Source organism: Balaenoptera acutorostrata, chromosome X (genome assembly GCF_949987535.1).
Source record: "Balaenoptera acutorostrata chromosome X, mBalAcu1.1, whole genome shotgun sequence".
Lineage (NCBI taxonomy): Eukaryota > Metazoa > Chordata > Mammalia > Artiodactyla > Balaenopteridae > Balaenoptera > Balaenoptera acutorostrata.
In genome coordinates this window covers 103,864,899-104,149,250 of record NC_080085.1, presented here as the reverse complement: position 1 = coordinate 104,149,250, position 284,352 = coordinate 103,864,899, and the positions used below count along the sequence as shown (strand labels likewise).

Here is a 284,352-nt window from a genome sequence, read left to right as displayed (position 1 = left end):
CATTGAAATGACTTTACCATGATAGAAGTTTTGTATATGAGCACTGTTTGCCTTGTAATTTTAGGTTTAGTTCATTAAGAAATATTATCAAACCTACAACAAAAGCTAATTTCCAAAGCCATTCAGTGTTCAATAATAACAATTGAGGGAGATGTTCTCAATCAAAAATAATTCAGTCTCCACCTTGAGCTCAAAAAATCACATACACACAGACACACACACAGTGGTAGGGAAATTCAGGATATTCAGCTTCTATTTCTGACAAAAGTTCACAGAACTGTGAAGGTTAAGTTAATGAGAGTGAATGATGGTCCCCTTTGACACTATCAGTTTAATGACACATGAGAGATTCAAATATTGTCTGCAATGTAACTGCTGATAAATAATATAATGAATAACTCTGAGATAAAGACCTTATGTTTTCACAAGTTTTGTATATTTGTTCACTAACTCTTTTTCTTCTCCACACGTATTTTTTAACACCATCGGTTGTAACACATTTTAGCAGATTCCACTTCAGGTTATACTAAGTGTTTTTTCAACTTCTTCAAAAATATTTGACCCAGAGTAGTTCCATGCAGACTGTTCATAGCTACTAATTCCTCAGTCATTTTAAACTCAGCAGTCACCCACCTCAGTCCTAGTCTGCTCAATACTGTTACTGCCAAACTCCTAGGATGACAAGTATGAAATTTTTGACATGTTTTGTTAGTGCAAGTACTACCAGGAAAATCTCAGGCAGGTCTTGGAATTCAAATCTCTCCCAAAGTAAATAAAAATGCTAATTGACTATCTGACTATATCTCTCAAATCTGTTAAAGAAGTCCCATAGCTCTGCCACTTGGCACCCCAAAGACGAGCTCATTAGGAAGCTGCCAATGAAAAACAGCTATGAAATGGCCAAGATTACTGTGACTAATGATTTCAGAGCTGAGTCCTAATTCACACATAAAGAACAGTAGTGCCGGTATAGGATATGATGCTAAAACAGTGCTTCTGTCCATACAATGAAAGGTGATCTTTCATTTGGAGTTCAAGGTACCTTCAAGTCCCTTATTGCTCACCCCAATTTAACAAAAAGCAGCTACATAGCTTAACACCATCAGAGTCAAGTCTCTGTGACACTCAATATGAAGTAGACACAGCAGCTAAATCAAAGACATTCAAGGAATTCAGACAAACCATTATCAAAATACTTGGTAATAAATGTCCACTGGTAGAAAAGCATGAGGGGTATGCGGGCCTTTGTATAGTGGTTTCTGCAATTTCTCTTTGTGATATTTTACTCTTAATAAGTCTAGCTGGCAAAGATAAGTATTTTATTCATGAATGAGCACACTGCTTCACCACTTCCAGTTCATCAGAAAGTTTCTCTACCTCTTATGATCAGAGACAAGAAAGTTGGCAATAGTTCTATGGACTTGTTAGGAAAAATCCAGTCCAATGCAGTCTGCCCTTCATAAAACCCATATATGAAGAGAGTCCCAGATAAACAATGTAAAAACAACAATTCAGCGTTGACTCCTTAAATAAACAACAACAGCCTAGCAATATTAATACCATCTGTTGACCCATGAAGTTATAGGACATACACTACAGATCCTAGCTATTCAATCATTCACCAGGCAAGTATTGAGTACCCACCTATATACCCAGGGTTGTGTTAGAGAGGCCTCACTCACAGATGCCTAAGTCTCATGACTTGCTCTAGTTCATGGTCTAGAGGCAGACAGTTGGACAATGATGACACAAGTGTCAAGTGCTAAAACAGGGATGAACACAAAGTGCTATGGGAGTATGGGAGAGAGAATGATTAACTGGGACAGGGGAAGGAAGGAAGTGGGTTGGTGCCTGGGAAGGTACTCAAGGGGAGGCATTTCACCTGGACCTAGAAGGATCACTGGGAGTTTACCTAGCAATGAAGGATGGCAGGGAAAGGGGAAGGAGGTCTCTGCATGGAAAGGAAACAGCCTGCATAGTAGAAGAGATGTGTGTGCATGTGTACCTGTCCAGGGAATGAAATGGCTCCAGCATGGGCAGCGTGGCAGATGGGCCTGGAAAGCAGATTGAGGCCGTAATTATTACTACTAATAATTATTACTACTAAAATTATTACTAAGAAAGTCTTCTACCTCCTATATAAGCACATATTCCTGTTTGTGCCACCAATCCTTTCCTCTCTTGCCTAGCTCAGTGCCCTCACATCCTTTTCACCTCCTACCCAAACCTATCAGTTTTATTCATTAAATCATGCATTTACACATCTACCAAATTTATTGGGTAACTTCCAATGTACCAATGCCACTCGCCATTGGAACTGTCATTTGTGTCTGTTCTTGTTTGACACATGAAACTCAAAGATGGCAGAACTGTCCACGGTCCCCATCTTACTGTCTCCCCCACCATCATTCCTGGGCTCTTCTTGGAAGGGTTGGCTGAGACCTCTGGAAGCTGGGCCCTCCCAGCTGCACACAGTGCTGGTGTTTCGATATATTTGCCAAGATTCTATTGATATTTACACTCAATCATATCCTCTCCAGTTGTCTCCTCTACTTCTCAGCAGGGCTGAAACACAACATGATGACTGCTGTCAATCATGAAGTCTCTGGTAACAAAGTGTGCACCTAGAGCTTCTTCTTTGTGCAGGGAGGTGGGACTGGGCACTGGGCTTGCCATGGAGAAAGCTATTGTCATGGAGCAAGCTGTTGCCAATGAAAAACTATAGCTATGAAATGACAGGAGTTAAGAGGACCCTGGAGGAGATGGTGCTTCTGCAGCGGCAGCAAGCTATCTCCCTAGGAGGTTGGAGTTGGGTCCAAGTCCCTGGGAGTGAGAACTAATTGGCACCAGCAAACAAAGAAGAAAAGAAAATGCTGAGCGAGTGTGCCTTCAGTAAGTACCTAAAGCAAAACAGGGAGAGTCTCCTCCCAGCTCTGATATTGGGACTCTCTTCATGGCAAGTACGTGGCCCAGAAGTCCATGGGTCAGTCTCCAGGGCCTCCATCATCTGCCTGAGCCTGCCCAGGGGTGCAGACCCATCCAGGACGTCCCACTCCCCATCACTGGTGTTCAGTTGCTGCCTGCCCTCCATCTCCAGCCATCCACCCATAACTCCTGATCTTCTCCACGTCAGGAAGTTGGCACAATCCAGGATTTCAGATTTCCTTAAGGAAACGTGCTCTCTTTCCCCACCCTACCCCTTGTTAGTCAACAGAAGTGGCCACGTCTTTTCCCTTTGCAGATCCATCGTCAGGGTCAGGGGGGACGGGGGAAGGACCCAAGGCCACAACAGCTGGAAGAGGTTTTCACTTCCTGCCGGGCATGGCAGGGCACACCCCCTGAAGACCAGTCCAGAGCTCTCCTTTACAGCCCGGCCCCCAACTCGCCGCCTCCGGGAAGCCTTCTCTTCTGCATCTGCTGCCCCTGTCCCCCCCACAGGCTCTCCTGGTTGCACTGAGATGTGTGGACATTGTTTGGCTCCCCTAGAAAAGCACAGGCCCTTTAGGGGGACGGTCCAGATCTTCTTCAAGTTTGTGACCCCCATGGCGTCTGCACAGGTAGGTGTTTGTTGACTGAATCACGAGGGCTTCGGAATCACTCTTCTCACCATCAGTGGTGCTTCTCTTCTACGTGCCCAGGGCCTGTCTACAGAGGGCCTTCCCATCCTCTTCCTGTCTCTTTGGCTCCTCTGCAGGGCCTCCCGGGAGGTTTCCGCTCCCACGGCCGCGTGTGATGCTTGTGGTGCTGTGATGGCGGATACAAGGAGGGACTGCGCCCCCAGGTGAGGCCCCGCCCCCCCCCACACAGGGAGTGACTTGTCCTGTCCCTGGCCTCCGAGACTGCCGTGTCACAGCCAGACCGGGCTGTGGGTGCTCACCGAAGAGAAGCACCCACACAGGGATGCCATCTGCCTACAGGAGCCAAAAGCCCTGGGGTGACGAGCACAGGGTCTCAGGCCCAGCACCTCCTGCTGTTCGTGGAAGCCACGGGAGGGGCAGGGGACCGGCAGGAGTGCCGGGGTCTCAGGACTTGATCTTGCTTGCACATCCCAAGGGGGTCACTGCACAGGCCTGTGACCCGGAGCCCAGCCCCTGAGAGTGGCGTGGAGTGTCAGGGCTCCATCCCTCCTGTTGAGCAGGAGCTGCAGGCCTGCCGGGTCCTGGGCCTGGCTAGTTGGCACCGACAAAGGCCCCTTTTCACTCACAGGCTCCCCTAGCTTGTGGGGTTTACATTTTTTCCTCAAGGCTCAGCTGTCCTCCCCAATCTGAAGCTCATTCACCATTCTTGGTGACTTTAACATCCACTTGGATCACCCATCCCACACCCTAGACTTTCACTTCCATTACTTCTTTTTTATGAGTGTGTGGTGAAGGCAAGTACAGCATTTATTGCAAGGTACCAAGAAAAGAAGAGCAAGGGTTGGCTAATGCTCAAAAGACCTGAACTCCCTGATGGCTTTCAGGGAAGGGGTTTTAAATGCAAGGTGAGGGAGAGGGTCACTGGGAATGTGATCAGCTCGTGCACAGTTCTCTGATTGGTGGGTGGTGAGGTAACAAGGTGAGGCCACAGGGGTTAACATACCAATCTTCAGGCCCCAGCCCGTCTGGGGACTCTGTGCTCACTGCTCAGCACCCTCTGTCTGGGTGGGGTCTGGTTTCTGCAAAACAACTCCGAAATGCATCAGCTGCTTCTTGGTCTCTGAGGTGCGTTCTTTAATTTGTAATTCTACAATTCTGCTGATCTTTGAGAGTGTCCTGGAGAGGCAGGAAACAACCACGGTTCACCCTGGGAACACAGACACTGGTGACAGCCATTCCCGGGAGCTCCATCCACTGTGTGGACACCAGTGCCAGCAAGCACCATCATGGAATCCGCCCTCTAGCTCATCAGCGCCAAGATCCCATGACTGCTTTTTTTTTTTTATTGGAGTATAGTTGCTTTACAATGTTGTGTTAGTTTCTACTGTACAGCGAAGTGAATCAGCTATACGTATACATATATCCCCTCTTTATTGGATTTCCTTCCCATTTAGGTCACCACAGAGCACTGAGTAGAGTTGCCTGTGCTATACAGTATGTTCTCATTAGTTACCTATTTTATACATAATAGTGTATATATGTCAATCCCAGTCTCCCAGTTCATCCCACCCCGGTATGGTGTCCATACGTTTGTTCTCTGCATATGTGTCTCTATTTCTGCTTTGCAAATAAGATCATCTGTACCATTTTTCTAGATTCCACATATGTGCATTAATATACGATACTTGCTTTTCTCTTTCTGACTTACTTTACTCTGTATGACAGTCTCTAGGTCCATCCATGTCTCTGCAAATGACACAATTTCGTTCCTTTTTATGGCTGAGTAAAATTCCATTGTATATATGTGCCACATCTTCTTTATCCATTCCTCTGTTGATGGACACTTAGGTTGCTTCCATGTCCTAGCTATTGTAAATAGTGCTGCAATGAATATTGGGATACATGTGTCTTTTTGAATTATGGTTTTCTCTGGGTATATGCCCAGTAGTGGGATTGCTGGGTCATATGGTAGCCATGACTGCTTTAGCTGGTCTTTTCTACAACTTTACATCAGATACTCACCTCTGTGATATGATTCTACACTAGCCTTTTTCATCACCAGAAACTGCTCCATTTTGAAAATTTCTACTCTAGTGCTACAGTTCTTCAATCCCTTCAGATTACTTCTCCAATTCATTGATTCCACCACATTTTTACTCTTCATCTGCCCACCGTTTTCTCCATTTGCCTCCTTACCCAGTGTAGAGTCCATCCATTAACACTGTTATAATCACTCTGTGGTAGGGAGAATGATGATCCACCCCCACCCCCCCACCAAGGATGTCCACAACCTAATCCCTGAAATCCTGTGAATATTTTAGGTTATATGGCAAAGGGAAATTAAGGTTAAAATGGAATTAGGGTTGCTAATCAGCTGACCTTAGGATAAGGAGATTATCCTGGTTTATGCCGACAAGCCCAGAGCAATCACAAGAGTCCCTAAAACTGGAAGAGGGCATTAGAAGAGAAAACTGGAGAGATGGCAGCATGAGAAAGACTCAGCCCAACGTTGCTTGCTTTTAAGATGGAGGAGGGGGCTATAAGCAAACGAATGCAGGGAGCCTCTAGAAGCTAGAAAAGGTTCTCCCCCAGAGTCTCCTGAAGGAATGCAGATCTGCTGACACCTTGAGTTTAGCCCTGTAAAACACATTTTGGACTTCTGACCTTCAAAACTGTAGGATAATAAACCTGTATTGTTTTAAGCCACTAAGTTTGTGGTAATTTGTTACAGCAGCAATAGGAAACCAATACACACTCCCTTGTTAAAGTCAGTCCACTTCCTTTCTCCTCTTAGCTGCCTATCATATCCACTAGGCAAAACCCCAAGCCTACTTGAACCACATGGTTCTTTGTCTATATTGAAGCAGCTGAAAATATTAAAAATTGCCTGACTGGTTTGGCCACAAATTTGTGATCACAAGCACACTCAAGACTGCCTGGAAACCTCACTACACTTCCTCTCCATCTCAAATCCTTGACAAGTTCACCACTCAACACCCAAGGCTCTCTGTTCTTAGCTTCCTCATTTCCAATGATTTGTCATCTACTCCCAGTGCCACGCCCAGGGTCCCAGACCTTTCTTAATGAAAATCGACATTACTTCCAAAAATCTCAACTTCAAGCATCCCACACTCTTATTTTTCCAGTCTGGTCCTCTTGTTCTTATCATGATCCTCAATGACCACCATATGGTCAAAGTCATGGATCATTTTTCTAATTCTTATCTTTCTTGATCCTTCAGCCACAGCTGTCCACACAATTCTTCTTGAAATAGTAGCCTTTCAGCACTTCTGTGGCACAAGTCTCCTGGGGTATTTTTTCCCACTTTGGTCACTATCTACCTGATTCCCTCAAACTGGAGTTTCTCTGGGTTCTGTTCTGAGACTTACCTCTCTGCATTTTCTTTCCCTAAGTGATTTGATCCTTTTTCATGGCCTGAAAAATAGCCCAAATGATGATAATTTCCAAATTGATATATCTGACCCAAATTTCTCCCCTGAGCTACAGTGTCATAACAAACTCTACTTGACATCTCCACTTGACAATCTTACACATATATCTTTAACCTGAAATGGCTAAAATGGAATTCTTTTTTAAAAATTGAGGTATAATTGACACATAACATTATATTCGTTTCAGGTGTACAACATAATGATTTGTATATATTGTGAAATGATCACCACAATAAGTCTAGTTAACATTAATCACCATACATAGTTACAGATTTTTTTTTCTTGTGATGAGAACTTTTAAGATATCTCTTAGCAACTGTCACATATGCAATACAGTATTATTAACTATAGTCGCCGTACTGTACATTACATCCCCGTGACTTATTTATTTTATAACTGGAAGTTTGCACCTTTTAACCTGTTTCACTCATTTCACCCACCTACCATTCCCCTGCCTCTGGCAACCACCAATCTCTTCTCTGTATCTATGAGCTTGTTTTATTTTAAATTTGGATTCTACATATCAGTGAGATCGTATGGTATTTGTCTTTCTCAGTCTGACTTATTTCACTTAGCATAGTGCCCTCAGGGTCCATTAATGTTGTTGCAAATGGCAAGATTTCATTTTTTATGGTTGAGTAATATTCCATTACATGTATATACCACTCTTCTTTTTTTTTTTTTTTTTAATTTGGCTGCACCAGGTCTTAGTTGCGGCAGGCAGGCTCCTTAGTTGTGGCATGAGAACTCTTAGTTGTAGCAGGGCATGTAGGATCTAGTTCTCTGACCAGGGATTGAACCCAGGCCCCCTGCATTGGGAGCATGGAGTCTTATCCACTGCGCCACCAGGGAAGTCCCAATACCACATCTTCTTTATCCATTCATCCATCAATGGACATTTAGGTTGTTTCCGTATCTTGGCTATTGTAACAAAATGGAATTCTTGGTTTGCTCCTTCTCCCAATTTGTTCTTCTTCCTGTCTTCTCCATCCTAGGAAACAGCACTTCTTCCCACCCAGTGGCTCTAGTCAAAATCCTGCTATCCTTCATTAATTCCTTTACACAACTTACCTCCAAAATATCTCTTAAAGCTGTCCGTTTCTCACCTCTTCAACTGCTACTGTCCTAATCCAAACCATCACCGTCTCTGATCTGACTACTCAATAACCTCCTAATCCCTGGAACTCTATGAGTATGTTAGGTTGCATGGCAAAGGGGAATTAAGGTGGCAGGTGGAATTTGGGGTGCTAATACTGGAGGGGTCTTGCCCCTCCAGTAGATCCTCTGCACAGCAACCAGATAGATTTTCTTAAAATATAACTCAGATTCTTTCACTCCTTCTACTTAAAAACCTTCACTGCTTCTCATGGATTAAATAACATACAAACTCCTTATTCTACCTTATAAGAACCTGTGTGATCTGGCCTCTGCCTGCCACTGGTCTCATAGTTTCTAGAGCACGTGAAGTTCTTTCCTGCACATGCAGTTCCATCTGCTTGAAGTTAGCCATGGGAAGAGTTGAAGCTGGGTCCTTACTCCCCACTCCCATCTAAGACTGTGCGTGTTGTTCTCTGCACAAGGGTATCCAGCTGAGGTGTAGAGTGAGCTGAAACCTAGCCCACAGTCTACTGTCCAAGCCATACTCCATGGTGTGGGACTGTAACTCCCTAGAGAAAGTGCTTTATCTCTTGACCTCAAAGTGACAGTGAGCACTTAGCACAAGTCAGCAGGGCTATGTGTGTTCAGAGAAGAGTTAATTTTCCTTTTGGAACAAAGGCACTCTATGGGCTGGCAGAAGCCCTGCTTCAACTCTTCCTATAGTTTACTTCTTTTTTGTTAACTGAAGTATAGTTGATTTACAATATTATATTAGTTTCAGGTGCACAACAAAGTGATTCAATATTTTTATAGATTATACTCCATTTAAATTTATTACACAATAATGGCTATATTTTCCTGTGCTGTACAATATATCCTTGTCTCTTATTTATTTTATACATAGTATTTTGTATCTCTTAATCCCCTACCCCTATCTTGCCCGTCCCCACTTCCCTCACTATTTTGTTTTCTATATCTGAGTCTGTTTTTGTTTTGTTATATACATTTGTTTATTTTCAGATTCTACATATAAGCAATAACAGAGTATTTATCTTTCTCTGTCTGATTTATTTCACTAAGCATAATACTCTCTAGGTCCACCTATGTTGTTGCAAATGGCAGGATTTCATTCCTTTTTATGTCTGAGTAATATTCCATTGTATATATATACCACATCTTCTTTATCCTTTCATCTGTTATTGGGTACTTAGATTGCTTCCATATCTTGGCTATTGTAAATAAGGCTGCTATGAACATTGGGGTGCATGTATCTTTTCAAATTAGAGTTTTCCTCTTTTCCGGGTACACACCCAGGAGTGGGATTACTGGATCATATAGTAGCTCTATTTTCAGATTTTTGAGAAACCCCCATACTGTTTTCCACAGTGGCTGCACCAATTTACATTCCCACCAACAGTGTACGAGGGTTCCCTTTTCTCCACATGCTTGCCAACATTTGTTATCTGTGTTCTTTTGGTGATGGCCATTCTGACAGGTGTGAGGTGATATCACATTGTGGTTTTGATTGTCATTTCTCTAATAATTAGTGATGTTGAGCATCTTTTCATGTGCCTGCTAGCCATCTGTATGTCTTCTTTGGAAAAATGTCCATTCAGGTCTTCTGCCTATTTTTTGTTGTTTTTTTAATTGAAATATAGTTGATTTACAATATTTTGTTAGTTTCAGGTGTACAGCAAGATGAATAATTTATATATATATATATATTTTCCATTATGGGTTATTACAAGGTATTGAATATAGTTCCCTGTGCTATACATTAAATCCTTGTTCCCTATGTATTTTATGTATAGTAGTTTGTATCTGTTATTCCCATATTCCTAATTTATCCCTTCCCTCCTTTCCCCTTTGGTAACCGTAAGTTTGTTTTCTATGTCTGTGAGTCTGTTTCTGTTTTGTATACAGATTCATTTGTATTATGTTTTATATTCCACATATAAGCGATATAATATCTGTCTATGACTTACTTCACTTGGTATGATATTCTCTAGGTCCATCCATGTTGCTGCAAAAGTTCTGCCCATTTTTTAAATCAGATTGTTTGCTTTTTTGATATTAAGTTGTATGAGCTGTTTATATATTTTGGATGTTAACCCCTTATCAGTCATATCATTTGTAAATATTTTCTCCTATGCGGTAAAGTGTCTCTTCATTTTGTCAATGGTTTCCTTTACTTTGCAAAAGCTTTTAAGTTTAATTAGGTCCCATTGGTTTATTTTTGCTTTTGTTTCCTTTGCCTTACGAGACAGATTCAAAAAAATATTGCTATGATTTATGTCAAAGAGAGTTCTGTCTATGTTATCTTTTAGGAGTTTTATGGTTTCAGGTCTTGCATCCTAGGTCCAATGTGTCCAAATGTGGTGTGAAGAAATGTTCTAATTTCATTTTTTTACATGTAGCTGTCCAGTTTTCCCAGAATCACTTGTTGAAGAGACTGTTTTTTCTCCACTGTGTATTCTTGTCTCCTTTGTTGTAGATTATTGACCATAAGTGTGTGGGTTTATTTCTGGGCTCTCTATCCTGTTCCATTGATCTATGTGTCTGTTTTTGTGCCAGTACCATGCTGTTTTGATTACTATAACTCTTTAGTATAGTCTGAAGTCAGGGAGCATGATACCTCTAGCTTTGTTCTTTTTTCTCAAGATTGCTTTGGCTATTCAGGGTATAACTGACTTCTTATTCTCCAAGTCTCAGTTCAATGTCACCTCCTCAAAGAAGTCTTCTCTCACCTCAGTCATTTTCCATCTCAATACCATGTCCATTTCCTTCATAGAACTTATCACCATCTGTAAGTACAGATTTGCTTATCTTCCTCACTGTAAGCTCCATGAGACAGAGTCCTTGTTTGTCTTGTGCAGTGCCATATTCCCAGCACCTAATACACAATCCCTTACTGAGAAATGGCAATTGATGAGAAAGAGTGAAACTCCTGGGGAGAGAATGTAAAAAACAAAGCGATGACCTAGGTTAGCACCTTGCCCAGGTGCCACCTGCCATCCTGATTGGCACCAGAAAAAGTCTCTGTGTCATAGGGGAAAATGCACATTTGGCCAGCCATTCTCAAATACAGCAGGACATTAGAATCTCCTGAGGATTAAAAGATAATAACATGGCCAGTCCTCCCTGCCACGTTGAGGTACTGATGCAGTCTGGGTGGCTCTGGCAGACATTCTCAGTGCACTACCTCAAGACTGCCACCGGATGGAGCGGTGGGACTGTGTTTTGGAGTAGAGATTGGGCTTTGCTATAGGTAGAGAGAAGACAAATTACAAGTTTTTGTGGGTTTTTGTTTCGGGTGTTTGTTTGTTTGTTGGCAACTCTTACCTCAGATCTTATTCCAGGAGGCTTGGCTAGGCAGTGCCTCCAGGAAAGTTCTAGTCCTGGATTCTTTTCCTTGTCCTTCCAGGTTCACAATAAAAAAAAACCCTACCTAAACCTTCCCTCACCTCTCCTAACCCACCCCCACAAAGCTCCACCACTATTCTCTCACTTTGGCCCTCCACTTTCCTTTTTTCCCCCCAGCTTTATTGAGATACAGTTGACACATAACATTGCATAAATTTAAGGTGTTCAACATGATGATTTGACACATGTATATGCTGTGAAATGATTACTACAATAAAGTTAGTTAACACCTTCATCACATCATGTAACTACCACTTTCTCTCAGAACATTTAAGATCTATTCTCTTAGCAACCTTCAAGTATATAATACAATATTGTTAACAATAGTCACCATGGCTTACCATAGATAGCCAGAACTTACCCATCTTATAATGGAAAGTTTGTAGGCTTTGACCAACATCTCCCCATTTCCCCCAGTCCCCAGTCCCTGGCAACCACCATTCTACTCTCTGTTTCTATGAGTTTGGCTTTTTTAGATTCTACATATAAGTGAGATTATACAGTATTTGTCTTTCACTATCTGACTTATTTCACTTAGCATAATGCCCTCAAGGTCCATTCATATTGTCATAAATGGAAGGATTTCCTTCTTTTTATGGCTAAATAATATTCGTGTGTGCGTGTGTGTGTGTGTGTATTACATTTTCTCTGTCCATTCATCTGTCAGTGGACATTTAGGTGGTTTTCATGTCTTGGTTATTTTGAATAATGCTGCAGTGAACATGAGGGTGCAGAAATCTCTTCCAGATAGTGATTTCACTTTCTTCAAATATATATCCAGAGGTAGGATTGCTGAATCATATAGCAGTTCTATTTTTAATTTTTTGAGGAATCTCCATACTGTCTTCCATAGTAGCCATATCAATTTACAATCCCACCAACAGTGCAAGAGGGTTCCTTACTCCACATCCTCAAATAACACTTGTTATTTGTTGTCTTTTTGATGATCCCATTCTAACATGTGTGAGGTGATATCTCATTGTGTTTTTGACTTGCATTTCCCTGATTCTGAGTGATGTTGAGCATCTTTTCATGTACCTGTTAGCAATTTGGATGAGTTCCCTAGAAAAAAATGTCTACTCAGGTCCATTGCCCATTTTTCAATTGGATTATTTGGTTTTTTGCTATTGAGTTGTATGAGTTCCTTATATATTTTGGATATTAGCTCCTTATCAGATATATGGTTTTCAAATATTTTCTCCCATTCTGTAGTCTGAAATGCCTTTTCATTTTTTATTGTTTCTTTTGCTGCACAGAAGCACTAAGAAGTTTGACATCATCCTACTTGTTGATTTTGGCTTTTGTTGCTTGTGCTTTTGGTGTTTTATCCAAAAAATCATTGCGAAGACCAATATGAAGGAGATTTTGCCTTATGTTTTCTTCTTGGAGTTTTACAGTTTCAGGTCTTACATTTAAGCCTTTAATCCATTTTGAGTTAATTTTTGTGAGTTGTGTAAGATAGGGATCTACTTTTATTCTTTTGCATGTGGATATCCAGTTTTCCCAACACCTTTTATTGAAGAGACCAACCTTTCCCCATTGAGTATTGTTGGCTCCCTTGTCAAATATTAGTTGACCGTATATGGGTTGGTTTATTTCTAGGCTCTATTTCTATTCAATTGACCTATGTGTCTGTTTTATGCCAGTGCCATGTTATTTTGATTACTATAGCTTTGTAATATAGTTTGAGATCAGGATGTGTGATGCCTCCTACTTGGTTCTTCTTTCTCAGGGTTGCTTTGGCTATTTGAGGTCTTCTGTGGTTCCATATGATTGGATTGTTTGTTCTATTTCTGTGAAAAATGCATTGGAATTTTAATAGGGATTGCATTGAATCTGTAGCTCTACTTTTCTTTCTTTTCTTTTTTACCTTTTTATCTTGTCTTCCTCTTTTCTTTTTGGGAACTGCTCTGTGCTGTGGTTTCCTTACCTGTAAAATGAGGATAAGGGTAGCATTGTTGTGAAAGTCTAAGGAGATACCACATGCCAAATTGCATTGATCTATCTTCATAAACCCTCACAATGCTATCCTAATCCACATAGTAGTGGTAGCTCTTCTGTTTAAGCCAACAGTTTTATTAATGTCGATTTTCAAGAACATGTATTGATATTATGTAGAGTGAGTTATACCTGAGAAGTATTTGGGGAGAAAATCTCCACACACCGCTACCCTGCCTTTTGCTATCCATCATTAACCAGCCTATTAGTGAACTGGATGGAGAAGGGGCAGGGGAGGTAGCAGAAGAGCTAATAAGAGGTGTTTTGTTTTCACCTGAAAAATGGAGATAATAATAGTGCTTTATAGACTTGTATTAAATGAGTTAACACATGTAAAAACTTAGAACAGAGCCTGGGACATAAAAAACATGAATTCTCAGCATATGATCCCTGCCCTCAAGTAGCTTAGGGTTCATTTGCAGAGATAAGACTCATGCAGTAAAAGGCAATTAACAGTGCATGTTACCTCTTATCACTACATACATAGATTGCATGTAGTGTTAGGCCCTAAAAGTGCCAGTAAAGTAGAGAAAACTATAAAAGCACCAAGATCAGAGCAGCAAGAAAGTCCTTTGGAGTGGAATGATCAGAAATGGCTTCATGGAAGATGTAGGACTTGGGGTAGGCCCCAGAAATATGCCAGGGATGAGTAGATGGAGCTAGAGCAATGCAGTGGGGGCAAAAGAATGTGGGCTTAGACACAGAAATGCCTGTGGGGTGGAGGGGGAGGTCAGGCCTCTTTGAAATGCATTTAAGGAAGCCCCCTTGCACATGGCCTACTGGTAAAGCACCAAACTAAAAAGAGAAAAGCATTTCCTAACATCCAGGAGCTAGCCTGGTACTGTCGGCTAGCCTTGGTGTTGCTAGGTGCTGGCCTGGCACTAGTAACAACACCAAACTAGAGCTTGGTGTTCTGTTGAACCCAAACAATTTCACAGGACATCAATATCGGACAAGGAAGCTCTGCGACTATGATGGATAGTCACAGACAAAATATGAACATTGTCCAAACCACAGAAATGACCGAATATTTCTCCTTCCTGCCTAATATGAGTGACCACTGCTTCTTTACCAATTACAGTGTCAGCCTCACTCTAGTCTGCCCCCAACTCCAGATAAAATTTATTGAGATACTCAATCACAGAACTGCTCTGCTTTCTGACAGCACCCAACCTAGAGTGAACCACAGCTTCCTTTGACCCTCCCCCAAGTCACCCAACCAAAGCTCAAATCCTATAATAAGTTTCTTTAGCACCCTTTTCTTGAGATGCCTCACAGTTCTCCATGGTGTACGTACTCTCTCACTGCAGCAAGTGACAAACCCAGCTTGATCACTACGTGTGTGTTCCTGGGAGTCTTTGGCTAGAGGACATTGATATTATCACTAAAATGACTGAGGGCTATGGTTGCGGACCTACCACTCAGTTTCATTTCAAGAATCCCCAGACACAATACAAGAAATGTCTGAAACATTCACAATACAACACAGCACGATAAATGAAATGACAGAGGCAATCTCAGGCACTGTGGAGACAGAGGAAGACTTCTTTTAGTAACAAATCGCAGTCCCACAATCCAGTGTGCATCAAACTTCCTTTTGTCCTGATCACGCTCCAGTTAGGGAGATGACTCAGCTCCTCTCTGCTGTTGTTCCTACACCAACACCTGGACTGTGTCTTTTCACTTCCCAACAAGACTTGCAGCCATGGCTGGTTTTTCCCTGTAATCTCTAGCTAAGAGCCTAGGGGAGCCAGGTCCAAACTTCAGGGTGGTTAAATACAGAGCCCAACATAATTTGTTAACTAATTCTCATGCAGGAGCCCTCTTGTAGCTATTTTTAAAACGCTTTAGAGGAACAGAGACTTTATGTTGATGACATCCCCCAGTTCATTCTCAAGTGTTGTTTTTGAACATTCGTTTGGTTCCAAACTGTTCTGACCTACTGAGGGGGTGGAAAAGGTGGTATAACTAAGGTATCTGATGCTAACCTTATTCTCAAGGAGTGTACCACCTGACTGGAGAGACAGCAAACAGAACAAGAACATGAACACAGAAGAATATGCTAATTACACGGTTCTTTGAATGCCACCTGAGCTTGGCCCATAAATGCAGGAGGAATTCTCACAGGAAGAGCTCACTGAGGGTCAAGTGTGCCTAGGAAGGCTTTGTGGAGGAAGAAGGGAGGGTAAAATACACTTTAGAGCAAAGGGTTTTTTTTGGGAGGGGGAGCATTTCATGCTTTGATTTATCTTTAGTATAAAATGAATTGGGATAATTAATTAATTTTGAAGGCATTGTACAATGCTCCTTTAAGACCATTGGAACCAACCCAGGATCTCACAAAAACAGTGCTAGAAATGTTCACTTTTTACTGTAATCCTAACTCTCCTGAGAAATGTTGCCAAGCAGCTAGCTATCTGCACATTTCATCAAATATAAATTTTCTCACATTTGGAAAAACCACAAAATCACAAGTGTGTAAAGGCCTGCAACTTCTGATTTGAAGGGTTGCCAGGGAGAATTCCTGTATCACTGGCATCTGCAAACCCCCACCTGTCGCATGTGATGGATATTCATCCTCACCTGCATTCTTCGTTGTCATTTTTTTATTTTAGCCATTCTGATAGGTATCGTATACCTCGGTCATAAATTTATTTTTATAGAGAACATTTCATATACTTTGTTCCCATGCATGTCTCTGTCGTTTCGTTTTTTTTTCAATATATCATACACAGGATTCCATATAGTGTGAATTTTTTATATGTCGTGTTTCTGATTGCAGTATAATTTTCTTTAGTTATACTAATGAGATATCTTTAGAGAAATAAAAGTAAAAACTTCTTTCCAGCGTGGTTGTTAACATCATTCTTTTTTTTTAAGATTTTTTAAAATTTTATTTTATTGGGGTAAGAACACTTAACATGAGATTTACCTTCTTAACAAATTTTTAAGTGTGCAATACATTATCATTGACTATAGGTGCAATGTTATACAGCAGATCTCTAGAACTTATTCATCTTGTTTAACCGAAACTTTATGCCGATTGGTTAATAACTTCCCATGTCCCCCTCCCTGCAACCCCTGGCAGCCATCATTCCACACTTTGATTCTATGAACTTGACTGAGATACCTCATATAAGTGGAATCATGCAGTATTTGTCTTTCTGTGACTAGCTTATTTTATTTAGCATAATGTCCTCAAGGTGCATCAGTGTTATCGTATATTGCAGAAGTTCCTTCTTTTTTGTTTTTATAACCCTTCTTGTTTACTCTTTTTATTTATTTTATTTCTTTTGTTTTTTGGGGGTTTTTTTTACTTTTTATTTTTTAATTATTAATTTTTTTATTGGAGTATAGTTGCTTTACAATGCTGTATCAGTTTCTGCTGTACAGCAAAGTGAATCAGCCATATGTATACATATATACCCTCTTTTTTGGATTTCCTTCCCATTTAGGTCACCACAGAGCACTGAGTAGAGTTCCCTATGCTATACAGTAGGTTCCCATTAGTTATCAGTTTTATACATAGTAGTGTATATATGTCAATCCCAATCTCCCAATTCATCCCACACCTCCCCTTTCCAAACCCTTGGGATCCATATGTTTGTTCTTTACGTCTGTGTCTCTACTTCTGCTTTGCAAATAAGATCATCTACACCATTTTTCTAGATTCCACATATATGCGTTAATATACGATATTTGTTTTTCTCTTTCTGACTTCACTCTGTATGACAGTCTCTAGGTCCATCCATGTCTCTGCAAATGACACAATTCCATTCTTTTTTATGGCTGAGTAATATTCCATTGTATATATGTACCACATCTTCTTTATCCAGTCCTCTGTTGATGGACATTTAGGTTGGTTCCATGTCCTGGCTATTGGAAATAGTGCTGCAATGAATATTGGGGTGCATGTATCTTTTTGAACTATGATTTTCTCTGGGTATATGCCCAGGAGTGTGATTGCTGGGTCGTATGGTAGTTCTATTTTTAGTTTTTCAAGGAACCTCCATACTGTTCTCCACAGTGGCTGTGTCAATTTACATTCCCACCAACAGTGCAAGAGGCTTCCCTTTTCTCCACACCCTCTAGAGCATTTATTGTTTGTAGATTTTTTGATGATGGCCATTCTGACCTGTGTGAGATGATACCTCATTGTAGTTTTGATTTGCATTTCTCTAATAATTAGTGATGTTGAACATTTTTTCATGTGTTTGTTGGCCATCTGTATGTCTTCTTTGGAGAAATGTCTATTTAGGTCTCCGCCCACTTTTTGATTGTGTTGTTTGTTTTTTTGATATTGAGCTGCATGAGCTGTTTTGGAGGTTAATCCTTTGTCTGTTGATTTGTTGGCAAATATTTTCTCCCATTCTGAGGGTTGTCTTTTCGTCTTGTTTATGGTTTCCTTTGCTGTGCAAAAGCTTTTAAGTTTAATTAGGTCCCATTAAAAAATTTTTTTTTATTTTCATTACTCTAGGAGGTGGGTCAAAAAAGATCTTGCTGCGATTTATGTCACACAGTGTTCTACCTATGTTTTCCTCTAAGAGTTTTATAGTGTCTGGCCTTACATTTAGGTCTTTAATCCATTTTGAGTTTATTTTTGTGCATGGTGTTAGGGAGTGTTCTAATTTCATTCTTTTACGTGTAGCTGTCCAGTTTTCCCAGCACCACTTATTGAAGAGACTTTCTTTTCTCCATTGTATATTCTTGCCTCCTTTGTCATAGATTAGGTGACCATAGGTGCATGAGTTTATCTCTGGTGTTTATTCTTTTTAATGTCTCAGTGTGTAACTACTAACTTCATTCTTTGAATAGTACAAAGGAATCTGGGGGGTATAAAATTAAGGAAACCACATGTAAAGCCCAATTATTTTATAAAATAGAATTAATAAACTCAGTATTATCTTTTATTGTTAATTTAATTTATCATTTATTAATTTCTCCAATTTATTTCAGTGAAAGATCTGAGAAAGAATTTTTTTTTCTCTGTCTGAAGTAATGCTTTCTGGTCTCTATTTTATCCAAATAGTTGAATGGTCTTGACAGATCACTGAACATCTTAATATTTAAGTTCCATAAAATAAATAGGAAACTGCTGTTATGCTTTAATCTCCTTCACCTTCCCCATAAATACTCTTTTTTTGAATCATTTTTTAAAAATTGAAGTATACTTTACAATGTTGTGTTAGTTTCAGGTGTACAGCAAAGTGATTCAGTTATACCTCTCTCTCTCTCTATATATATATGTATATATATATATATATATATATATACACACACACACACACACACACACACACACACATATATATTCCTTTTCAGATTCGTTTCCATTATAAGTAATTACAAGATATTGAATATAGTTCCCTGTCCTATACAATAGGTCCCTGTTGGTTATCTATTTTATATATGCTATGTGTATCTGCTAATCCCAAACTCTTAATTTATCCCTCCCCCACTCCCTTTCCCCTTTGGTAACCATAAGTTTGTTTCTATGTCTGTGAGTCTATTTCTGTTTTGTAAATAAGTTCATTTATAGCATTTTTAAAGATTCCACATATAAGTGATATCATATGATATTTGTCTTTCTCTGACTTAAAAAGTTCCTTCTTTTTTTAAGGCTGAATAACGCTGCATTGTATGTATATGCTACATTTTCTTTATCTATTCATCTGTTTTTTGTTTGTTTACTAGTAACATCATTTTTGATTGATGTTTTTTGCTTTTTTGTTTTTGTTTTTGTTTTTTTATTTTTTAACAACTTTATTAGAGTATAATTGCTTTACAATGGTGTGTCAGTTTCTGCTTTATAACAAAGTGAATCAGTTATACATATACATATGTTCCCATATCTCTTCCCTCTTGCATCTCTCTCCCTCCCACCCTCCCTATCCCACCCTTCTAGGTGGTCACAAAGCACCGAGCTGATCCCCCTGTGCTATGCAGCTGTTTCCCACTAGCTATCTATTTTACATTTGGTAGTGAATATATGTCCATGCCACTCTCTCACTTTGTCCCAGCTTACCCTTCCCCCTCCCTGTATCCTCAAGTCCATTCTCTAGTAGGTCTGCATCTTTATTCCCGTCTTGCCCCTAGGTTCTTCTGACCATTTTCTTTTTTCTTTTTCTTTCTTTCTTTTTTAGATTCCATATATATGTGTTAGCATACGGTATTTGTTTTTCTCTTTCTGACTTACTTCACTCTGTATGACAGACTCTAGGTCCATCCGCCTCACTACAGATAACTCAATTTCGTTTCTTTTTATGGCTGAGTAATATTCCATTGTATATATGTGCCACATCTTCTTTATCCATTCATCTGTCGATGGACACTTAGGTTGCTTCCATGTCCTGGCTATTGTAAATAGAGCTGCAATGAACATTGTGGTACATGACACTTTTTGAATTATGGTTTCCTCAGGGTATATGCCCAGTAGTGGGATTGCTGGGTCGTATGGTAGTTCTATTTTTAGTTTTTTAACTAAACTATGGCCATTCTGATTGGTGTGAGGTGATACCTCACTGTAGTTTTGATTTTATTTCTCTAATGATTAATGATGTTGAGCATCCTTTCATGTGTTTGTTGGCAATCTGTATATCTTCTTTGGAGAAATGTCTATTTAGGTCTTCTGCCCATTTTTGGATTGGGTTGTTTGTTTTTTCAATATTGAGCTGCATCTGCTGCTTGTACATTTTGGAGATTAATCCTTTGTCAGTTGCTTGGTTTGCAAATATTTTCTCCCATTCTGAAGGTTGTCTTTTCGTCTTGTTTATGGTTTCCTTTGCTGTGCAAAAGATTTTAAGTTTCATTAGGTCTCATTTGTTTATTTTTGTTTTTATTTCCATTTCTCTAGGAGGTGGGTGAAAAAGGGTCTTGCTGTGATTTATGTCATAGAGTGTTCTGCCTATGTTTTCCTCTAAGAGTTTTATAGTGTCTGGCCTTACATTTTAGTCTTTAATCCATTTTGAGTTTATTTTTGTGTATGGTGTTAGGGAGTGTTCTAATTTCATTCTTTTACATGTAACTGTCCAGTTTTCCCAGCACCACTTACTGAAGAGCCTGTCTTTTCTTCACTGTATATTCTTGCCTCCTTTATCAAAGATAAGGTGACCATATGTGCGTGGGTTTATCTCTGCGCTTTCTATCCTGTTCTTGATTGATGTTTTTAGATTTGGTTTCTTGAGTTACAGTCCTCATGAGAGAGAAAGGGAGGATATCTGTGTTTGTCACTTCTATTAATGTCCAGTTTTTTTTTTCAGAAGATTTGAACTGCTTAATATATCCACCAAACACGAAAACAAGTTCCTATTTGGCTATACAGTTAATAAGCTTTATTGACTTTTTAACTTTATTGTAGACACGTGCATTAAATCCTGTCATTATCTTTTTTTTTTCCTGTAAACATAGGACACTTAAAGTACTTTATATATGCAGCATGAGTCCCATTTTATTTTTTAAATGGCTATAAATTTATATGTAAAGAAAAAAACTAGAAAAGACGATGGTGGTTTCTGGGTAGTGGGATTATGGGAAACTTTAATTTTCTTCCTTATAATTTTCTAAATTTAATTTTCTATGATGTGTATATATTACCTTTAAAATCATAAAAATATTAAGGTAAACCCAATATAATGTATGGGGAAAGGAACATCACATAGTAAGTATAAATACATGTTTATAAAATCTAAAATATAAAATATTTTGCATATTTTATAGATTTTAATTTCATTTGCTATGAAATAAGTGTTATTTTATCTTTTATGGATGATGATTCTATATTTGGCTTCTTAATTTTAATTTTAAGTAATTTAAATTAATTTTACTGTGATTTATTTCCAGCATAATACTAGTAAAGTTTTGGTTTGATTTTCAGTTTTTTAATATTGTCCCATTTGTTTTTCCCTTTTGTTTAGCATAGTCACTTTTCATCAGTGTCACCAGTATCAAAATAACATATACACCAGAAAATCAAAAGTGGGTACAAAATAATAGTTTAGTGACAAGGTGTTCCTGCATAAAAATATTTTAGTTTTATTTCATGTGCCTACTCTACATTGAAGAAACATGCTTACATAATACATTGTCAAATCGTTTTCTTAAATCTAACTATTAAAACATCTCTTGTAGAAGAAATAGCTAAACTTTTACTTAATCTTTTCAAAGATAATAATCTCATTATGTTAAGTGAAATAAGTTAGACAGAGAAAGACAATACTGTATGTTATCACTTATACGTGGAATCTAAAAAATAAAAAACAAATGAATATAACTGTCGTTGAAAAAAATCAATAGTCAATCTAAGAAAGAAATGGAAAATTTTATCCGAGCCAGCCTGAGGATTATAACCCAGGAGACAGTCTTTCAGAAAGCTCTGAGGTCAAAGCCCAGTTATATAAATTTTTGGGACAAGCGGTTATGCATCAAAAGGTTATACATCAAAGTAGCATATTGACAGTTTACATAGTCCAGCAGGCGAGTAGTGGGTCATTGTGACCTATTATAGGATTGAGAAGGGAATGTTATTTCCCAAGGAGTTACTTTGCTGGAGACAGGAGAAAATTGCTTTTTGTGTGTGTGTGTGTGAGCAGGACTTCCTGTGTCTTCAAAGAGGATCTAGTTCATGTATAATGCAGATACACAATGCATACTAAAGAGGAGGGTGTAGTGGCCCAAATGGGCAGAGAGAGAATTTTATGCTTAAAAATTTTCTAATCCTGTCCTAAAAATAATTTTATTTCCTCATAACAAAACAGAAACAGACTCAGAGATATAGAGAACAAACTAGTGGTTACCAGCGGGGAGAAGGAAGGGAGGAGGGGCAAGATAAGGGTAGGGGATTAACTACTATGTATAAAATAAATAAGAGATAAGGATATATTGTACAGCACAGTGAAATACAGCCACTATTTTATAATAACTTTAAATGGAGTACAATCTATAAAAATATTGACCTCCATGTTGTACACCTAAAACTAACATAATATTGTAAATCAATTATACCTCAATAAAAAAAAAGATAAGTAGGGACTTCCCTGGTGGTGCAGTGGTTAAGAATCTGCCTGCCAATGCAGGGGACATGGGTTTGATGCCTGGCCCAGGAAGATCCCATATGCCGTGGACCAACTAAACCCATGCACCACAACTACTGAGCCTGCGCTCTAGAGCCCACAGCCACAGCTACTGAGCCCACGTGCCACAACTACTGAAGCCCACGTGCCTAGAGCCCGTGCTCTGCAACAAGAGAAGCCACTGCAATGAGAAGCCCGCGCACCGCAACAAAGAATAGCCCCTGCTCGCTGCAACTAGAGAAAGCCCACGTGCAGCAACAAAGACCCATCACAGCCAAAAATAAATTAATTAATTAATTAATTTTTTAAAAAGATAAGTATTTGAACTACAGTTCAAAGCAAGTTAACTCTGATTACAGCTACTGAACATATCTTCTTTTAAAAAATATTCTCTTAACATTTTGATGCATCATCTTTTCAATTAATAATATGCTGACAACAGTTTTCTAAAACTGAGTATAGTATTTCCTTAGTTATGCATAAATCACAGACCCACAATAACAAATTCAAATTAAAATTCATACTTCTGTACCAATTATCTCTGAAACTTTAAATTTAGATCCCTACTTGCACAGGAGCAACCCACTCACTGCAACAACGTGGAGAAGGTCTGTGTGCTGTGATTTTGGAAACTTTTGACATATGTGAAGTATCTTTACTAAAATGTTCAGTCCTATTATCTTTATCTCATTGTTGAGTTGTTAACAGAAATCCAGTTCTGAAGGACCCCAGTCTCTCGTTATTCAACCTTTTCAGTTGCTTCACATCATTTCCCATATTTTTCCCCCATACACTTGTCTCTTGATGAGTTTCTCTGGGTGACACAATATAGGTAGGAAAGGTGTCACCTGGTGATATGCATCTATTCCTATTGCACAGGGAGATCAGCTTGGTGCTTTGTGACCACCTAGAGGGGTGGGATAAGGAGGGTGGGAGGAAGACGCAAGAGGGAGGAGATACGGAGATATATGTATATATATAGCTGATTCACTTTGTTATAAAGCAGAAAGTAACACAACATTGTAAAGCAATTATACTCCAATAAAGATGTTATAAAAAATTAAAAATAAATTAAAAGAAAAGAAAAAAAGAAATAAAAAAAAGAAAAATAGAGGAAAGAGGTATAGGAAATGTAGAGGTGAGATTTTTAAACAGGAGGTCCAAGGACAACCTCGCTGAGAAGAGCACCAATATTAGGACAAGGGCAGGAAATTTTGTAAGGGCCAAAACATAGTAAATTATGCATTCTATCTAACCCTCCATTAATCAGAATACAGATCCCTCAGGCATTTTTGTGGTTGGTTTCCCTGCGCTGTGCTTTTTGACTGATGTTCCTAGAACATCTTTTATCCATTTGGACCCCCTTTCCCAAACATTTTTGTTGGTACCAAATAAAGCAAAAGAGAATTGCAGGAATATAAGGAAAGTTGTGATTATCAAGCTATTTTAGGATTTTTTAAACTTTTATTTATGGTAAATTTAGGAAAGTAAGTAAATATGACTTCAATAGAAGTAAATAGTGGATAACTCCTGAATTAGGAAATCCATGTTTTTGTCCCCTTTATTTCTAAGAACATCTGTGTCCTATATTCAACTATAAATTTCACCCCCTGTTGGTGAAAACATTCTTAAGCCTGATCAGATGAAGCCACTGATGATAAAATGGGCATTTTCTTTTTCTGTATATTATTATATTTCTGTATAACTTGATCAGATGGCTAGAGATCATGTCTTCTAAATTAGGAAATCACAGGCTTCAACATTAGTATTCAATTTTTAGAAAAGGGACAACAGAAAGTCTAAAATAAGTCAGTAAACAAAATCAATCTGTATAAGAGCAAGTTAATACATAATAAAGTGCAAACTATTTTAATTGTGGTGATGTCCAATTTATCTATTTTTTCTTTGGCTGCTTGTGCATTTGGTGTCATACCTAAGAAACCATTGTCTAACCAAGGTCACAAAGATTTACATCTATATTTTCTTCTAAGAGTTTTAGCTCTTACATTTAGGTCTTGGATCTCTTTGGAGTCAATTTTTATGTATAGTACGTGGTAAGGGTCTAACTTCATTCTTCTGCATGTGGATATCTAGTTGTCCCAGCACCATTTGTTGAAGAGAGTATTCTTTCTACATTGAATTGTCTTGGTACCTTTGTGGAAAATGAATTAACCATTGATGTATGGGCTCGTTTCTGGACTCTCAATTCTATTCCATTGGCCTATATGTCTATTCTTATGCTAGAACCACATTGTCTAGATTACTGTAGATTTGTAGTAAGCTTTGAAATTGGAAGTGAAAAGTCCTTCAACTTTGTTCTTCTTTTAAAAGATTGTCTTGGCTAGTCAGGGTCCTTTGCATTTCCATATGAATTTTAGAATCAGATTGTCCATTTTGTCTAAAAAAATACAGCTGTGATTTTGAGAGGGATTGCCTTGAATCTGTAGGTCAATTTGGGAAGTATGCCATTGAACAACAGTAAGTCTTCCAATCCATGAATATAGGATGTCTTTCCATTTATTTGAATCTACTTTAATTTCTTTCAACAGTGTTTTGTAGTTTTCAATGTACAAGTCTTACCTCCTTGGTTAAATTTACTCCTAAGTATTTTATGATTTTTATGCTATTGTAATTAGAATTGTTTACTTAATTTCATTTTTGGAATGTTCATTGCTAGTATAGATAAATACAACTGATTTTTGTATATTAATTTTATTTCTGCTATGGAAAGCTTTTGCCCAGGGGAATGACTTCTTAATGCTTAATTCGGGAAGCATTATATCAGAGCTTAGTTTGGATAATCCCTGGGTTTTTCTAAGCCCTGTGCTTTTAGGGCTAATGAGGTCTTGAAATAGGAACAGTTGAAATGGAGAGAAAGAAGTGTTTATGAGAGAACTTTGTTTTATTTTTAAGAGATTTTCTTTGTCTATCTCCTCCTCTTCTCCCTCAATACCACTATTTCAATCCAGGCCCTTATGGTCTTTCTCTTGAAATTTCGGTAACAGTGATTTTCTAACTGGTATCTCCCGGTTTCCAATCTTGCCACCATCTCACATCCACTCAAGTGCCTTCTCCATGCTGACACTAGAGTGATCTTTTACACCATAAATCTGATATATTGCCAAACCTAGCGGTCATTTCTTCTCCCCTCTTCCATTACCTTTTAGCAACATTTAACACATTTGCTCACACTCTCCTTCATGATACACTCTCCTTTCTTCACTTCTGGGAAAGCACTCTTCTGATTTTCTTCATACCTCACCAACTCCTTATTTTATATTTCCTTTTTTGGATCCTACTGGTCTGCTAAATCTCTAAGTGTTGGGCCCTGTCCTGGGACTCTTGTTCCCCATATACTCTCTCTAGCAATCTCAGCCAGTCCCATGGCTTTAAATACTGTCAATACTGATGACCCTCAAAAGTTTATCTCCAGGACTGACTTCTTCCATGAACCCCAGACATGTGTGTCCAGCTTTCCACTTGTATGGCATCTCAAACTTAATATGTCCAAAACTGTACTCTTGATTTCCCCCCACCTCCAGTTACAGTGTTTCCCACTTCAGTACAAAGTTGCTCAAGCCCAACACCTAAAAGTCAACTTTGATTCCTTCCATTCTTTTACCTCTCACCTGAAATCTCTTATCAAGTCCTATTTCCTCTACCTTCAAAACATATTCCAAATCCATCCACTTATCTCCATCTCAAGTACCACCACCTTAAGCTAAGCCACTATGATTTCTTTCCCAGATGACTACAATGGCCTCCAACCTGGTCTTTCTGCTTTAATTCTTCACACACACACACACTCCAGTCTCCATACCAGAGTTATCTTTTAAAAACATAAATCAGATCATGGTCCCAGGGCAGCCAATAGTGTAATTGCAGTCTGAAGGCCAAAGGCTTGAGACCCAGGAAGAGCTAATGTTTCAGCTGAATCTAAAAGCAGGAAAAAGCTGGTGTCTATGCTTGCAGGCAGTCAGGCAGGAGAAATTCTCTCTTACTTAGGGAAGGGTCAGCCTTTTTGGTCTATTCAGGCCTTCAACTGATTGGATGAGGCCCACCCACACTGGGGGGGGCAATCTGCTTTCCTCAGTCTACTGATTCAAATGTTAATCTCATCCAGAAACACTTTCACAGACACACTCAGAATAATGTTTGTCCAAATATCTGGGCACCATATGGCCTGGTCAAGTTGACACATAAAATTAACCATCACAAATGATAATTTGCATTTGCATAACCTGTAACTTTTCAAGAACATTCACGTATTTCTTCTCGTTGTCTTTATAGCCACTCTGTATGTCGGAAAGGTAGGTATTAAATAGCCTAGGGGAAACTGAGCCTCTGAAAGGATAACTGAGACTAAAGTCCAACTCTCCAGATTACCAACTCCATCTACCAGCTCAAACTCTACTTCCAAGGAACAGTAAAATGTTTAGACAGTGTCATGGAAATAATAGGGACCCAAGTGATTTGAATGGAAACTGAAGGAGGTATTCACTAAATAGTCAGACAGGTCCTCATAACCTGTACATCCTAGCATGGTTTCTCTTGTGGGTTTTTTGCCCATATGAGGGATTAAATGAGTTGCTTCAAAGTGTTGCTTTATGGTTTATCTGGGTGATATAGAGGGTACCTAGTGCTCAGTTGCAGAGGAGAAGGAAGGTGGGAAGTGTGTATGAAGACATTTTGTGGGGGGAAAACCAGATAGGTACAAACACAGAGGATAGATCCATTACCTCAAGTGGCTTTTATTCAAGTGGCTTTATTCTACCAAAATTCAGTGGGAGGAGATTTATGAATAATTGGAAAAGACAAATGGAATAAATAGATTTATCCTTTCCAAACATCCCAGGATACCTATTCAATCAATATTTTAATTCTTCAATTTTTGCCTTCCCCCTCATAATTCCAACCTGTGCACATTTGCAAGGGCTTATCACAGTGGTGAATGTCAATGAGAGCATTCAGAAGGGAAGAGAACCTCCTAGAAATAGCTTTGTAAATGTTAATGCAGGAAATTGTCTTCTCAGGATACAAATTAACAAATGTACAAATCAATTCTGACATTCTGCCTTATAGAGTCTGGTCAACATAAATATCCCCTCTAGTCTGAGTACTCTTCTTCTTGGATTAGATTAGTTAGTTTAGTAAATTAAATATTAAGAGAGTTGTATGGTGTGATGGGTAACCTTGGCTCAGTTACTTGACCTTTCTAAGCCTCCATCTCTTTGTCTATAAAAGTGGGGAAAATATAAGTCCCTACTTCTTAGCGTTGTTTTGTGGATTGAAAACGATAATGTGCTTAACACAATTCCTGGCACATAGAGAGTGGTCAAAAAAAATTAGCTGTTATTATCTAAGGTAAAACAAATGCCAATACAGTGGAAAGTACATGTTGTCCCGGAAAGAGCACTGAACTGGATTCTAGTTCTGATTCTGCTACTAAATTGCCATAATGGCCTTGGGTAAATGACAAAAATCTCTCTGGACTTTATTCACTTGTAAAGAATGAAGACATTGGACTAGATGGTTTCTAAGGACCTGCCCAATTTTAAATATCACAATAATTCCAGAAGTCCCCTATGACAGAAAAGTGCACTCTCTCTGCTCCCTACTAGCCCAAAGGTAAGAAAAACGAAAATGCGTAAATGACTGGATTTAACAATATATCCATGAGACGATCAGAGGAAAAGTTGCACAGGCTCCTCAGCAGCACTGCAGAGCTTTTCTGCCCATGGCTGTAGTCTGTCGTGAGGGGTGGATGACAGTGGCAGCCCTGCAGGAACCTGCAGGAGAAGGTTGGCACAGTCCAGGGGCGCGTCATGAGCACACCAAGCGAGGCTGAGGAGCCCACGCCTTGTCGTCGACATTTATGTGCCTCTACCCTTTGCATGTGGAACACATGGGGGTGCTTCAGAGGCACCCACATAATAGTTCTTTGATGACTGTGTCTGGAACAATTAAAACGTTGCACTGATCTTGCCTTTGGCTTTGTGTGTATGAACCATTACCGAAAATTTGTTCCTGAAAAAAAAAAAAAAGCTCTCTCCGGAGCCTGGAAGCCTGTCGATTTCTCATGACTACAATCCAGAATTGAAAGGCTGTGTGGAAAATTGGTCCTTATTGATTTTGGGGGAGGATATTAAAAGCACACCCAGTCCTGAAATTGTCTCTCTGCACCTGTTGTAGAAAAGACTAAGCGACATTTCATAGAAGCTCACTTGCAGACTTCCCTTTCTCTGGAGGAAAAAAATAAAGAAAAAAAAAGATAAATGTAGAAGTTTAGAGGGAAACATCTCAATTAATGTAATGTGCTGTTTCCAGAGAAAGAAACTAGCAAAATAGCCTTCAATTTGAGGGTTGGTCAGTTCCATTGGTTGAGTGTGATGTCAGGGCACCCAAGGGATACCTATAAGGGATGTCAAGTGTGCAGGGAACCCAGGGGGCACCCAGGTGGCCAAAGGACAGGTTCTACTGACAGTGAGGAAAAGCATCATGTTTCTATGTGGCTTGGACAAACCGTCTCATTAGCATAAACATGGAGAACCCTGGGACACCACTTCCCCTCACAGAAGTCTAACAAGCGGGAGGTAGTTACTGCATAATCCGCTCCTTATCGTGTACAAGAGAGGCACAGAGAGAAGCCCATGTGATGTTTCATGCACAACTTTGTGGGGTATGTGCCCTCTGATGTGGTCAACACATGCTTGGGGTCAGTCCTTCGCTTGAGAAGTTAGATTGGATCACTGCCTCTTCCTCCAGGGTGATGAGTTTTTGAGGAAATGATTCTCAATAACCGAGCTCATAATAGAGAAACTTCCAAACATATTTCCAAAATAATTTGGGGCAATGACTTGATAATGACTCACACTCATTCAGTACTTATGTGTGACAGGGAGTCTGAAAATTTCTTTATATGATTGATCTTGTTTAAACTTCACAATAATCCTCTGATATACACCATGAGGTACTATTTTCTCCCCATATTGTAGCCAAGGAAATTAAGCCTCAGACAGAGGAAGTCATCTATAGGCAGTAAATGACAGATCTCTGTGACTCCAAAGCCATCATGACTTTTGTCATAATAGTAATAGAAGACACAGCCCCTTCCTCGAGTAACTAGGAAGAATATGGGGAGGGGATAAGGAAGAAGGCTTATAAGAAGCAAGCACACCCTCTCTCTTTGTGCCTATGACTCAGCTGCAGCTGTGGCTCACAGAAGACTGAAGGTCACTCAGCAACTTGGAAATGACCTGGACTTCAGTATTAGAGCCAACACATGAGTGCTGTTGCACTGGTTGTTATCCCAAACTGGCCTCCCTCACCACCACTCCCACAGAATTAAACATTCTTCCGTCTCCCACGCCTGCCTTCTCTCAGACAAATGTGATCAAAGACACAAATAAGGTGCCTGATTGTGCTGTTTGGGGGATGGGGAGGGCAGAGGTGGGTTCTGAGACACAAGGGAGGTTGACACAGAAGCAATTTCCAGGGTGCAAGAATTGGGCAGCCCCCCAGACCGGTCTCTCAACATTCACGTAGCTGGTGAGAATGGGGAATTTGGCCCCTCTGGTGGGGCTGATGTTGATCAGGTGACAGACTTTCCTCCCACAGGACGCTGAGAAAATAGAATGCATCTCCCTCTCTCTCTCCTTCATCGTATTACCCAGACAGGGAACAAATTTCTCTAAGTCAAACACCATTCTCATCTACAGGTGCAAAATAAAGTAGCTGCCTTACATGAGGCTCTGCAATTCCCCACATTTAGCGGAAGTGGGTTGATTCATCTATTTACATCTGGTTTGCAGAGGTGTGGCTGAGATAAAAGAAACTAATGGCGGATATTCATTTCCAGCAGTCTCTATACTTATCATCAATTTTCTACCTGAGCATAAACGGGAATTTCCGGTTGTTGTCATAGGTTTGGGATGGGGGAGCCTGAGGGCTGCAGGGGACGTGTCTACTGGGCAATTTAGCCCTTTTAACCTTGGTAAATCCTCAGGTTCCCAGGCCTAGGTTTTTTGTTGTTGTTTCTTTGTTTTTTGGTACCCGCCAGCACGCCATCCTGGCCTTCCTGTGTTTTCTTGCCCACACATCACTTTACTCTCAAGTACATCTGGCTTGTACTCATCTCCACCCACCCTTCCCCCCCAAAAAGGAGGCCTGCCCATTCTTGCCAGGGAACCAGACCAGCAGGGATTACCTAGTCTGAGTAGCACCAAGCTTTTCAGAATGAAGCCTTAGGCTTTCTGTTTTCTCAGGTTTTGTCCTCCCATTCTTTAGGGCACTCCCCACCCCGCATTCCTGAATACATGTACACAACATATATATTCCCAACCCCCAATCCCCACCCCAGGTTGAAGGCCTTCCTAACAACAGGGCCATATTACACAGCCTCAGGCATTTGTAAATACCTACTTGGCTCCTCCTTGATAAGTGGGCTGAAACCATCACTTATTCCAGTTATATAACCATTGGTCAGCCAATTCCCACAAAGCCCGTCTCAGACTTAGTTGCACCTCATAATTTAATGATTTCATAGGTTACAAGAGGTGCGGCTGCCAGGTTGCTATAGAAACTTTTGCTCCACTGACCTTTTTTTCCCCCTAATAAAATGTTAAAACAAAGTTAAATCAACTATCCAATAAGGCATTGGGTATATTTTAAGTATAATGTGCTCTTCCACACCGGTGAATGCTTGAAAGCCTTTTACCTCAGACAAATCCAATTTGTCTCCTGGGTTTCTTGTTTTGTTTTGTGTTTGTACATTTTCAATCAAATAATCCTACTGAGTTCCCCAAAAGGAGAAATAATAACCTGAAAACTACCCCTAATTGTGTATGCTCTTGCCAAAGGACTGACTTCAATGTCATGCCTAGACTCCACAGGCTGGAATGGAGAAGGAAAGACCAGGGCATTTATAAGATATGGCAAAGAAGAGTTGGAGGTATCGAAGTCTGGCAAGCCTGAGGTCACACTGCAAAATGATCAGCTAAAACTATGTTCTAGGCCCAAGGGATTAGGCCACAAAAGCCCTGAGTCCTGTGCCTGGGAGACCAATGAGCAGAGGTAGGGGCCCAGGCAACCAGAAGTCAGGCCCCAGGCAGGTGGCTGAGGAACAGTGTAAGTCCCTAAGAGCAAAATTGAACTTGGGGCTGAATAACTGCCTTCTGATATAATGTTGGGGACCATAGATGCCTCCTGTCCAGGAGTGGTGGCACCAATTAGTAGCTTGGGAGAGCTATATAGACCCCCTTATACCCATCTGTCTCCCAAAGTTACCCTCAAATAAAAATATTAAAAGCCTTTTTTGATAAGGACAACCTATATTTTAAAATATTGGGTAAAAGGTCAAAAGGACCATATTTGGAGACTTCTGGTTTTCCTGCTCCTCTACCATATACCACCTAAATAGAAGTAGTGTGCTAGTTATATAAATTTAGTTTCAAGACAGCCCCCGGCCACACGGAGTGCCCCTGCTTCTTGGCCCAACTCCCCACCTCCCACTAGTAACTATCTGTTGCCCTTAATAGATATATAGATATTCTTTCTTTATAGATATTTTAGAGCTGCCACTTGGTCTCAGGATGACCCTTGGTTTCCAAGTAATAGAGAATCAAAGGTTACACAAAAATAATGTCGTATTTTCCTTATTTACCGGTCTTCATGGCTGAGTCCAAGAAGGGCTGGGATAGGGCAGAGGGGGACGCATTCTAAGGCAGCTTTTATTCCCAAGACAGCCCAGACTAAGAAGGGCTCACAGCTTCCTTCTCCCAAGGGCCCCACTTAGGGCTGAACAACATCTGTGGGCTAGCCAAAGCATTAGCTAAGGATGAGGAATGAAAAGGAAGGAACGAAAGGAAGTAGGAAAGAGAAAAGAAAAGAGCACCTCAGGTCAGGTGTTCCTCTTGAGAGCATCTCCGATGGCTGGAGCACTGCTCAAAATTACCTCAATCCTGGGAACTCTGAGGCCATCACCCATCCAGCTTTGAATGTGCCTGACACCTAGAAACTTTTGCAGTTGAATTACTCCCAGGTTACAGATACAGACCTGAATCATGGCGGTCAGTGGTCTTAATCATAAGCCACAGAAACCATCTCTAACTGATATAGGGAGAAAACGTATTTATTTAAAGGTTCTTGGTAGCTCACAGAATCCCTGGGAGAGCTAGGGAACCAAGCTAGCTGTAGAGCTAGCCCGCCCAGGACATTCCTACAGTTGCCTTCAATGGGCACTAGACATGGCAGCCTGACCTCTTAAATGCTCTCAACGTTGAACTCCATCTTGATGCAACCATTGCTGCTGCTAGAGAGGCTCTGCCTCCCCCAGTACTCATCAGTGGGGACTTCCTCAAATATTGGAAGGGGGTTTAGAGTCTGGGAAGTTCAAAAGAAAGGGGATGGAATTCATTCACTAAGGCTGCCATAACAAAATAACACAGATTGGTGGCTTAAACAACAGAAATTTATTCTCTCACAGCTCTGGAGGCGAGAAGTCCAAGATCAAGGGCCGACAGGTCTGGTTCTCCTGAGGCTTCTCTCCTTGGCTTGCAGATGGCCACCTTCTCACTGTATCCTCATGTGCCCCTTCCTTTACTTATAAGGACACTGGTCAGATGGGACTGGGACCCACCCTAATGGCCTAATTTTAACTTAATTAACTCTTTAAAGGCAGTATCTCCAAATACAGTCACATTCTGAAGTACTGGGGTTGGGGGTGGATTAGGGCTTCAACATATGAATTTTGCAGGGGACACAGTTCAGCCCACAACAGGGACAAATGTTTATTTCCCCAAGTTTGCCACCCTGCACTATTAGTTTGGGAGGACTCACTACTCCATCCCCTTGACCCTTCTAGGGGCAAACCAGGTTGTCTTCCCCTCCCGCAATCTTATCTAATACCAGCTACTTTTCCTTCTCTACCAGTGCTCTATTGAGGTCCCAGCAAGTTTTGTGGCTGCACTTAGCCAAATTGATACATCTGGAGTTCTTAAATCTCCTGATCTGATATTCTTCTAGATGAACCATTGAACTTCAAACTCCTTCCTCTAACAGCAGCTAGTTCCTATATAAGGTATCAACTCATGTCCCAAGGACCAGATGGGTGGGGATATCCAGGAAGATATGACTATCATGTTCCTCAAGATAAGCTCTGAAGAAAATGATTCAGAATGTGGTCCCACTGCCCTTAGAGGGATCACAGTGTATGTACACCACTGTTAACCTAAAAAACGTTAGGTACAGGGGCCATGTTTTCATTATCAGAAATACGCTATTTTCTTTTTGCAATGCGCTTCTAGGTCAACGAGGAGTGTTAACCCAAGAGTTTGTCTATCTAGTGCTCATTTTGAAAAATTCCATAATCCCATTTTGTAAATTGGTAGTCATTCATTTTCCCCAATGGATGGTTATTATTAGAAGTGACCTAGCTAAAATTCTGTCTGAAAAGAGTAAAATGAGGTGGTTTTATTTGTGAGCCCCACATATACATCTCTGGACTCAATCTGATGACCACTTTTCTTTAGCCATATAGACAGAATGTTCTACCATTTAGCTCCACAGCTAAGGGATGGGAGAGGTGGGGAGAGGTGTAAGGTTACTCCTGGAAAAGGAGGGTTTTTGAATGGTGGAAGCCCGTAGAGGGTAGAAGGAGAGTCAGAGTGAGACTTTTAAAAAATATATAACATGGCTTCCTGAGGTGTGGGTTTTGTTTCTGTTTTGGCAAAGCCAAAGTCCATGGGAATTATAATCAAAATGCAAATGTATATTGGGAAGCCATAAGGAAACTCTTCAGGAGAATAAGGCAGAGCTTGTTTGTGGGAGACGCTGGGAACCATGAGCTGGGCCAGGCAGAGGAGGACGAGGCACGTGGTGTTCAGAGGCTAATGGGGAAAGAGGGACGCGGAGACCAAAAGACCAGAATGGTGTAATGCGAGCCTCAGAAAATAAGGGCTAAAGGTGTGAAGGAGGGAAACCGGGTGGAAATATAATTATGGATCCAAGATGGGAGCGCTCAGGTGTGGTGGGGCAAGGGCAGAGACTACCAGATGAATAAAACACGGGGGAAACCAGGAGGTGAACGTCCAATTGGCTTTAGCTTAGACCCTAGAGTCAGAGAAAGACTATTTCAAGAAGGGCCCAGGTCAGAAGGCAGAGAGTAAATAGAGCTGCCTATGGTCCTCTAGGCAGGATGGTCCATAAATGCATGTCAGGGGGGTCTAAGAGCCCCCAAATATATGTACCTATGTATATGGCTTTTAGCAGATTCTCAAAGGCAGAACGACTTATATACATTTTCTATTTACACAGAATGGCCCCAGAGAGATTCAATGAGAATTTACATTTGCTTATTTTCTGGGTCAATTCTAGGCTGTAGCCAAATAGTCAGCATGCTGGGGAGACCAAGTCAGAGGGAGGTGTGGGGTGCAGTCCTCAAACTGGTCAAGACTGGGAAAGTTGGTAGTTTGGGTCCTCATACTGGTCAGACTGGGAAAGTTGGAAGTTTGGGTCAAGTTCAAATTTAGCATGTTGTCCTGATATGCTGAACCACCACCAAATCACTGAAATATTATGGGGCTCTTATGTTAACCTTGGTGACCTCAAACAATTATGGCTTAGAACTTCCTATTAAAGAGTGTGGACTTTACATTCACACTCATAGTGAAAGCCAGGGCTATCCCTAAATCTGCAGGGTCCAGAGCAAGTGTACCAACAGAAGTATGTGTATCATGTTTATACATATTGCAAAGCTGCAGATAAAGCTAACAAAAGGTTAAGTAAAATAATATTCTCCAACCTTGATGACTATTCCTTTATATTGATAAAATCAAAACATTATAACTATGGTTATCACATGGGGAAAATTAGTAAAATGCCAAAAACTTAAAAAAAAAAAAAAGGAGTGTGGACTTTAGTGTGTAGAAAGTTCTTAGACAGAGAGCACATGAATGGGCTTCGTTGATTCCGAGGAGGTCTGTAAACTGTATATATGCCAAGTGTATTCAAAATAGTGTGTATGCCTTTTTCTAGAGAGCAGCTACATAAAGTTCTGCGTTTGTGTGTGACACAATAAAGGTGATAACCAGAGAGATACAGCAATATAAAGAATGATGAAACAACAAGGTCCTACCGTATAGCACAGGAAACTATATTCAACGTCTTGTCATAAACTACAATGGAAAAGTATCTGAAAAAGAAAAAAAAAATATATATATATATAGCTGAATCACTTTGCTGTACACCAGAAACTAACACAATATTGTAAATCAACTATACTTCAATTTTTAAAAGTTCTAACAAAAGAATGACGAAATAACGTTAAACTATCTGCTTGAATGACCAAAAAAGTCGGGACAAGGTTGTTTCAGCCTGGAAGGGTTTTCAAGCTTGTGCAGTCCCTCTGGAAACTACAGTGCGGGCCAGAGCTGTGAAACCGAGTATGAAATTGACAGTACTTGTGAGAGGCCCTCTGCTGCCAGAAGCCTTATGTCAGGTCAGGGCAAAACATGGCCGGGGCAGCTAGGAAAGTCATTTGATCAAGGCCTTACATTCACGACTGACTTCAGTGTTTGAGGTTATCTCACAACGAGGCTATTTTTCATACATTCACAGAGTTTCACTGATAGGTCTGGACAAAGACAACATTCATCCTACAACTTAAAGCTTGTGTCCCATTTTCAGACGACACTGCATATAGTGCAACACAAATTAATTCTTATATAAATACTGGATTCATCTTGTGAATAGTAAAGTCATACTGTATTAAACTGCTCTGTAATTAAATATGAGAATGTGTTACCACAAATTTTGTAACCTTATCTTTGGGGTTTCCTTGTTTGTTTGTTTTTTTTCTGTATACTCGCTATAAGATTTTTTAAAAAATTGTGGTAAAAAGCACATAACATAAAATATACCATCTTAATCAACTTTAAGTGTAAAGTTCAGGTGTGTTAACTATATTCATATTGTTGTGCAACAGATTCTTAGAACTTTTTAATCTTGCAAAATAAACTCTATCCTCATTGAGCAAACTCCCCACTTCTCTTGTGAATAGCAAAATTATATTGCATTAAGCTCTGTATTAAATGTGTGAATGTGTTACCACAAATTTTGTAACCTTATCTTTGGCATTTCCTCATATTTTTGTTTGTTTTAATACATTGGAAGGATCATAAAATGGAAATGGTCTGGGACTTTCTCAGCTTCTGTGATTTTCTCACTTAATGGTCAAGTTCAGCCATACATCTAAGCCCCTAGGTGTGCCATCCTGTAATGGGCAGGGAGTGAGAACAAGCTGGTCAGAGAGAGGAGGGGATGAGTCCCAGCCAAGCCAGGGGAAGAGCCATGAGGACACCTTTGATGGGAGAAATCTCCCTGCCGTGGTGAGAAAGGAGCACTCTGGAAGCAGACTGCCTGGATTCCTATCTCCTTCCACAGCTTGATTGCTCTGTGCCTTTGAGCAGGTTCCTTAACCTCTCTGAGCCTCAGTTTCCTCGTCTATAAAATGGGGATGGTAATGGTATTTGCCTTCCAGAACTCTTGTGAGCACTAAAGTGCACTGCCTGGTACATAGTAAGCACTCAATATATATTACCTGCTTCTGCTATTATTATTATTATTATTATTATTATTATTATTATTATTATTATTACCCTTGTGTAGTGGTGGTAAAAGTGAATCTCTCTAGCTGGGAGCTCCTGCGCTGAGGACCTGTCATTCCATTTTGTCATGACCTTAGTGGGATGAATGATGAGCATTCAGCTGCTTAATTCCACAGAAATCCTAGGCCGGGGGAATAGTTTCAGGCTTGTGGTTTGAAGGGGGTGAGTGTGGAGGGATGACCTCAAACAAAAGCATAGAGGGGATTGTGGTCTATTATGTCCATTTCAACAGCCGCTGAAAAGGTTGGTCTGAAAATGTCAATCACACCATCTTGGCATCCCCAGAAGACTCTGTTAAAGCACGAATAAATTATCTAAGAGCCCAAACCAGAAATCTGGACTCCTAGCACTTTGCATGTCCACATGAATTAGTTTTCAGGACTGCATTTTCCTGAAAACAGCTATTGGCATTGGGGTAAGCTGAGAGTTGGAGAAAGGAAAAAGACCCACAGCCAGCGCTGTGCTGGTAAAAATGTAGCAAATGGCTCCCTGGGAGAGGACCCCTAATTTCCAGTGTGCTGTACATCACACACCATGGCTGGTTTCAGCTACCAACCTAACGTCACTGATGAGAGTGAAAAGTAGTACAACAGTTAGGAAGTGATAAACTTTGAGTATCCATTACTTTGTTTTTAACGTAATTTATTTAATTGTAGGTTTATATAACTCGTTTTAAAATAATGGCTGTGTTTCACAACCACCTTGTAAAATTTCGGAAATCTTAACAGTTGGCTTTTGTGAGCCAGGATGAGCCAGCTCCCGCCGGGGCCCTGGTTTATGTTTGGCTGATCAAGGTGAGGAGATTCATCTGGGCCCATTGTCCCAAAGCCTTCAGGTCTTATAAATCACAACCCTCCACTCCAGCCCTGCCAACCCCTTTCTTTCCCCACTCCACCCTGGCCTCCCCACTTCTGAAGGTTCCAATCACTCCTCAAAGCATGTCCAACCCACAAACTCCCACTTCTCTTTCTCTCGTCCAAACCCTAACGGGGCTCCTGGGCTCAGCAGCAGGAGTCAGGCTGTGCCGAGAGGACTCCCGTGGCGGTTACCCCACGGACCCTGACTTGGCTGGCAGGCTGGGCTCTCACACGCTAGCCCTTCCAGAGAGCAGCTGGTGGTTTCAATCAGGATAAAACAAAAGTGTGAGGCACTGGGCCCTGCTTCCCTGTCGGGAACCGCCGTGCCTTGAACCCTGTGCTCTGCCGGGCTGAACTGCTCACAATATTCCACACGATTGGCTGATGCTCTCCTCATGGACCACTAGATTTTTTCATGTGTTTCTTCTGCCTGGAATGTTCTTCAACCCCTCTCTACTCTTTCATCTGGAAAATTTCTCATCCTTCAGGATTCAGCTTCTGCATCACCTCCTCCAGGAAGCCTTCCCTGAATACCTCCCCAAGCAAGCTTAGGTGATTTTCCTTTGAGGAAAGTAATGCTCTGTATGATGCTCTGTGTTTTCTTCCCTAGGCTGTGAGCCTCTCAAGGAAACAGACATGTTGTGCTCTTCTTTGCAGCCCAGTGCCTAGCATATAATGTGTCCTGTAAATACTTGTTCCATTAATAAGTGAATGAGTTGGAGGTGCTACTGCCCTTGCAGGACCTGGACTAAGAATTACCACTGTCGCTGAGCCTCTATTCTGCTGCCAGTTCCTATAGGCAGAAAGGCCTCCGATGAACACCCTCCCATCTGAACTTTGAAGTAGATGTGAGCATCAGAAGACCCCCCCCCTTTCCACTTATTTATTTTTGAACACACGTCAAAGATTTTATTTAACTCATAATTAATGAGGGAACCAGTAAGATGTCACAACCTGTTCTAGGGAGAATTCAAAGTACCTTATTCTACTTAAAAAATCCCTTCATCTGTGGATTTATAGCCCTGTATTGCTGATGGCCAACAAAACCCCTCCCCTTCAGGCATCTGGCCCCCAGTGGGAAGGACTAGGTAGACATCCTTCTTTTCTTTGTGAAGCTGTTTCATTAATAATGAGGCTTTAAAAACATTCAGGAAAGATGGAAGTGGACCAGGCACTTGATGGGATTATTGGACCTATGAACCAACCTTGAAATCTCTTGCTTCTGGTCTTCCCGTTAAGGTAGATAAATGTCTGTTGGTGTGGGTGGGGAGGCAGTGGTGGGAATACAGAAACCCAAGGCCCGAGAAGTGAGAGCAGTGGGCTTCATGAGAGGCAGTCTAATGACTGTGGAGTGAGACAGCCTGGATCCCAAGCCCAGCCTCCCTGCCTCCCAGCTGCGTGGCCTTCAACAAGTTGCTTTATTTTTCCAAACCGCAGCATCCTCCTCTGTAAATGATGGGTGATAACAGCACCTACCTCAGGACCAAGCAAGATAATGTGAAGCACAGCACCCAGTACATTGTTCACATTCGGTAAATGGGAGCTGCTCTTTTGCTGTCCCCCTTACTGCAGGTCCCCCAACCGAGTATCCACCAGCTGAGTTGTTCTCCTGAGTCTGTAGCACCGCGTGGTGGGCAGCTCATAATAGTGGTTAAGGGTGTGGGCTCTGGAATCACATTGCCCAGGTTTTAGTCGGTATGACCCTAGGTAAGTAATGTAACCACCCTGTGCTGCAGTTCACTCCCCTATAACGTGGGGCTAGAGATCTACTTCCTAGATCATAGGGAGGATCCCACAAGAAGCTAAATATTTAAAAACCTAGAAAAGAGCCTGGCATGCAGGGGACACTCAGTGCATGTTAGCAGGGTCTTTGAATGCCTAAGGGTTTAAGAACATGACAGTCATTGCTTCCTGAAGACATGACTGCAGTCTTAGTTTGGACATAAGTGGCATCCCCAATCAGGATGGAAGATCAAATCCAGTCACCATGAGAAGAGGATGCCTGAAGTTCTGTCTAGAAGGCGGTGAAAAGGAATTCACTTCATTTGTCATGATTAACCATTTCCACACCCTTCTTTCCCTCCCTCCTTCCCTCCCACCAGTTGGAACTCATCCCTGTAGACTGCCGAAACTGAAGAGCTTAACTCCATTTGTGGGCTTCATCCTTCCCTAGCCCTCCTCCCTGGTCCTCTTACGAAAGTGCTCACTGGGGCTTGCAGGAGGAGTATGTGGTCCTGAGAATGCAGTTGCACGCCAGGTGTGGCAATGGGCTTCCTGATGGGCCAGAGGGGCAGTGATCTCCCCTGTTCCCGAGACCGTGCTGAGTATTTCCATAATGCACCTCTAAAATCCAAGAGAAGCAAGATTTTTATAGCGAAACTGGACTTCTGTTAAGTAAGCTATTTTGGGACTTAATTTCATTGCACTTGTGGTATCCAGAAATTGTTGATATTGACTTACTGGGAGGTAGGTGGTGTTCTGCAGGAGGGCTAGAGGGCAACACTTCAATAAGCAGAGGAAAGGGTTTTTCAGGGCTTTCTAATGCAACAATGACATTGGCTAATACATGTGTATAAGTGGACAGTAAACATGGGTGGCCAGTCAACGGGAGGATCAGTTGAAATGGGGAAACCCGCAGAAAACTAGAAAGGGTGGGAGAGGTGGGCTCCGAGATCCAGAAGCAGGGCTCCTTGGGGCCTCCACACTTCTGCCTTGACCAGGGCATGGCTCTGCACTGGGCTGACCATGGACAAGTCTGGCTGGGAAGCTTCTGCATTGCCTGGAAGAAGCCAGTACGGAAAGTATTGACACCAGCCCCTTCCCATCCCACCTCAGCCCCTCCTGGAGTTAAGAACTCATAAAACATAAGAGGGGAAGGAAATGTTTAAACATCTGGGAGCCTGTGGATTTAGGGCATTTGTCCTTCCCTTCTTTTGCTCCTATCTTATTTTGAGACTGGGAGTTCCTTCTAGGGAGGCATCTTTGGCCCTGGAGAACTCAAAGGGTGGATCCCAGAGGAGAGGAAGCAGAAAGTGTTGGCTTTGGCTTTGCTCAAACAAGACCTTCTTTTTCGATGATCCAGTCCAGTTCTCCAGAAAGGATTAGGCAGGCATCCTGGGAAGAAGAACTGCCTCGGAGGGAAGATGTGCCTGTGGCCAGCGTGTGCTCTATCTCATGAGACCCAGACAGTAGCAGATGAGGCACGGAAGGGCGAAGTCCAACAGTGCCAAGCATTCCCTCTGGGCCCTGGTTGGCAGGAGTTCTGATTTTTCTCAACTACCCGAAAGATCCTGTTACAAAGAACAAGGTCAAGCCCAAGTGGAGTTTTCTATCATTTCGGATTTTTTTTTTATAAAGTCAGATTTATTCGCCTGTTTCAACATAAACATTTTTTTTCAATTATTTATTTATTTATGGCTGTGTTGGGTCTTCGTTTCTGTGCTAGGGCTTTCTCTAGTTGTGGCAAGTGGGGGCCACTCTTCATCGCGGTGCGCGGGCCTCTCACTATCGCGGCCTCTCTTGTTGCGGAGCACAGGCTCCAGACGCATAGGCTCAGCAATTGTGGCTCACGGGCCCAGTTGCTCCGCGGCATGTGGGATCTTCCCAGACCAGGGCTCGAACCCGTGTCCCCTGCATTGGCAGGCAGACTCTCAACCACTGCTCCACCAGGGAAGCCCGGTTTTGTTTTGTTTTTTTTAATTGTTCTACCCCTATGTCTTTTTTTCGTCAGTGGTAAAATAGAACCTGTGTAAAGTCCTCAGTGGCACGAGACTAACGTGTACCGTAAAGGAGGTGAGACATTGCTGAAGCTCTCGTGCCAGTCAGCTCAGTCGATACTGCTCATTGTCTTAGTCAATTTTACCAATTTTCCTGCCAAAGGGTTCATGCTGTGGGCCTTAGCTTTAGCCTATTGTTGAGAAACCATTTAATTGAAATAAAACGTGTAATTTGCTTTCATGAACATTTTATCATGCCAAAGAAAACAGAGTAGGTAGTGCGCTCTGCTTTAAGCAAACTCAATATATGAATGGATTGACAAATGAAGTAGGGGCAGATTATTAGCAAAAAGTTTCAACATAATTAGTAACAACAAGCTTTTCTGGTGCATTTTTAAACAATTAGTTTAATCAGTTCACACCTGCCTCACTGTCACATAAGAGCTTGCTTTCTGAGTGCAGGTCTATTTCCTTGGAAGATCTTCTGGTCAAATGTATTACAAACAATAGGAACAAGAACAAAATAGATGTTCCCATCCCTTTCCCTTCTATTCAGCTTCCAACAAAAAGATACTGAAGTTATTTGGGCAATTCTTGCCCTAAAGTATGGGTAGAGTTGTGTTAGATACAAAGTGAGACAATAGGAAACATTTTTTAATGAACAACAAGCTTTCACAGAGACTGTCTATATCACATTGTTATTACAACATAGATGAGCTGAAACTTCTTTTGTACAGATTTAGAGGAAAGAAGACCCTAAAGAGACATCAAGCATATAGAGGTAGTTGAATAACAATATGGGAAGAAAAAAAAAGCGTTATCTTAATTCCCCTTTCAGCTCATTACAGTGCAAGAGTAAAATGGCTGCTTAACAAACAACTGGAATTACAAACACGAAGACACATTTGCCACTGTTTAAATGGCTTGCTGGATATTTTAATCCTGGCATTACTAAGAACTGCATAAAATGACGGAACTAGTTTATCTAATAAGCCTACGATGCCACATTGAACTATTTGCTCTCCTTTGATTTTGTTGTTGTTTATTATTGTTGCTTTGACTATAGATAAATGTCAAGCAAGTTTTAAAATGATGCATAAGCTACAGTGTTGCTCTGTAAACTTTAAATGGCTACACAGTCACGAAGCAAAAGCTTTAAAATGACACCAGGAACAGAGATTACAGGCACTTCTCTCTCAAGGTTAATTTAGCTCATTTGAAAATACCGATTTGTAAGGGAAAATGTCTTCATTTCACCTCTGGATGTGCATAATCCAGAGTGGGAGCTATCATTCTAAGAGGAACCAAAAAAAAAAAAAAAAAGAGGAACCAAATGTGTACATTTTACTTGGCTCCTTTTCCTTCTTTCCGCACTCAGGAAAGGCCACAAATTGCAGCCCATGCAGCCAGCTGCTTCTCAGAACTCTCTTCTATCAAATCAAAACCTCATTCCTCAAGCCCAAGAATGGGCTGAAAATCTGTCCTTTTCCCTTATTTGGGCTGCCTTCTATTTGCATCTCAATTACACATCTCTGCTATGATTCTGCCTTAGGAAACAGAAATGGATGCAAAGTCAGCATGTTGGGAACTTAAGGAATGAGTCCCTGAATAAAACTCCCATCTTGGAAACGGAGTTGGTGAGGGAAACACAGCCCCCAGCGGGTTCCTGTCCATCAACAGTGTGCGATCTATTGACAGTAAGAGACGTCCGAGTGCTGTGAACCAGCCTCAGAGCTCCACTGCTCCAACAGCCAGTCACAGGGGACTATCTGAGCCCAGTCCGGCTCCACAGGCAGAACTGGAAGTGCCACATGTGCAGTGATTCCACGAGTCCCAGCATGCTGCGGCAGCAAGGGGCTAGAAGCAGTCGGCCTTCAGAAAAGGCAAATTGTTGACACAGTCAGTTCCCTACCCCACTGAGTAAGGAGCAAGCACTCTTTTCTCCAAGTTGTCTACAGAAAATTAGTTTTATCATTTTTCATTTTCTACATTTTGCTGGTTATTAGCTAGCAGCAATAGTACAGTACGAAGCAGAAAGGCATAATGTCTGCTTGGTACCTAATATATATACACACATGTACATATATACACAAACACACTCATATATATATATATATATATATACACACACACACACACACACACACACACACACACACACAGAGAGAAAATAACCTACTAGGAAAAGACTAGGTAAATCACAATAAACAGAAAAATTAGCTGAATAAATGGCACTAACTACCAAGGGGGAAGTCTTGTCCTTCTGGCCTAGATTTAACTTTATGTTTTTCCTGTATATACTCTTTATTCCCAAGCTTTGCAGCAAAATCAATTTACAAGCAGCGAAATGGTCATGTCCAATTGATTACCCCGTTCAAGTACCTATCAAAGAAAGCCAAGGCTTAGCCTTGCACTTTGCCTCCCACCACTACTGAAACAAAAGCTTGCTGTAAAACAGTCCAAATGTGTATCCAGGCTACTGAGAGAAAAGTGCAATTCTGCCTAGCCAAGCTACATTTGCTGCAGTTAGGTCCTCTCTTATCAACGTGAAACATTCTATGATGTGGAACTTTATACATTTGGGAGAGCAGGAAGTGACGAGTTGGTTATTCTAATGGAGCTAGAACTTAAGGCTTCCATTATATCAGAAATTCTAGACCTCCAAACAACACTAATTTTTAGCCCTCTTGAAAGAGGAAAAATTTGCTGGCATGGGATTCTCCCTCATCTCTGACCCTAATTTGTTTTCCAGTCTTTTCATTTTCCCAAACAGACTTGACCCCCAAAGGAATTACATGTAAATCATCAAGTTATGGTATGAAAATCAGAGGTGTGGATTCCCCCAACCAAGTTTAAAGGAATTGCAAATGGGTATTGTGTGTAAAGGCAGGGTTTTACGCCAATGTAGTCCCCTGATGATATTCTGTAACTATGAATAATCTAATCATAGCTGTTATTTGTTGAATGACTCCTATGTGCTCGGCACTATGCTAAGTGATGTATATACATTATCTCATGTAATGTTATAAGAACCCTACATGCAGTATTTATCCCCACCACTTGCTAGTTGACAAACTGGTGCTCAGAAAAAGTGAAATCACAAAAGTAACACATCTAGCAATCCAAGACACTTATGACCCTTTTCTTTGTTGCATTTACACTAGATAGTAGGAAATTACTGTCCTAGGACTGTGCTATGACCACAAGGCTGGGCACCAGGTGGGAGAGGGAGCCTTTCATTTCCTCCTACCTGAGCCTTGTAGAGTTTGCTTAGGCAGTAACCATGCCTATGCTTCCATTCTTTACCAGCCCAGTTGGGCTCCAAACATCAAACCTGGTAACATAATGTTCTGACAACACGGTGTTCATTAAGAAAGTGCAGAAAAGGTTATTTGGTTTCTGCGTACATGAATCTCTTTTTTGTTGCCTGAATCATCTCATTCTCCCTTTTCTGTTTCTGGCCACATGTGGTGATGGAAGAAGTCAGACTGATTACTTGAGGCATTAACCTCTAGCGGGAACAGAGTGGATGGGCTGCGTGTGAGTCTCGCACTGCAGCTGTCCAGAGTCACATGGCGGGAGGATAATTTGCATGAAGGTAGGAACAACACGATTCACTTCTTCGCTGTCCTAATCATTTCACTCTGTCATTATAACACTCCTGTTTTCAGGTTGTCCTGGCACTAAAGAAATCAAACTGGCACTAAGCAAGCTAAACAAGACCTCACTCTTACCCCCTTACCACTATTCTTCCCCTGTATTGAAATCTTTGGCTCATCTCAGTGAGGAGTAAAGACCGTGTTTAGATAAAATCATGGATTAATTGCTTCCTTTGAAAAGATTTAAAAACCAAAAAGATAGTTTGAGGGTTTCTTAAAGGGCTCTACCCTCTTTCCTGGCTTCTTTACACTTTTAATAATGAACCGTCCTTCATCAAGCGTTTGCACACATGCTCGCCAGAACCCTGAGAAGAGGTGGGGTATGGAGGCTAGCTGGGCATGGCTGTGACATACCAGACTGAAAACCGTTACCTCTGAAGGGTTAAATATTATCCTGCCTAAAAGTCCCATTACTAACTGCACTGGGGAGAAATTAAGATATAATTAGATTGCTGAAATAAATGCCTATAAGAGATTATAATAAAAGACACTCCTCTTATTCATCTCTTGATTCCAGAAAAATAATTCCTTCAGCCTGGCTCTGTATGACACATAGAAAATGGATTACTTTTATTGTACCCTGGCTTATTCCACAACCTATGCCAAATCCCTTAAGTATTTTATATTGTTGGATTCAAATTGAAAGCAAAATAGAATCTGTAAGGATAGATGATATTGGCATGATTCTGAACTTCCTTTTAAGCATCCAATTGGATAGATACAAAAATGGTTCAAGAACTGAGATCAAATGTAGCAAAAACTGTTAAAGCAAAAATTGTACATTTCTAGTATTGTTACTTCCCCCTAGGTACATGGTAAACCACATCAATAAATAAAGCAGTATTTTTCAGTAATGCACACTTAAATAGTTACAAACATACATGTAGAAAAAAAAGATACGGTAGTGCAAAAAATAAATTATTAAAACAGAAGGAAGTATGAACATTATTTTACACAATGCTATATAAAATATGAACCATTTGGAATGACACCTCAAAAGTCAGTGAAATAATGCAGCAACATGACTAGTAACTGGGCATCACATTTCAACCACACAGTCATTCATCTATGAAAGACAGAAAATTAAAGCAAAACCACTTTAAACTTTGAGAAACTTTTATGTCAAAATCAAAAAAAATTTTTTTTCTTCTGGGCTCTTAAACAACCTCTGCTGTGCATGTAGTTGTGCAGCATGTCAAGAAGCATCTTAAGAAAGAAAGTTTCAAACAGATCACATTCTTTTGGTCTTTCCACTTAATTTCTTTCTGATCAATAGCAGGACAATGCCTCTGTTTGATACTTCCTTCTAAGATGTTATTGCAATTAGGTATATTTACAAGACGACTCCCCCACAGTGGTGAGGGGAGCATGGGAGCTCCTTTTCAGCAATCCACTCACTAGTTTTGGTTTCGGGATATAAAGGCCAGGACTCGCCGAATACCGTTCAGTCTATCCTTTAGGGACCTCATTGCTAGGAACGGGAGCTGAGCTCGGCTTTCCAATGGAAGAACCGCTAATGTCCACCAGCACCAGGCCGGGCCATTGGGGTTGATCTGCAAGAGAAATGCAATGGGTTCGTCTTATTCCTGCGGCAGTGATCCTAGCCTGTAGGCTTCCAAAGTTGCCAGGAAACACCCCAGGTGGAACTGCTTCTGTGTGTGGCAGGGATTGCTAATTACCCATCTCTATTTCCCTTTATCTTAGCTGGGCATACAGCCACCCAGGGGGTGGGGGTGGGAAGGCTACATTTGTCAGCCTCCCTTGCAGCTAGGTGAGGCCATAAGACAAAGTCCTGGCTAAGGAGATGTAAAGGGCAGTGATAAGTGTAACTTCTGGGCCATGCTCTGAGAAAGGGGCATGCGCCCTCACTTTCCTCTTTCTCTCCCCTTCCCCTAGCTAGAACACAGACATGCTGATGATCAGACTTCTTCAATCAGGAGGATGAGGGCAACACTCAAAGGATGGTAGAGCTTTGTCAGGAAGAAGCCTGGGTCTGAATGATCTCACGGAACAGGGCTGCCCTAGCCCTCCATCTCTACGACTTACACTCTCTATCTAGTTTAAGCTACAGTTATTTTTGGTAGTGGTTAAAGCAGACACATCAATTTCCTAAAAAATACACCATACCTTCTAGCCAGTGTGCTTTTACAAGCTGAACTATCTACTACAGTCGGCCCTCCATATCCATGGATTCAACCAACTATGGATCGAAATTGGTTGGTTGAATCTGTAGACGCGAAACCTGTAGATGCAGAGGGCTGATTGTACTCATTGTACCACATAATTTTATAGAAGGGATTTTGGTATCCATGGGGCCTCCTAGAACCAATCCCCCATGGATACCGAGAGACAACTACTCAGCCTCTTCCACCTCTTAGATTCTGTTTAGGCCCTTTGGCCTGATGCATAGAGCATCTGGGTCTTCAGTTCTCATGACCCCTTAGGCTGTGCATGTCTCTTACCTCCATTTCCCTGTTTCTGGCTGAAGGCAACAGAGTCCACATATGCCAGGTCACTAAACGGGGCCACGGCTAGCTTCTCCCCTAAAACCAGAGCCTATGATTCACAGCCCCAAAGCACAGCAATCCCACTTTGCAAAAATTCCAATTGGAAAACACAGTCACATAGAAATATATTCCATCCCAGGTTTCCTCTAATAAAGAGCTTTCCTATCCTACAGTGATCCTGCACCAAAATTCTGTTTGTCGGCAGCGTCCCAGGTACACATTGTAGACCTTGGTGACTTATTTCCTACTAAGCCCCAAATGAGCTTTCTGCCCACACCCCTCAGAAGGTTGGCTTTAGGACTGCAGAGAACCACATTCTACACGCGGGATTGTTTGCCTCCAAACTGGTCACCTGATTCTCCCCCAACCTTCACTGCCTCTTTGCTTCTCTGTGTCTCTAGCTCCATTTGGATTCTTTTTGTCCCTCGCTGCAGTCTGTAACGTGTTATCCCTCCTAGGATGAGTTCTGAATGTTAGATTGACATATCCTGAACTGTATTTCCCAGGATCATTAACAAAGATGTTTAAGCTGATGTTAATACATGTGGTGGTTCCTAAGAAACCTCCTGCGGAGGCTTAGAACATTCTTATTAATGGGACCACTGGGGCTACAGCATTGACTGGATCAAACTGGATGGGTTTTATTTTTTCTGCTGCTGCGCTGCCAAAGCAACAGTCCTAATAAGAAATGAAATGAAACCCAAGACTTCGGCTTTCTGTGTCACTGAGCCCTTAAGAATCACACAGTGGCACCTGTGTTTTCTCTTGTGGAAGACGCTGTTACCATTGCTGATCGCTATCTTCTGCCTGACTAGGGGAGAATGCTTTCCAGAAGGTGAAGCGGAACATTCAACTTGATCATGAGCTTTCTCAGAGCTCTGTCATAGTCCTGAGTCACAGTGGCCCAGAGCCAGGAGCTGGATCATCTGGAAGCAATGCCCTTTCTCCCTCCAACATGCACGATGCCTTTGAACGGGGGCGGGGAAAGGAGCCACCTTTGTGGCCTGGAGAAAACAAGACACTGCAGCGCATTAGGGAACAGACTGGTGTTTTATAGCCTCAAAACGCAAGAGGAAGAAGGGACTTTAGAGACCTCCTCGTCTACCTCCCTCATTTCAGAGATGGGCGAACAAGTCAGAAAGGGGAAGGGACTTACCCGAGGTCACACAGCTAGACAGGTAAGTAGGACCAGTTTTTTGGCATGGAAGTCAGAATATACATATTCTATTTTACTATTGTGATAAAGTCAGGAATGAGTACAGGGAAAGAATCAAGGAAGTTATGGAGGCGATTACGTAGGAACCAGGTCAGAATGTGGAAAGGTGATGGTGGGAAAATATTTGACTAGGATATCTCCAGCCTTGTCCTAGAGAGAGGATTCCCTGATTTATACCAGGCAAGCAAAGCTTGGTGAAACTTATCTCCACTTTCCTGGAAAGCTTCAGATCTGCAGCTTGATCTCTCAAATGGACCTGTCCCTCCAGGAAGTAGACTGATCCAGTAGAATCTAATGAACTCTTTTCTAGTATAACTCAGCCAAGGGTAAATTTAAGGATTGGGTCAGTTGTCTCAGGAAAACTTGTTCATCCCTGATGAGGACAATGGCAAGGGTCTAGACCTGCAGGGCTAAGCACGGAGGGACCTGGGGGTGAAAGGTTTCCGTGATCCTGCAGTTGGAATCCTGTAAGGTGGCTGGCCCTAGCTCCTCACTCCTTGTTCCTGCAGCAATCAGGGGGAGAGTTATGAAGCCTCCAGGAAGTGGCAGCCTTTGGTCTCAGCTCCCTAGGTACCCTTCTCTTAAGCCTGGCCTTTTGTGAATCTTGTCACCCTAACACATCATCATGGTGGGAATCTGGACTCACATTAAAGGTTCTTCTGTTGATGGTGCCTGTGTTCCCATCCTCTCACTTAACTAATCTCTTAAAGCCTATCTTGGATCCAAGTTCCTACTGCTTTACTTTAGTTACTCCAATTCTGATTTGGGGTCCTTTTGTTCTTACCCATGATGCCTACTGCCCAGCCAAACAAGACCAACTTGGATCCATCTTCCTCTCTACACTAAATGTGCTGGATGGAAACCACACACGTATCTAATCACAAACCCTAGGCGCTCTCATCTGGTGGGGGCGACTGATTACAAAGAGACATTTTTAGATACCTGGGGATCAGCATCTTTCTCTGGCATTGGACCAAAATGATTGAGTATCCGATTCTTCAGAGATGATTTGAGCGAATGAAACCATGATGACGCTTGCTCATAGACACAGTTATGTAATCCCATGAGCTCAGCACAATCCTCTCCTTGAACCTGAAAGTATCAAAGTGGAAGTGAAGCATTCTGTGCCTTCTCCATCATGCCTAGAGCCCCTTTGACACCTGCCTATTTGAGCATCCATCCCGTCACCCTACGGGAAGACTCGCCCTTCTGGCTTTCTCCTGTGTAGTGTGTGAAAGGCTCCTCAGCCAGATGATGGACTGTGTGTAAATATTGCTGAGCGTGGAGGACAGAGAAAGGTTCAGCTGGGTAAATGAGCTGAAACAGCCAGACATATAGAACACCAGTGACACTAACTGGCCTGAGTGGAGGCGTGCTGTTAAACGAGGTTGTGCTTGTTCACGCCTCTCTCCTTCTCATTTTTTACATTTGCTTTCCCACTGCTCCCTGGGAAGAGAGGGAGCAGGGGCTGTGTCTCCGTATGTAACTTTATCTTCCAAGTCAAATACGTTTATTCGTTGAGCAAATGTTTATTAATCTTGTACTATGTAGTGAATGTAAATATAAACACTTATGGGATTATTTACCTCTTCTTCTACCCGTTAGTTCAGAAAACCAAGGATTAACTGGACATGTCATCTTTCTGTGTTATGGGATGATGGATTATTGGGAAGGGCTCTTGGCCAGGTTGCACATTTAAAAATAGACATGTGTATGTGAATCTACAATTATCTCAAAAGAAAAAGGTTTAAAATATAAACAAATCAAAAAATAAAATACATATGTATAGATCCAGCTCCAGATCTTGGTATCCCTGGCAGAGACCTAACTCCTGTGCTAAATGGGCCCCAGGGTTGGTCTGGCTTGGTACCTCTTATGCATTAATATATATCAGCAACTAAGCAGGGAAAGCCCAGACAAGGGGCGCGCTCACTGCCATTCCACAATCGAACAGGAACCTGGCAGCATTCGGTGTGGCAGCAGCGAATCAGTGAGAAATCCCAAGGCCCCCATCCATGCGCAGAAATCCTTTTGCAATCATCTTGGTCTGCCAAGCTTCAGGGCTAGCTTGGCTTCAGGATTCTTGGCACTGGCCACCCTCACCTTTTGGTCTTCAATGTATTCGATGTCAGCTGTGTTGTAACCATCCCGCTGGCCCTGATGGAGGACCTTGAAGCGCCTCTTGCCTATGCTGTCGACCACTGAGCGGCCATCAGCAAAGAACTGAACATTTCTGATCTCTAGGATGCAGCCATATTCCGCAAACCTGTTTATTGGGAATGGACTCAAGAAAGTAAATTTTTGATGAGCTGTTTCCCTGGCCTGCGCACCTCCCCCCATTTCTATAACCCCATGTTGTGTCCTGAGGGACTTCTGCCTTCTTCCCTGTCCCAGGGTCTATAGCTGCAATAACACCACAGGCAGTGCCTGTGTGAGAAAAAATTTTAATGTGTAACTGCTACCATTTATTGTACTGTGCTCAGTACTTTACGTGCATTATTAACTCACCAATCCTCCCAACAAACCCAACGAGGTAGGCACTATTATTGTACCCACTTTACAGATAAGGAAACTGAGTCACCGGAGGTTCAGTAACTTGCCCAAAGTCAAACTTGCTCCAAGGATGGAGCCGGAATATGAACCCAGGCAGTTTGACTCCAGGGACCACACTCTTATAAAACACGTTTTAGAGTATATACCACCTGTTTAACAAAAGGTTGATCCTGGGGTTCCTTTAAACGGGCAGCCTCTCACACTGTAAACTAGGGGCCAGAGGGACCCTGATCCTTACAAATGCTCCTGGGAGGGCCCCAAAGTAAAACAAAAAACCCTTTCCACCCAACCTCCCTTTACTTGCATAGCTCCTCACTTACCTTTTGACAGGATCTCCAAGGCACATGCCAAACTGTCGTGTACCTGTCTCAATGCATCTACGAATCATCAGACGGTAACAAGGCTCAAAGATGTGCAGGGGACAAGGAACCGTGGGATATGCCATGGTACACACGAAAATAGGCACGTTCTTATTTAAGCTGTCAGGAAGAGCAAATGACATGAATCTCATAGCATTGAAGCAGAACACAGAAAGGTTGGTCAAATTTCACCCTGTGGTTCCCCCGCAGGAAGGCAAGGAGACATCAAGTTGAGGCTGGTAACAAATACTAAAATGCATCTGGTGCGTGGGCTGAATCCCATTATCTGGTGCACAGGTTAGCCTAAGGGCTACGATTAAAATTGACATTCTACACATTCTAATTTGGGTAATGAAGTTCTCTAGTACCGTAACATTGTCGGTGATAGTTATACCTCATATTTTTCTTTCTTTCTTTCATGCTCTCCACTCTAAACAATCTCTCCAGGTGTCTTGCTGGCAGTATGGGGAAGGGGGGTAAAAGTGGACCCAGCTCTCCAGAGGAATGGTGGGAAAATCTCTGCAAGATGCCCGTGAGCATCTCACATATTTGCAAAGCCCCCAGAGGCTCTGCATGGCAGGCCCAGCTGGGAGGAGGAGGGAGCAGTGGAGAGGCAAGAGTAATCTAGCCCAGTGATGCTCAAACGCTCCTGTGCATCAGAATCACTGGAGGCCCGTAAACGCAGACAACAGGCCACTGCACCCCCCCAGACACACTGGTGCAGCAGCTCTGAAATCGACACCTACGAGTCTGCCTCTCAACATGTGCCCACGAAGACGCAGACACATGGCCTGATGCGGAACCACCAACCCGGCCAGCTCCTCCTGGATCACTGTTCTTTTATTTGTCTAGTAAATCCAATACAAGGACATCTGAACATAAACTTACCAACAGATATAAGATCATTTGCCCAAATCTCAAAAGGATTAAATTTAGGATTCCTTTAAAGAGAAATCCACCTAGTATATTCCAGTGTTTGTTAATCAGACATTAAATGATATTTGAGAAGAGGGCCCAGAGAGACTCAAGGTGAACTTAAGAATCAGAAATAAAGATAAAGGTGCCTTGAGTAGATCTGTTAATGAGCAAAGAACGATTTCATTTCTGGCTCCCCAGCACAGTGTGTTATTCAAAGTGAGAGGCACAAATAAACTGGTAGCAGTTTAGAAATGTTCTCTACAGGGTGAGCATAAAACCAGAACAGCTTTTGCCATCGGGAACTTTGCCCCCAGAATGCTGTGAGAATTCCACCAGGGATGGGGAGATGGGGGGTCAGCAGTATGAGAGACAAAAGTTAGTGATTTCCTCCTGCTTTTTCTGCTAAGTGAGTTGTTCTTCTGGCCAGGCAAAGAGCTTGGAGCCTTACTTCTTTCTCCACCCCTACGCTCTACCTCTCACAATACCTGTGATGGAAGAGGAAGCGTAATAACAAGCAGCATTCTTACTATTGCTTTTATTAAGTGCTTACTATGCACTAGCTCATTCGATCTTCGTAACAAGTCCATGAAGCAAGGATTATTATTATCCCCAAGTTACAGATGAGGAGACTGAGGCCCAGAGAGGTTAAGTGACTTGCCTAGGGTCATGAAGTATACTTACTTTGTGGCAAAACTGCATCATAAGCCCAGGTCTGGCTGATATCAAAGTTCTTAACCTTGTAGAACCTCCTTATGTACCTGAAAACCGTCTTCTGGATACAGCTGACCCTTGAACAACACGGGGGTTAGGGGCACCAACCCTCTGCCCAGTTGAAAATCAGCATATAACTTAGAGTCGCCCTCGGTATCCGAAGCTCCTCTGTATCTGCGGTTCTGCATTCATGGATTCAACCAACCACGGATCGGATAGTGTAGGACTATAGTATTTACTACTGAAAAAAATACACGTATAAGTGGAACCGCACAGTTCAAATCCATGTTGTTTAAGGGTCAACTGCACTTCATTAAGCCCCCCTGATTAAATTATTCCAATAATTCGGTATCTGTGATACCCAGTTACTAGTGCCAATATGTGACCTGGTCAGTGGTTCGGCTTAGGTTTCTTCAGTGGGTGCTGGTAAATAACAACTGGCTTTCTGGGGATGGAGCAGGTAAGCCCTTGTTACAGCATTTTCCAATTTCTGTGGTGTAAATACTCTCACTGTGGCCAATTTCAAGCTACCAACATGGTATCACTAAATGAGGAGTTAGGAGGGAATGTGCACTTTCAGTTCTATGACCTGGTATGAGTAAAACTGAAAACAGCAATGTGCATATGCATACTTAGAAAGTTCTTCCATTTCCTCTTCATAAAGCCTCCTTCGTTCCTTGAGTTCTTCTGGAAGGAATTTAGCTATTAGCTCTTCCATTATGACATTTTTACTGTATTTTCTTGATGCCAAGCACTATACGGGGAACAAGGCAATTAGATATTATGCAGTCATCAGAAAAACACACAGCACTTCTGATGTAATCAGTAGAACAGTTAAATGACCCACATACTAGAGTAATTTAGACCCACACATTGGCAGCTGATACTATCATAATGTATATATTCTCTGGAGGTTAGAGTTTAGCTTAAAAAAAAACCACATGCAATGAATTACTTTTAAAATTAGAAAAATTATTTTACAAAGAGAAAAAGACCTGCAATCGAGTATTAAAAATGTCATAGCTTTCCTAAAACACTGAAATTGATTGAGATCATGTTCTTGTCAAAAAAGGGAGAAAATCCTTTCCTTTCCTTTTTCTGATTACTCTGTTTACAAGCTCCCAGAAATGGTCTCCATCTGGGATATGCTGAAAGTCCGTGGTCAAAATGTTCAGGGAACTAAAAAGCAATTTTCAATTATTGATCCTTCCCTGCTGTGCCCCACTCCCAACCCCACCCCAATGCTTGGGCTTCAGGATATTTCAAGTCTATATATTATACATATTTTTTTTTCTCCTCTAACTTTAGTTTTAAAAAGAAAAGCTATACTGGTGATTTCATTTGCCTATTTTTTTTATTATACCATCTAGGTATCACTGGATTTATGTTATAAACCTTGATTTCATAACCTAACTCGGGCTCAGTTGTCAACTGTCACTATTACTCTCCTCCCAAACACCCCTAGTCCGTGCATATCCAGGGATCTGTAAGGAGTGGGTGTTTTGTGTGAACCAGACAATGGGAACGAAAACATCTGCAGAGAACTGCTGGTTATGGAAACTACCCACACAGACCCAGCAGGGGGAGCTCCTGAGTATAAAACGGCAGGCTTCAGACATTTTTTCCTTTCCCAGTACGGGCTACGTCTGTGTATTCCGCAGTGAACATGATCGGAATAAGATATTTCTCCCTCTGGATAATGGTGCAAGTGTGACCCTGTGTGAAGACACAGAGATAGATGGGAATATCTTCTAGCCCCTAAGTCCAGGACCTCACAGCCTCTGCCTCCACGATGCCTTCTCAGCCACTGCCACTGCCTGGCTGCAGGAAAATGGGCTGCTTTGCCCAGTCCCAGTCTTTGGGGAAAAGCAATGACTCAGGAGGTAGCCTCTCCAAGAAGGAGGTGACTCCTCCGCTGATGCTAAAACAAAAACCCAGGAAAGGTACATACTAAAATTTTAACGGTAGATTTTCCTTCTTTCTGTTAATCTGAATGTTGGTAGTGTTACCACAACACAAATGTATTATTATTGAAGTATAAAGACCATGGGCTTCTCACCTACAATCAGGACAGCAAATACCACCTCTTCACCTAGGTCAGATATGACATTGACCCTCCCCCCCAGCCCAATACACACCCTCAGGGCTATCCTGGATGATTATTTCACTCCCGTCCCTTAATTTAAATGTTGGGGTGTTGGGAAAGCTTGACACATGACTTCTCTGGATCTACATTCACCTAGAGATAGTCTTGCATCATCTCCGGCCTCTCCTCAGGGATGACAGGGGTCAAGGGACATTTATACTGATTGTAAAATATGGCACACAAGTCCCTGGGGTGGGGGGACAAGATGGATTCCCAGATCTGCTTGTGCTACAGAAAATTACAGCAAGTCCATTTGAAAGACAAAGGTGGCAGTTTGTGTGATTCATTTTAGAGAATCTGGAAGCCCCAGAGATTTTCCAGCAGACAAATGTCTGCTAATAAGTACAGCGGCAGCTGAGGAGTGGGGCAAGGACCACAATGAAGGTCTGTGAGGTTTTCCTGGGGACCTGGGAGTGATCTCTTCAAACCACAGAATAAACATTGATGATAAGGGGACATCGGAGCTCATCTAGTCCAAGCCCAGGGAGGACAGAAGATTCACCCAACATGACAGTGAATCAGGTGCCATGATGGGATTAGAACAAGGATCCATGTTTATCATCATTTTGATCTGTGCTTATCATCATTTTGATACTTGTGTTTCCAACACAAATTAATTTCACTACTGACAGTTCATAAAAAGCTAGATGCTGCCTCATTTCCCTGGAGGACTTTGTGGAGAGGGGAGGGGTGGCTCTAAGACAGGAGAAATAAACGGTCTGAGGGGGTGTTTTGCTCTAGCACAGTGCAGTGGCTTGGGATCCAATAGGATGCTGTCTTCGTACCCAATTCCAAATAAGCTAACCCAATCAAGAAAGAAAGAACGTTTTACCTGTGAAAGACCACCTTTGCACAGTGGACACTTCGCATTGTGATCTAGGCATCTTTCAAGGCATTTTAAGCAAAAGGTGTGTCCACAAGGTGTTGTGACTGGCTCATAGAATAATCTGAAATTTAGGAATCAGAATGCAAGAAAACTGCAATCAGACCAAACATGAAAGACAGAGCTATTCAGTGTTCAGGTTTTATAGTATTATTTGGGAAATTCTATGTGCGGGGTTGGGAGGGGGTTCTTTTTCCTTTTTTTTTAGAAAAAAACCCCTGCTGTTGTTGCACTTCAGAAAAGCATTTGCTTTTTATTTCTGAGCTGGATTTAAATGCATTAAATTATGCATTTATTAAAATTTAGGACATAGCTAGATCATTTTGTAACATTAGTTCTAGTCAGTCTCTTCCAGGGCATCCACATTTTTTTCCCTGTCAGGTCCTAGAAAAATGAAGACGAATGCCCAGAGTGTCTTGAATAGATTCCATTCTAAAATACTTAGTCAACCTGTTTACCTGAATATATGTAAACACATAGATAAACAAACACACACTCCCGGATTTAAGCACTTTATATCATACTACAGTGGAAAAAGACTAGGCTTATTTGCTAACCTTGATTCCATTTTTCACCTAAGCAATGTTTACAGCCTGAAGGATCTCAAAATTGCACCTGTAACAAACATAACTGCCTTTTATATGGATGGATCATTTTCCTAGGGACAACACAGTAATATTATTAATGTGCTTACTGATGGATAGACAGACAGACACATACATATATACATGTGTATGTATACACATACTTTAATTAGATCCTATTTTAATTGTTTTGCAGGAGCTATTTTTTCAAAGCAATCTGAGGATCTTTTAAAAAGCTGTTCTGTACATTCAGAGATTCATGGATTTATTTTGCTTAAAGAAAGGCTCACCTGCAGCAGGACCATTGGATGGGGGCAGCTGAAGATGATGCTTCAGAAGCGGAGCTCGCACCCACCAAGAGGACAGAAAGAAGGGAAAGACGCCTGACCAGCCTGTTTTGACCTCACAAGAGTGTTCAGTTGAGAGGAAGAGGCTGCAGGCTGCACAGCCCCCTCGTGCGGCCAGGAGGTGCACCAGCAGCCTGGCCCACACAGCCAGGCTGAACAGAAGAATCAAAACGTCAGAGCTGGAAAGTACTTGAGAAAAAAATCGAACCCACCAATCAGAATGAAACTGAGATCCAGAGGGGATGAAGTGGCTGAGCTAAGAGTACACAGCCAACTGTTGGCAGATGAAATGGAAAAAGAAAAGGTACACGGCTTCCCCTTCCAGTAGTGTGCCTTTTCTGTTAGAACAATGATTCTCAGCCACTGCTGTGTGTGAGAACCACGTGTGTTGCTTTTTCTTTAAATAGCTTTATAGATGTATTATTGACATGCAATAAACTGCACATACTTTAAGTGTACAATTTGATAAGTTTTGACACATGTACACGTCTATGAAACCACTTCCACAACCAAGATAATGAACACACTTGTCACCCCCAAGTGTCTCCTTGTGCCCCTGAGTAAACCCTCCCTCTTGCTCCTCCCCAGACCACCCCCCTCCCACCATCACCTGGGGAACTTTAAACAACTACAGAGGCCCAGGATCGCACCTACAGAGATGCAGATCAGTTGGTCCAGGGTAAGGGCCAGGCATCAGGATTTTTAAAGCTCCTGGGGTGGTTTTAATGTGTAGCCAGGGTTGGGAATCACTGTATTACACAATCCTACTAACCTCTGCGTAGGCGAATCTACTCTATTGGTCTCCAAACCTAATTATCAGAGTCCCAGGTGGAACTTTAAAAACGCAGACGTGGCAAAGTCTCACTGGATAAAGTTTACAATTCAGGAGGTCAAGGGGAGGAGCAGAGATTTGATATTTTTAACAAGCCAATCAAGGTCTGGACTAGGAGAGAGATTTTTCATATATTTACTGTTTTCTACTTTTTAAATGTTATCAACCTGTTTAAAAAGCAGTTAATCTGTTTACCCGAGTTAATAAATTTTAGTTACTAAATTGGCCAAAAAGTAAAATTAATTTTCAAAAAACCTCTTTGATGAAGGTCCTAACCAGTGTACTAAGGCAAGGAGAAAAAAAGTCTGAGGACTTAAACGGGAAAAAACAAATCTGTTGTATTTCACAAATGGTATGATGATGAACTTAGAAAATCTAAAAGAATCTATAGAATGATTATTAGAATTAATGAGAATTGATAGAATTAGCAAGGAAGCTAGAGAAATACACACACACACACACACACACACCATTCAATTGTAGCTCTATATACCAGCAACAAGCATGAGAGAATACATTTTTGAAAAGATGACATTTACAATTGCTTTTGAGTGCCCAGGAATAAACCTAACAAAAGTTTATGAGACCTCTATTGAAAGAAACTGTAAACATTTCATTGAAAGAAAGTAAAGAAGACCTAACTAAGTCCCAATAAAAACCCCAATGGGTTATTTTACTTGTTTGTTTTTGTGGAACTTGGCAAGTTGATTTCTAAACTTTATAAGGCAAGGCAAAGGGCCAAGAAGAGCTGAGACACTTTTGAATAGCAGCAATGTAGGAGGACATACTCTACCAGACATCAGAACTTATTATAAAGCAGTAGTGATTAAAACAGAGTAGGACTAGCACAAGGACAAATAGATCCGTGGAATAGAAAAGAAAGCCCAGAAATAGACTGAGACCCAGATTCTTGATTTATGACAAGTGTGGCACTTCAAAGCAGAGGGAGGATTTTCAATACATAAATAGCATTCTCAATAATGCCATCTGGGATAGTTGGCTATCCATAGGGGGCAAAGAAGTTGGACTGCCTCTCACACCATACACAAAAAGCAATTCCATGTGGGCTGTAAAGATAAATGTGAAAGGCAAACAGTACAGCTTCTAGAAGACAAGACAGAACATCTTTCTGACCTCAGGGGGGGAAAAAAAGATTTCTTAAACAGGACACACACACAGAAAAGCTAACTGTAAATGAAAAGATTGATCATTGTTACTGCATTAAACTTAAGAACTTGTTAGCGCGTCGAAAGATGCCATTAAGAGAGCAAAAAGGCAAGCCAGAGCTGGAGAAGGAATCTGCAGCACACGTGACTAACAAAGGACTTGTATGTAGAACATACATAGAGCTCCTAAAGTCAGTAAGAAAAAGAGAGATAATCCAATCAAAAATGGGCAAAGGGCTTCCCTGGTGGCGCAGTGGTTGAGAATCCGCCTGCCAATGCAGGGCACACGGGTTCGAGCCCTGGTCTGGGAAGATCCCACATGCCGCGGAGCAACTGGGCCCGTGAGCCACAACTACTGAGCCTGCGCGTCTGGAGCCTGTGCGCCGCAACAAGAGAGGCCGCGATAGTGAGAGGCCCGCGCACCGCGATGAAGAGTGGCCCCCGCTTGCCGCAACTAGAGAAAGCCCTCGCACAGAAACAGAAACGAAGACCCAACACAGCCAAAAATTAAAATAAATAAATAATTTTTAAAAAAAATGGGCAAAGAGTTATATACGCACCAGCAGACATAAAAACTGTTCACAGTAACGTTGTCCATAATAGCTCTAAACTAGAAACAGCCCAAATATCCATCTAGAATATAACTGATTTTGGTTGATTCATACAATGGGACACTATACACTAATGAAAATGAACAAACTTCACCTACATGGAATAACATGGATAAATCTTCATCCTGAGGAAAAGAAGCCACAAAAAAAGAATTCATTCTGGATAATTCAACTTATATAAAGTTTTTTTAAAAATAGGAAAAACGAAATTACACTGTTTAGAGATACATACAAGGGTGTCAAGATAGTGGTTTCAGGGGCAGTGGGGGGGCGTGATTTGGAAGGGGCACACGGGCAGCTTCTGGAGTCCTGGCAATGTTTTATTTCTTGGGCTGAGAGGGGTTCCATGAGTATCCTCTTTACAATATTTTGTTAAGAGAATATATTCATATTTTTACATACTTTCCCACTGTGTCTATTTCACAATTTAAAGTGTTTTTCAAAATTGAGATTTGCAGGCTGATTTTGGGAACTACTGCTGTGATCTAACTACTAGAAGCAGCCAAACCAGATGATCTCATTTCCTCAGTGATCTGAGACCTATGAATCTGAATGCTTTTTATACATTATTTGACGACGCTAATTATGAAGACTGATTGATGAATCTGTATCTGCAAAACTATTTTTCTTGAGAATTTCAAGCCTTTTGTTCATTAAAGAATGTAATCCACATATAAATAATAATGATATAGCTGGCCAATTAATTGCAATAAATACTGACAATTAATGAGCAGATGAATGAAACAGACACAAAAGGATACAGCAATTCTTAGCAAGAGCTATGATTAAAATGCTCCTGATCTGAGTGGTCACAAACAAGAATGCTGCCACAGATGCTGCATAATTATTGCTTTGAAATAATTCAAGGTTCAGATGCTTAGAATACATCATCTTTCAATACTCAACCCACTTCTATATTCAGGCTGACTGAGTACAGTGACTGGGGACAGATGGAATGTATTTCTCTTGCTATCCTGGCTGTGCACAATACTGTTTTTCATATAAATTAACTTTATACAGTCATAGGCAATAATTTGACTAGCTCCATTTTACTATTGAGGAAATTAAGACTCAGACAAGTTAAAGAACTTGCGCAAGGTCACATAGCTAGCTAATAAGTAGCAGGGCTTGGGACGTGAAGTCACACGTGAGTCACAAGCCCATCTTCCTTCTCCACTGCATGACACAGCCACGACACGACACACGACTGTGCGCTCATCTCTACCTAGAACACATACCATCCATGTACATGTAGATGCACACACTCACACACACACCCTTTTCTCTCTCCCTCTCTGTCTCTCTCCCTTCCTTCTCCCCACTGCCAGAGAGAGAGGTCGCGCTTGAGAGAGAGAGAAACTCTCTCTATATAGATAGAGCTAGAAATAGATATATACTCAAATCCCTCTCCCTTTTATTTACCAGTTTAGGTAATGATTTCGGAAAACACTTCAGGGGGGCATTAATAAATCAGAGTAGGGCCAGATTTTCTCACAAGAAAGCATTTTACATTGTCACAGTGATGGAGTAAACAAAAGCAATAATAAATGCTTTCAGTTAGATGTCAGCCCGGATAAAATGTTTGGCTTGTCTGGAAATAGCTATCTTTTCCCACCAGTTACATCCTTGTATTGTGCTCTTTTGCTGCTATCAAATGAGAGCAAAGAGGGAATGAGGAGGAGGGAGGGGACAGGGGGAGAGAGAGAGAGAGAGACAGAAAGTGAACTGACTCCTTAACATCCAGCTACTTGAGCAGCTAAAACTAGGTTAAATATAAAGCTTTTCATTTCAATTGACAAAGAGGTCACTGGGCCATTAGGTAACTGGTTCAAATATCAAACATTCCTGCTCCACATCTCAAAATATCCTTGTCACCCCAGAAGTGCTGCTTCACAGCAGCCCCAGAGGTGGCCCCCAGGGCTAGGATATCTGGAGCAGGTAAATCCCAAGGGGGGATCTGCAGTCACTAAAGACTGAGGGGCAGAGAGTGACTTCCCTTAGCGGAGCTCTCCCCGTCCAGCAAGGGAAACTCGGAATGGAGACTGGAAAGTTTCTCATTAGCTCACCCTCCAACTGCTGTTCCATTCACTCTCTCCACCATTTTCCCTGAGGAATTTATAAGCCGCTCCTGATTTTCCCTCTAGAATCAGAACAAATAAATTCACACTCTAACTTGTCTTCTACCAATGCAGCACCACGGCACTGGATTTCATTCTAGAAACCTGCACAGGAGGTACAAATGTCTATAGTTTCATGACCCGGCAGATTGTTTGAAAATATCTACCCTTAAACCCTCTCCACCAAAGACACATGAGGGTCATAACAGAACGTAATAATAATCCTAATAACAATTTAAAAAAGAAAAACACTGAAGAGAGGTAGAAACAGGAGCTTTTCCAAGACTGCAATAATTCAAGCTAAAGCATATATTTGAAATGGCCTCTGTCAACATGTGATTTCTGACTTGGAGACAAGCCCTGTTGGAAGGGGAACTACATGCTTTTGAACTAGGGCTACAGTTTTAAGAGCCTTGCGATCAGAAATGTTCTCTAGACTTGGCAGGCTTCTTTTCACCGTAAAGCAGCTAGAGGCCCACCCACCCCACCCCCGGCCCCGGTAACTTACCAGCCCATACAATAGCTTCTCCAGGCAAAGATAGGTTTTTGCTTTGAAGTCTCATTTAGAACAGAGCGGCAGGATAAGGGAAATAATGGCTTTTAAACTCAGAGCGAGCCAACTAGAAGGGGGTCTTATCCTCTTGGTGTTTATTTCTTGGACCAAATTTCTAACCTTTCTCTGAAGCTCCCTGTTGAGATCAGGGACAAACAAGATGAAAGGGAGAAAGCAGAGGAAAGGGAACAAAAGAACTTCAACCTCAGGATTCTTAGCCCTCAGGGAAAACACAAACAGGATGAGTCTGCGTGTTTGATTTTGCGTCCCCGGGATGCCCGCAGGAGTGTTAAGGAGGGTAAGTACACCAAAGACCCAGGCTTTCTGAGTGAGCTGAATCAAGTCTATCAAAGTCTGACCTCTGAAGGACCATGGCTCACATCACAGACTGAGAGCCACAAAGGCGTTATTACCTGTGGAGGCCCATTTGTCTGCTTGGAAGCAGAGTTTGTCTATCATCTCACAACTTGGCTCTGGCACGACCCACCTGCTATGTTGTTGTGAGGGGGAGGGGAACTGGTTATACAGCCCATCCTACCCTCGCCCACTCCACCTCAACTCAGACAGTATATGGAAGGCTTTCTTCCAGTGCTGCTAACATTCTTTATCGAGTCTGTCTGAGCTTCTGAGCAAATCTGACAACTCTAATTTTTTTTAAGAGAGAGAAAAAGTATGTGTTCGGGCAATGGCTACCTTACTCATTTTTATTCAGAGGACAAGAAAAGTCATTCCGAGTACAAATGCCTGGGATTGACATGGAAGGCATATGTGCTTGTAAAGGGCAAGAAAACCTGAGGAGCCTCCGTTGGCTGGATCCATCTGTGTGGTGGACCGAAAGATTTTTCCTGACATCTCTTCTCTTGGATCAACCATCTTAACAACTTCCGTGCAAATATCTCAGCCTCCTTTTAAAGCTCTCTTGGGGGGAAAAAAGGCACATTTGAGAATCTACTGAAAGCTGTGGACCTTGTCCTGGAAAACTCACACACACACACACACACACACTTTTACATATAACTTCAGGGAATTCTTAGATCTATTAGAATCCATAGATAGAACCCCCTCAGGGGCCCATGGACCTAAAGTTAAAGAACCTCTGGTCTAGGACAAGAAGTTAACATTTGTTGAGTACTTACTATATGTCAGGCACTATTCTAAGTGTCTTAAATAGATTTTCTCAATCATAACAACCCCATAGAGCAGGTACTAGTGTTCTCTATTTTACTCATGAGAAAACAGTGGCAGAGAAAGTCACTTGCTCCAGGTCAAACAGCCAGTAAGTGGCAGAGCCTGGGTTGAAACCCAGGCACCCTGGCTTTGGAGCAGCACCTCTTAGCCGCAAAGCCACAGCTGTGAAAGGAAACAAATGAAAGTAATTTCTTTGCACAGACCACGGCTGTAGCAGTTTCCTTTTTGTGTCTGTTGGAGGGTGGGCAGGCATGTGGATAATTTGTGTGTCCAGAGGTCTGAGAAAGCAGAGATGATGTGGCAGTGAGTGGAGGAGAGACGCTTGGCCAAGTGGTACATGCCCACTACTGACTACTGTGCAGGGCCCAGAACAAAAACTAGTCAGGCCCTCTCTTGGCTTCCAAAGAATAGGCCTGTGGTGCTGACACTGGCCCTTGAGCTTTGAGATCTTGATCAAGTAGCCAGTTGAGATTAGTTCCAGGGTCACAAACTGAAAACACCTACAAGGTGCCAGGAAAGCAAAGCAAATGTGAGAGGAAGGCTGGTGTAAGGCAGTGGCCATGGGAGGGGGGCCGTGACCAACTGGAGTGCATGTCCTGTCTCAAAACATTCACCTTTCACAAGCCCCCAAAGCCCGTGAAGGCCAAACAAAAGACAGCCAGCCTGTGGGCCATCAGTCTGTGACCTCTGAGCAGACCGTTTCCTTCCCACTCTCTAGGTATTTCCAAGTCAGGAGCGCGGGGAACGCAGTCGGTAAACAAGGGACACAAGCTAGCCCGTGTGACAGTTAACGGCGTGATTTCCATTTTGTTAGAACCACGCTTTTCCACGCTAACCGACCGAGCAGTAGTTCACTAGCAGACAAGTGCAGACACCAGAGGCGAAGAACACTCCGGCGGTGACAGTACACATCACATACCTCATACAGAGGGAGCATTCAAGGTCAGAGGCGTCAAAAGATGCGAGTGGAACGCTGATAGCAGGTCTGGCCTCCGGAGCAGCGGGAGGACCTGTGGTTTAGAGCAGAAGTCACAGGTGAACCAACCTCGGTCTCACAAACAGCACTTCTGAGGCAAAGAACCCAATTATCTTGTCAGTCTGCCGCTCTCACCACCTCCCAGAGAACTGATTTAGTGGCCACGTGAGCCACTGAGAATGGGGTACCCTGAAACAGGTGCTCACAGGCTTCCAACAGTCCCATAAAGACACGCGCAAGTCAGGGACCGTCCGGAGCCCTGGGGGCTTCCTTCAAATGCACCAGGCACCTCACTCAACAAGCGGCGGCGGCAGCAACTCCGCGGACCGAGCCAGGCCTTCAGAGCTGACACTGAATCTTGGCACTGCCAGCCGTTCTGGGAAAGGTATCAAGCTGCGGCAGCTGCTTCTCAGATGCCTGCCTACGGGAACACGACTGGGAACGAGCGGCGTGAGGCCTGATCGCGCTGCCCTCGCCCTACCCTCCCGGAATGGGGACCGGGGTAGCGAGAGGCTGGCCTGGAAGGAAGTGACACCATCGAGGGAATGAGATGTCAGTACTCGACGCTGTGCTCTCACAGAAACCCCACAGCCACCCCGGAGGCGGCAGAGCTGAGAGATGGGCCCCATGCAGAGCCGCGGAGCCCTCCCGTGGAGGGTGAGGGACCTCCGTATACTGGTGAGCCGGGCCCTCCTCCGGGCCGCTTGCCCCCTGGGGAGAGTCCGCACCTGGCTTAGACGCTTTCCTAGGCACCTCTGGGTCTTGGGGTTCGATTTGGCAGCGCTTCCTTTTCTTCTCCTGGCATTTGCCAGTCTTGCTGGAGGCAGCCTGGGGACAGGCAGAGGCCCCCTCCTCCTCCTCCGCTCCGTCCTGGTCCTCCGGGCCGTCTTGCCGCCTGTCCCCTTTCACCGGCACGAGGTTCATCGCGCTGCCTCTGTGCCCCCTGGCTGCTGCCGCCTCCTGACTAGAACAATGTGGGCGCTCCAGCGTTTCCTGGAAAGAAAGAGCCAAACATCAGGACCTACTCACGACCAACATCGGCCTCTGATGCTTCTCCCCAGGGGCACAGTGAGAAGATACCGCACAGTGCTGACCATCTAGAGGACGTGCAGCTTAACTGATGGGCGGTCATAGGGCACAGGCAGGCCCAGCTGGGGCGGGGCGGAGGAACCTCTGTCTGAAGCAAGGACAGAAAGGCGTGTGGGGAGAGAGTCCTTGGGCTGCGCTGAACTGGAGAGTGGCAAGTGCAGTGCCAGGCCCCGCTCCTCTCCAAATCAGTCCCCAGGCACCACCTGAGGGAAAGCAAGGGCACATCCAGCCGCTCAGTACTTCCTCTCACCCTCACTGCCATTCCGGGCCATCCTCGAGCCCCACACCCAGCTCCCAAAGAACTTTCGGGAAGGCTCTGGCACAGGTGTGTTCACAGGCTTGCCGAGTGCCCTCACGCTCCAGAGCTATGTGTTATACTGGTCAAACAAACTAGGGGCAAATTAGTCTTTTCACTAGATTTTGGGTGAAAAGTCTGAAAAAGAGACAAGATCATTTGGCAAAATGATCAATAATGTCTCTAGCCTTTTAAAGAATTTTTTTCCAGGAGAAGGATCTAGAAAAAACAAATCCAATGACAAGGTGTTTATGCAGGTTTACCTAGAGAACCCCTCTCTACTCCACATCCACAGCACACGGGTCAAAACGCTCATGCTGTTTTCTCCCCTCCAACCCCAACCAAAAAAATTGGTAGATAGATGAAAAATGGGCAGTGCACAGCTGGGAGAAAATGATGAGGTAAGGAGAAAAAGGATGTGGGTTTTCTGAGTCCCTAACCTGGGGAGTTCAGGGTTTTTTCAGCACTATGGCACTGCTGCATCCTTTCCACGAGCCCCAGGCATAGTCTACACAGTACACTGCTTTGGCAAGGCAAAGTTTGGGTGGAAACCCAATCCCTGCTCCCCAGCTGGCTCACATGGGAAAGCCAGGGGTGCTATTTTTCTTCATTTCAGATTGAGCTGCCAGTAGAAGTCACTCCAGACACTTTGGTTCAGTGTTAGGGTTCTCAATCTTGTAATAATGATCTCAAACAAGTATTGAAATGCACTAGGGGTGCTTTGATTTCAGGAGATACTCTTAAGTTCTCCCCCCCCCCACCCTTTTTTGAGTCAGGTACACCTGCATTTTATTCATTCTCCAGAGCGGGGAAAGAAGCCAGGGAAATGTAAGATTCTCACCTGTCAGAGAATCCAAGAAGCCACAGAGACCCCAGGGCTCACATACAGGGGAGGAACACAGATCACAGATGGAGGGCAGGCAGATGTCCCGAGGTGCCTAGATCTTCAGAGCTCAACTCTGCCTTCACGTCTGCCCTTCTGAGCCCCAGCCTCTGCCCACTTGCCCTCTGCTGGGAAAGCTAGGGCCTGGAGACCATCGTTTTCAAAGACTCAAATACCTGCGACTTCCTAAGTCGCTTCCCTCTCCCTGGCTCCAAATATGTACTGGAAGTCTACTTACGTGTAAGACACGGTGCAGGAATATGAAATTACCTCCCCTTGGGGATCAAATGGAGTTGTCTTTGCACAAGGAACTTAGCTGGTGCTCAAAGACGAGCAGCTTGCACAAACAAAAAGCAGGAAAGGAGGGGCTGTCAGGCCCTCTTCCCAGGCTCCACCCCTAAGCTGATAAAGCCACCCCGACTGAAGGGCTCCAGGGGAAGTGGGGCAGTTCCTTTCTAGTTCTGTCAACTCTCTCTTTCAGCTGGATCTGACCAAGAACTGAAAACTAAACGTAATAAATCATCAACCCCGGGCCCCTGCCTAAAATCCAATTTCATCTTTAAGAAATAGCCTTCTAGCAAAGAACGCAGCCATGAGCGGCTCCATTTCTTCTTTCTCAGGAACCGAATGAAGTAGGAGGGTGAGGGCTCACTCCCCACGTTTGCCCACAAAACAGCCAAACGAAGCGTCACGAGCGAACTGGGTGAGTGGAGTTTTACCTGTGACAACTCTGGTAGATTATGGCTGGTGCCTTCAGTAGCCAATGACTCTACGTGTTCCTTTAATCTAGGGTGAGGTGCCAACAGCTTCAGGATATCGGGAGAATGTTCCTGAGAAGCCCCCGGGAGTGATGGTGAAAAGAAACTAAGGAGAAGCTGTGACATAAAACAGAAGACTTCACTACTTAAGTTTCTACAGGTGCTTGGGTGAAGGGCGGGGGGAGGAAGGGGCAAAGGGCACAGCTTGCGGGGCCAAACTCCAGGGAAGAAGCCTTGGACCAGAGACCCCGACACAGTGGGGTAGGGGTCCTCACTTCAGTGCATCGGAATTGCCTGGGGAGCTTAGGAAAACTCCAGGTTCTAAGTTCCCATGCCCGGCTCCCCCAGGTCTGAAGTGTGGCCTGAGAACCTGGATTTTTTAAAGGCACTACAGATGCCTTTGTCAGCCTTGCCAGAGGTACAAACCACCACTCCACTGCTACCATTCCGTAGAAATATCTGCAGGGGGATTTCAAAACCTACCTAGGAGGAAAGAGGCAGAGGTGAAGGCGGGAGAGAAGCGTCAGCTGGGGGACCTGGAGTCGTGTCCGCGACACCCCCATGGGTAGAAGGTGACAAATGTCATCGAGGTTCCTCGATATTTCTTCCCACCCTGCCCATTTTGCTCCCTCCTCCATCAGCCCTGGATCATGAATCCCTTCCGCAGTGAAATGTTAGGAAAAGCAGAACCCAACCTTCCTCCCTCTTCTAGTCTCTCCTCCCCGTTTCTGGCCTTCACTTTTCAGAGAATGTCAGGTATCGTCAAGGACTGGGGGCAGGCCGCTTCCAGTCTATGGCTGGCTTCCTCTGCAATTGATAAGCTGGGGGCAGTGGTGCGGGGGCAGGTACAAGACCCAGAAGGGACCGTGAGTCAAAGATGTGCGGTCGCGTGGACGCTGCGCCATCAGCTGCCCACATCCTTGTTTCAGTTCTCCCCTGTGAAAGTGCCAATTATCAATATACATATGTATCTATCGTATGTAACACAACACAGGAAGGCAGGTCACTCACTTCTAAAACAGATTCACAAGTTTGCCGCTGAGACCCACTAAAGGGCGCTCCACCCCTTGTTCTGGGTAATAGGGTATTAACTGATCAGGAGAATCTGACCGAAACTCTGACCAAACTCTCTCTGGTTTGATTTGCTCTTTTGCTAGCCCCCAGCAGTTCCTTCATGATGTTCCTTCTGACGCCAGCACTTTCCACATAGCCAAGCCCTGCTCATCCCTCAAGGCTCAGCTCCAGCACTACCTTCCCCTACTCCCCCAGCCTCCCTGATCTCTCCTGTCCCCTTCTGTGTTCTCGACTACACCATAAGATAGCACCTTACACTACACAGTCTTGTGTTAGCCTCAAATTGCGTTGCAGATATAAGTCTTTCTCTCTAACCAGATGGTCACCTTCTGGAGGGCACGTGACAGATGTCCAGTAAATACCCATCACACTGGATGGAACTGAATTAAGACATTAGCCATCCCAGGGCGCAGGGAGAGGCCTAGGGTTCAGACCCAAAGTCTTCAGCAGATGCCTCTATCTCCTCCCAGCTGTAAGTTGGTAAAGGAGTGAGGTGGGGAGGTACTCACGGTGCCCAGGGCCATAAATGCCAGCTTTCAGAGGCTCCTCTTCCACAGGAGCCAAAGTTGGCTCTCAGAAGCCCTCCCGAGTGGCCCACCAGGACCAACCAACCCACTTCTGAAGCAATCTCCCTGGAATTCTTCCAGAAAGAGCACTGGGCGGCCACAGGGCATCCCAAAGTACAAGGATAAAAGGGTAGAGTGTGGTGAGAGGGAAGGAGAGGCAGAGAGGGAACTCGAAGGAAACAAAGCAGAAGTAACAGCAGCACTGACCTCCTTCCTTTAATACCTAAGATCTCAGACTAGGCCTTCTCAGTGGCTTTGGAAAACAAAATTTGGGGTCAACTCTCAGTGAGAATGAGCATGCCACATACGAATGGAAGTCAATTCCACTTCAGTGTCAGCCTTTGAAAGACCCAGATGGGTCAAGAGGGCAGAAAAGAATCTGAGGTAAATACAAACATTAAAAAGAAACCCAGGCCTGTGAGTGGCTAAGGCAGCTAATTAATCCCAAGTGAACCTGGACCATCTGTGTCATATCTTTATCCCTGGAATGGGAACAATCCAGTAAATAAGCACAGCGGAGGGTCCTCAGTGTTCTTAAGTAGCTGCCATGCCTTCGCCACACTCAGTGGAAATTCGCCTCTAAATTCTCACCCTAGCTTCAGAACGCCAGAACACTCGTCACAAGCAAATGCTTGCTTGTATTGTCCGAAATTTATATTACACTATATAACAAGTGCAAGATTGTAAGGTAGGTCCTTGAGGACTGACACTGTGGCTTATGCCTCTTTGGGTCTCAGAGCTTAGCACAATGTGTTGCCCTGCCCCGTTAAGGCAGCTGTGGAAATGACACTAGGTGGTCTGTAAAATCGGGCTGTAAAGAGAGATCAACCCAAATGATGATACCAGAGCCTCTCAGGCCAACTGGGAAATGGACAAATGAGAATAAAGAAACCACTCACTCCTGAGCCCAACACCTGCCTCTTTTGGCCTTTGCACACTCTGTCCCCAAAAGTCAAGGCTCTTCTAATCACCTCTGTCCATCCATCCCAGACCTGGATAATTCCATTGCTGCTCTCCCCCCAGCCCCAGCAGTGGGTGCTGAGACTCCTGACAAGGCCTCCTGGAAGGCAGGATGGTGGAGCAGCTCACAAGGCAGACTCTGGAAGCAGGTGGGGTTGCGTTTGATTGCTCTTTCACCAATCACTAAGTGTGTGACCTCAGGAAAGTCACCAAGCCTCAGCTTCCCATCTGTCTCATCTGTAACGTGGGGATAAATAATAGTACCTACCCTCATAGGGACATTGTGGAAATTAAATTATATCTTCCCCATAAAGCTCATAGCACAGTGCGGGGTGCATAGGAAACACTCAATAAATGTTAGCTATTATTATTATTATTATTACTCACACTATGGAGTACAGTTAAGATTTGGGAAAGGGTCCACAGCTTGGAGCAATTCTCTGCCACCAGTGCTCTGACTAACCAGGCCAAAGCAACTTCCCGGAAAAGAAACCTTCCGTGAGAGGCAGAACCTCCAGAGCTCAGCTTCCCCTAGTTCATTGATTTTGCTAAAGATTCCTTTCTGGAGCCTTCAGAAACCACTCCTGTCTATTGCGCCCTTTCTTCATCCACTGCTCTGCCTCACTGTACTGGGACAGAGGCGCCTGGGGAGTGGGAGAGCAGAGGCCACCACTGATTGCTAGCATCCGACTTCCAGGCCAACTAGCCAGACACCGTGAGAATACATTGCAGAACAGTAAGCAACGAAGTCCACGAACTGAGGATGCTTGAGCCTTCACTAATGCGCCCAGTATTTAAAAACTAACATCCACATTCTCCCAGGACTCAAGGGTTGGAATGACTGTTTGGATTATATTGTAATAGTCCTTGACTTATATTCTGTATGTGTTTTATTTCTAGCAAAGGAGCTGAAGGTTGGAGTTCTGCATATGGCAGGGCAGATGGAACCCAACATCCCTTCTGAGGAGCTGGCTGCCCTGTGTGACTGGTGAAGCTGTGACTCAGCCCAAGAAAAGTTCTACAACTGCAGGCAGCCTCACACCCAGGACCTCTTGCCAACAGCCAGAATCTCCTCAGTGGGCCTCCATCCCCATGTTAACTTATTTGGTTTTATTTTGTTTTGTTTGTTTCCCACTGACAACCCAAACCCCGAGTCAAAGAAGCAAGAACATTCCTCACCAGCTCCTACAGAAATGCAGGAACTGCTCAGTCTGATTGTACATGCCAAAAGGATGGTGCTTCCGGGCCATCAATTGGCACTTGTGTCTCGCTCCTGTCCCCTTGACCCAGGGAGCCACCCACTCAGGACCCCCGATCCCAGGAAGGGCAGCTCCCTCACTCCCCCCACCCGGAGAAGACAAGAGGGATGGGGGCCCACTGGGCAGCTGGACCTGACGTCATCTCAACTCACCCTTTGGGCTTCAGCTCTTGCTCTTTTGTTCTTTCCATCGAGGGACACACAGTATAGAAACTCCCTTAGTGCTTCCTCCACCTTGCCTAGGGTGGCTAAGGCTTGCGCTTTTCTGAAGTGTGCCTGGAAGAAAACATGAGCATTCAATCCCATTCTTATCCACCTCTTGATGCTGCTATCATTCCTAACACCAGCTAACTGCTTCATGGGTTTTCACTGTCATGTGAAGGGTTTTAAAAGGACTATCTTATCTATAGCCCTACTAGGTAGGCAACTGTTCTGAAGCCCATTTTCAAGGAGATAAAACTGAGACCCAGAGAAATGACTCGCCCAAAATAACCCGGGTGGGAAATTGCGGAATCAGGTTTTGAGCCTGGGACTGACTGATAGCGAAGCCCAAATTCTCAACCACTGTACCATACTACCTCCCCCGCAACTCCGCCTCCCCCTCTCCTGGCCCCACCCTTGTATTGGAGGAGGTACCAAATGTAGCAAGAGCCCCCATTTGAGCACATACTAACCGGGTTTCAGGACCTGCCTGGATGGGCCTTCCTGGTAACTGGTCTGTCAAGCAGACACCTAGTCCACGTTGCCGGCTGAGTGACCACCTACATTCACTGATCATTTATCAGAAGAGGCCCAAGTGAGCCAAGGCACATGATCTCTCCAAGACCTCGAAGGTAGCTAGTAGCAAAGCTGGAACTAGAACTGTGCCCCCCACCCCGCAAAGCAGACCGCCCCTTTGGAGGGCTAACCAGGGCCTGCGCAAACGCTTTGGCTCCGGTGGGCTCAGCTCACATCTGCTCCCTCGCCACATCTTGAAATAGTATAAGAAGTTTTAGGGCTCCTCAGGGTCCAAGCCCAACTGCCCTGGGAGAGAAACCCTAAGGGGTAGGAGAGGAGCATCCTGGGGAAGAGGGAGGAAAAAGAAGAGAGGTGGGAAGAAGGCTGCCTTCTCTCCGTGCCTTAGGACAGGTGCTCCTGGCAGCTTGGCTTCGAGGCTGCCCCTCAGGGGCCTGCTCCCCACTCCCTCACCTCCACGGCTGACCCCGAGTGTAACTTAGTGAAGGAAACAATCCAGGTTGCAGCTGCTGGGCGCTCTAATATGCGGGGCCTCCCCTTCCGACACACCTCTACAGGCCGCGGTGCCCTCCGGCTCGGGCCTGGCTACAGGGGCCAGCCGGGATCTGCCTTCTTGAGCAGTGGCCCCTGCTCCAAGCCTCTTGGGGGCCTCCCCCAGAACTCCCCCTCCTTCTGGAGCCGGATGCATGGCTTGTTGCATCTTCCCAGCAGTGCTCCAGGGGCCCTCAGGAGAAAGGCTTGTGTGACATTTCAGGGCGGCTAGAGGGGATAAATGCTGGGAGCCTGGAGAGGCTTTTGGGATCTGACCAATCATACCAAGAAGCAACCCATATATACTCCACCTGCTCAGGGCAGCCAGCTCACCCTACTGGGAGCTGTACCGCCTGCAGGAGAGTTTGAGAAGCACCGAGCCCTGGCTGGGTGGCTGGAATAGGGCTGCACGCGGTGAACTCCTCCCATAGGGGCGTTTCATATAGAAATGGTGGGAAATATGCAAATCGGGGTGTGAGGTGGCTCTGAATCAGAAGCCTCGGTTCAAGTCTTCTCTCAACCCCCAAGTCAGTAGAGTTCTCTCGTCACTGCCTCTCTGCTTACCCCAGCGCTTTGGGGAAATGAACTCCTGTTTAATATTTCCACCAACTCTTCCTTCACGGGGGAAGTCACTTTTCCTGTTTCATCCAAAATGGTCCACTGCTTACTCAGCCTTGTCTCCCACTGCACTGTGGAGGCCCCAGCCCTTAGGGGGCCTAAGCAGAAAGAGCAGAAAGAGTTGCAAGAGAAGTCCTCTTACGCCCAGGCAGCTCACTGGCCTGCGCCACTACAAGGCCTGAAATGCTCCCACTGAAGCTCCGGTGGGTTAAGACTTTGGTGACTTTGAATAAACTGTAATTGTGCTCCTTGGGAAAGAGAATATACTTATCCATCATCACTCATGAAAACCTTCTCATGAAAGAACATACGAGATTCACTCTGACATTAATGGCCCAGTATGCAGCTCCACAATGTTTTATCTGAAGTTCCCAGATCCAGAAAACAGTCTGATAATCCAGTATTTTCATAAGCTTGACATCAAAATCATTAGGTGGCAAAACCTGACCTAAGATGATGTGTGTTACAGTCTTTGTCCCACTTAGTGTGTATTTTCATGTAATAGCCTGCAGAAATAGTGTGTGTGACTGTAGGGTGCTGTCCAGAGCTAATACCTGGTCTTTGTGAGATTGGAAACATTCTGGATTCTGAACCTATCTGGCCCCACGGGATTCAGATAAGGGATCACAGCCTTGGATGAGCTGGGGTTGTGTAGAGAGAGGACTACACCAAGAGCCAGTGTTACAGCTCACAGAATGGTCTCTTGGCCACGCTCACCTGTAACCCTCACTGCATCCCTGTGAGGCGATCAGGGCAGACAGCAAGACCTTCGTTTTGCAAACTAGGACATTTAGGGTTCAGAGAGTGAAGCGACTTCCCCATGGTCACTTAGCTTGCAGGTAGTAGAGCCCAGGCTCAAATCTAATCTTCTAAACAAAATATTGAAATGTGGCTGAGGGCCAGTCCTGAGGCCTGACAGAGATGCAGAAAGTGACACTTTGCACCCTGGCATCTTGAGAGATGCTGAACCTGTCTTTCTCCCCACCCTTCCATGTGACCTACATGTTTAGGGAACCGGCAGGCTGACTGACTACATTAAGGACTTCAGATGGCAGAACGAGCCAGCAATACTTCTCTCTCCCTCCTCTTTCTACTGTCCTGGGAAAAGAATGATGCTGATGATGGCAGACACATACAACGCTATGTGCCAGGCATTGTTCTAAGTATCTGCATGCATTAGCTCATGCAATCCTCACAACAAACCCTGTGAAGTAGATGCTTTGAATATCCTTATTTTATAGATGAGGAGATGAGGTACAGGGAGGTTAGGTAATTTGCCAAGGCCGCACAGCTAGTGAAAGTAGCAGAGCTGGGACATAAACTCAGGCAGTCTGGCTCCCAAGTCCATGCTCTAGAGTGTCACAAGGCCCAGGCTGCTCTGCGGGTCATCAGTGGAAGATCAGCTCCCTTGCAGATCCCTAAGTCACCCTTTATCAAGGGACCCCCCCCCCAGCTCCTTTGAAGAGCCTTCTCCCTGCTCTGAGTGAGGGAGGCAGTCCTTCCTGCCAGTTCCTGTCTGCAGTACAATTCCTTCCCATCCCTCCCATCCCACACTCACCTTAAACCCCATGGGGCGGAGCTTACATGCTATTTCTGCATCATGCAGTGCATCCTCATGAGACTCCAAGGTGAAATAAATTTGAGACCGGTTGCTGTAAAGCAAGTGGTCATTTGGAGCTGCCAAAATGAGAAAAAACAAACAAACAACAACAAAAAAACCTTGAGCAAAATGGCAAGTTATCTAGGACTTTTCTACTAGGGACCCAAAGGGGTAAGCTCGATCTCCAGCCCTAATATTGCCCTGCCTACAACACCCCCCAACCACTCTGGGTCTGAGCTTCCCCACCTGTAAAGAAGTCATTTTTCCCCTTCTCTCAAGCAGTTCCTTAGAGGGCCTGTGGTGTCAGTGGTGCATTAGCAACTTTGACATACAGGAAACTCTGGCACCCTGCTTCATGGCCGTGGCTAGCAACTGGCAGCCTGGCTTCTGGGTGAGGTACTGCCCACAAGGAAACAGGCCAGGGAGGAAGGAGAAGAGATGGCCAGATGTGACCCCCATCCTTGCCACCAGGAAGACAAGTCCAAGTTAGTCTCCCGGTGATATCAGCGACATCTCTGTCTACAAACCCCAGCACACATGAATTTCTTCTGAAGAAAACAGAAATGCGTCTGCAAGCGTCCATCCTCTCATTACAGATGGGCAGATGTGAATGGACAAGGCTTCTGGGAATAAAGTGAGGTTGGCTCTCACCAATACTCTGAACCACTAGATGCCAGGGCTGGAAAGGCCTTTAGAGATCATCTGGCTCAATCAACCCATTCTTCAAGGAAAATCAAGCCCAGAGAGGGGAAGGCATCTGCTCAAAGTCTAGCTAGCTGGCCAGACTCATTGCTAACTTGCCAGACTCTGAATCTGGGGTGGGAGACAGGTTCCTTTTTTTCCGAAGGGGAGTGTAGTACTTCGAATAGTAAGGAAGAAAGACTGGCCATCTTCCAGCACAAAGATACTCTTTGTTGGGGAGGTCCCTTTCCTCTTAGAAGGGTGAAGAGGTCTTGACATTTTTCACCCTGACTCCTCTGGTGGTGCAAGGAAGAACCCCCAGGGAAAAGTGGTGACAACAACAAAGGGGGAGGAGGAGGAGGGCAGGAAGGGGCTTTCCGGGCCCTTACGGGTCCGCTGAAAGGAATGGAACCTCCCTTGGAGACCTGGGCTTAAGCGGCGCCACCTGTCTACTTCATACTGCCCTGCTCTTCCCCAGGGACTGGGCTCCAGCTTCTGCTGCGGGAACAGGCTTTGCTGGGGTTTTCCCCCCAGGGGTGTGCAGAGGGTTCGCCTGGGTGCCCATTACTTGCTCTTAAGACATCAGTCAAGAGTTTGCAGTCTCCTCTGTCCCTTTCCTTGCAGCACACACTGTGCTTTGCTTGGGCACACGGGGTCTCGTTCCTCCCCCTCCCCCATTACCTGTTGCAAGCTCGGGTGGAGATTCAACACGTGGAGACGCCAGCCCACCCCCTCCTCCACCCAGCCGAGTGGGGCTCAGGGCACCCTGGGATCCCAGAGCCCTGTCTGTCCAGCCCTGTCGCCTCCTCCCCGGCACGCTTCGCCAGACACCGCGCCCCGCCGCCGAACTCCTGGCAGCCGGCCAGAGCTGGGCAATACCCGCGGCTCGGCGGCCACTTCCTGGGTCCAGACGCGGGGGGTCGGGGAGGGGGGGAGTCGTTCCCTGAGGGAACTCGGGCGCCCTAGTGCGGCCCGGGGCGCGGGACTGCCCACATCGCCCTTGAGGCTGCAAAAACCACCCATCCCTCCTCAGGCGGCACGGGAAAGCGGGACAGAGGCGGGCCCCTTGGCAGCCAGCCCACGGTCCCCGGGGATCCCCGAGCCGTCGCCTGGCCGGTCGCCCTCTGGGCTGTCGGGCTGGTGTTCGAGGCGAGAGCGCAGGCTGCGGGCGGTCGGGCGGGGGGGGGCATCTATTTCAGCCAAGGATCGTGTGATAGGAAGCGGTGACAATGAGTCACAGGGCGACGGGGCGCGAGCGCTCCCCCCACCCCGCCCGCACACGCTCGCGGGATGGTTTCCGAGGCGAGCGTGGCCCACTTCAGCTACCTCAGCCGTTACACAATCCCGCCCGCCCGCGCGGAGGAGGGGCCGCCCGGCCCGGGCCGCTCGCGGCCCTTATGCAACCAGTGCTCTCCTGACCTAATTCCACGCCGGACCCACCCCACCGGGAGCCGCGGCCCCGGAAGGGACAACTCCCGGCAGCCACGGCGGCCCCAGGCCGGGAGGGAGCGGCAGACGCAGGCGCCGACCGAACATCCCAGGCTGGCGGGAGCCCAGAGGCCCCGGCGCGCGAGTGGGAAGGGTGCGAAGTTCCCCTGCTGGCCCGAAAGCTACGGGCAGGTGTTAAGAGGGGCCCGGGCGCGCAGAGGCAGAAGGAGAAGGCGAGCCCGAGAAACAGACGGTGACACCGAGCAAGAGCCAGAGTGACAAAGATACGGAAAGAAAGAAAAAGACGGAGAAACAGAGCGACACAAACAAAAGCAGGGGCTGAGACACGCAGAAACACACAAGCTAACAGGAGACACAGAAAAAGACAAAGAGCAGAGAAATAGAGACCCAGAGAAAGAGCGATGAACCAGTAGAGACAGAGAAGTCGGAGACGGAACTCCAGAGCCCCCCTCCCCCACTCCGGTCGCGGTCCATCCGAAGGTCCGCGCGCCCTCCTCCGCCCGGGTCCACCCCGCAGCTCCCCGCCGGGCTCGTGCCCCCGCCCGTCCCGGCCCCGGCGACACGGTGGGCTCACCTAGCCTAACTGCCTCGTTGTACTTGAGCAGCGCCGCCTCCACCTGGCGCTCGCGGTACAGCCGGTTGCCCTCGTGCCGGAGTTGCGACGCCCTTGCCGGGCCCGGGAACAACTTGCCGAGGAGGCCGCTGAGCACCACGTTGACCCGCAGCGGCGGCGGCGCCTGCTGCCCAGCCCGCCGGGCCCCGCGCGCCCGCCCGGTGGCCACCATCAAAGCGGAGAGTTTGACCCCGCACAGCGCGCAGCGCCGGTCGGCTGCCCGCCCGCGTTCCAGGCACAGTTTACAAAAGGTGTGCCCGCAGGACAAGGACACGGGGTCTGAGAGAAATCCATGGCACTTCCGGCACTTGAAGCCGTCCCACACCTCGGTGGCCTCGGCGGCCGTCGCCGCCCCTGCCTCTTCCGCCGCCAGCGCGCAGCTCGCCCCGCGGCTCCCGTCCGGGGGCTCCGGCGCCGGCTTCTCGCCTTGAGGGACTTTCTCGGCCAGGCAGCGCACCAGCTGCTCCAGCTGCTCGGCCACCAGCTGCTGCCGCTCCGAGAGCTGTCGGTACACCTCGAGGGCTTCCCGGAGGCGCCCCCCAGACGCCAGGGCGTCGGCCTGCGTGAGCAGGACTTTGCACTCCGGCGTCGAGGCCCTCGGAGGCCGTTCCTGCGGCGGCGGCCGAGTCGGTAGAGGTGCGGAGCCTTCTGTAGCCGCCTCTGGGTGGGGGTCCGTGTCTCCGCGGGCCGGTGATGCCGCCGGCTCCGCCAGCTCTAAGTTGTTGCTGCAGAGCTCGGCGGGCAAGCTCAGCATCTGTTCAGTCTGAAATGAAGCCATAGGGAGAGGAACATGCGTGAGGAAGAGGCGTCTAGGGGCCGGGGACGCGGAGCAGGGAGCGGCGGCTGGAGGGAATCGGGGCTGCCACGGCCGCCGCTCTGCCGCTCGCCGGTGCCTGCACTGCCTCCGCGAGCTCCATGCCGGCCGCCCCACGCCGCCTAATAACTGTCTTGTCTCAGCAAAGTGTTATATAAAATGACACCACGTGATGCGCCGCCACGCCGCTCATTGGCCGGCGGCGGGGCGATTGTTACAAAACCAGACAGTTTTGTAACAGTGTTGCGCTTGCTTCTTTGGGCTTAGCTTTTCTTGGCTTCTTTTTGCGGTTGTTTGTGTTTACACTCTGCCTTAGTTCCCCCTCGCAATGTGGTTCCTTTCCGGAAGACGGGGAGGGAAAGAAAAAACCCAGCGTCTTCTCCTGGGCTTCTCCGTCTCCAAACCCTACCCCATCCCACCTCCAAACCCGTCAGCAAACAGGTCCCCTCTTCCAGCCGCTCGCTAGCGGTCCCCTCTCCCCTCGAGAGGCCGGTACCTCGAGGCGCGCAGTCCGCCAGGTCTTTGGGGACGCCGGAGGCTTGCCCTCCCAGGGGCGACGGCGGCTGTGTGCGAAGGGAAGCGGGTTGGGAGGGTCCCCGGGCAGCCCCCCACCCGGGTCCCGGCCCCGGCTCCTCACACCCGGGGTCCCTGGCCACCTTCCCCATGGAGTCCCCCAAAGGTAGTGAGTGCGGTTATCCGAGGGCGCTTGATCTCCTGTGCCGGGAGCGACTCGGAGCAGCGGGCCCGGCGGGCTCAGCAGTTTGGCGGCGCTCGCTGAGCGGAGAGGGACGTGCGGAGAAGATGCGCTCGCCGGCTAGCGCCCGGAGGAGGCCCCCCGCGCGCCCCACTTCCTCACCTCTGTCTCCTCCAACGCTGGAACCTGCGCTGGGGCGGGAGGCCGACGCCCTGGCCCTGGGGGCCACGGGCAGCATGGGCGCGGCCGCGAGCACAAGGCCTGCTGGGGTCAGTGGGCACTCCGGGGGCGTGGGAGAACGGCGGGCGGAAGGCGGGAACCCAGAGCGCTGCTCGGAAGAAAGTCCGCGAGTCCCGGCGCACTCCAGCGGCCGGCCCCGCTGCCTGCCGGTCCGCCGCTCCAGAGCGGAGACTTCCGACGCAGGCGCGTCACAGTGGGGGGCTGCGCACAAGCCGCGATGCTTGGCTCACAACGGCTAGTGGCCTCAAGGGTGCCCCGCTTCCTTCCAGAAGGCCAGAGTGAACCGCCCACCCCACGTCTCCCTCCCACCCCCAGACTTCGGACGGGAGCCACTCGCGCAAATAAGGGTCCCGCTGCTCCAAGCGGGGAGGTGGGGTCTGGACTTGTCTCCGGCTCAGTGGGCCTCCGGAGTCGGCAGGCTCTCGGTACTGCCTGGAGCCACGACCGAGGTAGAGTGCCGCCGCAGAGGCCTGAGGACCTACAATGGGCGCCTGCTCTGGCCATTTCTTAGCTGAGTGACCTTGGGCAAGTGATCTAAAACTCTGGGAGCCATCGTTTTGGCTTCTGAACCAGTGTCAAGGATGACCAGTTATGTTTCAGAGCTGGGAACCACAGGCTCCATCCGGGCTGTGTCTCTTTAGGTCATTAATCCCCCTTGAGTCAACACCAAGGTCCCAGAGAACAGATACTGTGCAGCTATCCTTAGAGCCTCCCTCTGAGACAGGACAGGGGGAGAGGGTCAGAAGGGAGAAGGGACATGGGCACATAGGGGAAAGGAACCAAGAAAAGAAACAGAGGAACTCAGGATGTAGCGAAGAAGGCACACATAGGAAAACTTGGCTTGCAGCCCTGGCTTTGTCGTAACTTGCTGTGAGACTTTGGGCGAGTCCTCCCACAAGGTCTTAGTTTGACAAGGTCTTGTCCTAATGTCCAAGGTTCCCTCCAGCTTGAACCTTGACAGCCTTCTATCCTAAGACTAGATGTCATGATACCCAACTCAACTATTTAAGTACAAAAGACTAGTCCAGATGCTGTGGGAGACGGTGGCTTGGACAAGGGGGTGAGGTCAGCAGTAGTAGTGGAAGGGCAGGGGTGGTTAGATGGCTGTCCTCTTCTTCAAGGTCAGACCTGAGCTAGATTTTGAAGCTGGGGAAGTCAGGAGACTGGCCAAGAGGTGGAGGAGAAGGCTATGCCGGGCAGTTGGGGAGAAGCTGGAGCTCCTGCTGACTTGCTGCCTAAGGGGAGCTCCTTTCACCTTCAGTTTCCCCTGTTATTGAATGGGGTCTATCAGTCCTTTCAGGCTGCTATAACAAAACATCATAGACTGGGTGGCTTATAAACAACAAACATTTATTTCTTACAGAGAAATTTATTTCTGGAGACTGGGAAGTCCAAGATCAAAGTGCTGGCAGATCCAGTGTCTGGTAAGAACCCTCTTCCTGGCTCAAGACAGCTGTCTTTTTTCTGTAGCCTCACATGGTGGAAAGGGGCAAGGGATCTCTGTGAGGTCTTTTATAAAGGCATGAATCCCATTCATGAGGGAACCCTCATGACTTAATCACCTCCCAAAGTCCCCACCTCCAAATACCATCACATTGGGGCTTAGGTTTCAACATATGAATTTTGGCGGGGGACACAATCGGTAGCAGGGTTCCAGGCATTAATTATCTGCCTGTCCCTTCTGGCGCCTGTGAGCAGGGATAATCTGTGGGGCAGGTAAAGAGATTTATATGAAAGGGCCATGAGATGGATAATGATGAAGACCTCTTAATTCAAAAATTTTATCCCTTTGACAAGTTTTAAAAATAGATATTGGTTATCCAAAATTGTCTTCCAGATGCAGATTTGGGATGTGCCTTGCTCCCTGGACCACCTTGACAAGTAAGCATTCCCTGGGTTGGCTTCCCTCCCTTACCCGCCATGGCAAGGAGGCAAGGAGAAGGCCAAGTCAGGCAGTGGGTTTCATTCAGTCCTGCAGACTTCGAGTAGAGTTGCTCTCATCAGGTAGCCCCTCTGGGCAGCTGTGTGTGCCACGGCTAACCAGGAACTTAGGAAGGTTAAGAGCTGCCAGCGTGTTGCAGGGTGCAATGGTGCAAAAGGCAGCACCATCCACTCACTGACCAGGCCACGTGAGAGTTTTACATTGCATTTTCAAATCAGGACTGCCTGTAGGATAACACCCAGTGGGTTTCTATTGAATACTGGAGAACATTACCACAATGCTTGTCTTTCCTTCTTTCTTTAAACAAACATTCCATTGATATTCATTTGTGGACCAACTCACAAATCTCCTACTCAAAACTTCTTCTCCTCTGCCCTTAATAATTGAAGTTCCCTAGAACTTGACGATGAGGGGAGAGGAGAAATTGACAATGCTTTTTCAGATGCAAATATTCCCTTTAGAGGGCTGGGTCCTTCAAACCTCCGTTTATTTTGCCAGCATCCCCTCCTGGTTAAGGTTAACCAAGAAAAAGAGCAAGAGTTGATCCGCCCCTCCTTTTCAACTGACTTACAGCAAGTTTTCCAACTGGGCTCTGAGGATTCTCTCTGGGGCCCAGAGGAGACAGCAGGCAGGGTTCGACTCTACCTCCCCTCAACCAGGGCAACCTTGCGTCCACCTGTTTCATGTAGTGAGCTTTGGGGATGATTTCATTGAAGAAAGACTTTCCCTTCCTTAAAATTAAAAAGTTTGAAAACTGTGGCAGTTTTCACCTCTTTTAACATATTTGCTGAGCATCTTCTATGTACCAGGCACTGTTCTAGGTATTGGAGATATATCAAAGCAGCACTTGGCTCCCAGGTCCTCCCTTATATATGGTGGCAGCTTTTCCCCACACATTCTTGTCCCGGCCTCCCAGGCCAACTAGAGGGCAAGGACTAGTGTCTTATGTCTTTCATTTCCTCCTCAGGGGACAGTATTTGAACAGACCGTACTGAACACTGCAGTGGACATTCTGACCCTACATGGGAGTGTGCAGAGGGACAAGAGGAAACCCAGCTAGAATATGTCATATCTTTGCCCTGGGTTGTTCACAGAGAGAGTGGGCATGCAGATAATTAAGGGTTAACAGTCCTACACTTGGGAAGGACTGGTAACAGCTCTGGGATGGAAGAATCCAGTCAAAGCCAGGGAGCTGCAGTGAGGAATGAGCAACACCGCCACACACACCCTCTCTCTCTCTCTCTCTCTCTCTCTCTCTCTCTCTCTCTCTCTCTCTCTCTCTCTCTCTCTCTCACACACACACACACACACACACACACACACACACACTCACGCTATGCATGGAAGCTTGGCCAAAGCATTTACTTGTTCTTTACTTGAGTTTCTCATTTTATAAACTGGAGGTGATCCATCGATTATGTAGTCCTTAGAGGAAAAAAAATTAGGCATGGTGGGCATTAAAGACATTGACATGAAAAAGGCTGCCCCTTGCTATCTAGAGTAGCCAAAAAATCCAGAGCTAAAAGAAACTTTACAGATCAGCCCTGGTTTCACAAGTGAGGGAACTGAGGGCTAGAGAAGGCAAGCGACTTGCTGCAGGTCACAATGGGAGTTTGTGACAGAGCCAAGATTGGAAGCTAGGGCTCTTGCCTCTTTGTTTAAAGTTCTTTCCATGTGACCAGAGAGCTTCCAAAGGACACAGAACGTCTCCCAAATAAATAAGAAATTATTTCAGATTTCCAAATTACAGGATTTGCCATTCAACAAATATTTATTGAAGAGATACTAGGTGCTAATGGAGCTGGCATTTGCGGGGCAATAAGAGAAGGGTAGGTCATGGTTTTTACCCTCCAGTAGCTAACTGAGGAAACAAGAGGCAAAGATTTGAAACAGTTAAGTAAAAATAACAAGCAGTATGTGAGAAGTGCCAAAATTGGGGGAACAGTGAGTCCAAGGGAGAGCTCAAAGGAGACAGAACGCAATGCTTCCCATCTCGTAGCAAAGGTTTCTTTAAGCTGAGTTGGAGAGGATTTACATAGAAAAGTTAAAGACCACCCCGCTGCTCAAATCAAGGGGGTTCCCTTCACCCTGGGGGCCACTTGGCCGAGAGAAAGGAGAAGAAATCCAAGTAAGCCAGGCTGGGCAAGGCCCAGGAATTTGTATTTTTAAAGGCCACCCATGTGATTATCATGCTCAGCCAGGTTTGAAGTTCACCCGTGTAAAGGGTAATGCAGAATAGATTGGATAAGGGCACCCCACTCCTCTCCCTAGCTCATCCAGTTTCTCTGGGGGTAGGCACCAATAAATCTTGTCTACATTTTACTGAAGGGAAAACTGAGGGTCCAGAAACTTTCGATGATGTGTTCCAGGTCATTCAGTAAGTAGTGGGGACTCGGTTTCCTGCCAACCATTAGAAACAGAAAGATCATAATATACCATCCCGAAGAAGATTTTGCTTCATTTCTCTGTAAGACAAGTCAGACCCGCTTGGTTAGCTAGAGAGTTCGTTACCCAGAGTACAAAAAGGAGCAAGTCTCTGGAGCTGCCAGGTGTGTGGGACAGAGCCCAGGGCGACGTTAGTTGCTGGGAGATCGGAGTTCTAACTTTGCTGTGTGACTCAGCCCAAGCCACTTCCCCTCTCTCTTTGTCCTTCACCTATTAATAACGATGCCCCACGTCACCGTTGGGATAGCTACCAGTGATGGAAAATGCACAGCGCGGTTAGTTCCGATGTGATTCCTGGGAACAGAAGGGATCCACAGCCATCTGCCGACTGTTGTGAGTAAAATATGTGCTGGCTGCCTTCGGAGCAGAGGCATTTTCTTCCCAGGAAGAGGGTGGGCTAGAGGCCTGAGGCTGGACTCTGCCCTCTTCAGGGTCATTGACCAATGTGAGGCTCTAGAGATCCTGGCAGAGAGCAGTCTGGTCTTAGGAGGAAAAAGAAAGAAAAGGCAGGTTATCTGGAGGGAAAGCAGAAAACATTCATCAGAAGGAAATTATCTGAAGACTTTGGCAGGACTGGGAAATGGTTAAAATCAAGGCTTGGATCTTCTTTTATAAATTGTGATAAAATATACGAAATGTAAAATTTACCATTTTAGGTAGTTTTAGGTGTACAGTTTACTATTAAGTTCATTCACATTATTATGCAACCATTACCACCACCCATCTCCAGAACTTCTTTTCATTTTGCAAAACTGAAACTCTGAACCCATTAAATAACAACTCCCCGTTCCCCACCCACTCCAGCCCTGGCCAACCACCCTTCTATTTTCTGTCTCTGTGAATCTGACAACTCTTGGTATCTCAAATAAGTGGAATCATATGGTATTTGTCGTTTTGTGACTGGCTTATTTCACTTAGTATAATGACCTCAAATGTTCATTCATGTTGTAGCATGTGCCAAAATTTTCTTCCTTTTGAAGGCGGAATAATATTCTCTTGTAGGTATATCCATTTATCCATCAGTGGACACTTGGATTGCTTCCACATTTTGGCTATTGTAAATAATACTGCTATAAACATGAGTATACAAATATCTCTTCTAGACCCTGCTTTTACTTCCTTTGGATATATACCCAGAAGTGGAATTGTTAGATATATGGTAATTCTATTAATTAACTAATTAATTAGGTTGCACTGAGTCTTAGTTGCAGTAGGCGGGCTCCTTAGTTGCGGCTCATGGGCTCCTTAGTTGCGGCATGCATGTGGGATCTAGTTCTCTGACCAGGGATCGAACCCGGGCCCCTGGCATTGGGAGCGTGGAGTCTTAACCACTGCACCACCAGGGAAGTCCCGGTAATTCTATTTTTAATGTTGCGGAACCACCATACTGTTTTCCACAGTGGCTGCACCAATTTACATTCCTACCAGCAATGCATAAGGGTTCCAATTGCTCCATATCCTTGCCAACACTTGTTATTTTCTGTTGTTTCTTTTTATAATAGCCATCCTAATGGGTGTGAGGTGGCATACCATTGTGGTTTTGATTTGCATTTACCTAGTGACTAGTGATTTGAGCATCTTTTCATGTGCTTATTGGCCATTTGTACATCTTCTTAGGAGAAAGTCTTTTGCCCATTTTAGAAAAGGATTGTTTGTGGCTGAATGCAATTTTTCCATCTGCAACAACATGGATGGACTTGGCGGATATTATGCTAAGTGAAATAAGTCAGACAGAGAAAGACAAGTACTGTATGATCTCACTTCTATGTGGAATCTAAAAAATACAACAAACTAGTGAATTTAACCAAAAAAACAGACTCACAGATATAGAGAACAAACTAGTGGTTACCAGTGGGGAAAGGGAAGGGAGGAGGGGCAACATAAGGGTAGGGGACTAAGAGGCACAAACTATTAGGTATAAAATAAGCTACAAGAACATATATAGTACAACACAGGGAATATAGGCAATATTTTATAATAACTATAAATGGAGAATAACCTTTAAAAATTGTGAATCACTATATTGTACATCTGTAACATATAATATTGTACATCAGCTATATTTCAATAAACAAATAAAAATTTAAAAAATCGGGTTGTTTGTTGGGTTTTTTTGTTGAGTTTTAAGAGTTTTCTATATATTCTGGATATTAATCCCCTATCAAATATGTGATTTGCAAATATTTTCTCCCATTCTGTGGGTTGCTTTTCACTCTGTTGATAGTGTCCTTATCTGAAGACTTTGGCAGAAGTGGGAGATGATTAGAATCAGGGTTTGGATCATAAACTCGAAGTTTCTGGATTCAAAATCTGGCTATTTGCTATTGGGAAAACTAATTAACCTCTTTGAGCTTGCCTTACTTTTTTCATCTGAAAAATGGGGATAATGCTTATAATAATACCTAGCTTGCTATAATGAGGAATAAATGAGATCACACATCTAAAATCTCACTGCAGAATGTAGCCCAGGTTAAATGCTCAATAAGTGGTAGCCTTTATTAGTATTGGGCATAATAAGGAACCAGAATGATGTAATTGAAATGTGATATTAGTTACTATAAAATGGGTGAGTAGGCCAACAATATTAAATAACCAACCTGAACACAGTAATATTACATAATACTTATTAACACTGGTGTAACAAGTTGCAGTTTACAAAGCATTTTTTTTCCCTTTTGCTTTTTTTAAAAAATAGATCATTATTGGAGTATAATTTCTTCACAATACTGTGTTAGTTTCTGTTGTACAACAAAGTGAATCAGCCATACGCATACATATGTCCCCATATCCACTCCCTCTTGAGCCTCCCTCCCATCCTCCCTATCCCACCCCTCTAGGTCATCGCAAAGCACCTAGCTGATCTCCCAGTGCTATGCTGCTGCTTCCCACTAGCTAACTATTTTGCATTCAGTAGTGTATATATGTCGATGCTACTCTCACTTCGCCCCAGCTGCCCCCTCCCACCCGGTGTCCTCAAGTCCATTCTCTATGTCTACATCTTTATTCCTGCCCTGCAACTAGGTTCATCAGTACCATTTTTTTTAGATTCCATATATATGCGTTAGCATACGGTATTTGTTTTTGTCTTTCTGACTTACTTCACTCTGTATGACAGACTCTAGGTCCATCCACCTCACTACAAATAACTCAATTTCGTTTCTTTTTATGGTTGAGTAATATTCCATTGTATATATGTGCCACATCTTCTTTATCCATTCATCTGTCGATGGACACTTAGGTTGCTTCCATGTCCTGGCTATTGTAAATAGAGCTGCAATGAACATTGTGGTACATGACTCTTTTTGAATTATGGTTTTTTTCAGGGTATATGCCCAGTAGTGGGATTGCTGGGTCATATGGTAGTTCTATTTTTAGTTTGTTAAGGAAACTCCATACTGTTTTCCACAGTGGCTCTATCAATTTACATTCCCACTAACAGTGCAGGAGGGTTCTCTTTTCATCACACACTTTCCAGCATTTATTGTTTCTAGATTTTTTGATAATGGCCATTCTGACCAGTGTGAGGTGATACCTCATTGTAGTTTTGATTTGCATTTCTCTAATACTTAGTGATGTTGAGCATCTTTTCATGTGCCTCTTGGCCATCTGTATGTCTTCTTTGGTGAAATGTCTATTTAGGTCTTCCGCCCATTTTTAAACTGGATTGTTTGTTTTTTTGATATTGAGCTCCATGAGCTGTCTGTATATTTTGGAGATTAATCCTTTGCCTGAGGGTTGTCTTTTTGCCTTGTTTATGGTTTCCTTTGCTGTGCAAAAGCTTTTAAGTTTAATTAAGTCCCATTTGTTTATTTTTGTTTTTATTTTCATTACTCTAGGAGGTGGGTCAAAAAAGATCTTGCTGTGGTTTATGTCAAAGAGTGTTTTTCCTGTGTTTTCCTCTAAGAGTTTATTTTTGTGTATGGTGTTAGGTAGTGTTCTAATTTCATTCTTTTACATGTAGCTGTCCAGTTTTCCCAGCACCACTTATTGAAGAGGCTGTTTTTTCTCCATTATATGTTCTTGCCTCCTTTGCCATAAATTAGGTGCCCATATGTGCGTGGGTTTATCTCTGGGCTTTCTATCCTGTTCCACTGATCTATTATTTCTGTTTTTGTGCCAGTACCATACTGTCTTGATTACTGTAGCTTTGTGGTATAGTTTGAAGTTAGGGAGCCTGATTCCTCCAACTCCGTTTTTGTTTCTCAAGATTGCTTTGGCTGTTCGGGGTCTTTTGTGTTTCCATACGAATTGTAAAATTTTTTGTTCTAATTCTGTGAAGAATGCCATTGGTAGTTTGATAGGGATTGCATTGAATCTGTAGATTGCTTTGGGTAGTATAGTCAATTTCACAATATTGATTCTTCCAATCCAAGAACATGGTATATTTCTCCATCTGTTTATGTCATCTTTGATTTCTTTCATTAGTGTTTTATAGTTTTCTGAATACAAGTCTTTTTCCTCCTTAGGCAGGTTTATTCCTAGGTATTTTATTCTTTTTGTTGCAGTGGTAAATGGGAGTGCTTCCTTAATTTCTCTTTCTGATATTTCATTGTTGGTGTATAGGAATGCCAGAGATTTCTGTGCATTAATTTTGTATCCTGCAAACTTACCAAATTCTTTGATTAGTTCTAATAGTTTTCTAGTGGCATCTTTAGGATTTTCTATGCATAGCATCATGTCATCTGCAAAGAGTTACAGTTTTACTTCTTCTTTTCCAATTTGTATTCCTTTTATTTCTTTTTCTTCTGTGATTGCCATGGCTAGGACGTCCAAAACTATGTTGAATAAGAGTGGTGAGAGTGGACATCCTTGTCTTGTTCCTGATATTAGTGGAAATGCTTTCAGTTTTTCACCATTGAGTATGATGCTTGCTGTGGGTTTGTCGCATATGGCCTTTATTATGTTGAGGTAGGTTCCCTCTATGCCCATTTTCTGTAGAGTTTTTATCATAAATGGGTGTTGAATTTTGTCAAAAGCTTTTTCTCCATCTATTGAGATGATCATATGGTTTTTCTTCTTCAATTTGATAATATGGTGTATCATATTGATTGATTTGTATATATTAAAGAATCCTTGCATCCGTGGGATAAATCCCACTTGATCATAGTGTATGATCCTTTAAATGTGCTGTTGGATTCTGTTTGCCAGTGTTTTGTTCAGGATTTTTGCATGTATGTTCATCAGTCATATTGGTCTATAATTTTTTTTGTGACATCTTTGTCTGGTTTTGGTATCAGGGTGATGGTGGCTTCGTAGAATGAATTTCGGAGTGTTTCTCCCTCTGCAATTTTTTGGAAGAGTTTGAGAAGGATCGGTGTTAGCTCTACTCTAAATGTTTGATAGAATTCGCCTGTGAAGCCATCTGGACATTGTTTGGCTCCCTTAGAAAAGCACAGGCCCTTTAGGGGGACGGTCTGTTTATATTTTCTAAACAGATAGGTCTATTTATATTTTCTATATTTTCTAATTCTTCCTGGTTTAGTCTTGGAAAATTGTACCTTTCCAAGAATTTGTCCATTTCTTCGTGGTTGTCCATTTTATTGGCATATAGTTGTTTGTAGTAGTCTCTTATAATCCTTTGTATTTCTGCAGTGTCAGTTGTGATTTCCCCTTTTTCATTTCTAACTTTAATGATTTGCATCCTCTCCCTTTTTTTCTTGATGATTTAAACATTCACCATTCATTCAACAGGCTCCGCTGGAAACATAATGATGAGTAAGACAGTCCTGCAGAACTGAGTGGGAGAAACCAACAAGGCAAAAGGCCATTTCAATCAGGGAGATGAGTGCTAAGATGTCAGAAGAATGGGATGCTGGGGCACACTGAGGAGGAGGAGGTCAGACTCGGGGAGCACTTCCCCTACAGGATTACAGGGTTAGGGGAGGATGGGGTGTGGGAAGGGGCTGAGTGTTCTAGCTAGAGGAAAAAGCTACTGCAAAGGCTGGAGGTGAGAGAGGCTGGCTCATTGGGGAACAGCTACTAGTTTATTATGGCTGGAACTTAAGAGAGAGGAGCAGAGTGAGATAAGCCTGGAGAGGCAGACAGGTGCCAGACCATGAAGGGCCTTGTACACCAGGGCAAGGGTTTTGATCTTATCCTGAGAGTAATGAGAAGCTATTGAAGGGTTTTAAGCAGATTCGCCATGTAACCGGCTTTGCCTTCTAGAAAGATCTCTTTGGATCAGTGTGTAGAGTGGAATGAAAAGGACACAGCCTGGGGCAGACGAGGTAGAAAGATGAACTAAAGAAGGAACCATGAGGACAGAGAGAAGTGGAGGGTTCAAGAGACATTTAGGATAAAATGGAGCAGATATGGGGACTGATCGGATGACCTCAGTTGACTATTTGGGAATAACTCAGGTATTAGCATCATTCCTTCATTTGAGATGAGCCACAGAGGCTGAAGAAGGTTAAATGATTTGTACAAGGTCCCAGAGCCGGGAAGAATCTGATCAGGACTCTGTCTTTCCACCCTGACATCTCCTGTTCACTCCTCCCAAATATGCTGTTAGCTGAGTTCCTAGATCTTTATGTGTAAATCCCCTTCAGGAATTCAAATCCTGTTTCTCCATTGACTGCTTTGCAGCATGTAAAGGTGTGAAGCCTTAGTTTATCTGAGTTTTTAATTGGTTGTCAATGTCCTAAGGCTTCACACCTTTGAGCTTCAAGATATTCTTTTCCTTCCATTCCACTTAGTGGGTTTTTTTCTGCACAAATCTTTTATTTATCTATTTTTTAAAACATTTTTATTGGAGTATAATTGCTTTACAATGGTGTGTTAGTTTCTGCTGTATAACAAAGTGAATCAGCTATACATACACATATATCCCCATACCTCCTCCCTCTTGCGTCTCCCTCCCACCCTCCCTATCCCACCCCTCTAGGTGGTCACAAAGCACGGAGCTGATCTCCCTGTGCTATGCGGCTGCTTCCCACTAGCTATCTATTTTACGTTTGGTAGTGTATATATGTCCATGCCACTCTCTCACTTCGTCCCAGCTTACCCTTCCCCCTCCACTTAGTGTTTAAACAGCAATCTGGAAGCAAACCTTTCCATCCCAGGGAGGCTCAAATGAAGAGTCCGGGGCTCAGAAAGAGTGAGCCCAAGTCCTAGGCTTGGCCACTAATTAGCTGTGCGATAGAATGAGTCACTTTCTACAAACTCCTATCTGAAAACTCAGGGGAAGAGAACGAACAAATGCATAGTCACTCAGATTCAACAACTTTAGAATCTCTTAAAATAAGTATACCTTCAAATTGTGAAAAGCCACTCTCTCATGAATCTGTTTGGTAAAGTGAGTTTCTGACCCCATATGACACTCATAGATATTAGGGATTTTCCCTGAAACTCCACTGTTTGCTCACCAGGGAGTATGGCCCTGCTCTGTAGTTGCTGAGCGCAGTGTTATCAGACTTAAACTGCAGACCAAGATGCATGGGTATGTTTGGTTTTCTCTCAGACACTTGTACTGCTAAGACTTTTTTTTTTGGTGGGGGGAGGTGCGATTCTCTGTTATAAAACCAGCAGGAAGAGGGAAAATGAATGAAGAAGGTGAATTTACAGTTTACGGAAAAAGCCCACCATGCACTATGCCTATCCTGAGGCATGGAGGACACGGTAAAGGAGCAGTGTCTGTGAGTGGCAGGGCCCTGCACCCCAACCGTGAGATGACAAAATTATTCTTGCTTCAAACCCCACAAGCTAGGGGAGCCTGTGAGTGAAAAGGCGCCTTTGTCGGTGCCAACTAGCCAGGCCCAGGACCCGGCAGGCCTGCAGCTCCTGCTCAACAGGAGGGATGGAGCCCTGACACTCCACGCCACTCTCAGGGGCTGGGCTCCGGGTCACAGGCCTGTGCAGTGACCCCCTTGGGATGTGCAAGCAAGATCAAGTCCTGAGACCCCGGCACTCCTGCCGGTCCCCTGCCCCTCCCGTGGCTTCCACGAACAGCAGGAGGTGCTGGGCCTGAGACCCTGTGCTCGTCACCCCAGGGCTTTTGGCTCCTGTAGGCAGATGGCATCCCTGTGTGGGTGCTTCTCTTCGGTGAGCACCCACAGCCCGGTCTGGCTGTGACACGGCAGTCTCGGAGGCCAGGGACAGGACAAGTCACTCCCTGTGTGGGGGGGGGCGGGGCCTCACCTGGGGGCGCAGTCCCTCCTTGTATCCGCCATCACAGCACCACAAGCATCACACGCGGCCGTGGGAGCGGAAACCTCCCGGGAGGCCCTGCAGAGGAGCCAAAGAGACAGGAAGAGGATGGGAAGGCCCTCTGTAGACAGGCCCTGGGCACGTAGAAGAGAAGCACCACTGATGGTGAGAAGAGTGATTCCGAAGCCCTCGTGATTCAGTCAACAAACACCTACCTGTGCAGACGCCATGGGGGTCACAAACTTGAAGAAGATCTGGACCGTCCCCCTAAAGGGCCTGTGCTTTTCTAGGGGAGCCAAACAATGTCCACACATCTCAGTGCAACCAGGAGAGCCTGTGGGGGGGACAGGGGCAGCAGATGCAGAAGAGAAGGCTTCCCGGAGGCGGCGAGTTGGGGGCCGGGCTGTAAAGGAGAGCTCTGGACTGGTCTTCAGGGGGTGTGCCCTGCCATGCCCGGCAGGAAGTGAAAACCTCTTCCAGCTGTTGTGGCCTTGGGTCCTTCCCCCGTCCCCCCTGACCCTGACGATGGATCTGCAAAGGGAAAAGACGTGGCCACTTCTGTTGACTAACAGGGTGTAGGGTGGGGAAAGAGAGCACCTTTCCTTAAGGAAATCTGTTATCATTGTCCAAGTGTCTTCCCCTCTAGACCATGAACTAGGGCAAGCCACGAGTCTTGGGCACCTGTCAATCCCCAGCCCCTAACACAACTCCCAGTATAGAGTAGGTGCTCAGTACATGCTCAGTGAATGATTCAATAGCTAGGGTCTGGAACATTTGTCCTGTAATTTCAAGTGGACAACCCAGCTTTTTCATGACCTGAGAAGACACTTGTTTTCCTATAAAAAAAAAAACTGTCTGCCCGGGAGCATTTGATTTTGCTGTAGGCAAAGGAGCTGACCTGTTAGTCACCCTTTTCACCACAGGACTTCCATCAAATCCCCCAGGTCTGCCCTCAGGCTAGGACAACTTCCTCTTTCTTTCCCCACCCCAAGACAGGCTTTTCTTATAGCCAAGGACCCTCTGAGGCCTCAGGTGCACTTTAACACACACCCTGTGAAGACAACATCCTGCCTTTACTTCCCTCACTCAGTCAGGGGATGCTGCCATCTTTTGAAACTCAAGTTGGAAGCCTTTCCTGAGAAAAGCCTGCACACTGTGACCCCTCCTGCCTCTCTTGGCTGCACAGTTGAGTGAGTCATTCATTATATTATAGGTAAACATGCTTGAGTCATAGAGATGTTTCATGTGCAGCCTTTTCTCCCAAATAGATGGTGAGCTTCTTGTTGCCAGAGATGGTAGCACCTGCTTTTCTGTCCCCAGGAATGTCTCCCAAAAGGTAATGCACACAGGTGTGCAGTAAACACTTGCGGATTGAGGAGAAGGCAAAGAACTGATCTGGACCTTTCAGGGATCCTCAAGCCCCAGACATTCACTTTGTCTATGACTGGTTAACTAACCTTCAGCTCTCAAGTTGCCCCAGAACCTGGATAGGCAAGAAGCAATCCTGTTTCAACTTCGGACTACAGATCAGGAAATCCTGGTTATAGACCTGACTCTGCCACTAACTAGCATGAACTTTGGTAAGCCAGTTAGCTGCTTTTGGCCTCAGTTTGCGCAATTAAAAAGGGAAACTGCTACTTCTGGCTAAGATGATGTGGTAGAAATTGTATGTACCCTCCTGCATGAAACAACCAAAAAAAAAAAAGCCAGACAATATGAAGCAACAATTTTCAAGACACTATATATTAGGCAACAAAGGACAGTGATCCCAGAGAGATGGAAAGCAAACAAGATGAGCCCTATGAATGACCAGCTTATTTGTAAAACAGCTTTATTGAGATATAATTCATATACCATACACATTATAATAATTATAATTCACATTCATCCATTTAAAGTGTACAATTCAATGGTTTTTAGTATATTCACAGACATGTGTGACCATCACCAATTTCAGAACGCTTTCATCACCTCAGAAAGAAATCCTATACCCTTTAGTTTTCTTTTTTTTTTTTTTTTTTTTTTTAAGGATTTTCTTTTTAATTAATTAATTAATTTATTTTTGTCTGTATTGGGTCTTCGGTTCGTGCGAGGGCTTTCTCCAGTTGCGGCAAGCGGGGGCCACTCTTCATCGCGGTGCGGGGACCGCTCTTCATCGCGGTGCGCGGGCCTTTCTCCATCGCGGCCCCTCCCGTTGCGGGGCACAGGCCCCAGACGCGCAGGCTCAGCAATTGTGGCTCACGGGCCCAGCTGCTCCGTGGCATGTGGGATCTTCCCAGACCAGGGCTCGAACCCGTGTCCCCTGCATTAGCAGGCAGATTCTCAACCACTGCGCCACCAGGGAAGCCCAGTACCCTTTAGTTTTCTATTCCCTATTCCCTCCAGCCCTAAGCCACTATTAATCTACTTTCTGTCTATAGATTTCTTTATTCTGGACATTTCAAATAAATGGAATCTTATAATATGTGGTCTTTTGTAACTGGCTTCTTTGACTCAGCATAATGTTTTCCAAGATGAATCCATGTTGTATCATGTATCAGTAAGCACTTTGCTCCTTTTATGGCCAAATAATATTCCATTGTATGGATATAGCACATTGTATTTATGCATTCATCAGTTGATGGACATTTGGGTTGTTTTCACCTTTTGGTTATTATGAATAATGCTGCTATAACAAGTTTTTTTTTGTGGACATATATTTTCCTTTCTCTTGGAAGGAAGATATTCTTCGATTCTTGGAAGAGAATTGTTGGATTATATAGTAACTCTATGTTTAAACTTTTCAGGAACTACCAGACTGTTTTCCAAAGTGGCATTTTACATACCCACCAACAATGTACAAGAGTTCTGATTTCTCCACATCCTCGTCAATACTTGCTAGTATCTGGCTTTTTTATTATAGCCATCCGAGTGGGTATGAAGTGGTATGAAGTTCATTGTGGTTTTGATTTGCATTTCCCTGATGATGTTGAGCAACTTTTCATGTGCTTATTGGCCATTTTGTATATCTTCCTTGGGGAAATAATCATTTCATATCCTTTGCCCATTTTTTAATTGGGTTATTTATGTTTTTATTATCAAGTTGTAAAAATTCTTTATATAGTCTAGATACAATCCCCTCATCAGATTAATGATTTGCAAATATTTTCTCCCATCCTGTGAGCTGTCTTTGCACTTTCATGAATGTCCTTTGAAGCACAAAAGTTTTTTATTTTGATGAGGTCCAATTTATCTATTTTTCTCTTTTGTTTTTCATCCTTTTGGTGCAATAAATAAGAATCCTTTGCCAAATCTAAGGTCATGAAGATTTACCCCTATGTTTCCTTATAAGAGTTTTATAGTTTTAGCTCTTATATTTAAGTTTTTGATCAATTTAAAGTTGATTTTTGTATATGGTGTGGGGCATGGTCCAACTTTATTCTTTTACATGTGGTTATCCAGTCGTTTCAGCATTATTTTTTGAAATAACTATTCTTTCACCATTGAATGAACTTGGCACTCTTGCCAAAAATCAGTTGACCATAGACACATGGGTTTATTTCTGGAGTCTCAATTTTATTCCATTGATTTATATGTCTATCTCTATGCCATTTCCACACTATCTTGATTATCATTGCTTTGTAGTAAATTTTGAAATTGGGAAGTGGGAATCCTCCTACTTTGTTCTTCTTTTTCAAGATTTCTTTGGCTATTCTGGGTCACTTACAATTCCATATGAATTTTACAATCAGCTTGCCATTTTCTAAAGAGAAGCCAGCTGAGATTCTTATAGGGATTGCATCAAATCATAGATCAATTTGGGAAGTATTACCATCTTAACAATATTAAGTCTTCCAATCCATGAGCATGGAATGTGTTCCCATTTATTTAGATCATTAATTTCTTTCAACAGTGTCTTATAATTTTCAGAGTGTAAGTTTTACACTCCTTCACTTAGCTTTATTCCCAAGTATTTTATTCTTTTTGATGCTACTGTAAATGGAATTGTTTTTGTAATCTTGGATTGTTCATTGTAAGTATACAGATACACAACTGATTATTGTATATTGATCCTGTATTCTGCAACCTTGCTGAACTTTTTAATTAGTTATAATAGGTGTTTTGTTTTCTTTGTGGATTCCTTGAGATTTTCTACATACAAGATCATGTCATCTGCAAATAGAGATAATTTTACTTTTCGCTTTCCAGTATGGATGTCTTTCATTTCTTTCTGTGGCCTAGTTACCCTGGATACAACTCCAATAAAATGTTGAGCTGCAGACATTGTTTTGTTCCTAATTTTAAGGGTATAAAGCATCTATGCTTTCACCATTAAGTATGATGTTAGCTGTGGGTTTTTCATAGAAGTCCTTTGTTGAGGAAGTTCTCTTCCATCCCTAGTTTGTTGAGTGTTTCTGTCATGAAAGGTTGTTGGATTTTGTCAAATGCTTTTTTGCATCTATTGAGATGATCATGTGATTTTGTTTTTTATTCAATTATTATGATGTATTACATTAACTTACCTTCAGATGTTAAACAGACTGCGTATTCCTAGGATAAATCCCACTTCTCATTGTGCATAATTCTTTTTATATGTTGTTGGATTCAGTTTGCTAAGGATTTTTGCACCTATGTTCATAAGAGATAATAATCTGTAGTTTTCTTTCCTTGTGATGTCTTTGGTTTTGGTATGAGGGTAATATTGGCCCCATAGAAGGAACTGGGAAGTGTTCCAGCCTCTTCTATTTTTGGAAGAGTTGGTGAAGAGTTAGTATTAGTTCTTTAAATGTTTGTTAGAATTCAGTGGTGAACCGTCTAGGCCTGGGGTTTTCTTTGTGGGCAGTTTTTTTAAAATTACTAATCCAGGCTTGTCACTTGTTATAGATCTATTCATACTGTTTTTTTCTTCTTGAGTCAATTTCAGTAGTTTGTGTCTCTCTAGGAATTTGTCCATTTCATCTAATTTATTGGTATATAATTGTTCATAGAATTCCCACATAATCCTTTTTACTTCTGTAAAGTCAGTAGTAATATCCCCTCTTTCATTTCTGATTCTAGAAATTTGAGTCTTCTTTTTTTCTTAGTCAATCTAACTAAAGTTTTGTCAATTTTGTTGATCTTTTCCAAGAACCAGCTTTTGGTTTCATTGATTTTCTTGATTGTTTTTTCTATTATCTAGTCCAATAATTTCCACTCTGATCTTTATCATTTCCTTCTGGCTTGCTTTAGGTTTAGTTTGCCCTTCTTTTCCCAGTGTCTTAAGGTGGAAGATTTGACCCAACTTAGTGCCTTCAGAAAGTTTCCAGGATAGGACATGGGGAAGGGGAGCTGAGGCAGAGCTTGGAAGACTCCCTGGGTTGCGGACACTGATCTCAGAGTTCAGGGAGCCAAGTCAGGTATAGCTTATACATTTTGTCCTGTTTTTTGGTTCTTTAAAGTAAGAGGGTAAATCCAGTCTCTGTTACTTGGTCAAAGCAGAAATTGTGCAAAGTCTTCTTAAGTATCAATAGAAAGCTTTATTTAAATCTCAGAATGGCCTCTCCAAAAAGAAAGAAAGAGAGAATGAGACGATCAAAGGAGGGGTGGGGCAAGCATTTGTGGTGTTGGGCAACAGAGACAAGGCTGGTGCGGTCATCAGGTGGTCGAAGCCATCAGATACACAAGGTTCCAAGTTACAAAAAGAAAATGTACTGTTCTTCTCTCCTTATTGAGATATAGTATATACACACATAAGACTATTTTCTTAGATTTATAAAGTCACTGGTGCAGGTTAATGTTGTATAATTGTTCATTTTCTCTTATTTTATTCTGTAGTTGGGAGGAGTAGAAAGAAAAGGATGGAGGAAAAAAGAAAGAATCTGTTCTTCATTCTTTAGGTTTTTTGTTTTTTAGAAGCCCAGGAGAATTTTATCAACACTGATATCTCTCCAGAGTTCATTCCCCAAAAAGTGATATCCACTGATATCTGACTTTTATCCTACCTTCTACATATATATTTGTCAGCATTTGTTCAAGTTAAAAATAAAAGTTTACTTTCAGTAAATAAGCTTAAGTATGAACAGATTTCTCTTTGGTAAATAACACCAAGTAAAGTCTTTCCTTACATTATTTGGTTTTGTTTTGGCCCACCTTACCTTTGAAAGCCATCACTTTCTACCACTGGGTAAGCCTATTTTGAATTCCTTTATTGGTATCTAATATAATAAAACAGAAACTAACACACCATTGTAAGGCAATTATACTCCAATAAAGATGTTAAAAAATAAATAAATAAATAAAAATTTTAAAAAAATTAAAATGTCAAGTTGAAACAATTTTCGTAAAGAGAGAGATAGACATCTAGCCTCTGGAATCTTGTTACTAAATATGGGATCTGTGTATCAACAGCATCAGCAACACCTGAAAGCTTTGTAGATATGCAGAATCTCAGGCCCTCCCCGGACCTTCATAGTCACATTTTAACAAGGTTTCCAGGAAATTCCTATGCACGTTAAACTTTTAGATGCATACTGCTCTAAAAAGCACCATTATCAAAGAAAACCCCAGTGACGATCCAGGTTGGCCTAGAGGCCCATGTAATGTTGAAGAGCAAGGCCGAGATTTTGGTTTAGAGAGCCATACGGGAAGAAGCTGGGCTTCACCTAAGGTGGGACCAGGCTTAAGTCACCAGTTTGGGACTACTGCAGGTAAACGGAACAGGACAGAAAGGGTTGGGCTGGGGTGGAGACTAGAACTCACAGAGGCTGAGACACAGAGAAAGACCCAGAGAGGCAAAGATGGAATGGTGGCGGTGGAAAAACGAATAAGGGAAACTCTAATTCCAGAAGGATACAAATACTATAATATCATTTATATGGATTTTAAGAACATGTAATACAATTACTATATATATATAGTAATTGTACATGTGTGTATGTGTGTGTAGGCATACATGGGAGTGATACATATAAATGTAGCATACATATAAAGACATGTATGGGAATGATAGCACATTTAGGATAGTGGTTACCTCTTGGAAGGTGTATTAGTTATTGTGTAGTATAATAAATTACCCCCAAAACTTAGCTGCTTAAAACATACTTTCAGGAATCCAGGCGTGGCTTAGCTGGGTCTTCTGCTTCAGGGCTTCTTGCAAGCCCGCAATCAAGGCGCTGGCCAGGGACACCACCTCATCCGAAGGCTCTACTGGGAAGGATCTGCTTCCAAGTTCAGTCACATGGTTGTTGGCAGGATTCCGTTTTTCGCAGACTGTTGGACAAAGGATTCAGTTCCTCATAAGCTGTTGGCTGCAGGCCTCCTTGAGTCTCTGGCATGTGGGTCTCCCTACAGAGCATCTCGCAACACGGCATCAAACTTCATCAGAGTAACTAAGAGGGCAAGACAGAGTGCCAGCAGGATGGAAGTCACAATCTTTTGTAACCTAATCACAGAAGTCCCATCCCAACACCTTTGTCATATTCTATGCATTAGAATCAAGTCACTAAGTCCAACCTAAATAGAGATTTCTCCAAAGAAGACATACAGAAGGCCAAGAGGCACATGAAAAGATGCTCAACATCATTAATTATTAGAGAAATGCAAATCAAAACTACAATGAGGTAACACCTCACACCAGTCAGAATGGCCATCATCAAAAAGTCTATAAAAAAAAAAAAAAAGTCTATAAATAATAAATGCTGGAGAGGGTGTGGAGAAAAGGGAACCCTCCTACACTATTGGTGGGAATGTAAACTGGTACAGCCACTATGGAAAACAGTCTGGAGGTTCCTTAAAAAACTAAAAATAGAGTTACCATATGACCCAGCTATCCCACTCCTGGGCATATATCCGGAAAAGAGCAAAACTCTAATTCGAAAAGATACATGCATGCCTATGTTTATAGCAGCACTATTCACAATAGCAAAGACATGGACACCTAAGTGTTCATCGACAGATGAATGGATAAAGAAGATGTGGTATATATGTGTATACACACACACACACACATGCACACACACATATACAATGGAATATTACTCAGCTGTAAGAAAGAATGAAATACTGCCATTTGCAGCAACATGGATGGACCTAGAGATTATCATACTAAGTGAAAGAAGTCAGGCAGAAAAAGACAAATATTATATAATATCACTTATATGTGGAATCTAAAAAATTAATACAAATCAACTTATTTACAAAACAGAAACAGACTCAAAGACATAGAAAACAAACCTATGGTTACCAAAGGGGAAAGGGGAGGGGGAGGGATAAATTAGGAGTATGGGATTAGCAGATACACATCACTGTATATAAAATAGACAAACAACAAGGATTTACTGTATAGCACAGGGAACTATATTAAATATCTTGTAATAACCTATAATGGAAAAGAATCTGAAGCTGTACACCTAAAACTAACACAATATTGTAGATCAACTATAGTTGAATAAATGAAATTTTTTTTAAAAAAGAAGTGCACCAGGGATTATAGTAGCTGTAGTGGTGAAAAATTCATTTTCACAACCCTTAGGAAGTTCCAGGTGAGGTTGGAAACTCTCAGCATTATGAGCGTCCAATAAGGGTGTTAATCATACACATGCTCAGAACGCAGATTTTCTTCCCAACATCAATACACTTTATGATTGCTCTACTCATGATCCATGTAACAGAATAAAATCCTTCACTTTAGGACCAACTGTTAATAGCCTTTGGGGCAAAATGAAGATGACAGCTGTGTGCTCGTTCTGTACAACTCGGAATGGTATCTTGCCCATAAGCAGGAAATTCAGTTCAACTAAGCAAACCTGGAACAAATGCCAAGTATAGCACTCGGCTCCAGTTACCACTGCCGTATTCTCTCTCCCTTTCTTAAGAAAACACGTCTGTGGCCCCATCACAGGTCTCGTAAGAATTGGCACCTCTTGCTTGCCTGCCCCTTGGGCCCAGAAGCACAGAGCATGCCATGGTGGAAAGGTTGCAGGCTCATGCTGTTTCTCTTTGCAAGTACTTTAATTCCCCAAAATAATCCCTTGACTTTCAACTTCTCAGAAGGGAAACTGAAAAGATGAGGCGAGGGCAGAAACACATATAACCACCTTGTCTCACATTATGCTTATTACCTCAAGCCCATTTTCTTCACAAAGTGAAGCTTCTGCAGAATTCATAAAGGAGGGCCTTAAACAGACTCTGGAAGAGTTTTAACGTACTTCTTAAAAATTACCCGAAATAGGATTTACCAAATGTTCAAAAGTAATTATGATGAATCACAATCGTAAAGAAACAGTTTTCTGTCTTTATTACAAAGCTATTTTTAAAGTGTTTCTTCATGAATCATACAAAATAACTGATTGCAACATAAATTGTCATTTTTATAACTATTTCTGAAAGAGGGAAACTCTGGTTTAAAAAAAGGCAACCAATATTTTAATTGAAAAAACTAATTTCTGCACAGTAAAAGAAATGATACAGTAATGAAACAATGCATCCCCAAGTGTAAATTATATCATTATTTAATGTTACTATTCTTAAATATTGGTGCAATTCTAATCCATAGTAAACCTCTAAACTCTCCTGGTAAAATGGCAAATCCTTCCAGATTATTCCATTCTTTCAGGATCAGAGCAACACTGTATCTTAGTTTTTGAAACTGGAACCAATTTTTTTTTAAACAGAGAGACATATTGATGATCGAGTCTATGAATTCTCTGTCCAGACGGGTTCCTATTCGGAGTGAAGTAAGGAGCACTGAATACTTTCAAAGGAACTGACACCGCATACCATTCCTTTGTTTTTTAAAAAAATGGAAGTATTTTAGTAAAAAAGTGTGATCTCTACTCTCAGGTCCTTCTGTTCTCATCACTACCATGAACATCAATATCTGGTCGTACTGACACTTCTATTCTCAGGACACAATGTTCTGAATGGAGTGGAGGGCATTTGGTGCTTATAGAGCTGTACTGAGATGCTCTCGATACTAGACCCTTCCCCATGTCAGCTGTTCCTGCCATCATGACAGTTGGCATTTCTGAGAGCACCCATCAAGTTGTATGATAACATAAATTACATGTCTGTATTTCCCATTATACTGTGAACTTCCTGAGGGAAGGGATAGGTCTTTTTAAAAAAAGTATTATCTTCAGTATTTTCTAATACAGTGCCTCAAACATTGTTATGATCATAAAGATAACAATGATAATAACAACTCTTAGTGAGCACTTACTATGTACCGGGCCCTATATTCTAAGCACTTGATGTGATTAACTCAACTAATCCTCACAGTGACTCTATGTGCGAGGTACTATCCCCATTTTACAAATGAGGAAACAACAGGTTGAGTAACTTGTCCAAGACGATACAGCTAACTTAGCTGCAGAGGCAGGATTGGAACCCAAGCAGTCCAGCTCCAGAGTAATGCTCTTAACCTTGAAACGCCATGCTCTGCTCCCTGGAGTAGGTGTTCGATAATTTTCAGGACAAATATTTGTTTGATTTTTCTCTAAACACATATTCCAACTTAAACATATAAAGGAACATAGTCTTTCAAAGATATTGCCCTGGGAAGCTTCTATTGCTCAAAACCTTTTGCAATTCCTTCTTCGGAATTGTTTTCAGAGCCAGTTTATGAATCGCAGAAGAAAAGTAGTCAATACATTGTGATCACAGCTCATTTTTAAATAGACAGTGTTATTCAGTTTGATGAATACCTGATTTCCCCAACATGTTTCCGAATAACATCTGTTTGCCAAAAATCACATTCTCCAGTAAAAGAAGAAAGATTTGCTATCGTTGAAGATGGTCCAAAAATATGACGCAGAGACTTTTTTCAGTTAACAAATATTTACTGAGCAACTGCTTGGCCCCAGGGATATAAAGTCAAACAAGACATCTTCCCTACCTTCAGATAAGGGAGACATACAATCCAGTGTGATAAGTGCTTTGATAGATGTAAGCACAGGACGCTCAGGGAGCCCAGAAGAAGAGCATCAAACCCAGACTTGAGGGTGAGGGCCGGCTCCCTGAAGGAGGAGGTGAGGTCTAATTTTAGTCCCAAAAGACAAGTAGTTGTGGCCACACCAATAGAACAAGGGCTCGGACTCTCAAGATGGCTACACTAGCTGGGAGATTATGTCTTCGGACGGGTACACCCTCTCAGGTTTATTTTTAGAAGATAACAATCCTATTACTTTAAGTTCACACCTGGTACTCAAGTTGGTTTTGCTTTTAAATGAAACCTGGAAACATGTGTGGATGGTAGTTTGAAAGTTGCCTAATTTTAAATGTTTGAGTGTTGTTTGCTTTTGTTAGTGAGCCATTTAGAGTTCTTCAAGTTTCCCTGAAGAATTTTGCTGATGGAGTAAACAGAAAACAAACCGATATCTAAGGAAGTCCCTGTTATCATAATCTATTTGTATATAGTGGGCGCATGATGATGATTTGTTTAACAAACAAAGGAAGGAGTAAATCCTTAATACTGATTCTCCCTAACTGAAACAAAATAGTTTGTTTCCTTTATTTCCTATGAGCCAAGATAGGACAGGATAACCCACACATGGAGAGAAATGGATGCTCTGGCAGAAGCTTATACTTTTCTCAATATATCAACTTGGAAAACAGGAACTTTGAACAATGAGCAGTGGGAGACACGGTGATCCAAGAAGGGCTTGCTCTATTTTTGTGGCTTACCTGCCCTTAAAAACCAAACTACCCCAGGATCACACAAAACTGTTCTCAGAGAGGGGAAAGGGGGCTTGGGAGGTGGGTAAGTACTGTCCACCATGGGTGGGCTCGGTGCTTGGAGGTGATGAGAGAGGGAGGAGAGTGCTGTGGATACCCTAGTTGCGTGCTGAGGCAAGAGTTTGAAGGCTCTCTTCTCTGTAATCCTCATCCACTAGGTAGCCTGACCCTAACTCTGTGGAATCGTTAAAGAAAGCAAGACAGGACACATAATGAGGAAGCTCAGATGAGGCATGGGATGCTGCCTGTGAAGAACAGGCCTTGCTGGGATTTGAGAGTGAAACGATCACGAGTAGGAGGACACACCGGGCACTCAGGAGACAGCAACACGTGGTGGGCAAAGGGCACCAAAGACAAACTCAATCTGCTTCACAAGTCTGTCTAGAGCTGGGCCGAGTGAGCTCAAAAAGTAAGGGGCAAGAGATGGTAGGAAGGAAAAGGTATCCGCCCACCTATCATTTATTTACTCATTTAGCACATGAGATGTTTAAAGAACTGTGAGAGACAGCTGAAGGAGCTACAGAAAAGAAAGTAATACAGTTCCTGCCCGCAAGCAGCCTGTAATCCCCAGGGAATCCAAGGCTGTGCAGAACTTATGCCTTGTTGCTAAGATATAGAACAGTGAGAGAAATGGGAAAATGTCCTTCTCTAGACTCGCCACACCTTCTCCCCAGCACTACTACAATCCCTGGGGGCAGAAGGTTAGATCAGTCTTCTCTGGAAAGTTCCCTCTCAGTCTTACAACTCTACTTCTTCTAAGAGGCTGCAGAATCAGCATTTGTTTCGTTTCGTTTTGTTTTTTTGGCCACACCGCACGTATTGCAGGATCTTAGTTCCCCGACCAGGGATTGAACCTGCGCCCTTGGCAGTGAGAGTGCGGAGTCCTAACCACTGGACCGCCAGGGAATTCCCAGAATCAGCGTTTTCAAGCATGGCCTAGGAATCCTCTAGATTTTACAAAGAATGCAGGAATATTCTTTCAAAAGATTTCCCTATGTGTTTCTAGTTCATTGGAAAATAAAAAGTTAAATTTATATTCAATTTTTCAATAACTTACTGTGGTGGTTAACTTATGTGTCAACTTGACTGGGCTAAGGGGTGCCCAGATTAAACATCGTTTCTGGGTGTGTCTATGAGGGTGTTTCCGGATGAGATGAGCATTTGAATTGGTGGACTCAGTCAGGTAGACTGCCCTCCCCAATGTGGGCATCATCCAATCCATTGAGGACCTGAATAGAACACAAGGTGGAAGGAAGAATTCACCCGTTTTGCTTCTTGTCTGCCTGAATGAGCTGGGACATTGATCTTCTGCCCTTGTACTGAGATTTTACACCATTGGCTTACCTGGTTGCCAGGCCTCCGGACTTGGACTGGAATTCATCCATTCTCTAAGAATTATACCACTGGCTTTCCTGGGTCTCCAGTTTGCAGATGGCTGATATTGGGACTTCTGTTTCTCTGGAGTACCCTGACTAATACATTTACTTATTGTATAAAGTAGTGTTATTCAAACTTTTTTTTCTTATTAGGAGTTGAATTCATTTTGCAAACAAAGTTCACAGAGAATATCCACACATAAAACATAAAACAGAACAATTCTGACTAAGGTAGGGTGAGGTCCAAAGCTTCCACTTCACAGCTCTTTCATCCATTACTGATAATAACTCTCAGCAAACTAGGAACAGAAGGGAACTTCATCAATCTGATAAAGAGCATATATGAAGAACCTATACTTAACATCATACTTATTGGTGAAAGACTGAGTGCTTTCCCTATAAGAAGATCAGTAATAAATCAAGATGTCCATTCTCACTCTTTATATTCAGCACTGTACTAGAGGTTCTGGCCAAAGCATTTGGTCAAGAAAAGATGTGCAAAACCTGTATGCTGAAAACTATAAAGCTTTGCTGGGAGAAATTAAAGAAAATCTAAATAGTGATATTTATACCTTATTCATGGGTCAGAAGACTCAATATTGTTGAGATAACAATTCTTCCCAAATTGATTTACAGATTCAATATAATCCCTTTCAAATTCCCAGCAGGAATTTTTATAGAAAATCACAAGCTGATTCTAAAATTCATATGTAAATACAAATGACCTAGAATTGTCAAAGCAACTCTGAGAAAAGAACACATTTGGAAGGTTAACACTACCTGATTTTAAGATGTATTATAGGAAATTCCCTGGCAGTCCAGTGGTTAGGACTTGGCACTTTCACTGCCGGGCCCGGGTTCAATCCCTGATCAGGGAACTAAGACCCTGCAAGCCATGTGCGTGGTGCAGCCAAAAAAAAAAAAAAAAAGTATTATAAAGCTACACTATAATCAAGACAGTGTGGGATTGATGTCCAAACAGAAAAATATATTAATGGAAGAGAACAGAGAGCCCAGAAATATACTCACACAGATATAGACAACTGATTTTTTTTTACAAAGGTGTAAAGGCAGTTCATTAGAAAAAGAATAACCTTTTCAATAAATGGTCCTGGAAATACTAGATGTTCATATGCAAAAAATAACTTGGATTAATACCTTGTACCATACACAAAATGGATCACAGTATTAAATATAAAAACTAAAACTGCAAAATTTCTTGAAGAAAATTTAGGAGAAAAATCTCATGACCTTGGGTTAGGCAATGATTTCTTAGATATGACACCAAAAGCATAAGCCATTAAAAACAAATTGATAAGTTAGACTTCACAAAAATTAAAAACTTTTTACTTTGAAAAACGCTGTTAAGATAATGAGAATGACAATTCATAGACTGGAAGAAAATGTTTGCAAAGCATATATCTGATAAAGGATTTGTATCCAGAATATATAAAATACTCTAAAAACTCAAAAATAAGAAAATAGACAACCCAATCAATATAAAATGGGCCAAAGATTTGAATAGACACTTCACCAAAGAAGATATACAGATGGCAAATAAGCACATGAAAAGAGTTTCAACATCACTGTTCATTAGGTAAATGCAAGCTAAAACCAAAATGAAATAACACTACACATCAATTTGAATGGGTAAAATTAAAAAGAATCGTCATACCAAGTGTTGCTGAGGATGCCAATAAACTGGAACTCTATCACATGGCTGGTGGTAATATAAATGGTACCACTTTGTAAAACAGTTTGGTAGTTTTTTAAAAAGTTTAACATACACCTATGAAATGATTCAGCCACTCCTCTCATAGATATTTACCCAAGAGAAAAGAAAACATTATCCATAGAAAGTCTTGTACACAAATGTTCATAAAAGCTTTATTTGCAATAGCTAAAAACTGGAAATCCAAACATCCATCAACAGGTGTATGGGTAAACAATCAGTTGTATATATACCCACACAGTGAAATATTACTCAGCAAAAAAAAAAAGGAATGAACTATTGATATATGCAACAACATGGGTGAATCTCAAAATAATTATGCTCAACAAAGGAAGCTGGAAAAAAGATATATGATTCAATGTATGATTCAAATATAAATTCTAAAAAATGCAAACTAACCTAAAATGACAGAAAACAGATCAGTGATTGCCTGGAGACAGAGGGGAAGGAGGGATTATAGAGGGCACTTGGGAACTTTGCGGTATGTTCATCATCTTAACTGTGCTGATGGTTTCATAGGTGTATACATATGTCAAAACTTAATTGTGTGCTTTGAACATGTGCAGTTTACTGTATGTCAGTTATACCCCAACAAAGCTGTTGAAAAGAATTGACTCACATAAATATACGCGCTGATATTTTATAAAGATGAAAAAACAATTCAGTGGAGCGTGAGGAAAGACTAAGGTCTGACGCCTATGGCCAATAAAAACACAATGAGCCCTTTATGGATTCAGATTATTACTTACATGGAGAATGAAAGGAAGAGTAGCCAAATGTAGCAGCAACCCATGCTCCCTGTCCTACATACCGGAAAGGGGTGACCACAAAACAAAAAGTGCCTCCCATCCTCTTGTGTTCCAAGTGGATCACAAGGAGTTCTGCTAAGACTCAGATACACTGCAGTCAAGCCTTTGCCTATGTGATCAATTTCACCAGACTGCCATGACAGAGCTGTTCCCCTACACAGAAAAGCCACAGATCCCGAGTCTTGAAAAGGCTTCCCTGGGCAAAGTTATTCCACACCTGTAGTTCACTGATAGAGAGAAAGCACATCCTTGTGTGGCTTCAGATGGTTCAGATGACCTCTCTGAACTCTACTGAATGCATATATTTTTCCTATCACTTTTGGTCTGTATCCTTTGATGTAATAAACCTTAGCTGTGAGTAAAGCCTGCTATTGAGTCTTGTGAGTCCATCCAGTGAACCATTGAACCTCGATGGGTATGGGACCCCAGAAACATGGTTATTTTTTTCAACAAATGGTGCTGGTAAAATTGGACATCCATAGGCAAAAGTATAATATAATAAACCTAGACCTAAACCTCATAATTTACATAAAAATTGACTCAAATTGGATCACAGATTTAAATGTAAAATTATAAAATTTTAGAATGAAACATAGCAGAAAATATTCATGACCTAGGGTTAGGTGAAGAATTCTTACACATGACACTAAAAGCACAATACATAAAAGAAAAAAATCAATAAATTGAACTTCCTTAGGATGAAAAAGTTTCGCTCTGTGAAAAACCCTGTTAAGAAGATAAAAAGACAAGCTATGGACTGGGAAAATATATATGCAGATCACATCTCTAACAAAGGATTTGTCTACAGAATATATCAAGAACTCTTAAAACTCAACTGTAAGAAACCAACCACCCAATTTTTTAATGGGAACAGACTTGAACAGACACTTCACCAGAAATGATATACAGATGGCAAATAAATGCATGAAAAGTTGTCCAACATCACTAGCCATTAGGCAAACACAAATAAGAACAATGAGATGAGACTACATACCTATTCAAATGGTTAAAATTAAACACTGATAACACCAAATGTTGATAGGGATGCCAATAAACTGGATCTCGCTATCACTGTTGGTCAGAATGAAACACGGTACAGCCACTCTGAAAATCATTCTGACAATTAAACATAGAGTTACCTATGACCCAGCAATCACACTCCTGGGCATTTATCCCAGAGAAATGAAAACTTAGGCTCACATAAAAACCTATACTCAAATGCTTACACAGCTTGAAATCTGAAAACAAACCAAATGTCCTTCAACAGGTGAGTGGTCAAACACATTGTGGTGCATCCATACTATGGAATATTATTCAGCAATAAAAAGGAACAAACCACTGATATACCCAACAACTTGGATGGCTCTTAAGGGCATTATGCTGAGTGGAAAAAAAAAAGCCAATTTCAAAACATTACATACTATAGGATGACATTTATATAACATTCTTTTTCTTAAGGAATTATTTATTTTTTAAAATTTTATATTGGAGTATAGTTGATTAACAATGTTGTGATAGTTTCAGGTGTACAGCAAAGTAATTCAGTTATACATATACATGTATCTATTCTTTTTCAAATTCTTATCCCACGTAGGTTGTTACATAATATTGAGCGGAGTTCCCTGTGCTATACAGTAGGTCCTTGTTGGTTATCCACTTTAGATACAGCAGTGTGTACATGTCAATCCCAGACTCCCTAACTATCTCTTCTCCCCACCCTTCCCCCCGGTGACCCTAAGTTCCTTCTCTAAATCTGTGAGTCTGTTTCTGTTTTGTAAGTTCATTTGTATCAATTCTTTTTAGATTCCATTTATAAGTGATATCATATGATATTTCTCTTTGTCTGACTTACTTCACGCAGTATGACAATCTCTAGGTCCATCCATGTTGCTGCAAGTGGCATTATTTCATTCTTTTTAATGGCTGAGTAATATTCCATTGTATATATGTGCCACATCTTCTTTATCCATTCCTCTGTTGATGGACATTTAGGTTGCTTCCATGTCCTGGCTATTGTAAATAGTGCTGCAATGAACATTGGGGTGCATGTATCTTTTTGAATTATGGTTTTCTCTGGATATACGCCCAGGAGTGGGATTGCAGGATCATATGGTAGCTCTATTTTTAGTTTTTTAAGGAACCTCCATACTGTTCTCCATAGTGGCAGCACCAACTTACATTCCCACCAACAGTGTAGGAGGGTTCCCTTCTCTCCACACCCTCTCCAGCATTTATTGTTTGTGGATTTTTTTGATGATAGCCATTTTGACTGGTGTGAGGTGACATCTCATTGTAGTTTTAATTTGCAATTCTCTAATAATTAGCGATGCTGAACGTCTTTTCATGTGCCTCTTGGCCATCTGTATGTCTTCTTTGGAGAAATGTCTATTTAGGTCTTCTGCCCATTTTTTGATTGGGTTGTTTGTTTTGATGATATTGAGCTGCATGAGCTGTTTGTAAATTCTGGAGACTAATCCCTTGTTGGTCACATCATTTGCAAATATTTTCCCCCAATCTGTGGCTTGCCTTTTTGTTTTGGTTATGGTTTCCTTTGCAGTGCAAAAGCTTTTGAGTTTAATTAGGTCCCGTTTGTTTATTTTTGTTTTTATTTCCATTACTCTGGGACAAAATTATAGAGATGGAGAACATATAAGTGGTTGCCAGGGGCTCACTGTAGGGGAGGGGAGAAGTAACAATAAAGGGGCAGCATGAGGAATATCCTCTGTAGTGATGGAAGAGTTCTATCTCTTGATTGTGGTGGTGAAGTGGTTATACAAATCTCTACAAGCAATAAAATGCCATATAATCACAAAGACATACCAAGAAATAAGTGCATATCAAAACTGGGGAAATCTGATTAAGGTCTGTAATCTACTTAATTGTGTTGTGCCAATTAATTTTCTGGTTTTGACAATGACTATAATCACGGAAGATGTCACTAATGGGGGAAGCCGGGTGGTAGGTACATAGAACCTCTCTGTAGTATTTTTTGCAACTTCTTGTGAGTGCACAATTTTTTCCAAATAAAAAGTTACAGATTGATACTTAATTCAGTTATTAGAAAGCTTTTATGTATGTTTGGAACAACGTGAGCTGGTGAATCTATATTTTCAACTGTAAATTTTATGAAATCTAAGGCAGATCAAGTATTTCTGGTGAAATTTATCCTCCAAATTGAAATGTGCTGTAAGTGTAAAATACACACCAGATTTCAAAGACTTCATATCAAAATATCTCAATAATTTTTACAGTGATCATATGCTAAAATGAAAGATCAGATTGGGTTATACACAATATATCATTAAAATTAATTTTACCATTTCTTTTTACTTTTTTTAATGTGGCTACTAGAAAATTAAAAACTAGTATTCACATTATATTTCTATGGGATAGTGCTGCTCTAAGGTTTCACAAAGGTAAAAACTGCAGGAAGCAGCTATTTCCCTCAGGCAGCAGGGCAGGTGGCGCGGGGGCGGGGGGCAGGGGGAGAGAAGAGGTTGAATTACTAAAACTTGGGAGAGGGGGTCCCTGGAGCTAAACCTCAGACTTCTGAAAAGTGGGCACTTGCCAACTGGTACTGAGACCTCTGAGCTTGGAGGAAGGTCCCTGTGGCGCTGGACCCAGACTTCTGAAGAGGGGGACACAAGATGGTTGGTGGTGTCTCTGAGCAGACACAATGGGGCTGATTCTTCCAGGTGGTGGAAAAACTGCAACCAGATACAGCTGATGCTATAGGAAGACACTGCTGTTTCCAGGGTGACAACGCAAGGCTGTGGTGATACAGGAACCACAACAAGCAGACAGGAAAACCCACGGTAAGCAAACAGGTAGGAGTCTCTTCCTTCTCCAGCTTTGCTGTCTCCCTCTACTGCCCCCTATTAGCAGAACCTAACATAGAGTCAGCCAACAGAGCAGAAATGTGGTTTGTAGTGCCCTACTGCCAGCATCACAAAGCAGGGTCTGGAGGTTTTGGAGCTGAGACAAGAAATTAGTAACTGCCACAGTACAACTGCGCCAAAGTCACTTAGCTAGCCTCCAAATATCTGTATTGCCCTTCCATCATGCTTGAGTTGTGGTTGGGAAGCGGCTCTGTAGACAGGAACTACCATTTCTCAGTTCCCTTTGCATCTAGGTGGGGCCTTCTGACAAATCTTCGCCCATGGAATGTTGGTGGAAGGGGTGTGGGTGACATTCAGACCAGTCTAAGAAGCTCACGTGCCTTCCCTACTCTTTCTCTTTTCTCATCTACTGGCCGGTTACCAGCATTCAGGGTGACCTTGGATGCCATAGGTTGAAAATGACAGAGCTAATGTTACCTTAATGGATACATAATTCTGCAGACACCATGTCTTGGCCCCTAGGTAGAAGGGGGCATAGTATCCTTAGTTGCCATGTGATTGCCAAGGAGGTTTTTAAATCTACCAGCAGGGAGTTCACAAATGCTTATCAAAACTCTACTCCCACATATATGCCATATTTCATATAAGAAGAAATATTCATTTTACCTTTTGAACTTAAAGATTATTTAGCTGGGAAAATGGATACTCTTCTCAAGAGTTTTAGAGAATTTCTTCATGCATTCTAAATTGGAGAGTACTTAGCATTGACAATGCTTCTGGTATAATATTGCAATTATGTTATAGCACACTGTTAAACTTGTTAAGAAAATCTGTGTGATTTTATGTAAAATACACATTCAGGAGGAGGGGATGAGGATGAATTCTAGCATCTCTCTTCACCAGAAGTGTTTTGTTTTTTAAATGATTCATATGCCAAATTATTAACAAGCGGTCATCTTCAGTCTCCAATTAAAGTCATATGTTAACACACAGATTTGAACGTCCACCAACCCCTTCATTCAACACAGGTGTAAAGGGAATGGCTAAGGGAATGGCCCTTAGGCACCAATGTTATACTGTATAAACTATAATCAGAATTCTCTCAGATATGCAGGCTAGATTCAAGGAGATGAAGGAAGGAGGATTTTTCTGGGCTGGTCAAAGAGAACAGTTGCTTTAACACCTTCCATGCATTATAAGAGGAAGCCTGGAACCTCCACAACAGTGTCATAAGATTGCCTTAAATTCCTTTTTAGATTGTTACAAAGTTTAGAATTTCGACCTTCAAATTTTGAGTAGCATGAAGAAACTGGTTAAATATGTTTTTAGAAAGGCAACCAGCAACCTCTCGTGAAATTCATGTTGAGTGTTGGCTAAAGAGGCCAAAGGGAATGGAAGGAAGAGCTGTACTAGTGTCTCCACTGGTACATTTTAATAATAGTATCTCAGTAACTTCTATCTGATGGATATTTGTAAGCTTTCACTGAATCCTCCCACCAACTCCGTGTGGTAGTCTGATCATATATCTATCTCTATCTAACTGGCAAGAAAATGGTCTAAAAAAGCTTTACACGAACTGCCCACCATTATGGGACAAATAGGTGGTAGGACCAGGATCAGAGATCACAGCTCTTCACTTCTGGCCCAGTGCACTTTCCTAGAGTGAACATTTCCGATCTCTGTGTTTCTGGAACCTCCGTGGTTTATTTCTGACCATCTGGACAGAAAAAGAGAGGGGAATTCCAGGCTTTGCTCTAAGCATAAAACCGCTAGCCTCGCCTCTAGTTTATTACAGGCGCTGTGTGCTCTGGCTCGTGCCCAACCCCTCTTCCTCAACTCGGGGAAGCCCTTGCCATCGAAATTCTACCAGCCCTTCACCATCCGGCTGGAGACCTTCTCCAGGCAGCCTCTCCTGACCAACCCACACTCCAGTCATTATTCCCTTAGCACTTGAGAATCCAGAACCCTCAGCTAGTTGGACGTTTTTGTGTGTTAGGCGGTGGGGTTCTTCTAAAAAAGAGAAAAATGATAACATAACAATCAGAGGTTTAATCAAACTGCCAGATTATAGGCTATGACCAGGATTAATACTGATGAAATAAAAATTCACATTTTAAGGCAAGTCAAGAAAAATGTAAACATAAAATTTTTCTCTACCCTCTGGCCTCCTCCCTCCCCTCTAGTGTGCACTGTGTACCTGCATTATGCACCAACCAGACCTCCCCAGTGGCAGAAATACCTGCTCAACCATAAAGAGCAATGTTCTCCTGGTACCAGCAAGATCACTTCTTAGGAGACAACATTCCTTCTTAATCTTGTAAGAGGCCACAATGACACACTACTCGATAACTCCTTAGGGGATAACATTCCTTCTTAACCCTGTAAGGGGTCACAATGACCCACTACTTTGTACGTGCAGATCTGAATTGTGTGAACTATCAATACGTCTGATGTATAACCCTTTGTCTCAAAAATGGATATAACTGTGCTTTGACCTCTAATGGGCAGAACAGTTCTCAGAGCTCTCTGAGAGACTGTCCCCCAGGTTATAATCCTCAGGTTGGCTTGAATAAAATTTTCCATTCTGTTCACAGACTATTGATTTTTTTTCATCAACAATACAAATTCAGTTCAATTTCTTCCACTTTGTCTCTCTACTTAAAATTCTGAAAAGTGATTGGCCTAGAGATCTTGCAAGATCCGCATGGAAGAAATAATCGGTGGTCATTAGACTGTCCTCCTTTATGGAGGAAAGTGGGTTCAGATATTGTAGAAAGATTGGCCACCTGAACCCAAATGAGGTTTCTCCTTAGCCCTAAGTTAACCAAAAGATTCTGCCTTAGGAGCTTCCATTCCCTTAGTATTCTGGGGGGTTGTATTATTATCTGGATGTGATATATATGTTTATTTCAGCTTTTCAAGTAGCATCTTCTACTGCCCTTGGGTGCAAAAAGATGGGTACTTAATTGATACCTGAGACATTTTCTGTCACAACACTATCCAAAGGTGACTTGAGCATGTCTGATAACTGTATTTTTCATTCATTTGACAAGTGAAATTTATAACAGAAGGGATCAAAGCTCTGGGATACTGGGAAGGAAATTTGCATCTCTGACCAAAAAGGTCAGAGATCCTACGAGAATGGATAGCCCTGGCGAGTTCTGAAGCCCTTGTTCTAAGAAAAGGAAACTAAATGGAGTTCTCTTTCATTTTGAAGGATGAGATGACTTGGGATAACAAGACTCACTTCAAAGTGATGAGCTATCCTATCTGAGCTTCAGCTAGAGTAAAACTAATGGCTGCAAGGACCAGAATGATATGCTTATTAGTTATATGACTGGAGAGCTCCAGGGCTATCTCCCCTTCGGAGGTAAAACCCCAGCAAAGTGGGGGAGCACATCCTGCTTCACTATGGGGGACCACTTCTGAAGTCGTACACACTAAGATACACTTTAGATATCTATGTCAGTCTAAAGATTTCCACAATAGTTCAGTTCAACAAGTATTTCTCAAATGTCTATTTTCCAAGCACTGTGGTAGTTGCTAGAGATGCAGAGATAATAATAACTAGTTGTGATAATCAAGCATTACCAAGACTTTTTTGTTTTGCTTTGTTTTTTACTATGTCAGACCCACTGCTAAGTGCTTTAGATACATCATCTCATTTCATTCTTTCCATTGCCCTGTGAGGTATTCGTAGTCCCAATTTACACATTAGGAAAAGGAAGCATAGAAAGGTTAAATAATTTGCCTAAGGTAACACAGCTAGTACAGAGCAGAGGTGGGACTTAACCCCAGGTATGTCTAATTCCAAACCGCATGATCTAACCATTATACCATACTTCAGAGACTACTGAGCTTTAATACCCTGATGGCGAAGCAGCAGACACATACCCAAAGAAAGAATTTCAAACTGTTATGCTAAATGATGAGATAGAGGTATGCGTACCGTGCTATGGAAATACAGAGCATAGCATACGGATTTCTATAAGCACAGACTCTGGAGCCAGACAGCCTGGGTTTGAAGTGTGACTTTGCCATATATCAATTGTGTGAATTTGGACAAGTTAAACCTCTATGTGCCTCAGTTTCCTCATTTGAAAAGAGGGATAATAATAGAACCTAATTCATAGAGTTGTCATTAGGATGAAAAGTACCTAGAATAGTTCCTGGCACATAATAAGTGTTATTCATATGTTAAATAAAATAAACAAGCTTAACTCTGAATCGGGTTCCAGGGAAAGCTTCTTGAAAGGGCTGATGCCTGAACTGAGTCATAGAGGATAAGTAAGAGTTAGCCAGGTGAAGGAAAGTGGGAAAGGTGGGCTAGGCAGGTGGGGAGAGCATCATTGGTGGGCTTCACTAAAAGCAGCTTGGTAATTCTAGACTAGAGTGTAAAGTGCAGAAAAGAAAGTGGTAAGGGGCAGGTCTGACAAGGCCTTGTATGTCACTTGAAGGAGTGTGGACTTGATTTTACAGGCAACAGGGAACCATGAAAGGGAAGGGTTTTATGCAGGGGAACAATATGGACAGATGTACATAGGAGGGGAGATTTGTTATATAGCCTGAAATTTACTTTAAAAAAACTCAGCACAGGGACTTCCCTGGCGGTCCAGTGGTTAATACTCCGTGCCTCCACTGCACGGGGTGAGGGTTCGATCCCTGGTCTGGGAACTAAGATGCTGCATGCGTCCCGGCCAAAAAACAAACAAACAAACAAACAAACACAAACAAAACTCAGCACAGACAGTGCGAGACACACACACACCTATATGTGTACATGAACATATATACATATACTCTAGGGATGGTTAATATCTGAAGCACCTCAAAGAGGAACACGTTCTAGCAGTGCTTAGTGTGCATCTGGAAGACTCTAATTATGAGTCCACACTCCAGATGCAGCTACTGGAAAGCTTCAACCAGTCTACGTAAATCTACAGTAGAGGGTTTGCTCATTTCTGTAGTGGCTATTACTCTGAGAAAACCATAATTCAAAAAGAGTCATGTACCACAATGTTCACTGCAGCACTATTTACAACAGCCAGGACATGGAAGCAACCTAAGTGTCCATCGACAGATAAATGGATAAAGAAGATGCGGCACATATATACAATGGAATATTACTCAGCCATAAAAAGGAACGAAATTGAGTTATTTGTAGTGAGGTGGATGGACCTAGAGTCTGTCATACAGAGTGAAGTAAGTCAGAAAGAGAAAAACAAATACCGTATGCTAACACAGATATATGGAATCTAAAAAAAAAATGCTTCTGAAGAACCTAGGGGCAGGACAGGAATAAAGATGCAGATGTAGAGAATGGACTTGAGGACACGAAGAGGGGGAAGGGTAAGCTGGGACGAAGTGAGAGAGTGGCATGGACATATATACTCTACCAAATATAAAATAGCTAGGTAGTGGGAAGCAGCTGCATAGCACAGGGAGATCAGCTTGGTGCTTTGTGACCACCTACAGGGGTGGGATAGGGAGGGTGGGAGGGAGGGAGATGCAAGAGGGAAGAGATATGGGAACATATGTATATGTATAACTGATTCACTTTGTTATAAAGCAGAAACTAACACACCATTGTAAAGCAATTATACTCCAATAAAGATGTGAAAAAATATATATAGAAACAAACTTTCACTGGTTAAATAAATGGTGTTCCAGATTTATGGACTGACACTTTTGTCTGCCCGTGCATGAATGGGGCCTAAAACACTGGTGATCCCACAGTGGCATTCTAGGTCTAGGAATCCATTGGGTCCTGCCTCCTGACACTTAATGGACGAGTCTGTTGCCTGATCTGACCAGAAGTTCAGGTAAAACGCTACTGCTGGACAATCGTTAAATGTGCTTCAGGTGAACCTTTCCTGCGTGGGGCTTAATGGATCTTATGAGGACAGGCAGCAGGACTATGTCTAACTGCTAATAAATGTATGCCTGGCAGAACTGGGTCAGAGTCCTGTTTTCAGTGGAACGTCCCACCTGGTGTGGAGATAGTGAGGGATCAGGACTACAACACACAGCTACCTCTAGTCATTGGAATCTACTGATATTCACCGAAAAGTACCTGACGGTGTGAGAGACTAAACTGGCTTAGGTCAGTGTGCAATAGAATTAAACGGGGGCAAGTATGGAGGCAGGGAGATGAGCTAGGAGGAGGCTGCGGCAAGTGGTTCCATCAATAGAGGATGAACAGCTAAACTAGGGCAGTGACCGTGAGGAAGAAGAAAAGAGAATGGAGCCAAGAAATATTTCAGAGGTAAAATCAGCAGGCCTCAGTGATCCATTGGATGGTAAGGTCCAGCAGCAGTTTGTGATAACCTGCAGGTTTCTTGTTTGAGTAACCGGGTAGACATTGGTGACATTCACTGATGTAGGGGCAGTATAATAACCAGAGGAAAAGAAAGTTTGCGGGTAGGGGAAGGAACAAGCATTTTAATTATGCTTTGGATACTCTGAGCTTAACACCCACACGGAGATGTCCAGCAAGCATTTGGATAATACAAGCCTGAAGCTCAGGGGAAAGTCAGGGCTGGAAATGTAGATGGGAAGTCATCAGCACACAAGGGCTACAGAATACTTCAAGAGTGGATGGATCTTTAGCTACCATAATACAAAGTCAGTAGATGATGTTTAAAAAGTGTTTGAAAAGAAATAGTAGAATGTGGAAAACAGCATGGTGGTTCTTCAGAAAAAGCAAACACAGGATTACCATATGACCCAGCAACTCCATTTCTGGGTACATACCCAAAAGAACTGACAGCAGAGACTCAAACAGGTATTATACACTTGTGTTCATAGCAGCATGTTTGCAATAGCCAAAGATGCAAATAGCTCAAATGACCATCAATGAATGAATGGATAAACAAAATATGATGTTGTGTGTGTGTGTGTATAAAATACAATATTATTCATCCTTAAAAAGGAATGAAATTCTGATATATATAACAACTCAGACAACCCTTGAAGACATTTGCTAAGTGAAATAAGCCAGACACCAGAGGACAAATATTGTTCGATTCCATTTATATGATGTACCTCGAATAGTCAAGTTCATAGTGACAAGACCTAGAACAGTGGTTACCAGGGGCTGGCGAGGAAGGGAATGAGAAGTTATTGTTTAATGGATACAGAATTTCAGTTTGAGATGATGAAAAACTTCTGTAGATGGATAGTGCTGATGATTGTACAACCATGTGAATGTACTTAATGCCACTGTACACTTAAAATTAGTTAAAATGGTAAATTTTGTGCAATGTATATTTTACCAAAAGAAAAAGAAATAGCAGGATAATCTTATTCTTTTAAATGACTGATGTAAACACCTTAAGAAACACTTCAAAGAGTGACTGCAGGAAAGGGGTGGGCATAGGGTCTTCTACTTATCACTATAAGCCTTTGGTACGCTTTTATTTCTTAACTATATGCATGTATTACATTGAATAAAAACATTTTAAACTAAAAAAAAAGTGGATGAGATCACTGAGGGTGAGGTCGGGGAGTTCGTGGAAGAAGAGGTACCTTAGGGTAAAGGTTGCAAGAAACAATAACCCATTAAAATAAGGTAAGGAAAAGAGAGGGTTATTACAGGGATACAGGGAATCACACAGAAACGTAGTCCCGTAAGCACAGCAGCACCTCACAGAAACTCCGAAGTCGTCTGGGTGCCGTCTCCTGTGCTCGCTCTCATCACTTCCCTGTCTCCCTCCTACTCCTCTCACAACTCTTCCCCTCTCTCCTCTCCTCTGTCTGCTACTCCGCATCTCTCCCCGGCTCATGATCTCTTCCTTGGTTCTCAGGGACTGTTGCTTTTATTTCCCACACCTGCTCCTCTGCCTGGCAGTGTCTTCTAGTCACTCATCCACTCCCACAGCCACAACTGTAGCATCAGCCTCTGAGCCTGTGCGACCTCTCAGCCTGGTTCCCTGCAGTCCGCTTCCTCCATCTCACCACATTCCTGGGGCAGAGAATGGACTCCCGCAGATACGGTGTCCACTTCCCATTAGAGAGCCATCCCTAGGCCCACTGGCTGTGTCCCCGGCTTTACCATCCCTTCCTGAGAGATGACAGGTTGGGAAGTATTGCAGTAAAGGGGATTTAAGCTGGGTGTGAACCCAAGATATAACTACTATCAATTAAGATCCTTGAGGAACAGAGGAGTAGGAGAATCTGGAGAAGAAAAACCAGGGAAAAGAGAGTTTCAAGCAGGCGAATGGTTGAGCTGTGTTAAATGCTGCAGAGCAAGAGCCCTTAAAATAAAGACCAAAAGGTGTCCGTTGAGTTTGGCATTGGGGTGAATGAAAAGGAAGGATTGAGAACATCAAGTACGGATCATTCTTTCAAGAGGCTTGGCTGACAAGGGAATAGCTGACGGGGGGGACACAGGTTGAAAAGATTTTTATTTTTATCAGAACGAAACAGAAGTTTTGTTGTGGTTACAAATGCAGCAGGGTATAAGGGAAGAGCAAAGAATTGTGAAGAGAGGAACAGGTGAAAAGGTGGGTGTTGAACTGAACAAGGGACACATTATCTGCTGAGATAGGTGGAACATCCTAAGAACTGCAGTTGTAGCTTTTCAATTCCGAGTCAGTCTTATATTTGCCAAACAGACCAACCCTAACTGTGGAGCTACTCTGAAGAGAAGAAAAGAGGGCCAAGAGCAGAACCTAGGAGAATGCCAACACTTAATGCAAGCGAGGGTCGACTCCAGACCTGATCATCCAGGGTGAATATTTAGTTTGGGTCTAGCTTTTCCTACTATTGTACGGCTCTGGATCCCTTCTTAACACCTAATTGGCTTCATGCCCCAGGAATGCAACTAATAACTTATACAAATCATAATTGGAAAGGAAAGTATATAGCCATAAAGTCACATATCACATTCTGGAAAGAGGACAGGAATGGGAATCATGAGAGCTGCTACCTTCCCTCTCTGGGTCTCTGTCTCCCTGTGTGTAAAAGTGAAGGGCTGGCCTCAGTTGTTTCTATGGCTCCTCCGGTTGGAACACTCTGATTCTTTGACTTCTGGCTTATCTCTACTTCTCTTGTAGCTGTATTAATGCTCTCCTACATTAATACAAATGGGTGGAAGCTGACCACATTCTTTTTCAAGCTCGTGATAACAGGAAAAAAATCTGAAGAACGTGGACAATCACAAAATATGATAAGTAAAAGAAAAGGAGAGTCAAAAGGAAAAAATATGATTGGCCTCTTGCTACTAATGTCAGTGCCCAGGGACTTCCTTGGTGGTGCAGTGGTTAAGAATCTGCCTGCCAGTGCAGGGGACATGGGTTTGATCCCTGGTCCGGGAAGATCCCATATGCCACGGACCAACTAAGCCCGTGCACCACAACTACTGAGCCCGTGCACCACAACTACTGAAGCCCGCATGCCCTAGAGCCCGCACACTGCAACTACTGAGCCCACGTGCTCTAGGGCCCTCATGCTGCAACTACTGAGGCCGCATGCTACAACTACTGAAGCCCACGTGCCTAGAGCCTGTGCTCTGCAACAAGAGAAGCCACCGCAATGAGAAGCCTGTGCACTGCAACGAAGAGTAGCCCCCGCTCCCTGCAACTAGAGAAAGCCCACGCACAGCAATGAAGACCCAACACAACCAAAAGTAAATTTAAAAAAAAAAGAATTCACAGTCACTTTAAAATAAATAAATAAATAAATAATAATGTGAGCACCCAGCTGTGCAACAGTAAGGCTGTGTTCCCTTGAGATCAAATCAATGGCTCAGAAGTGGAAAACTCAAACCACTTTTTTTCTCTGGTCAAATCAAGATTTCCTACTCCAATATAAAATAAAAATTTAAAAATAAGGAAGAAAAAATCAAGATCTACTCCCTATCCCTGCTAACTTTTCAGGAGATAGTGAATATTTTCCTCTCTTCATAACACCCCTCACAGTTGTCATAAGCATTAAGAATATTTTAATACACGTAAAAGAAAGGGTGTTTACTGTTCTCAATTCACCAACTATTCCTACCAAACTTTCAGAACTTCATGGGGGGGAAAATTAGACTAGGGACAGTGTGCCCTGCCCACCTTCTCCCACACTGCCAGCTAGGAACAATTTACCAGTGTCAACGCCTAGGTTCCTCACTCCTATTCTGAAGTTTAAAAATACTTTAAGAGTGGGATTGTGAGGAAAGAGCATGCTGTCGTTTCTACAAAAAGATGGTAGCTGTGCCGCGGAGCGGCTGGGCCCGGGCACCACAACTGCTGAGCCTGCGAGCCACAATTGCTGAGCCTGCGTGCCACAGCTACTGAAGCCCGTGCGCCTAGAGCCCGTGCTCCACAACGGGGGGGGCCGCCGCGGTGGGGAGCCCAGGCACCGCAGCGGGGAGTGGCCCCCGCTTGCCGCGGCTGGAGGGAGCCTGCGCACGGCAGCGGGGACCCAATGCAGCCAAAAATAAATAAATAAATACATTTAAAAAAAAAACAACCCAGGTCATTGAAACATCACTGGATCAACCAAACCTGCAGCTTACTTTATTGCATTATTATTATTTTTTTTAAATTTTATTTATTTATTTATTTATATTTTTATTTTTGGCTGTGTTGGGTCTTCGCTGCTGTGAGCGGGCTTTCTCTGGTTGCGGTGAGCCGGGGCTGCTCTTTGTTGTGGTGTGTGGGCTTCTCGTTGCGGTGGCTTCTCTTGTTGAGGAGCGCAGGCTTCGGTGGTTGTGGCACGCAGGCTCAGTGGTTGTGGCGCATGGGCTTGGTTGCTCCGCGGCATGTGGGGTCTTCCCAGGCCGGGGCTCGAGCCCGTGTCCCCTGCACTGGCTGGCGGATTTTTGACCACTGAGCCACCAGGGAAGTCCCCTTACTGCATTACTGTCTGTTAAATGAACTAAATAATTTTCTTAGTGTCTAAGCCAGTTTGCATTAGGTTTTCTGTTACTTGTAGCCAAGCTTATAATAACTGATAAATGGGGTTGCAGAACTGGGGACATATAGAACTATTAAGGAGGTAGAATTAGCAAGATTCAGCCAAAGGTTGGATAGGATGGTGAGAAAGAGAGAGGAGTCAAGATTGATCTCAGTTTCTGGCTTGGATAACTAGGCGGATGGTGACACCATCTCTGAGACAGCGAAAATCAGAGGAAGATCAGGATGAGGGGTGGGAGTGACAGTGGAGATCATCTGAACAGCTTGGCTCTGTTGGGTTTGAGGAGTCTGTTGGAAGCCATCTAACTGCAGATGTCCAGGAGGAAGCTGAATACTCAACACTGGAGTTGAAGAGTGAACAGTGTCTCCCCAAAATTCATGTCCACCTAGAACCTCAGAATGTGACCTTATTTGGGAATACAGCCATTGCAGATGAAATTAGGTGAACTTAGATGTGGTCATACTGGATTAGAGTGGACCCCAAATCCAATGATTGGTGTCATCAGAAACCCATGTGAAGACACAGAGAGACACATGGGGAGAACAGCATGTGAAGATGAAGGCAGAGACTGGAGTGATGCATCTACAAGCCAAGGAAGGCTGAGAATTGCCGGCAACTACTGGAAGTTACGAGAGGCGTGGGACAGTTTCTGTCGCAGAGCCGCCAGAAGGAACCAACTCTGCTGACACCATGATTAAAACTTCTGGCCTCTGGAACTGTGAGACAATAAATTTCTGTTGTTTTAAGCCAAAAAAAAAAAAAAAAAAAAAAAAAAGATGGTAGAACTGATTTGTGTGTAAATCATATCCTTTCAGTTCTTTTTCCAGGGTCGAGGATGGGATTATTCATTTTCGTCTACACCCTCTCACTCTCTTGTGACCAAATGGCTTTCATTTGTGCCCAAGTGGCCAGGGATAGAGGCAAAAGCAGTGGCCAAGAAATTAACCTGTTCATTTATATCAGACCCAGGACCATGAATCAATCACACACGCCTGGAACCTCACCACCATGAGATAATTAGCGTGCAGTCCCACAGGCGGGCAGGGTATAGAGAATGAACAACTGAAGTGGAAAATCAGATGAACAAAAATGTAGGGGAGGTTGAAAATGTTCGTGCCTCAACATGAAAGGCTCCGACTGCACCAGCTCTAAAGATGCATTTCTTTCCCATTCGCATTCGAGTCTCAAACATTTAACTAGCTTCTTAGGTGCACTTTATTTCTGTTATTTCTCAGAAAGCACTTCCTCTGTGACTATTACTTTGCAAAGGTTTGGACTATCTTACTGATCAGTTCTCCCACTCCCTGGGCCACACCTCAGCACACCTGCTTGGAGCACAGGGGCCGTGGCCAGAAGCCCTCAGGAAGGCCACTGCGCCTGCCCCAGTGCCTCTGCCGTCCATCTGTTGCTCCGCTTATTTAACTACAGGCTGCTGTCATTATATGGTTTGAATCTGTTACAAACCAAGATGATAAACTGCACTTTTGATTATTCCTTTGTTGTTTTAAACATTCTTTTGATGCACTAAGAGCCACTTACATATACATAAAAGAAGCAGCTGTCTCTTTTATGAACCATCAGATTGAAAATGTGTCAACTCAAGCACAGTCTACCAATTTACTAATTGTTGGCCTATGGCTAATTAACAGAAATTAGCTATGTTACTGGCAGACACACCGACCGTTACTTCATTAATTGTACGTGTCTGTGTGCGGCGGGAAGTTGTAAAATAACACTGGTGAAGAAGACCAGGGCCCTGGTTCACCCCGAGCAGAAGGGGCGTTCGCTTCCTAAATGCAGCGTGCAAGGGTTGTCCTACTGCCCTCAGTGCCAGGCTAAGCCCAGCCACCGAGGCTGACTCCCCTCCCTCACAGGAACCAGACTCAATTCACCCTCCACCTGAAGTCTCTGATACTTGGCAGTCAAGTTCCTTTTACAGGTAGGACTTCAAGAGTGGCCTGCCTTTGGGGAGAAGGATAAAAGGCTATAAACACAAAAGAAGGGGAAACTGAATAAAAAAGAAAGCTCTCCTGCGATCAGAAGGTGCCTTTCTCCTTAGTTAAGTACACTGGATTCATAAACACTCTTTTATTGAGTTGGGTTTCAGAGCTTTTACTTAGTGTTGACTTACTAGGTAGATAAGACAGCAACAAACAAGGCATCTAGTGATCCAGCTCAAGAGTGGGGCCCACCAGGGCATGATCCAGGTGTACTTATGAAACAGGCAACTTCTGTTCTTAGCATGTCCCAATTCCTCTTTTGACACATTTCCCTCTTTTCAGCCCACCTCCTTGGGTCCCAGTATCTCCTGCTGCCACTTGGCCGTGCAGGGTCATCCCCTGACCTCACCTCTAATTTAAGCTGGAGTTCCCAGTCCTGAGCACTGAGCACCACGCCAGACCTGGCCACCGCCTCAAATCAGGTTTTGTTCCAGTCCCTCAGGGCCAACGTCATAATGGGATATCCTTATAAGTGATACGTTTGCATTTTTTTTAGAGAGGTCTTCTGGAGTTCCTTAGCCTGAATGAGTGATTCTAATGGTAGAAGTTTCTGGCATGATTAAACCTTAGTAAAAGGCATTTTGGGGTCCTTGGGAGGGCAGTTTAAGAACTCCTTAAAACGTTACCTTCTAGGCAATTGTACTCATTCCTGTGCATGGGACTGGTTCTAGAATCACACGGAGGTTCCTGGGCAAGAAGCATATGTCTAGAAGTCCACTGGCCACTGCTGTCCTGGTAGGTTTCTCAAGTGGTGAGAGAAGTGATTTGAGAACAGTTCAGGCAGTCAGGGGTGCTGCTTTCTGGTGTTAGAACTCTATAATGCTTGCTTAGAAATTATCTACTTCTTGCCTCTCTACTTTTTTTTTCACCAGAAGAAACAGATTAAGAACTGGATAAGAGAAACATTAATAACTGTCAGTCATTTGACCAAAGGTGATTTCATTGCACACAGATTACACTGTTGCTGCACTATTACAAAGCCTGCTTAGAGAACTAATCAACAAAATTGGAGAGCAATTCTTAAGTAAAAAGGGATCTTAAAATGAACTACTGAGAGATACAACAATGTGATGAATCCCAAAGACATGATGCTGAGTGAGAGAAGCCAGTTTCAAAGTTCCCTACTGTATGATTCCATTTCTATGACTTTCTCAAAAAGACCAAACTACAGTGATGGAGAACACATCAGTGGTTGCCAGGGTTTTGGGGCAGAGGTTGTGTAACTACAAAGGGGCAGCATGAGGGAGTTTGGGGGGATGAATCCTGATACAGTCTGTATCCTGACTGTAGTGGTGATTACATGAAACTATACATGTGTTAAAATTCATATAACTGTATACCAATAACATCAATTTTTCTATATATTAACTTAAAAACTAATATAAAGGGAAAATGCACTTTTCCCATTGTTTGTTTAGTCCTCTGTAACATCAAGTGATAAGTTCAAGATGCTCCAGGTCTGAAGAACAGGCATGAAAAGGGCTCTTCGGAAAAGATCATAAAAACCCTCTGAGCTCCTCCTAAGGAAAGTGTTGAATCTAAGAAGGCGGCAGAGCATATATTTGGAGGCGTTGGCCCAGCAATGGAATGGGGTTTGCAGCCCATCATCCACAGCTTCTCATTCCCCCTCAGAGCTCCTCTTGTGGTCTGAGCCCGCTGGCTGACTGACCAGGGTTAGGGGTGGCGACTGTTCACCATACAGAGTTAACAGGCCCATTCAGGCCTCACATATTGGCTCCATGAACAATGAGCAGGCCAGTGATTCCTATTTTGGAAGGGCTAGGGTGGGGACAGGTTGGAGATACCCTATTCTGATTTCCTAGGGCGGCCCTCTGATATGAAGACATATAGCAAACACTTGCTTTGTCATGGAAGTGATTTGCAATTAAATTTGGTTACTGAGAATTTCCAGAAGGTGAACAATACCTGTTTGGATTATTATAGAGGCTTATAGATTATTATAGAGGCTCCCGAAGGGGCTGCATCCCCAGGTTGGGGGAGTCACTGTTCTTTATAACCATCTAGTCTGTAGCCAGATGGCCAACTAGTTCCATGCCCGCACAACGAGCCAGATTCCTTAGCCCAGCTTCTGGCAAAATGTGCAAGGGCTCAATTTTTTGTCTTCATCTTTTTTTCAATTGAACTTTTTATTTTGAGATCATTGTAGAGTCACATGCAATTGTAAGAAATAATGCAGTGAGATACCACATACTCTTTAATCCAGTTTCCCGAAAGGGTAACATCTTGTCAAACTGTAGTATAATATCACAATCAAGGTATTGACACTGCTGCGAACCGTTGATCTTGCCCAGATTTCCCCAGCTTTACTTGTAAACATTTGTTTGTATGTGTCTGTGTATTTAGTCGTATGCAATTTTATCGCATGTGTAGGTTCACGTATCCACCGACACGATCAGAATTGTACTATCACCAAAAGGGTTCTTCCTCTGCAGCCACACTCACCTTCCATCTGCCCCATCCCCTCACCCCTGGCACCCCCTAACCTGTTCCCCATCGCTATGTTTCTTGTCATTTCAATAGTATTATATAAATAATCATATAGTATGTAACCTTTTAAGACTGGCTTTTTCTCACTCAGGAGGATTCCTGGGAGATTTATTCAAGTTATTACATGAACCGATACCCCATTTCTTTTTATTGCTGAGTAGTATTCCATGGTACGGATGTCCTACAGTTTACTTAACCATTAATCTGTTGAAGAATACATGTATGAGTGATTCAGTTTCTCTGCATCCTCACCAGCATTTGGTGTCACTATTTTTTATTTTAGCTATTCTGAGAGGTGTGTAGTCATACCTCACTGTGGTTTTGATTTGCACTTTCCTGATGACTTACGGTGTTGAACATCCTTTCATGTGTTATTTGCCATCTGTATACCCTCTTTAGTGAAATGTCTGTTCATATCTTTTGCCCATTTTCTAACAGGATTGTTTGAGTTTCCAGAGTTCTTTATGTATTCTAGATAAAAATCTTTTCTCAGATACGTAGCTTGCAAATATTTTCTCCATTCTGTAGCTCATATTAATAGGATCTTTCATAGAACAAAACTTTGTAATTTTGATGAAATCCAATTAATAGTTTTTCCTTTTATGGATCATGCTTATGGTGTCAAGCCTAAGAACACTTTGCTGAGCCCTAGACCATGAAGATTTTCTCCTGTGGGCTTTTTTTCTACAAGTCTTATAGTTTTACACTTTAAGTCTGTGATCCATTTTGAGTTAATCTTTGTATACGGTCTGATGTTTAGGTCAATGTTCACTTATTTTGCCTATGGATGTCAATTGCTCCTGCACTATCTGTTGAAAAGGCTACCCTTCCTCCATTGAACTGCTTTTACACCTTTGTCAAAAATCAATTGAACAAATTTGTGTGAGTTTATTTCTGGGTTCTCTATTCTGTTCCATTTATCTGTGTGTCTCCCTTCCACTACTACCATACTAGCTTGATTACTGTCGCTATATAGTAAGCCTTTACATTGGTTTATTCTTTTAAAAAGTTTATTCTTTATAAAAATCATTTTAACTACTCTAGGTCCTTTGCCTTTCCATATAAAAAAATTTGGGGGGGTGGGGGAACTACACCACATGGCTTGCGGGATCTCAGTTCCCCGACCAGGGATGAACCCAGGCCATAGCAGTGAAAGCCCAGGATCCTAACCACTAGGCCACCAGGGAACTCCCTCCATAGAAATTTTATAATAAGCCTGTCTATATCTACAAAAATCCTTGCTTGGGTTTTCATAGAGATTTCATTAACCTATAAATCAACTTGGGGAGAACTGACATCTTAGTATGTTGATTGAGTATTCCAATCTATGAACACGGTCAGTCTCTCAAATTACTAATGTCTTAAGTTCTTTCATCAGTGTTTTGTAATTTTCAGCATACAAATCCTGTACCTGTTTTGTTAAGTTTATACCTAAATATTTCATTTTCTTTGGAGCACTTATAAAAGGTGTTATTGTTTTTTTTAGATTTCCAGTTACTATATAGAAATGTAATTGATTTCTGTGTGTTGCTCTTGTATCATACGGCCTTGCTGAATTCCATTATTAGTTCTAGAAGGGTTTTTTTTTTAAAGATTTATTGTGATTTTGTATGCAGATGATCAAGTTTTCTGCAAATAGAGACAGTTTTACTTTGTTCTTTCTAATCTGTATGTTTTAAAATTTCTTTTTCTTGCCTTGTTACACTGTCTAGAACTTCCAGTACAATGTTGAATAGAAGTGATAAGAGCAGACATGCTTGCCTTGTTCCAATCTTAAGAGCGAAAGCATTCAGTCTTTCACCATTAAGTATAATGTTAGCTGTATGTTTTTTGTAGATGTTCTTTACATGGTTAAGGAAGTTCCCCTCTAATTCCTAATGTACTGAGAGTTTTTATCACGAATAAATGTTGAATTTTATCAAATGTGTTTTTCTGTGCCAGTTGACATGGGCATATGATTTTTGTTTAGTCTTTTGATATGGCAGACTATCTTGACTGATTTTTTAAATATTGAACCAGGCTTGCATACCTTGAATAAATCCCACTTGGTCATAGTGTATAATTCTTTTATACATTGTTGGTTTCATTTTGCTAATGTTTTGTTGAAGATTTTTCTAAGTTCATGAGATACTTGTCTATAGTTTTCTCCCTTTTCTGCACTGCCTTTGTCTGGTTTTGGTATCTTTCTGGGACTCTGACATGAATGTTGGGTCTTTTGTTATTTCCCACAGGTTTCTGAGGCTCTATTTTTTTTCCAGTCTATTTTCTCTCTGCTGCTCAGATTGAGTAAGTTCTATTGGTTTATCCTCAAGCTCACTGATTCTATCATCTGTCATCTCCACTATACTACTGAACCTATATAGCAAGTTTTGAATTTCTACTATTGCATTCTTCAGTTCTATAATTTGTTTGGTTCTTTTGTATAACTTGTTTTTCCTTTGCTCAGATTTTCTATTTTTTTCATTTGTTTCAAGAGATGTTGCAATTGCTTATTGAAGCATTTTTGTGATGCTGCATTAAAATCCTTGTCAGATAATTCTAACATCTGATTCATCTTGGTATTGATGTCAGTTGATTGTCTTTTCTCATTCAAGTTGTGATTTTCTGGTTCTTGGTATGATGGGTGATTTTTCATTGTATTCTGGACACTTCGGCTACTATGTTAGGAGACTATTTAAATCTTTTATTTTAGCAGGCAGTCAATGTTTAGGTTTAGCACACAAGTCCTAGCCTACTTTTGTAGGCTGTGATTTCAATGACGATTTACTTTCCAGAGCCTCTGTGGTGCAGTTTTGGTCCGATTGGTTAATGTGGTGCTGATGGGGCCCTCACTGGTCCCTGCTGGTGTTGCCTGAGGGAGCAGAAGGTGCTTTACCAGGCTGCGTTGCCTGATGTCTCTAGGTGGAGGAAGTGAGTCTCTAGTCTGTGGAAACAACAAATCTTCCCTGGCTTTGCTTTGGTGGAACCCCCCTCCACTTGCCAGTGCTGTATCCTGGTATCTCTTTTGGGGAGAGGGGATCCTTAAGACCATGGGGATAAAGGCTTCCTGAGCCAGACTACTTGTTGTAGTGGGATTTCCTCTTGATGGTGCCCTGGTTGCACAGTATCTTTTGGTGGGGCAGGGGAGTCTCTGGCCTGGTGGGAAAGGAAGACACTTCCCCTGGCTGCTTATTGTCAGTGGGGCTCCCTGTTAGACTCCCTTTGCTGGAGTTGCCATGCTCACTTGGTGTTGTCAGCAGGACTCCCATTCAAACCAGAGGGAGAAGGAGCCTATCTGAGCCACTGTTGCTAGGCTGGGAGCTGGGAAATGCTGGGTCGGGGTTGCCTTCTTCTGTTGGGTAGTAAGTCATAAGGCTACCATAGTGTTCCTCCAGTCCTGGAATTCCTAACCATTCTGCCGTCCTCTTTACATCTTTTAGAATTCTCCTTTGGTTGCCTTTTGAATTATTTCTAGGATTCATAATTATACTTAGCTGGGAGGAGCAAGGAGAAATGAGTCTATGCCATCTTGTCCAGACTGGAAGTAGAAGACCAGTTTTGCACTGGTTTCTGCTGCTGCTTCTCCTGGGAATGACTCAGGCTTTCATCTGCCACCCTTTCCTTGGCAAAGAGAAGCTCAGGAGGCTTTGCTTTGGTTAATATAACAAGCTCCCAGTTTGGGGGCTTTTGTTTGTGTGTATGTGTGTGTGTTGTTTGTTTTTAAGAAAGGCTGGCAGAGATCAGCCCTGAAGGAGCAACTGTGTTACAGTGGGGCAAACACTCTTGATAGGACGCTGAGTCAGCTGTGGATCTGTCTTGCCTATAAGATACTCCTGTGCCACTGTACTCACAGGATCATATTTTGAGGAGTCAGAACAACCAAAACCAAAGTTTGGTATTTCCAGAGAGGATGGAGGCAGAAAATAAGATTTTAAAATATTCTCCTTCCTTTGCATAAAACCTTGGCATATCAGTGTGTGGCATACTCTGTGCAGCACTGGTCCTCAAGGAAAACAAGATGCCACTGGAGGACACTGCCTGTTATGGTAGGCTGAATCATGATTCCCCAAAGATGTCCACGTCCTAATCCCTGGGATCTGTGGAAATGTTACCTTACATAGTAAAAGGGACTTTGCAGGTGTGATTAAGTTAAGGATTTAAGAGGGGGACATTATCGTGGATTATCCAGGTGGGCCTATTCTAATCACAGAGTCCATATAAGAGAGAGACAGGAGGGTCAGAGTTAGAGAAGGCAATGTGAAACAGAGGTCAGACAGTGAGAGAGAGGTTTGAAGATGCTATGTGCTGTCTTTGAAGATGGAGGACGGGGCCAGGAGCCAAGGAACGCAGGTGGCTTCTGGAAGCTAAAATATGGCTGATTTTTTTTAAAATAAATAAATTTATTTATTTATTTATTTATTTATGGCTGCGTTGGGTCTTTGTTGCTGCATGCGGGCTTTCTCTAATTGCGTTGAGCAGGGGCTATTCTTCGCTGCAGTGCACGGGCTTCTCATTGCGGTAGCTTCTCTTGTTGCGGAACACAGGCTCCATGTGTGCAGGCTTCAGTAGTTGTGGCTCGCGGCCTCTAGAGCGCAGGCTCAGTAGTTGTGGTGCACGGGCTTAGTTGCTCTGCAGCATGTGGGATCTTCCTGGACCAGGGCTCGAACCTGTGTCCCCTGCATTGGCAGGCAGATTCTTAACCACTGCGCCACCAGGCAAGTCCCAAAATGGCTTATTTTAAACTTCTGATCTCCACAACTGTAAGATAATAAATTTGTGTTGGATTAAGCCATGAAGTTTGTGGTAATTTGTTATAGCAGCAACAGGAACTAATACACTGACAGAGGGCAAGTGACATGATCAGGGTAGGAGGTCAGGGGGTATCGTAGAGTAGTAGGAACATGGCTGCTGCACAAGGACATGCTGAAAACATGAGACTTCAATCTGGAAAGGGGAAACCTGAGAGGAGACTGATTTGAAGTCTAGACCACTGCTGAAAAATAGAACTTTCTGTGATGATGGGAATATTGTGTATCTGCATTCTCCAGTACGGTAGCCACTAGCCACATGTGACTACTGAGAACTTGAAATGTGGCTAGTACTACTGATTTGCTCAATTAATTTATATTTAAATTGTAAAAGCTTCATGTACCGAGTGGCTACTTGCATTGGACAGAGCAGGTCTCTACCATTAAAAAGGGTGTGGGGCTTCTCTGGTGGCACAGTGGTTAAGAATCCGCCTGCCAATGCAGGGGACATGGGTTCAAGCCCTGGTCCGGGAAGATCCCACATGCTGCAGAGCAACTAAGCCCGTGCGCCACAACTACTGAGCCCATGTGCCACAACTACTGAAGCCCGCGCGCCTGGAGCCCCTGCTCCACAACAAGAAGCCAACGCAATGAGAAGCCCGTGCACAGCAACGAAGAGTAGCCCCCGCTCGCTGCAACTAGAGAAAAGCCCGCGCTCAGCAACAAAGACCCAGTGCAGCCAAAAATAAATAAAATTAAATTAAATTAACAAAAAAAAGAGTGTGGATAAGGTAAATACAAACTTATTCATTAAATCCTTCAATGCTAGAAAACTAGCCCAAAATAGCTATATCATATTAAAGAAGCACTAACACTTCTCTGGAGATCAGATTTCTCATAACCTCTGCCATAATATAACCACAAACCTAGAAAAGAAAAAAACATCTAAACAGCATGTCAAATTGCTATCATAAAATCCATGAACTTCACAGGAGGTGTATGGGGTCAGTCCTTGGTCAAACACCTGTACATTAGAAGAACCTAGAATACGCTGATCTCAGCCTCTGACACCAAAAAGAGTAAAGCTGGAAACTAAACGAGATAGAATTTCAAAAGCACAGAAATCCGGGACCCATTTAATAGGGAAAGACATATTCCTACATGCCTCAAAGGTCCAGGGCAAAAGCAGATGGTCATAATGGCCATTCTGAGTCACAAAGTAAGGTTATATTATGTTCTGAATTATCTGTTTAAGAAGACAAACAGTGAATGATGTAATTTTTTTAACATCTTTATGGGAGTATAATTGCTTTACAATGGTGTGTTAGTTGCTGCTGTATAACAAAGTGAATCAGCTATACGTATACATATATCCCCATATCCCCTCCCTCTTGCGTCTCCCTCCCACCCTCCCTATCCCACCCCTCTACGTCATCACAAAGCACCGAGCTGATCTCCCTGTGCTATGCAGCTGCTTCCCACTAGCTATCTATTTTACATTTGGTAGTGTATATATGTCCATACCACTCTCTCACTTCGTCCCAGCTTACCCTTCCCCCTCCCCGTGTCCTCAAGTCCTTTCTCTACGTCTGAGTCTTTATTCCTGTCCTGCCCCTAGGTTCTTCAGAACCATTTTTTTTTTTTTAGATTCCATATATATGTGTCAGCATACGGGATTTGTTTTTCTCTTTCTGACTTACTTCACTCTGTATGACAGACTCTAGGTCCATCCACCTCACTACAAATAACTCAATTTCGTATCTTTTTAGGGCTGAGTAATATTCCATTGTATATATGTGCCACATCTTCTTTATCCATTCATCTGTTGATGGACACTTAGGTTGCTTCCATGTCCTGGCTATTGTAAATAGAGCTGCAATGAACACTGTGGTACATGACTCTTTTTGAATTATGGTTTTCTCAGGGTATATGCCCAGTAGTGGGATTGCTGGGTCGTATGGTAGTTCTATTTTTAGTTTTTTAAGGAACCTCCATACTGTTCTCCATAGTGGCTGTATCAATTTACATTCCCACCAACAGTGCAAGAGGGTTCCCTTTTCTCCACACCTTCTCCAGCATTTATTGTTTGTAGATTTATTTTTAACATCTTTATTGGAGTATAACTGCTTTACAATGGTGTGTTAGTTTCTGCTTTATAACGAAGTTAATCAGCTATACATATACATATATCCCCGTATCTCCTCCCTCTTGCATCTCCCTCCCTCCCACCCTCCCTATCCCACCCCTCTAGGTGATCACAAAGCACCGAGCTGATCTCCCTGTGCTATGCAGCTGCTTCCCACTAGCTATCTATTTTACATTTGGTAGTATATATAAGTCCATGCCACTCTCTCACTTCGTCCCAGCTTACCTTAAAAAAAAGAAAGAAAAACTCAACAAAGGAAATGGGTAAATCAGAACAAAACAAAAAAAACTATCTTTCCAGTGTCATGCAAAACCCCTACTTTTAAGGTTCCAGCCACTATGCTATACCATCCACGCCAGCTCCTCGTCACTGCCACTTACACAGGAATGATATGCACCAGGGCTGATAACTCACTTCAAGAACTCTCTCACCATTACCATCAACACCATTCTCACCTCATCCTCCTGCCTTACCTGCCACACAGCTTCCAAATTTGGATCAATGCAATCATCAACCACTGCTGTTTCTATGTCCATTCTGCTGAGCCCTGGGGGAGGAAATAACACAACAGTACAGACAGGATCATCTTGAAAAGCACGGTCTCTGTGGAATATTACATAGCAGTTATATACACAAGAAATCTATATTTGCTGATATGGAACAATATTCAAGGCACCTTAAATTAAAAAGCAAGTGATATCACACCCCTGAGTATGGCAATCACCAAAAAGATTGATTGTAACAAGTGTTGGTGAAGATGTGGAGAAACTGGAACCCTTACAGGCTGCTGCTGGGAATGTAAAATGGTGCAGCCGCCTTGGAAAACAGTGTGGCAGTTCCTCAAAATGTCAAACAGAGAGCTACCGTATGACCCAGCAATTCCACTCCTTGGCACATACTCAAGAGACATGAAAATATATGTCTACACCAAAACTTGTATTTGAATGTTCAGAACAGTATTATTCATAATAAGCAAAAAGTGGAAACAACCCAGTGTCCACTAACTGATGAATAGATAAACCAAATGTGGTCTATATGTACACTGGAATATTTTTCAGCAATAAAAAGAATGATTCTGATTCATGTTATAACATAGATGAACCTCAAAAACATGTGCTAAGTGAAACAAGCCAGTCACAAAAGACCACCTATTATATGCTTCCATTTATATGAAAGTCCAGAATAGGCAAATCTGTAGAGACTGAAAGGAGATTAGTGGTTGCTTAGGGTTATGGGTGGGGATTGTAGATAAGGGGGTGATAGCTAAAGGGTACAGAGTTTCTTTTTGAGGTGATGAAAATGTTCCAAAAACTGACGATGGTGGTGGTTGCACATATCTGTGAATGTAACTAAAAACCACTGAATTGTACACTTTAATTAATGTGTGAATTGTATGGTATGTGAATTATAGCTCAACAAAGCTGTTTTTTTTTAAAAAAAAAAGCAAGTGCTAGAATAATGCATGTACTATGAGTTCATTTACATAAAACCCCAAACTACATATGCATGTAATATAAACATTTGTGAATGTATGTAAATATATAGAAGATGATTTGGAAGGCTACCCACCCATCTGTTAGCATTGGTTACTTCTGGAGAGGGAAACAGGATTGCCTTCTGTACTATCACACTTTCCTGTTTCTCCTCCTACCACCCTAGTTGTTCCTTCAAGTTGCTTTTGTAAGCGTTCCTTCCTCTGCCCATCTCTTTTGAATCTCATTCTACTCTTCAGGCTCTCCTTGAAGTAATCCTAAGATCATACACTTCCCATGGCTTCAACAACCTCCATCCATATCCTGACTCATTCATTCAGCAGATATTCATTGAGCACCTACCAGGTACTGTGCTAGTACCTTTGATTCCTTCCTCTCCCTCATCTCCCATCCCTCATCCAGCAAATTCCACCAATCCTCTCTCCAATAAACATACTCTGTCTCTCTACTTCTCTCCATGTCCGTGGCCTCCACTGTAATGCAAGCTACTGTCATCTCCCCCAGATCCCTGCAACAGTCTCCTGCCCGGTCTCCCTGCTTGCATAGGCCATTCTCCACACAACAGCCAGAGCCCACTTTTAAATATATAAATCAGCTCATATCAGTCTCCCTGCTTCGAAGCCCTCCAAGGACTTCCGAATACACTCTGCATAACATCTAAGCTCTTTACTTTGACCTAGTAAGATAGAGCCCTTGCCTAAATCTCTGATCTCATCCCATCCTTGTTTGCTATGCTCCCAGCTATAATTTGCTCTCTCTTGAGGGTCTCTGAACTTGCCTAAAATGTTCTCTCATCATCCACGTCTCAGCTCCAGTGTCAGCTCCTCAGTGAGGCCTTCCCTGATCATCCCAACTAAGTAGGCCCCGAGCCTGGTCAGTGTCTCATCGCATCTCCTGTTTTACTTTCTCCCAGCGCTTATTGTCATCTGCAGGTGTTTCATTTATTGGTTTGCTTGTTCATTATATGTCTTCCCTGCCACTTGAATGTAAGCTCCATGAGAGTGGCAACTCTATTTGCCTTGTTCCTGCTCAATCTCTAGCACCTAGAAGGTACTCAATGAATATTTGCTGAATGAATGAGTCAGGAGATGGATGGAGGTTGGTGAAGCCATGGGAAATGTATGATCTTAGGATTACTTCAAGGAGAGCCTGAAGAGTAGAATGAGATTCAAAAGAGATGGGCAGAGGAAGGAATTCTTACGAAGGCAACTTGAAGGAACAACCAGAGTGTCTGACCCTCAGGTTTTTGGCTGAAGCAACTAGACAGATGGTGGGTGCCATTCACTGAGACTGGAAGGCAAGGGGAGGAGCAAGCGGGCTTGGGGAGTGCTTCAAGAACTGAGTTCTGGACATGTTAAATTTGAGATGTGTATGAGTCACCCAACTGGAGATCCTAAGTAGATGGCTAGTTATAGAAGTCTAGATAGACTTCAGTGAGGTGGTCAGGGCTAGAGACGGAAGTTTAGAAATTGAATTCATCAACATAGATACAGTATTTAAAGCCCTGGGAATAAATAACCTAGGAAGAAAGCAGAGAATGAGAAAAAGGGGGCCTGATGCAGAGTTCTAATGTCTCCCACACTTGTATCTCCAGTCCTCACCTCCTTCTTCCAGGAGTTCCAGAACTACTATCAAATGCCTTACATAAACCCAGGGTGTCCCATAATGACTCCATCGACTTCCTCTTCAAAACTGGTCCGCCTTCTGTATTCACCAGTCAGTTGGACCTCTTCGTAACATCCCCAGTACTGTTCCCCACCTTTCCTTCCCCGTGACAGTTACCTTAGGTCATCAATCTCATCATCTCATGCCTGGATGACTACAATAGTTTCTTAGCTGGTATCTCTGCCTCCAGTATTGACCCCCGACTGCTGCCAGTAGGGTCCTTCTGAAATCCCTTGATCATGGTACTTCCTTACTTAAAACCTTTCGATGGTTTCCCATTGTTCAAGATAAAGCACAAATTCTTAAACCTGATGTATAAGGTCTTTCAGGACCTGCTTCCTGTGACCTTTTCAATCCTGTCTTCCGCTTACTCCCTCTCCCTTACATCCTAGGCATACCAATTTATCAACTGCCTTTAGTTCTCTGGATGCATCATCCTTGTTTATTTCTACAAACATGTAACTGCAATGCACCCCACCACTACCTGTTCTCCAGCTCCATGAAAAGTTTTGCCCTCCAACCAAGCCAACTTGCTCTCTTCTTTCTTGATGTCCCCTCAGCATCCTGAGCATCTTGCATCTTTATTTTCTGTAGTATCTTATTGTATTTCTATGTTCATGTAGCTCTCTCCCTCTACTAGCCTGTAAGCTTAATGAGGGCAGGGATGGTACTTCCTTATCTTTGTTTTACCAGCACCTAATATAGTGCCTAGCATATAGTAATCACATCAGCCAATATTTATCAAGTGCATATCAGTGCCAAGTAATTCTATAAGTGCTTTACATGTATTGATTCATTTATAACAACCCTATGAGGCAGGTAGTATTATTATGCCCAATTGACAAATAGGAAATAAAGACAGAGAGATTAAGTAACTTTGCTCAAGTTACACAGCTAGTAATGGATACAAGCCCAGTCAGTCTAGCTCCAGAGTCTGTGCTTGTAATCACTAGTCTCTCAGCAAATGCCTGTTCAATGAATGGGAAATTGGAAATGTGGGACATGTGACTTTTTTCATGTTATTATTCTGACCTTGACTATTTCATCTTTTCTTTCATTAAAAAATCTCATTTCATTCAGAGCTCAGACACAATAAAGTTACAAAATCAAATAACAGATCCTGTGCTATGGAGCTCAAGGGAGTCAATAAGGGCAAATGTCATTATCCTCACACCTCCAGGCACTTAGCAAGTCAGGTTGATTTACTGATGTTCAGCGACTAGGGCCAAAGCACAGAAAAGTAAGATAGGACGAAACATCATAACATCTTAACATCAAAACATCCTGACAGCAACCACTTACTGAGAGCCTCATAGATGCCAGGCGCTTTGTTGAGAGTTTTACATGGATTACCTCATTCAATCTTTCCAACAGCCCTCTGTGATGTCCGTACTGTTAGGCTCCCCATGTTACAGATGAGAAAATAGGCTCAAAGAGGTTGGATAACTTGTGCAAGGTTACAGAGTTAGTAAATGGCAAACCAGGATTTACGCCAGGGCTGCCGGCTGCAGTCCGTGCTTTATTTTTTTTTAAACATCTTTTTTGGAGTATAATTGCTTTACAGTGTTGTGTTAGTTTCTGCTGTATAACAAAGTGAATCAGCTATACATATACATATATCCCCATATCTCCTCCCTCTTGCATCTCCCTCCCATCCTCCCTATTCCACCTCTCTAGGTGGTCACAAAGCACCGAGCTGATCTCCCTGTGCTACGTGGACCGCCCCACTCACCCTTGTCAACCGTGACTCTAGGGCTGCACTGCCCCCACTGGACAAACACTAGCCATACACGGCTAGGTCAATTTATTTATTTACTTTTTAAATTTTATTGAAGTATAGCTGATTTACAATGTTGTGCTAATTTCTGCTGTATAGCAAAAGTGACCCAGTTATAGATATATATATTCTTTTTCATATTCTTTTCCATTATGGTTTATCACAGGCTACTGAATATAGTTCCCTGTGCTATATAGGACCTTGTTTATCCATCCTATATATACTAGTTTGCATCTGCTAATCCCAAACTTCCCATCCATCCCTCCCCCACCCCCTTTCCCCTTTGGTAACCATAAGTTTGTTTTCTATGTCTGTGAGTTTGTTTCCGTTTTGTAAATAAGCTCATTCATGTCATATTTTAGGTTCCACATATAAGTGATATCATACATATGGTATTTGTCTTTCTCGTTCTGACTTAGTTCACTTAGGATGATAATCTCTAGGTCCATCCATGTTGCTGTAAATGCCATTATTTCATTCTTTTTTATGGCTGAGTAATATTCCATTGTATACATGTACCATACCTTCTCTATCGATTCCTCTGCTGATGGACACCTAGGTTGTTTCCATGTCTTGGCTATTGTAAATAGTGCTGCTATGAACATTGGGGTGCATGTATCTTTTCGAATTATGGTTTTCTACAGATATATGCCCAGGAGTGGGGCTGCTGGATCATATGGCAGCTCTATTTTTAGTTTTTTTAGGAATCACCATACTGTTTTCCATAATGGCTACACCAATTTACATTCCCACTAACAGTGTAGGAGGGTTCCCTTTTCTCCACACCCTCTCCAGCATTTATTGTTTGTAGATTTTTTGATGATGGCCATTCTGACTGGTGTGAGGTGATATCTCATTGTAGTATTGATTTGCATTTCTCTAATAACTAGCAATGATGAGCATCTTTTCATGTAGGTCAATTTAAATTAATTAAAATTAACTACAACTAAAAATTCAGTTCCTCAGTCACATCAGCCACATTTTAAGTGTTCAAAAGCCACATGTGGCTAATGACCGCCATATTGGAGAGCGCACACAAAGCACACTGCCCTCATCACAGAAGGCTGCATAGGTCAGCGTGGCACCAGAGTGTGCTGGCTATGACAGGGTAGGTTCGGTGAGCTTCTTCCAACTGCTGCCCCCCTTCTCTCCACCCTGCCAGTCTGGCTCTTCTCACTTCAGCGTCTTGGGGAAACTTTGAGGCATACGGTAAGGTAATAACTTTCATTATCGTCCCCTCCATCATTCACCTCCTCAGTAATATCACCCTTTCTATCCACTGCCTGCAGTTCATCCTCGTGCCCCATCCCAGTCGCCCCCTCCCCTCTCCAGTTCTGGGGAGACAGAGGTCCTGTTGTTATGCATTCTCATCGTGCCTCCAACCAACCCAGATGATCCAGTGCAGGACAGGCACTTTACAGCCACAAGAAGCAGAGATCCCTGACCATCGTCCGCAGCCACACCTTGTCTCCCCACCTGCCGCCGGCTCAGCTCTCCAGAGGGAGGGCTCGCCCTAACCCTGGCCCAGCCGGCTGCTGAGGTGCAGCCTCCTGTGGCCACCACGACTCCAATATGATTTTGGAGCTGGTGAAAAGGACCTGGAACCTTCCTAAAATCACATGTTAGCCAACGTCAATGAAATCTAATAGGATGCTAGAAGGCAGGCTGGTTATATATGATCTGCTCTGCACACAGGGACGAGTTGGGAAGAAAGGAGACAAAGCAGCCAGGGACAGGGGAGCTAAATAAGATACACTCCATTACCCATGGTCATGGAGAACAGACATGGCAGCTTATTAAAGCCAGTCAATAGTCCCAAAGGCACTCTGGAATTCATCATATGACACAGCCATAACCTACCTCTGAACCCCAGCGGATTTATCCATCTAATTAATTTTTCTCAGACTGATATTAAAATGAGTGTATACTTTCCAAGCTGATTCTAACTGATGTCTAGAGAAGCGGGCAAAGGCATGCATACTGGGAAGGGTAAAGACAGCCTAAAATGATTAATTTGCCACTGAAAATCTCAATGTAGGTATTTGAGAGTCACCTGTACACACTGTCCATAGGAGAATTCTGCCTGTCAAAGCAACTAAAGAGTTGAGCCACCTAAGACTCTTCTCGGAGGCCCACATCAAAGATGTAGGAAACGGTCAAGTCAAGCTGGATGTCTCTCAGTCCATAATGCGCCCAGTCACAAAATCAGAGACACCCTGCTGATTCCCCAAAGGTTCTCATGCAGAAGCAACTTCACTCCAGCGCACGCCACTTAACAGCAGGGGCTGTAGTAGGGAAAGGAGGGGTGGGCAGGCTCTGTCCCTATCCCCGTGATGTGTGGGCCACACCGCCTCTGAAAACACAGCTGTGAAACAGGGACAGTAAGTGACACTCAGGGTTCCGCTTCAGTCATGCTTGAAGTGGGTAGAGCAGAGTGACAATGGAGCACGGAAAGGACAAGGGGCCAGAAGACAGAATCAACGTTCCTGAAAGCAAGAGTACTCGCGGGACCTGCATTGGTTTCTGTTCTCCCTCTGAAGGGGAGAAAGTAGGTCAACAAAGAACTGTGACCAGCAACCGTGGGTCTGACAGGGAGCCACCGGCTGAGCCCTGCCAAGATGAAGCAGTGAGACACATGCCTTTCACTTTCAGGGATTGGTCTGAGGTCACTTGGCCTTGGGGAAAACTCGGGCTGTGAATCCCTTGGTGTGTATCCTCTGCAGGCCCTCGGAGTTGGGTGCAAGGGGAGCCTCGCATTTTAAGACCGACATCCTAATGATTGGCTGGCGTGAGCTGGCAGGCACAGGAATGTTTATGAGCAACCTGCCTGCTTTGGCTTTCAGACAAGGTGGACAAGGCCCGGGGCAGCGTGGCTAAATATAGACAGCACAGGGGGCCCAGAAAGCAGGAGAGCTCGGTTTCATTCCCACGTCTCTCGGTTAACCTGGGGCAAACTCCCTGAGTGTCCTTCTTTCATGGACTGATTTGTTCTTGGTAAGGCAGGAGCACTGAGGAAGCTTTCCCAGGCCTAGAGCAGGGGGTCACACTGAGTCTGCTGCATTTTCTTGCCTCATCTTCCCTCAACGACCCAAGTTTGGGGAAAAGACCGGTTGTGATCAGGTGGGAGGTGGAGTCGCCGATTCACATATGGAAACAGGACAAGCTGTGATGACCCAGTGGTGGCCACACGAGGCCCCCTCAACAAGGTTGCCGCCCAGTCAGAGCCAGAAGGAGGCTGCCTGACCCCTGGTCTAAAGGTAGAGGTGGCAGAGACGCATACCAGAGGTGCCAAATCAGAACTCTTGCTGCCTAGCACACAGCTACGAGGCAAGCAGTGTGAAACGCAGGAATTTAGGTAGGCAATTTTAGGAGGAAATTCAAAACCCAGGCAGTTCCTGCCCTCTGTCACTGCTCATATGCCATTCCTTTCCTCAGCAAGACTCTACTTGTACAGCAGCAAAGAACCCAGGCCAAGGCGGCCACTTGTCCAGTCCCGTTAGGGGGCAGTGTTCTTAGGAAAAACCTGGACTAGCCATGGAGCAGGGGAGACCGAGCCCAAGGAAACTCTTCAGTATTTCCCGCCCCAAGGCCCTCGGCCCTACCCTCATTCCTGGACACTTCCGCCAGAAGTCAGTATATCCCTGGGTGGCAGCAATACCTGGGAGGAGCTGCTATTTTTTTTTCTGATTATAAAACTGATAAGTGATTACTGTATAAAACTGAGAGCATAAAGGAAAATAGAAACTAGAAAATTTTAAAAATCACTATAATCCCATCACCTAAAGATTACTACTGTTAACAGCCTTTATGTAAATTTGGAGTAGTCAGCCCTGGATTCAAGCCCTGGCTCTATTGCTTACTTACAGTGTGACTTGGGGCAAGTTACATAAGCTCTCTGAACCTCAGTTTTCTTATCTGCAAAATGAGAATAATCATAGCACTCACCTTAAAGTGTTGTTTTAAGGATCCAAGAATTCCCGTGAACAGGTGTAGTCGTCCCTGGCAAATAGTAAGTGATCAATAAGTACTGGCCACCACCATCATCATCATCATCATCATTCTACGTGCCTGTATTCAAAACCCTCCATAATGATGGCTGCATAATATTTCACCTTGTGATGGTACTATTTCCTGAGTGTTAAACATCTATGTTGCCTCCAAAATTTCGGTATTACAAAACTGCTGCAAGGAACATTCTTGCACATAATCTCTGATCATTTCCTTAACATAAATCTCCTAGAATTGAGTTTACTGGGAAAAAGAATATGAACATTTTTTAGGCCCTTGTTCCAGACTGTAAAGTGGCTTTCTAGAAAGGTTGTACTCACTTACATGTCTACCAGCAGGGCATATAAGTACCTATCTCTTCATACTTTCACCAACACTGAGTAATAACATTTTTAAAAAGTCTTTGGGGCTTCCCTGGTGGCGCAGTGGTTAGGAATCCACCTGCCAATGCAGGGGACACGGGTTCGTGCCCCAGTCTGGGAAGATCCCACATGCCGCGGAGCGGCTAGGCCCATGAGCCACAACTACTGAGCCTGCGCGTCTGGAGCCTGTGCTCCGCAACGGGAGAGGCCGCAACAGTGAGAGGCCCGCGCACCGCGACGAAGAGTGGCCCCCGCTCGCCGCAACTGGAGAAAGCCCTTGCACGGAAACGAAGACCCAACACAGTCAAAACTAATAAAAAATAAAATAAAAATAAATAACAGTGTGTGTGTATCTATAAGGGGTTAATTGTACAAAGTTCTATACTTTAAAAAAAAAAAAAAAGTCTTTGCCGGGCTTCCCTGGTGGTGCAGTAGTTAAGAATCCGCCTGCCAGTGCAGGGGACACAGGTTCGACCCCTGGTCGGGGAAGATCCCACGTGCCATGAAGCAACTAAGCCCGTGCACTACAACTACTGAGCCTGCGCTCTAGAGCCCGTGAGCCACAAATACTGAGCCCGCGCGCAGCAACTACTGAAGCCCGTGTGCCTAGAGCCTGTGCTTCGCAGCAAAGAGAAGCCACCACGATGAGAAGCCTGTGCACTGCAATGAAGAGTAACCCCCCCCCCTTGCCGCAACTAGAGGAAGCCTGCACGCAGCAATGAAGCCAAAAATAAATAAATAAATTAAATTAAATTAAATTAAAAAAAAAGTCTTTGCCAATTTGATAAGGGAAATGGTGCTTTGTTTTCACTTTAAGGCTTCGACCATAAGGGAGGATACACATTTTAAGCTAATTCTCTGTTAAACTCGTACAGGAACTCACATGTTCCCAGAGACAAAATCCATAATGAAGTCTTCAGGGATCCTGAAATGAAAACACACGAGGGACATATGCATTAAAATAATTTACATTTGAATAGTTGATATACTTATTTTGAAACACTTTTGCTTGTAAAATCTAACACATAGAAAACTACGGATCTTAATAGAGCATTATAAAGTCAGTACCTTCCTGTTCTCATCTAGGTCAGGAAATAGAACCTTGCCAGCCACCTCAGAAGCCTGACACACATCCCATCCCAATCCTAAAATCAACCACTATGAGGACTTTTATGGTAATCCCTTCCTTGCTTTCTCTTAGTTTTCTTTCTTTCGTTTGCACCAGAGTTGCAACCTTAAGCACTATACTTTAGGGTTTTTTTGTTTTTTTAAATTTATTTTTGGCTGTGTTGGGTCTTCTTTGCTGTGCGCGGGCTTTCTCTAGTTGCGGCGGGTGGGAGCTACTCTTCGCTGTGGTGCACGGGCTTCTCATTGCAGTGGCTTCTCTTGTTGCGGAGCAGAGGCTCTAGGCGCCCGAGCTGCAGTAGCTGTGGCACGAGGGCTCAGTAGTTGTGGCGCACGGGCTTAGTTGCTCCGGCGGCATGTGGGATCTTCCCAGACCAGGGCTCGAACCCGTGTCCTCTGCATTGGCAGGCAGATTCTTAACCACTGCACCACCAGGGGAGTCCCTATACTTTAGTTTTGCTTTCTTAAAATATTTTAAGTCTCTTTCCCTTAGTAACTGACATAGTTGTAATAAAAACTATGCTGGATTATAATAGCATATAACTGAAAGAAGCAAATGCTTGTTTTTTTTTAATGGACCTGTACATACACATAAAAACATACACAATTTTCCCCAGGCATGTGAGTAAATAAATTACTCTGCCTCAAACTTAGCATATCACTTGGATATAGTTACATGTGTTAGTTCAATTTCGAAGTCATGCCCCCAACGTCAGTATAATTTTAACATTTTCCACTCAAGTTTAAGTGTCAGTTATAAGTCAGGATTCTGATTTTCCATCTTTTTTTCCCTCCTCAACCTGTTAGATAGGTCAGAGTTCTTAGCTGCAAACTACAGAATCCACTCTGACTAGTTTAAGCAGAAAGGAAATTTATTGAAGAATATTAGACAGTTTCAGGATCTCTTGGGACCCATAAAGCCAGGCTCTGAAGAAGCCAGAAGCATGGTGCAAGTACACTGGGAGCACTGCTCTGGCAAAAACACCACTGCCCCTACCCTGCAGAAGACAGCAATGCCCCATGATCCTTGCCTTCCATTTGGAATTTCCAGGCTGCTGGTATCTCCCTTCCAATGGCCCCTAGAAGCCCATCAAAGAGAGCAATGGGCTGGAGAGATTCGAGCTGCTCGACGGGGCCCCTCTGCATCTGCTGGTTTCTGCTGTCCAGGACAGCAGGACTGACACGCCCTATGTTGGATACCAGAAAGCACAGAGAAGTTTCTGCGTGTTCTGCTGGTTCTCACCCAACTTGCCAGTAGAATGTAAACTTTTAGGGGCAGAGACCGGCTCTTCACTTTTAAGTAGTCACATACTGAGTATTTACTAATTATCTCCTACATGTACCAACAAATAGTTCTGAATGCCTACTCTGAATTTGCCACAGTGCTGGGTGCTGGGGATATAAACTGTGGACTAGATAGAAAAGCGTCTCCTCTCACAAGCTTACATTCCAGCCAGCGTTGAGTGACAGCAAATATATAAACAATCATGATTTCAGGTGAGGCAAGGGGCAAGGCTACCTTCAATAGGGTGGCCAGAGAGGGTCTCCATGAGGGCCTGACGGTGGGAATAAAATGCTAAGGATGAGAAGGATCCAAGCATTTGAAGAGTTAGGGGAAGAACAGTCCTGGAAGAAGGAATACCACACAAGGAGGAAACAGACTGACTCACTGGCTCTGGAGCTGGAGCATGATGAGTGAGCAGGGTAGAAAAATGTTTGCATTTTAATCCGAGCACATTGAGAAGCCACTGGAGGCTGTGAATGGCAGGGAGTGACAACATCCGGTACACATTTTGAAGGATCACTCTGGGTGGTGAGGGGAGAACACACCATAAGGGAGACAAACAGAGACATTAAGAAGGTGAGTAATCCAGATGAAAGATGATGGTGGATTGGAGCAGGGTGGTCGAAAGAATGAGAGATGGTCACATTTGGGATGCGCCTCAGAGTTAGAATTGACAGGAATTACAGATTGGCTGTGGGAGGTGAGAGGAAGAGGCGAATCAAGGATGATGCCCAGATTTGGGGGCTTGAGCAATAGAGCAACTGATGCTGACAGTTACTGAGATGGGGAAGAGTGGTTGGGGGCGGGGCGGTTCGAGTTCAGATTTTGACAGGTTCACGTGCCAGTGTCTACGGGACTGGACGGGGTGAGTAGATAGTGACGTGTATCTGAGTGGAGCTCAGAGGAGAGGCCAGGTCTTGTGTTGCCCCACACTGAGCACTCCGAGAGGGGACATGAACTGTACCAGACACAGCTTGGAAGAAGGAGTTAACACAGAAGGTCTTGTCGATCAGTCCTTGTGTGTCCCCAGGGGAGCCTGGCATCATAACTGACCCTTGACCTACCCCGGGGACTATGGCCCTCAGAAGGCTTTTTTATGTCTCTGATTGACCTTGTTGTTTTACGTATCTGTCCAGAGAAATGGGGCGTGTTTGTACCAGTTCAGGAGGACCTCTCAGGAGTGTTTAAGAAGAGTCATCATGTACCTGCTTTCGATGCTGGAGTCCTGAGTTTTGTTTCATAAACACCTCAGACCCTGAGACTTGGTGGACTTCCCTGGGCACAGACATGTCACAGGTGTCCCTGTAGTTTGCTGTGAGCTGCTCCTGTGTGGCCCTGGGCAGGGAAGAACTTGGAAGCCTGTGCCTGAGCGATGCGTATATTTTTCCCACTGCCTTTCTCTGTATCCTTTGCTGTAAGAAACCTTAGCTGTGACTAAAACCCACTGTTGAATCTTATGAGTCCTTCTAGTGAATCACCCAACTTGATGTGGTTGTGATCCCCCCGAAACACAGCCTTTGCCCTCAAGGGGCTTAAGCTTTAGCTGAAGAGGAGAAAGGAAGAAACATGAAGCAACAGTGACCCAAGCAGGACAATATATTTATATAGCATGGTCCGCCCGAGGACAGGGACTAAGTCTTTATTCATCTTTGTACCCCCCAAAGAGGGCTGGGGAACTGCCAGGGCCTCAGTAAAAGTTTGCTGAACTTCACACAAGAGGTGGAACTTCCTGGATGGTGAGGATTTTCAATAAGCTAAGAAGAGAGGGAAGCCCTGCCAATTGGAGAAAACAACTTGATGGAGGCCCAAAAGCAAGAAGAGGCAGGGTTTGTTTGTAGAAAGCTGTCCTCTCAGTCTCCTTGCTCCACAATGCCTGGCTCAGTCACCAAACAGTGGGCATTTAATAAAGTCGGCCACTTGTCAGGTATCCGGGCCCAAGTTTGCTGCCACACCCTCTCCAGCCTCCCTCCCTGCTTTTCTGGGCAGCGCTAAGGATGAGAGGTGAGGGCACAGCTTATTCCTCCTGCACCCGCTCAAGTCACTTGCAAGAGAGTAAACTGCGGCTGAGATGTCTACTTCCAAATCTTACTGCAGCACAGTTAGCTGGGCTGATCTCCCTGTGATTCTGAGATAAAATTCCAGATGGGACTACAATACCTCTATTAATCCTGAATTCCAGGTCAGTTCCAAAATCAAAACTCCCAGAACTTAGGCATCTCTAATACAATCTTTGCCCGATTCCTTGGGCAGCTTTCGAAAGAAATAGATTCATAACTTCTTCACCACAAGAGAGGCTCAGGTGAAGGGAGATATGGAGACCAAGGAAAAGAGAAGGCACTCTCAAAAATGGACCAAAACATTTCTGTCTGTATGAACAGGAAAGAGAATGGAAGGATGAGCACCTGGACTTTATAGAGCTCATCGAATGCAACTGTTGCCCCTCCCCCTCTGGCAGATGAAGAAGAGATCTGTCTAGCATGGAAGCAACCTAAGTGTCCACCAACAGATGAATGGATAAAGAAGATGTGGCACATATATACAATGGAATATTACTCAGCCATAAAAAGAAATGAAATTGAGTTATTTGTATTGAGGTGGATGGACCTAGAGTCTGTCATACAGAGTGAAGTAAGTCAGAAAGAGAAAAACAAATACCATATGCTAACACATATATATGGAATCTAAATTTTTTTTTAATGGTTCTGAAGAACCTACGGGCAAGACGGGAATAAAGATGCAGACGTAGAGAATGGACTTGAGGACACGTGGAGGGGGAAGGTAAGCTGTGACAAAGTGAGAGAGTGGCATTGACACATATACACTACCAAATGTAAAATAGCTAGCTAGTGGGAAGCAGCCGCATAGCACAGGGAGATCAGCTCGGTGGTTTGTGACCACCTAGAGGGGTGGGATAGGGAGGGTGGGAGGGAGACGCAAGAGGGAGGAGATATGGGGATATATGTATATGTATAGCTGATTCACTTTGTTATAAAGCAGAAACTAACACACCAGTGTAAAGCAATTATACTCCAATAAATATGTTAAGAAAAAAAAGAGAGAGAGATTTGTCTAGGACCACACAGCTGATCCAGGACCAGAACCCAGTTTTCCTGATTTCCAGTCCAGTGCTTTACCACATTTTAGTGGTATTCAGCCCTATTCAGTAGTTCTACTGCCATAAGAATCATCCCCAAAGAAGGTGGATGCGTTAAATTTCCAAATTAGCAACCATCCCTTGGTGAAGCACGTTAAGGGCCAGCACAGGGGAGGGAGGCAAGAGTCTCAGCCAAGGCAGCACAATTGCAAGGGCTAAGTGAGACATGCTTCTGACTGCTTTACAGGCTCTGCAGCCTCACTGTTTCTTTGCTTTGAGCCAAGTCAATCACGCTCTGTGTCATGGGGTGGGGGGTCAGGCAGGGAGAGGAGTGAACAAAACAGACTTTCCTGCCGGCAGAGGTGCGTGGCCAGACTATTAATCGACCAGCAAAAGGAAGGAGGTAATTGCAGATGCATGTGACGGCAGCAGAAAGCCCTGGCCCGACCAGCATCCCTCCCACCCAAGGCCTGCCAGTTCACAGCAGCCGGTCAGAAAGCTCATGGCCATGAGAACGGGATAGGTTGCCAGAGTGGAATCTGCACATCAGCCTCTGCGCCCTGCCCAGACTTCTGACTCAGAGGTGGTGACGAAGAGGCTGGGCTGGTTCATCAGCACAGTGAACCCAGACGACAGGCTGGCAGTGACTTCTTTGAGGACCAAAGTCACTTCCTGTTTGGGACCCCCAAGCCCTGAGCTGCACTCCCACACAGCTCGGACCTCCATGGACTATCACAGGTGGCTTCTAGGCCAATCGCAAAAATGTCAGAAAAAGCCTAGAGGTAGTTAAGGGAGCCTTAGATAAAGTCTGAAATGTGACGCCTCTACTGAGTACCAAATCCGAGAATGAATGAATTCAGGATTCAAATCACATTCTTACTAAATGCCTGAATCACTCTCACAAAACAAGACTTAGCTTCAGCTCCTCTCAGGGCTTCAAATCCTCACTATAAAAAAGCATTATATTGTCATCACAGGAAATACCCCATAATTCTAGCTTAGGTGAGGTATGGCAGAGTTAGAAATAACTGGATTTGTACAGATAAGGGAATCGTATCCTTTAAGCACCAAAACATTTAAACAGTATCTTTGTTGACATGAAATATACGTGTATATATTACACGCTTCCCAGATTTCTTAATTCACTGGATGTTTTTCCAGCTAATTCAGAGTAATCAGAATCAACATGTTTATTATGTTATGCTATTTTGTTTTTCTGTCTCTTTTCAGGATATCAGGCCTTCAGCCAGCACTTCCTCTGTCAGTATCTCTGAGCTTCTTCCCCCCCATCCCCCACTCCAACATCTCTTCCTGTTGCTTCTAATCTGTACAGCTAGGAACCAGATTACAAAACTCTTTATAGCTATGTTACAAGCAAGGCACTAGAAAATAAAGTGCCTTGGGGAATAAAGTTTGTGGCTTTAGTGCTACCTCTGTGTGTTTGAGGGAGTTTGTAGCTATTTCTTCTTTCCAGGTTTGGAGAAAATTTCCAGAGAACAGAAGTTGTCAGAAACCTGGCCTGGGGTTAAGTTCTGTGCTACTGAATATCTGCCTGGGATCAGGCCAGGCCTCAAAATCCCCTGTGCCCACACCAACTCCCTGGCTCAGACAGCTCTGAGTGACAGAAAATTGGGAAGAATAACCAAGAACAAACATGAGGCCGTGCCAGATTCTTCTTTCAGAAAGTGAAGTGCTGACAAAGGAAGGGCAACATGGGCTTGGGGAATCTGCTCTAACCTCCAACAGAGGAGCATCCCTGCACTATCCCCAAAACTGTGAAGCACTGAGGAAATTAAAAAGGTGAATTCTCAGAGCTAGAACAAAAAAAATCTTAAAATTTGTATGGAGACAAAAAAGACCCCAAATAGCCAAAGCAATCTTGAGAAAAAAAAACGGAGCTGGAGGAATCAGGCTCCTGGACTTCAGACTACACTACAAAGCTACAGTAATCAAGACAGTATGGTACTGGCACAAAAACAGAAATATAGATCAATGGAACAGGATAGAAAGCCCAGAGATAAACCCACGCACATATGGTCACCTTATCTTGATAGAGGAGGCAAGAATATACAGTGGAGAAAAGACAGGCTCTTCAATAATTGCTGCTGGGAAAACTGGACAGGTACATGTAAAAGTATGAAATTAGAACACTCCCTAACACCATACACAAAAATAAACTCAAAATGGATTAAAGACCTAAATGTAAGACTGGACACTGTAAAACCCTTAGAGGAAAACACAGGAAGAACACTCTTTGACATAAATCACAGCAAGATCTTTTTTGACCCACCTCCTAGAGTAACGAAAATAAAAACAAAAATAAACAAACAGGACCTAATGAAACTTGAAAGCTTTTGCACAGCAAAGGAAACCATAAACAAGACCAAAAGACAACCCTCAGAATGGGAGAAACTATTTGCAAATGAAGCAATTGACAAGGGATTAATCTCCAAAATATACAGACAGCTCATGCAGCTCAATATCAAAAAAACAAACAACCCAATCCAAAAATGGGCAGAAGATCTAAACACACATTTCTCCAAAGAAGATATATAGATTGTCAACAAACACATGAAAGAATGCTCAACATCACTAATCATTAGAGAAATGCAGATCAAAACCACAATGAAGTATCACCTCACACCGGTCAGAATGTCCATCATCAAAAAGTCTACAAACAATAAATGCTGGACAGCGTGTGGAGAAAAGGGAACACTCTTGCACTGTTGGTGGGAATGTAAACTGATACAGCCACTATGGAGAACAGTATGCAGTATGGAGGCTCCTTAAAAAACTAAAAATAGAACTACCATACGACCCAGCAATCCCACTACTGGGCATATACCCTGAGAAAACCATAATTCAAAAAGACACATGCACCCCAATGTTCATTGCAGCACTATTTACCATAGCCAGGTCACAGAAGCAACCTAAACGTCCATCGACAGATGAATGGATAAAGAAGACATGGCACATATATACAATGGACTATTACTCAACCATAAAAAGGAACAAAATTGGGTCATTTGTAGAGACGTGGATGGATCTAGAGCCTGTCATACAGAGTGAAGTAAGTCAGAAAGAGAAAAATAAGTATCGTATATTAACATATACACATGGAATCTAGAAAAATGGTACAGATGAACCTGTTTGCAAGGCAGAAATAGAGACACAGACGTAAAGAACAAATGTACGGACACCAAGTGGGGAGGGTGGGGTGGGATGAATTGGGAGATTGGGATTGACATATATACACTATTATGTATAAAACAGATAACTAATGAGAACCTGCTGTATAGCACAGGCAACTCCACTTAATGCTCTGTGGTGACCTAAATGGAAAGGAAATCCAAAAAAGAGGGGATATATGTGTACATACAGCTGATTCACTTCTCTGTACAGCAGAAACTTACACAGCACTGTAAAGCAACTATACTCCAATAAGTAAATAAGTAAATAAAACATGCGAGTACACAGATTTTACCAGAAAAATAAAAATAAACATAAAAAGGTGAATTCTCATGCTTAGGCAGATCCAGAGAGAAACCCAATGACATAAAAAAAAATGCACTCATCAATTTTTAAGCACATGATACTTTATTGTTAACTATAGGCACTACATTGTACCGCAGATCTCTGGAACTTTCTCATCTTGTACTATATATCTGTAACTTTATACCTATTGAACACCAACCCCCTCCCCATATCCCCATCCCCCCAACCCCTGGCAACCACCATCCTTACTTTTGACTATTTTAGATGCCTCATATAAGAGGAATCATGCAGTACTTGTCCTTCTGTGACTGACTTAGTTCACTTAGCATAATGTTTTCTAGGTCCATTCATGTGTCCAAACTCACCAAATTATATATATTAATTATTTACAGTTTTTTACATACCAGTTACACCTCAGTGAAGCTGGAGAAAAAATAACTAAGCCATGGGCTCTACCTTCCAGCAAAACAAAAATGCACTAATCAGAAGTAAGGTAAATAAAGTGAATTTTGAAGTTTCTTAACTATGGTAATACTTGAGATCTTTGAGGTCTTTCTTTAAAATCCTGGGAGAAAAGCAACACATGCAATTCATAATGTAGTCCCAATAGCCATCATGTGTTCCATGTTTTTACAATTTAGAAACCATTTTCATAGTCAATACTTCACTGATAAACTGCAGAGAAGGCCATTCTCTCTCGCATCCTCAGCCATCACTTGTTACTTTAAGAAGCAACATTTGAAATTTTCTACTGTCTATAATATTATTGACAGCTAAATCCCCACTGTGTCCACATCCTCTGTAGACGAGGATTACCACAGGGTCCTGCTGGGAGAGCTGGGTCAGGCCGCAAAGGCCCAGCTACGCACAAGATATAAAAGGAGGATTGCCTAGATGCTGGGGTCCCTGCCTTCTGGGGACATATGACCCCAGAGTCCTGCCTCTGCCAGACCATTAGCATCCACACGATGCAGAGCAGTCTCCTTCAGCCTGTCCCAGTGTCATTTTTAGCCCAGGATGGAGGTAATAATGCAGAATCCACAGGTCAGCATTCGATTACTTTGGCCTGGACATCAAACAGCCAGCAGGATGAAGATGAGGTTCATCTCTGAAACTTGATTTGACCATTCTTAAGATAGAAGGGATAAAACTTGCCCCTACCTAGTTCCCAGATATTTGGAGATGATAAATGAAGTACTACAATGACATATTTTAGTTTTTAAGGTGAATTACTTTGAAGTCCTTGGAAAGATCACAGAAGTCTGAGAGATTCTAACTGGCTCAAAATTAAATATCTTCGATCACTTAACAGTTTTACTAGAAATCATACACAACATGTCAAACTAAAGATATGGAAAAGAGAAAAAAGCTTAGGTTTTGATGTTGGGAAGTAGGAGGAAACTTAGTGAGGAAAGTGTCAATCAACAGCAGGAGTATGAAATAGGAAGAGGAAGACATGAAAACGTCAAAGTGAAGAATTAAAATTTTGTTTCTGGGAAAGAAAGGGGGGAATGTAAACAGCAACCATCGAACGATGTTTTCCCACAAAGAAAACACAAAGAAATTTTTAAAAGTGGTTCAATCTGGAATAACTGATGAACAATTAAAAACACATCATAATGGACATAATGCTTATATGTGTGAAATAAATTTAAATGGCAAACTCCAACCAAAGTGAATGCTGTACCTGAGTCTTAGAAATCTTTTAACCATAATGAGTTTGGCAGTGATTCTAGAAGGTAAGGGGATGTGAGCTGTATCTCAGAACTGTCTATTTAGGTGAGTCTCATCCAGATTCAAGCTAACAAGACCCACACAGAGTATCGCAATGAAGCCAAAGGAGAGAAAGGAAAAACTAATCATCCTGCCCCTCTTTCAGATACAGCCTTGCCTAACCCCTACCTCCTTATGTTGCTGCCCCTTCACACTCTTCTAAGCCAACCAGCTAACCAGCCAAGCAGTCACCCTGCGGCTAACTTACTTACATCTGGTCTAGGGCCTACCCTGCAGAAAGATACACATGCCAGAGGCAAGGAAGCTGAGCTGCAATTCTGGCAGATGTGCACTCCTTGGATTGGTCTACACTGATTCCAGCCACCCCTTTCCTCTGGAAGACACTAAAGGCAGTAAGAGTAAATTATTATTTCCTTAGTTTGCTCACGCCTGCGATTCCAAGGGAAAATAACAACAACAGAAGAAAATTGTTGCAAGGGCTGGGCAACCAAAGTCACCAAGGACCACAGGATCGATTTTTATACACACACACACACACACACACACACACTCTAGTATACTCTAGTGGTTATGGTTCAGCTAAACACGCTAAGTCAGGACAAGAGAAGGCAACCACTTTTTTACTCTCAGGTCCCTTCTGGGAATTTGGTCCTCACTCCTAGTGAGAAATCTGGAAATGGCTCCACTGGTCATCCTCCTCCTGGGAGAAGGACCACCTTAGCTGTGGAGAACTTGGCTTTGGGAGGGGAGTGAGTTCCCTATCTCAGTGATACTCCTGGACACTTGGGGAATTCTGCTCCCTCACTCTTGTCAGAGGGTTTGCCGTAAATTAATTTATGGTGACTCAACCCTGGGGCATTTGGACCACTAGAGACATGGACAGCCTGCCCCAACCTTGTGAGAACTTCATAAACGCAACTCTTGCACTTTCTCATCAAACACTCCCGCAGCTCCAGGCTGACCTGGAACCTGGGACTAGAGTGACAAAGGTGCCTGACCTGGGGGCAATTCTTATGTTCATATGAGTGTGACTCTCAGGACAGAGCAGAAGTGAGAATGTGTGCTTCATGGTGAGCGACGAGGGAGGACAAGGAAAAGGACTGTACCTGTCAAACAGGTGAGCACTGCCCGTCCTGTCCCCTTTCCTTAGATAAAACAAGTGCTGTCTGTCAGGTTGGAGAGCTGGTTTGGTGTTCACAGTCAGGTCTGTTACAGAATTAGAAAATCAGCATCACTCATACATTCCCTGAGAGTGGGGTGGGAAGTTAAGGGTCAGCTGGTACCCAGGGGATGTAGCAGAGACTGTTAACAGCCACCAAATACACCAGGTATGCTTCTATGTACCCCTTGCAGTTAGATTGGGGTGAAGCGATTAGTTCTTGCCACTGAAATATGTGAAGTGATGTGTGTCAGGGCTGGGATGAGGCAACTAAGGTATACGGGCTTCCAGCTGTCTTTTCCTCTGCCATGGTGCCCTTGGAGGTCACGTGTGCCAGATGGCATTGCTACAAGATTAAACAGAGCCAACCAGTCTGCATCAAACCTTATTTACGTGAGCAACAAATAATCCTGTGTTGTTTATTTGTTACTGCGTCAGAGTCTAGCCTATCCTGACTAATACAGGAGCCAAAGTAGCGGCCTGTCCCCAATGCCAGAGACTTTAGTGCACTAAGTTTAACCTAGTCACACTCACAAACTCTATGAGGATGATTGGATCTCACATGTTGTCCAAGACTTTCTTCAACAAAACATTGTCTCTGAGGGAGGATGGTTCGTCCTAAAACAGTAACTTCAAGTATAAAGGCCACCTTTCCCAAGACATGTGTCTTCAAAATATCATAAAGCATCCGAAAGTCATTCAATGGCTCATGAAATCTCTTCCCAGGCACCTATAACCTCCTGCTGTTTCCCATTTTACTAACATCACTGGACACAAATGCTGGCTTATAGCCTCTATAAACAGAAGTTCCTCATAAATTCAGGTTCCCATAAAAATCAAACAAGAGAAAAGTGAAAAAAGAGCCACCAGTAAGCTTCTCTCTGTCGAGACCATCTCAGTTTCGTGAGGGCCCTGGCTCAATTCACTTTTAAAGTTTGGAATAGGGAAAAAGAGGAGCTTCCCTCACTCACTGTCTCTACAATGTCTGGATCTCTCTCGGAGAGCCAGTAAGGCCGGCATGAGGGAGGAGCACATCGCTTTAAAGCTTGAGCTGAAAGGGCTGGGGATGCTTCTGGCTGGGCGCTCCTCACAAGCTGCTGGAAGCCCTACCTTTCAGAGCACCTACCTACTCAGATGACAAGGACCCCGTATATGACTACTTGTACATGACCAAAACGTGTCTTTAAAAACACGTCTTTCAGGCTTCCCTGGTGGCACAGTGGTTGAGAACCTGCCTGCCAATGCAGGGGACGTGGGTTCGAGCCCTGGTCTGGGAGGATCCCACATGCCGCGGAGCAACTGGGCCCGTGAGCCACAACTACTGAGCCTGCGCGTCTGGAGCCTGTGCTCCGCAACAAGAGAGGCCGTGACAGAGAGAGGCCCACACACCGTGATGAAGAGTGGCCCCCACTCACCGCAACTAGAGAAAGCCCTCGCACAGAAACGAAGACCCAACACAGCCAAAAATAAATAAATAAATTAATTAATTAATTTTTTAAAAACCCCAAAAAAACCCCACGTCTTTCAAAGGCAGGTCACATTATCAGTGTAAGTTTGAGAAATTACACACATATATTTTTCTCGGGCTGGGACTGGATGGAAATGTTCATGTATTCAACCCCTAAGAGAAGGCCTGCTGGTGGTTAGGGGCTGCACAAAAGCCACGGCCTGGGCCCGTGCTCCGCACCCGGAATCTTCTGGCAGGAGAGGATGGTCAGAGAAGTCCTTACTCTCTGACCCAGAAGGCCTCTTCTGAGCATTGCCCAATGCTCTTGTTATACAACATGCAAAATAAATAACCAACCTTAAAAGTCAGGCAGCCAAAACTCTACTCAATAATAAGCCCTTTTACAAGCTGCTTATCACTTGCCAAAATCAGCTCCAGAGGAACACCAGGAACTCTGAATTCTATTGTTCTTATGAACTACTTGGGGAATATAGACAAGCTTCACTGGCTTTATTGGTTTTCTAAGAGACAAAAGACAAAGGTTTTCATCTACCCATACTCTGACCTTGATCTCAAGAATGTAAATATAGCCCCATCCCACCATCTCAGAGAGGTCCCTATTACAAGTGTGAGTTAGAAAGGGGTCCTGGTCTTTTCTTAGAAAACACGCTCTCTGCTTTCCCTCTCACCTGATTGTTGGGGTGAGGAAGGGAAGATAAATGCCAACCTTTTCAGAAAATTCACTGGGAGGGAGGGAGAGGGCAGGACAGAGGCATCTGGAATGCAGTCTTCTGCCTGCGAGGGCTCTCTGGCTTAACTACAAAAGGAAAGAGGAGTTTTGCTCAAGGAAAACTGTTCAAAACCATTTTTGGTACACTTAGGTTGGCCTGATGATACGTTGTTGTTGGCCCAGAATGGTTTCTCTGGGTTTCCAAATACACGGTGGAGACTCTCGTTAAGGGGTCTTGTTAAAGAAATTGATGGGAGAAATCTGTTATAAAACTCATTTCTGATGAACCACAAAAGGGATTTTGATACCCATTTGGCATTCTTATTCCAGGATCCTCAACCCACAGATGCAAAGCTCAGGATGTACCTGCTCCAGAAAACCTTACTACCCTCCCATTTCCCCTCATTGCTCCCTTCCTCCGCCAGGCTCTATACATACTGACTTGTTGCCTTCACTAGCTGAGGGGTTTTCTTAGAGCAGGAAGCAAGCCGTACGCCCCTCTGCATCTCTATTGTCTAGCACAGTCCACGGAACATGGTACGTGTTTATTAAATCATTTAATTAACGATAAGATTAATAATAAATATAGTTAATATCCGAATGTTCAGTAACTGTGTTTAACTTCCAATATTTTTTCTCATTTTCCAGATGAGGAAGCTGAGGCAATGAGGGGTTAAGAAGCTAATAAGTGGCTAAGCAACGACACAAACTAGGCCATCAGGCTCTAGAACCTTCATTCTTAACCGCTACGTGGAGCAGTACACAGCAATAAATAAGTGAGCTGATGAAAGGGCTATACACATATGAAACCGTTAAACATGAACCTAGTTTAGTCACACAAAAATGTATTAAGCACCTAGCACTCTGTGCCAAGCCCAGTGCTAACATAAGGGCATCATCTTATTCCTCAAGGAGAAGAGAGACAAATAACAAAAGCTTATTGAGCACTTACTACAGGCTGGGCACTGCTCTAAGTACTTCACACATATTCTTTCCTCTTTACAAAATCCCTATGAGGGCACTACTACTACTATTATTATTATATTGAGATGAGACAGGTGAGAAACTGAGGCAAAAGGAGATTAAGCAATTTGCAAGAAGCACTATTCAAACCCAAGCAGCCTAGCTCCAGAGCCCGTGCTCTTATCCACTACACTCTGCCGCCTTTTCTGTTTACAACCGCACACAACTCAGCGTAACATGTGCGAGAAGAGAGAAAGAGAAAAAGTGGTATAGAAACTCAGGGAAGGAAATGGTTTGTTTTGCCTGAGACGGGGCTCACAGAAGGCTCTGCAGAACAAGTGACACTTGAGCTGGGCCTTGAAGACATGAGAATCGGAAACAAGTTCAAATAAAAACAGGACATGGAGACCAGTAAAACTTGTGTTTTCAAAGCCATCACTACTAAAACACAGAGCTAAGAAGCAAGCCTGGCTCGACAATGGCTTCTGCTGCTGAGGCCACTTCTTGCCAAGGAACAGGGACGTCATTAGTGGAACTGTGACCTGAATTTTTATGTCACTTTTCCCACTTGGTTCAAACTCTACCTAGGGTTTTGTCATGCTCACAGTATCTATAGAAATTTCTTTTCCTCTCCCTTCTCTAGATAATAAGAGGTAATAATGTTTCTGGAAGCAGATCTACAGGCCGTCTGCAGTGTAACTGAGGCCAGATCCTTCAAGGTTGGCAAAGGAGGCTGGAATCACCCAGTGGACAAGGGGAATGGCTAGAGCTCATGGCCCCAACCATTTCCACATGTGGAGATACTCTCCCTTTCCCTAACCGCAGGGGGTCTGAGTCCAGTTTTATTAAAGGCTGCCCACGTGTTTCCTTAGAGTTTGTTCCAGTCAAACCTACTGGCAACTTCCCCTCCCTCAATATCTAGCTTCTCTGAGGACTACTGACTACTATGCCCAGAAACGCATGTGACTACGGACTAGTGAACTCCCATGACCAGTGAGTACTCCTGGGGCAAACGTTCCATTATTTCTCCCATTCTGAGTTTATTTTCGTGGATGGTGTGAGGGAGTGTTCTAACTTCATTGGTTTACATGTGGCTGTCCAGCTTTCCCAGCACCACTTGCTGAAGAGACTGTCTTTTCCCCATCGTATATTCTTGCCCCCTTTGTTGTAGATTAATTGACTGTAGGTGCATGGGTTTACCTCTGGGCTCTATTTCTCCCATTCTGATACCTTCTTTTGACCCCCTCTCCCACACACCATTCCAGTTACTGCCTCATCTCCCTCCTCTTCGTGACAGCAAAACTCTTCAAAAGATTTGTCTATATTCCCCGTGTACAATTTTTCTCTTCCCTTTCTCCCTTGAACCCACTCCAATCAAGCTTTTGTCCACTGAAAAGGCTTTTATCCAGGCCACTACTGGCCTCTGTGTTGCTAGAGTCCACCAAATATTCTCGGTCCTCATCTTGCTTGGCCAACCAGAAGCACTTCTCACAGCTGATCATCCCCTCTTCCCGGAAGCACCTTCTTCACGCAGCTTCCGGGGCACCATCCTCTTCTGGTTTTCCTTCCATCTTCCTGGCCACTCCTTGTCAGTCCCCTTTGCGGGTTCCTCATTGTCTGCCTAACCTCTGGCTGTGGGAGTTGCCCCAGGGCGGGGTCCGTGGTCCCCTTCTCTTAACTCTCCTCACTCCCAATGATTTCATCCATCTCACAGCTTTAAATACTATCTAGATGCCTATGACTCAAGAATGTTTATCTCCAGCCCTAACCACGCCTGTGAGTGCCAGGCTCATACATCCCACAGCTCACTCCTCACCTCCACTTAGATGTCTAACTGGCATCTGAAATTCAACATATCCCAAAGTCAACTTCCGATATACTCCCAACCTTGTCTACCCACAGTCTTTATCACTGCAGTTAGTGGCAACTCCATCCTTCCAGCTGCTCAGGATGAAAACCTTGGCATCGTCTCGAACAGAAACACTGTGTTATACAACTCCAGAGGGCACGAGCCACATTTTATGCAATGCTATTGGTGTTATGTAACATGGTGACCCTGTTTTCCTTGATTCCTCATTCACATCCCACATCTGATCTGTTAGCAAATCCAATTGGCTCCACCTTCAAGATATACCCCCAAATCCAACAACTTCTCCCAAATTCCACTGTTACCAGCCTGGCTCAAGCTTATCCCCTTAAACATAATGTATTATCCAAAAAACAAGAGTGATCCTTTTAAAACATGTCAGATCACATCATTCTTACTCAAAATCCCCCACTGCTTCCCATCTCACTCATAGTAAAAATCAAAGTTCTTACAATGGCCTTCAAGACCTTGCATTATTTGTTCTTTTTAGCACTTATCCCTATCTAATATACTACATATTATTATATATCTAACTTACTTATTATCTGTTGCCCACATATGAAATAAGCTCCATGAGGTCAGAGACTTGGTCGGTCTTGTTCACAGATGAAGCCTCAGCATCTATAACAATATCTGACACAAAGCATATGCTCAGTATATATCTGTAGAAGAAATAAAAGATGGGGAAGAGGGAAATCTTTACACATGGGCCAGAATCATACCAAAACCCAATGTAACAAGTGAAATGGCATTTGGGCCAACTGGTGCTGAGACCAAGTCAAGTCCCAAGAGATGTTATGTGCAGTTCCTACTTCCTACTATTTGTTTTCCCATTGCTTTGATATTTTGCCTGATGAAGTCTCCTTTCTTTTGCCTCTGAAGAAAAAAAAATTGACCTAGCTATAGTAAGGAGCTCCCCCTGGTGGAAGCAGCTCCATTAAAGCAATGGCAAAGAAAATCATAGAAAACAGGCTTTAAGTTACAAAGGAGATCGCTGGAGACAAAGGAGTGACTCCAGCATTTCACAGGAAAAGTCCTTACTAGAAACAAGAGAAACTAAAGATTAGATTCAAGGTACATGGGGGAACTTATCAACTTATTTTACTGCTGAACTTCTTTTGCATCTGATGATGAGAAAGAAAATATTTAAAGTCGAACAACCTAAGTACCCTTCCCTCAAGGAATTTAAAATCTGGTAGAGGAGGTAAGTCATGAATACAAATAAGTACAGGGGCTTCCCTGGTGGTCCAGTGGTTAAGACTCCACGATTCTACTACAGGAGGCACAGGTTCAATCCCTGGTTGGGGAACTAAGATCCCACATGCCACTCAGCCAAAACAAACAAACAAACAAAATAAACAAATAAGTACAAAGCAATGAGTATAACTGTGAAAGAGTGAATGGGGGCTAAATGAAAGGAATAAACTAAGAGCTATGACTTACCTAGGAAAAAGGATTACTTTAGGCTGAGTAAATCCAGGAAGACAACTTGGAGGAGGTGGTTCTTGAGCTGAGCCTTGAAAAACAGACGAATTTTTATTGAGCGTAAATGTAGGGAAGGGCACATCATGTGGAAACCCAAGTTGACCAACAGGACCCTGTAAAGGTCACAATTTGAGTGACAACACAGAATTCAAACTTTTTCTTAAAAAGAGCAGAGAGGGATTCTCAAGAGAAAACTCCTTGGCAGAGGTAGACACAGCAGGTAACCAAAGAAAGCTCCTTTCCTTGTTTTTCCTTGGGTGAGAGGAACACTATTAAAAACTATAGAGGAAAAAAAAGATAAAATACAATCTCCATGATAAATGGTCCAGCTTCCATGCTAGAGGATTTAGAATCCACAAAACCAATGAAAAAGCCCATATAGACATGCAGGGTCTATTCTGTTCTATATTTTATCTGAAGGTAATGTGCAGAGAACATCCTTTTCAAATGAGGCTGGTCTCCCTTCTATTCCCTCCTGTGCAATGTCCTTCCTGTGGAGACGCCAAAATGCGTGCTGAATCCATCCACCCCTCTCAATTTCCACTGCCATCCCCCTAGTCTGAGCCACCATCATCTCTCCCCTGGTCTAGTGCCACAGTCTCCTGACTGGTCCCCCCACTTATACTCTGGCCCCTCTGTAAGCCACGCTGCACACGGCAGTCAGATCACCTAGGGATATTTGGGGGTGAGGTTAATAACTCATGTTTCATTTTCTTTTTTTTAAATTTATTTTTATTTATTTATTATTTATTTATTTGGCTGTGCCGGGTCTTAGTTGTGGCATGTGGCATCTTCATTGCTGCGTGTGGGATCTGTAGTTGAGGCATGCGAACTCTTAGTTGTGGCATGTGGGATCTAGTTCCCTGACCAGGGATCAAACCCGGGCCCCCTGCATTGGGAGCACGGAGTCTTAGCCACTGGACCACCAGGGAAGTCCCTCATGCTTCATTTTCAACTTTTCATTTTGGAAGTACAGACAGTGAAAAAAGTGGCAAAATAGCACAAAGAATTCTCATATACCCTTCACTCAGATTCTCCAAATGTTAACATCTTCCATAACCACAGTGCAATATTATAAATCAGGAAATTAACATTCATACAACACTATAACCTAATCAACAGACTATTTGATTTTCTCCAATTGCCCCAACAATGTCCTTTTTCTAGTCTAGGATCACACCTGTCTCCTTCAGCTCCTTTAATCTGGCATAGTTCACTAGTCTTTTTTTTTTTTTTTTTTGGTCTTTCATTACCATGACACTTTTGAAAAATACTGACTGGTTTCAATTTTGGGTTTGTCTGATGGTTCCTCGTGACTCAATTTAGATTATTTGTTTTGGCAAGAATACTACAGATGTGATGTTGTGTCCTTCTCAGTGCATCCTACCAAGAGGCACATGGTATCAGTTTGTTCCACAACTATTGATCTTAACTCTGATCATTTGGTTAATGTGGTGTCTGCCAGGTTTCTCCCCAGTGAAGTTACTATTTTGCCCTTCGTAACGAATAAGCATTTTGTGGGGAGATACTTTGAGACTATAAACATGTATACTGTTTTTCATCATACTTTTGTCCATTTTGTGGAGAAAAGGGAAACCTCTTGTGCTGTTGAGTGGGATTGTAAACTGGTGCAGCCACTATGGAAACAGTATGGAGGTGCCTAAAAAATTAAAAATAGAACTGCCATATGATCCAGCAATTTCACTTCTGGGTATTTATGTGAAGAAAACAAAAACTCTAATTTGAAAAGATATATGCACGCCCATGTTCACTACAGCATTTACAATAGCCAAGATATGGAAGCAATCTAAGTGTCCATCGACAGATGAATGGATAAAGAAGATGTGGTGTATACACACACAGACACACACACACACACACACACACTGGAGTATTACTCAGCCATAAAAAAGAATGAAGTTCTGCCATTTGCAGCAACGTGGATGGACCTAGAGAATATTATGCTAAGTGAAATAAGTCTGACAGAGAAAGACAAATACTGTATGATCTCACTTACATGTAGAATCTAATAAACAAAACGAAAACAGACTCACAGATACAGAAAGCAAACAGGTAGTTACCAAAGGGCAGGAGGGTGGTGGGAGCAAAATAGGAGAAGGGAATAAAGAGGAACAAGCTTCCGGTTATAAAATAAATAAGTCACAGAGATGTAATATACAGCATAAGGAATATGGCCCATAACATGTAATAACTTTGTATGGGGACAGATAGTTACTAGACTTATCATGGTGATCATTTCATAATGTATGCAAATGCCAGATCACTCTACGGTACAACTGAAACTAACATAATATTGCATGTCAACTATATTTCAATTAAAAAAAAAGAATTCCAATCTTGTAAGTAACTTAGAGTCATGTGAAATTGGGAATACTAACACACGCTAATAAAGCTCAGAAGAGAATGAAGTTTATAAATTACAACATCAATTTATTAATTTAACTGTAAAGTGGGCATTCTCTCCCCACAGGCTTGCCTACTAAGACAGTTTTCTGGTGAGCCTAGAACAAGGATCCACAAACTTTTCCTTTTAAAGGGCCAGATGGTAAATTTTTTTGATTTTGTGGGTCATATACTCACATCTGTCACAATTACTCAACTCTGCCATTGCGGGGTAAAAGCAATGATAGACAATAAGTAAACAAAGAAGTATGGCTGTGTTCCAACAAGACTTTATTTACAACAATAGACGTCAGGGTTTATAGATCCCTGGCCTAAAATAAGAATAAGAGGAGTAGTAGTTACATGATTCAAATGCTTGATCACATCAGGCTTTTGTAGCCTGATGTGTCCATCAATGGAGGAGATAAACCTGTCTCTGCTATCAGATTAGACACGCTGCTTAGCTGGACACTGCCAACGTCTGCCTCTCTAGTCCTCCTTTTTTAATGCCAGCCACCCTACAAAAATCCCACCCCATCCTAAAGCCTTGAGTATACGAAAGCTCTACTTACCAGTAAAACTCTAAGGGAAGTGCCAGCAGGTTCAGTGTACATTCTGCAGCTATTTCACGGAGAAAGCCTTGATCCTTTGTTACCTTCGGGGTGGGGCGGGAGGAAGAGCACCCTCCATTCTTACTTGTGTTCCCCTAGAAAAAAAGTGACAGATTTGGCAATATTAATACTTATAAGAGGCACTAGCATGTAAGCTCCATGAAGAGAGAGATTACTTTTTAAATTAGAAAGAATCTCTTATTTTTACAAAAGCAGTGTATGTTTGTTCATTGTGGAAAATTAGAAAACAAAAATAGAAACATTACATTTCTACCACCCAGAAATTACCACCGTTAACAGCTTAGTATACATCCTTCCAGATCTTTTTCTAAGTATATATAATATGTATATGTACTTTCTACCAAAATGAGGTAATGCATGTGCATAATGCTTTTTCTCAATTAACGACCTCCACCATTCCACGTTAAGGAGTTTTCATCTCATCTAAGACCCATCCATATTCATATCCACTTACTTTTCCCCAAAATGTCCTATAAAGCTAGTCTGTTCAAATTAAGACCCAATCTCAGACCACACATTGCAAGCTAAGTCTCTTTTCATTTAGAACAGTATCCTTTTTTCAGGACAGGAATTTTGTTTCCCAATGTATCCTCAATGCCTTTAACAGTTCTCGGTACACAGGAGTAGATCAAATATTTGCGTAATTAAGTAATTAATAAAAAACTTAGGAGATGGGGGGCTTTCACCCTCGAGCTTATCTCATCCACCCACCACCCTTTATCTTCACTTTATAGATAATAAAAATCAAGGCCAGAGAAGTAAAGTGACTTCCCAAGGTCACCCAGCAAGTACATGGCAATTTCTCGGTTTCTTCTGTTAAACCAGGAGTAGGCAAACTTTTTCTGTGAAGGTCAGATAGTAAACATTTTAGGCCATATGGGCCAAGAAGCAAAATCGAGGATATTATGTAGGTACTTATATAATGACAGAAAAAAATTTCCATAAATTCTTTACTGATGAAACCCAAAATATAATAATAATTGATTATACGGTTTTGTAATACAGGTCTACTAATGAAAAAATGGAATTGAAGAATAATATTTTGTTTTATTGTGGTTGAAACTTAGTGTTCCCTATCATCAAACTGATTGTAAATGTTCATCTGAAAAAACATTCTTAGCTGCCAGGTCATAGTGTGCCAACCTCTGTCCTATACTATGCTGCTTGTCTGTGATTTGGCTTTTTCTTTGAAAGTTTGAATGAAAATAACATTCTTCCTAATTGACAGTTGTAATTGGATTCTGGCTTATTGAAGTTATATGGTACGAAAATACCAATGAGGAAAACAACTCCTTGGCTGCTCCTTTACAATGTATATCTTGTCTTACTTCAGTTATTCCGGTACCTAACTGTTGGTAATGCCTGTCTTCTTTCATTTAAATGGTAAGGTAGGTTGCACTGTGACTGTGGCTTTCACGATTAACCATGTGTTAATATTAAATGGGGCTGGGACTTCCCTGGTGGCGCAGTGGTTAAGAATCCGCCTGCCAATGCAGGGGACACGGGTTTGGGCCCTGGTCCGGGAAGACCCCACATGCCACGGAGCAACTAAGCCCGTGCGTCACAACTACTGAGCCTGTGCTCTAGAGCCCGCGAGCCACAACTGCTGAAGCCCGCGCACCTAGAGCCCGTGCTCCACAACAAGAGAAGCCACCGCAATGAGAAGCCCGTGCACTGCAACGAAGAGCAGCCCCCGCTCGCTGCAACTGGAGAAAGCCCGCGTGCAGCAATGAAGACCCAACGCAGCCAAAAATAAATAAACAAATAAATAAATAAATAAATATATTAAATGGGGCTGACCAATTGAGAAATCACTGCAAGTGAGGATGGTGATTGTTCGGCCTGTGTTGGGGCTGATAATTTTTCTTCTAAAATAAAAATATGCTTGCTATTTAAAGATATAGAGGTAAATATCCAAAAAGTTAAAAGAACAGAAACTGATTGGTTTGGGGGAAGCAGGGAATGGGGAGGAAAGCTGGGGACTCCTCTTTTTAAAAATAGCCAACCTTGTAGAAGTATTTGACTTTTTAAAACTATGTACATGTGTAATTTTGATAAAAATACACAAAAGAAAACCAAGGTACATTAAAGCGCCTTCTAGAAAAGGCTTTTTTAATACTTTCCTGTACACAAAAACAAACTCAAAATGGCTTAAAGTCTTAAATATAAGATATGACACCATAAGCTCCTAGAAGAGAACATAGGCAAAACATTTTCTGACATAAATCATAGCAATGTTTTCTTAATTCAGTCTCCCAAGGCAAAAGAAATAAAAGCAAAAACAAACAAATGGGATCTAATCAAACTTACAAGCTTTTGCACAGCAAAGGAAACCATAACAAAACAAAAAAGACAATCTACGGACTGGGAGAAAATATTTGCAAACAAAGGTTTAATTTCCAAAATACACAAGCAGCTCATACAACTCAGTATCAAAAAAACAATCAACCCAATCAAAAAAATGGGCAGAAGACCTAAATAGACATTTCTCCAAAGAAGACATACAGATGGCAAACAGGCACATGAAAAGCTGCTCCACATCGCTAATTATCAGAGAAACACAAATCAAAACTACAAAGAGGTATCACCTCACACCGGTCAGAATGGCCATCATCAAAAAATCTACAAATAATAAATGCTGGAGAGGGTGTAGAGAAAAGGGAACCCTCTTGCACTGTTGGTGGGAATGTAAATTGGTGCAGCCACTATGGAGAACAGTATGGAGGTTCCTTAAAAAACTAAAAATAGAATTACCATATGACCCAGTAATCCCACTCCTGGGCATATACCCAGAGAAAACCATATTTCAGAAAGACACATGCACCCCAATGTTCATTGCAGCACTATTTACAATAGCCAGGTCATGGAAGCAACCTAAACGCCCATCAACAGACAAATGGATAAAGAAGATGTGGTACATATACACGATGGAATATTACTCAGCCATAAGAAAGAATGAAACATTGCCATTTGCAGCAACATGGATGGACCTAGAGAATACCATACTAAGTGAAGTAAGTCAAACAGGGAAAGACAAATATTACATGATATCACATATATGAAATCTAAAAAAAATGATACAAATGATACAAAACAGAAACAGACTCACAGACATAGAAAACAAACTTATGGCTACCAAAGGGGAAAGGGGGGGAGGGATAAATTAGGAGTTTGGGATTAACAGATACATACTACTACCTATAAAATAGATAAACAACAAGGACTTACTGTATAGGACAGGGAACTATATTCAATATCTTGTAATAACCTATATTGGAAAAGAATTTGAAAAATATATAACTGAATCACCTTGCTGTACACCTGAAACTAACATAATATTGTAAATCAACTATACTTCAATTTAGAAAAGAATACTTTCCTCCATCCTCCCCCCCAGACTAGGTTAGGTGTCCCTCGTCTCTGCTCCCCATAGCATCCCTTGCTCAGCTCCATCAGAACACTTAATACACTGTACTGTAATTATCTGTATCTCTACCTGTCTCCCTTAAGGAACTGTATATGAGCTCCTTGCAAGGAGGGACCATGTATCATTCATTTCAGCTCCTAGATTAAAATATTAAAATAGGTATTCATTAAAGTGAAGTGAAACTAGCTAAATACCACTCAGTCAGGCAAATTAACATCACAATGAGATGCCAAACAAAAAGACAAAACAAGTGTTGGTGAGTATGTGGAGAAATTGGAACCTTCATACATTTACCGACGGGAATATTAAATGGTGCAGCCACTTTAGAAAACAGTCTGGAAATTCCTAAAGAAGTTCAACATGCAGTCACCTTATGACCCAGAAGTCCCACTCCTAGACCAGGGAACAAGTGAACATGGTCCTTGCCCTTTCCAGTGCAGAGACAGAGAATGAACCCAAGCTTATAGGGCAGTGTGTTAAGTGTTATGACAGAGGTCTGCTAAGGGCACTACGGCAGCACCCGAGCAGGGCAGTGAAATCAAGAGAATTGAAAACATATGTCCTCACAAATGTTCACAATAGGATTACCCATGATAACCAAAAAGTGGAAATAAATGTCCATCAACCGATAGATGGATAAACAAATGCGGTATACCCATTCCATGGAATGTTATTCTGCCGTAAAAAGCAATGAGGTACTGATACATGCTACAGCATGGATGAACCTGGAAAACATCATGCTAAGTGAAAGAAGCCATTCACAAAAGACCACATATTGTATGATTCCATTCACATGAACTGTTCAGAAAAAGCAACTATAGAGACAGAGGGCGGTTACATGGTTGCTTAGGACTAGAGGTAGGAGGAGAGATTAACTACAAATAGTCTTTTGGGAATTTGGGGAGGGGTGATAAAAATGCTCTAAAACTGGATTCTGGTGATGGTTACACAACTCCATAAGTTTAGTAAAAACAAGTGTACACGTAAAATGAGTGAATTTAATGGTATGCAAAGTATAAGGCTCTTTTTTTAAAAAAATCCCTCAATTACATTATTTAGTTTCTCTCTAAATTAACTTTTTTCCTCCATGACAAGACCTGGTAAGAATTGTGGTAAATGAAGTTTCTGAGGCATTTATGTCGGTTGGGGTTTGGGGTTGTGCTGACAGAAACATCAAAGTCAGCCTCTCTGAATATTGCGTGATGAGGTGTACAATGCGTTTCCGGTTGGGTGATCCCAGTGTGTAATGTGGACAATCCGTGGTCTGCCAGTTTAAGTGTGAGTGTGCCAGGCCCCTACTCCAAGCAATAAACTGTAGTCAGGTAACAAATTCACTTCTTGCAACTCTCAAGCCTTGTTCACAACCAGGTGAATTGTTCCATTACAGCATATCTGTGAAAATGTTAGTGGTTTTTGTTTGTGTGTTTGGGGTTTTTTTTGGCAATTTGGTCAGTGCTTACTAGGCAAGGATGTCCTGCCAGAACAGCTGATAGATACTAACTCCACCCCTCCAGACCCGCCCCCTGGGATACTCTAAAGGAAAGCACACCTATCTAAGGGCGATGGGGGAGGTGCCAGGGGGTGGAACAGCACCTCTCCGAGCTAGGGGAAATGCTAGGACCGAGTCCCTCCTTCTTTGCGTTGCGGAACGGGCAAAAACTGCTACAAAGTCAGGGTGAGGTGTCTCCTCCCAGGGCCTCCTGGTGCCCGGGAAACTCACGCGTCTGCTTGTCAGGGTCGCCAAGAGGTTACAGATAACTGCGCCCAGACCTCAGCCGCTTTCGCCGCTACAGTCCCACCGTGTGGTCCGCGCACAGCGAAAGAAGGCGATGGAGGAAGGCAAGCGGCCTGAGCAGGCTTGCAGCCGTCCCGAGTTCCAAGCCGCGGTCCCCTACGACCCAGCGCTCGGCTCCCTGACCACGTGGCCGCCACCCCTCCCCGCACGCGCGATTATGTCGTGGCGCCCCCTGGTAGCCGGAAGCGGGCAAAACCGGCGCTGTTGTCACCAGCTGGTCGGAGCATGCGTGGACTGGCGAGTGGCTTCCGGTCCGCGGGGCAGCCCAAGCAGAGGCTTAGGCGTCTGCGGCGGAAATGGCCGCGCCGCTGGCCGAGGGCGAAGCGGCGATGCCGAGGGGAGCTGACCCAGATCCAAAGTGGAGTAGGTGGAGGCGGCCTCCACCCCTTCCTCCTTTCTCCCCAAAGGGAGGAGGACCCCAAACAGGACAGAATGGTCAAATAATTATCTCAAACCTGGATGCCAGCTCCCTTCTGCAAAAACGGAACAGAATAAGGCATTTTTGTTGAAGATGGTTTTTGTTGACGTTCCGAAAAAAATGCATTTGTAGCCGCATCGCTGTGAGCTAATTATTACCTCCCTGAGCCTCAGTTTCCTCCTCTTATAAAATAGGGATAATAATAGTACCAACTTCACAAGGTGTTTGTGAGGATTAAATAAAATAATCCACCCAAAGGGTTTACCAGACTGTTAAAGCTAGCTATTTAGTTTGTTTCTCAGGATAAGAGTAGGTATTATCTTCCCTCGGGATTCAGAGAAACGAAAGAATTTTGACACTACCAAATAAACGCATACCTAAGGTGAATTAGTCATAAAAGTGTTTTGTATATGAGAAAACAGTCCATCCCCACACTCAGCCTGGACACTGAGAAGCGAAACCACGCCATACTATGTACATAAATGTGTCTTGCCAGTCCACTGTCTTCGTTGGCATTACTTTTCCAGGACTCCTCTGTCCAGGCAAATAGTTTCTTCACTACAGCAACGTCCCCAAAGATCCATCAACTCTTCAATGGAAAGCAGCAACAGTTTGCTCTCTGAAATTCTTGAAGTCCCTCTCCTCAAAATCCTCCCCTTGCAGCTTCCCTCAGTCCCAGACTGTTGGTATCATGATCCTTACCCAGTCCTAATCAAGCCCCAGAGTTGAAAGACCCTCTGCCTTAAACCATGCTTTCATTTCTCAATAAATTCTGCCCTTTCTTTCCTCCCTGAAACACTGGCAAAGCTTTGTGAGGTGAGGGTTCTCCCTTACAGAGGTAAGCGATAAATTCAGCATTGTCATACCAACAGGTGCATTGGTGATATTTGGGGAGCCAGCACTTGACGGTTTTGAAGTCCCCACTGGCATCCAGTGCCCCTGAGACCTCAGCACCACAGCTCAAGACCTTCAACTTGGAAAAATGTGCTCCTCCCGCCTCTTGGGCCTCCAGCTTGGGGCTCTCTGACCACAATGGTAAGGTACGTAGGTTTCACATTGGTCAGCGCTCTGATCCCTTTGAGCTCCCAGTTGCTGAGGATACTAGTCCTACAGCCTACACATGACCCCCTGTGAGAAGCCTGACCCCGCGGATTATAGGGCCCTCCTCTGTGTTCTGACTGTCCCCTGACTCACCCCTGCCGTGGCTCTCACCACTCTTGTTTTATTCCAATGAGCTACTGCACTTAATAGTAAGCCAAGTGGGGCAGAGGATCCCTGCATTGTAATTGTGAGGTCCAGCCTGTGATGTGGCTGGGGCCTGGGTGATTTTATGATAATGTCTTCCTCTACATCCACCACGCTCACCCACCATCCTCTAGCTGAGCTTCAGTTCTCTCCTTTCATTTGTATCTTCTAATGGTAAAAAGAGTTTTATCATTTTCTTTTCCTAAGCCTTTCAGATTTTACATTAACGTCCCTCATTTTATTTTCAGAAACGTTTCCACCAATTCTTTTGCTTTGTCTATGAAAATAATCATACTTACTACAATTAATGATCATTATTTGTCAGCCAGTAACAGCACAGTGTTTATTTCTTGTATTTTTTTGGGGGGTATGTTTTTATATTTGCTCAGGCTTTACCACCCCCTTACTTCTCTTTTTGCCAATCTTTATTTTCTACTTTTGAAATTATTGCACTTATTAACAGAAAAAGAACAAAATTTACTCAATAAATTGTGCATATATCTACACTCACAAAGTTAGAAAAAGGATTTAAAAGAAAGATGCCACAATGTTCAGTATTCACCTATGGTTTATTTTTTCTTCCTGTATACTTTTATGGCTATTTAAATATTAACCATGTAAAATCTTTTGTATAGTTTTGTGACATTCTAAATACTCTACTTTTATAACAACTCTAAAATTATTTAGTGAATAAAATAGTTTTACCAAGCATTCTGGCAGACAGAGAAGGAAAAAGTTTATGTGTCATTTCTTGAGTTTCAGAGATCAGTGATACTAAAGACATTCTATTTTCAATTATGTTTCCCTGAGCTAAATTAGATCTTGGTCCATTCAGGATATTTAAAATCAACCTCCATCATGTTCCCTCTAGTAAAATTTAAGTTCTTTTACTTACAGATTTTCAAACAGCTTTAACCTGTGCTTGATGAACAGGAAATTGATCAGATGTTCATATCTTCCTGGTACCCCTGCCCCAATAACTGATCTTCCACTGTGATACAGTTTTTCTCATTAATGTCAACACTTCTACTTCAGATATATGATGGAAAGTTCATAGGCTTTGGTGCCAGACTTACCATCTGTTTACTGGCATATAACACCTTAATCCTGTTGCTGTCTCTTACTGAGACCCATTTATTGCCTCTAAAATGGGGTTAATAATTCTTACTATATCATTGACATGTTCAACACATAGCGAATGAAAATAATATTCATTATTTTACTCTTTTTTTACATCTTAGGTTATTTATTTATTATGCATGCAAGTCTTACATATTTTTATTGAAGTATAGTTGATTTACAATATTGTGTTAGTTTCAAGTGTACAGCAAAGTGACTCAGTTATATATATATTTTTCAGATTATTTTCCATTATAGGTTATCACAAGATGTTGAATATAGTTCCCTGTGTTACACAGTAAATCCTTGTTGCTTATCTATTTTATGTACAGTAGTTTGTATCTGTTGATCCCATATTCCTAATTTATTCCTCCCCCCTCCCTTTCCCCTTTGGTAACCATAAGTTTGTTTTTTATGTCGGTGAGTCTGTTTCCATTTTGTAAATAAGTACTATTTGTACTATTTTTTAGATTCCACATATAAGTGATATCATGTAGTATTTCTCTTTGTCTGACTTCACTTCGTATGATATTCTCTAGGTCCATCCATGTTGCTGCAAATGGCAATATTTCATTCTTTTTTATGGCTGAGTAATATCCCATTGTATGTGTATATATATACCACATCTTCTTAAATCAATCATCTGTTAATGGGCACTTGGGTTGTTTCCATGTCTTGACTATTGTAAACAGTACTACTATAAACATTGGGGTGCATGTATCTTTTTGAATTAAAGTTTTCCTCTTTTCTGGATACATGCCCAGGAGTGGGATTGCTGGATCATATGGTAGCTCTATTTTTAGTTTTTTAAGGAACGTCCATACTGTTTTCCATAGTGGCTGCACCACATAATTATTATTCTTAATTATCCTTTAATAAAAGGGAAAGAGCAAACACTACCCAAAGCATTCATATTTTACAGGGCAGTTATCTTTAATATTTACAAATGCACATGGAGTGATTGGGACTTTCAAACACCTAAACCTCAGGTCTGATGATGTGACATGTATGTAGCCACAAAGAAACCTGTCCCTCACTTTCTGCCATGCTAGGAGCGAATGGTCCAACTAATAAGTGACAGCCTGGGAGAGTGAGAAGCAAGCAATTGATCTAGGAAGTCTCCCAGGTTTCTGATCTCAACTAGATGGATGGTGGTTCAGCAGTGTACACTGTTCTCTCCTTGACTGACTCCCCTCCAGTAAAATTTGTTCCAGGAAAGGAGCAATAATAAAGGCTGCCATTAGCTGAGTGCCTACTGTGTGACAGGCACTTTATTCATTCCAGCCACAAACATTTATTGAGATCTGGCTTATGTTCCAGGCAGTGTTCTAGGAGCTGAGGATACACCAGTGAACTAAGCAGACTAAAATGTTTATAGTCTAGTGAGGAGAGGCAGGAATAAACAATTAACATAATAAATCAGTAAATTATGTAGTATGCTAGAAGAGAGGCATGTGATGGGCAAACAGAGCAGGGAAAGGGAAATGAGAATGCTGGTCGAGGTGTGCAGTTCTATTTTTTTTTTAATTGAATTATAGTTGATTTACAGTGTTGTGTTAATTTCTGCTGTACAGCAAAGTGATTCAGTTATATACAATTCTTTTTTATATATTCTTTTCCATTATGGTTTATCATAGGATACTAAATATAGTTCTCTGTGCTATACAGTAGGATCTTGTTGTTGATCCATTCCATATACAATAGCTTACATCTGCTAACCCCAACCTCCCACTCCATCCCTCCCCAAACCCCTCCCCCTTGGCAACCACCAGTCTGTTCTCTATGTCCATGAGTCTGTTTCTGTTTCGTAGATAGGTTCATTTGTGTCATATTTTAGGTTCCACATATAAGTGATATCATATGCTATTTGTCTTTCTCTTTCTGACTTACTTCACTTAGTATGATAATCTCTAGTTGCATCCCTGTTGTTTCAAATGGCAATATTTCATTCTTTTTTATGACTGAGTAATATTTCACTGTATATATATACCACATCTTCTTTATCCATTCATCATCATGTCGATGGACATTTAGGTTGTTTCCATGTCTTGGCTATTGGATTAGAGTTTTGTCTGGATATATGCCCAGGAGTGGGATTGCTGGATCTTATGGTAATTCTATTTTTAGTTTTCTGAGGAAGCTTCATACTGTTTTCCATAGTGGCTGTACCAACTTACATTCCCACCAACAATGTAGGAGGGTTCCCTTTTCGCCACACTCTCTCCAGCATTTGTTATTTGTAGAGTTTTTAATTATGACCATTCTGAGTGGTGTGAGGTGGTACCTCGTTGTAGTTTTCGTTTGCATTTCTCTAATAATTAGTGATGTTGAGCATCTTTTCATGTGCCTATTGGCCATTTGTATTTTTTCTTTGGAGAAATGTCTATTTAGGTCTTCTGCCCATTTTTTGTTTGTTATTTTGTTTTTGTTGAGTTGTATGAGCTGTTTGTATACTTTGGAAATTAAGCCCTTGTCGGTTGCATCATTTGCAAATATTTTTTCCCATTCTGTAGGTTGTCTTTTTGTTTTGCTTATGGTTTCCTTTGCTGTGCAGAGCTTGTAAGTTTGATTAGGTCCCATTTGTTTATTTTTGTTTTTATTTCTATTGCCTTGGGAGGGTGACCTAAGAAAACATTGGTACGATTTATGTCAGAGAATGTTTTGCCTATGATCTCCTCTAGGAGTTTTATGGTGTCATGTCTTATGCTGTCTTTAAGCCATTTTGAGTGTATTTTTGTGTATGATGAGAGGGTGTGTTCTAACTTCATTGATTTACATGTGGCTCTCCAGCTTTCCCAACACCACTTGCTGAAGAGACTGTCTTTTTCCCATTGTATATTCTTGCCTCCTTTGTCAAAAGGTTAATTGACATAGGCGTGTGGGTTTATTTCTGAGCTCTCTATTCTGTTCCATTGATCCATATGTCTGTTTTTGTGCCAGTACCACAGTGTTTTGATTACTGTAGCTTTGTAGTATTGTCTGACATCTGGGAGGGTTATGCCTCCTGCTTTGTTCTTCTTCTTCAGGATTGCTTTGGCAATTCTGGGTCTTTTGTGGTTCCATATAAATTTTAGGATTATTTGTTCTACTTCTGTGAAGAATGTCATGGGTAATTTTATAGGGATTGCATTAAATCTGTAGATTGCTTTGTGTAGTATGGCCATTTTAACAATATTCATTCTTCCAGTCCAAGAGCATGGGATATCTTTCCATTTCTTTGAATCATCTTCAGTTTCCTTTATTAATGTTTTATAGTTCTCAACGTATGTCTTTCACCTCCTTGGTCAGGTTTATTCCTAAGTATTTTATTTTGGGGGGTGCAGGTGTGCAGTTTTTTTTTGTTTTTTTTTAAATTTATTTATTTATTTTTGGCTGTGTTGGGTCTTCGTTTCTGTGCGAGGGCTTCCTCTAGTTGTGGTGAGCGGGGTCCACTCTTCATCACGGTGCACGGGCCTCTCACCATCGTGGCCTCTCTTGTTGTGGAGCACAGGCTCCAGACGCACAGGCTCAGTAGCTGTGGCTCACGGGCCCAGTTGCTCCGCGGCATGTGGGATCCTCCCAGACCAGGGCTCGAGCCCGTGTCCCCTGCATTGGCAGGCGGATTCCCAACCGCTGAGCCACCAGGGAAGCCCAGGTGTGCAGTTTTAAATGGGCTGTTCAGGAGGAGGTACCATCTGAGCAAATACTTGAACATGGTGGGGAGTCAAGGCACAGGGATATCTAGAGGAAGAGTTACAATAGCCAGGGCAAATACGTGAGGTGAGAGTGTGCCTGGATTCTGTACCAAGGTATTGAAAACTCCCTGTGCTCTGCACAGGGGTTATAAGCCTCCTGGGGAGGACAGATAATTAGACAAGAAGTTACAATGAAAAGTACTACCTAAGCTGTAAGGAATGACCTTTAGTGGAGTCAGAGAAAGCTGTCCCGAGGGAGTGCCAGGGGAGATGATACTAGAAATTTGACAAGAGTTTTGCCAGATGAAGGGGAGGACCACGCTGATAGACACAGCACATTGGGAGTCACAGATAACACAGAAGCCCTGGTGGACCGGTGGTCTTCTAAGCCCTTTTCTAGAGGGGCCACTCTTCATTTGTCTGGTTAGGCCCAATGATCTGAAAGCACTTCCAGAGTTTTAAAAGCATAGCATTCCATTCCAAGTGTGGAGCCTAATTTATTCAGCCAAACTTTACTCCTGGTCTTTCAAGTTGTTTCCAGTTTTCCACTGTTACAAAAAAATTGAAAAGCTACAATAAACATCTTTGTTCATAAGAATGTTTACACTTGTTCAGTTACTTTCTTAGCCTCAATTTCAGGAAGTTAAACAGCTGGTTTCAGGGTTTTCACATTCAACCTTTGATACATTTTCCCCTTGGCCTTGTAGAAAGAATGTGTCAATTCTCAGTCCTGCCAGCAGTGTGGGAGAGAGCCTCTTGCCCATGTCCTCACCAACAATTTGTTATTTTTAGTATCTTATCCCAGAAATTGGATACAAAAATAAGTATGAGGAGAAGATGGTTTCAGGCTCTGAGATGGAAGTTTCCTAAAATGATAATTTTTTCTGCCTTGTTCAGTAAAAGAAATGAGACCAAGGCCATCCTACTATGCTTAGGTTGTGAGTATGACAATTCAGAAATCCATACCCAGGATGCAGCCAATAGAATGATCAGATGTCTTGTACCCGTTACCTTAGGAATGACTTTACAGCACAATGGTAAAAACTACAGTCTCTGGGGAGGGGCAAATCTGATGTTCAGTTCCAGCTCCAACTTTTACTAGCTGTCTGATCTTAGGCGAGGTCCTATAACCATGTGTGCGTCAACGTCCTGGTCTGTAAAGTGGGGATGGTGAGCGTGGTACATATCTGAGAAAGCAGTTGTGAGAGGCCATGATAAACTGTGACCTCTGATCTGAGATGAGATGCTGCAGCTGGAGACCCATACACCCTGTCAGGATGCGGTGGGAGACCCAGCCCCACTCCCTCTGCCCCCTTTTATCCTGTCCCTGAGATCCCTGGTAGTGACAGGATTGGGGGGTTATCTGGATCGTAAAGGACTCCTGAGACCTCAGTCATGTCTCCTTCCAGCCACGCACTAGGGAGCCTGTGTGACCCTCTGAGATCAGCTCCCCTGACCCCTAGCTCCCATCTGCTGCTCAGGGGAGTTGTTTGAGTTGGGGAAGACTTGGCTGGTCCTGACCTATCTAAAAGGATAGGAGTGCCTCTGACATGTGGGGGAAGGAGACCTCCTCTGGGGACACGCAAAACTAGGAGAAATCCACCTCAGCATTCAGTAAGTGTTCCCTTATCATCCCATCATCAATCATCATCATCATCATCATCATCATCATTACCACCATCATCACCATCACTAAACACTCAGGCATTTCTGAATCCACTCTTGTGCCTGTCAGGGGCCAGGTTCGGCGTAGCTCCTGGAGCCCAACTGTCATGGTGTCAGATTAACACTGAATAAGCACTGCCTGCGTAGCATGGACTGCATTGAATTTTCCCCGTCCTTCCTTCTGTAGCAGAATAATGCATTCTAGCCGAGTAATCATAGCTACCATTTCTTGAGAGCCTACAATGGACCAGCCCTATGCTAATCACTCATACACTGGGCACCTGGGGAAAACAGGTCTTATTATCCTGAATTTACAAACATCAGTTTCCTCATACTTCATATGCAGATAATAACACCTACATCGTAGGGTGCTGTGAACACAGGAGAGCTAAGACGTGTAAGAAGCATAGCCTTCTCACCTGGGAGAGTGACCTCTGGCTCCACCACTAACTAGCTGCATGCCCCTAGGCAAGTTTCTTAACTTTGCAGAGTGTTTCCTCATCTGAAACATGTGCTAATAGTAATACCTATTTTATGGAGTTGATATGAGGATTAAAGGAGCTAATGCGTTTAAAGGACTTGGTACAGGGTGCCTGGCATTCAATAAGCTCTTAATAAATCACAGTTGTAATGATTTTGATTTTGATTACTATTATGGAAGGATCAGGAAGAAGAAGAAGATTCAGCAAAGGAGACTGAGAACTGGGCACCAAGAAGGTCAGGGAGGGGGGAACCATGAGAGAGGGGTATCATGGAAACCAAGGGGAAAGAGTGCCAGGAAGGAGAGAGACATAACGCAGAAGGGTACTGGGAGGCCAGTTTCTTCTGACAAGACAAAAGGGTGATTTTCATCTCTTAGCGACCAATGAGAAATGAAGGCAGAAAGGAAGAAAAGAAGCCTATAGTTTGAAATGAAGCCTTTTTTAGGCTAACCCCATTAGTCTGATCTGAATGCCCAGGTCTTGGTTCCATGTCTCCTAATTAGGGAGAATACATATTTCTTGAGTAAAGAAAAAGCCAGTGTCACACAAAGTGAAAAAAGAAATGTCAGATTACATCAGGTTGGCGAAATAAAAACTTAGACAATCTCAAATTCATACAATAGAGAGGAGGATGGAGGAGGGAAGAAAAGGGGGGTGAATCACAGAACAAATGTTCAAAGCAGTGGTCTATACTGAACTCCCAAGCTAACTCCAGTGAAAAGGAGGGTAGTGAAATGGGCAGAATTTATTTATCTATCATTTCAGGTTTCTCTTCTACCTGGTGCCAGAAAGAAATTATGGCAACATAAAGGGGGTCTTTGGGCAAATATTCAACAAGTGTTTATAAAGTAAAATTAAGAAAAGACGAGCAGAAAGGGAGAGGTATGAGGAATTAAGGGTTAAAAATCTATGTGAGTTGGGAAATGGTGGTGGTCCCTGTGGCTTTGGGGGCCTGAGTGGAGCTGCCTCTTGCCTGAAGGTGATGGGGGGGGGTCCTCTTTGGCTCTGGAGAGATGGAGGTGGCTACCAAGGTCCCAGAGGTGCCATGGATGGATGCAAGGAGAGGGCCTCTGGAGTCTGCACTCCTGGCCGGTTCTCAGCTAAAGGGTCCGAGGCAGAGAGGCCCTCCCGGTCTCCCTCTGGCCAGGAGGGTTAAGGAGGCTGAGGCTTAAGGCAAACCTGGGATGCTAGGGGTGGGGGAGGAGTAATGGCAGAGCTAGGGAGGCTGAGCCTCCACCCCCCTGCACCGAGAGAGAGTGTGTGGCAGTGTGGGGGGGGGGGGCGGGGGGGTGTCTTTCAAGGCAGGTTCAAGGCGTGGCAGCCCAGGGAAGGCTGCACTGGCTTCTTACAGCGCCTGGCATCTCCCCCTCCCTCCTCCCTCAACTGCTACCATAATTAGAAGCCCACTGCCTCTCCCTGGGCGCCTCAACCTGTGCCATTCCTGGTACACACGGCCCAGAGTTCTGTATGAAACCCTGGAATCTGTGACTCCCACCGGGCTTCCTGCCCCCGTCAGTCTCCATGTGAGTGTCCCTGGGCATCGGGCCCTCAGCCGCTCTCCTCTTACTCTGTGCTTAGCCCCTGACACACCATCTCCCGCTGCTGCGTGCGCTGTCCTCTCGGCTCTATGGAGCACCGATTTCCTGCAGGACAGCTGCTTCAGGTCCCCAGGTGTGCGCGTTCGTTTCGCTCCACCCCCTGGCTTAAATGCAGTCATCCCCACCACCACCCACCCCAGCCCTGTCCTGCTCACAGAGGTAGGAACTTACACACCTACAAGAAGCATAGGGACCCTCAGGGTCTGAGGTCAGATACGTCCTCTTTTACCACCCTCCAATATGAGATCAGGAGAGGGGACAGGGCAGGTTCCTGGGAAGGTTCTCCACGCCCCCCAACCCCGTCCCGCCTCTCCAGGCCATGAATGCCCACCACTCCACTAAAATAGTGTGGAGGGCTTCCAGGCTTTCTGATCCCCGTGTTCCTTCATGCGTCCTGGCAACTGGATTGCTTTTCGCTCCTCCCCAGCTATTCTCAGTTCCTGGGTTGAGTGGGGTTAGGCATGGAGTCCTCGGGCTGCCCGTGTCCTCAGGGCGCTGTCAGGAGCTGAGCCTCCTGGTGCTGGGCTCCCTTTCCTTAACTGGGGAGTGGGGAGAGGGCCATGTCAGCCCCCAGGAGAGGTTCCCGGTTGTGACCAGGATGTGGTGAAGCAGCGGCAGCAGCGATCTCAGAAATCCACCCAGAGGAGGGAGAGCTGCCCCTCCCCGAAGCGGTCAGGAACGGAGCCCCTGGGATCCTGATTTTGGGCTATTACTTCAGCACCAGACTCCCCCGCTGTCAGAATCTTCTGGATACATTAGAGAAGAAAGCATTAGCGTGTTGTCAGCTAGTGGGTGCCATAGTTTGGCTCTGTGACCTAAGGGACAGGTCAGTTGTGGTAAAGGGGCTCTGTCCATTTACCTTCGGGGAATATGTCAGCCCACTTCTTCTTCCTTTTTCCTCATCTGCAAAGGGAAGTTAATAAAAACTCCACCTCAGGGTATAACCCCACCGTTTATAGCTTTTTACTGTATTTTTCTTATTCCTTTTTCCTTTACTTCTTCCTAAAATAATATCAGAGACATTAAGATAGATGCTGATATATATTTATTGACATAGAAAGAAGCCTACAACATATATTATTTGGTGAAAAAATACACTTTAGAACAGCACTTATATTTGATCACTTTTATCTATACATATATCTATCTGGGTACATAGGTATAGGGAACTATCTAGAAGGACATTCATCACAGGGTTGACAATGGTTATATAAGGGTTGGAGGGTTTGGGGTTACTTGTACTTTTTGTACTTCCCTTTATTGTTTTAATATTTAACAATGAATTATACCAGTTTCACAAAGAGAATAAAGCCATCAAGGAAAGGGGCACACACAGAAGGTAGACCCTTGGGCAGCAGGGGATTGGAAGCAAGGACGGAGGTCAGGCCATCTCCCTCCACTGTGCTAATATTCAAGACCCTTTGTCTTCCATCCCAAAAGAAAGCCACCTTGTGGATTAATTCATGCAGTTAGAACCACCACCCGCCATTTTTCCCATTGCTGCACTCTGTATATAGGTTAGGGTTCATTTAAAGCTGGGGACTAGCACCTCACTGTGGCTCAGAAGGGTCACTGGGTTCACCAGGGGCCTCTCTTGACCCCTCCTCCTCGGTATGTGTCAGCTCCTGCAGGGTGATAATCAGGTTCTCAAACATCTGGGCCTTGTTGCTCTCATTGTCACAGGTTTCCTTTGAGTGGCCCTCCTCTCCACAGTACGAACAGCGGATTGTGTATTTTCGCTTCCTGGTTCTACGCATATCCCCAGGACCATCATTCTTATACCCAGAACCCCCGCTGGTACAAGGAGATTGAGCCCGGGAATTGTTGGGGGAATCAACGACTAGCACTTGATTCCGAGGTCTGGCCCTGCGTCTGGGGGGAGGAGAACTCGAGAATGAAAGTGGAGGGTCCTGAGACTCCACCAGGATCACATCCTCATCTGAGTCATCATCGGGGGTATCATCTATCTCTATCACGTTGCAGTCGGCATTACGGATCACTACAGGTGGGGAGCCCCCAAATGCCACTGGGCTAGTTGCCCTCTCCACCATTGACTCAGATCTCTTGGCCCGCTTCCGTTTAATAAAAGTGTCATCCCAATCCTCTTCCTCCCTTATCATTCTGATTAACTCCAGAAAACTGGGGAGACGCTCCTGCTCATTTGCATACATCCTGAGAAGATTCTTCAGCCTGAAGCGCAGGTCCCCATTCAGCTCAGCCCCTAAAAGGAGCTGGTGCAGGCGACTCTGGTTTGCATCTTTCTGAGCTATGATCCCTGCCTGAATAGCGTTCTGGAGCTGCACCTCTAAACGGATCACGTAAAGGGAGGCTTTCTCCCCTTGTGCCTGCAGAGTGTTAAAAAATCTACCATGAGCGGTCACACTGCTTTCAGACTCCCCAAACACCAATTTCATGGCGTGCAAGAAATCTGCCACACTTAGATTGGGGTTGGCCGCCTGCAGCAAACGCATGACCTCCCGCGCGGGGCCCCTCAGGGTTTTCATCAAGCGCTTGAGCTTTTCCTCCTCAGACATATTCCAATCTGGTAGGACCCCATTGACTTGGGTCAGCCAGTTTTCAAAGGTTTCTTCCCCCTGGGCTGGCACCACCCTCCCCGAGAACAACTTCATGTTTCTCTCTGCCAAGTTGGCCATTAAAGGACCAAGACTTCTCTCCAGGGACCTTAGCATAGAATGGGCCCAAGGCGGCAAGGGTGCGTTCTGCCGCCGGCTGTTACCCACGCGCGCAATGATGCTAGCCATGACGGACGATGACCGCGTTTCTGAATGTAACAAGATGCTCAGGCTTTTTAGAAGAGCCTAATCTGCAGGCGTGCTGGGGGGCTCTGCCTTCCTCTTATCTCAGTAGGAACTGTAAAAAAAGAAAACAAAACAAAAGGCGGGAGGAAGAGTTCATAAGGGACCGGCTGCAGCTGTATTCTCTCCCTTCCTGAATATCCTGCAGTACATTTTATATCTGCCCACTGCCCTAAAAATATCCTCCAGAAGACTGGCAATTACAACCTCACGGAGCCAGCCGGTGTCTCCGGGTTAGCAGGGTGCTTTTTACAGCCTCATCCATCCCCTCCCGCCAGTCCTTCAAGAGGGACGGCAACTGTTGCTTCTAATTCTAAGTGTAATAGTGTATGGAGCTGATATTGGGCTCTCAAAATAGAGCACAGCGGTCACAGATTTGTGGGAATAAATAAGATCTCATTAACCTCTTGGTCTCCGGTCTCAACCACACCCCTTTCTTAAAGTCCCCTCTCCCCCGCCCCATTATTTTTCAGATTCTTACAGGAGCTCAGGAGCAAGCGCGCGCCTTTATTTCACTTCCAGTTTCTGCAACCGGTGGCCTCCGTGAGAAAGCTCGCCTCTGGGGTACGGTCGATCGCTGTCCACCGGGGGTCGCCGATCCGGGACCTTAGAGCGTCAAGACTGCGCCGCCGCAGAGGGCAGGGCAGGGCAGGGAGGGAAGGGTCAGAAGCAGCCGCATCCCTCATCCCGCTCCCTCCCACCCCGCGCCCGCCCCCTCCCCCGCCCCTCCCCCTCCCCTCCCCCCCCTCCTCCTCCGGCAGCCTCCGTAGTACCCAGACGGAAAATTCCTTCTCCCACCTCTGAATAACAAGCCAAAGCAAGCCCCCCGCCCATTACATTTCCCCCGGGAAATCGTGCCCTACCAGCTCTGCAATCAGCCGTACAGAATTCAAGTTCGGATTCGGCTTTGGTCGCCTGCCACTGAGAAAGGGAATAGGAGTTGGACGCTCACACCCACGTATTCCTCCCCCAGGAAGGGATGAGGAGATGCAAAAGGATTAAAGGCAGACACTTTGCGATTCTCCCCCCAATACTAACGCGCCCCTTGCCACTTCCCCCCGAAAACGCCCCCCCTCTCAATCCCGGCGAATCCTACCCATTCAGCAGCAGCCAGTGGAACCCCACCTTCTCCCTCAGCGCAGCCGGGCCGCGGGAGTGCTCCTCCCCCTGCCGCACAGTCCTCGATTCCCAAACGGGGAGCCGCCCAGTCCTGGTAGGGCTTCCCCTCCTCTCTCCTCGCGGGGCAATCGCGCCCCCTTCCTTTACCTGTGTTCGGCTGGTGGGCAGCGGGCGCTCCGGCGTTGACAGCTGTGATCCCGCCTTCAGTCTCCGCGGCCCTGCAGGGGGAGAGGACAGGCGCCTCCTCGGCCGCTGAGCGACCCAGGACCGCCCGACGGAGCTGCTTCGCACGGCCACCCAGCGAGTGGTAGCCGAGTCGAGGCAGCACGGTTCCCACGGCAGCCGCGGCTGCTTTTATCCTCTGCCCCCCGAGACAAAAGAGCGTGACGAGCTGGCAGACGGGGCCAATCAATGGAGCGCGGGGGCGGACTCCCCGCGCCGCCTCGGGCAGGATGCAAATGTGCGCCGGCGGCCGAGGGGCGGGGGGCGGTGACCAGCAGGTCCCCGGGAAGTCAAGCGCAGCTTGGTTGCGGGGACTGGAGGAGTTTTCGAGTCTTCCCCTCTCCCTCTCGTCCTCGCCTCAACCCTGGGCCTTGAAGGCAGGTGCATTAAACATGAGGCGGAATGGAAATCAAATAAGCAATAAAAGTTCTTCACAAAAAAAAAAAAAAAAAAAGTTCTTCACCTTCGTAGAGGGGGAGTGGAGAAAAGAAAAGAGCGTTAGCGCTTTCTTTGTGCAAACAGCTCGCACAGACTTTTTTTTTTTTTTTTTTTTTACTGTGAAGGAGGTGGCAGTACCACGTCCATTTAACAGTGAGGGGACTTGGGCACTCAGGCTCTTAACCAATACTCACTAAAGTATGCGTGCAAGGCTGGCTGCCTCAATCATTTTGGGGCGCTTGTTGGAAATGCAGATTCTGGGCCCGGCCTCTGGGAGATTCTGACTGACGAGGGCTAGAGCTGGGGGTGGGATTTTGTATTTTTAACCAGCACTGTAATTGATTCTGAGGTGTCAAGAGGATGGTGGATAATAGACCTGCCTCCAGCGTATCTGTTCACAGCATACCTATGGTGAAATGCAACGCCAGGGCAGATGTTCCTCCTGGAGTCCATGATCTTCCTGAAATTGTATACAAAGATTTTGGACTCTGAAGGAGGCTGAATAATGTCCACCCAAACATATCAAGTCCTAATCCCTGGAACCTGTAAATGTTACCTTATAAAGTAAAAGAGTTTTTGCAGGTGCGGTTAAAGTAAGAATCTTGATGTGGCGGAGATTATCCGGGATCATCTGAGCGGGCCCCAAAACTGACCACAAGTGTTCTTATAAGAGAGAGAGGAAGAGAGAGGGCTGATGCACACAGAGTAGGAGAATGTGACGTGAAGACTGAGGCGGACATTGGGGTGGTGTGGTCACAAGCAAAGGAATGCTGGCAGCCACCAAAAACTGGAAGAGGCAAGGAAGAGAGTACAGCTCTGCCCAGAGACACTGATGTTGAACTTCTGGCCTCCAGAACTATGAAAGAATAAATTTCTCTTTTTTTAAACCACCAAGTTTGTGGTGATTAATTACAGCAGCCATAGGCAACTAATACAGACTCTGTATTTTGCCGAGTCCATAGCTTTGTAGATATTTTTTAAATATTTATTTATTTATTTTGGTTGCGCCAGGTCTCAGTTGCAGCAGGCAGACTCTTAGTTGCGGCATGCGGGCTCTAGTTCCCCGACCAGGGATCGAACCCGGGTCCCCTGTATTGGGAGCACAGAGTCTTACCCACTGGATCACCAGGGAAGTCCTGTAGATATTTAAATAGTGGTTAAAAGCCATCCCCCTACAATCTTTCTTCATTCATATTTTCCTCCTTCCATTTGTACTTGAGGACGAAGTGCAAGAAACGAAACACAATTTGATTACACACAGCACAGCTCTCTGCTACTGATACAACTCTTCCATTTCTCAACTTGAAGACAGGTGCTAGGCTGCTCTTCTGTGAGCTAAGGACAGGTTGAGGGGACCTGTCCTTCGCTGGATTTGGCATCACTGGCCTCAGAGGAGTAACTCTATGGAAATAGCATGCAGGGCAGTCCGGAGTGAATCAGCGGTGAAGCCAGCGGCTCCATGTATTAGGGCGCTGGGGCTGCCATAACAAAGTATCACAGACTTGGTGGCTTAAACATCAGAAATTTATTTATTTTCTCACAGTTCTGGAGGCTGGAAGACCAAGATCAAGGTGCCCACAGGGATTGGTTTCTCCTGCCGCCTCTCTCCTTGGCTTGCAGATGGCCGCTCTCTTGTTGCCTCTTCACAGGGCCATCCCTCTGTGTGCTCAAGTCCCTGATGTTCAAATTTCCTCTTCTTATAAGGACCCCAGTCAGTTTGGATTAAGACCCACCCTATCAGCCTCATTTTAACTTAATCACCTTTTTAAAGTCCCTATCTCCAAATACAGGAGAGGTATTGGGGGCTAGGGCTCCCACATATGAATTTTGGGGGGATGCGTTGCAGCTCACAACACTCTATTTTCCCTTACTTCTGGTTCTGGGAAAACATGTCTCCTTTCCTTCATGTAGAGTGTGACTAGGAGGTCCCTGTGGGGCTTTTGGGGGTCAGGGTGGTGGCAGCATGCACTGCACAAGTGCAAAGTTGTTGCTGCTTCTTGTTCTTGACTGCTGACATTTGGTGCTTTTTTTCTTTATTATTATTTTATTCTTGGCTGCGTCAGGTCTTAGTTGCCGCATGCGGGATCTTTCACTGTGGCCCACGGGCTTCTCTCTAGTTGTGGCATGCGGGCTCCAGGGCACGTGGGCTCTGTAGTTGTGGCACGTGAGCTTTGCTGCCCCGCGTCATGTGGGATCTTAGTTCCCTGACCAGGGATAGAACCCGAGACCCCTGCATTGGAAGGCGGATTCTTTACCACTGGACCGCCAGGGAAGTCCCTTGACTGCTGACATTTGGAAGCAAGTGAACGATCTGATGTCCTTTGGCTGCTGTTGGGTTCCTCTTTAGCCTGCTAACATACGTCACCTGCTCCTTTCTGCTTTCTTATTTCCAACCCCAATACTTAGAATGCCTTGGAGTAGACAATCCCAATTTGGAGATGAAGCCCCCTCCATGTCAGGAGTGTGGCCTTCCTCTTGTGGACGGAACAGTGGGGGGGTGGTGGCAGAGGGTGGAGGGTGGTGGAGGTAGAGAGAAGGCAGGCTGGTCACCCAGCAGAGTCAAGGGTGATGCTGGCGGTAGCTAGCTCATGGGTTACCTTCAGACTCCTCCTTCGGCTCACCAGTGCTGTGAAATCTGACCCTAGCCTCTCAGCACACCCTTGTTCTGAATTTAAATAGCTTCATCACCAAATCAGGTGATCTGCAGTTGGACATGGTGGCATCATAAAAGACAAAGACTAGATCTCAGAGCTCTGACAAAATGTTGGAAGGAAATGGACTGTGTATCAGGTGCCTGGGTGGGGTCATTAGAACAAAGACAGGGTCACTCCATGTAGGGCTAGGGGAAGAATGTTGGATAGTGAGCATCCCTGGTCTCATGTTGCCGGGTGTCGGGGGACACTTCCAATTGCAAAGATTCAGCTCTGGTGGCTCTAAGGAGGCCACATTTTATTTTCCAATTGCAAAAACAGAAAGCTTAAAAACCTGTAGGTTAGGAGCTAAAGCTTTCAGTTGAAACAGTATTAGCTACCTTCGGCTGCCTTCCTCCTCTGTGCCAGGAATTTTCCCTCTGTTATCTCATTTAAGCATCTCCAGCAACTTTGTTGAGATAGACATCGTTCTTTCATCAAAGGAGCTGAGGGCATGCAGGCACTTCACACTAGGGCTTTGGCTCATCAGAAGTCAAAGCTGGGATGGGGATGCTTCCAGGAGACCCTGACCATAATAAACTGGGACCCTGAGGGCAGCATCTTTCATGAAAATCTTCAACAAGAGGGTGAAATAAGGATATTTTTAAATAAACAAAAACTAGGAGAGTTTGTCACCAGCAGATTGCACTAATGGAAATTCTAAAGGATGTACTTCAGTAAGAAAATGATTTTAGAAGAGCTAAGTGCAGGAAAGAATGAAGAGCAAGGAAAGTGATAGTATGTGGACAATGTAAGTGAACACTGACGACAGAAGGAATCATAAAAACGTCTATTCTGTTTTTAAAAAATAAACTTAAAGTACCGTACAATAAGAAAAGACGTCGAGGGGCATAAATGGAGTTCAACTTTTCTAAGGGCCTTGTATCATATCGAAAGTGATTTAGGTATTTATTAAATTTATACTTTGATAAGGTAATTACGTATGTAGGAATTAATAGGATGTAACTATTAAAATAATAGCAACAGAATATAAATTTCCAAACTAGTAGAGAGGGAAAATAATTGAATAAAAAAATTCTGAGTCAATTTTTTAAGTCAAGAAAGAAGAGGTTAAAAAAACATAGGTGGAAAAAAAATAGGTGGAAATAATACAAGCACAAAATAAAACGATAGCTTGAAACCCAAATATACTAATAATTTTATTAAATGTGGGCTAAATGCTCACGTTAAAAAATATTGTCAAATGGGATTAATAAATACACCCATATGCTGTTTAAGAGAGACTAATCCAAAATATAAGGATACAGATAGGTTGACAATAAAAAGATGGAGAGAGATAAATCATGCAAATAACAATTAAGTGATAGAAAACTTGTATACCTGTGTTTGTATCAGACAAAAATACACTTAAAAGCAAAAAGCATTATTAGAGATATAGAGGGTTATTTTATAATGATAAAAGGTTCAATTCACCAGGAATGATTATGCACTTATAACAAAACCTCAAACTACATAAAGGCAAAGTTAACTTACTAAAAAGACAAATAGACAAATATACAGAATGGGAGGTCTTACCACACCTCTCTCAGTAGTTGATCAAGGAGAGAAAAAAATGTCTCTGAGGATATAGAATATTTGAACAATACAGTTAATAATTTGAGCTAATAGCCAATGTATAGAACACTGCCCACCAACAACTATAGAATACACACACAGAACATTTATAAAATTTGACCATATACTAGGCCAGAAAGCAAGTCACAATAATTTCAAAAAATTGAAATCTGATCATAATGCAAATAAGTTATAAATCGACAAATATAAAAGATAACTGGAAAATCTCTGTATGTTTGGAAATTAAGGTACACACTCTGAAATAACTGATGGGTCAAAGAAGAATGATAGTAGAATTTAAAACATTTGTAGTTGAACAATAATGAAAATATATCAAAACTTGTGGAATGTAGCTAAAGCAGTGCTTAGAAGGAAAAGTATCTTTCAGCAATGATGAAAGGCCAAAAAAGTTCATGAGTTAAGTATCCATTTCAAGATTTAAGAAAGCAAAAAAGATATGCCCAGCAAAATTAGGAAAACATGAAATGATAAAGATAAGAATATAAATTAATGACATAGCAATAAAGACAAGTCAAGAATGTCCTCTCTTGACACTTCTATTCAGCATTGTATTGGAGTTCTAGCCAGGGAAATTAGGCAAGAAAAAAGAAATAAACAGCATTGGATTGGGAAAAAAAGAAGTAAAACAATCTCTATTTGTAGAGGACATGATTTTGCATATAGAAAATCCTACAGAAACCACGAAAAAACTTCTAGGATGAATAAATTAGTTCAGCATGATTGTAAGATACAAGATCAAGACACAAAAATCAATTGTATTTCTATACACTAGCAAAGAACAATCCAAAAATGAAATTAAGAATGCAATTTAATTTACGATAGCATCAAAAAATAAAATATTTATGAATAAATTTTAGAAGTGCAAGACTCCTACAAGGAAAACCACAAAACATTGTTGAAAGAAATTAAAGATCTAAAGAAATGGAAAGATATTTCATCTTCATGAACTGGAAGACATAATATTGCTAAAGTGGCGATATACAGATTGAGCCATGAATTCAGTGTAATTCCTATCATAGTCCCAATTGGCGTCTTGGTAGAAGTTGACAAACTGATCGTAAAATTCATGTGGAAATGCAGGAGACCCAGAATAGCCAAAACAATCTTGAAAAAGAAGAATAAAGTTTGAAGATTCACACTTCCCAATTTCAAAAGTTTTAAAAAGCTACAGAGTCAAGACTGCCTGGTATTGGCATGAGAATAGATATACAGATCAGAATAGAACAGAATTGAGAGGCCAGAAATAAACCCATACATTTATGGTCAATTGATTTTTGACAAGGAGAGCAAGACCATTCAGTGGGGGAGAAGAATAGTTTATGCAACAAATGACACAGGGACACCTGTATATCCACATACAAAATAATGAAGGTGGGCCTCCTATCTCATACCATGCACAAGAATTAACACAAAATAGACCATAGACCTAAATATAAGCACTAAAATGATAAAACTCTTAGAAGAAATCACAGAAGTAAAAATTTGTGACCTTGATTTAGGCAAAGACTTCTGTGACACCAAAGCACAAGCAACACAGGTAAATTAGAAAACATAGATAAGTTAGACTTCATCGAAGTTTAAATATTTTGTGCATCAAAGGACACTGTCAGGAAAGGGAAAAGACAATCCATAGGATGAGGGAAAATATGTGCAAATCACATATCTGTATCTAGAATACATAAAGTACTTTTATAACTCAATAATAAAAAGACAAATAACCCTATTAAAAATTGGGCAAAAGATCCGAGTAGACCTTTCTCCAGGGAAGATATAGAAATGGCCAATAAACACATGAAACCATCACAACCAAACACAATAAACATCATTAACCATCAGGAAAATGCAAATCAAAACCACAATGAGACACCACTTTATACCTACTAAGATGTCTGTATAACCAGTGTTGGGAAGGATATGGAGAAATTCGAATTCTCAAATATTGCTGGTGGGAATATAAAATAATACAGCCACTTTGGAAAACAGTCTGGAATTTCCTCCAAACGTTAAATGCAGAATTACCATACCATGCAAAAATTCCGCTCCTAGGTGAATACCTGAGAGAAATGAAACCATATATCAACATACAAACTTGTACACGAATGTTCATAACAGCATTATTGGTAATAGCCAAAAAATGGAAACAACCCAAATGTCCATCAACTGATGGATAGTTAAAAGGAATGGAGTTCTGATACACGCTATAACATTGGGAACATTATGCCACATGAAAGAAGCCAGTCACAAAAGGCCACATATTGTATGATTTCATTTATAGGAAATGTTCAGAATAGGCAAATCCAGAGAGACCGAAAGTAGAGTAATGGTTGCTGGGAGTAGGGGAAGGAGGAAAAAGGGGGTGACTGCTAATGGGTACAGGGTTTCTTTCGTTGTTTTTTTTTTTTTTTGGCTGCACCACGCCGCATGCAGGATCTTAGTTCCCAGACCAGGAATCGAACCCGTACCCCCTGCAGTGGAAGCACGGAGTTTTAACCACTGGACCGCCAGGGAAGTCCCCAGGGTTTCTTTTTGAGGAGATGAAAATGTTCTAAAATGATTGTGATGATGATTGTACAACTCTGAATGTATTTTTTAAAAAACACGGAATTGTACACCTTAAACGGATGAATTTTATGGATGTGCACTGTATCACAATAAAGCTGTTTTAAAAAAAGAATACTTATGGTATGGATCCATTTATGTAAAGCTCAAACACAGGTGAGACTATATTGTTCAGACATGCATTCAGAGATGATAAAACTAAAAGAAAGCAAGGAAATAGTAAATATATAAATATTAAATAAATTAAAGTCAAGATAGTGGTTACCCTGCAGGTGAGGGAGAAGTTTTGATTGAAAAGAGACCTCCAGAGGGCTTCCCCAATGTTCTACTCCTGACCTTGACTGGTGGTTACATGGGTGATTTTTTTCTATTTTTTAAAATGTATATACGTGCTTTATGCACATTTCTGTATAAATGCCCTATTTTGAATAAAACAATAAAATTAAACTCATTCACATGAGTTTATGTGGACTACACTAAATTGTTAAAATGTTGGACTGAGCCAGGTTATTTATTCCAGATATTTAAAGAAAAGAGTTGCTGTATTAAGTGTCTGTGAGATTAAGAGAGGGTGTAGAGGTGGAGAGGGAGTAGGGTAGAGGAAGAAAGAAGAGTATTTGACTTTCCTAAGAAGTACTACCCCTTGGGATCCTGAGCAAAGCACTAAAGATGGGGTAATAGTGGTGAAGTATCCAGGCTCTGCAGCCAAAGCAACTAGGTTCAAATTCTGCATCTGCCACTTAGTTCTTAGTTTCTGACTCCTCCTGTGCCTCAGTTTCCACATCTGAAAAGGCAGTTTATAATCACATCTAGCTTAAATGTTATTGTGAGGATTAAAGAGCTAACCCTTGTAAGGTCTTGACAATGGTTTTTGACACACAAGTGCTCAGTAACTATCATTTGTTATTATTTCTTCCTAAAGCTCTTAATAAGGTGAAGAAATTAATTCTGAATCCCTGTTGTATGTCTGCTATTGTCCTACTTTCCATTTTTTGTAGATATGAAAATATTAAAATTTCATTAAAAAAATCTACATTTCTGACGTTTCACTCTTTCAGACTGGTTCTGCTTCCTCAGCCCAAAGGAGTAGTCAGGTGTTAGATGTATGCCAACTCCCTTAATCCTCAAACATATCCTGTGAATTGCTACATTCAATAGAAACTGACAGAGAGGTTAAGAAGCCTGAAGTTGTACAGCTTGGAAGAGATAAGGTCATGTTTTGAAAACAGGTCCATCTAAGTCCAAAGTCCTTGCACTTCCCACTGCATCAGGTTGCCCTGGGGTTGAACATAACCATTAATCCACAGGATTAATATACTGGGCTTGATTGTTTTTTTCTCTTACCATTGCTAGTGTCAGAGTTGGCCCTTTGCGTAGCTGGAGTAGCCAGCCTCTTCCGTAGCCTGCTGTTGAAGCAGCTTCAGTGTTCCGTTAGCCTGAAACTATTTCCCCTGACATGCTCTATAAACAGGTCAGCCCTGAAATAATAATACTAACATGTATTATGTGCTTACTGGGCCAGGTACTGGTTTAAGTGCTTTGCATGTATTAACTCACTATGTCTCCAAACCCCCCCGCCCCCGCAGGATGCAGCTCTTATTATTCCAATTTTAACAATGAGGCATCTGAAGTTCAGATAGATTTTGATATCTTAATTTGGTTCAGGTCCAATATGTTAGAACATTTAAGACATTATGTTCCAGTTCAAGTGAGTGTATATGGAGATTTTAAAAATTGGTTTAAGGGCTTCCCTGGTGGTGCAGTGGTTGAGAGCCTACCTGCCAATGCAGGGGAAACGGGTTCGAGCCCTGGTCTGGAAGGATCCCACATGCCGTGGAGCAACTAGGCCCGTGAGCCACAATTTCTGAGCCTGCGCGTCTGGAGCCTGTGCTCCGCAACAAGAGAGGCCCGCACACCGCAATGAAGAGTGGCCCCCGCTTGCCGCAACTAGAGAAAGCCCTCGCCTGGAAACAAAGACCCAACACAGCCATAAATAAATAAATAAATAGATAAAAATTTAAATAAATAAAAATTGGTTTAATTCTTAAAAAAATAAAAATGAAAGAAATCAAAATCTAGTATTTCAAGAGTTCAGGAAAATTAATATTTCTTTATCTACTTATTTCTGTTCTTTTCCAAAAGGGGCAGTCTAATTTGTAGTTATTTTTTAAAATTAATTAATTTATTTATTTATTTTTGGCTGCGTTGGGTCTTCGTTGCTGTGCACGGGCTTTCTCTCTAGTTGTGGCAAGCGGGGGCTACTCTTCATTGCGGTGTGTGGGCTTCTCATTGCAGTGGCTTCTCTTGTTGCAGAGCACGGGCTCTAGGCTCGTGGGCTTCAGTAGTTGTGGCAGGAGGGCTCAGTAGTTGTGGCTCGCGGGCTCTAGAGCGCAGTCACGGTAGTTGTGGCACACGGGCTTAGTTGCTCCGCGGCATGTGGGATCGTCCTGGACCAGGGCTCGAACTTGTGTCCCCTGCATTGGCAGGTGGATTCTTAACCACTGCACCACCAGGGAAGTCCTTGTAGTTATTTTTTATCTCTATTTCTATGTTTCCTGATTTTCTGATTGCTGTTGTTGTAATTATTATTTTGATTTTAAACACACACTTTTCACTTTAATTGACATGCCAACTCAGGATTAAAGATTCTCCTAGGGATTGTCTGTGTAAAGCTTGGAGTCTCCCTACTGCACTATCAGTCTAGAAGACAGAGGAACCAGGTGGATGGCGCCTTCTTTGCCCGGCCTTGTGGGTTTCATATTTTTTAGAATAGTTAACTCCTAGCTAATTCTGACTAATCCTTCAGATTTCAGCTTAAATGTCACATCCTTAGAAAAGTTTTTACTACCCTTCAAACTAGGTCGGATTCCCTTGTTACCTGCTCTCACTGCATCATGAACCTTTCCTTCATAGCAATGATCACATTTAGTATGATTGTTTTTCTGTCTTTACAGTTAGACTGTAATACAACTTTTTGAGGGGTCCCATCTGTTTTTGCTCCTCAATGTATCCTCAGTACCTAGCACACTATAGCCACTCAATAAATGTTTGTTGAACGAATGAACGAAAAGATGCAGTTCCAGTTCCATTACAGAAAAGGAGGTTAGCAAAAGAAAACATCAACGAGTAAGTGGTGCCCCTGCAGGCAAAAAGTAAGATATTCTACAGCAGTATCAAAAGTCAGAGCCAGCCAGTGACTCAGTCAAAGCCAGGGATTTGGTGGGTCCAGCAAGGAGTTGTGGTCCAGGCCAGAACTTTGGTCAGTAGCTACAGGATAGCAAGAGCAGCAGGAAAGATCTCAATTCAGTGCTGGGATGCCAGAGTGGAAGCAGTCTGTGGTCAAGGTCAAACCCTTCTGGAAAGAAAGGATGCTACAGAACACATGCCCCCATGGTTTCTTCATTGGGGACCGAGAAATCAAGCTAGCTAAAAAGAATTCGAGGGTGAATTCCCTGGTGGTCCAGTGGTTAGGACTCGGTGCTTTCACTGCCATGGCCCCGGGTTCAATCCCTGGTCGGGGAGCTAAGATCCCGCAAGTCGCAGGGCGTGGCCAAAAAAAAAAAAAAATTCCAGGAAGAACTGTAAAAGACTTTTGAGAGGCGAGGTCTTTCTTGCTGGCTCCAAAATATGTCCCCTGTCACTAAGCGGCTTTCGCAAAGCTGCCATTACAGATTCTACATGCTGCCCCCAGATGGCAGCAGTGCGTTAGTCTTGAGCTGGAAGGTACTGGTGAGCGCTCCGTCTCGCTGGGAGTCCCGTGACTGCCCCATAGTAAGCTTAGATTTGGGGTTTCCTCACCCTGTGCCGTGAAGTCTGGCAATGCGTCTTCTTCTGCGAGTGCCCGCCCCTCCCCCATTGGTCTTTCCCCGGCGCCTGGCTCCCGCGACCCCAACTCTTGAAGTCGTTCTCCTCTCACTGCCATCCCTGAGTGCCCTCCACCCTGATGGAAATCATGACCCGATGGTTCCCTCCAACAGTCCCCGTCAACATGTCCAGAACAGAATTCTTACTTCTCATCCCCCCATCCCCGACCCCCCACTCAAGCCTCCACTTCTCTCTATCATCTTAAACATCTTCCATCCATTCCTGGTGAGCCCACCTCTAAAATATTTCGGATCTGCACCCTCCTCTCCAATTTGCCTGGCACAGGAGATCCTCAGCACCTCTCGACTGAGCTCCTAACACATCTGCTTGTCTCCATTATCTTCCCCCACAACCCAGCCTGACACCATGATCTGTGCCTTCACTCAAACTCCTCCAAGGATAAGAATGTCCCCTTTTGCTAATCTCATCAGATTCTACTCACACTTCAAGATGCAGATCAACTAGCACCTTCTTTAAGAAATTTTTCTATCACTCTTTTCCCTGCCTGTCTACAGCACTTTATTTGGACCTCTTTTTATAGCTCTAATTTTTAACATTCTGCCTTGCAGATTATTCATTATTTATATAGATGAAGATGTCCCTCCATCCCTTAGCCCAGGGTGGCAACTGTGTGGCACAAATGCTTCAACTCATCTCCCACCGGCACACAGTAAGAGACATCACTATTCGATCCTAGCTGTCTTGCTACTGGGCCCAAATTCAATCTCAAAATCCTTCTCGAAACAGTACTCTAGGCAGAACTGGTCCACAAGATTAAACAAATTTTCCATCCCTGCCCCAGACTATAAGAAACATTAAGACAGAAAGCATGTGCTATTCTTTGAATCCACCACTGCATCTTGCACATAATCTATACTCATTTCAAGGCTTCTTGAATGAATGAATTTTAAAAGTGGAATGGAGCAGACCCAGACCCTGGCAGCAGGAATGCTGCTGCCAGATTCCACAGTTCAATTTAATCAGCTTTTTTTTCACTCCAATATATCTACTATATCCTGCTGGTGATAGACATGGTGTATATCAATATTTCCCAATGGTATTCAAAGCAGCAACTTACTGAAAGCTGAATGACTAAGTGTACACTCAGCAGGTTTAAGAAGCACATACTTAACCATGCATAACTTTTCTCGGCCTAATATTCAGACCCATAAGCCTGTTTTTCTACCCTGCTTTCAGATTTTCAGTGCACTTAAAAATATCATGAAGGGGTTGCACCATTTTGGTCTTAATCCATGCTGAAATGCTCTTTCAATATCACATTTCCAATGTGCTTATATTGGTCCTTATCCTGAGGGAAAAAATGATACAACACACATATGCTTTGTACTGCCATATGCAAAACCATTCCCTAGACATATTACAAGTTGGCGTTTGGTTGCATGTGTGTGTGTGTGTGTGTGTGCTCATGCAAGCGTGCAGGGTTTTTTTTCCAAGGAAACCTATGTGCTGGTTGTGTAAGAGCTTTCTAATTTCAAGGCCAAACTTGAGTTTTCACTTCTTTCACAGATGTCATACTGTTCTTATAAAGAATTTCCGGAGTCCAGTTGGACACTAAACTTATGTTTAGTCACAGCAATCTGGAAAGGAGAAAAAAAGCTACTTTGTGGTGACAGGGCCATATTCATTACTAGATGCCAACATGGTATGGTTTTGAGGGCCAACAATTGTTTGTTGCCAAATCCTTGCCCCTGCATATCACGAAGCATCAATATTCAAAAATCCACCATGAGCCTGGTTGGATCCTGATTTGAACAAATTATAGAAAAAAAATTATGAGACAATTGGGAAAATGTGAACACTGACTGGATATTTGGTAATATTAAGCAATTATTGTTAACTTTTAAGTGTAATAATGGTATTGCAGTTATTTTTTAAATAAAAAGCATCCATAGTTTTTAGAGATGTATACTGATATGCTTACAGATGAAATTATATAATGTTTGGGTTTTACTTTAAAATAATTCATTTTGTGGGGGGTAGGGAATGGGTGGAGGTATAGATGAAATAAGATTTTCCATGTTGATAATTGTTGAAGCCGGATGATGGGTACATGGTCGGTCATTTATTGTAACAATCTCTCTACTTTTATGTTTGAACTTTTCTATAATAAAAGATTTTCAAAAATCTACCATGGAAGTGGTAGCATGGTTTTGGGGAGGCTCCTTGTAATATGAATCTTATCCAGGAATAATTATCCACAAACATCTTGGACTTCCTTGACCACATTAGCGAAGATGAACTGATCAAATGTCTTAAAATGAGGCAGAGGCCAAAAGGAAGAGGAAATGAGGCAGGGCGAGTCTGGAAAGAGAGGAAGTTGGGAAAGGCCTGGAACATGGACTCTTGCCAGAGTGGACAAGCCACTGCCAGCCACTGAAAGAGAGCATTTGGGGGCGGTAGCAGCTGGAGAGAGAATGCTGGAAGAAAGTAGTAGGCTCAAAAGAGGGAAGGTATCTTGCATATGCATGCTGGTGAGGGCTAGTGGGATGCAGCTGGAATGTCAAAGCTGTAAGACAAACTCACCTTTTGGGTAGAGCTAGCTTTGTCTCCCCTCTAGTGCCTTTGGAAACATCATGGAGATAAGACATTTAGAATTCATTCTTAGTCCAATTCTCAAGTCAAACAATAACTCATAGAATCATTTTCTGTTTTTGTCTACATTTTCAAATCTACAAGTCTTGGGTCAGCTGCTGTTTTTCTATATCTGCTTCCACTGTTGTTCTAAAAACAATCAAACGTTATCATTTTGTTGATTGTGGAGGTTAGACCGGAAGGGGCTCCTGTAGATCACCTACTCCTTTTCACAGGAGAGAAAACCGAAACTAAGAGAAAGGAACTGACTTGCCCAGCATCGTGCAGTGCGGGGGCGTGGTAGGTTCTCAAAAAATATCTGTTGAGGGTGGAATTGTTAAACTTGAGTCTTGGAGAGTAAGCTGACTGTTCACTGGGTGGAGGGGGGAGGGGGCAGGGAAGGAAGTGCAGAGAGAAGGGTTCTGCGCCCATGAGTCTTTCGACAAGTTCAGATTGTCTAACCATTGTTCTATTTGTGCATTTTAGTTAATGTTGCTGTGTATTAAAGAATAAGCAAGTCCTAATGCCCAAAGTATGTTAAAAGTAGAGGTAGTGGGCTTCCCTGGTGGCGCAGTGGTTGGGAGTCTGCCTGCCAATGCAGGGGACACGGGTTCCGGCCCTGGTTTGGGAGGATCCCACATGCCGCGGAGCGGCTGGGCCCGTGAGCCACAGCTGCTGAGCCTGCGCGTCTGGAGCCTGTGCTCTGCAACAAGAGAGGCCGCGACGGTGGGGGGCCCGCGCACCGCGATGAGGAGTGGCCCACGCTCGCCGCAGCTGGAGAAAGCCCTCGCACAGAAACGAAGACCCAACACAACCAAAAATAATAAATAAATAAATTTAAAAATTAAAAAAAAAAAGTAGAGGTAGTAAAATAATCCCTTAATAAATGCCCTTTTGTTGGTTTTTAGGAGTGTCTTCTGGGAGTGTCTATGTTAATCCACCTCTTGGAGCTAGATGTAGTCCTGTACTTAGCTGAAATGCTGGAGGAGGGGTAAGAGGAAGGGTGAAGGGGAGGGCTCTTGGCTAATATCTCCATATCTAAAAGTCAGTTTTAGGTTATAACCACAGGTCTATATGTGCATTTTTTGTAAAGAACCTATGTTTATTATGGACAAGGTTCATTCATTATTTTGCAACATCTAGGCTTTTTAGATGTCCTGAGGTGACAATGTATGATAAAAAGTAGAGCTAGTGAATTAACCAATTTGTAAATATCTTTGTTATAGTTGATAAAAAAGCAGCATCTTGGACATGGAATTGTTAAACCATCTCTGAGAAATGTACGTCAGGACTTGTTCATTAGGTTGGCAGCAGAGGGGCAGAAGGAAGTATAAAGGGAGGGATGTATGTGGATGTGTTCATCTTTATATTTTGATGATAACCATGGATGTGTGTGCATCTCTTGGCTGTACTATAGGAATACATTGTTAAGTAATTCAATGGAAACATGCCTCCTTGCTAATACTTTAATAGTTTAGATCGGATAATGAATCCTCTTAGAAGCATTATACTTTGTGTACTCTGTTGCTTCATGTCTCATTTTTAATGGAATATTAAGGGAATGTAGTATTTTAATCATAACTCTGACAATAATTTTATCTAGAAGCCTGTTGCCATTTTTGTCTTCTGTGAAATTTTTTTCACCAAGAAAGACAGGATTACATTTTTTTCTTCCATATTGAGTTAGTGTAGTGTATTCTTGGTTATCAAGATACTCATAGCTTTGGGACTTTGAAATGGTAAATATTCATGATGTGTGAAAAAGCATGATACATAACTGTATGATCTTAATTACATAAAAATGGATGCTTAGTTGTATAAATACACAAACGAGACCTAGAAGCACACATCAAATGGCAAACTGCTTGTGATGATGGATGACTTTGTTTTTTGCTTCTTGTGTTTTTTGGTTTCCTATTATGCACATGTTAACTTTTAAGAAATAAATGTTATTTTAAAAACCTTAAAAAAAAAATCTGTTGAATCCAGGATTGGTACATACTAGTATGACCCTACCAAGAAATTACAGCTGGCATCAGATCTGATTGGTTGGTGCCCATGTCACATAGTTTTAATATCACTCCTGGTTGAAAAAAATGAATAAATAAATAGAGAAAGCAAAGTTAGATTGTCCCTGACTTACAGGCTTTCTTCCTCTGTAATTCTAGTTCTGGTCTCCTTGGGGCGCCTACGTGCAGGCAGAGAAGCTCTTGGCTGTGAAGGTCACAGCTAATCCAAATCTCCTCTTGGGGCTGAGTTTTGTTGATTATCTGTTAGCCTCCTTAGTGCACTGCACTCCCATCCTGAGAAAATGGTTAGTTGGCCTCCAGACTACCTATTTTACTATCAAGGAGCAGCTATCCAGCATTATTTTTCCAGTTTTTAATCTAACCCAGGGGTGAGGGGAGAAAGTGGATCTGTGCGGTTTTTTTCTGACAACTTGAAAAGTAAAAAAAGAAAAAAGAAAAACAGAAAAGGAAAGAAAGAAAAAAACTACTTTTGATTTTAAACATTTTTAGAAACATAAATAAAAGAGTTAAGATTTGAATTCTAACATTCTAAGATTCTAATATTGCTAACTAGACTTATACCATATTTTTTTCTAAAACAGTGCAATTAGAAAATGTCATACCATTACAAACTCAGTACAATGAAGGTTAATAGTATAATAAGATACTGTAAAAGCAAGATATATTGCTGCCACTAGGATTGTCATTTTCACATAAGAAGGAAAAAGGAACTGGTGCCAGAATAACGGTACATACAATCACAGCCATCAGTTTTTGAAGTTCACTTCACATGGTTTATTTCATCAACATCTCAAAATAATCCTATGAGGTAGGTCCTTTTATCACCATTTTACAGATGAGAACTGAGGCTCAGACAGATCAAGTTAACGAAACCTCCAAAAAAGTAGAACCAAAAGACAATTAATTGAAACATGAGAGAAAGACATGAAAATTAAAGAATCAGTCCAGGACATCCAATATCCAACTAATAGGAGTTCTAGAAATAGAGAAAACAAAAAAGAAGACAGTATGTGAGAAACGTCTCAAAAATGAAAGATGAGTTTTTTGATTGAAAGGGCTCACAAAAGCCCAGCCCAGTAAATGGAAGAAGACGCAGAAGAAGGCATATCACTGTTAAATTTTAAAACACTAGAGATCAAAAGAGAACTTTTAAAGCTTGCAGAAAAAATAGTTACATACAAAAAAAAAAAAAGAAATCAATACAGGATCAGACTTTTCAAAAGCAACACTAGCAGCAAGAACATATTGGAATAATGTTTTCAAAATTCTAAAAGGAAATTGTTTCTAATTAGAAATTCTTCACTTGGTGAAAATGTTAATGATGTATGAAGATATATTCAGACACAGAAGGGTTTTATTAAAATTACCTCCCACGCAATCTTTCTAAGGAAGTTAGTGCAGGATGTGGTCCAGCAAAACTAGGGTGTAAAGCAAGAAAGTGGACAAGCTGAGAGCTAGGAAACAGAATCTAACACAGAAGAGAAGCAAAGGGAATTCCCAGGATGACAGCTGGGAAGCGGGCCTAGAGGGCAACCATTCCAGAATGGATCAAGAGGGCAGCAAACTCCACTAGGGCTGTCTCCAAGAAAAAGAAATGGAACTCGTAGAATCGAGTATGACTAGATTACCTAATATGCTTGACCATACTGAGTGGAGTTTAATGGTTCTGATAGAAAGTTTGAGACTGAAGTCATGGCAGGTGCATAGCAAAACAAATTGAACCAAATGTACAGTGTGGGGAATATAGTCACTAGCTATGTGATATCTTTGTATGGTCACATATTGTAACTAGACTTATCGTGGTGATCAGTTTGAAATGTATAGAAATACCAAAGCACTATGTTGCGTAACAGGAACTAACATAGGTCAATTATAATTCAAAAACAAATAAACTCATGGAAAAAGAGATCAGATTTGTGGTTACCAGAGGCAGGGGGTGAGGGGAGTGGGAATTGGATGAAGGCGGTCAAAAAGTACAAACTGGCAGTTATAAGATAAAACAAGTACTAGGGATGTAATCTACAACATGATAAATATAATTCACATGGCTGTATGTTATATGTGAAAATTGTTAAGAGAGTAGATCCTAAAAGTTCTTACCCCAAGAAAAAAATTGTGGTTTTTTCCTATTTCTTTAATTTTGTATCTATGTGAGATTATGGATGTTCGCTAAACTTATTGTGGTCGTCATTTCATGATGTATGGACATCAAATCATTATGTCGTACACCTTAAACTTATACGTGCTGTCTGTCAATTATATGTCAATAAAACTGGAAGAAAAAAACCAAACCAAATCATTTTGTTGTGCACCTTAAACTTATATGTGCTGTCTGTCAATTAAATGTCAATAAAACTGGAAGAAAAAAACCAAACCAAATCATTTTGTTGTGCACCTTAAACTTATACATGCTGTCTGTCAATTATATGTCAATAAAACTGGAAGAAAAAATCCAAATCAAACCGAAAGAGACAATTTGGGAAAAACAAAATAAAGGAAGTACAGTTAATGGCACTCTACATGGATCAACTGTGAGCAATAATTATATGGTATAATGCAAATATTGAATATTTAAACCAAAATGTGTTGTATTTGTGGAAGAGAATTATGAGTGCACGTGGGGTGTGTGTATGTGTTGGGACGCATATATGGAAGCTAGTTCCTCATCTTCCATAGCAGAAATTTAGAAATAGATAATTTCTAAACCTAAATAAAAATAAGAAATAGCATTAAGTATTAGGGTATTATTCCAAAGTAAAGAGTTATATGTCAAAAGAAACAGCTAAAAATGTTAAAAGCAGTTTTAAACAACACAAATTTATTAGCTCATACTTCTGCAGGTCAGAAGTGCAGCCCAGCATGACTGAATTATCTGCTCAGGGTCCCACAAGGCTGAAGTCATGACAGATCGGCCAGCCTGGGCTCCTTATCTGGAGGCGCTGGGAGAGAGTCTGTTTTCAGGCTCATTCAGGTTGCAGGCAGGACGCGGTTCCCTCTGACACTTTCTACATGGCCTCTTCCAGTCTCAAGCCGGCAACAGCACTTTGGGTCCTTTCTGTGTTTTGAATCTCTCCTCCTCTTCTGTTTCCAGCCAGAGAAATTTCTCTGCTTTTAGGGGCTCAAATGATTAGATCCGACCCACCCACATAATCCAGGATAATCTCCCCATTTTAAATTCTGTCATCTTAATCACATCTGCAAAGTCCTTTTTGCCATGTAAAGTAACATTTTCACAGGTTCCAGGGATTAGGGTGTGAGGATCTCTTCCAGGAGGAGGAATCCGGGGTAAGGAAGGGCGGGGCAGGGGACTGTTTTTTATAAGCCCTGTGGTACTCTTTGACTTTTAAAATTATGTACATGTTTTATTTTGATCAAATGAAACCCAAAAAGTTAAATTCAATGACCAAATTTGCAAGTATTGAATTCAAATGGATTTTAGAGAATGCATCAGATGTAGTCATTATACAAGCAATCTGTATTATACAAAGTCCATTTTTGCATTTCTAGGCAAAATGACCTAAGGTCTGCAAAGCATGTTAAGAAATATTTGTTAGGCAGAGCCATGGCTGGGCCCTTGTGAAAATTCTGATTTGGGTGAACCACAAGGCTCTTCCAATGTATCAATTCCTTTGTTCTTACTGTTGTATTAAAGGGCCGACTTTGGTTATTTTTGGCAGTTACTGCTAATAGCTAACTACCTCCTATAGCAAGAATAAGAGGTGACCATAAACATATTTTCTTGATATGTACAACAAAAGTCATCATCTTAATTTTTGCAGGATGTCAGAATAGAGCTAATCTAGTCCAGTCTCATTTCACAGACAAGAACCCTGAGGCCCAGAGAGAGGAGGGGACCTGCCCGTGGCATTGCTAGTGCACGTAGCAAAGATCCTCACTTCCAGATGAGCTCTACGACTTATGGCCACTGTTATGAGCCTTGGATGGGATGATGTATCACTGTCTAACATCTTCATTTTATAGATGGGGAAGCAGATGCAGATAGGAAGAGATACCTGCCCAAGGTCATTTGGAACTCCTACATTCTAATCCAGGTTTCTTTCCCTGTACAAAGTAGCCTCCCCCTGACTAACCACCTGATACCAAGACAAATCTTATTCACTTCTAAATTCCTAGTGCCTAGCACATTGCCTGGCTCATAGAGGAATGGACGCATGAATGAATCTTAAGACACTGTATAAAGCTCACTTTGCAATTAAATGATTTAAATTCTCAGTCTGTCCGTTGATAAGAAATTTGGCAATAATTTGAAATAAGATGTTTCTTCTTTAGCCTCCTTAGGACAAATAAGTACATCACTGGCTATATTATATAGGCTCTAAAGCCAGGCTGACTTGTTTTCCGGTTCTCTCAGTCATGATCTGTGTGATCTTGCACACATACACTCAATCATTTTATGTCTTGGTTTCTTCATCTGTAACATGAAGATAATAATCAACCTATCTCATGGGACTCATATGGGGATTTAGTGAAATAACAGTTGCAACTTGGCACACAGTAGCTACTCAATAACTATTAATTTTCTCTTTTTTATATAATGGTCTACCTAATAAATGTTGAAAACTAGCAGTGAAGTATTTTCCTGTTGCTAATGGTAAACTAAAAGTGTGACCATTAGAAAAGATGGCTAAAGGCCAAAGAATCTTCAGGAAGAAATCATCTTGGGAATTGATGTCAAAAGTATCTAGCACATCCAAATGTCAGCAAAACCGCTCCTTTTCTTAAAGTAAAAGCATGCCAAGATTTCCCTACGGTATTTACAAAGAACTTTGTTGCTTGATCTAATCATTAGGGTTTAAAAGAAAACAGAGTCTCTGAAATAAGTGTTCTTGTCCCCTTACTTTCTTCTAAAACTACTAATATTCTAGTAGCATGATATGCTACTCACGTGAGCACAAAGCTGTGCTTGTAAAAGAGCAGGACTTCTTGGAAATGACAAAATGGTAAATTACCCTGGAAAGCAAATGGTCTCAGGTCATTCTGGCTCCTCTGCCCTGAGATGAGGTGAACATGTTTGTGGCTACAGGAATTCGTTTTCCATAGATCTCATACAGATATACAGTCTCAAGGGTCCTCAGTTAAATGTTTTCTGTCATAATACTCAGCGTGTTGATGTGTTGAGGACCAAAAGGTGATTTCTTATTCAAAACAGAACAAAAGTATACTTACCTGGAGATGGATTTCCAGAATCTTCTTGGATCATTTTAGATAGTTACAGAAGTAACCTGACCAAGATCAGCACCCCCTACCCATACCCTAGGGCTTGGATCCTGGAAAGATGCAGGGTAATTAACAAATGTTGGGCTAAAGACGCACTCCTAGAACTTAATACAAATGAGAAAAACCCTCCGTGACATTCAAACCATTTTGCTGTAGTTACAGAAAACATGAAACTACATTACCATCTCTTAAGAGGGAAGCTATTGAAAACTGATTTTCTTAGTCTCAAATCTAACCTGTTTATGTGATTAATTCATAACTAGAGGTCCCTCATCGTGTATATACCATGACAGTCTCCTTAAGTACATTGCACTCTATTTGAAGCTTAAAATTAGAAAGGACCAGTTCTCCATTTCCCTTAATTGTCAGAACCACGATTTAGCAAATACTTATGTCCCTTTAGGTACTGTTTGCAAAGGCTGTACTAATACTAAACCAAGTGCAGGGCTTTATCAGAAAACACAGGCATGCCGAGAATAGCAGGGAAGCTTATGATACACGGTTGTAAGATAAAATAGCTGTCTTGGAATTTTTTCCCAACTTATATTCTTTTAACTCCAATTTCTTCTGCCACCCACTCCTCACAACACTTTCCCCAAAATAAGACAAAGGAAAACATTTGGGTGACATACAAAAAGACAATTAATATTTATTTTACTCAAGCTTTTCTGTAAGAAGTTAAACAAAATGATCCTCATTTGAAGGCATTACCAAAAATGTTAACATTGTTTCACGTATCCCTTCAGTGCGGGATGAAGAACACACTTATCTGAATGAAAGAATAGGAATGACCATCCTTACAGTGGCTTTACTTAGATATGTGGAGAAAACAAATCCATAAAGGTTAGACATAAAATAGCACATGAACCTACTAGTTTCCTACAGGTAGTGGGAATTCCACTGATGTGTTAAAGTCTCCAAGAGCTCTCAAGACCTGGGGATCAGTTGTCAGCAGTTATAAAACAGCCGTAGGTACTCCCATAATTCACTGCCCACTTTTCCCTCAACTATTTTACCACTAAAAGAGCAAGATGGAAACACCCCCGCTCCCAGCCCACTCCCAGGCTGCAGGACTGTAGGCGTCAGTTCTCTGGGTAATCAGAATATCAAAGCATCCCCTCCCCGCACTGCCATCTAAATAGGATGACAGGAAAAATGGCTTTGGGTGAGGCATTTAGGTGTTTTGTTTCGCGGAAGTATAAGAGCTGGCTAGGAAATCATCTCATCCCTACACAGGAAAACCAAATATTCTTTCTAGAGAAGAGTAGGACAGAATAGCACATCCATGCCCGTCTCCCAGCCTCAGTCTGACCTCAAATATAAAAGCAGGGGGAGGAAACACCTTGCCATCTGCCATTGCCACGAACCCCAATTTCCTCAGGAAAGCCAGGGCACAGTTCTCCTGCACTGTGCCCACACCTGAAAAGAGCAGGGATGTCTGATCTCCCTTCCCTAAGAGCAGGAATTGGAAGTAGCATTATCTTATTAATACAAATGGATGAATGTTTGGAGAACTTGTGATATAGAGTTCTCAAGTTCCTACCAGTAATCTGAGTCTATGTGTGTGAGGAGAGAAACATTGGAGGGGGCCTTCTCATTTCCACACTTTAAATATGGAGGAAGTAGAAGTAGAGGGAATATATATATATATGGATACGTTGTGGGGATGGGTGAGAATGGAGCCTTAACATATGCAAAAAAAAAATACAAACGTTGGAGCCTTGGATGGCTGGTTATCAATATAAGAAACAAAACCTACTAATAACCATTTGTGGGAGTAAGGGAAAAGAGAAAGACACAACTATTCTTTTTTTCTCAAGCAAATAGCAAAGTTCTAGGTGACGATAATAACTGTTTTCTGTTTATAAAATGCATACAGAAACAGTAAATGCTTCAAATAAATGCAGAGTCACACAGAAGTTACAAAATATGCGAGAATTAGTCATTGTTTCTCAGTCTACTCACACTTTTCCTGAGATGCAAATTACTCCCTGCTCCTCTAGGTGCTGTGAGCAGATTTATATTCTAATTGCTCATGAGAGGTGAAAGACTACACAGAAGGGAATGAGGGAGATGCAAAAGGGGAAATCGAGGTGGGAAGTGGGGTGTTGAAAGGTCTGGAAAATAACTGGTGGGGAGAAAGAACTGAGGAGACCCAACTAGACTGTGAATTCTTTGAGGGAGTTGGTGCCTCACACCTGGGGGCCTAACACAATCTGGACGCAGAGTAAATACTTGATTTGAGTAGCGGAGGTGAAGAAAAAACAATGCATCATTAGAGACTGTGTCGTTCAAACTCTAATACCCAATAAGTCATTCTGCCTCTACTGCCCTTAAAAGCCTGAAATGGCTTTGAAAGATCTCAGTAAAGAAGCTGCTTCTGCTTTTTCTGTAGTCACGGCCAACATGGATGCCTGGGCCTTTCAAAGCAGAGGAAAATGCTGCTGGAGGGGATGAAGATTCCGGACTATTAAAGAGTTTTAATAGCCATAGCCATTACTCAGTGGGATCCCAAACAACAGATAACAGATTTTATCAATTTTGTTTGCTAGATGTTCTCTATGACTCAAGTTTGACTTTAGCATTTGCACCCAAAATGAGTTCTCCTACAAATAAAATTTGTTGGTATTATTTGAGACAAAGAATACAAAGCAGGCATAGGTCCCTCAGGAAGTTGTCACAACTCTTGATAAGATTAACTCGACTGCCATCATCACTTTTTGCTTTTGTCCTCTAGTTTGAAGCCTTAGCAAAAGACGTCTGCTTTTTATAATTCAACGAAAATGACTCCACTCTTTTCTCCAAAGGGCCCATTATTATTTTTAGTTTTTCGGTGCACGGCTCAACATAAAGACCTGTGGCTCTTATGAGCTGCCTGTTTTTAAATGGTCCAGTAGTTTCGGTTTCCATTTAACAAGTTCCCAGATAACAAATGGAAAACGGAATGAATCTTCACAAGGTCACATTGAAGGTTAAAATAAATCATCCCCATCACTGAGAGGCTCTCTTCAGGCTTTCTATCAGCACTACAGAGTCAGTTTCCTCTTTGGTTTGCTTCTCACAGATGTCGTACTTCTTCCAGTGCTGGAAGGGAAGAAAAAACACATACACGATGACTTTTCTAAACAGTGTTCTTTCCCTGAGTACTTGTAGCCAATGCTTATTTTTAGGTTTGTGTTCATGGAACCCTGAGTATATGTTTTCCTGTTTTGTTTGGAGTCTTTTTTTTTTGACCTAAGAATCTTCATCTATTTGAACAATCAATTAAACAAAACAATCAGGAATTAACGTTAAAGGTGAAAAAACCATGGGACTGTTATATGATATTTAATAGCTATCTCAAAAGATAAACAAATGTGGACACCTCCAAAATTGGAAACGAAGTCTTTTGAAGAAGAATAAAAGAGCAGCATGCTTTCCTTACTTCAACTGTTTCTATCTTTATTTTTTTACCACTCAAATTTGACCATTGCTCCAGAGATGTAATAGGCTCAAAAAGGCGTCAAGGTGAATGGCAATATATAAAATGTCCCAAAAGTCTTAGTGCAGTTAAAAGTTTTGAAAGACCTTGCATTAACAGCTTCATGTAACATCATTTGCTAGAACAGGGAATTATGCATATAAGGTAAGCTCATCTTGAACTCAATTTAAGTGTGTATCTTATGGTGAAAGCCAATATCCTGGTCCTTGCCTTCCTTCCTTACAAGTCAAAGGAAAGGGTGAAATGTGAGCTCAATCCCCTCATCTGTAAAATAAAGTTGTTAGACTAAACCAGGGGACTGCAAACTATGGTCTAAGGGCCAAATCCAGCAGGCTGCCTGTTTTTGTAAATAAAGTTTTATTGGAACAGAGCCACCCCCATTTGTTTCTGTATTGTCTACGGCTGTTTTCATGCTACAACAGCAGAGTTGAGTTGCTGTAACAGACCAAAAGGCTTGCGAAACCAAAAATATTTACTATCTGGCTCTTTACAGAAAAAGTTTGCCAATCCCTGCACTAGATTATTTCTAAGCTCCATTTCTGCTCTGTTGTTTTCTGGTTCTATAAGCCTAGAAAAGGAAATGGAAAGAAGGAAAAATAGAAACAAGCAACAATGATGATTCAGCTGCCTCAGGTTGTGCAACTGGAGATGGACTCAGCAGGTCAGGAGCATCCAGTCTTAGAGAACATATGGAGAGAAAAGTTGGAAAACACTGTTTAAAATATCCAAATTCTACTGAGCCCTGTGCTCTGTAGAGCCTGTGAGCCACAACCACTGAAGCCTGCACACCTAGAGCCCGTGCTCCGCAACAAGAGAAGCCACCGCAATGAGAAGCCCACGCACCGCAACGAAGAATAGCCCCCGCTCGCCGCAACTAGAGAAAGCCCGCGCACAGCAACAAAGACCCAACGCAGCAAATAAATAAATAAATAAAATTAATTTTTAAAAATATCCAAATTATTCTAAATAATTATTTAACCCTGATACTCCTAGTAGAATGGCTAAAATAAAAAACACTGACAATTCCAAGTGCTGATAAGGATGCAGAGTAACTGGATTTCTCATATATTATTGGTAGAAACGTAAAATAGCACAGCCACTATGGAAAACAGCCTGACAGTTTCTTATAAAACAAAATATATACTTACTGCATGACCCAGAAATCTCACTCGCAGGTATTGACCCAAGAGAAATGAAAACATGTCCACACAAAGACCTCTACATGAATGTTTATAGCAGCTTTATTCATAAAAGCCAAAGACTGGGAATAGTTGTGATATCCTTGAACAAGTGAATGGTTAAATAAACTGTGCTACAGCCATATCATGGAATACTGCTAAGCAAGAAAAAGCAATGACATGCAACAACGTGGGTGTGTCTTAAATGCATTATGCTAAGTGAAAGAAGCTAGACTCAAAAATCTATGTATTGCATGATTCCATTTATATGATATTCTGGAAAAGGCAGAACTCTAGGGACAGAAAAGAGATCAGTGGTTGCAAGGGTACAGGACCGGGGAACGGGGTGTACTGCAAAAGGGCATGAGGGGACTTTTGGGGGGGATGATGGAAACTTTCTATATCTTGATTGGAGCGGTGGCTACAAAATTGCATACATTTGCTAAAACTCTTCTAACTGTACACTTGTGAAGAGTAAAATTTATGGTATGTAAATCAAATCAACAAAGCTAATTTTTTAAAAATGTGAAATGCACACACTTCTAATAAAAAACAATCTGAAAAAAATTACATAACCTTAAAATAATGGCTTATTCAATAAATGGCACTAAGACAACTGGCTAAACATTTGAAAAATAAAGTTAAACCCTACCTCACAGCCTACACGGATAAACCCCCTATGGGGGTTAAAGACCTATATGTGAAAAATAAAATCAAATAAGTCCTGGAAAAATGTATTAAGGAACAATTATATAAATCTGCAGTAGGAAAGGGCTTTCTACACATAAAAAATAAAGGAAGATTTGACTGCATAAAAAAACTTCTGTACATCATTAATCACCCTAAATACAATACAAAGACAAACATCGACGACAAACCAAAGGATTACTAACTGATGTATAAAGAGCTTTACAAACCACCAGGGAAAAGACGAATATTGCAGGGCAAAAATGGACAATGAACAAGGATTTCACGAAAGAATTAATTCAAGCCAATGAACATGTGAAAAAATACAAAACCTGATATGTAAATTTAAAACAAGATGCCCTGGACTTATATATACTACCAAATGTAAAATAGATTGCTAGTGGGAAGCAGCCGCATAGCACAGGGAGATCAGCTCTGTGCTCTGTGACCACCTAGAGGGGTGGGATAGGGAGGGTGGGAGGGAGGGAGACGCAAGAGGGAGGGGATATGGGGACATATGTATATGTATAGCTGATTCACTTTGTTATAAAGCAGAAACTAACACATCATTGTAAAGCAATTATACTCCAATAAAGATGTTTAAAAAATAAAAATAAAATAAAACAAGATGCCCTTTTCTCATCTAACACACTGGGAAGAATTTTTTTAAAAATTAGATATATTCATGTGGGCAAAAGCATGGCCAAACAACCACTGAGACACACTACTGGTTGGTATGTAAGTCAGTACAACCTAGTTGTAATCAGTGCTTCTTGTGAAAAATTTAAGTGTGTGTATTCTAATGCCACCATTTCCTTAATATGAAGGAATCATACCCTAGATATGTAACCAGAGTGTTTAATTTGACAGCATAGAGTATATGTTTTTGTACGTCAGTAAAATAGATCTACCTCATTTCCTTTGACCTCTGTATAATATTTCATTGCATGACTGCACCATAATTTATTTAAGCAGTATCCTTAATAGATATTTAACCTGTATATCCTTTCTGGATGACAATTTGTCAATAACAGTCAGAGTTTAAAATGTATATAATCTCCTTTGATCCGGCAATCTTACTTGCAACAATTTATCCCAAGAAAGTAATGAAATATATATGTTAATATTAGCTGTGAAATGATGCCTATAACAATGAAATTTAGAATTCATCTAAATGACCAATGATAGGGAACTGGTTAAGTACACCATGATATATTCACACAGTATGATACTATTTAGCCATTAAAAAGTATAGGGCTCACAGGGAGATCAGCTCGGTGGTTTGTGACACCTAGAGGGGTGGGATAGGGAGGGTGGGAGGGAGGGAGACGCAAGAGGGAAGAGATATGGGAACATATGTATATGTATAACTGATTCACTTTGTTATAAAGCAGAAACTAACACACCATTGTAAAGCAATTATACTCCAATAAAGATGTTAAAAAATATATATATAGGGCTTCCCTGGTGGCGCAGTGGTTAAGAATCCGCCTGCCAATGCAGGGGACACGGGTTCGAGCCCTGGTCCAGGAAGATCCCACATGCTGCAGAGCAACTAAGCCCATGAGCCACAACTACTGAGCCTGAGCTCTAGAGCCCACGAGCCACAACTACTGAGCCTGCGTGCCACAACTACTGAAGCCCACACGCCTAGAGCCCATGCTCTGCAACAAGAGAAGCCATGGCAATGAGAAGCCTGCGCACCGCAAGGAAGAGCAGCCCCCGCTCGCCGCAACTAGAGAAAGCCCACGTGCAGCAACGAAGACCCAACACAGCCAAAAATAAATAAATAAATAAATTTATTTATTTTTAAAAAAAGAAAAAGTATATTATAGAACCAGGGTTGGCAAACTTTTTCTGTAGATGGCCAGATAATAAACATTTTCAGCTTTGAGGGCCATATAGTCTCTGCTGTTGTAGCATGAAAGCAGCCATAGACAATATATAAATGAATAGGCATGGCTGTGTTCCAACAAAACTTTATTTATGGACACTGAAATTTGAATTTCATATTATTTTCTTCTTTATATTTTTTCAACTACTTAAAAGTGTAAACACCATTCGCAGCTTGCAGCCTGTACACAAACAACTGGCAGGCAGGAGTTGGCCCATGGTCTGTAGTTCACAGAGAAATCCTATGAGGAAGGTAGTGGATGGCAGCATAGCTTTTGCATTTCCCCAAATGCCACTATAAAAACCACAAGTAGGAAAGGTAAGCAGGGTAAGTAGGAAAGCAAAGCCAAAATCCACGGACACAATCTGCAACAAGACCAGATGAAAGTGATGCCCCCATGAACCCTGAAATATGAGCAGGTAGGGACAAATTAGAGATGCTACAAGAGCAAAGTGGCATTAGCTATGGGAAAGCATGGAGAGGGAATCATCAGGGCATCTGATAGATCTGAGAATTCTAAAACAACTCACTCAAACTTCAGCAAGCTAATTTATGAACAATAAGTGAGTCTGGCAGGGGTTTGCACTGCCAAAAGAGTGACCAAATGCAAGGAGTCCACAGAACAGCCTGAGAGCCACCTGAGCCCTATGAACTCTCAAAACCATCCAAAGCTCCCTTCCTGGGCAAAGTCCCACTCTGAAGACTTTATAGCTGGGTGACAAGATTAATTTTTCTCTTTTGGTTATCTGTATTTCTCATTTCTCTATAATAAACATATTTCTTTTAAAAGAAAAATTATTTTAATTTAAAAAATGCACCCTGAATGTTACATTTTCATTGGTTTCTGCTCATTAGACCCAATGCTTAACTGTGTTGGACAGGAAAAAAGCAATCAGAACAGTGCAGCAGAAATGGCTTCTAAGAAAACATTAATTTTTTAATTGCCTTTTTTCATTCCTGAAACTTTGATTACTCTATTTTCACCCATCATCAGCATCAGGGCCTTTGCCTGAGCACTGCTTCTATGAATATGTCTATGTAAGGTAAAAGGGACAAAGGCAAAGGCTCTGACCTGTTATTCAATTTTGTGAATTATATGTCAGTCTAATTTTAAAATTACTTGTAGAAAAAAAAATCCACAAAATTACAGTCCATAATTCAATTCTTACCCTGCTGATTTTTTAAACAAGGTAATAAACAATAGAATAATGGCCAAAGATGAAAAACATCCTAGATGAAAAAAAAATCAGTGTTTGGGTGGTGAACACAACTGGCTTTTAGCTGTTTGTCATCCTAGAAAAATACATGCATGTATATACAATTTTTTTAAAAGAAAGAAACAAAAGTCATAGAATAATGGAACATCAAGTTTCAATTTAAGAGTACTTTCAAGATTTGGTTATTTCCCACAGTGAATTGCCAACAGAGGTGAAGTGGGTTTCATGCACCTAAGCACCACGCAAAACACTGGCCTTGTGTGTACAAGTCAGCTGATTATGCGCCCCCATCTTCTTCAGAGCAACAGTCACAATAGAAAGTTGTACAATATGAATTGTAGATCCCCACGCCTTAAAAATCACTGCAGCTTAAAAAGAACTTGTTGAATGCGGTGTGGAGGGGACTAATTTGGTACCATTTGAGGTGGCTATCAATTCAAACCCTCACTTTAAAAATTGATAATTAAAGGGAAAGAATTAAACATGTTTCCTGCCTTTCTAGCAGAAACCGAATTTCAGAACAACTAAGAAGCCTAGTTGAGGACTGAAAGCAGTGCTCTGTAGGAAAGTGTTAGCTTATAAATGTAGATTAAATGATAGATGAGAAAAATCATCATCGTTTCACAACCCCTAATGAGATTATTGATTCAAGCAAGGATACTAATTGGCCAATAAAAAGCATCAGCTGAAGAGCTGACAGGGTGCTAACATTACCACCACACAGATTATCTTCAGGTGGCAAGGGGAGGAAACGTGTAGATGGCAGGAGGGGACATGCTATTATCACCTTAAATACAGTGGTCCATCTCACTAATGGTGGGACAACTGGATATTATCTGTCTCCTGACAATTGGGACAGTTGGAAATATTTAAATATGGACTGAGTATTAGATGATATTAAGGAATTAATAATTTTTAAAGTGCGGCCATGCTATTTTGGCTATGTAGGAAAGCGATCTTAGCTTTTAAAGATACACACTGAAGTTAAAAAAAAAAATTCAGCAGTATTTGGAAGTCAATTCCAAGTTAAAAAGCTGCTTTCCAATCAGGAATTCAAAACTGGCACAGTACTGAAAATGTAATTGGTTTCCAAGAAGCGGAGGAAGAATAGATAATATTTTATGGATGAAAAAGAAATGCAGATGCAGAAGAGAAGCAATTCCCTCCGCAAAGCCCCCCTACCCCGCAAATATGGCCAGCAGCCCAATTAGTCACACAGAAAAGGCAAACAGCAAAGCAACAGGAAAAAATGCTGTTGGCCAAAATGTTACTACAGTGATGAACAACATTGTCAAAACAGTAGAAACCTTAAGGAAAATGATACAGAAGATTTAATTTATTGGTGGCCACACCTAAATAAGTTGTTTTTTTTTTTAACAACCACTACTGATGGTGCAGCGTGGAAGAAGAAAGTGTTTAGAAAGGGCATGGATTCTTTCTTGGGATTAGAAGTTGGTAAATTTGGGCTACAATGGCTTCTACTTCAGGTTCTGCAATTCTCTCTCTATGTGATAGTCCTTGAGAAATTTCTCCATGGTCCCCAATGTCCCCATCTTTAAAGTGAGGAGTTGGACTAGAATCTAGAGTTTTGAAAATTTATAGTTAAAGACAACTAAACATGTAAACATACACCTCATTAGATGACCTCTAGGGCAATGTTCACTCCATAATTATTCATTCCCTAATTCGATGATTCTAGAAGTAAAAGGACAGTCTTCCTGATGCATATGCAGTTCAATTTTCGAGAACTGCTGCCATGTAGAGAAAGTAGATTATTCATTTGGTTAAAAAGCAAACATGGAAATTTGTTCTATTACCCTTTCCCCTGTCTGGCATTTTTATTATACTTTTAGTTTTAAACACTGATTTTATTTAATGGTCTGCAACCACCGCAAACAAAAACATCTTATGCTTTTAGTGGTCCATCTTGTCAGTGTATCCACCTCACTAAATTATAGAATTATCTGACTCATCAGGACAACATATTATCCTCTAGACAGCAAATTGAAAAAAAGCAATTTTCCCATCTCTGAGAAAGATAATTGATCTGATTTTGCTGTCAATGTTACCATCATTCACTCTATCACCCAGGCTTGAAACCTTGAAATTATTTTTTACTCTCGCCACCTTTCATCACCCACACAGAGTCACCAAGTCGTAATGAGTTTCCTTTAATAATGTCTCTTGCATCAATCTCCTCTGCTACCACCTAAATTCAAATCCCTATTATCTCACAAACCTGGATGACCACAATATTCTCTTTTCCCTTAATGACTTGTACAGCGTTTCTTTTTATTATAAAAGTAATACATGCTCATTACAGGCAATTTGGAAATTTCAGAAAGGTAGAGAGAGAATAATATCAATTATCCACAATCTTCCTGCCCAGAGATGATTATTTTGACCCATTTCCTTCCACTCATTGTTCTATGTATATATTGATGCGTTTTTTATAAAAATTAGGATTGTAATACACTACACATTTATGATATGTTTCTTACACTTACACCATGAGTATTTTGCTAGGACATTAAATGCTTTGAAAATCTAACTTTTTTTTAAAATTTATTATTTATTTATTTATTTATTTTGGCTGTGTTGGGTCTTTGTTTCTGTGCGAGGGCTTTTTCTCTAGTTGTTGCAAGCGGGGGCCACTCTTCATCGCGGTGCACGGGCCTCTCACTATTATGGCCTCTCTTGTTGCGGGGCACAAGCTCCAGACGCGCAGGCTCAGTAGTTGTGGCTCACGGGCCTAGTTGCTCCGCGGCATGTGGGATCTTCCCAGACCAGGGCTCGAACCCATGTCCCCTGCATTAGCAGGCAGATTCTCAACCACTGCGCCACCAGGGAAGCCCCCAAAAACCTAACTTTTTAAAAAACTTATTCTTGATTGTTGATGTTTCCTTAGTTTCTAATTTTTCGTTTTAAAAACAAATGCTACATTGACCATCCTTGTACCACTGTTGGATTATTTCCCTAAAATAGATTCTTAAAGAAGTAATTACAAGATCAAAGATTCTTGTTACATTTTACCAGGTTGCCCTCCAGAAAGAACACATACCATTTTACAGGCCCACCAGCGTTGCATGAAAAGTGCCAGTTCCCCACTCACTTGTTAACACTGGATATTATCACTTTTTAGAAATTTATTAAGCTGGAAATTTATATCTCATCAATGCTCTGGTTGTATGTCTTGTATATATCAGTGAGTCCAAACATGTTTTCACAGACATTGGACATTTGTGTCATGGCACTTTGACTGTCTTCATTCTGCTAAAAGGGGTAGCAAACTCAAATGCTTTTCAGGGGTCTGGCATGTTAGGTCAACATGTGAAACCACAGTGGGAATTAGGAATGGTAGGGCCTGAGATGAACTGGTAGAGTGCATGCCCTGCTTAAGATCCCAAATTGAAAAATTTTAAATACACCACGCTGGCCAAACAAAACATCTGTGGGGCAAATTCAGGACTAGGTTCCCAGTTTGCTACCGTGCTAGCGCCTCCCCTCTCTAATCCATTCCCTCCAGGTTGTTGTCAGAATGATAGGTGTGGAGAGAAGGGAACCCTCCTACACTGTTGGTGGGAATGTAAATTGGTGCAGCCACTATGGAGAACAGTATGGAGGTTCCTTAAAAAAACTAAAAATAGAGCTACCATATGATCCTGCAATCCCACTCCTGGGCATATATCTGGAGAAAAACATGGTCTGAAAGGGTACCCCAATGTTCATTGCAGCACTGTATACAATAGCCAAGACATGGAAGCAACCTAAATGTCCATCGACAGAGGAATGGATAAAGAAGATGTGGTACATATATACAATGGAATATTACTCAGCCATTAAAAAGAAGGAAAGAATGCCATTTGCAGCAACGTGGATGGACCTAGAGATCATCATACTGAGTGAAGTAAGTCAGACAAAGACAAATATCGTATGATATCGCTTATATGCGGAATCTTAAAAAAATGATACAAATGAACTTATTAACAAAACAGAAACAGACTCACAGACTAGAGAAGAAACTTATGGTTACCAGGGGCAAGGGTGGGGGGGGGAGGGATAGTTAGGGAGTTTGGGATTGACATGTATACACTGCTATATTTTAAATGGATAATCAACAAGGACCTACTGTATAGCACAGGGAACTCTGCTCAATATTATGTAACAACCTAAATGGGAAAATAATTTGAGAAAGAATAGATACATGTATATGTATAACTGAATCACTTTGTTGTACAACTGAAACTAACACAACATTGTTAATCAACTATACGCCAGTATAAAATAAAAAGTTATAAAAACAAAGAATGATATTCCTAATACCTTCTCATATAAGGCCAGCCATAACATGACTCCAAATCTGTTTCTCGGAACTCCCCTATCCCAACCCGCTACTTCTATCATACAGAACTCTAAGGAGGTAGTGAGGTTCCTGAGGACAAACATTCTATCTTACAAAAGGCAATGCAGCATAGTGGAAAGAAAGAGAAAAGTCTAGAATCAGACAGTCCTGGGTCAAATCTCACCTTATTATCTACTAGCTGTGTGGCTGCAGTAAAGTTGTTTAACCTCACTGAGGCTCCACTTCCTCATCTGTGAAATGGTACTAACAGCACCTACACCACAGGGTGGTTATGAAGATGGAGCATTTAATACACTGTGTACACATGGTAGACTTCCAATCACTGGTTTGAGGAGTTGTTAGAATACTTGCACAGTTCTCAACCTCCAGCATCTGTCTCAGTAGCTGGCAAAATGAAGACACATGGGTGATCCTAAGGAAAATATCTATAACAGTGATTTTCAAAGTGCGCTCCGTGAATGATCTTGCCAGGATAGGAATCATCTTTGGGCTCCTTTTAAATATGCAGATTCCTGGGACCCATCCCAGAGCCGGTGAATCCGAACTTCTGAAGGTAGGGCCCAGGATTCTATATTCCTACAAGCATTGCAGTTGACTGTGACTCAAAGCTGAAGAAACACCGTCACCTCAGTTACAGTATACCAGCCCTTCATCAGGTACCTGACTTCTGGACCTCCCTGGCTAGTGGTGCCCTATCTGGCACAGTTACCCACTGCCCATGCCCATGACTTGGTGAAAAAGTGATCCAGATGACTCTTCCTCTGACTGCATGGGAGCCTCCCTGCCTTCCTTCCCTAGCCACTGTGTATCACCCGTTATTACAAGAATCGTTTAGGCGTTAAAGATAAACGGAAAGGGCTTCCCTGGTGGCGCAGTGGTTGAGAATCTGCCTGCCAATGCAGGGGACGCGGGTTCGAGCCCTGGTCTGGGAAGATCCCACATGCCACGGAGCAACTGGGCCCGTGAGCCACAACTACTGAGCCTGCGCGTCTGGAGCCTGTGCTCTGCAACAAGAGAGGCCGCGATAGTGAAAGGCCCGCGCACCACGATGAAGAGTGGCCCCCGCTCGACGCAACTAGAGAAAGCCCTCACATAGAAACGAAGACCCCACACAGCTAAAAATAATAAATAAATAAATTTATAAAAAAAAAAAAAAAAGATAAACGGAAAGTATTATCAATAGTAATACTAAGCACTAACATTTACTAAGCACCTATAATGTGCCAGGCATACTAAGTGGTTTCTATGTATTAAATTAATTTAATCCACATAACAACACTGAGGCAGGTGCTATCATTACCTCCACTTTTTACACTTTTTAACAGGAAGGTTAAGGAAGTTACCTAAGGTCAAATAGATGGTAAATGACACAGCAGAGATTTGAATCCAGACAATCTGACTCCAGAGCACAGGCTATATTATCTACTATGCTGTACTATTTCCCTGAATTAACTGCCCTATGCCTGAAATTACTAATTTAAGATATATACAATAATATTGATATTTATTTCATTTAGTGTCTTTATTATTTTATTTGGGTGAATGTATTTATCAGAGAAGCCTCAAACTCTTTTGTTCCCATAAGGTCTTAGCTTTTCCAGCCACAAATTCTAGCGTGAGAGTCTGCAGCCAACTAACTCTAACAGTTCGGGTGGGTTTGCTCTAGCTCCATGTCTTCGGAGGCCAGCTTTCCAGGCAATAGCATGAACACAATCTATTTCAATTGTTTACCTTATCTTTATATTTCCCTAAATTAAGTTTTTAAAATTACTCCAGTCAGAAGACCTGCCTATTGGCTTAGTTTCATAAAGGAGGCTCCTCCCCCTGCAGGTTTAGATCAAATATGTTCCCTACCCCAGAGAGAGAATGAAGCCCCGTGACACAAGACAGGAGAAGTATTCTGGGAACTTCTTAAATGGTATGCTTGGCCTGAGATACAACATTTTAAGTCAGCTCTTCTTTAATCTTTTAGATAAAATGTAGTTTAAAATAACCAGTTTTGAAATGAAATTCTGACACATGCTACAACATGGATGAACCTTGAAAATGTTATGCTAAGTGAAAGAAGCTAGCCACAAAAGGACAAATATGGGCTTCCCTGGTGGCGCAGTGGTTGAGAATCTGCCTGCTAATGCAGGGGACACGGGTTCAAGCCCTGGTCTGGGAAGATCCCACATGCCACGGAGCAACTGGGCCCGTGAGCCACAACTACTGAGCCTGCGCGTCTGGAGCCTGTGCCCCACAACGGGAGGGGCCGCGATAGTGAAAGGCCCGCGCACCGCGATGAAGAGCGGTCCCCGCACCGCGATGAAGAGTGGCCCCCGCTTGCCGCAACTAGAGAAAGCCCTCGCACGAACCGAAGACCCAACACAGCCAAAAATAAATAAATAAATAAATAAATAAATTTAAAAAAAAAAAAAAAAGGACAAATATTGTAGGATTCCATTTATATGAGGTACCCAGATTAGGCAAATTCAGAGAGACAGAAAGCAGAATAGAGGTAATCAGGGGTTGAGGGGAATGGAGAGTTATTGCTTAATGGGTACAGTTTCTGTTTGGGATGATGAAAAAGTTCTGGAAATACTGAAGATGGTTGCACAACACTGTAAATGTACTTAATGCCATTGAACTGTATACTTAAAACTGGTTAAAATGGTAAATTTTATGTTATGTTTTACCAAATTTTTTAAAAATCCCATAGCCTCCCCCCCAAAATAATCAATTTCAAACTTCACAGAGTCAGTGCTTACCAGGGTATCATCATTCTGGTCTCCAAACATTTCTTTAAAAATCTTGCCAGGATCAGGAATTGGAGGGAATATAATAATCTTGAGCCTTTAAGAAAACAGAGACATTTTTGATCAAACCTTCCATTCCATAGAAATGTCCCACTTAAATACAGCCATATTAAAAGAAGGCTTGGACAAAAGACATGGTACACAAGTCATCTTTAGTGATAATGTAGTTGTGAAAAAATTTCTAAAACAAGCTGAGAAATCGATCTCTTAAAAGTATCAAGTGTGGATAAAGCAGAGGGCCCATCAGTAGCAGACTACTTATACCCTTTCAATGAAAAAAAATTTTTCCAGCTTTATTGAGATATACTTGACAGACAAAAATTGTATAAATTTGAGGTGTACAAAGTGACATTTTAATATATGTGTACATTGTGAAATGATCATCACAATCAAGCTAATTAACACATCCATCACCTCACATAGTTATTGTGTGTGTGGCTCTGTGTGTGTTATCCTCTATCATTTAAATAATAATGGTGCTTTACTTATCACAGATCAGATGGGAGCTTGCTGTTTATAATTTTGAAAAAAATAATCTTCCGAGAACAGGGGGCATTCTGTTTAATTTTTCTTCCTTTTTCTTACTTGTCTCCTCTCTGTTTTTTTTTAAATTAAAAAAAATTTTTAATTGAAGTATAGTTGATTTACAATGTTGTGTTAATTACTTCTGTACAGCAAAGTGACTCAGTTATACATATATATACATTCTTTTTCACATTCTTTTCCATTATGGTTTATCACAGGATATTGAATATAGTTCCCTGTGCTATACAGTAAGACCTTGTTGTTTATCCATTCTATGCATAATAGTTTGCATCTTATAATCCCAAACTCCCACACCATCCCTCCCCCACCTCCCTCCCCCTTGGCAACCACCCCAGTCTATTCTCTATGTCTGTGATTCTGTTTCTGTTTCATAGATATGTTCATTTGGGTCACGTTTTAGATTCCACTTATAAATGATATCATATGGTATTTGTCTTTCTCTTTCTGACTTACTTTACTTAGTATGATAATCTCTAGTTGCATCCATGTTGCTGCAAATGGCATTATTTCATTCTTTTTTATGGTTGAGTAGTATTCCGTTGTATATATGTACCACATCTTCTTTATCCATTCATCTGTCAATGGACATTTAGGTTGCTTCCATGTCTTGGCTATTGTGAATAGTGCTGCTATGAACGTAGGGGTGCACGTATCTTTTAGAATTAAAGTTTTGTCTGGACTCTCTATTTTTGCAGCTGATAGTAGTACCCTTTGGTGGACCTACCTCAACTTCTAGATCTCTAAATGTTGATGTGTCCCAGCATTCTCTTTTGTCCTCTTTATCTCCCTCACTTTATTAGTGCTCTCTTCCAGTCTTAAGGCTTTAAATCCATTTACATGCCAAGGACTCCCAAAATTCTATCTCCAGCCCAAACCTCTCCTTTAAACTCCAGATTCATGTATACAAGTACCTATTTAGCATCTCTACTTAGATATCTAATAGGTATCTCAAACTTCTCATGTTCAAAACTGAAGTCCTCACCTTTTCCCTAAAGCCAGCTCTCCTCCCAATCTTCTCCATCTTAGTAAATGGCTCTAGCATTCACTCAGTTGCTGAAGCCAAAAATCTAAGAGTTATCCTTGAATCCTCAATTTCCCTCACACCTTCAAAGACAAGCAGCCATCAGCAAGCACTATTAATTCCATCTTCAAAATATATTCCACATCAGACTACCTCTTACTACCTCCTAACTAGTCTACCGGCCTCCACTCTTGTCCAAGTCAAGTCTTCACTCAGCAATACAATGATCTTTTACGACAGTAAATCCAATCACATCCCTCCACTGATTAAAACTCTCTCATGTTTCCCCATCATGCTTAGGATAACATTTCAATTCCTTGCCACAGCCTACATGATCTGGCCCTGCCAGCCTCTCCAGCCTCATCTCCTGTTGTTCTCCCCCTTGCATGCTCTCCTCTAACAAGACACACGGAGTTCATTCCAGCCTCAGGACCTTTGCACTTGCTGTTCCTTTGGCCTAGAATACTCTTTCTTTGAATATCTGACTGGTTTGCTCCTTTAGTTCTGTCCTCAAATGTCACTTTCTCAGAGAGGCCTTCCCTGGCATCCTATGTAAGATGAGCCTCATATCACTTCCTAGCCTTTCTCCCCAGCCCAACTCCACAACTTTACTACTCACTACCTGAAACCATAGATAGGGACTTTGTTCTGTTCATTGCCACAACCCCAGCAATAACAACAGTGCCTGGCACAGAAATAGGCACTCAACAAATGTATGTTTAAAGAATACTGAAATAATGATAAAATGTTGATTCTAGAACCAGCTTAATAACCTTATTCCAACTTTAGGTATTTACTGGAAGAGCAAATAATAGCACCAGACTAGTCCCTATGATGAAATCGAGAAAGTAAAACATTCTCAAGGAATGAGTGCTGTAACTTAGAGACAACTTGAAGTTCTCTTTCCTATAGCATTAAGTAGCAACTGTTTTGCATTCACACTAGACAAGTCATTTAATTGGTAATGGTCTCCATTTCTAAAACTTATGAGCTACCAACCAACTGTTGACAAATTAGGCATTTGAAAGAGTAGAGTGAACATAGGTCTTATCAACAATTCTAAAAATATACAAAGAGAGCACTGCCTGAGCAGAGCCCTGGGATCCAACACTTTTCTCACCAGAAAATGGGCACAATAATATTTCTTTGCCATGCCATACTACCAAAAAGCCAGGTATAGCCAAAATGCTTCCAACACACTGGGGAAACATCAAACACACCCACAAAGGAGAATAACCATAGCAACCAGGGTAGCAGAAACTGCCAAGCCTGCCTGGGCAGCTGCCTTACCTTTTCAGGTACAGCAGAAGGACTATGACTGCAGCCGCAACGAAGATCGGAATGATGAGTAACGTGGTTATGTAAAATGTTGGATTGGCCTTCTGACCTGGAAAATGAAAAACAAAGAGAAAGACATGAGAAATAAAACCCTTTTAGAAATAAACCAAGCAACAGTTGTGTTAGACTAATGAGATTACAGATATTTCTGCCCTCTACACCAACATATTTCCCAAAACTCTTCAATTCTCTTATCTTTTGTTATCTTAATAGTGAAAAAAAAGTCCTGCTCTGGTGCCTAAAATTCCACAGATGAAAAAGCACCTTAAGGGTTATCTGAAACCAGGATATCCTAACTGGTTTCAGACACTATTAACAAAGATGTTATATTTGTTAAATATGTCATCTCATTAACAGTGACTATCTTTTCTTATTGGTTACTTAGCACTATTAGAACACCTAAAATAATCCTAGCAACAACTACCACTACTATTCTTAATTGAGCAACTACTGTATGTCTGATATCATACTAGGTAATTTTGCATGCTTATATCTATGCTAAAGAGATAGATAATATTATTTCCCACTTATACAGATGAGAAGTGTAAGGCTCAGAGAGGTTTAGTGGCTTGTCCAGAGGGTTTAGTAAGTGATGGAGTCAAGCCTCAAACCCAGCACTGTCCAATTCCAAAGACTTTCATTAACTGCCTTGCTACACCTAACACTTAGAATGGCATGTCTATTTATTGGGTTGGCCAAAAAGTTTGTTCAGGTTTTTCCATAACATCTTACAGAAAACCCAAACAAACTTTTTGGCCAACCCAATATATGCTCATCTTTTCCACCAGGGCATGAAAATCTGGAAAGCATCTCAGGGCCTAACATTGTGTTAGGCAGCCTCTAAGATGACTCTAAATGATCCCTGCCTCCTGATATTCACACCCTTGTATAATTCTCTCCCCTTAAGGGTGGGCTGGACTAAATGTGTGAATAGCAACAGTGATGGGATGTCACTTCTGAGATAAGGTTATAAAGGGCTGCAGTTCTCATATTGGGTGTTTTCTCATATGCTCTTTCTTGTTTGGACCACGCACTTGGGGAAGCCAACTGCCATGTCATGAGGTAGCCCTGTGTGGAGATCCAAATGGTAAGGAACTGAGAGAGGCCTCTGTATTAGTTTCCTAGAGCTGCTGTAACAAATCACCACACACTGGTTGGCTTAAAACAGGAGAAATATATTCTCTCACAGCTCTGGAAGCTAGAAATCCCAAATCAAGGTATCAGCAGGGACATGCTCCCTCTGAAGGCTCTAGAGTAGACTCTCTCCTTGCCTCTTCCTAGCTTCTGGTGGCTCCCAGGAATCCTTGGTGTTCCTTGGATTGTAGCTGCATCACTCCAATCTCTGCCTTCATCTTCACATGGCCTCTTCTCTGTGTTTCTGTGTATCCTCTCTTCTTCTGATAAGGATACTAGTCATTGGATTTAGGGCCTGCTCTAAGCTGGTATGACCTCATCTTAACTTGATTACATCTGCAAAAACTCTATTTCCAAATAAGGTCACATTCACAGGTACCAGGAGCTGGAACTTGAACATATCTTTTTGGGGCACATGATGCAACCTGCTACAGCCTCCATCCAGCATCCAGAGTGGAAATGAGGCTTTCCAATGACCATATGAGTGATTTTGGAAGTGGATTCTCCAGCCCCAGTCAAGCCTTTAGATGAGACTGAAGTCCCAGTCAACAGCTTGACTGGAACCTTATGAGAGAACTTGAGCCAGAGGTACCTAGCTAAGCTATGCCCAGATTTTTGAGCCATGGAAACTGTAAGATAGTAAATACGTGTTTTTTATTTTTTAATTTTTTTATTATTTTTTTTAAATTTTTTGGCTGCATTGCACAGCATGTGGGATCTTAGTTCCCCAACCAGGGATCGAACCCACGCTCCCTGCATTGGAAGTATGGAGTCTTAACCACTGGACCGCCAGGGAAGTCCCAAATATGTGTTTTTTGTTTGTTTGCTTTTTTAAATTAATTTTTATTGGAGTATGGTTGCTTTACAATGTTGTGTTTTCTTGTTTTTTGTTTGTTTTTTTTAAATTAATTTTTATTGGAGTATAGTTGCTTTACAATGTTGTGTCCAAATATGTGTTTTGTAAGCCACTAATTTTGGAGGTAATTTGTTATGCAATAATAGATAACTAATACAACCTTGCCTGGCACATAGCTTGTTCAGTCTTTCAATTAATAGGGAATTGACTACTTCAATAACCTGTCTCTCTGACTGTTAGATAGCTGTCAGAAAGTTCTTAGGTTGGTCCTGTTTTGGCCCATGGTGCCACAAAAAAGATAGCCTATTCCCTCTTCTACCTGACAATACCTCAAATATTAGAATTCAGCAATTATGACTCCCTAAGCTTACTTCGTTAACTGTTCTTCCCCAAATTTTGAGATTCTTCAACATCCTGATTATCCTTTCAAAGAAAGATTCCAGTCTGTCAATGCACCTCTTACAATGTGGTGCCCAGGATGGAATACTGTATACTTTTGATGTGGCCAGGACACTGTGCCCCACCCTGCAGCATTCCCTTGTTCTGGATGCTGCACTATCACTGCTGCCTATGACTGCAATATGCCTTTGGGGGATATTTAAGGTACCGATGTTGAGTCACTTTGAGCTTACAGTCAAATAAAACCCTATCCCTCATGCCACAGCACACACATCCATAAGGGACATGTCTTTCCAATCCTGTACTTGACCCTGGCACATAGCTTGCTCAGCCTCTCAATTAATAAATGAAACTGATTTTCTTCAAACCTAGATATATATTTATCTCTATAAAATGCCATCAAGGTCATTGTCCTACTCTTGATTCTGTTACCAGCACATAGGATAGTACTCTAGCATTGCATAATCTGCAGATTTAATCATGCCTGCCTTCTATATTTTTGTTCAGGTTGTTAACAAAGATACAGATAGGACAGAAGAGAGGATAACACCATTTGGACTGCAAATTTTCAAAGAGTTGCATATTGTAAATTAACCCTGAGTGATTTGACAATAATTAAACAGAAAATACATTTCAATTGTAAGTATTCTCTGGCTGACGTCGAGAATGAAGAACAGGGACTTCCCTGGTGGCACAGTGGTTAAGAATCTGCCTGCCAATGCAGGGGACACGGGTTCGAGCCCTGGTCCGGGAAGATCCCACATGCCGCGGAGCAACTAAGCCCGTGCGCCACAACTACTCAGCCTGCGCTCTAGGGCCCGTGAGCCACAACTACTAAGCCCACGTGCCACAACTACTGAAGCCTGCACACCTAGAGCCCATGCTCTGCAACAAAAGAAGCCACCGCAATGAGAAGCCCGCGCACCACAACGAAGAGTAGCCCCCGCTCGCCACAACTAGAGAAAGCCCGCGTGCAGCAATGAAGACCCAACGCAGCCAAACATAAATAAAATTTAAAAAAAAGAAAGAATGAAGAACAGCCCTTTCCCACAATCAATTTTCTGCTTCAACTTAGTTTCCATGCATCAATGGTTTAACTTTTAATAAAATCCCATTCTCTTACCTATACTCATTGCTTGACTCCAATTACTCCAGAGTTTGTCATCCTCATAGCATAACTTATTTGTTTTGACTCTTATTCTGACTGTGTTCAAAGTATCAGGAAGAACACCAGGGATCATGAAACAAATTGTACCCTTAGATATAAAATAAAAGCACACAAGGAATATTACCAGCTTATTCTCTTTCTCTGCTTCTGAATCCTAAATATAATTATCTGCCAAATTTCGTATATGATTAAGACTTTGTATTGCAATACAAATTATCTGACTTTAACTCCTGAAAAAGAAAATTGGCAATAATCCACAGAACAAAGTAGTCCGTTTTTTCTCAAAGCAGTTCAAATTTAGGATATGCTCACCCTGCCCCGCCCCCAATTACTCTATGAGTTTAAGCCCAAATAGCTAAAATTGAATTTACTGACCTCTAGGTTTCCTTCAAATTCTGAATTCTGACATTTGGCCTCTTCAACCTTGAAAATATAAAAAATGAATAAATTCAAAAAGTTTTAAAGACCACACTTTATATCATTTAACTGTTTTAACAAGTTTTCTTTTATGCCATTATCCGAGGACCAGGTGCAGTGAAAAAAGGTAGGTTTTTAAAAATAAGTGGTCAATTACATATCCATATGTGAAGAAAAAGAATCTTGACCCCTACCTCACACTATTTACAAAGTCAATTCCATATGGATTGCAGATCTAAATGTGAAAGTTAAAATAAATTAATAAATAAATACATAAATACAGCAAGCTTTTAGATGAAAACATAGAACATCCTCATGACCTTAAAGTAGGAAGGTATCTTAAATAGGACCAAAAAAATATTAACCATAAAGGAAAAATTTTTATAAAATCATCTATATTAAAATTAAAAGCTTCTGTTTATCAAAAGATATCCTATTAAGGAAATTAAAAGGTAATACATAGAGTGGGAAAAGCTATTTGCAGTTTCTGACAAAGGACTTGCATATATATATAAAATATATATTTATATATAATAAACACACATACATATACCTCATAAATTAATAAGAAAAAGACAGACAGCCCAATAGAAAAATGGCAAAAGACTTGAACAGACATTTCACAAGAGGATATTCAAATTGCCAATAAACATAGGAAAAAGTGCTCAACTTCATTAGTTATCAGGAAAATGCATATTAAATCCACAAGATAACGATACACGCACCTACTGGACAATACCAAGTGTTGGTGACGATGTAAAGCATCTAGCACTCTCAATTTCTGCTTTTAGTAGTGTAAATCGGCACAACCATTTGGGAAAACTTATTATCTACTAGAGACAATCATATGTAACCCTATGGCCCATATATGCGCAACAGAAATGTACACACATGTGCACCAAGAAATAAGTGTGCAAATGTTCATAAAAACTCTATTCATAAAATTCCAAACTGGAAACTATTCAAATGTCTATCAGTGGGAGAATGGATAAATCAAATGTGGTATATTGACATGATGGAATGAATGCAATGAGATGCATCTTCAACCACAGGCAACAATATCAGTGAATCTCATAAACATAACATTGAACAAGAGAAGACAGACACACAAAAAAGTTCTGTATAATTCGTTTATATAAAGTTTAAAAAGAGGCAACAAAATTAATCTATGGGATTAGAAGTCAGGATAATAATTGTTCTTTGGGAAAGTAGTGACCAAAAGGAGTCATGATTGAGCTTCTAGGGTACTGGTTATGCAAGTGAAAAATCATTTGCGAAAAATCATTGAGCTGTACATAATGACTTCTGCAATTTTTCTATAGTATACTATATATAATAAAAAGTTAAAAAAAGAAAACTATTAAAAAAAAAAAAAAAGAAAACTATTATGCTCCGTTGTTGAGAGTATAATATACCAAAAATGACTGGGTTAGAGAAAAGAAAGTAAAATGCATTTTCTCCTCTAAACAATTTAAGTCACGTGCTGTCTGATGTAAAGAGAATAACCAGTTCCTAAAATGTAAATATTTCCAAATCAACACATGAAAATCTGTTGCTTAGTTAAATAGTCTACTTCTGGCCAACAGGTCCATGAAAAGATGTTCAACATCACTAATCATTAGCGAAATGCAAATCAAAACCACAATGAGATATTATCTCATACTTGTTAAATGGCTATCATCAAAAAGATAAGAGACAACAAGTGCTGGAGAGGGTGTAGATAAAAGGAAACCCTCGTGCACTGTTGGTGGGAATGTAAACTGGTGCAGTCACTTTGGAAAACAGTATGGAGGTTCCTCAAAAAATTGAAAATAGAACTACCACACGATCTAGCAGCCCCAAGGAAATCCTGCCATTTGTGACAACATGGATGAAACTTGAGGGCATTATGCTGAGTGAAATAAGTCAGAGAGAGAAAGACAAATACTGTATGATCTCACTTGTATGTAGAATCCAAAAAACTCGAATTCACTGAAGTGGAGAGTAGAATGGTAATTGCCAGAGGCTGGGGAGTGAGGAAAATGGGAAGATGTTGGTCAAGGGTGCAAATTTTCAGTTACGTATTCTGGGGATCTAATGTACAGCATGATGATTACAGTTAATAATACTGTATTGTACAGAAACTAACACAACATTGTAAATCTACTATACTCCAATAAAAATTAATTAAAAAATACTGTATTGTATACCTGAAGTTTGCTAAGAGAGATCTTAACTGTTCTCATCACACACACAAAAAAGGTAAGTTTGTGAGGTGACGGATGTGTTAACTTGTTTGTGATAATCATCTCACAATGTATATGTATATTGAATCATGTTGTACACCTTAAAATAATCACATTGTACAACCTAAATATATACAATTTTTACTTGTAAATCATACCTCAATTAAGATGGAAAAAATAGTCAACTTCTATCAAAGAGATGTTTAAACATGGGACAAAGACCAGAACACACGCTATGATCTTTGGCATTCAATGTCATTCACTAAATGGTTCCTATCAGCATTTGTGAAGAGTGGAAGGCCAACTGAATGATGAAGAGCCATCCTATCAATATTTCATATAGGGGCAGAGAAAAGGCCACTCGGGGGCTACTGTACACCATGCTGGCCATTCGGAATCAGAGGCCTGCTGGGGAATCACAAGTGCCAACTACCACTTGAGGGACCAGGTTGCAGGCTGATGTGCCCCCGCCCCTGGACCATCTCCCAGAGATGTATATATATTCCAAAGTCAGCAAATCATTGTGTAAATTGATAGTTCTGGGCTCTTGTTCAAATGTAAATCTCCTTGTGTAGTTTACCAACTGCTCAGATATTTCCGTGAGAAAAGGAAAACAAGGACACAGATCACCAAGTAGATAGCTGGCGGGGATGGAGGTGGTCACAGACAAGTCACTTCTTACTTTATGACCCTGTCATGAGCTACCTCTGACCCAGCGCCATGTTCCAGCCCACTTCCCCCGCTTAACTAGAACACCAGGCAAAAGAATTCCTCAAAAAAGTCCTGCAAAAAGAAACAAAAAGGATCTAACCAGCAGAGCTCAAAATCAGCGAGCACACAAAAAGCTGATGATATTCTAGGGGAAGAAACAGCTGGTGAACATCTGCTAAGAGAGAGAACATTAAACTCAAGTGTATAAACAGAGTTAACTCCAAATCAACTATAGTTCTGGTTTTGATGGATAAATTCCACAGTATAGTGTGCTCTCTTCAGTTCAGAAGTTTGCAAAAAAAAAAAAAAAGGTAACTCAATTCAACAAGAATTTATCAAGTGGTGACTATGCACATGGTCTTATACCAAGTGTTCTTGGTCAAAGCTTAATACATGGAGACCAACCTCTGAAGTGATACTTATGAGCTATGTGGCCTGTAGCAAGTTACTTAACCTCTCTGAGCCTTAGCTGCTCAATAAGATATAGGTTAAAAGAGAGCCTATTTCATCGATAGTTATGAGCTACTGTATAAGAAGTACATAGAAGAGTGTATTTGTAACACATCATAAACAGTAAGTGATGGCTGTTACTATTAACAGGAAGTATTGAGATGGTCCCGGGGGTCAGACTTTTATGGAAATCTTGACTCTATCACTTATTAGAAATGTGACCTTACAAGTAACCTCTGAGACTTAGTTTTCTCATCTGTAAAATGGGGACAAAACAACAGGACCTTGGGACTTCCCTGGTGGTGCAGTGGTTAAGACTCCGCCTGCCAATGCAGGGGACACGGGTTCGAGCCCTGGTCTGGGAAGATCCCACATGCCGCAGAGCAACTAAGCCCGTGCGCCACAACTACTGGGCCTGCGCTCTAGAACCCGCAAGCCACAACTACTGAGCCCGCGTGCCACAACTACTGAAGGCTGTGCGCCTAGAGCCCATGCTCCACAACAAGAGAAGCCACCACAATGAGAAGCCCATGCACCGCAACGAAGAGTAGCCCCCGCTCGCCGCAACTAGGGAAAGCCTGTGCACAGCAACGAAGACCCAACGCAGCCAAAAATAAATAAGTAAATAAATAAATCTATTAAAAAAAAAAACAAAACAGGACCTAGATCCTTGGGGTTATTGTGAGGACCAAATGAGACAATTAAAATAAAGTGCTTTTTAAAATAGCTAATACATAGTAATTGCTTAATATATGTTAGCTGGTATTAGTAGCAGGAGCAGCACAAAGTAAACACCACCTAACTCCTCCCTACAGGAGCTTATATTTTTTGGTAGAGATCATGGGTAACTAGCAGGACATAATTCAGTACCAAGTGAGTGATGCAAGCAGCACGTGTCTCAGGATTTCAGACAGAAGAGAACAGTAAAGGCTGGAATAGTCAAGCATATTCGGCTTTCTGATAACTCACTTGGTTGTAAATTCAAGCCTCACCCCCTCCCCACTTGGAAGCCCTTTGCCTTTTCCTTTGTGGCATTATCTGGGGACTCCGGTTTCTGGTACGAATAATGATTATTCTATTTCAGCAAACGCCTTCATTTGCAAATGTCCAGAAGAGGTCTGCTCAGCTGTGGACCTGGTCACTCCCTCTTGGAGTTACAGCCTGTTAATGCTGGCTTATTTTAGTAAATAAAATAATTTAGTTTTTGAAACTCCCATGATGAGCTAAAGCAAGTGGACCAAGGAATCTGCCCACATGTGAGATTCAGGACTCCTTTAAAAACCAATATAATACACTTGGTTTCTAACCTCTAAAACTCAAATGCACACAGGGCCCAGGCAGGTGGCACACAAATGAGTGGGGCAGTCCCCATGGTCCTAAGGCGCCACCTTATGGCAACTACACTGTCAGGTACCACAGTTTTAAATCTGGGTAAAAAATTCAAATTTAATATACAAGCAAACAAAACCCCACTTTGTTTGTGGTCCAAACAAAAATGTTTGAGGCCCGAGTTCATGTCCTCTGCTGTAAGGTGTAACAATGCGACTGAGGCCCTGAGGTTATGCCACATCCTGTTATGCCCAGTGCCCCACAGTGACCTCTAATTAGCATGTTTTGTATTAGATTACAAATAGCGTAAATGTACATAATCCAAAAAATACTGACTACTCAGTACTGACTACTTTAGTTGCCACAAACTCCAAGAAAACTGAATGGCTGTACTGGAGCCTCCAAGTATCTACATAATCTGACCCCAGCCTCATGCTCAGACATCTCTTCCTACTATATTTTGGTCACACCAGTCTCCTTTTTCTCACACACGCCAAGTTCATTCCTGCCTCAGAGTCTTTGTACATGCTGCCCCCTCTGCCCCCAGATCGTCAAATGGCTAGCTCCTACACATCGTTCTGGTCTCATCTCAAGTGTCATCACTACGGATGACTACCCTACCTAATATTCCCTCAGGACTTCCCATCACCCCCATTTAATTTTCTGCATAACATTCGTTCTCTAAAATTAGCTTGCTCATTTACACACTTGTGTTCTAGTAGGTAAGCTTCGTGGGAAAAAAATTCTTTTCGTCAGGTGCCACGTGCACATAAAATAGTGCCTGGCACATGGTAGGCACGTAATAAAAAATGTTTGAACAAATGAATTAATGAATGGCTGGAATCTTGCAGCCAATGCTACCATAAACTGTCAAACCTTTCACCATACTCTATTTCAGAGAAGTTTCATCATCATCATCATCATCATCATCATCATCATCATCATCACCATCATCATCAGATGACAAATCTAAGAGCTACATTTCATTGATATTTCAATTTATTACACTGTAAGAAATTCAAGTGAAAGAAAAATATCCAAATAACAACAACTATCAAAAAAAAACTTACGTAGAAAATATCGTGTGTCTCAGCTTGGCTGTTATTGACTTCTACTTCATAAGATAAGCATCTGCTATAAAAATTCTGTGGATTCTTCCACTGCACGTATAAGTCACCATTTTGGAAGGAGAGATTTTTAATACGTGGAGGATCAGGTTTCACTGATAGAAATAGAAGAATACAAATTAGCTTCCAGAGTTTATTTTGATGAGATACACATATGGGTAGAGACAACGAAGGTCACAAAGTAAATCAAAATAGGGCTGATGCTTTTAATGGTCTTATATGATCAGACATACAGTTCTAGAATTTCTGATTAGCCACGATTAATATAGGGAGCTTATTTTAAACTGCCTAGTAAATGTATCTATGGAACATCTTTGGGGTGTCTGCCAGATGACACGAACTCTGATCTGCATCTGGTTAGGACATGGCTGGGGTATAATCAGGACATCTAGCTGCAACAAGGAGGGTAAAGAAAAGAAGTGCTTAGGTCCAGATATGCCTCTACGTGATGGGTACCGAGGAACATCAGGTACAAGCGGTTTCCCCAGGCGATACTCACTTATGCCAATCAAAGACCACAATTAAAACATTAGCATAGTTTTCCGTGGGACAACTAAGCCTGCACGCTGCGACTACAGAGCCCACGTGCTCTGGAGCCTGAGTGTCACAACAAATGAGCCCACGTGCCGCAACTAAGACCCAACGCGGCCAATAAATAAATAAATATTAAAAATAAAAAAACAGCATAATTTTGTCATATGCTACAACATGGATGAAACTTGAGGACATTACGCTAAATGAAATAAGTCCATCACAAAAGGACCAATACTGTATGATTCCAGTCATATGAGGTACCTAAAGTAGTCAGTCATAGAAACAGAAAGTAGGAAGGTGATTACCAGGGGCTGGGGGAGGGAGGAGGGGGACAGGGGGGAGGGGGAATTAGTGTTTCATGGACATGGAGTTTCAGTATAACAAGATGAGAAAGTTCTAGAGATCTGTTGCACAACAATGTGAATATACTCAACACTACTGAACTGTACACCTGAAAATGGTTAAGATGGTATATTTAATGTTATATAATTATAACCACAATTTAAAAGAAAGTAAAAAAAACAAATTAGCCTAATCAATTTAGTTTTTCAGGAGTCAACTATGCTTAAGACCGAGCAACAAAAGAGAATGGATAATTAACATAAAACAACTTGACAACGTCATCTTCTAGCTGAGAAGGAGCTCCCTTTATTTTATTTTTTTAATTAATTAATTAATTTATTTATTTATCTTTGGCTGCATTGGGTCTTCCTTGCTGTGCATGGGCTTTCTCTAGTTGCGGCGAGCGGGGGCTACGTGGGCTTCTCATTGCGGTGGCTTCTCTTGTTGCAGAGCACAGGCTCTAGGCGTGCGGGCTTCAGTAGTTGTGGCACGCGGGCTCAGTAGTTGTGGCTTGCGGGCTCTAGAGCGCAGTCTTGGTAGTTGTGGCTCACGGGTTTAGTTGCCCCGTGGCATGTGGGATCTTCCCGGACCAGGGCTCGAACCCGTGTCCCCTGCATTGGCAGGCGGATTCTTAACCACTGCGCCACCAGGGAAGCCCAGGATCTCCCTTTATATCACCACTAATCTCTAGGAAGAAGAGCAGCAAAATGAGCTTTAAAAGGTCCAACAAGGACAATCTGCCAAGCCGGGGGGGCGGCGGGGGGGGGCCAGAGAAGGGCTTTGCTTCAGATGATCCTATTTGGCAAGTTTGCGCACACCCCCCGCATCCCAACCCCCTGCCCCGGCCTACAAACTAAGCTGCCCTGCGTGCACTACTAGAATTCATTTCCATGGCTGTCTGAAGCGGCGGTAAACAGTGTTCTACTCACAGACTTGGAAACCTCTGTCAATTCATGATTATTTGCCTATAAATTTTCTGTGTACCACTTAGCCAGAATCTGAGCTCTCTGTTGGGATATCACAACAAATAAATAAACATGATGCTTATACTACTCTGCTATAGAGATTTACAAAATGCTTTTATACAGCTCACATCATTTGGACCTTACAACAATCCTCTGAGGTCAAGAGGAACTGTGTACCCCCTTTTACAGATGAGGAAGCACTTAGAGTGTATATGCCTTGTCCAAAGTGAAGAAGCTAGGACCTTAAGCAGGTCTCTTAAGTTTTTAAGTTGAGCACTCTTTCTAGTGGGCTGAAACTCGGCTGCACTGGTTGTCCTGATTGATCAGTGCCTGGGTCACCCAGAATGTTAGACAGTTTGAATATCACCCCTGATCACTCCGCCTCCAGTCTAAGCTTTTTTCAACTAAGAGGCAGATTATCCAGGAACTATATTAAGTCACATTTATTCTGCAGCATCATCCTCTGGAGTGTAAGTAAAAGAGAACAGATCTTGAGTCAGAGAGCCCAGGTTCTAATCTCGGTTCTGCAACTGACTACTTGCTCTAAGGCTCAGTGTACTCATAAGTAAACAAGGATAAAGCATGTGGCATGTGTGCTCAATAGATATGAGAATTTCCAAGCTTGCTTCTTTAAAAAGGAGCAAAGAAATATATATATAAATATAGTCCCTTTTTTTCTGGGAAGATCTTCAAACCCAAAATCATCATTTTTTATTATTTCTATTGATGTTCAAAAAAAATAACACTTTTATCCACACTGTCTTAGAGGACTTCTAAAACGTACCATGAGAAGTTAAAGGCACTATATTGAAGGATGGTCTGATTTTTCCTGCATTGTCCTTGACCATTACTTGGACACTGTGTTGTTCAAAACTGGAATCCTTCACCTTAGTCAGAGCAAAGGAACAACCAATGTGTTGACCTTCTCTATAGATGTCTTCACACTGAAGAATTTTTCCTAGGCTGCTGTGCCTGCAAGATAAAATAAGACAACCTTCTGCATTATTTTTAACCAGATATTCAAGAAACAAAGGTAGAAGTTTATTTGGTTGGTTGTTTTTAAATGACTGAAGATGCCCATGAAAAGCCATATTTGCAAACTGGCAGGGTAGCATTGTTTTTTTTTTTTTTTTTTTTTTTTTTTTTTTTTTTTTTTTTTTTTTTTAATAGGGAGGAACAAATCTGACTCCATATTAGATCTGTTTCTTTTACTTTATTTTTTTTTTTTTTTTTTATTTTATTATTTTTATTTATTTATTTATTTATTTATTTATTTATTTTTGGCTGTGTTGGGTCTTCGGTTCGTGCGAGGGCTTTCTCCAGTTGCGGCAAGCGGGGGCCACTCTTCATCGCGGTGCGGGGACCGCTCTTCATCGCGGTGCGCGGGCCTTTCTCTATCGCGGCCCCTCCCGTCGCGGGGCACAGGCTCCAGACGCGCAGGCTCAGCAATTGTGGCTCACGGGCCCAGCTGCTCCGTGGCATGTGGGATCTTCCCAGACCAGGGCTCGAACCCGTGTCCCCTGCATTAGCAGGCAGATTCTCAACCACTGCGCCACCAGGGAAGCCCGTAGCATTGTTTTAAAGCGCTATTTTATAATGCGGCTCCATTTCATACTCTAGGGAGAAGTGAATATGATCCTTTTTCATGAATTGCTACTTTCAATAGTTATAGAAACTAGAAGGGTCCTGACTCTTTTTCCTCTTCTGTGTGGGAGATGGTATGAGGCCAGGATGAGGAATTTTATGCTTCCTGAAAATGCCTCATCTGCTCAATCCCATGGTTCTCCTCTGGTCCCTCTGCCTGCTCCTTCCTTGTTTTCTTGGCTTGCTCCTCTCCTTTCTCCTATTCTCAGAGGATTCACATCTGGTCCTCAGCCCGCTTATATCCCTCTCTATTTCTTACTCCCTCATCCACTCAGCCGTTTATCACTTCCACCCCTTGACTAGAATTTCTGCACTGAGGATTCCTAATCCTGACTTCTCGCCTTGGAGCTAGTCCCAGATTTCTAACTGCTCCAGTTGAGTGTTCCACTCACCTCAAACTCAACAGCCAAAACAGATGCCCCCTCTTCCCTGCCAAACTGCCTTTTCTTCTAACCATCCCAGTTTCCATCAGTCAGAACTCAGTTTCTCTGGGCTCCTCGATTAGAGCCTTTGAAATCACCTCTCCTCACTTTCCCTATATTCTATCACTAAATTTTGTTACTTCTTCCTTTGCAAAGCTTCTGGGATTCTCTCCTATGATATTCCCCTCACCCTGTTTCATGTCCTAATCACTTGAGGCTTCATGGCTTCTCCAGACTGACCTCTCTGACTTTATTAGTGTCCTCCAACCAGTGCCAGATCAATGTTTCAGAACACAATAGCTTTCTCAGTGTCTTACTCCACTGTGTGGCTCTAAATGCTGGTATCTTCTTTCCCATTTCGAAAAACCTCTACATATACCTTTCCCCAATGATCATCTAGCACAGCGCAGGCAGACAATGTGCTCATTACACTTTTTTGTCTAGGCTATCAAAGGACTCTGTTTTATAGTAACTGGCAGAAGACACAGAGTCAAGCCTTACATTATCAGTCACAAGGGGAGGAGTGCAAAGGTTCTGCAGAAAAGGAAGACAATTTAGAAAATGAACTAAGAGTAAAGAGTCCCAAACCCTTCACCTGTTTACTTCAGAATCATCTGTGCTCATTTTAAAATTTCAGATTCCTCAAACCCTCTCCCAGAGAACACTACTTAGAAGGTTTTGTCCAGGGCCTAGGAATAAGCATTTTGACGCAATTCTCCAGGGGATTGTGCTGCAAAATCCAGTCTTATAAAACTCAGATCTTTCCCATAAATACAGTCAATTGATCTTTGACAAAGGAGCAAAGGCAAGACATTGGAGCAAAGATAGTCTCTTCAACAAATGGTGCTGGAACAACTGGACATCCACATGCAAAAAAAATGAATCTAGTTACAGACCTTACACTATTCACAAAACTAAACTCACAATGGATCACAGACCTAAATGTAAAATGCAAAACTATAAACCTCCTAGGCGATAACACAGGAGAAAAGCTAGACAACCTTGGGTATGGTGATGACTTTTTAGATATAACATCAAAGGCATGATCTTTAAAAGAAATAATTGATAAGCTGAATTCCATTAAAATTAAAAACTTCTGCAAAAGATAATACCAAGTGAATAAGAAAACAAGGCACACACTGGGAGAAGATATTTGCAAAAGACACATCTGATAAAGGACTGTTATCCAAAATATACAAAGAACTCTTAAAACTCAACAATAAAACAAACAACCCAACTAAAAAATGGGCCAAAGATCTTCACAGACACTCCACCAAAGAAGATATATGGATGGCAAATAAGCATATGAAAAGATGTTCCACATCATATGTCATCAGAGAAATGCAAATTAAAGCAACAAGATACCACTACACACCAATTAGAATGCCCATAATCCAGAACACCAACAACACCAAATGCTGACGAGGATGTGGAGCAGCAGGAACTCTCATTCACTGCTGGTGGGAATACAAAATGGTACAGCCACTTTGGAAGGCAGTTTGGCAGTTTCTTACAAAACTAAACATATTCTTACCATATGATCAGCAATCGCGCTCTTTGGTATTTACCTAAAGGAGTTGAAAATTTATGTGCACATGAAAACCTGCATACAAATGTTTAAAGCAGCCTTATTCATCATTGCCAAAGCTTGGAAGCAACCAAGATGTCCTTCAGTAGGCAAATGGATAAATAAACTGTGGTATATCCAGACAACAAAATATTATTTAGCCTTAAAAAGAAATGAGTTATCAAGCTCTGAAAAGATATAGAGGAACCTTAAATGCATATTACTAAGTGAAAGAAGCCAATCTGAAAATGCTACATACTGTATGATTCCAACTATACAACATCCTGGAAAAAGTGAAACCATGGAGAATAAAAAAATCAGTGGTTGCCAGGGGTTGGGGTAGGGGAGAGATGAATTGGTGGAACACAGAAGATTTTTAGGGCAATGAAAATACTCTGTATGATATTATAATGATGGATATATGTCATACATTTGTCCAAACCCATGAATGTAGAACACCAAGAGTGAGCCCTAATGTAAACTATGGACTTTGGGTGATTATGATGTATCGATGTAGCTTCATCAATTGTAACAAATGTACTATTGGTGGGGAATGTTGATAACAGGGGAGGCTATTAATTGTGGGGGCAGTGGGTATATGGAAAATCTCTGTACCTTCCTCTCACTTTTGTTGTAAACCTAGAGCTGTTCTAAATAATGTCGTTTTTGAAAAAGAAAACAAAAATTCAGATCTAATGTATTTAGTTCTTCAAAAGCTGTGCAAAGAAATGCTTCAATATAGAAAGTGACCTTGTCCCTTAAGAGACAGTACATAAGATTTTTCTTGTGGTTGTAGGCCCCTGTGGTTCATGAATGAAACAGTTTTTTAAAAGCTTAGTTACAGCCATGACTAGTTTTTAGATCAGACAGGTATGAAATGTTTTCCACCCACAGCCAAAAATAAAAAACTGAAGAAACTTATGATATTATTTTTACATAACTGAAGAAAACTATGTAGAAAGTAAATTTTTTTTCAATAATGAAAGGAACTCCTCTAATGGGTAACCTTTGAGATTCCTTTTCCATTTTTGTACCCTGAGTATTTCATATATGCTCATGGACCCCAGATATGAAATTAAAAAAAAATTTTGTTGTTCTTTAGAAAAAAAATAGCGAAAGGAAAAATATCGGTTTTGAATGGACAACTTTCGAAATTTTGTGAAAGATTAGATGATAACCTAAGATAGGAGGCATTCAAGTGCTTCCTGTTAAAAATCAAACACTGGAATCCACAGAATCATACTGTAGACATAAGGAGGAAATGGACAAATTAAAGACTATTTCCCCACTCTGAAGATGATTAATATGGTAAGAAATTCCCGAAAATTCATTGGCATGGCTAGTCTGTAGCTATTAAGGTCAGGCTCCCTTCAGTGCCAGACTATCCCTGCAGGACTGCATGTCATTGCCCCGGGGCTTCAAAATGACTCCGCCTTTTCTGACTGGTGATTAGGGAAACAGTCTCCGGCAGTTTGTTTGACAAGATTTAAACTGGTACCTAAACCAATTCTTAGTGCTTGATTATGAATGAGCCACGTGTCTTTCTTTTGTTGTTTTGATTGGAAAGGATCTCTCTAGGGGAGAGCAGGGAGGAAGAGGTATGGGCTAGGCGCTAATTATGCGAGGTTGGGCAAGAGGCCAGCTATGTGTACTGGCTACATCTGCAAGGGAGTGGGGATGAATAATAAAAAACAATATAGCCACCATGTATTGCGTGCTTACTCTATAAATGTTAGCAGTTAGGCACAACTCCCAACACTCTTCATATAACAGCCCTCACATCCTTAAGAAGTAGCACTATTATTACTACCCCCATTTTACAGATTACAAAACTGAGGCTCAGAGAGAAGTGACTTGCCCCAAATCACACTGCTAGTAAGAAAGAGAGCCAGGATTTGAACCCAGGCAGTGTGGCTCCAGAAACAAATAAGCTGCGGGGTAGTAAGGGCAAAAGATACAGAATTTATACCAGTACTGTCCAACAACGTTTTCTGGGATTATGGAAACGTCTGAGATCCGTGCTGTCTGATACAGGAGCCACTAGCCATATGTGAAATTGGCTACTAAGACTGAGCAACTGAAGTTTTAATTCGATTTAATTTTAATTAATTTAAATTAAAACGTAAACAGTCATGTGTGACTAGTGGCCCTTGTATTGGCCAGCACAGGTCTATGTTACAGTAAGAGTCCATCCACACTGATGACCAACTCTGGGAACATGTATGACAAGAAGTGGTATTACTGATGCCTGCCCCCCCCACCCCAGGTGCCAGCGAACCCCCACTCTCTGAGGATGGCTTCTTGCACCACCTCCCATGGTTGTAGATTATCCCCTGCACCAAGGCATGAACTAAGGGCTGAAAGCCAGCCCGAGCACCATCTGCTGTCAGCTTTGGCAAGACGCTGCATCAGCCCAGAACGCTTCAGCCCAGAGGAAGAAGAATGCCTTTCTACTTGGTCGGGCCAGTTTTTTGTAATTTATTCATCAAGAGGGGATACTGGAGAGAAAGCTTCAAGAAGGCGGAGGAGTAAGCCGTGGAGATCACCTTCCTCCCCACAAATACATCAGAAGTACATCTACATGTGGAACAACTCCTACAGAACACCTACTGAACGCTGGCAGAAGACCTCAGACTTCCCAAAAGGCAAGAAACTCCCCACGTACCTGGGTAGGGCAAAAGAAAAAAGAGAGACAAAAGAATAGGGATGGGACCTGCACCTCTGGGAGGGAGCTGTGAAGGAGGAAAGGTTTCCACACACTAGGAAGCCCCTTCACTGGCGGAGATGGCAGGTGGGCAGGGGGGAAGCTTCGGAGCCATGGAGGAGAGCGCAGCAACAGGGGTGCAGAGGGCAAAGCAGAGAGGTTCCCGCACAGAGGATCGGTGCCGACCAGCACTCACCAGCCCGAGAGGCTTGTCTGCTCATGTGCCAGGGCGGGCGGGGGCTGGGAACTGAGGCTCGGGCTTTGGAGGTCAGACCACAGGGAGAGGACTGGGGTTGGCTGCGTGAACACGGCCTGAAGGGGGCTAGTGCACCACAGCTAGCCGGGAGGGAGTCCGTGAAAAAGTCTGGAACTGCCTAAGAGGCAAGAGACCATTGTTTTGGGGTGCGCGAGGATAGGGGATTCAGAGCACCGCCTAAATGAGCTCCAGAGACAGCGCGAGCCGCGGCTATCAGCGTGGACCCCAGAGACGGGCATGAGATGCTAAGGCTGCTGCTGCAGCCACCAAGAAGCCTGTGTGCAAGCCCAGGTCACTATCCACACCTCCCCTCCCGGAAGCCTGTGCAGCCCGCCACTGCCAGGGTCCCATGATCCAGGGACAACTTCCCTGTGAGATCACGTGGCATACCCCAGGCTGGTGCAACGTCACGCCGGCCTCTGCCGCTGCAGGCACGCCCCGCATCCATACCCCTCCCTCTCCCTGGCCTGAGTGAGCCAGAGCCCCCGAATCAGCTGCTCCTTTAGCCCCATCCTGTGTGAGCGAAGAACAGATGCCCTTAGGCGACCTACATGCAGAGGCGGGTCCAAATCCAAAGCTGAACCCCAGGAGCTGTGCGAACAAAGAAGAGAAAGGGAAATCTCTCCCAGCGGCCTCAGGAGCAGTGGGTTAAATCTCCACAATCAACTTGATGCACCCTGCATCTGTGGAATACCTGAAATAGACAGCAAATCATCCCAAAATTGAGGCGGTGGACTCTGGGAGCAACTGTAGACTAGGGGTTTGCTATCTGCATCTAATTTGTTTCAGGTTTTATGTTTATCTTACTTTAGTATTTAGAGCTTATTATCATTGGTAGATTTGTTTATTGATTGGGTTGCTCTCTTCCTTTTTTTTACAATATATATATTTTTTTCCTTTTTCTCCTTTTGTGGGTGTCTGTGTGTATGCTTCTTTGTGTGATTTTGTCTGTATAGCTTTGCTTTTACCATTTGTCCTAGGGTTCTGTCTGTCCATTTTTTTGTGTGTGTAGTTTTTCACACTTGTTATCATTGGTGGATTTGTTTCTTGGTTTGGTTGCTCTCTTCTCTCTTTCTTTCTTCTTTTTATTACTTGTATATATATATATATATTTTTTTTTTTTATGTGGGATCTTCCCGGACCAGGGCTCGAACCCATGTCCCCTGCATTAGCAGGTGGATTCTCAACCACTGCGCCACCAGGGAAGCCCTACTTGTATATTTTTAATAATATATTTTAAATTTTTTATTTCAATAACTTTATTTTATTTTTCTTTCTTTCTTTTTCTCCCTTTTCTTCTGAGCCGTGTGGCTGACAGGGACTTGGTGCTCCGGCCGGGTATCAGGCCTGTGCCTCTGAGGTGGGAGAGCCAAGTTCAGGACATTGGTCCACCAGAAACCTCCCGGCCCCACGTTATATCAAATGGCAAAAGCTCTCCCAGAGACCTCCATCTCAACGCTAAGACCCAGCTCCACCCAACGACCAGCAAGCTACAGTGCTGGACACCCTATGCCAAACAACCAGCAAGACAGGAACACAGCCACACCCATTAGCACAGAGGCTGCCTAAAATCATAATAAGGTCACAGACATCCCAAAACACACCACCGGATGCGGTCCTGCTCTCACCAGAAAGACAAGATCCAGCCTCATCCATCAGAACCTAGGCACCAGTCCCCTCCACCAGGAAGCCTACACAACCCACTGAACCAACCTCACCCACTGCGGGCAGACACCAAAAACAATGGGAACTACGAACCTGCAGCCTGTGAAAAGGAGACCCCAAACACAGTAAGTTAAGCAAAATGAGAAGACAGAGAAATACACAGCAGATGAAGGAGCAAGGTAAAAATCCACCAGACCTAACAAATGAAGAGGAAATAGGCAGTCTACCTGAAAAACAATTCAGAGTAATGATAGTAAAGATGATCCAAAATCTTGGAAATATAATAGAGAAAATACAAGAAACATTTAACAAGGACCTAGAAGAACTAAAGAACAAACAAACAATGATGAACAACACAATAAATGAAATTAAAAATTATCTAGAAGGAATCAATAGCAGAATAACTGAGGCAGAAGAACAGATAAGTGACCTGGAAGACAAAATAGTGGAAATAACTACCGCAGAGCAGAATAAAGAAAAAAGAATGAAAAGAATTGAGGACAGTCTCAGAGACTTCTGGGACAACATTAAACACACCAACATTCGAATTATACGGGTCCCAGAAGAACAAGAGAAAAAAAAAGGGACTGAGACAATATTTGAAGAGATTATAGTTGAAAACTTCCCTAATATGGGAAAGGAAATACTCAGTCAAGTTCAGGAAGCACAGAGAGTCCCATACAGGATAAATCCAAGGAGAAACACGCCAAGACACATATTAATCAAACTATCAAAAATTAAATACAAAGAAAAAATATTAAAAGCAGCAAAGGAAAAACAACGAATAACATACAAGGGAATCCCCATAAGGTTAACAGCTGATCTTTCAGGAGAAACTCTGCAAGCCAGAAGGGAGTGGCAGGACATATTTAAAGTGATGAAAGAGAAAAACCTACAACCAAGATTACTCTCCCCAGCAAGGATCTCATTTAGATTCGATGGAGAAATTAAAACCTTTACAGACAAGCAAAAGCTAAGAGAATTCAGCACCAACAAACCAGCTTTACAACAAATGCTAAAGGAACTTCTCTAGGCAGGAAACACAAGAGAAGGAAAAAACCTACAATAACAAACCCAAAGCATTTAAGAAAACGGTAATAGGAACACACATATCGATAACTACCTTAAATTTAAATGGATTAAATGATCCAACCAAAGGACACAGACTGCCTGAATGGATACAAAAACAAGACCTGTACATATGCTGTCTACAGGAGACCCACTTCAGACCTAGGGACATATACAGACGGAAAGTGAGGGGATGGAAAAAGATATTCCATGCAAACGGAAATCAAAAGAAAGTTGGAGTAGCAATTCTCATCTCAGAGAAAATAGACTTTATTTTCACCATTGAGTATGACAAATACAACTATAAGAGACAAAGAAGGACATTACAGAATGATCAAGAGATCAATCCAAGAAGAACATATAACAATTGTAAATATTTATGCACCCAACATAGGAGCACCTCAATACATAAGGCAAATGCTAACAGACATAAAAGGGGAAATCGACAGTAACACAATCATAGTAGGGGACTTTAACACCCCACTTTCACCAATGGACAGATCATCCAAAATGAAGATAAATAAGGAAACACAAGCTTTAAATGATACATTAAACAAGATGGACTTAACTGACATTTATAGAACATTCCATCCAAAAACAACAGAATACACTTTCTTCTCAAGTGCTCATGGAACATTCTCCAGGATAGATCATATCTTGGGTGACAAATCAAGCCTTGGTAAATTTAAGACAACTGAAATTGTATCAAGTATCTTTTCTGACCATAATGCTATGAGACTAGATATCAATTACAGGAAAAAAAATCTGTGAAAAATACAAACACATGAATGCTAAACAATACACTACTAAATAACCAAGAGATCACTGAAGAAATCAAAGAGGAAATCAAAAAATACCTAGAAACAAATGACAATGAAAACACGACGACCCAAAACCTATGGGATACAGCAAAAGCAGTTCTAAGAGGGACATTTATAACAATACAATCCTACCTCAAGAAACAAGAAATATCTCAAATGAACAACCTAACGTTAGACCTAAAGCAATTAGAGAAAGAAGAACAAAAAAACCCCCAAGTTAGCAGAAGGAAAGAAACCATAAATATCAGATCAGAAATAAATGAAAAAGAAATGAAGGAAACGATAGCAAAGATCAATAAAACTAAAAGCTGGTTCTTTGAGAAGATAGACAAAATTGATAAACCATTAGCCAGACTCATCAAGAAAAAAGGGAGAAGACTCAAATCAATAGAATTAGAAATGAAAAAGGAGAAGTAACAACTGACACTGCAGAAATACAAAGGGTTCATGAGAAATTACTGCAAGCAACTCTATGCCAATAAAATGCACAACCTGGAAGAAATGGACAAATTCTTAGAAAAGCACAACCTTCTGAGAGTGAACCAGGAAGAAACAGAAAATATAAACAGACCAATCACAAGCACTGAAATTGAACCTGTGATTAAAAATCTTCCAACAAACAAAAGCCCAGGACCAGATGGCTTCACAAGCGAATTCTAACAAGCATTTACAGAAGAGCTAACACCTATCCTTTTCAAAATCTTCCAAAATATAGCAGAGGGAGGAACACTCCCAAACTCATTCTACAAGGCCACCATTACCCTGATACCAAAACCAGACAAAGACGTCACAAAGAAAGAAAACAACAGGCCAATATCACTGATGAACATAGATGCAAAAATCCCCAACAAAATACTAGCAAACAGAATCCAACAGCACATTAAAAGGATCATACACCATGATCAAGTGGGGTTTATCCCAGGGATGCAAGGATTCTTCAATATACGCAAATCAATCAACATGATACACCATATTAACAAACTGAAGGAGAAAAACCATATGATCATCTCAATAGATGCAGAAAAAGCTTTTGACAAAATTCAACACCCATTTATGATAAAAACTCTCCAGAAAGTAGGCACAGAGGGAACTTACCTCAACATAATAAAGGCCATATATGACAAACCTACAGGCAACATCATACTCAATGGTGAAAAACTGAAACCATTTCCACTAAGATCAGGAACAAGACAAGATTGCCCACTCTCACCACTATTATTCAACATAGTTTTGGAAGTTTTAGTCACAGCAACCAGAGAAGAGAAAAAAATAAAAGGAATCCAAATCAGAAAAGAAGAAGTAAAAGTGTCACTGTTTGCAGATGACAGATACTATACATAGAGAATCCCAAAGATGCTACCAGAAAACTACTAAAGCTAATCAATGAATTTGGTAAAGTAGCAGGATATAAAATTAATGCACAGAAATCTCTTGCATTCCTATACACTAATGATGAAAAATCTGAAAGAGAAATTATGGAAACACTCTCATTTACCATGGCAACAAGAAGAATAAAATACCTAGGACTAAACCTACCTAAGGAGACAAAAGACCTGTATGCAGAAAACTATAAGACACTGATGAAAGAAATTAAAGATGATACAAACAGATTCAGAGATATACCATGTTCTTGGATTAGAAGAATCAACACTGTGAAAATGACTATACTGCCCAAAGCAATCTACAGATTCAATGCAACCCCTATCAAACTACCAATGGCATTTTTCACAGAACTAGAACAAAAAATTTTACAATTTGTATGGAAACACAAAGGACCCTGAATAGCCAAAGCAATCTTGAGGGAGAAAGACGGAGCTGGAGGAATCAGGCTCCCTGACTTCAGACTATACTACAAAGCTACAGTCATCAAGATAGTATGGTACTGGCACAAAAACAGAAATAATAGATCAATGGAACAGGATAGAAAGCCCAGAGATAAATGCACACACATAGGGTCACCTTATCTTGGATAAAGGAGGCAAGAATATATAATGGAGAAAAGACAGCCTCTTCGATAAGTGGTGCTGGGAAAACTGGACAGCTACATGTAAAAGAATGAAATTAGAACACTCCCTAACACCATACACAAAAAATAAACTCAAAATGGATTAAAGACCTAAATGTAAGGCCAGACACTATAAAACTCTTAGAGGAAAACATAGGCAGAACACTGTATGACATAAATCACAGCAAGATCCTTTTTGACCCACCTCCTAGAGAAATGGAAATAAAAACAAAAATAAACAAATGGGACCTAATGAAGCTTAAAAGCTTTTGCACAGCAAAGGAAACCATAAACAAGATGAAAAGACAACCTTCAGAATGGGAGAAAATATTTGCAAATGAAGTAACTGACAAAGGATTAATCTCCAAAATTTCCAAGCAACTCATGCAGCTCAATATCAAAAAAACAAACAACCCAATCCAAAAATGGGCAGAAGACCTAAATAGACATTTCTCCAAAGAAGATATAGATTGCCAACAAACACATGAAAGAATGCTCAACATCACTAATCATTAGAGAAATGCAAATCAAAACCACAATGAGGTATCACCCCACACCAGTCAGAATGGCCATCATCAAAAAGTCTACAGAAAATAAATGCTGGAGAGCGTGTGGAGAAAAGGGAACCCTCTTGCACTGTTGGTGGGAATGTAAATTGATACAGCCACGATGGAAAACAGTATGGAGGTTCCTCAAAAAACGAAAAATAGAACTAATATATGACCCAGCAATCCCACTACTGGGCATATACCCTGAGAAAACCATAATTCAAGAAGAGTCATGTACCACAATGTTCATTGCAGCACTATTTACAATAGCCAGGACATGGAAGCAACCTAAGTGTCCATCGACAGATGAATGGATAAAGAAGATGTGGCACATACATACAATGGAATATTACTCAGCCATAAAAATAAACGAAATTGAGTTATTTGTAATGAGGTGGATGGACCTAGAGACTGTCATACAGAGTGAAGTAAGCAGAAAGAGAAAAACAAATACTGTATGCTAACACATATATATGGAATCTTAAAAAAAAAAAGGTTCTGAAGAACCTAGGGGCAAGACAGGAATAAAGATGCAGATGTAGAGAATGGACTTGAGAACACGGGGAGGGGGAAGAGTAAGCTGGGACGAAGTGAGAGAGTGGCATGGACATATATACACTACCAAATGTAAAATAGATAGCTAGTGGGAAGCAGCCACATAGCACAGGGAGATCAGCTCGGTGCTTTGTGATCACCTAGAGGGGTGGGATAGGGAGGGTGGGAGGGAGACGCAAGAGGGAGGAGATATGGGGATATATGTATACATATAGCTGATTCATTTTGTTATAAAGCAGAAACTAACACACCATTGTAAAGCAATTATACTCCAATAAAGATGTAAAAAAAAAAAAAAGCCTATAGTAACAGCTTTCTCCAGACTTCACCACAACATAATCAGGGCCAGGCTACTCCTTTTAAGGCTTAGTTCTCGGTCCCTTTCACTAGCAGTTCTTTCGGGAGGCAGATGTACTCAGTCCTCCTCTGTTTTTATTCATGAACTATAATGCTCTTGAGTTGTTTATCCCTCCCTTCTAAGTCCTCACCCCAGTCCTGAATGTTGTCTAACTTTGGATCCTACCAAACATTCAAAACCTATTTATGGAGCACCTACCATGTATCAGGCACAGGGGGAAACAAGACACAGCCCTTGCTCTCAAGGGAGATGGCAGTCTGGGGAGGGTGACCACTAAGTAAACAGGAAATGCAACACAATGTGCTGAGTATTATGACACAGGAAGGTGCAGGGTACCGTGGTACATGATGACTGGGCACATATCTAGGCTTGAGAGGTCAAGGAAGGCTTTCTGGAAGGGAAGTGATGTCTGAGCTAAGAAGGACAAATAAGGGGCATCCAGGTTTAAGGGCAAGGCTTGGGCTGTGAGGGAACGCAGAGTGCTTCCGCTATTCTGGCTGAACGTTCGGTTTGGCTGCCACTCTTCTGTTTGAGTGTTTGAAGAGCGACTTTGAGGAACTGGAAGAAGTTCAGTGTGGGCTGGGAGGTAGGTGCAAGAGGGGTGGGGGTACATGGGGGAGACGAGACTGACGCTACAGAGATGGGCAGGAGCTGGAGCACAAAAGGCTTTGTCGGTCACACTGGTGAGTTTGGACTTTATCCTGCAGCCACCAGGGAGCCACTGAAGGGCTTTAAGTAAAGGAGAAACAACAGGTACCATAAGCGGGCAAGTGAAACTGCAAAACCTCAAGTGAGAATGATCTGTCCTGAGGGGTGGGGGGGACTGAACTGCACAATCTCAGTCTGGCTTCGCCTCCAGTGCTTCTCAATTTGGCCGGGAGCACCTCTGGGGACAGGGGAGGAGAGTGAATGCTAACCCCCCGGCAACTTGGGAGGTTTTTGTTCAAAAATTCATGTGACATTTTTATACTATAAGCATACTTTTTTTGTACAGAGTGTTCATTCTTGAATAAAGTAAGTTCAATGTTGGCTTGTAGATAATAAAGTATTTGATTTTGATTCAATAAATGTTTCTCAATCCTGAAAAGAAAAATTCATGTGGTTGTTTTGCGTTCTATTGCATGATATAGCCATGAGTGTTTTCATATACCAAAAATACTTTACAGCAAGTCATCAGGCAAAATGGACATTCCAGGACAAGGCCATGTTTATCCTATAGCTTCAGAAGTCTTGGACGAGGCCTTCCACCCCCCACTCTCTCAGAAACAGTCTGAAGGAGCAATAAACAGGGGGACAAGGGCACGTGCAGGGCAGACTGCCAACACTAGATCTCCTGCTTCCCCACATGGAATCACACAGACTAAATGCCCGCCGTCCTCAGACCACTCTTGCCCGGTGCCACCTCCAGCCTCGGAGACTCCTCCCCATCCAGGCAGTCCACCCCCTTCATCAAAGCCTCTCAGCTTCACTCCGCCACCACCCCAAGCTCCACTGTCCCACCCCAAGCTCCACCGTCGCTTCCCACAGAGTCTGCCTACACTTCTGGAAGCCTCCATCATGCACTCTTATTTCTATATAGGCAATTGTGCCCAGTGCTGTCTCCTCCACATTTGAAGCTTTAGGAGTGAAGAGACATGTTTCTTATCTCTGCTGCCCATTCAGTGCTTTATCCACAATGTGTGCTAAAGTTTTACTGAATTGAATTGATTAGCCTGGTCCTTTCTTCCTTGTTCTGTTGTTAATAATTCTAGGCTCTAGAGAGGGCAGACAGCAGAAGCAAGAAGAACTACAATCCTGCAGCCTGTGGAACAAAAACCACATTCACAGAAAGACAGACAAGATGAAAAGGCAGAGGGCTATGTACCAGATGAAGGAACAAGATAAAACCCCAGAAAAACAACTAAATGAACTGGAGATAGGCAAGCTTCCAGAAAAAGAATTCAGAATAATGATAGTGAAGATGATCCAGGACCTCGGAAAAAGAATAGAGGCAAAGATCGAGAAGATGCAAGAAATGTTTAACAAAGACCTAGAAGAATTAAAGAACAAACAAATAGAGATGAACAATACAATAACTGAAATGAAAACTACACTAGAAGGAATCAAGAGCAGAATAACTGAGGCAGAAGAACGGATAAGTGACCTGGAAGACAGAATGGTGGAATTCACTGCTGTGGAACAGAATAAAGAAAAAAGAATGAAAAGAAATGAAGACAGCCTAAGAGACCTCTGGAACAACATTAAACACAACAACATTTGCATTATAGGGGTCCCAGAAGGAGAAGAGAGAGAGAAAGGACCCGAGAAAATATTTGAAGAGATTAGAGTCGAAAACTTCCCTAACGTGGGAGAGGAAATAGCCACCCAAGTCCAGGAAGCGCAGACAGTCCCATACAGGATAAACCCAAGGAGAAACACGCCGAGACACATAGTAATCAACTTGGTAAAAATTAAAGACAAAGAAAAATTATTGAAAGCAGCAAGGGAAAAACGACAAATGACATACAAGGGAACTCCCATAAGGTTAACAGCTGATTTCTCAACAGAAACTCTACAAGCCAGAAGGGAGTGGCATGATATACTTAAAGTGATGAAAGGGAAGAACCTACAACCAAGATTACTCTACCCAGCAAGGATCTCATTCAGATTTGATGGAGAAATCAAAAGCTTTACAGACAAGCAAAAGCAAAGAGAATTCAGCACCAACAAACCAGCTCTACAACAAATGCTAAAGGAACTTCTCTAGGCAGGAAACACAAGACAAGAAAAGGACCTACAATAACAAACACAAAACAATTAAGAAAATGGTCATAGGAACATACATATCGATAATTACCTTAAACGTGAATGGATTAAATGCTCCAACCAAAAGACACAGGCTTGCTGAATGGATACAAAAACAAGACCCATATGTATGCTGTCTACCAGACACCCACTTCAGACCTAGGGACACATACAGACTGAAAGTGAGGGGATGGAAAAAGATATTCCATGCAAATGGAAATCAAAAGAAAGCTGGACTAGCAATACTCATATCAGATATGATAGACTTTAAAATAAAGAATGTTCCAAGAGACAAGGAAGGACACTACATAATGATCAAGGGATCAATCCAAGAAAAAGATATAACAATTATAAATATATATGCACCCAACATAGGAGCACCTCAAAACATAAGGCAACTGCTAATAGCTATAAAAGAGGAAATCGACAGTAACACAATAATAGTGGGGGACTTTAACACCTCACTTACACCAATGGACAGATCATCCAAAATGAAAATAAAAAAAGAAACAGAAGCTTTAAATGACACAATAGACCAGATAGATTTAATTGATACTTATAGGACATGCCATCCAAAAACAGCAGATTACACTTTCTTCTCAAGTGCGCATGTAACATTCTCCAGGATAGATCACATCTTGGGTCACAAATCAAGCCTCAGTAAACTTAAGAAAATTGAAATCATATCAAGCATCTTTTCTGATCACAACGCTCTGAGATAAGAAATGAATTACAGGGAAAAAAACGTAAAAGATACAAACACATGGAAGTTAAACAATACGTTACTAAATAACCAAGAGATCACTGAAGAAATCAAAGAGGAAATCAAAAAATACCTGGAGACAAATGACAATGAAAACACGACAATCCAAAACCTATGGGATGCAGCAAAAGCAGTTCTAAGAGGGAAATTTATAGCTATACAAGCCTACCTCAAGAAACAACAAAAATCTCAAATAAACAATCTAACGTTACACCTAAAGGAACTAGAGAAAGAAGAACAAACAAACCCCAGAGTTAGCAGAAGGAAAGAAAGCATCAAGATCAGAGCAGAAATAAATGAAATAGAAACAAAGAAAACAATAGCAAAGATCAATAAAACTAAAAGCTGGTGCTTTGAGAGGATAAACAAAATTGATAAACCATTAGCAAGACTCATCAAGAAAAAGAGGGAGAGGACTCAAATCAATAAAATTAGAAATGAAAAAGGGTAAGTTACAACAGACACCGCAGAAATACAAAGCATCCTAAGAGACTACTACAAGCAACTCTATGCCAATAAAATGGAAGAAATGGACACATTCTTAGAAAGGTATAACCTTTCAAGACTGAACCAGGAAGAAATAGAAAATATGAACAGACCAATCACAAGTAATGAAATTGAAACTGTGATTAAAACTCTTCCAACAAACAAAAGTCCAGGACCAGATGGCTTCACAGGTGAATTCTATCAAACATTTAGAGAAGAGCTAACACCCATCCTTCTCAAACGCTTCCAAAAAATTGCAGAGGAAGGAACACTCCCAAACTCCTTCTATGAGGCCACCATCACCCTGATACCAAAACCAGAAAAAGATACTACATAAAAAGAAAATTACAGACCAATATCACTGATGAATATAGATGCAAAAATCCTCAACAAAATACTAGCAAACAGAATCCAACAACACATTAAAAGGATCATACACCATGATCAAGTGGGATTTATCCCAGGGATACAAGGATTCTTCAATATACGCAAATCAATCAATGTGATACACCATATTAACAAATTGAAGAATAAACACCATATGATCATCTCAATAGATGCAGAAAAAGCTTTTTGACAAAATTCAACACCCATTTATGATAAAAACTCTACAGAAAGTGGGCATAGAGGAAACCTACCTCAACATAATAAAGGCCATATATGACAAACCCACAGCAAACATCATTCTCAATGGTGAAAAACTGAAAGCATTTCCTCTAAGATCAGGAACAAGACAAGGTTGTCCACTCTCACCACTATTATTCAACATAGTTTTGGAAGTCCTAGGCATGGCAATCAGAGAAGAAAAAGAAATAAAAGGAATACAAAGTGGAAAAGAAGAAGCAAAACTGTCACTGTTTGCAGATGACATGATACTATACATAGAGAATCCTAAAGATGCCACCAGAAAACTACTAGAGCTAATCAATGAATTTGGTAAAGTTGCAGGATACAAAATTAATGCACAGAAACCTCTTGCATTCCTATACACTAATGATGAAACATCTGAAAGAGAAATTAAGGAAACACTCCCATTTACCATTGCAACAAAAAGAATAAAATACCTAGGAATAAACCTACCTAGGGAGACAAAAGACCTGTATGCAGAAAACTATAAGACACTGATGAAAGAAATTAAAGATGATACCGACAGATGGAGAGATATACCATGCTCTTGGATTGGAAGAATCAATACTGTGAAAATGACTATACTACCCAAAGCAATGTACAGATTCAATGCAATCCCTATCAAATTACCAATGGCATTTTTTACAGAACTAGAACAAAAAAATCTTAAAATTTGTATGGAGACACAAAAGACCCCGAATAGCCAAAGCAGTCTTGAGGGAAAAGAACGGAGCTGGAGGAATCAGACTCCCTGACTTCAGACTATACTATAAAGCTACAGTAATCAAGACAATATGGTACTGGCACAAAAACAGAAACACAGATCAATGGAACGGGATAGAAAGCTCAGAGATAAACCCACGCACCTATGGTCAACTAATCTATGACAAAGGAGGCAAGGATATACATGGAGAAAAACAGTCTCTTCAATAAGTGGTGCTGGGAAAACTGGACAGCTACATGTAAAAGAATGAAATTAGAACACTCCCTAACACCATACACAAAAATAAACTCAAAATGGATTAGGAACCTAAATGTAAGACCAGACACTATAAAACTCTTAGAAGAAAACTTAGGAAGAACACTCTTTGACATAAATCACAGCAAGATCTTTTTCGATCCACCTCCTAGAGTAATGGAAATAAAAACAAATATAAACAAATGGGACCTAATGAAACTTCAAAGCTTTTGAACAGCAAAGGAAACCATAAACAAGACGAAAAGACAACCCTCAGAATGGGAGAAAATATTTGCAAACGAATCAACGGACAAAGGATTAATCTCCAAAATATATAAATAGCTCATGCAGCTCAATATTAAAAAAACAAACAACCCAAGCCAAAAATGGGCAGAAGACCTAAATAGACATTTCTCCAAAGAAGACATACAGCTGGCCAAGAAGCACATGAAAAGCTGCTCAACATCACTAATTATTAGAGAAATGCAAATCAAAACTACCATGAGGTATCACGTCACACCAGTAAGAATGCGCATCATCAGAAAATCTACAAACAACAAATGCTGGAGAGGGTGTAGAGAAAAGGGAACTCTCTTGCACTGTTGGTGGGAATGTAAATTGATATAGCCACTATGGAGAACAGTATGGAGGTTCCTCAAAAAACTAAAAATAGAATTACTATATGACCCAGCAATCCCACTACTAGGCATATACCCAGAGAAAACCGTAATTCAAAAAGACACATGCACCCCAATGTTCATTGCAGCACTATTTACAATAGCCAGGTCATGGAAGCAACCTAAATGCCCATCGACAGACGAATGGATAAAGAAGGTGTGGTACATATATACAATGGAATATTACTCAGCCCTAAAAAGGAATGAAATTGGGTCATTTGTTGAGACGTGGATGGATCTAGAGACTGTCATACAGAGTGAAGTAAGCCAGAAAAAGAAAAACAAATATTGTATATTAACGCATATATGTGGAACCTAGAAAAATGGTACAGATGAACCGGTTTGCAGGGCAGAAATAGAGACACAGATGTAGGGAGCAAACGTATGGACACCAATGGGGGAAAGCGGCAGGGGGTGGGGAGTGGTGGTGTGATGAATTGGGCGATTGGGATTGACATGTATACACTAATATGTATAAAATTGATGACTAATAAGAACTTGCTGTTTAAAAAAACAAAATAAAATTCAAAAATTAAAAAAAAATAATTCTAGGCTCTAAAGAAAGGAAATGTTGAAAGATTAATTTAGAAAAGAAAGAAAATTTTAACAAATTTTGTAGATATAGTCACAAGCATGAAATGTAAGTTATTTTGTGGGGAACTAAACTACTTTTGAACCCTGGGAATGATTTAAGTTTCCTTTTGAGAGGTAGATACCAATCACTCAGACATTGTTGATGGGAATGTAAAACGGTACAGCCACTCTAGAAAATAGTTTGGCAGGTTTTTTAATAAAACTAGATATGCAATTACCATACGATCCAGCAATTACACTCTAAGGCATTTATTCCAGGGAACTGAAAAGTGATGTTCACATAAAAACCTGAATATGAATATTTATAGTAGTTTTATTCATACTTGCAAAAAATTGGAAACACTCGAGATATCCTTCAGTGAATAAAAGGTTAAACAAACCAATACATCCATATCATGGAACACTACTCAGCAAGAAAAGGGAATGAACTATTGATACACACAACAGCTTGGATGGATCTCCAGGGTATTATGCAGAGGCTAAAAAAGATAAAGTCAGCCTGAGACAGTTATATGCTGTATGATTCCATTCCAGTTACATTCTTTTTTTTTTTTAATTTATTTTTGGCTGTGTTGGGTCTTCGTTTCTGTGCGAGGGCTTTCTCTAGTTGCGGCAAGCGGGGGCCACTCTTCATCGTGGTGCGCGGGCCTCTCACTATCGCGGCCTCTCTTGTTGCGGAGCACAGGCTCCAGACGCGCAGGCTCAGTAGTTGTGGCTCACGGGCCTAGTTGCTCCGTGGCATGTGGGATCTTCCCAGACCAGGGCTCGAACCCGTGTCCCCTGCATTAGCAGGCAGATTCTCAACCACTGCGCCACCAGGGAAGCCCTCCAGTTACATTCTTGAAATGACAGAGGATAGAGACTTGGGGGAGAGGAGTATGGGGAGAGGGTGTGCAGGAGGGAAGTGGGTGTAGCTATAAAAGGGCAACTCAAGGGATCCTTGTGGTAATGGAGCTATTCTGTATCTACGCATATGATAAAACTGCATAGACCTGCACACACACACACACACACACACACCCAAATAACTGGACGGAACACCGGTGAAATTTGAATAAGGTCAGTGGACTGTACCAATGTCAATTTTCTGGTTTTGATATTGCACTCTGGTTATAAGAGATGTTACCATTGGAAGAAACTGGGTGAAGGGTAGATGAGATCTCTTTGTATATATTTTTGCAATCTAATTTTGCGGATCTATAATTTTTTTTAACATTTTTGTTGGAGTAGAATTGCTTTACAATGGTGTGTTAGTTTCTGCTTTACAACAAAGTGAATCAGCTATATGTATACATATATCCCCATATCCCCTCCCTCTTGCGTCTCCCTCCCACCCTCCCTATCCCACCCCTCTAAGTGGTCACAAAGCACCGAGCTGATCTCCCTGTACTATGCGACTGCTTCCCACTAGCTAGCTATTTTACATCTGGTAGTGTATATATGTCCATATACACACTACCACTCTCTCACTTTGTCCCAGCTTACCCTTCCCCCTCCCCATGTCCTCAAGTCCATTCTCTAGTAGGTCTGCGTCTTTATTCCCGTCTTGCCCCTAGGTTCTTCATGACCATTTTTTTTTTTAGATTCCATATATATGTGTTAGCATACAATGGAATATTACTGAGCCATAAAAAGAAACGAAACTGAGCTACTTGTAGTGAGGTGGATGGACCTGGAGTCTGTCATACAGAGTGAAGTAAGTCAGAAAGAGAAAAACAAATACCGTATGCTAACACATATATATATGGAATCTATAATTATTTTTTAAGAGTTTGGTTTTTTTTTAAATGAGACACCAAAAGCAGATGGCATTTTCCAATGAAGCAATGTGTAGAAAAGAATAGGCTGTTCCGTTTTGGGGTTTGTTTTAACTAGGTTAGGTGCAAAGGCTCCCAACGCAATCACAGTCAGTCCCTCTCCAGTAAGTCTCCTGTGCATACTCACCAATAGTAGAGAGTATAGTTAGTGTCAGGATTTGTATTCCTTCCAGGGAGCCAAGCGCACTTCATGTAGCTCAGGTTATACCAAATGCATTGTAGCTCAGTAACAGCGGACTCAGGATCGCCTGGAATATGCAGCCAAGAGTTTAGGACCCTTGTCTCCTTGCCCTGCGAGCTGGCCAGTCACTCTAGGGGCTGGGGGATGGCAAGCGTGCTTCTGGCTGCTTCTCCGGAAAGCTAATCCCTAACCTCTCACCCCATTTGACCCAGAAGGCACCCAGGTGGAAGAAAACCCAAATCTAATTTGTTCACAACTTTCTCTCTTTACTATCACTGAGGGACCCTAACTCCTGTATTCCTAACTGGAGAGAGTCTGAAGGTCAAATAATATTTCAGTCATAGGAAATGACTATGGAATTTCCCAAATGAATGTGAAAATATAAACAACCATTATATCTACCTGTCTTTTAAAAAAAACAAGTGTTCTGAGTTATAATTTACCTTGTCTTTTGAGCAATACTGACACACCTTGTTTTAAAAATTAAACAAACCTTCCTCCTGAGGCAATTTGGGGAAAGGTAAGCAAAACGTAACTCTTAGTAGTTGTCTATTGGGGGTTATGGCCTTAGGAGCCCTAAAATCTTGATGATCTGAAATCTCTACCTTTATAAAGCCTTTTAAGTTAAGACTTCACGTCTCTAAGTTAAATGCCTATGTTTAAAATTCAAACCTGTTATCCCTCGTGCTCCTTAAAGGCATACTGTGCTGAGCCATCACCACCCACCTTTTCGTCATAATACAAGTTAGTTTCTTTCAGATTATTAAACTCCTCAAGAAACGAGTATAGGGGAGGTAACTTGCTGTAAACCATGCTCCCAGCCTCCTAGCAGTACTGAATTTTATAACTTTACAAATATTACTTCATATACTTTTGATCCGTGCATACAGGTAGAGAGAATGGTCTAGAAAACAAGTCATGTAGTGCTAAGGTTTGGAGGTAGGAGATGGGACCTTGCCCAACCAAAGGGCAACATGGTATGAATAGATAATATGTATCTAGCATTTACTGTCTTCCAGGCACTATTCTCAGCACCTCATATGTGCTGATTGATGTAATCCTTTCAACATTCCTGGGAGGTAGGTACTATCATCATCCCTTTTTACAGGTGAGGAAACTGAAGAGAGAAGGGGCTAAGTGATCTGCCTAAGGTCACACAACTAGAAGCTGGCAGAGCTGAGATTTAAACTTGGACATCTGGGCTCTGGTAGCCCTGCTCTTCCTGAGTATATGCTTCTCCCTGCATGTAACATAAGAGCCAGAAGGACACTGGGTGATGGGTGGGAAGGGAGCTGGGGGAGAATGATCAACCTGACTACTTGACAGCTTTTTCTAGGGCTAGTCTTGAGTCAGAGCTGGGCCAGCATGCCCACTTTCCTCTGTTAACATCTTTCCCCAAATATATCCTGTATATCAATCTAATCTCTCTATAATGAGTAAGACACTATCAATATTTTCGTTTGTTTAAGGCACTGGCCTGGGACCTGAAGATCTACAGCAACTCACTCAGTTCCCTTCTTCCTCACAAAACAGATCAGGGTAATAATACACGCCTTGCTCATTTCACCGAATAAGCTTGAGAAGCTCAATTTCGGGGAGAGGCGTATGTGTGTGCGTGTGCGTGTGTGTGTGTGTGTCACTTTCCAAATTATTAAGTGCTCTATAACTATCAGGCATTGTTATTCAAGTTGTCTATGAGCACCTCGAAGGCAGAGATGTCCTGACAGTTATTGGTGTGTTCTCAGCATCTAGTACCAGTGCTTATTATATTATTATACCAGTGCCACTTATTAGACTCAACAAATGTTTGAAAATTAAATGAATTAATGAACACTGAACATAAGCATATGGATAATTTGGATTTATTCTCTAAATGCCAAGAGACAGTGCTTTTAGCTGTTACCTTCAGGGGGCGAGATGCACTTTTCCACCAAAATGCTAGGCTTCTCACTTTCGTTGGTGCTACACTGGGACCCCACTTGCAGACAAATCCTCTCATTCAGGGGCACTTCTTTTGAACGATAAGTTTCTGGAGCAATTTTCTAGGACAAGGAAATTTAAAAAGGCATTGCAGTAGCAAACACACAGAAATACATTTGTGTAAAGAAAATGGAAAGTTATCAAATGGTATACAGTTCAGTGATTCTCAGCTTCCGGTGATTCTGTTCTCCCATCCCTGGGGGACATTTGTTAATGTCTAAGAACATTTTTAGTTGTCATAACTTGGGAGAGGGCTGCTACTGGCATATACTGGGTAGAGGCCAAGGATGCTGCCAAACATCCTATAATGCACAAGACAGCCTTCCCTCCCCCAACAACAAAAAATTATCCCGCATCAAATGTCCGTAGTGCCACCATTGAGAAACCGTGGTATAGATAAAAGACAGTTTCCCGCATTTTCAATGTATAAACATCATGACATTTACTACAAACCTACCATGCTAACACATCTGTCTAAGAGCAATTTCAAAGGAAACACAATAAGTTTATCAAAATTCAATTCCAAGTAGATGCAGTATAACATCAAGATCAAGGTAAAAAGGACTGCTTTAAGAATCTGGCAATCCTGGTCACCTCTGAGGAGAGGAAGTAAAGAAGGGGAGCCTGAGGGCTGAGGAGAGACTCTTCAGGAAACACCTTTCTGCACTGTTTGACAATTTTGACTATCTCACATACACATATGAATTATAAGGGTTGATATTATATGCACTGAGTATAGCACGCTCTTATTCTGAAAGGTAGATAAGCTTTGTGGAACCACAGAAAGCCAACTTATACACAGCTTACAGATAATAATCACAAGCCTGGTTACTATGATTTAGAATAATGAGATTAGAGGCTCTTGAGGAAATTAACATTTTCCAAGGTGACAGAGTTGGGATAACTAAGAACTGAGCTGCTTTTAATCAGAGCTCCAAGGAGCTTCCTGTTTTGCAATAGTTTCTGACTCAAGGTGGAGACAGCATTTCCTTTTATATACGTGCTGATAGCCATGAAGGGAAATTTTGTCAGAGTTACCTCTATCTACCACCCTAAGTGGTACTCTGCCATTTCACATGCCTGCTGCCAACTGAGCATGAGGGCAACTGTGAGAGACTCTCAAAACCAGGACACAAGGATGTCCTCTGAGAGGTAGCCAGCAAATCATCAATTAACGAACCATAGCAAAGACATGGGGAAGAAAACAACACTTTGTATAGACCGAACAGCTCTTAGGCCCAGGCAAGACAGCACTCTAAAAAAGGAGTTAGCTGGTCAGCCCTGGAAGAAGAGAAAAAGAAATGTCTGCAAACAAAATTCTGACAGGGAGAAAAGAGAGGGTGATTCAGCTCCATGGACATTGATTATTTTTGTCCCAGCAGCAAAGCCCTGCCTACCCTCAGTGGGGCCTCCAGCTATTCTGAGTCAAGTACATTTTCACAACAAATTCCTGATTCCTTGCCAAGAAACCTACTTATCATTTGGCTTTCCATATAGTTGCTGCCTACAGAAATGGAACATACCAATTGTGCCAAGAGAAGGCTCTCGAGAATGTTTCACCATTATAGCTCTCATGGCGAAGTAAGGAAACTGGCCCTTAATTGATGAATGTGTGCTGAGGAAACAAGGATTGTTGGTAATGGTGGCAGGAAAGCTCCGAATGCAAATTTCACCAACCACACAATTTTACTAAGCAAAAGTCCCATATACCCCTGAAGCAGCCACCCTGACCCAAGAATCCTTGATAATTCTTGTGTGGAAGCTGCATTTGCCCTCTGAGGACACCCGGGGGAAAATGTACGGTCAAATGCCATAAATTAGAATCATTATGGAAAAATTCCAGTTCTCTTATTATATTAGATATTGTTCCAGTGAGAGGGCTGAGGAGTTTTATTACACAAGTATTTTTAATAAATGGAATTTCTTAAAGTAAAAACATACTTTAGCACCTAAATCTAGCCTTTTTTTAAAAAAAAACTTCATTTTCAAAGTTAATCAGTTATTGATTCAGACCCTTTATTAATTTATTTATTTTTGGCTGCGTTGGGTCTTCATTGCTGCACGCGGGCTTTCTTTAGTTGCGGCGAACGGGGGCTAGTCTTCGTTGCGGTGCATGGGCTTCTCATTGTGGTGGCTTCTCTTGTTGCAGAGCACAGGCTCTAGGCATGCGAGCTTCAGTAGTTGTGGCACGCGGGCTCAGTAGTTGTGGCTCACGGGGCTTAGTTGCTCCACGGCATGTAGGATCTTCCTGGACCAGGGCTTGAACCTGTGGCCCCTGCATTGGCAGGCGGACTCTTAACCACTGTGCCATCAGGGAAGCCCTAAACCTGAACCTTTTGTTTTCGGCATATGAATAAAAAAATAACTTAGAAAAGACATGGTAGGGGGAAAGATAAAATACTTTTAAAAAATCTCTTTCAAAGCTCAAGGCAAATAATATTAAATTGGCATGAATAAAGTAGGAACCCCAACTGTCAATGATCGCCAAGTCAAGTGCACCTCTCTGTATCAGACAAGAAACTAAATCCCTCCCAGAAGATCTTGATGAAGTATGTGTGATAGCTCCCACGTGACTTTCGGCTGTGGTGACTCATTCCACTGGTAGCTGCTGTTATGACATTATGCTCCACCTGTCAGAGAATCTGGGCTCCTTTGAAAATTTATCAAAAATCAAGGCCAGAGTCCTGAACCGATCCCTCCCCCTCAAGTCCAAAGTTCATTTGGCTAGATCGAAGCTTTCCCAATTGCTAATCCTTTCTCAGAAGGAAAGGGGAGTCAGCTTCAGCTTCAGTCTCTTTGGATGCCTAGACAGAACATCCGTTTAATTTATTCACCTAGTAAGATTTGCCTATCTCTTGGTGATGAAAGAGATCTAAAATCTGATGCCAGATCCTTCTTCTAATTGCCAGATTAGACATTGCTAAAACAATGGTGAAGGGCAGCCACTTAAGCTAGTCTTGTATTGAATATGTTTTTTTTTAAAAATCATCTATGATTCCATATCTTAATGGTCCTCCAATCTGAAGATTGAAAATGACCTCAAGGATTTACCTCATTTAGCAATTTGGGACCGTTAGACGGTCATAAAAGCCCTGTAACATGTACAAACTATCATAATGCCACTGCTTCAACATGCTTCAAAGCATATATACACCCCGGTGTGGTCTGATGACATTAATGCTGTGTCCAAAGGACAGAAAGAGGGAAGGAAAACCACTCCTCCCATTGATTCTCAGTCTCAGGATTGTAAACTTCAAAAAGGTCCAGACAGGAAATCCCCCATCACTGACTGGAAAGAATAATCTGTGTTTATCACAACTGCTGCATTGGCAGCCTTCAAAGCTGTCAAATGTCTGGAATAAATGAGCAGGCCTTAGGCAGAGGCCACCCTTTACGGTCTCCATCTGGTCTCTTCAGGGGCAAAACGGAGGGACCAAGATTAAACGATAATATTAGGTTGAACCATATAATATGACCTATAAAGGCAACAATTTCATATGGTTGAATCTAACAACAGTAATAATAATAAAAGCTAACAATTACTGAACACTAACTCTGTGCCAGGTGTATCACAAACATTATCTCCTTTAACAAACACACACCATTCATATGAAGTAGGTACTTTTAGCCTTTCCCCCCAGCATTCTACAAACAAGGAAATGGAGGCTCAGGCTCAGATAGGTTAAATGACTTGCCTAAGGCCACAAAACTTGAAAGGGAAAGAGACAAAATTTCAAACCCAATTCTATCTGATTCCACTGCCTCCTAAAGTTACTTTCAAGTCTAAATTTCTGTAACTATACTGAGGAATTCGCCCCATTTCTAGACTAGCATATCAGCATGTCTACCTGACTGATCCTTGAGCGTGGTTGACGGGCTAATGAATAAGGACATGTTAGAAAGATGGTGACCTCTCCTGGGGGTTTCAGTTAGATACTTAGGTGACGCACTAAAGGGTCTTTCCTGGAATTTCTCAAGGCTGAACTACCAAAAGTTGCCACTAAGACTCCAACTGTCTAAGGCCCCTCCTTAGGAACAAGAGGAAGCCAACAGTGTGAAAAGGGAAACTGGCCTACCAGAGTTTCACAGGCTTCTGCATTTGGAGGACCTCTTTTAAAACACAAATATTTCTGACCAGCCTCAATTCCTTATCAATCAACACCTAAACTATAATTAACACCTCTGCAGGAAAGCAGGAAGGCAGATTAGCAAGTTTCCCTCTAGAGGAAGAGCCCATTCCATCCTCACTTCATTAAGTTTCCCATACATTATTTTTGGTGGACCAGCAAGCCAGAGACGTGAGTAGAGCCACACTTTACACACGAGGAAATGAAGGCTCAGAGAGGTTAAGGAATTTACCCCAGGCCACTGAGCTAGCTGAATGGTGCACTAACTAGTTCTCCAGACTCTTCCTGCCACCAAACTGCTTGAACATGGTGATTCCACAGTTCACTGAGCCAAAGTACTGTCATTAATAACAACTTCTCATTGGCCTTCTCAAAATCCGGGACAAATTCAACCCCAAACATCCTCCACCTCCCCCACCCACACACTGAAAGAAGATACAGTCATCCCTCTTACACCCGAGGGGCATTGGTTCCAGGACCCACCACGGACACCAAAATGCATGGATGCTCAAGTCTTTATTTAAAATGGTGTAGTGTCTGCATATGGCCTAGGCACATCCTCTCCTATACTTTACATCATCTCTGAATTACTTATAATACCTAGTGCAACGTAAATGATATGTAAATAGTTGCCAGTACGAGGCATTCAAGTTTTGCTTTTTGGAATTTTCTGGAATTTTTTTCCCCTAATAGTTTCCACCTGCAGTTGGCTGAATCCACAGATGCGGAACCCAAGGACTGTATAAAGATATAAAACAGTTCTGAACAGACGATATGATGCTTTGAGGAACCTGTCAATTAGCAGGGGCTACAAACCAATAAGGCTCAAAAGGAACTTCCATTGAATAACACTATCATAAAGAATCCGAAATTATCCAAACTTGTTAACAAAAATTCACTTAAATCGGTCGCACATCCGACTGGAAAGGCTGAAAGTTTCTCTCATTTTTTCTCAAGCATCAGGGAACTGTCTGGTCAACCCCACCTGCCACTGACATCTTATTTTTTCATTTTCCATATGGCCATTTACTTTTGCATCACATAGTTCTTGCATATCTATCTGTGCATGTGATTAGTGAGATGGTAAATGTGAAAATTCCCTGAGAAATGGAAAGTGTTATATAAATACAAGGCTTCAGGCAGCAACACAGAAACCAATGTTAACATAATTAATTATTCACTGGGTGCCTACAGGAACCAACTTTAACATAATTAATTATTTATTGAGTGCCTAGTATTTCCTAAAAGAGTAATAATCTCAATTGTATTTGATTGGCAAATATTTTCTAATGTTCAATTTTGTCAACAGTTGTTTCCATAATTTTCCCAGTTAAAAAATTTGGACACAACTCAAAAATAAAAATCCCACTTTGAAGTAAGATTAGAATTTGGCTTATTCTTAGCTCCAACTCACAGTGTTCACTTTACCTTATCAATGCAGTATGTTCCAGAAAACTTACCTTATCCTGTTTGTTGCCAAAATGACTAAAATACTTTAGACTACAATTTGGGCTGGCTCCCTCAGGAGGATTCCATGTCCATGTGACTGTGCAGAGGTTTTCAACAGACACGCTCAAATTCGTCACAGGTGGCTGAGTTTCTGTTCAAATCAAGCACAAGAAATACATTTATCCACAGCAGCCAGTGTTTTCAGTGGTTAATTTAATCCATTCCTCCAAGTCCTAGAGACCAAGAATCATAAAACTGAGTTATCAAGAGCTCACATTTATTGAGCCAGACAGCATTCTAAGTACTCTCCACATGTTAATCTCAATCCTCACAACCTTATGAGACAGGGACCCTCAGCCTCATGCAAAGATGAGGCAACTGAGGCACAGGGACATTGAGTCACTGGCCCCATATCCCAAGGCCAGTCAATGGCAGAGCTGAGACGCAAACCCAGAAAGTGTGGCTCCCAGGCCGCATTCTTAACCACTTGCTATAGTGTGAACACAGAGGAGAGTATATTCTTAAATGTCCAAGTTTCCCTCCGGTGGGTATTTGGGGTCCCCTACACTGCGCGCCCAGGCGCACTCAATACAGACAGTTCAACCCCAGCAGTTCTGCGAGTGAGTTTAAGCAGCTCATCTTTAATCGTGCTTGCTAACGTGACCTGGCAATTGTTCTTGTAACTTTTCCAAAGAAGTACTGAGAAAGAGATCTAACAACCCTGTTGCTCCCCTGAGATCTGACACTAAACAGCTGGAACTGTAGCTTTGACAAATCTGAAGAGGGACGAAAAGAGGAGAAACTGTGAACCAGTGTCTTAAAAAATGTGTTTCATTTTGAGAAAACCCACCACTGTCTCCACCAAATATTTACTGGCTCTATTATCTTGGACCCAGCTTTAGGATCGGGGATAGGAGTTTTCATGCTTCTGCCAAATGCAGGGAAGTACATATAGAGGAGGGAAAGGAAACATCATTTCAAACTTTCCCGAGAACTTCTCCTGAGGCCAGGACTACCAAAATCGTCCCCCGGAAACTGGATGAGGGCTCCTCTGTCCTATCTTTGCAACTTTTCTGTAAGTCGAAATTTATTCCAAAATAAAGTTTATTAAACTAATTTTTTTAAAAAACCCCGAATTGTCTAAAGTGGCAAACTTAATCATTATTAGTTACTTAAGGACTACAGTTTTATTAATTTATCAATCAGTAGTTCTATTTTATACTCTATGCCAACACTTTGGAGTGCTCTGGGCCTCTTACATAATCTGCAGTATTTATGCCATTACCTTCCTCTTTAACTGAACAAAAAATACCATTTGTCCCAAAACATCAACCCCACAGGCACTACAGAGTTGGGGTTCCCCCCTAAGTCAGGTTTATACACAGCAGCCTGCTGCACAGGCCCTGAACTCTCAATATTCATTCTGCCTTTCCTAACTCAACTACCATTAGCCTTTCTGAAAGGTAGACCAAAGGCCCAACCGTGGGGAGGAGGAGCCCACAGCAGGCCAAGTCCTTGTGGAAGCAGCGAGTTCCTATTGCACTGCATTAAAACCCAGCCTGTGCCAGGAGCACCAATGGCTTAGGCGACAGTGATTTTAAGTTAGGATTTTAAGTGATTACAGGAGTGTATAGCTATTCCAGTTTGGCCTTTCGAACATCACGTCGATATTTTTGAAGACAAATCGTTTATCAGGTATAGAGTCTCTAATGAAAACTTTGTTCCTACTGAAGATTACAATTTACTTTAGGATTATCTCCCTTACTGTGCAGTTTCCAGAAACACACTGCAGCAAAAGTCCAGGATAGCTGGCTTAGCACTTCCTGACACTCTGCCTTCCCACAAACCTCCCACTCCCACACAAAAATTAAAGTCCTAACAATAAAAATATTACCTATTTATGGTTTGCTTAAATCATACCCCAATTTTCAAGGCAGTCTAAGACCCTTTTAAATCTATTTTTTAACCTCAGTATTTTAATAGAACAATAGCCGGCCCTATTTCCAATCTCTCAAACGGATTTCATTTTCCCCCATCTGTTCTGAAGTATCCCTTAGTCAGATCTTCTAACAGGTTTGCATTTTAGGCTACTTGTGGCTATCTGCCATCCTTTTTTTTCCCCCCTAATGGTTCCTTCCATTTCTCTTAAGATTTTTCTACTTCCTATACTTTAAAAAGCACACACACTCACAGAAACTTTTTTTTTAATTTTTACTTTTTTAACATCTTTCTTGGAGTAGAATTGCTTTACAGTGGTGTGTTAGTTTCTGCTGTATAACAAAGTGAATCAGCTATACATATACATATATCCCCATACCTCCTCCCTCTTGCGATACAATCTCCAAATGTGTAAATATATCTGAATGTACGTATGTGGGTATAATACATCCAAACACATGCATAAATAAGTGGGGACTGTGCTTCTTGTAAAAGTCCGTAACAACTCCTCATCTGTAAGACACATCATTTCAGCGTAGTGTATTGATTAAGAGCACGGACTCTGGAGCCAGACTGCCTGAGCTCATATGCCAGCTCTGCTACTTACTAGCTGGCAAGTTACTTAACCTCTCTCTGCCTCGGTGTTTGCATCTATAACATGAGGATGATAATAGTAAACTAATGAAAAAGGGTTATTATGAGGATTAAATGAGTTAATACAGATAAAAAAGCTCAGAACAATGCCTGGCACAGAACAAGTGCTATGTAAATGTGTGCTGTCTGCTTTCTTTCTTTCTGAAGAGACGAAATAGGTCTAAACAGTTGCTTTGGTTTTCTATGGAACTGATATGTGTCCATGGCCTTAGAGACACAACAAGCTTCTCTGCCTGATAAGCTTTCCTTAGGCATCTAATTCTAACCATTTCTTAGGGGTTGATCACTGACCAGAAAGGGGAGCGGGAAGGAGAGAGGGACTCAAGTAGCTCCCTCAACTATACTTCAAACCTCAAGCGAGTCTGTGTGGTAATCTAGCACAAGATCCCATTCTAATTATGAATTAACATGATCAATGCTGTTTCTAATAATAAGGCATGTTACTTAACTAAAAGTTTTTGCTCTCTCTTGTTCAATCACAGGAGCTGGCAGAAGCATGCATATTGCGGGAAAAGTCAAGGAAATCACAAGAGTTATACACGAGTCATCCATCTCCTTCCTTTACATCTACTCAGTCATCAACCTCTTTCAGAGTTTTTTGCAACACTTTTTTTAAAATAAATTTATTTATTTATTTATTTATTTTTGGCTGCGTTGGGTCTTCATTGCTGCTCATGGGCTTTCTCTAGTTGCAGCGAGTGGGGGCTTCTCTTGTTGCGGAGCACAGGCTCTAGGCACACGGGCTTCAGTAGTTGTGGCACACGGGCTCAGTAGCTGTGGCTCGTGGGCTCTAGAGCGCAGGCTCAGTAGTTGTGGTGCATGGGCTTAGTTGCTCCACGGCATGTGGGATCTTCCCGGACCAGGGCTCGAACCCATGTCCCCTGGATTAGCAGGTGGATTCTTAACCACTGCGCCACCAGGGAAGCCCTGCAACACCTCTCTTAATCATCCCAATCACACTAATGTGCTCTGCTGGGCCCCGTGAGCCAGGCAGACATACAGCAGTGAGGCACGGGCCTGGACAGAAGGCGTGCACAACACATCTTTCTCGTGGCCACCTCCAACCCTAGATCCCTTCGTAGCTTCGTACTCCAGTGATTCCCCACACTCAGTCAAGTCTCCCTGCTGGCTTCTCCTCTAGTGTCATTTTCCTCAGGCTGCGCCCCACTCAGCTTCAAGGGCAAATGAAGCCCTTCTGCCTGGACTGATTTTGCCAATGCACCCTCCTGCCAAGCTGGGCTCCTCGCTGAGCACAAAAGGGCACCCTCACCCTTACTTCTGGGCCTCTGTAGCTGCTATTCCCCCCAACTGGGAATAACTGCTCCTCCACCTACTCAAATGTCACCCACCCTAAAAGTCTAGCTCAAATTTTAGCTCTTCCACGACACTCCCACCCCTCAGTTTCCCCTCTTCTGAATGCCTACAGTACTTATTGTTTGGACTACACGGTCTGGCAATTATAAAGCAAGTCTCCAATACATGATCATTCACTTCATACCAATGGCCTGTACATACTTGCATGGGCGCCAACCAGTCCTGCCCTGCTGCTCTGGGAGGGGCCCAGCTCCTCTCCCAGCCAAGGACTCCCTTCACTTCTGCAGAGAGAGGCACTGAATACAGTGGTTAGGGGCATGGCCTCTGGAACCAGGCTGCCAGGGTTGGAAGCCTAGCTCCTCCACTCTATCACCTACGAGAGCTCTGGGCCTTGCTGTGCCTCAGCTTCCTCACATACAAAACAGGACTAATAACAGCACCTACAGAGGGTATTGTGTAAAAATTAAATGAAATAGTTCAAGTGGAAAACTTAGAACGCTGCCCGGCAGAGTAAACACTATATAAATGCTAGTTGTTATTAAGACATGCCACAATGTGGGCTACCAATCTAAATAGACTAAACTAAGCTGGTAACCTAATCTTTCATAAACACTCAAAAGATTAGAGCTGGAAGAGCCCTTAAAACTTATGGAGTTCAACCTCCTATCACAGATGAGAAAGCTGCTGTACAAGGAAGGGGAAATGACAAGCCCTGAAGTCCCACACCTGGGAAATGTCAGACCACTAAAACTCAAGTCCCCTGACTGTTTTTCTTCTTTTTTATTTCACCATGCAATTCTATCAATATTTCCAATGGGAAAAAAGTTTTTCTATTTCTAAGTAACCAAGTTACTAATGAACTTCTGTGACAAAACTGATTAAGTTGGGGGTTGCCAGTATTACTAGAGGGCCAGCTGTTTGTTGTTCCAGGTGCGTGGGGGGAGGAAGTCTGTAGGAGGGAGGGGGTTAGAGTAGCACTGTGAAAATCAGGAGACTAAAGAGATGGGTGACCCCCTCCCTTCTCTGGACTGCAGCTGCCCCATATGATTATGGGAATCAGATCCCCCCAAGTGAACTGGGGGCAACGATTACGCAGTATACTCTAAGGTTCTAAGCCAACCTACAGAGCCTGGCTCAGTACTAAACAAGGCAGGCACTTGAATCATTGACTGTCAAACTTCAAACCTCCCTCAAGTCTCTACTCAAATGCCACCTTTTCAGTGGAGGTCTTCCTACTCCACCCTATTTACAATGGCAAACCCCTTCCCTGCTTTGTTTTTCTCCATAGTACTTATCGCCATCTGACATACCTTATATTTTACTCCCCCCGGCCCCTTCCTCTGACTGCCAACAGCATATAAACTCCAAAGGGCAGGGACTTGACCTGTTTTGCTCACGGCTCCACTCTCTGCCCCTAGAACGCTGCCTGGCACAGAGGAGACTGTGCATACGTTTTGTTGACTGAATCAATAGAGGCCATCGAGGTTTCCTAATCAACATTTCAACTTGGGTTTCAAAGCACAACACACTGGTTGAAAATGCAATAAACAAATTGTGGGTGTTTGTGTCAATGTGACAATAAAACCTATCGAATTTGGGGCTAGAATTTGGAGCTACTATCGTCACCAAAAATGTCCAGAAGGCCACTCATGGCAAAAGCTGGCCGTGAGGAATTCATTAGCCCTCAACTTTTCACAGTAACTCTGGCTGATTAATTTAACTTGCCGCACCAGGGTGAGGGGTATACGAGAACTCTCTATACTATCTTTGCAACTTTTCTGTCAATTGAAAATTATTCCAAAATATAAAGGTTAATAAAGGAAAAGGAAAAAAAGGCATCCACGTGGATGCTGCTCCGGGATTCCCACTGGATTTCTTGGACGCCAGGGGTGGCCGCGACCCTCACGTCCTTTTCCTACAGGGACTAGGAGCTTTAGAGGTTCCCTTCGACTCCCACCCCCTCGCTGGACCGGCCGCGCAAGAAGCCCCGGCGCGTCCCACCTCGCCCGGACCTCGCTCGCCGTCCCCGCGGCCTCCCAGCCCCTCATCCCCTCCCGGGGGCACCGGCGACATTCCGGCTCCCGACCCCGCTGCCCTCCGATGCCACGGACTCGTTTCGGCCCTGGGCCCCGGCGCTAGGCTCCTCGCCGCTTCCCGACGGCCGAGGGAAGTGCGGCGACAAGTCGTCGTCCTCCGGCCCCGCCGCCGCCCCCGCCGCCCGGGATCCGGGAAAGCCCGGCCGCTCCGGTTCCCCCACCTCTAGCCGGGCGAGGGAGGCGGCGGCGGCCGCGGGCGCGGGGCGTCGTGGGGACGGCCCCCGGCGCCCACCCCCGCCGCGGCGGCCCCGGAGCGCCCCTGCTGGCCTCTCGGCCGCGACCCCCACCGCCCCGGGCCCCGGGGGCCACACTCACCCGCGGGCGCGGCCACCCCGCCGCCGCCGGCGCAGAGCAGCAGCGCCCACAGCCCGCAAAGCCGCGCCGGCCGCTCCATGTAGTCCCTCGCTCGGAGCCCGGCCGGGCTGCAGCCGCGGCAGTCTCCGCCTCCTTCGCCCCCTCTCCCACTTCCCGGCTCCGCCGCCCTGGAGGCCGGGGGCCGGCGCAGACCGGAAGGGCCGCCCAGCCCACAGGCCGCAGGTAACCCCAGGCGGCCAGCGAGGGCAGAGGGGCGGGGCGCGGCGCCCGCGACTCCCGTGGCGGCTTCCGCGGCGCGATACCTGGCCCCGCGGCAGCCGAGCCGCCACCGCGCCCCCGGAGTCCGATCGCGAGCCAGACAGAACTTCCCCGACCGTGTTGCGGCGCGGCCCCCGCGCCGCCCGGCCCGGTGCGGACTGTGCAGCTTGGCGGAGCCTCGGACAGGCCCCGGGCTGTGCCCTGCCGGGCACCGGGGCAGGGCGGGCTCGGGGAAGGAGCCTTGGCCTGGGAGTCTGGAGACGAAGCTTCCAATCGTTGGCCTCTGAGCCCTTGTTTCCTAAATTCTGACTCTGGGGTTAGTAAACCCAGGCCTGACCTCACAGGGAGGACTTGGAAGACCAAGGAGGGGACTTGGCGGGAGTGTGCTTTGTCAACGGGACGAAAGGTATATTTGAAAGCTGGTGAGCCATAATGTTGAGTCGAAGAAAAAAAAGAAAGAAAGAAAAATTATAAATATGAGGGACAGTGCCATACTATGTACTTCGATTTTTCAAAGCTCACCAAGAACTTTCTTCATCTTTCTTTTTGATAGATATATATTGAGAGACGGAGGGTGAGCGGGAAGGATGCGCATTGAATACGTTGAAAGTGGGTGGCTATGAGGATTAATGACGCTGAGGGTGGAGGAAAACGGGAACCCTTTAGTTTCCTGTGCCTGCTGTAACAAATTACCACAAATTTAGTGACTTAAAACAACCCAGCTGTATTTAAATATTAGAGTTCTGGAAGTCAGAAGTCTCACTGGGCTAAAATCTAGGTGTAGGCAGAGCTGCGTTCCTTCTGGAGGTTCTAAGGGAGAATCTATTTCCTTGCCTTTTCCAGCTTCTAGAGACTGCCTACATTCCTTGGCTCGTTCCTGTACCACTCAGACCTCTGCTTCCCTCGTCACATACTCTGACCTTCCTGCCTTCCTTTTACATTTATAAAAACCCTTGTGATTTGATTGGACCTACCAGATATAGAGAAGGAACTAGTGGTTGGGGGGGCCATAAAGGGGTGGGGGAGTGGGAGGTACAAACTACTGGGTGTAGATAGGCTCTAAGGATGTATTCCACAACACGGGGAGTATAGCCAATATTCTGTAATAGCTGTAAACGGAGTGTAACCTTTTTAAATTGTGTACAAATTTTTTAAAAATTGGGGGGTGGGGGATTTCCCCGGTGGTCCGGTGGTAAAGAGTCCGCCTTCCAGTGCAGGGGATGCAAGTTCGATCCCTGGTCGGGGAACTAAGATCCCACATGCCCGCGGGGCAACTAAGCCTGCGCGCCACAACTACTGAGTTCAAGCGCCTCAACTAGAGAGAAGCCCGCGTGCGCGGCGAAGATCCCGCATGCCGCAACTAAGACCTGATGCAGCCAAAAATAAATTTAAAAAAAATTTTTTTAAGGAAAAAAATAGATTTGGACCTACCAGATAATCCATGATAATCTCCCTATCTCAAAATCCTTGATTAATAACTAATAAGAACCTACTGTATAGCACAGGGAACTCTACTCAATACTCTGTAATGGCCTATATGGGAAAAGAATCTAAAAAAGAGTGGATATATGTATATGTATAACTGATTCACTTTGCTGTACACCTGAAACTAACAGAACATTGTAAATCAACTATACTCCAATAAAAATTAATTTTGAAAAATCCTTGATTTAATCACACCTGCAACGTCACTTGTGCCATATAAGATAACAAACCTATTCACAGTTGTCTGGGATTAGGTCATGTACACCACTGGGGGGGGATTATTCTGGCACTATCCCCCCAAAAAAAGTGTCATGTCTGGATGGATGATGAGACCCACTAACTAGGGTGTATTTTGGTTGAATTAAGCCAATGGACACACCTGAAATCTTTTGCAAAAAATATAGCAATAAAATTGCAGATAATACACCTAGTCTAGACCCTACTCAAAGAGCCTGGGGATGTTTAACCTATCCGAAACAAAGGCCTCACTCTTGGAATTAAGGCCCTCAAGTTCAATAAATATTATTGTCCTTCTAGAAACTGCAGTAGACACTCATTAAAAGCAGGCCCTGCCAACAAAGTGCTGCAGCCAGTGTGAGGGGCGATCATAAGGGCAAGAACAGGGAACTCAAAGAAGGGACAACCTATGGGAGGGCAGAGGCAGGAGAGGCTTCCAGAAGGCAGGCCTGCCCGTGCTGAATTTTGAGATATTGAGTCTTGCACTCCAAAGTTCAGAATGAATCCTTGCCTGTGTATATTACTGAACAAAATAATGTTTATGAAAACACTGTGTAAACTATCGAAACCAGCAGAACTGAGAGAGGTTACTATTATTTCTAAATCGCCCCACAAATAGGCTAGCCACTCTCTAACCTAAGACCTCCCCTTCCCCATCACCACACACATACACTTGTTGACATTTGCTATAAACATTATACAATAAGTTTATAATAATGTTTCCAAAATGATTATGTCATCTGCCTTTTAAGAAGTCTCCAGTTGGAACAGGAGCCCCTGGGAACTGGCTGAGTGCCATCATGGGCACCGCCTGGCATAGACCGAGCAAGTCCTTAATGAAATGAACAGTAATGGCTGCAAACAATTAGAAAAATAAGGGTCACGACTTGTCATTAACCTTCAGAAAAGGCCCTGAAAGTGTGCGCATTGTGAGGAAAAAAAACCAAGCGTGGTGGCATGGCTTCGACAGTCCTGGCCTGCTGTAATGGGTAAGACTCTTAGAGTCAGTTCCATTTCCTCTAGACCCTAAATGTCATGCGACATTTGAAAAAAGAATTTTTTTTGTAGGGCTAGGCGAGGGTTAGGAATGCTGTTTCTTCAGCATCAAACTTTTATTTGTAATCTCTGTGTACTTTTACTCAAAGAACATCTTGATTGAGTTAGGCCACTGCCCCCGCGTGCAAGAAGATGAAGACAAATGCAAGGCTTTCCAGGAACTGCAATAAACAAAGAGCTCTCATTTTGGCTTAGTGTAATCAAAGTCCTGATGAGTCAACATCAAGTTTAGCTCTAACCTTTAATCCGTTGAGCCCTGATGACTTGGGTGTGAGATTCCCAGTTGCAGTTCTTTTCGCTTTGGCTGGTCGTGGCTGGAGTTCTGGGCTGACTGGTGCATCCTGTTGGCTTTCTTGATCTTTACCCTTCTCACTAAGGCTTTCTTCTTTTCTGTAAATGGAGTTAGAAAGGGGCACAAACAAGAAAGTATCCGGGGGGAGAGAATGATGTCCCTCTTTCCAAAGTCAGATCTCCTTCCAGCCAGCTAGAGGCCCCCTGCTGAGTTCATAAAGGACACAGACCCGGGCTTCCCTCATGGTGCAGTGGTTAAGAATCCGCCTGCCAATGCAGGGGACACGGGTTCAAGCCCTGGTCTGGGAAGATCCCACATGCCGCGGAGCAACTAAGCCCGTGAGCCACAACTACTGAGCCCTTGTGCCACAACTACTGAAGCCCGCATGCCTAGAGCCCGTGCTCTGCAACAAGAGAAGCCACCACAGTGAGAAGCCCGCGCACCGCAATGAAGAGCAGCCCCCGCTCGCCGCAACTAGAGAACGCCCGTGCACAGCAATGAAGACCCAATGCAGCCAAAAATAAATAAAATTTTTTAAAAAAAGGACACAGACCCCAGCACAGACCAAGGGCTTAGTCAAGAATTCTGGCTCCTTAAGCAAAAATCTCACAAAAGGTCTTCTACCTTTTACTAAGCGAAACCAGAACAGACCCTCAGCGCCACTGCAATGCAAAGAAAAAAGGGAAGTAGCAAACAGGGAATTTCCCTCCTGACACTAGAGCAATGGTTCCCAAACAGGGGCGATTTTGCCTCTGCGGTGGAAGCAACGTCTGGAGATATTTTTGGCGGTCACAACTTGAGGGATCTAGTGGGTAGAGGCCAAGGATGCTGTGAAACATCCAACAATGCACAGGGTGGTCCCCCAGAACAGACTTCCCCGGCACAAAATGACAATAATTGAGAAATTCTGAGCTAGCGTACTTTGTTATCTTTTGTACTTTATCCTTACCCAGCCACTGTCCTCATGCCCACCAAAAATCAGTGAGAGATTAATGCTAAAACTTATCCTTGACACCTCCCTTCCCTGTATCTAGTGTACATAGTCTGCCCACCCCACCAATAAGCCATGAGGTCACTTAGATGGGAGAACATTTCTCAGATCTACTCTTTGCCCCACCTCACCTCCACTGTTCTGTTCAGGTCCTTATCGTCTTGCCCTTAGAGATCACAATGGTCTTCAAATCCACCCTCCAGGAGACAGACCTTCCCAATGTGAAAATCTGACCATTTCACTCCCAGCTTAAGCTTCTTCAGTGACACCCCCTCCCCTCAAATGCCACAAAAGGCAGTCCCAACTCCTTTGCCTGCAGGCTTGTTCCTTCGTGTCTGATTCCCCAAACTCTTTCCAGCTTTATGTCCAGCCAGGCTCCCCAAGTCACTGGGAGCTCTAGCCCTCCTAGCTGCTGGCCACCTTCAGGCTGAATGTCCCTTGCGGGCAATTTTGTTTGGTTCACATCATGTTTATATTTATTTAGATGTAGATGCCAGAAATGAAGAAGAAAAATAAACAGGCGATTTTGCGTAACACCCCAGATCTTTAGCTTCTCTTAAGAAACCAGAAGTTCTGATAACACTGGGCCTGTGTTTCACTGTGCCAGCTGTCAGAGGGTGCTAAACAGGGCTGCCACCTCATCAAGAGGGCACGTGCCTCCTGTCTGCACAGGCCCTAAGCTCCCTGGCCTGGCCTACTTCCCTTACTTACTACTTGTTTGTCACCTCTGGTATATTCTCACTACAGACCTTTCCTCTTGCTGTTCTGTTGCCCAGAAAACTTTTCCATTCTTCAAATGTCACTTATTTTTTTAGCTTCTTTAACCCCCAAATGCAAAATACTTTACCCCCTCCTATATGTGTGCCCGTAGCACTCGACAAATTCCTCTACCATAGCAAATAAAACAGAGGTTTGTGTGCATGTCAGTTTCTGCCACTGGATTTACGTTCCTGGAGGCCGGAGACTCTGTCCAGGGTGACTCCAGGATTTCCACCTAGGAGGAGCTTAGGGCCAGCAATGTGATTGGAGGCCGTGTGTACAGCATGCAAGCACACTGCTCTGACTTAGGTTATAAGTTTATTTGGCTGTAGGGAAGACAACGTCTGGCACCCCAGAGAACATGAAGATGAATGTGACATGATCAGTCCGGATTTAATTGACTTAAAGGTTTTTGCTCTTCAGCAAGTGGTTTTCTTCTAGAAGTTTCACAGGGTGCACTCAAGGAAGTGCTGTTTGCACAAGAGGCCTGTGACAGGACTGTCTGGCCGTTCCTCACACAGGCCAAGCGCACTCCTGCCTCAGGGCCTTTGCCCTGCCTATTTCCGCTGCTACTTGCCCCACTCGCTCACTTCATTCAGATAGCTCATTGAGGCCTGCTCTGGCCACCTCATCGAAAATTGCAAACCCCATCAACACTCCCTATCTCCCTTCCTGGGTCACTCTGTCTCTCTAACACTCGAATGTAAGCTTCAGGAGGGCAGGGAATTTTTTCTGATTTTTTTCCCCCAGCTGTGTCCCCAGCACTCAGAACTGTACGTGACACATAGTACATACTCAATAAATATGTTTGAACGAATGAATAAGCTACACTTTGATAGGTGCTATGAGAGATACCAAGCAACCAACCAACCAACCAACCAAACAAGGCAACAGTTCTTGCTGTTGCCCTTGGGAAACTTCCAGCGTAAGTATGGAAAGGTATATAAAACAATTAGAGGAAATGGAACAAACAAACATAAATGGCAAAAATGCTCTTCTGTGGTACAGGTTTCAGAGAAAGGCGAGACAGACCAGTATGGTTGGAATTGCTTTTGAAGGCTTCTTGGAGTAGCTGGGAGTTGAACTAGACCTTGAAGGATGACCAGAACTTAGGGAAACGGGTTGGGGGAAAGGGAGGGAGGGAGAGGGAGGGGGAGGTAGGGCCAGAGAGCGCATAAGCGAACAGCAGTCAGCTTGAGGCTAGATCTCAGAAGTAATAAGGAGCCTTTTACCAGCAAGGTGGTGGCATACATAATAAAAGTGGTGTTTAGGAGATCTGGTTGTCTAAGAGGAATCATCAAGACTTCCTTAATTCTTGCCCAGAGGGAAGAAGGCTAGGGAAAGACTATTTGAGGCTTGGCGGTCAGGGACAGGGTCAGTCTCTAGGCAAACTGTGGGCTCCACCATCAGACCCCTGGGGCTGTGAGGCCAATTCTTCCCTAGGCCAAACAACTTGGGGCGCTGTGCTGCAAAGAGCATACCCCTGGGGCCTGGCACCCCTACTCTCTCTCTCTCTCCCCTTGAGAGCATTCAATATCCCTTTCAGGGACTCCGTGGCCTCACTCCCTTCAGACCGCAAACAAACACTCCCTCTACGGAGCTGGCCCCGTTCTGCTTTCCGACACTTCGGAGGAAGGGCCTCTGTGCCTCGTCGGGAATCCGGGGCTCCTCCTTTGGCCTCAGGTTGGGGTGCTGTCATTGGGGCCACTACCCCAGCGTCTCAGCCAGGATTCCTGCAACCTTCTCACTGTACCCTCTCCACCCTGGATGTAAGACCCTATTTAGGTCCTGGCCCCTTCCCTGGCCCAGGCAGGACCAATCTTTGCACACTGCCAAGCGCAGCCTTCAACAGTCCCATCTGTGCTAGTGCCTCACCACTCAGGACGCTTCAGTTTAAAGATTCAAATGCATCACTTGCATGTTAGCTGCCTGCATCTTTTTGTCCTGAAAAGTCTCCATTGTTTGTCTTGAATGTGTAGGGTAGTTACTATTTACATTTGAACAGAGAACCCTCCGGTCCCTCTTGCCTCAATCTACGGTGCCTCGGCTATGGAATCAATGCTCGAATTTGCACATCCCCAGAGGTCACTTTGCCTATCTGGCTGTTGCACAGTTCCCTCTGAGGGATTGAGGCCTCACTTTTCACTTGGAAAACACCAGGCTTGGGGGAGGGCGGGGGAGCAGCAAAACCCATTTCAATTTAGTTCCTGAACTATACCATATCGCCCACAGCCCTTCACCTGGATTGCCCCTTCTGACTGGGCTGCTTAGAGCAGGGTGACTGCAGCACGACCACGACCACGTAGTGGGTAGCATTCCTGGAGCTGGGCCATGGCTGTGTGCATTCTGGGCCATCCTCCCCACTTCTCAGCCACGGAGGCAAAGGCCGGAACTTCACTTCTCTGCATCCTCACTTCCCAGGATGGTACCAAGCCTTGCGGATTTGATGAGGTTTGCTTTATGATACAATGTATAGTTCATTTTTGTAAGTGTTTCATGAGTGTCTGAGGAACAATTCTCCAATTATTGGGCCGAATGTTCTACATGTGTCCATTATATCAAGTTTGTGGATTGTGTTGGTCAAATCCATGTACTTGCTGAGTTTTTTTTTTTCCTGTTGGACCTATCAGTTACTGAGACGTGTTAAAATCTCCCACCATCATACTATGATGGTGGATCTGTCAAGTTCTCCTTATAATTCTGTCGATTTTTGCTTTATATATATGTATTTTTGAGGCTATTTCATCAGATGCATGCAAATCTAGAACTGTTATAGCTTCACAGTAAACCAAGTCATTAATCATTATGAAGTAACTTTCATTAATCTATGAGTGCTTTTGGCCTCAGGGTCTATTTGACTAATATTAGTATAACTTCATAAGCTTTCTTGTGGTCAGTAGTATGTGCCTGGTACGTTTTCCCCGCATCCTTACTTTCCTGTCCCTGCTATTATGTTTTAGATGTGCTCTTGGAAACAACATATAGTGCAAATTTGTTTCTTTTCTATCGATAGGCAATCATTGTCTTTTTTTTTTAATAGATCTTTATTGGAGTATAATTGCTTCACAATACTGTGTTAGTTTCTGTTGCACAACAAAGCAAATCAGCCATATGCATACACATGTCCCCATATCCCCTCCCTCTTGAGCCTCCCTCCCACCCTCCCTATCCCACCCCTCTAGGTGGTCACAAAGCAACGAGCTGATCTCCCTGTGCTATGCTGCTGCTTCCCACCAGCCAGCTGCTTTATATTCGGTAGTGTATATATGTCGATGCTACTCTCACTTGGCCCCAGCTTTGCCCTCCCACCCCATGTCCTCAAGTCCATTCTCTATGTCTACCTCTTTATTCCTGCCTTGCAACTAGGTTCATCAGTACCATTTTTTTTTAGATTCCATATACATGCATTAGCATACGGTATTTGTTTTTCTCTTTCGGACTTACTTCACTCTGTATGACAGACTCTATGTCCATCCACCTCCCTACAAATAACTCAATTTCGTTTCTTTTTATGGCTGAGTAATATTCCACTGTATATATGTGCCACATCTTCTTTATCCATTCATCTGTCGATGGACACTTAGGTCACTTCCATGTCCTGGCTATTGTAAATAGTGCTGTGATGAACATTGCGGTACATGTCTCTTTTTTTTTTTTAAATAAATTTATTTATTTATTTATTTTTGGCTGTGCGTGGGCTTTCTCTAGTTGCGGCGAGCAGGGGCTACTCTTCGATGTGGTGCGTGGGCTTCTCATTGCAGTGGCTTCTCTTGTTGAGGAGCATGGCCTCTAGGTGCGCAGGCTCAGTAGTTGTGGCACACGGGCTTAGTTGCTCCGCGGCATGTGGGATCTTCCTGGCCCAGGGATCGAACCCATGTCCCCTGCATTGGCAGGTGGATTCTTAACCACTGAGCCACCAGGGAAGCCCCCATGTCTCTTTTTGACTTATGGTTTTCTCAGGGTATATGCCCAGTAGTGGGATTGCTGGGTCAGATGGTAGTTCTATTTTTAGTTTTTTAAGGAACCTCCATGCTGTTTTCCATAGTGGTTGTATCAATTTACATTCCCACCAACAGGGCAGGAGGGTTCCCTTTTCTCCACACCCTCCCCAGCATTTGTTGTTTGTAGATTTTTTGATAATGGCCATTCTGACCAGCGTGAGGTGATACCTCATTGTAGTTTTGATTTGCATTTCTCTAATACTTAGTGATGTCGAGCATCTTTTCATGTGCCTCTTGGACATCTGCATGTCTTCCTTGGTGAAGTGTCTATTTCGGTCTTCCACCCATTTTTTAACTGGACTGTTTGTTTTTTTTGACAGTGAGCTCCATGATCTGTTTGTATATCTTGGAGATTAATCCTTTGTCTGTTGTTTCATTTGCAAATATTTTATCCCATTCTAAGGGTTGTCTTTTTGTCTTGTTTATGGTTTCCTTTGCTGTGCAAAAGCTTTTAAGTTTAAGTCCCATTTGTTTATTTATGTTTTTATTTCCGTTACTCTAGGAGGTGGGCCCAAAAAGATCTTGCTGTGGTTTATGTCGAAGAGTGTTTTTCCTATGTTTTCCTCTAAGAATTTTATAGTGTCTGGTCTTATATTTAAGTCTTTAATCCATTTGGAGTTTATTTTTTTGTATGGTGTTACCTAGTGTTCTAATTTCATTCTTTTACATGTAGCTGCCCAGTTTTCCCAGCACCACTTATTGAAGAGGCTGTCTTTTCTCCACTGTATGTTCTTGCCTCCTTTGTCATAAATTAGGTACCCATATGTGTGTGGTTTTATCTCTGGGCTTTCTATCCTGTTCCACTGATCTATATTTCTGTTTTTGTGCCAGTATCATACTGTCTTGATTACTGTAGCTTTGTGGTATAGTTTGAAGTCGGGGAGCCTGATTCCTCCAGCTCCATTTTTCTTTCTCAAGATTGCTTTGGCTATTCGGGGTCTTTTGTGTTTCCATACAAACTGTAAAATTTTTTGTTCTAATTCTGTAAAGAATGCCATTGGTAGTTTGATAGGGATTGCATTGAATCTGTAGATTGTTTTGGGTAGTATAGTCATTTTCACAATATTGATTCTTCCAATCCAAGAACATGGTATATCTCTCCATCCATTTGTATCATCTTTAATTTCTTTCATCAGTGTCTTATAGTTTTCTGCATACAGGTCTTTTGTCTCCTTAGGTAGGTTTATTCCTAGGTATTTTATTCCTTTTGTTGCAGTGGTAACTGGGAGTGCTTCCTTAATTTCTCTTTCTGATTTTTCGTTGTTGGTGTATATGAACGCCAGAGATTTCTGTGCATTAATTTTGTATCCTGCAACCTTACCAAATTCTTTGATTAGTTCTAGTAGTTTTCTGGTGGCATCTTTAGGATTTTCTATGTATAGTATCATGTCATCTGCAAAGAGTGACAGTTTTATTTCTTCTTTTCCAATTTGTATTCCTTTTATTTCTTTTTCTTCTCTGATTGCCATGGCTAGGACTTCCAAAACTATGTTGAATAAGAGTGGCGATGGACTTCCCTGGTGGCGCAGTGGTTAAGAATCAGCCTGCCAATGCAGGGGACACGGGTTTGGGCCCTGCTCCGGGAAGATCCCACATGCTGCAGAGCAACTAAGCCCGTGAGCCACAACTACTGAGCCTGAGTGCCACAACTACTGAAGCCTGCACACCTAGAGTCCGTGCTCTGCAACAAGAGAAGCACCCAATGAGAAGCCTGCGCACCGCAATGAAGAGTAGCCCCCGCCCGCCGCAACTAGAGAAAAGCACACGTGCAGCAGCAAAGACCAAACACAGCCAAAAATTTAAAAAAATAAAAATAAAAATAAAATAAAATAAAATAAAAGAGTGGCGAGAGTGGACATCCTTGTCTTGTTCCTGATCTTAGTAGAAATGATTTCAGATTTTCACCACTGAGTATGATGCTCGCTGTGGGTTTGTCATATATGGCCTTTATTATGTTGAGGTAGGTTCCCTCTATGCCCATTTTCTGGAGAGTTTTTATCATAAATCGGTGTTGAATTTTGTCAAAAGCTTTTTCTGCATCTATTGAGATGATCATATGGTTTTATTCCTTAATTTGTTAATGTGGTGTATCACATTGATTTATTTGCATATATTGAAGAATCCTTGCATCCCTGGGATAAATCCCACTTGATCATGGTGTATGATCCTTTTAATATGCTGTTGGATTCTGCTTGCTAGTATTTTGTTCACGATTTTTGCATCTATGTTCATCAGTGATATTGGTCTACAATTTTCTTTCTTTGTGATATCTTTTTCTGGTTTGGTATCAGGGTGATGGTGGCTTCATAGAATGAATTTGGGAGTGTTTTTCCCTCTGCAAGTTTTTGGAAGAGTTTGAGAAGGATCGGTGTTAGCTCTTCTCTAAATATTTGATAGAATTTGCCTGTGAAGCCATCTGGTCCTGGACTTTTGTTTGTTGGAAGATTTTTAATTATGGTTTCAATTTCATTGCTTGTGATAGGTCTGTTTATATTTTCTAATTCTTCCTGGTTCTGTCTTGGAAAATTGTACCTTTCCAAGAATTTGTCCATTTCTTCATGGTTGTCCATTTTATTGGCATAAAGTTGTTTGTAGGAGTCTCTTATAATCCTTTGTATTTCTGCAGTGTCAGTTGTGATTTCTCCTTTTTCATTTCTAATTTTATTGATTTGCATCCTCTCCCTTTCTTTCTTGATGAGTCTGGCTAAGGGTTTATCAGTTTTGTTTATCTTCTCAAAGAACCAGCTTTTCATGTTATTGATCTTTGCTATTGTTTTCTTCATTTCTATTTCATTTATTTCTGCTCTGATCTTTATGATTTGTTTCCTTCTGCCAACTTTGGATTTTCTTTGTTCTTCTTTCTCTAGTTGTTTTAAGGGTAGGGTTTGATTGTTTATTTGAGATTTTTCTTGTTTCTTTAGGTGAGATTGAATTGCTATAAACTTCCGTCTTACAACTGCTTTTGCTGCGTCCCATAGGTTTTGGGTCATCGTGTTTTTATTGTCATTTGTTTCTATGTATTTTTTTATTTCTTCTTTGATTTCTTCAGCGATCTCTTGGTTATTTAGTCGTGCACTGTTTAGCCTCCATATATTTGTGTTTTTTAC

At 42.6% G+C, this 284,352-nt stretch overlaps 4 protein-coding genes and 1 long non-coding RNA gene across 14 annotated transcripts; 1 reads left to right on the top strand and 4 right to left on the bottom strand.

Annotated features, from left to right (window-relative positions):
• Window positions 1-41,841: 41,841 nt before the first annotated feature.
• LONRF3 (LON peptidase N-terminal domain and ring finger 3) lies at window positions 41,842-80,187 on the bottom strand. Of its 5 annotated transcripts, XM_057538087.1 has the most exons (13): window positions 79,960-80,187; window positions 78,251-79,052; window positions 75,505-75,623; window positions 72,216-72,338; window positions 68,166-68,321; window positions 65,908-66,172; window positions 65,123-65,213; window positions 56,755-56,869; window positions 54,409-54,530; window positions 52,109-52,267; window positions 51,339-51,519; window positions 50,178-50,327; window positions 41,843-47,065 (listed from the first exon to the last, which is right to left on the bottom strand). In XM_057538087.1, exons 2-13 carry the CDS (start codon window positions 79,041-79,043, stop codon window positions 46,910-46,912), a joined length of 2,430 nt encoding a protein of 809 aa, XP_057394070.1. In that variant the 5' UTR covers window positions 79,044-79,052; window positions 79,960-80,187; the 3' UTR covers window positions 41,843-46,909. The 5 variants fall into 5 exon arrangements, with proteins under 5 accessions (XP_057394068.1, XP_057394070.1, XP_057394069.1 ...); XM_057538085.1 differs by lacking the exon at window positions 79,960-80,187 and having other exon boundaries at window positions 41,842-47,065; window positions 78,251-79,278; XM_057538086.1 differs by lacking the exon at window positions 79,960-80,187 and having other exon boundaries at window positions 51,339-51,501; window positions 78,251-79,275.
• A 3,501-nt stretch (window positions 80,188-83,688) lies between these two features.
• On the bottom strand, window positions 83,689-170,377 carry LOC103008444 (uncharacterized). 5 transcript variants are annotated; one of them, XR_450642.2, is made up of 9 exons: window positions 170,174-170,377; window positions 164,967-165,100; window positions 161,950-162,022; window positions 161,045-161,168; window positions 144,491-144,532; window positions 143,183-143,236; window positions 134,776-134,849; window positions 99,629-99,915; window positions 83,689-84,906 (listed from the first exon to the last, which is right to left on the bottom strand). It is a non-coding gene; the product is annotated as an uncharacterized LOC103008444 (long non-coding RNA). The 5 variants fall into 5 exon arrangements; XR_009006760.1 differs by lacking the exons at window positions 83,689-84,906; window positions 99,629-99,915 and adding exons at window positions 131,840-132,166; window positions 155,447-155,546; XR_009006761.1 differs by lacking the exons at window positions 83,689-84,906; window positions 99,629-99,915 and adding an exon at window positions 131,840-132,166 and having other exon boundaries at window positions 161,950-162,104.
• Window positions 170,378-181,489: 11,112 nt separating this feature from the next.
• On the bottom strand, window positions 181,490-184,744 carry ZCCHC12 (zinc finger CCHC-type containing 12). 2 transcript variants are annotated; one of them, XM_057538240.1, is made up of 4 exons: window positions 184,532-184,744; window positions 184,129-184,186; window positions 183,747-183,886; window positions 181,490-183,320 (listed from the first exon to the last, which is right to left on the bottom strand). In XM_057538240.1, exon 4 carries the CDS (start codon window positions 183,209-183,211, stop codon window positions 182,000-182,002), a length of 1,212 nt encoding a protein of 403 aa, XP_057394223.1. In that variant the 5' UTR covers window positions 183,212-183,320; window positions 183,747-183,886; window positions 184,129-184,186; window positions 184,532-184,744; the 3' UTR covers window positions 181,490-181,999. The 2 variants fall into 2 exon arrangements, with proteins under 2 accessions (XP_057394223.1, XP_057394224.1); XM_057538241.1 differs by lacking the exon at window positions 184,532-184,744 and adding an exon at window positions 184,362-184,520.
• Window positions 184,745-206,237: 21,493 nt separating this feature from the next.
• On the bottom strand, window positions 206,238-272,373 carry IL13RA1 (interleukin 13 receptor subunit alpha 1). The gene is made up of 11 exons (XM_057538814.1): window positions 272,167-272,373; window positions 265,861-266,000; window positions 260,197-260,335; window positions 258,240-258,360; window positions 236,578-236,765; window positions 233,896-234,047; window positions 228,069-228,116; window positions 227,649-227,781; window positions 224,089-224,185; window positions 221,184-221,268; window positions 206,238-208,697 (listed from the first exon to the last, which is right to left on the bottom strand). Exons 1-11 carry the CDS (start codon window positions 272,243-272,245, stop codon window positions 208,605-208,607), a joined length of 1,275 nt encoding a protein of 424 aa, XP_057394797.1. The 5' UTR covers window positions 272,246-272,373; the 3' UTR covers window positions 206,238-208,604.
• On the top strand, window positions 272,244-275,372 carry LOC130706302 (uncharacterized). The gene is made up of 4 exons (XM_057537687.1): window positions 272,244-272,248; window positions 272,407-272,830; window positions 273,268-273,456; window positions 275,292-275,372. The coding sequence occupies exons 1-4, from the start codon at window positions 272,244-272,246 to the stop codon at window positions 275,370-275,372; spliced, it is 699 nt and encodes a 232-aa protein (XP_057393670.1).
• Window positions 275,373-284,352: the final 8,980 nt, after the last annotated feature.

Coding starts and splice junctions, on each gene's coding strand:
- LONRF3 (XM_057538085.1), bottom strand. CDS start 79,067: ATGGCTTCATTTCAGACTGAACAGATGCTGAGCTTGCCCGCCGAGCTC. Junction 66,173..68,165: donor ATCTACCAGAGTTGTCACAG/GTAAAACTCCAC, acceptor CTTTCTTTCCAG/GAAACGCTGGAGCGCCCACA. Junction 47,066..50,177: donor AGAAAGATGCTGATCCCCAG/GTATCTAAAAAT, acceptor TTTCTCTTGCAG/ATCAACCCCAATGGCCCGGC.
- ZCCHC12 (XM_057538240.1), bottom strand. CDS start 183,211: ATGGCTAGCATCATTGCGCGCGTGGGTAACAGCCGGCGGCAGAACGCA.
- LOC130706302 (XM_057537687.1), top strand. Junction 272,831..273,267: donor CTTTGTCAACGGGACGAAAG/GTATATTTGAAA, acceptor TGCCTTTTCCAG/CTTCTAGAGACTGCCTACAT. Junction 273,457..275,291: donor AAGGGGTGGGGGAGTGGGAG/GTACAAACTACT, acceptor TTTTACTCAAAG/AACATCTTGATTGAGTTAGG.
- IL13RA1 (XM_057538814.1), bottom strand. CDS start 272,245: ATGGAGCGGCCGGCGCGGCTTTGCGGGCTGTGGGCGCTGCTGCTCTGC. Junction 234,048..236,577: donor AGTGCCTTTAACTTCTCATG/GTACGTTTTAGA, acceptor TATTTCTATCAG/TGAAACCTGATCCTCCACGT. Junction 208,698..221,183: donor ACCAGAATGATGATACCCTG/GTAAGCACTGAC, acceptor CTTCCCTTCCAG/CACTGGAAGAAGTACGACAT.